Genomic DNA, 278,258 nt, shown 5'->3' with positions numbered 1-278,258 from the left:
ACGTGAACGTGGGAAATACAAGGGCTAGTCATACTGGAGAGAGATTGACAGTTAAAAAAACAAACAAACGGCCGGGCGCGGTGGCTCAAGCCTGTAATCCCAGCACTTTCGGAGGCCGAGACGGGGGGATCACGAGGTCAGGAGATCGAGACCATCCTGGCGAACATGGCGAAACCCCGTCTCTACTAAAAAAAAATACAAAAAACTAGCCGGGCGAGGTGGCGGGCGCCTGTAGTCCCAGCTACTCGGGAGGCTGAGGCAGGAGAATGGCGTGAACCTGGGAGGCAGAGCTTGCAGTGAGCTGAGATCCGGCCACTGCACTCTTGCCTGGGCGACAGAGCAAGACTCCGTCTCAATTAAAAAGCAAACAAACAAACAAACAAACAAAAGAAAAAATAATGAGCCCAGGATTCACATTTGGGGCACAAACATGTCAACTAACAGGGAAGTCTGAAATGTCCACGTGTTTCCTACTAACCACCACTGTCCCTGAACTTATCCACACTGCCCACTTCTGAATACTTACCTGGAGGCACTAGGGGTAACTTGGAGATTTTATAGAACCTGTAGCTCTCATGGCTGGACAGTCTGAGGATTCCCCAGGGGATGTGATTTCAGAACAAGACCCTGAGACAGGGCTTCCTATCTACCTGGGGACCACCCCACTCCCCTGTCCTCCTCCCCAGTAATTTATGCATCAGAGTTTTCACTCTACTTTGTCCACTGAATAAAAGCTCACAAAGTGGAGGATCCATTACGTTGGTAAGCATCCTCTTTTTTCTTGTTGGTGGTGTTGTTTGTTTGTTTGTTTGTTTGTTTGTTTGAGACGGAGTCTAGCTCTGTCGCCCAGGCTGGAGTGCAGTGGCAGGATCTCCGCTCACTGCACTGTCCGGAATTAGTTCCTTCCGGTGGGTTCTTGCTCTCGCTGAATTCAAGAATAAAACCTCGGACCCTCATGGTGAGTGTTACAGTTCTTAAATATGGTGAGCCCAGAGTTTGTTCCTTCACATGTTCAGATGTGTCAGGAGTTTCTTCCTTCCGGTGGATTCGTGGTATCGCTGGCTTCAGCAGTGAAGCTGCAGACCTTCTCGGTGAGTTTAACAGCTCTTAAAGGTGGCGTCCAGAGTTGTTCCTTCCTCCCGGTGGGTTCCTGATCTCACTGGCTTCAGGAGTGAAGCCGTAGACCTTTGCAGTGAGTGTTACAGCTCATGAAGGTAGTGCAGACACAGAGAGTGAGCAGCAGCAAGATTTATTGCAAAGAGCGAAACAGCAAAGCCTCCACAGCCTGGAAGGGGACCCAAGCGGGTTGCCGCTGCTGGCTCCGGTGGTCTGCTTTTATTCCCTTACTTGGCCCCACTCACATCCTACTGATTGGTCCATTTTACAGAGAGCGGATTGGTGCATTTACAATCCATTAGCTAGATACAAAAGTTCTCCAACTCCCCACCCCATTAGCTAGACACACAGTGCTGACTGGAGCATTTACAAACCTTTAGCTAGCAACAGAGTGCTGATTGGTGCATTCACAATCCTTTAGCTAGACACAAAAGTTCTCCAAGTCCCCACCCGACTCAGAAGCCCAGCCGGCTTCACCTCTCACAACCTCTGTCTGCTGGGTTCAAGCGATTCTCCTGCCTCAGCCTCTCGAGTAGCTGGCATTACAGGCACCCACCACCATGCCCAGCTAACTTTTCTACTTTTAGTAGAGATGGGGTTTAGCTATGTTGGCCAGGCAGGTTTTGACCTCCTGACCTCTGGTGATTCACCTGCCTCAGCCTCCCAAAATACTGGCATTATAAGCGTGAGCCACGGCACCCAGCTAAGCATCCTATTTCTAAGTCACTCACCCACGAGTATGAATTCTTTGCCCAGATTGCTTTGCTCCATTGTAGCTGATTTCAGCCCAGTTGTAAGCCTGGAGCACCTGGAGAAATCACACCCAGGTGGGATCCCAAAGGTGGAGAGGGTGGGAAGGGAGCAAAAGAAAGAGAAGAGGTGCAGAAAGAGAGGGACACAGATTCCAAAGAAATACCTGGCCGGTCGGTCTCAAGTTTGCCTCCTCCAGGAAGGGAAGGCAGCATTCTCCCGGTGCTCTCTCCCTCCTCCCCCATGTACTGCGCACATCTCCTTCCCAGACTCAGCCCAGTAGCCACCAAAAGCAAGCTAGAAGTCCCATAGGCTACTCACATGCCCAACAACCCCACACAATGACACTAAACTGGGGAATTGTGTCCTGAGTCCCAAATGACCGACCCCCCAGTGTGCTGTGACTAAGCAGTGACCACAAGCAGTACCACCTATCACTGAGTCGGGGAGCTGCTCTCTAAGAACCCCAGCGGCGTGCCCCACTGGGACAAATCAGGCCACCTGGGGCTCCTTCCCATCTGTCTGTCCAATGCTGTGCTAAACACACTTGTAACCAACTTTGTGGAAATGCTCAGCTTGTAAAATGTTAATGTGGGCCCTTGTCAATGCTAAAGAAATAAGCCTGTGACTGGGCGACAGAACAAAACTCCATCAGAAGAAAGAAAAAGAAAGAGAGAGAGAGAGACAGAGAGGGAGGGAGGGAGGGAGGAAGAAAGGAAGAAAGAAAAGAAGGGAGGGAGGGAGGGACAGAGGAGGGAAGGAAGGAAGGAAGGAAGGGGAAGGGGAAGGGGAAGCAAAAGAAAAGAAAAACTAAGCCTTCAGGCAATTGCTTCTCTCTCCCTCTGCGGGTCAACCCCCATGGCAACCTCCCACCCCCGCCCCTGTCCTCAATGGCGCAAGGTTACAATGGAAAGTGCCTCCACTGGAACAGTCTCAGAACGTGACTCGGGGCAGCGACAATCTTATCAGGAGCTTTTCTGTTTGGGATCAGGGGAACGGGTGACTTTCCAAGAGGCCGATAAGGCAGGACCCAAGTTGCATATAAGGGGCAGCTCATGCTGCTGCTCTGCACCTTCCTCCCGTCTTGCTTCTCCCTGGAGTTGGGACCTGGGAAGAACCATGAAGTGGCTGCTGCTGCTGGGTCTGGTGGCACTCTCTGAGTGCATCATCTACAAGTGAGTCCCAGTGGCATGGGTGTGAAGACGCCTGCCTCTCACATCGCCCTTCTTTACTCCTGTGTCTTCCTTCTTCCCTTTTTTCTCTCTCTGTCTTTGGCTGTCTCCATCCCCCTTTTCTGCTTCTCTCTCCAACCTTTGGGAGGCAGCTCTGCAGACCTGGTTAAAACTCGGGCCCAGCCAGAGTCTGGTTCCCAGCTCCAGCCCTAGTCAACTTAACTTCTTTGCATTATTGCACAGACGTGGGAGCATCTCCCTTCCTTCCATCTTCCTCTCTTAGACCAGCTGGTTAAGAGTCCAACCTGGGTTTGGTTCCAGCTCCACCACTAGGCAGCTGAACTTCTTTGCATTATTGCACAGAAGTGGGAGCGTCTCCCTTCCTTCTTCCTCTCTTAGACCAGCTTCCCTTCCCTTCTGGGGCTGCCACAGCACCCGGTGAGCAGAATCCTTGCCTAATTCCTCTTCCTCCTCCAAACTACAGGGTCCCCCTCGTCAGAAAGAAGTCCTTGAGGCGCAACCTGTCCGAGCATGGCCTGCTGAAGGACTTCCTGAAGAAGCACAACCGCAACCCAGCCAGCAAGTACTTCCCCCAGGCGGAGGCGCCCACCCTGATAGACGAACAGCCCCTGGAGAACTACCTGGATGTGAGTGTGTGGGCAAGCGGCGGGGCCGGCTCTGAGGACTTGGCCCGCAGGAAAGAGAGTTTCCCTGGGGTCTTGGAGGATGGGCCGGGGCTCTGAGGCTCCAGGCAGTGACCCAGGGTCTGACCCTAGGTGTCAGTGGCCCCGGGCAGGCAGGAAAGTTCACAGAGCTGTTGCTTCTTGTTCATTCATTCATTCCTTCACTCGTTCATGCAATGTTCATTTCTTCTGAGCGCCTCGTTATATGTCAGGGCCTCTGTGGGGCTCAGGAGGAAATAGCAGTGAGCAAAGTCATAGCCAAGGAGAGAAAGACAGTAATCAAGGAGTCTTGCAAACCAATGAAAATAACAGGCAGCAGGAGGACCACAGAGTGAAGGTGTCACACTACGAGACTCTGCCACTTGGGCAGGGAGCCTCCCGGGAGCCATGCAGGAAGACCGGGAATATCCAATAGAAGACAGAACTCCGCACAGCCTGATCACTTGTGCCGAACCCTGTGCAGGCGGGAGCACAGGGCATTTGAAGGAGAGCCCAGAGGGAGGGAAGAAGGGTGCTGCAGACTGCGGCCCGAGGAGCCGAGGGGTGGACGGAGAGAGGCTCCATCCTAACTGCCACTGATTTATCTCAAACAGGGGGTGACAAAACCAGATCCGAGTTTCAGAAAGATCACTCTGACTTTATTATTTGAGACCCGACAGCAAACACCCTGCCTTCCCACAGATATCGTATGTCCCCTCTGTGCCTGGCACAGGGCAGAGGGCACAGAGCAGTGATGACTGTGGTTCAGAGATTGGCCTCCGCCATCCAGCAGACCTAGTGCAAATGTGGGTTCTAGCGCCTCTAAGTCACAGGACCTTGGCCAAGACATTTAAATCCTCTGAGTCCATTTCTTGGTCTGGAAAACAGAAACACTAATATCTACCAACAGAGGTTGTTGCCAGGAATTCACTCAATCATGTTTTCTGGAGTGCTTAGCATGGGGTCTGGCAGGCCCTTGGTAAGAGGCTTAGTTAGTGCATTTATTTAGTTAACAAATATTTGGCAAATATTGGCACCTCTCTATGTGCCAGAGGCTATGCAAGTGGCCAAAACAATAGTGAATAATCAAAGTTCCTGGAGCTTATATTCTACAGGGGATGACAGATAAGCAAGCGTGGAAGATAATTTTAGGTACTGATGAGGGCCAAGACAAATTAATTAATTGGACTATGGGGAAAAAGAAGATCGAAAGGGAGCAAATTTAGATAAAGTGGTCACAGAAGGACTGTTGGTAGAGGGGACATTTGACTACAGACCCGAATGATTGATTTTTGAAAAAAAGATCAGCCAAACAAAGATCTAGAATAAACATTTTCCTAGCACAAGGAATAGCCAATGCAAAGGCCCTGGGGCAGGAGTGACTAGTCATCACCAAAGAACAGCAAGCAGACCAGTGTGGCGAGAACAGAGCCGGCAAGGGGAGAAAGTGCTGCCACTCAGAATAAAAATACTGGTTGGTTGGCTGAGGTGGGTGGATCACTTGAGGTCAGGAGTTCAAGATCAGCCTGGAAACATGGTGAAACCCCGTCACTACTACAAAAACAAAAAATAGCCGGGTGTGATGACACACACCTGTCATCCCAGCTACTTGGGAGGCTGAGGCAGGAGAATCACTGGAACCCAGGAGGCGGAGGCTACAGTGAGCCGAGATCGTGCCACTGCACTCCAGCCTGGACAACAGAGCGAGACTTGCCTCAAAAAAAAAAAAAGAAGAAAAATACTTCTTTTTTTCTTTCATACTTTCTTGCAACCTGCTCACACATCTAGATGTAGAAATAAGAAAACCAGCCAGGTTTCCATCTTTAGGTGGCTTGCTTAGCTTCTGATAAACAATTTAAGGCACAAGCACTTAAGCTGTCACTTGCCCGGTGCTAGAAGATTCCACCCCCATCCTCTGAGAACATGTGCTGTAAGGATGGGAAGACTGTGACAGACAAGACAATGGCTGAAGAGGGAGCAGCAGATTGTTAGGTGCTTGTGGTGCTTAGGAGAGAGCAGAGGGTAAATTGGGGGAGCAATCAGGGAAGACTTCAAGGAGGAAGGGACGCCAGGGTTGGGCTTAGAAGGATGAAGTCAGTGGCTGGGAAGAGAAAGACAAGAACTGTGAGGAGGGAAGGAAAAGGTAGAGTGGGCAACCGAGGAGGTGACCCAGAGAGAGCCCCTAGGGAGGCCCGGACAGAGAGACCCCGGTCCATGAACTGCCCTGTCCCGGCTTCGGCAGGTGGAGTACTTCGGCACTATCGGCATCGGAACCCCTGCCCAGGATTTCACCGTGATCTTTGACACCGGATCCTCTAACCTGTGGGTGCCCTCAGTCTACTGCTCCAGTCTCGCGTGCAGTAAGTTCCCAGCCCGCCCCACCCCACTCTCGCTCCCCAGCACCAGCTGACCCTGTGGAACCCTGGACACCCGTGGGCTTCTGACAGCTCCCACCTCAAGCCTGCTGGAGCCACTCGACAGGCATTTACTGAGCACCTACTACGTGCCAAGCACTGGGCGCAGGTGCTCCACGGGGTAAAGGGATGAGTGATATGATCCCTGCGGTCAAAGATTTTCCAGTCTGTGGGGAAGAGAGAAGCTCCCCAAAATACCCACAGCCTGGGAGAGGAAATGTAGGGGCCCAAAGCAAGACAGGGCCAACGGGCTGTAGAATAGCCCGCTAGGAAAGAGTCCAGTGTGAGGAAATGGCTCCAAAGCCTGGCCCGGACAGGCTAGAGGTGAGTGCTGAGCTCCTTTAAAAAAAAAAAAAGAAAAATCATTGGTTGCTAATGAAAGAGAGCTTGTCTTTGGAAGTCATGAACAATGTGTGTTGCGGGTTCCTTCCTCTTCTAATGTTTTCACCTGAGTTTTAATTAAGATGGGGTGCCTGTGTCATCATCCACATAATGGGAGCACTGGCCGCGGGCTGGGGGGTGAAAGCGCTCGTCACTGGGTAGCCACCAGCCTGCTCAGCTCAATGTTGGCCTTGGGGAGTCCCCGGTAGGCCCTTGGGGTTGCCTGGGTACCTGCCATCAGTGAAGGGTCCCAGGAGTTCAATGAGACAGGACAGAACATGGGGTCTCTTGGGGTCCAAGGGTCTAGGGGAAAAGGTCACTGCTCACTCCAGAGCCCTTCCTGGGGCCAGGGCACCCCATCCCAGGAAGACATCCCAGCCTGTGACCTTCACCCAGCTCTCAGAGGCTGACAATCACCGCTTGCCGTTGCAGCCAACCACAACCTCTTCAACCCTCAGGATTCCTCCACCTACCAGTCCACCAGCGGGACACTCTCCATCACCTACGGCACCGGCAGCATGACAGGCATCCTCGGATACGACACTGTCCAGGTGGGCGCCTGCAGGCTGCCGCTGCATCCCGCCATCAGGCACCCCCAGAATCAGCTTATTCCAGCACGATGAGTGTCGGTGATCACAAAAGTAACCTGATTGGGGGTACGGGCTGGGGGAGAAGCAGCAGAGATGTCACAGACGTTGCTAGCTCGGGTGGCAGTGAGTAAAAGGGTGGGCTGCCGGGAGCCATAAGCCAGCCTCAGCTCCACCCAAGCAGAATGGTATGGAGGGTGGGGAGAGTCAGTAAAGGTTCAATTCTCTACTAGCACCTCCTCCTCTTCCTCCTTCTCCCAACCTGCAGCCCCCCACGTCCTCAAATCTCCACAAGCCCTCTCTGCTACTTTTGGGGCATGGCAGGGGTCAAAGGCCCTGATTCGCCCGGGGTCTGCTTTGCATTTCTTCATCCGTAACACAAACATACAGTGAATCTGTTCTCCAGCAAAATCTCACACTGAGTCATAGACCGTGGCCATCTGCAGATCAGCTGCCATGGTTACCTCCAGCAGAGGAACGAGCATTCCAGGAGACAGTCCCTCTCCCCTCCTTCTGGGCTGATGCCCTAGAAGCCAAGTCCTGCATGGGATGAACCAGGGCAGCTGTGGGCCTGAGGCTGGCACCCAGAGCTCAGTGGACATGACCTGATGGTGAACATCATCTCGGTTCCCCCACCCAGGTTGGAGGCATCTCGGACACCAATCAGATCTTCGGCTTGAGCGAGACCGAACCCGGCTCCTTCCTGTATTATGCTCCCTTCGACGGGATCCTGGGGCTGGCCTACCCCAGCATTTCCTCGTCCGGGGCCACACCCGTCTTTGACAACATCTGGGACCAGGGCCTGGTTTCTCAGGACCTCTTCTCTGTCTACCTGAGCGCGTAAGTTGGGTGGAGAGGGGCCTCCTCCCACCTCCCCCTCCAGAGGTCACAGTGTTCTGGCCCAGCAGCAGCTGTTCAAGGCTGGCTGCGATGGAGAGGGTCTTGGGAAGCAAGGGATTTGGAAAGTCAATTTTTGAGGCTAGAGAAATGTGTCTTTGGAGAGTGATAGTGCCAAGTCTCTCTCTGACGGGCCATGTGCACTCCATCTCATTTACCAGCATCTTTATCCCCTTGATGTGCACAACTCAAATGTCCTCAGCCATTTGCCCCTCAGTGCCAGTTCCCTCATCCTTGGCCCTAAAGATGCCACTGAAATGAATACACTTGGCCAGACACGGTGGTTCATGCTTGTAATCCCAACACTTTGGGAGTCTGAGACATGAGGATCACCTGAAGTCAGGAGTCCGAGACCAGCCTGGTCAACATGGCAAAACCCTGTCTCTACTAAAAAATACAAAAATTAGCCAGGCGTGGTGGCAGGCACCAGTACACCCAGCTACTCGGGAGGCTGAGGCAGGGAGAATCGCTTGAGCCTGGGAGGCGGAGGTTGCAGTGAGCCAAGATCGTGCCACTACATTCCAGTCTGGGCAACAGAGCGAGACTCCATCTCAGAAAATAAATAAATAAATAAACAAAGTGAATACACTTAAAACAGAACAAAATTCCATAACACAAAAATGAAAAGATTTGATCAAGATATATCATGGATGATGACATTTTTAAATCATGAAAGCAAGTTTCTTTTGTGATTTAATAAAACCTAGGTTCCATTTGTGACCGTGGGCTAATTCTAGGAATGAACAAAGAAATACATGAATAAACAAACAAATGAACAAAGAATAATCAAATGTCAATTGGGCTGAGTAGAGTGTTACGCAAGAATATCTGAGGGCATCATCCACTTTCTTAAGACACTCAACGTTCCTCTAACACTCACAACGTCCTCGTCTTTTGAAAGGATTTGCCGTCATTCACTTGTTTCCTCGGTTCGTAACTACACATCTAGGTCCTCGCTATATAGCATTACACTGTGAGACGTTCACAGCAAAGGTGGGTGGGTTCAGTGACGGGGTCCTGTTTTATACATGGCCAGTTCTCCGATGACTGATTTCTTATTGCCATCTACATTTGTTCTGCATCTACCCTGAAACTGCAAAGATTTAGAAAATGAATATTGAAATAACAAGGACTCCTGCAATTTACAACAGGAAGGCTCTTTGTCATGTGTTCCTCTTGGCCAGTTGATGTTCAAGGTGGCTCTGAAACATAATCTGCCTTTATGAGCACTTAAATATTTCAAGTGGGGAGATCTGAGTCTCTCAATCTGGGCATTATTAACATTTCAGACCAGCATAAGTCCTTGCCAGGGACCGTCCCATGCATTGTAGGACATTTGGCAGCATCCCCAGCCTCTAAACATTAGATGCCAGTAGCATCCACTACCCCCACCCAATCAATCCAAAATGTCTCCAGACATTCCCCTGGGGGCAAAACTGCTCCCAGCTAAGAACAAGAGATCTCCACCATCAAGTCCTTAAGAGCCGACACTGTCACCCATTCACATCCCTGGGGTCGCCATGGCAACTAGAGTGAGTACCACAGTGGAAACCACACATCAACCTAAAAGACCCGTGTTCTTCCAAACGTAGTTCCACCACTCCCCCGCTGTGTGACCTTGGGCAGGTGACCTCACCTCCCTCAGGCTCAGTGTCCTCATGGTAAGTGGAAAAAACAGTGACAGTGTCCACTGCGTGGGCCCTGGCCTAAGAGGACAAGAAACCACATTTGTCACACCCCAGGACAGCCTGCCAAGTGCCCAATCAAGGGTAGCTCCGAGGAGCCAACAGCAGATGTTCACACAAATGAACGAACAGAGAAATTCATGTCTTCTTCCCTCACTTTCCACAGCGATGACCAGAGTGGCAGCGTGGTGATATTTGGTGGCATTGACTCTTCTTACTACACTGGAAGTCTGAACTGGGTTCCTGTTTCTGTCGAGGGTTACTGGCAGATCTCCGTGGACAGGTGGGACTGCCACAGACAGGCAGCATCCAGGACTGGGCCCCACATCCCATTTCCTTATGGATTCATAGCTAACCAGCTTTCCAGAATCCCCCCAGGGAGAGCTGACACAGGGGAACACACTCCAGGGGGAAGGCAGAAGTTGGCCCAGCCAGAGAAACCCTAGAAAGACACGTCCCGGGCAGAGGAGGGAAGAGCTGTCTGGGAAGCCGAGACTCTGCAATCGTCAGATAGCCAATGTCCTAATAGTCACGGAGGCAGAACAATCCACCAGCATCCCTGGGGAAAGCTGGGCAACCACCTGTCCACACATCTCAATTTAACGGGCCTGGGAACCAGCAATGCTCCTCCCACTCGAAGAAATGTGTCACTTTCAGTCTAGAAGTAGGGCAAAATGGCTAAGAAATTGTGTGAAGTCATTTCTCAAGAGTGAACAATTCTCCAGGACAAGGACTTTTGGTACTAAAACCGGGACCATCCCAGGCAAAGCAGGACACATTGATCACCTCATGTCTGCCCAGCCATGCTAGCATTTCACCAGTTCCTCCAACTCCTGCCCCAGTCCTCTGGTCTCTGTCCCTCCCCGCATACCGTCCCCTGTTGATGTCCTCCTTCTCTCTTCACCTGCCTGGAATCCCTGAGTGTCTGCTCCCCTGGCTGCTTCCCTCCACTGCCTCTCACCCTGGACGCTGTTTTGTTCCCTGCCGCACGCCTGGCTTATCATCCTGCCCTTCTGCCACCATAACTTATCTTGCCAGCCAGGCCGGGAGCTCCCTGCAGCCTGGAACTGTGAGGCTGTCTGGTTTAGCTTTGCGTTTCCCATGCCTGGCAGAGAGTAGGCACTTGCAAAATATTTGCTGGGTAAATGAATGCAGGATGAATGAATGTGTAAACGAGAGGAACAGAAATTTCACACACTGGCCAATGGATGGGTGGGGAAGAAATGTCTGGGGTCACCTCCTGGTTCCTCCTTGGAGAGATGTACCCCTGAGGGCTCAGGAACCTTCACTTGCTTCTTGCCCTCAGCATCACCATGAACGGAGAGGCCATCGCCTGCGCTGAGGGCTGCCAGGCCATTGTTGACACCGGCACCTCTCTGCTGACCGGCCCAACCAGCCCCATTGCCAACATCCAGAGCGACATCGGAGCCAGCGAGAACTCAGACGGCGAGGTGAGTCCAGCCCCGACGGCTCTGTTCTACACTCAAATAGTGGGTGTGCCAGGCACACGGGACCAAAACCCTTGTAACTTTTCTCACCTCACTCTTTCCAGATGGTGGTCAGCTGCTCAGCCATCAGCAGCCTGCCCGACATCGTCTTCACCATCAATGGAATCCAGTATCCTGTGCCACCCAGTGCCTACATCCTGCAGGTGAGGGGGCTCTGGACCATCCACTAGAGGGGCTCACACAGAATGTGGCCACAGAGTCCCCTCTGCAGAGGGAAAGTGCGCTTCCACGAGCTGAAGCCGAGAGGCAGAGGCAGACGAACATCTGCCCCAGACAGCTCCGGAGAGAAGGAACAGACTGAAAACAAACGCAGGAATAAGAACTCGGATACAGCCCCCTAAGGGAACAAGTGAAGCAAAGGTTAATGGAGGGAAAAGAGGATTCTATTTGGATCCCTGGGTCCAAGTCCTGGGTCTGAATTACCAGCCCATTGATTCTCAGCAAGCCACAGCTCATCTCAGCCTCAGTTTTCTCCTCCAAAATGTAGACATGGCAGCTTTCCCCACCCTCAGAGTGCGGTTAGGTTAACCAAGTGAGACTGATCACATCCAAGTGAGACTGAGCTACCAAGGGTTGGGTAAAGGGAAATCCTCATTTCCACAGGCTGGGGCTTCCGACACTCCTACCATCTCTACCAAGTAGGAAATCTTTAGCTATACGAGCCACAGGAAAACTCTCCCTTCTATTATTATAACGTCAGGTGGAAAACTGATTTTGCCAGTGGACTGATGTTACTCAACAAGAAGCACTGATGCCTGGGCTCCCCCAGTGATTCTGATTACATTAGGAGAGGGCAAGGCCTGAGCAATGGGATGGAGCTGCGGGAGTTCAAAGCTCCCCAGGTGACGTGCAGACAAGGTCACAGCCCAGTGACTTAGTGAGGCAAGAGGCTAACAGCTTCTCCGGTTTGCCCCTGGTCGGGATCAGAATAATCATGAGAAAAGGCTGTGTGGGCTGAGTTTTCACACTCCTTCCTACCAGCTGAATTCTCCCCAAGGCCTTAGCTCTGATGCTGATGTCAGGGTTCCTGTGCCTGCCAGAAACACCAGATAATGTCCAGTAATGCGTAGAAACCAACCGTGCTGTGGACAGCTTCTACAGGCCGACTCCAGGCCAAGAACAGCCGAGTCCCTGGACACTGAGCCAGGAAGCTCCTCCTTGCACGTGCCTTGCAGCTGGACCAGGGCGCCCTGGATGTTTATCACCCAGTGCCTGTCACTGCTGAATCGGCGTCTCAACTCCACTTTTATTCTCCTTTTCTCCAGAGCCAGGGCAGCTGCACCAGCGGCTTCCAGGGCATGGACCTCCCCACCGAATCTGGAGAGCTTTGGATCCTGGGTGATGTCTTCATCCGCCAGTACTTCACTGTCTTCGACAGGGCAAACAACCAGGTCGGCCTGGCTCCCGTGGCTTAAGCCCAGGTCTTTCCAGCCACCTCCCAGGAAGATCTGACCTCCGTCCTGTGCCCACTTTAGATGTATCTAATTCTCCTGACTGTCCTTCCAGGGGAGTGTGGAGGTCTTGGCCCTGTTCCCTGTCTTACCAATAATGTAGAATAAAAACGTAACCTACTGAAACAGGTTTTGTGGAGCTGCTTCTCTTTGCTGGTCTTTTTCCTTCACATCACTGGGGTTAGAACGCCAGGGCAGGGACCAAAATGACCACATCCACTTGGATGGCAGCCAACAAGGTGACCCCAGCAGCGGACACTTCATGGTGGAGCCAGGAAGACAGAGGCCTGCAGGGGGCTGTGCTGGAAGCATCATAAAAACACCTGGGGGCCAAAAATGCTGGGCTCATTCTCTTCTCATAGAAGGGACAGTGAGAGCTGAGATCGTGCCATTGTACTCCAACCTGGGCAACACAGAGAGACTCCATCTCAAAAAAAAAAAAAGAAAACGAAAGAAAAGAGAGAGAAAAAAAGAAAAAATAGCACTGAAGCTCTTAGTTGAGGGAGTCAACTTCTTACTTCTCCCAAAACCAGTAAGAGATTATGACAAGGCTGGGAGCAGTGGCTCATACCTGTAATCCCAGCACTTTGGGAGGCTGAGACAGACAGGTCACAAGTTTGAGACCAGCCTGGCCAACATGGGGAAATCCCGTCTCTACTCAAAATGCAAAAATTAGCTGGGCGTGGTGGTGCGTCATTGTAATCCCAGCTACTCGGGAGGCTGAGGCAGGAGAATCGCTTGAACCGGGAAGGTGGAGGTTGCAGTGAGCTGAGATCGCACCATTGCACTCTAGCCTGGGCAACAGAGCAGGACTCCATCTCAAAAAAAAAAAAAAAGAGAGAGAGAGAGATCGTGAGGAAAGGAAAGCAATCAGGAGAGACAGGAGAGGTGGACACTAATGGCGATGTCCCTAAGTAGACAGGATAGGGCAGTGTTGTCTGCAAGACATGGACAGAAGTGGAAGAAGCTGATACCCCACAGTCTTCCAGGACACCCCTGTGATTCGCTGGTGACCAAGACTCACTGTCAATCTCCCGCAAGGTCCCAGGCACAAGACCCTGAACACATCTGTTTCCCCGTCTGTAACAAACAGAATGGTGTTCCACTTCCCTGAGCAGAGGCTGTGAGACAGAGAATTAAGCACGCTCAGTAGCATATATGCCCTAGAAAGGCAAAGAGGAAATGGAGCAGTTTCTCAGACTGAGCTTGGTAGCAAAGTGTACAATGGAAAACATAGTTTCAAAATAAGTACAGAACACACTACGTTCCAGGCCCTTCCCCAGGGCTCACCAGCTACAGTTCCCAATCAAAGGCTCTGATAAGTCCTGCTGCAAAGTGATCTGTTTCATTTTAACTCAGCTCAGCTTGATCTCAGACTCTCTCTTGCTAGGAAGTCTATTACAGCCCTGGGCCTCTCAGCATGCACACTGGGAAAATTTCCATAGCTCCTGCTTCTGGTAACAGCCAACCCAGGCTGTCTGCTGAAGGCAGGGCCAGAGGCTGGAGCTGGGCTGTAGGAGGGCCAGGGATGATCTCCAACGCCCTGTCTCCCCGGGGTCACTCTCACCCTCCCAAGCCCACTTTCCATAGCTGAGTCAACTTTATGAAACATACATTTCGTCTCATCCCTTCCTTACTTAAAACTCTTAATGCCTTCTTGCCATTGCCTTTGGAACAAAACAACAAATCTTTGGCATAGTTCCAGGTCCTGTGTGCTCCTTTCCCTCAAAACCTTCCCTGCCTCATTCTGATCCCACTGCCCTGAGCTCCCTCCACCCTGGCTCCCACGGCCACGATAACCCAAGTGCTTTCCCACCTCCAGACTTTGCACATGCTGTTTCCTTTGCCTGGGTTGCCTTTCCCTCTTTCTTGCCTTGCTAACACCTAGCATCTGCAGACGTGGCTTAAATGTCACTTCCCAACCAGGTGCGGTGGCTCACACATATAATCCCAGCACTCTAGGAGGCCGAGGTGGGCAGATGAACTGAGGTCAGGAATTGGAGACCAGCCTGGTCAACATGGTGAAATCCCGTCTCTACTAAAAATACAAAAAATTAGCTTGGCGTGGTGGTGGGCACCTGTAATCCCAGCTACTCGGGAGGCTGAGGCAGGAGAATCGCTTGAACCCAGGAGGCAGACGTTGCAGTGAGCTGAGATCATGCCATTGTATTCCAGCCTGGGCAAAAAGAGTGAAACCCACCTCAAAAAAAAAAGTCACTTCCCTGTAAAAGTGATCAGCCCTCCCTGACCACTCTCCCATAGAGCCTGGGCCCACCTTATCCCTCATGGTACTTGGCACGACTTGTAATGACACATTTAAGTGTTTCAGATTCACAAGGGCAGGGATGGTTATCGTATTTAGGGTTGAAGCCTGAGCAGAAAGAACAGGGCTTGGCACATAGTAGGTGGTCCCTAAATTGTTGCTGAATGAGTGATTAGCGACGATGTTTTAAAAGGAAACAACTCAGATCGGATGAGAGTATGAGATGTGGATAGGGTTTGAGGAAGGCCACGTGAATGACAACAGGGGGGTCAGCTCCCACCCCCACCAACATTCCATCCTCCTCACATTTTGTCATGGGATAAGCAGGTGGATTTCTCAAGTTTCTGGGAAGGAATTTCACCCTGTCCTGGCTCCTTTGCTGGATTTGTTTTTCTGACATTTCCCACGTAGCTACTTTGAAGCTAGGCAGTGTGCTAGGCTCCAGGGATACGGGTAGGCCTTCCTGGATGCTATCTGTTCTCCTGCGCCTGGCCCCATCCTTCCTTCCTCCCCCATCTCAACCCCAGCAGCTGCAGCTCAGCCTCTCTCTCCCAGCACCTCTTTCATTCCCACCCTGGGATTCCCGAACCCAGCCAGCATCTAAAGAGCTTCCTCATTAGACAGATCATTTGACCGGAAAGCCCTGTGCCAACATATCCGAAGGGATCCTCTCTATGTTGCTGCACAAGAGACGATGAATTCACAAGCCTTTGCTGCAGTCTCAGGTCTCTGCTTCATGCATCTTCCTCTAAGGCCTTGGGGGTCTAAGCACAGCTCCTTCTGTTCTTTTCATTCACACTCGTCCAGGAGTGTTATTTTAATCTCACAGGTCTCCTGCCCCATCCATCCTCACCTGTCCCAAATGATCACTCCACACATTGCTGGTGGAAGTATAAATTGGCACCACCCTAAGGAGCATGATGTGGCTGTTTCTGTCAAAACTTGAAGGGGTGGCCTGCCCCTCCACACCTGTGGGTGTTTCTCATTAGGTGGAACGAGAGACTTCAGAAAAGAAATGAGACACAGAGACAAAGTACAGAGAAAGAAAAAGTGGGCCCAGGGAACCGGCGCTCAGCTTACAGAGGACCCACGCCAGCACCAGTCTCTGAGTTCCCTTAATATTTACTGATAATTATCTTTACCATCTTAAAGATAAGGGAGTGGCTGGACAATAGGATCATGGTAGGGAGGAAATCAGCAGTAAGACATATGAACAAAAATCTCTGTGACATGAATAAGTTTAAAGGAAAATGCTGTGCCTTGAGATGCATATGCAAACATCTCCATAAACCTTTGAGCAGCATTGTTTCAGCCTATCACATGGGGAGAAACCTTGGACAATACCTAGCTTTCCTAGGCAGAGGTCCCTGCGACCTTTGGCCTTGTACGTGTCCCTGGGTAGTTGAAATTAAGGGAATGGTGATGACTTTTAACCAGCAAGCTGCCTTCTGGCACTTGTTTAACAAAGACACATCCTGCACAGCACAAAATCCATTAAACCCTGAGTCACCACAGCACATGTCTCTTGCAAAGACAAGGTTGGGGGTAGGGTCACAGATTAACAGCATCTCAAATACAGAACAAAATGGAGTGTCTTATATCTACTTCTTTTTATATAGACACAGTAACAGGCTGATCTCTTTCTTTTCCCCACAAAAACTAAAAATGCATATGCTGGCCGGACTCAGTGGCTCATGCCTGTAATCCCAGCACTTTGGGAGGCTGAGGCAGGTGAATCACCTGAGATGAGGAGTTTGAGACCAACCAGGTCAACATGGTGAAACCTCATCTGTACTAAAAATACAAAATTAGTCAGGCATGGTGACACATGTCTGTAATTCCCAGCTACTTGGGAGGCTGAGACAGGAGAATCTCCTGAACCTGGGAGGCAGAGGTTGCAGTGAGCCGAGATGGCGCCATTGCACTTCAGCCTGGGCAACGGAGCGAGATTCTGTCTCCAAGAAAAGCAAAAGAATGATCAATGTTCAAGACGATAAATATGCTAATTACTCTGATCTGATCACTAAACATTATATGTACGGAAACACCCCTATGTACCCATAAATATGGACAATTATTACATTTGAATTAAAAAGAAAGGAGCCAGGCACAGTAGCTCATGGTGTAACCCCAGCACTTGGGAAGGCCAAGGTGGGAGGACGGCTTGAGCCCAAGAGTTCAAAACCAGCCTGAGCAACACAGCAAGACTTCATTTCCATTGTTTTTAATAAATAAATAAGAGGAAAAGAACGAAGATGTATATTATAAGAGAATATTCATAGAGCACTGTTCCTAAGAACCCCACACTGGAAGCTACCCAAATGCCTAGGAACTGAAAAAGAGATAAGTAAAGGGTATATTGATGCAGTGGAATAATACATAGCAATGAACAGGACTGAGTAACAACTCCACACGACACCAGTCGCGGATGCCTCAACTAAACATGATTTTGAGCAAAGAAGCTCAATGCAAATAAAGTGCTTGTTATGTGGTACTGCTTATCAAAAGTACAAAAACAGGTGAAATGTATCTTTGCTGTTTGGATATTAGAGTAGTGATACGCTTGGTTTGGCACTGGGGTAGTGACTGGGAAGAGCCTGGGGTGCGGTCCGGGGGTACCTGACATGCTCTTTTGCTGGGTCTGGGTTGTGGTTACATGCGTGTGCTTGGTTTGTGAAAATTCATCAAGCTATTTCTTACGATATGCACCTTTCTGTGTGCATACAATATTTCAAGAAAGGTTTAAAAATGATAACGTAGATTTCTAAAAAATTACTTGCAAAGTACAGGACCACAGTATTTCTTTTAAAAGCAGGTTCAGGGTACAGATAAAGTAGCACAGCAGATGTGAGCTGAGCTCATCAAAACGGGTTGGTTGCAAAGCAACATGTGCCATATCTTGTGGTGCTATATTTGCAAGTAAACCAATATATTAATTTACTATGCTAACGGTCGTTAGCGCTGGGTAGCGGGGTTATAAGTCATTACACAATTTTTCTTTACCTATGAATAATCTAAAATGATCATGTATTACTTCTATAGTTGAGCCAAAAATGTTATCATAAATTTAACTTTAAAAACCTGCTTGCATCTTTGGAGAAACAGCCCAGCTCTGGGACTGGGGAGTAGAAAACACATTGTTCTCTTTGTTGTTGGAAGATCGTGTCCCTGGGGTGAGACCTTGATTGAAAGCTGCTAGGGGACCAGCCGCCACAATGCTTATCAGACCAGCTCGATAACACTTATCCTGCTTAAGTGCTCCGTCTCAGGCTTGCCATAATTGGGTTCCTTAGATCTCATTGCATTGCTTGATTTGATTCGTTCATGGAACATTTCTGAACACCTGGGCCCTTGGCAGGGGCTACCCTGCATCAGAGACACTGCAACCAGTGCCCCTGAAAGCCAGGCACTACCATACTGAGGACCAGGCAGGGCTAATGGCAAAATAAACGTTGTTATCTAATCTTTCTGCCGGGCCAGTCTGGTACAATGAGATGATGTGGCTTCCTTGCTGGCAGCCACAGATCAGCCCTGGCTGACAATCAGATCTCATGGGAGCATGTGATGGCAGAATCAGGATTCCCTTTTCCATCCCAAGGGTTCCTCTGGTAACAGGGGCTGAGTGGAATGGCTTCTCCAAGTGCTCCTGGGATGGAGGCTGCAGCCATCATGGAATGTACATGTCACACACTAACCCATGAACAGAAACCGGGTGGATGTACATGGTCACACAGTCTGGTCAGGGACCAGAGTCCCCTGAGACCCAGGTTCAGCTCCCACCTGTGTCATTACTTGGTTATGTGAACCTGCACTGATCACTTAACCCCTCTGAGCTATGTCAGTTGGGAAAAACTGGGGGTAATCGTATAATAATTCTTTTTAAAAATAATTCAAAGCATTCAGAAAAGCACAAAGAGCCACAGAAATATAAGCACTGCTGTGTTGAGGGAGGTTTGCAAATGACCTGACCAACAATGTCACCTTTCCCCTTTTCAGATCACTCACATTGCCTGAGCAGAAAACCACCTAGCAGAGCACTGAAAAGGTCTCAAAACACAGAAGAGCAAGAGGCAGCCAGGTGGATCTTTCTGGAGATTTCAACGAGGTTTCCAGTCCTGTTTTCTATTGCTGAAGACACTGATGACAACTTAACACACATTTCATGACTTACAACAACTCACATTGACTATCTCACAGTTTCTGTGGCTCAGGAATCCAGGCTCCATTCAACTGAGGCCTCTGTCAGTCAGGGATGTCAGCCTGGTCTGTGGTCTCATCTGAGGCTTGACTGGAGAAGGATCTGCTTCCATGCTCACACGGTTGCTGGCAGGATTCAGTTACTTACAGATTGTCACACTGAAGGCCTCAGTTCCTTGCTGGCTGTTGGCTGGAGGCCACCCTTGGTTCCTTCCCCTTGGGCCTCTTTATAGGGCAGCTTTCTTTCTCAGAGCCAGCAAGGGGAAGAGTCTATACAGAGAGTGTGCTAGCAAGACACAAGCTACGAGCCTGTATAATGTAATCGCAGAAGCAACATCCCATCTACTTTGCTGTATCCTGTTGGTTAGAAGCAAGTCCTGCCTACACAAAAGGGGAGGGGATTACACAGGGGTGTGAACACCAGCAGCATGAATAATTGAGGCCATCCTAGAGTCTCTCTGCCATACCCCTGAATTGGTGGCAGCAAGCATGCCAGCATCCCTCAGGGTGCTAAAATCTCCAATGTGGAGAAACATTTTCATCCTCACCAATCTGAGAGCTTCCCCTCAATGCGATCCAAATATCCATCCAGGTGGAAAGAAAGAGCCCCTTCCACACCAGCTTTCCCTTTAACTGATCACAAACCCGCCAAATGCATGGCGTATTCCTACCACGCTCAGGGATGTACCCCCAGCAGCTAGAGCATCCCTGCACGATACACAGTGAGTGCACAATCAGGCATTCGAATGAATGTGTTAAGGTGCTTGCAGGTTTCTGCCTGGGGAATCTTTCTTCTACTTCCCAAATATACTTCTCCTCTGCTCAAAATTCCCATGTGGGCCCAAGACAAGCTGTGCCCCCAAAACCAGCACCCATCCTTGGGCTCCAAACTCCCTCCCCTTCCTTCTGGTGGCAGCCTTGAGTGAAGGGATTTCATCTAGTGCCCCCAAAACTTAGGCAGGCATCTTCAGGACCATCAAGTTCTTCATATGAGTGCTAGGATCAACCCATACTTAAGGTGATGGATACTCCAAATACCCTGACTTGATCATTACTCTTTCTATGCATGTAACAGAATATCACAGATACCCAAAAAATATGTAAAATATTATGTTTCCATAAAGAGAGAGAGGGCCAGGTGCACTGTGGTTCACTGTAATCCCAGCCCTTTGAGAGGCTGAGGCAGGTGGATCACTTGAGCCCAGGAGTTCAAAACCAGCCTGGGCCACATAGTGAAGCCCTGTCTCTATAGAAAATACAAAACTTAGCTGGGTGTGGTGGCTCATGCCCTTAGTACCAGCTACTTGGAGCCTGAGGCCAGAGGACTGATTGAGCGTGGGAGGTTGAGACTGCACTAAGCCATGATCACGCCACTACACTATACCCTGAGTGACAGAATAAGACCCTGTCTCAAAAAAAAAAAAAAAAGAAAGAAAGAAAGAAAGAAAAAGTAAAAGAAAAAGAGAGAGAGAGGCTTGAGAGGGAGGAAAGAGAGAGGAAGAGAAGCAGGCACCAGAAGATGTGAACGTGGGAAATACAAGGGCTAGTCATACTGGAGTGAGATTGACAGTTAAAAACAAACAAACAAACAAACAAAAGAAAAATAATGGGCCCAGGATTCACATTTGGGGCACAAACATGTCAACTAACAGGGAAGTCTGAAATGTCCACATGTTTCCTACTAACCACCACTGTCCCTGAACTTATCCACACTGCCCACTTCTGAATACTTACCTGGAGACACTAGGGGCAACTTGGAGCTTTTATAGAACCTGTGGCTCTTATGGCTGGACAGTCTGAGGATTCCCCAGGGGATGTGATTTCAGAACAAGACCCTGAGACAGGGCTTCCTATCTACCTGGGGACCACCCCACTCCCCTGTCCTCCTCCCCAGTAATTTATGCATCAGAGTTCTCACTCTACTTTGTCCACTGAATAAAAGCTCACAAAGTGGAGGATACACTGCGGTGGTAAGCATCCTCTTTTTTGTTGTTGGTGTTGCTGTTTGTTTGTTTGTTTGTTTGAGACGGAGTCTAGCTCTGTCGCCCAGGCTGCAGTGCAGTGGCAGGATCTCCGCTCACTGCACTGTGTCTGGAATTGGTTCCTTCCGGTGGGTTCTTGCCCTCGCTGAATTCAAGAATAAAACCGCGGACCCTCATGGTGAGTGTTACAGTTCTTAAATATGGTGAGTCCGGAGTTTGTTCCTTCACATGTTCAGATGTGTCCGGAGTTTCTTCCTTCCGGTGGGTTCGTGGTATCACTGGCTTCAGCAGTGAAGCTGCAGACCTTCTCGGTGAGTGTAACAGCTCTTAAAGGTGGCGTCCAGAGTTGTTCCTTCCTCCCGGTGGGTTCCTGATCTCACTGGCTTCAGGAGTGAAGCCGTAGACCTTCGCAGTGAGTGTTACAGCTCATGAAGGTAGTGCAGACACAGAGAGTGAGCAGCAGCAAGATTTATTGCAAAGAGCGAAACAGCAAAGCCTCCACAGCCTGGAAGGGGACCCGAGCGGGTTGCCGCTGCTGGCTCCGGTGGTCTGCTTTTATTCCCTTACTTGGCCCCACTCACATCCTGCTGATTGGTCCATTTTACAGAGAGCGGATTGGTGCATTTACAATCCATTAGCTAGATACAAAAGTTCTCCAACTCCCCACCCCATTAGCTAGACACACAGTGCTGACTGGAGCATTTACAAACCTTTAGCTAGCAACAGAGTGCTGATTGGTGCATTCACAATCCTTTAGCTAGACACAAAAGTTCTCCAAGTCCCCACCCGACTCAGAAGCCCAGCCGGCTTCACCTCTCACAACCTCTGTCTGCTGGGTTCAAGCGATTCTCCTGCCTCAGCCTGTGGAGTAGCTGGCATTACAGGCACCCACTACCATGTCCAGCTAACTTTTCTACTTTCAGTAGAGACAGGGTTTCTCTATGTTGGCCAGGCAGGTTTTGAACTCCTGACTTCAGGTGATTCACTTGCCGCAGCCTCCCAAAATACTGGGATTACAAGCGTGAGCCGCGGCACCCAGCTAAGCATCCTCTTTCTAAGTCACTCACCCACGAGTATGAATTCTTTGCCCAGATTGCTGTGCTCCATTGTAGCTGACTTCAGCCCAGTTATAAGCCTGGAGCACCTGGAGAAATCACACCCAGGTGGGATCTCAAAGGTGGAGAGGGTGGGAAGGGAGCAAAAGAAAGAGAAGAGGTGCAGAAAGGGAGGGACACAGATTCCAAAGAAATACCTGGCCGGTCGGTCTCAAGTTTGCCTCCTCCAGGAAGGGAAGGCAGCATTCTGCCGGTGCTCTCTCCCTCCTCCCCCATGTACTGCGCACATCTCCTTCCCAGACTCAGCCCAGTAGCCACCAAAAGCAAGCCAGAAGTGCCATAGCCTAGACAGATGTCCAACAACCTCACACAATGAACTTATGTGGGGAATTGTGTCCTTAGTCCCAAATGACCGAACCCCCAGTGTGCTGTGGATAAGCAGTGACCACAACCAGTACCACCTATCACTGAGTCGGGGAGCTGCTCTCTAAGAACCCCAGCTGCATGCCCCACTGGGGCACATCAGGCCACCTGGGGCTCCTTCCCATCTGTCCAATGCTGTGTCAAACGCACTTGTAACCAACTCTGTGGAAATGCTCAGCTTGTAAAGTGTTAATGTGGGCCTTTGTCAATGCTTAAGAAATAAGTCTGTGACTAAGCGACAGAGCAAAACTCAGTCAGAAAGAAAGAGCAAAAGAATGTCAGAAAGAAAAAAGGAAGAAAGAAAGGAAAGGAAAGGAAGGAAGGAAGGAAGGAAGGGAAAGGAGGGAAGGATGGAAGGAAGGAAAGAGAAAGGAAGGAAGGAAGGAAGGAAGGAAGAAAGAAAGAAAGAAAGAAAGAAAGAAAGAAAGAAAGAGAGAGAGAAAGAAAGAAAGAAAGAAAGAAAGAAAGAGAAAGAAAGAAAGAAAGAAAAGAAAGAGAAACAGAGAAAGAAAAAGAAAGAAAGAGGTAGGGAGGAAGGGAGGCAGGAAGGAAGAAAGGAAGGAAGGAAGGAGGGAAGGAAAGAGAAGGAAAAGAAAAGAAAAACTAACCCTCCAGGCCATTGCTCCTCTCTTTCCCTGCGGGTCCACCCCCATGGCAACCCCCCCCACCCCCACAATGGTGCAAGGTTACAGTGGAAAGTGCCTCCGCTGGGACAGTCTCAGAACTTGGCTCGGGTCAGCGACAATCTTATCAGGAGCTTTTCTGTTTGGGATCAGGGGAACGGGTGACTTTCCGAGAATGATAAGACAGGACCCAAGTTGTATATAAGGGGCAGCTCATGCTGCTGCTCTGCACCTTCCTCCCGTCTTGCTTCTCCCTGGAGTTGGGACCTGGGAAGAACCATGAAGTGGCTGCTGCTGCTGGGTCTGGTGGCGCTCTCTGAGTGCATCATCTACAAGTGAGTCCCAGTGGCATGGGTGTGAAGACGCCTGCCTCCCACATCGCCCTTCTTTACTCCTCTGTCTTCCTTCTTCCCTTTTTTCTCTCTCTCTCTTCGGCTGTCTCCATCCCCCTTCTCTGCCTCTCTCTCCAACCTTTGGGAGGCAGCTCTGCAGACGTGGTTAAAACTCAGGCCTAGCCTGAGTCTGGTTCCCAGCTCCATCCCTAGTCTACTTAACTTCTTTGCATTATTGCGCAGACATGGGAGCGTCTCCCTTCCTTCTTCCTCTCTTAGACCAGCTTCCCTTCCCTTCTGGGGCTGCCACAGCACCCGGTGAGCAGAATCCTCGCCTAATTCCTCTTCCTCCTCCAATCCACAGGGTCCCCCTCGTCAGAAAGAAGTCCTTGAGGCGCAACCTGTCCGAGCATGGCCTGCTGAAGGACTTCCTGAAGAAGCACAACCTCAACCCAGCCAGCAAGTACTTCCCCCAGGCGGAGGTGCCCACCCTGATAGACGAACAGCCCCTGGAGAACTACCTGGATGTGAGTGTGTGGGCAAGCGGCGGGGCCGGCTCTGAGGACTTGGCCGGCAGGAAAGAGGGTTTCCCTGGGGTCTTGGAGGACGGGCCGGGGCTCTGAGGCTCCAGGCAGTGACCCAGGGTCTCCCCCTTGATATCAGTGGCCCCGGGCAGGCAGGAAAGCTCACACTCAGAGCTGTTGCTTTTTGTTCATTCATTCATTCCTTCGCTCGTTCATGCAATGTTTATTCCTTCTGAGCTCCTCGTTACATGTCAGGGCCTGTGCTGGGCTCAGGGGAAAACAGCGGTGAGCAAAGTCATAGCCGAGGAGACAAAGACAGTAATCAAGGAGTCTTGCAAACCAATGAAAAGAACAGGCAGCAGGAGGACCACAGAGTGAAGGTGTCACACTGCGAGACTCTGCCACTTGGGCAGGGAGCCTCCCGGGAGCCATGCAGGAAGAGCGGGAATTTCCAAGAGAAGACAGAACTCCGCACAGCCTGATCACTTGTGCCGAACCCTGTGCAGGCGGGAGCACAGGGCATTTGAAGGAGAGCCCAGAGGGAGGGAAGAAGGGTGCTGCAGACTGTGGCCCGAGGAGCCGAGGGGTGGACGGAGAGAGGCTCCGTCCTAACTGCCACTGATTTATCTCAAACAGGGGGTGACAAAACCAGATCTGAGTTTCAGAAAGATCACTCTGACTTTATTATTTGAGACCCGACAGCAAACACCCTGCCTTCCCACAGATATCGTATGTCCCCTCTGTGCCTGGCACAGGGCAGAGGGCACAGAGCAGTGATGACTGTGGTTCAGAGATTGGCCTCTGCCATCCAGCAGACCTGGTGCAAATGTGGGTTCTAGCGCCTCTAAGCCACAGGACCTTGGCCAAGACATTTAAATCCTCTGAGCCTGTTTCTTGGTCTGGAAAACAGAAACACTAATATCTACCAACAGAGGTTGTTGCCAGGAATTCACGCAATCATGTTTTCTGGAGTGCTTAGCATGGGGTCTGGCAGGCCCTTGGTAAGAGGCTTAGTTAGCGCATTTATTTAGTTAACAAATATTTAACAAATATTGGCACCTCTCTATGTGCCAGAGGCTATGCAAGTTGCCAAAATGATGGTGAATAAGCAAAGTTCCTGGAGCTTATATTCTAAAGGGGATGACAGATAAGCAAGCGTGGAGGATAATTTCAGGTACTGATGAGGGCCAAGACAAATTAATTTATTGGAGTATGAGGAAAAAGAAGATCGAGAGAGGGCAAATTTAGATAAAGTGGTCATGGAAGGCCTGTTGGCAGAGGGGACATTTGACTAGATACCTGAATCATTGATTTTTGAAAAAAGGATCAACCAAAGAAAGATCTAGAATAAACATTTTCCTAGCACAAGGTATAGCCAGTGCAAAAGCCCTAGGGCAGGAGGGACTGCTCATCGTCAAGGAGCAGCAAGCAGACCAGTGTGGCGAGAACAGAGCCAGCAAGGGGGGAAAATGCTGCCACTCAGAAGAAAAATACTGGTTGGTTGGCTGAGGTGGGTGGATCACTTGAGGTCAGGAGTTCCAGACCAGCCTGGAAACATGGTGAAACCCCGTCACTACTACAAATACAAAAATTAGCCAGGAGTGATGGCACACACCTGTCATCCCAGCTACTTGGGAGGCTGAGGCAGGAGAATCACTGGAACCCAGGAGGCAGAGGCTGCAGTGAGCCAATATCACGCCACTGCACTCCAGCCTGGACAACAGAGCGAGACTTGCCTCAAAAAAAAAAGAAGAAAACTACTGGCAATGCCCTTTCTTGCAACCTGCTCACACATCTAGATGTAGAAATAAGAAAACTGGCCAAGTTTCCATCTTTAGGTGGCTTGCTTAGCTTCTGATAAACAATTTAAGGCACAAGCACTTAAGCTGTCACTTGCCCGGTGCTAGAAGATTCCACCCCCATCCTCTGAGAACATGTGCTGTAAGGATGGGAAGACTGTGACAGACAAGACAATGGCTGAAGAGGGAACAGCAGACTGTTAGATGCTTGTGGTGCTTAGGAGAGAGCAGAGGGTAAATTGGGGGAGCAATCAGGGAATACTTCAAGGAGGAAGGCACACCAGGACTGGGCTTTCAGGGATGAAGGCGGTGGCTGGGAAGGAATGACAAGAACTGTGAGGAGGGAAGGAAAAGGTAGAGAGGGCAACCGAGGAGGTGACCCAGAGAGAGCCCCTAGGGAGGCCCCGACAGAGACCCCGGTCCATGAACTGCGCTGTCCCGGCCTCGGCAGGTGGAGTACTTCGGCACTATCGGCATCGGAACCCCTGCCCAGAATTTCACCGTCGTCTTTGACACTGGCTCCTCCAACCTGTGGGTGCCCTCAGTCTACTGCTACAGTCTCGCGTGCAGTAAGTTCCCAGCCTGCCCCACCCCACTCTCGCTCCCCAGCACCAGCTGACCCTGGGGAACCCTGGACACCCGTGGGCTTCAGACACCTCCCCCCTCAAACCTGCTGGAGCCACTCAACAGGCATTTACTGAGCACCTACTACGTGCCAAGCACTGGGCGCAGGTGCTCCACGGGGTAAAGGGATGAGTGATATGACCCCTGCGGTCAAAGACTTTCCAGGCTGAAGGGAGAGAGAAGCTCCCCAAAATAACCACAGCCTGGGAGAGGAAGTGTAGGGGCCCAAAGCAAGACAGGGCCAAAGGGCTGGAGGAGAGCCCGCCAGGAAAGAGTCCAGTGTGTGTGAGAAAATGGCTCCCAAGCCTGGCTAGGACATGCTGGAGATGAGTGCTGAGCTCGTTTTTTTAAGAACAAAAAAATTTTAAAAATGATTGGTTTGCTAACGAAAGAGAGCTTGTCTTTGGAGGTCATGAGCAATGTGTGTTGCGGGTTCCTTCCTCTTCTAATGTATTCACCTGAGTTTTAATTAACATGAGGTGCCTCTGGCTTCTTCCACATCGTAACAGGAGCACTGGCCGGGGGCTGGAGCGTGAAAGCGCTCATCACTGGGCAGCCACCAGCCTGCTCAGCTCAATGTTGGCCTTGGGGGGTCCCCAGCAGGCCCTTCGGGTTGGCTGGGGACCTGCCATCAGTGAAGGGTCCCAGTAGTTCAATGAGACAGGACAGAACTTGGCGTCTCTTGGGGTCCAAGGGTCTGGGGGAAAGGTCACTGCTCACCTCCAGAGCCCTTCCTGGGGCCAGGGCACCCCATCCCAGGAAGACATCCCAGCCTGTGACCTTCACCCAGCTCTCAGAGGCTGACAATCACCGCTTTCCCTTGCAGTGGACCACAACCTCTTCAACCCTCAGGATTCCTCCACATACCGGGCCACCAGCAAGACAGTCTCCATCACCTACGGCACCGGCAGCATGACAGGCATCCTCGGATATGACACTGTCAAGGTGGGCGCCTGCAGGCTGCCGCTGAACCCTGCCATCAGGCAGCCCCAGAATCAGCTTATTCCAGCACGATGAGTCTCGGTGATCACAAAAGTAACCTGATTGGGGGTACGGGCTGGGGGAGAAGCAGCAGAGATGTCACAGACGTTGCTAGCTCGGGTGGCAGTGAGTAAAAGGGTGGGCTGCCGGGAGCCATAAGCCAGCCTCAGCTCCACCCAAGCAGAATGGTATGGAGGGTGGGGAGAGTCCGTAAAGGCTCAATTCTCTACTAGCACCTCCTCCACTTCCTCCTTCTCCCGACCTGCAGCAGCCCCCCCACGTCAGGAAATCTCCACAAGCCCTCTCTGCTACTTTTGGGGCATGGCAGAGGTCAAAGGCCCTGATTCGCCCGGGGTCTGCTTTGCATTTCTTCATCCGTAACACAAACACACAGTGAATCTGTTCTCCAGCAAAATCTCACACTGAGTCATAGACCGTGGCCATCTGCAGATCAGCTGCCATGGTTACCTCCAGCAGAGGAACGAGCATTCCAGGAGACAGTCCCTCTCCCCTCCTTCCGGGCTGATACCCTGGCAGCCAAGTCCTGCATGGGATGAACCAGGGCAGCTGTAGGCCTGAGGCTGGCACCCAGAGCTCAGTGAACGTGACCTGAGGGTGAACATCATCTCGGTTCCCCCACCCAGGTTGGAGGCATCTCAGACACCAATCAGATCTTCGGCTTGAGCGAGACCGAACCCGGCTTCTTCCTGTATTTTGCTCCCTTCGACGGCATCTTGGGGCTGGCCTACCCCAGCATTTCCTCCTCCAGGGCCACACCTGTCTTTGACAACATCTGGAACCAGCGCCTGGTTTCTCAGGACCTCTTCTCTGTCTACCTGAGCGCGTAAGTTGGGTGGAGAGGGGCCTCCTCCCACCTCCCCCTCCAGAGGTCACAGTGTTCTGGCCCAGCAGCAGCTGTCCAAGGCTGGCTGCGATGGAGAGGGTCTTGGGAAGCAAGGGATTTGGAAAGTCAATGTCTGAGGGTGGAGAAATGTGTCTTTGTTTTTTTTTTGTTTTTTTTTTTTTTTTTTGAGACGGAGTCTCGCTCTGTCGCCCAGGCTGGAGTGCAGTGGCCGGACCTCAGCTCACTGCAAGCTCCGCCTCCCGGGTTCACGCCATTCTCCTGCCTCAGCCTCCCGAGTAGCTGGGACTACAGGCGCCCGCCACCTCGCCCGGCTAGTTTTTTGTACTTTTTAGTAGAGACGGGGTTTCACCGTGTTAGCCAGGATGGTCTCGATCTCCCGACCTCGTGATCCGCCCGTCTCGGCCTCCCAAAGTGCTGGGATTACAGGCTTGAGCCACCGCGCCCGGCCACGAGAAATGTGTCTTTGGAGAGTGATAGGGCCAAGTCTCTCTCTGTCGGGCCATGTGCACTCCATCTCATTTACCAGCGTCTTTGTCCCTTGATGTGCACAACTCAAATGTCATCAGCCATTTGCCCCCCAGTGCCAGTTCCGTCGTACTTGGCCCCCAAAGATGCCATTGAAAGTGAATACACTTGGGCAGGCGCAGTGGCTCATGCCTGTAATCCCAGCACTTTGGGAGTCTGAGACGGGAGGATCACCTCAAGTCAGGAGTTCAAGACCAGCCTGGCCAAAGTGGCAAAACCCCGTCTCTACTAAAAAATACATTCCCCTGGGGGTGAAACTCCTCCCAGCTAAGAACAAGAGATGTCTACCATCAAGTCCTTAAGAGCCGACACTGTCACCCATTCACATCCCTGGGGTCGCCATGGCTACTAGAGTGAGTACCACGGTGGAAACCACACACTCAACCTAAAAGACCCGTGTTCTTCCAAACGTAGTTCCACCACTCCCCCGCTGTGTGACCTTGGGCAGGTGGCCTCACCTCCCTCAGGCTCAGTGTCCTCATGGTAAGTGGAAATAACAGTGACAGTGTCCACTGCGTGGGCCCTGGCCTATGAGGACAAGAAACCACATTTGTCACACCCCAGGACAGCCTGCCAAGTGCCCAATCAAGGGTAGCTCTGAGGAGCCAACAGCAGATGTTCACACAAATGAACGAACAGAGAAATTCATGTCTTCTTCCCTCACTTTCCACAGCGATGACCAGAGTGGCAGCGTGGTGATATTTGGTGGCATTGACTCTTCTTACTACACTGGAAGTCTGAACTGGGTTCCTGTTTCTGTCGAGGGTTACTGGCAGATCTCCGTGGACAGGTGAGACTGCCACAGACAGGCAGCATCCAGGCCTGGGCCCCACATCCCATTTCCTTATGGATTCATAGTTAACCAGCTTTCCAGAATCCCCCCAGGGAGAGCTGACACAGGGGAACACACTCCAGGGGGAAGGCGGAAGTTGACCCAGCCAGAGAAACCCTAGAAAGACACGTCCCGGGCGGAGGAGGGAAGAGCTGTCTGGGAAGCCGAGACTCTGCAAGGGTCAGATAGCCACTGTCCTAATAGTCACGGAGGCAGAACAATCCACCAGCATCCCTGGGGAAAGCTGGGCAACCACCTGTCCACACATCTCAATTTAACGGGCCTGGGAACCAGCAATGCCCCTCCCACTCGAGGAGACGTGTCACTTTCAGTGTAGAAGTAGGGCAAAATGGCTAAGAAATTGTGTGAAGTCATTTCTCAAGAGTGAACAATTTCCCAGGACAAGGACTTTTGGTACTAAAACTGGGACCATCCCAGGCAAACCAGGACACATTGATCACCTCATGTCTGCCCAGCCATGCTAGCATTTCACCAGTTCCTCCAACTCCTGCCCCAGTCCTCTGGTCTCTGTCCCTCCCCGCATACCGTCCCCTGTTGATGTCCTCCTTCTCTCTTCACCTGCCTGGCATCCCTGAGTGTCTGCTCCCCTGGCTGCTTCCCTCCACCACCTCTCACCCTGGACCCTGTTTTGTTCCCTGCCGCACGCCTGGCTTATCATCCTGCCCTTCTGCCACCATAACTTATCTTGCCAGCCAGGCCGGGAGCTCCCTGCAGCCTGGAACTGTGAGGCTGTCTGGTTTAGCTTTGCGTTTCCCATGCCTGGCAGAGAGTAGGCACTTGCAAAATATTTGTTGGGTAAATGAATGCAGGATGAATGAATGTGTAAACGAGAGGAACAGAAATTTCACGCACTGGCCAATGGATGGGTGGGGAAGAAATGTCTGGGGTCACCTCCTGGTTCCCCCTTGGAGAGATGTACCCCTGAGGGCTCAGGAACCTTCACTTGCTTCTTGCCCTCAGCATCACCATGAACGGAAAGACCATCGCTTGCGCTAAGGGCTGTCAAGCCATTGTTGACACCGGCACCTCTCTGCTGACCGGCCCAACCAGCCCCATTGCCAACATCCAAAGCGACATCGGAGCCAGTGAGAACTCAGACGGCGAGGTGAGTCCAGCCCCGACGGCTCTGTTCTACACTCAAATAGTGGGTGTGCCAGGCACACGGGACCAAAACCCTTGTAACTTTTCTCACCTCACTCTTTCCAGATGGTGGTCAGCTGCTCAGCCATCAGCAGCCTGCCCGACATCGTCTTCACCATCAACGGAGTCCAGTACCCTTTGCCACCCAGTGCCTACATCCTGCAGGTGAGGGGGCTCTGGACCATCCACTAGAGGGGCTCACACAGAATGTGGCCACAGAGTCCCCTCTGCAGAGGGAAAGTGCGCTTCCACGAGCTGAAGCCGAGAGGCAGAGGCAGACGAACATCTGCCCCAGACAGCTCCGGAGAGAAGGAACAGATTGAAAACAAACGCAGGAATAAGAACTCGGATACAGCCCCCTAAGGGAACAAGTGAAGCAAAGGTTAATGGAGGGAAAAGAGGATTCTATTTGGATCCCTGGGTCCAAGTCCTGGGTCTGAATTACCAGCCCATTGATTCTGAGCAAGCCACAGCTCATCTCAGCCTCAGTTTTCTCATCCAAAATGTAGACATGGCAGCTTTCCCCACCCTCAGAGTGTGGTTAGGTTAACCAAGTGAGACTCATCACATCAGAACTACCAAGGGTTGGACAAATGGAAATCCTCATTTCCACAGGCTGGGGCTTCCGACACTCCTACCGTCTCTACCAGGTAGCAAATCTTTAGCTGTACGAGCCACAGGAAAACTCTCCCTTCTATTATTATAACGTCAGGTGGAAAACTGATTTTGCCAGTGGACTGATGTTACTCAACAAGAAGCACTGATGCCTGGGCTCCCCCAGTGATTCTGATTACATTAGGAGAGGGCAAGGCCTGAGCAATGGGATGGGCTACGGGGGTTCAAAGCTCCCCAGGTGACGTGCAGACAAGGTCATAGCCCAGTGACTTAGTGAGGCAAGAGGCTAACAGCTCCTCCGGTTTGCCCCTGGTCGGGATCAGAATAATCATGAGAAAAGGCTGTGTGGGCTGAGTTTTCACACTCCTTCCTACCAGCTGAATTCTCCCCAAGGCCTTAGCTCTGATGCTGATGTCAGGGTTCCTGTGCCTGCCAGAAACGCCAGATAATGTCCAGTAATGCGTAGAAACCAATCGTGCTGTGGACAGCTTCTACAGGCCGACTCCAGGCCAAGAACAGCCGAGTCCCTGGACACTGAGCCAGGAAGCTCCTCCTTGCACGTGCCTTGCAGCTGGACCAGGGCGCCCTGGATGTTTATCACCCAGTGCCTGTCACTGCTGAATCGGCGTCTCAACTCCACTTTTATTCTCCTTTTCTCCAGAGCCAGGGCAGCTGCACCAGCGGCTTCCAGGGCATGGACGTCCCCACCGAATCTGGAGAGCTTTGGATCCTGGGTGATGTCTTCATCCGCCAGTACTTCACTGTCTTCGACAGGGCAAACAACCAGGTCGGCCTGGCTCCCGTGGCTTAAGCCCAGGTCTTTCCAGCCACCTCCCAGGAAGATCTGACCTCCGTCCTCTGCCCACTTTAGATGTATCTAATTCTCCTGACTGTCCTTCCCAGGGGAGTGTGGAGGTCTTGGCCCTGTTCCCTGTCTTACCAATAATGTAGAATAAAAACGTAACCTACTGAAACAGGTTTTGTGGAGCTGCTTCTCTTTGCTGGTCTTTTTCCTTCACATCACTGGGGTTAGAACGCCAGGGCAGGGACCAAAATGACCACATCCACTTGGATGGCACCCAACAGAGTGACCCCAGCAGCGGACACTTCGTGGTAGAGCCAGGAAGACAGAGGCCTGCAGGGGGCTGTGCTGGAAGCATCATAAAAACACCTGGGGGCCAAAAATGCTGGGCTCATTCTCTTCTCATAGAAGGGACAGTGAGAGCTGAGATCGTGCCATTGTACTCCAGCCTGGGCAACACAGAGAGACTCCGCCTCAAAAAAAAAAAAAAAGAAAGAAAGAAAGAAAAGTAAAAATAGGGGACTGAAGCTCTTAGTTATGGGAGTCAACTTCCTACTTCTCCCAAGCCAATAAGAGATTATGACAAGGCTGGGCGCAATGGGTCAGGTCTGTAATCCCAGCACTTTGGGAGGCTGAGATGGACAGGTCACCTGTGGTCAGGAGTTTGAGACTAGCCTGGCCAACATGGTGAAACCCCGTCTCTACTCAAAATGCAAAAATTAGCTGGGCGTGGTGGTGCATGCTTGTAATCCCAGCTACTCGGGAGGCTGAGGCAGGAGAATCGCTTGAACCGGGAAGGTGGAGGTTGCAGTGAGCTGAGATCGCACCATTGCACTCTAGCCTGGGCAACAGAGTGAGACTGCAGCTCAAAAAAAAAGAGACAAAGATCATGAGGAAAAGAAAGCAATCAGGAGAGACAGGAGAGGTGGACACTAATGGCGATGTCCCTAAGTAGATAGGACAGGGCAGTGTTGTCTACAAGACATGGACAGGAGAAGTGGAAGAAGCTGATACCCCACAGTCTTCCAGGACGCCCCTGTGATTCGCTGGTGACCAAGACTCACTGTCAATCTCCCGCAAGGTCCCAGGCACAAGACCCTGAACACATCTGTTCCCCCGTCTGTAACAAACAGAATGGTGTTCCACTTCCCTGAGCAGAGGCTGTGAGACAGAGAATTAAGCACGCTCAGTAGCTTATATTCCCTAGAAAGGCAAAGAGGAAATGGAGCAGTTTCTCAGACTGAGCTTGGTAGCAAAATGTTCGATGGAAAATATAGTTTCAAAGTAAGTATAGAACATGCTACATTCTAGGCCCTTCCCCAGGGCTCACCAGCTACAGTTCCCAATCAAAGGCTCTGACAAGTCCTGCTGCAAAGTGATCTGTTTCATTTTAATTCAGCTGAGCTTGATCTCAGACTTTCCTGGATCCTATCTGTTCTCCTGGGTCTGGCCCCATCCTTCCTTCCTTCCCCATGTCAACCCCAGCAGCTGCTACTCAGCCTTTCTCTCCCAGCACCTCTTCCATTCCCAACCTGGGATTCCCGAACCCAGCCAGCATCTAAAGAGCTTCCTCATCAGACAGATCATTTGACCAGAAAGCCCCGTGCCAATGTATCCGATTTGATCCTATGTTGCTGCACAAGAGAAGATGAATTCACAAGCCTTTGCTGCAGTCTCAGGTCTCTGCTTCATGCATCTTCCTCTAAGGGCCTTGGGGGTCTAAGCACAGCTCCTTCCGTCCTTTTCATTCACACTCGTCCAGGAGTGTTATTTTAATCTCACAGGTCTCCTGCCCCATCCATCCTCACCTGTCCCAAATGATCACTCCGACACATTGCTGGTGGGAGTGTAAATTGGCACCACCCTAAGGAGCATGATGTGGCTGTTTCTATCAAAATTAAAGAAGCATATACTGGCCGGGCGCAGTGGTTCATGCCTGTAATCCCAGCCCTTTGGGAGGCCAAGGCAGGCAAATCACCTGAGGTGAGGAGTTTGAGACCAGCCAGGCCAACATGGTGAAACCCCTTCTCTACTAAAACTACAAAATTAGGCCGGGCACGGTGGCTCATGCCTGTAATCCCAGCACTTTGGGAGGCCAAGGTTGGCGGATCACGAGGTCAGGAGATCGAGACCATCCTGGCTAATATGGTGAAACCGGGCCTCTACGAAAAATACAAAAAATGAGCTGGTTGTGGTGGTGGGAGCTTGTAGTCCCATTAGTAGGGAGGCTGCAGCAGGAGAATGGCATGAACTCAGGAGGTGGAGCTGGCAGTGAGCCAAGATCGTGCCACTGCACTCCAGCCTGGGTAACAGAGCGAGACTCCATCTCAAAACAACAAGAAAAATACAAAATTAGCCAGGTATGGTGACACATGTCTGTAATCCCAGCTACTTGGGAAGCTGAGGCAGGAGAATTGCTTGAACCTGGGAGGCGGAGGTTGCAGTGAGCCGAGGAGATGACCACACCGCCCTCCAGCCTCAGCAACAAGAGTGAAACTCCATTTAAAAAAAAAAAACCATATGCCTTTTGGCTCAGTAACTTCACTTCTGGAAATTCACCTTAAAGATACACTTGTACATGTGCAAAATGATATAAGGACATGATTCTTTGCAGCATCATGTGGAAAAGCAAGATTTGAAATGACCGAAAAGTCCATCCACAGGGGTTGCTTCAACAGCTTATGCTGCATCCACACAATGTACAGCTGGAAAAGGAAAAAGCAAATGTGCTCACTAGGTGCTAAGATGGAAAGTTTTTTGTTGGTTTGTTTAAGACAGAGTCTTGCTCTGTCTCCCAGGCTGGAGTGCAGTGGCGCGATCTCAGCTCACTGCAACCTCCACCTCCCAGGTTCAAGCAATTTTCCCGCCTCAGCCTCTCGAATAGCTGGGATCACGGGCGCCTGCCACCACACCCAGCTGATTTGTGTATTTTTAGTAGAGACGGAGTTTCACCATGTTGGCCAGCCTGGTATGGAACTCCTGACCTCATGATCCACCCACCTCAGCCTCCCAAAATGCTGAGATTACAGATGCGAGCCACTGCGCCCAGCCTCAGAAAGATCTTAAAAAGAAGGTAAGTTAAAAAAACAAAGTGAATTATATGATTTTGAGCCTCTGAAAGTTTGTCCTACTTAGAAACCTACTGTGACTTGCCTTCAGGCCATGCATCTAATAACCTTCAAAATCGGGTCTCTTGAAACAGATTTGATCATTCTGCCCTTTGGGAAGCTCCCAGGTGCAAGGGAAACTGAGGCCATAGAATAGGCTTCCAACACACCCCCATTCTGTTCTGTTTCTCAGAACCCTGAAAGTGGAATCCTAGCTCAGGAAAAATGCAGGGTGTCTCCATCCAAGAACAAACACCCCCTTGCTTGTTGGAGCCCAGGCTCCTGAGAATTCGAAGCAGCTCATCCCATTAAAGGCACTGCACACCCCGCTGGGGGCTTCAGGTGGACTCCTGCCTCCTGGTGCACTGTGGTTTATCGTGGGCAGAACATGTTCTTACCTGGCCCAGTGAGAGCCCTGGCCCAGCCCTCCACCGATGGCTCCTGCACCTCTGCCCCAAGAGTTTTCTGGTGCCTGGGGACGAGCAGAAAGGCAGGCTCAGTACTATGGCAAGGCCAGCTGGGTGTGCTAGAGAGCCAAGAGCCCAGGACGAGGCTCCACCAGTGAGGGACGAAAGCTGAGGGACAACTACTGGTGCATCTTCACATCCTTGGGGGACAATCCTGAGGCAAGGCATGGGCTCCACATTCTCTCAGAGGGTCCCTAGAAGGACAAAGTGCCAATTGCCTATAGCTGTAACCGGCTCATCAATGCCCCTTGGTCTTTTTCTCTTGGCTCTCATCCGAATACCATCTCCGGGTCTGCTTTAGGGGGAACCCAAACTCAAATAGTGTTCACAGGGACCCTCCTCAACTGTGGGCCATCAGCTGTCTCTCCAAACGCCAGCAGGAAAACCTCATCAGGTGACATGTGAAGCAAAGGAAAAATGCCTGGACTGGGAGTCAGAAAAATGGGGCTCTCCTCCCATTCAGCCGTCATAATCTGTGTAGCCTTAGAACACTCTCCTAACTTCTCTGAGCCTCTGCTTCTCAGCTGTGATACTGGATGGGGAACAGTCCAGTTAAGCCTGTTTTTATACTTGGAAAAACTTAGGAAAATTGTTTACAGCTGTCCCCTTGCCCCACCCCCCACTAACCTTTTTTTTTTTTTTTTTTTTTTTTTTGAGACAGGGTCTTGTTCCGTCACCCAGGTTGGAGTGCAGTAGTGTGATCTCAGCCCACTGCAACCTCTGCTTCCTGGGCTCAAGTGATTCTCCAGCCTCAGCCTCCTTAGCAGCTGGGACTGCAGGCATGCGCCACCACGCCTGGCTAATTTTTGTATTTTTGGTAGGGATAGGGTTTTGCCATGTTGCCCAGGCTTGTCTCAAACGCATGAGCTCACAGCGATCCACCTGCCTCAGCTTCCCAAAGTGCTGGGATTGCAGGCGAGAACCACCGCGCCCGACTCTTTTTTTTTTTGGAGATGGAGTCTCACTCTGTCATCCAGGCTCTGGAGTGGAGTGGTGCGATCTCGGCTCACTGCAACCTCTGCCTCCTGGGTTCAAGCGATTCTCCTGCCTCAGCCTCCCAAGTAGCTGGGACTATAGGCACGTACCACCATGCGCAACTAATTTTTGTATTTTTAGTAGAGATGGGGTTTCACCATATTGGTCATGCTGGTCTTGAACTCCTGACCTCGTGATCCACCTGCCTCAGCTTTCCAAAGTGCCAGGATTACAGGCATGAGCCACAGTGCCCGGACTCCTTTTCTTTTTTTTAACATTCAAAATGAACATTATTGACATGAGTCCTATTTGCAGAGGCAGGTAGGGGGGACTAGTATTAAACTTAAAATGCATGCTAACTTATTGCATAAAAGAATAGCAATGAGGAAATTGACACTAATTTTTAGCCACTATCATTTTGACAGATGGACTTGTTTGAAAAGTTGCAGCACGGGGGCAATGAGCACTCTAGGCTTTCATCCTGAAATCAGACCCCATGTGGCATCACTAAGCCCGGTGGGCTGTAGCAAGCTTAGGGGCCACAGGGCCACAAGTGTAAACCACTGAGACTTACGGAGGCATTATCACACGTCAATGTCACAACTCCATAAAGCAGACCTGTTATTATCCCCATTGTCCAAATAAGGGAGCAAAAGCCAGGCACGATGGCTCATGCTTGTAATCCCAGCACTTTGGGAGGCCAAGGCGGGCAGATCACCTGAGGTCAGTTTGAGACCAGCCTGGCCAACGTGGTGAAACCCTGTCTCTACTAAAAATACAAAAACTGGGCATGGTGGTGCACGCCTGTAATTCCAGCTATTCGGGAGGCTGAGGCAGGAGAATCGCTTGAACCTGGGAGGCGGAGGTTGCAGTGAGCCAAGATCACGTCACTGCACTCCAGCCTGGGTGACAGAGCACGACTCCATCTCAAAAAATAATAAGGGAGCAGAGACCTAATATCCCACAGCTAGTCCAGCAGAGCGAGGTTCACACTTGAGTTTCATAGGCCCCAAACCTCACTCATGACCATGACCCTTTGTATCTTACTGGACAAAACAGTCTCTTAAGTCCTTTGCCTCTCCAAACTCTTTGGTTTCCATGCTCCTATCTCCCACATTCATTATTCCTGCCACCATGCTCAGGTGAGAGGCCTGACTACACTGTCATCCCGACTGGATACCAGGTTGCCTTTGCAGCCAGGGAACACTTCAGCAGACGCTTCGCCCTGGGACACAGAGTGAGCAGCAGGATAGAGAAGGGCTCAGAAGAGGGCGGCCTCGGCAAAGTGACAGGCCATGCCCTGGGGGTGCTTTCACTCTGCAGCCTCCATGGGTTTCAGCGGCAGCAAGTGTGGGGCCGCATGCCTGTAATCCCAGTACTCAGGGAGGCTGAAGTGGGAAGATTACTTGAGCGTAGGAGTTCAAGACCAGTCTAGGCAACACAGCGAGACCCTGTTTCTACAAAAATTTTTTAAAAATTAGACAGGCGTGGTGGCGTGTGCCTCTAATCCCACCCACTCGGGAAGCTGGGGTGGGAGGGAGGCTTGAGCCCATGAAGTTGAGGCTGCAGTGAGCCCTGATCATGCCACTACACTCCAGCCTGGGTGACAGGGCAACATCCTGTCTCAAAAAAAAAAAAAAAATGGTAGCAAGTGGTGACTTGGTGACAGGGCCGCTTCTGCTTCCTAGCCCCACATCACTTCCCTTATCACAAATCCTCATTCCCCCATTCATGATGGCACTGTCCTCTTCCCATCTCTCATGCACACTGTGCTGCACTGCTCAGACCCCCTGCTAGGACTGAAGGATCAATCTCCGCAGAAAGCCCTGCCCCGTGGCCCCAGCTCAGGACAGCTCTGAAGGGCCAGCCTAGCCCCAGAGCTCCCAGAGGGGGCTGGCTGGGGCTTCGAGAAGGCCCAGCAGCCCTACTCTCCCTCCCCGCTCCTTCCCCTCTGCCCACAGGTGTTCGTGCTGAAAACACGTCTTAAGAAACTGCTGGCCCGGCCGGGTGTGGTGGCTCACGCCTGTCATCCCAGCACTTTGGGAGGCCAAGGCAGGCAGATCACCTGAGGTCAGGAGTTCAAGATCAGCCTAGCCAACATGGTGAAACCCCATGTCTACTAAAAATACAAAAACTTAGCCGGGTGTTGTGGTGGGTGCCTGTAATCCCAGCTACTCAGGAGGCTGAGGCAGGAGAACTGCTTGAACCCGGGAGGCAGAGGTTGCAGTGAGCCAAGGCCTCACCATTGCTCTCTAGCCTGGGCAACAAGAGCGAAACTCCGTGTCAAAAAAGAAACTGCTGGCCTGTCATTTAGTCTCAGAGATTCCTTCCCAGAAGCAAGTCCCCTCCATCATCTTTTCCCTTCTCACTGTGGAAGACCCCCAGTGTCTGCATGGTATTCCATGGTGTACATACTATGCAGCCATAAAAAAGAATGAGATCATGTCCTTTGCAGGAACATGAATGGAGCTGGAGGCCATTATCCTTAGCAAAGTTATGCAGGAAGAGAAAACCAAATACGGCATGTTCTCATTTATAAGTGGGAGTTAAATGATGAGAACACATGCACACATAAAGGCGAACAGCACACACTGGGGTCTACGGAAGGGTGGAGGGAGGGTAGAGGGAGAGACTTAGGAAAAATAACTAATGAGTACTAAGCTTAATCCCTGGGTGATGAAATAATATAATCTGTATGACAAATCCCTGTGACACAAGTTTAACTATATAATAAACCTGCACATGTACCCCTGAACTTAAAATAAAAGTAAAAAAAAGAAACAGAAACTAAAATCATGATCTTGGGGAAAAAAATAAAAAGAAGTCTCCCAATATAAAAGGCCGCCAAGGCCGGGCGCGGTGGCTCAAGCCTGTAATCCCAGCACTTTGGGAGGCCGAGACGGGCGGATCACGAGGTCAGGAGATCGAGACCATCCTGGCTAACACAGTGAAACCCCGTCTCTACTAAAAATACAAAAACTTAGCCGGGCAAGGTGGCAGGCGCCTGTAGTCCCAGCTACTCGGGAGGCTGAGGCAGGAGAATGGCGTGAACCCGGGAGGCGGAGCTTGCAGTGAGCTGAGATCCGGCCACTGCACTCCAGCCTGGGTGACAGAGCGAGACTCCGTCTCAAAAAAAAAAAAAGGCCGGGCACGGTGGCTCAAGCCTGTAATCCCAGCACTTTGGGAGGCCGAGACGGGCGGATCACTAGGTCAGGAGATCGAGACCATCCTGGCTAACACGGTGAAACCCCGTCTCTACTAAAAAATACAAAAAAAAAAAAAACTAGCCGGGCGAGGTGGCGGGCGCCTGTAGTCCCAGCTACTCAGGAGGCTGAGACAGGAGAATGGCCCGAACCCGGGAGGCGGAGCTTGCAGTGAGCTGAGATCCGGCCACTGCACTCCAGCCTGGGCGACAGAGCGAGACTCCGTCTCAAAAAAAAAAAAAAAAAAAAAAAAAGGCCGCCAAGTGCTTACAGGAGACCCTTTCCCAGCCCAGTCACAATTTAGTGCCAGCTTTTCTCCCCAGCAGTGGGGTAAAGGTGGGCGCTCACTAACCACCTGTGGGCTTGGGGCCACGTTTCCCACCTTCCCACAGGTAAGTGGTGAATGAGCAGTGCAGCCTGGGGAAACCGAGACAACCTTTAATCAGGAAACCTCAGGGGGACGCATGACACCTGGCGGTACAGGCCCAGTGAGTGGAATCCCAGCTGGACGTGACTCTTCCTCTAGGAGAACTTGGCAGCCCCCAACCCTTCTCAAAAGATGAGCTGGCCACGCGGTCCAGGGAGGATGCTGACAGTGGAAACCACTTCCTCCATTCTTACAGCACATTCCAAACACTTCCTGGGAACAAGGTTACATCCAGCCTTGGGGGTCTTCCATCCTCACCAGGGCCCCTGCAGGAGGGAGCCCAGGCATCCCCACTAGGTTCACCCTTGGAGCCACTGGCAGAGTGTCCTCTCTCCTGAGTCTCCCGGACACAGTGACCGGCTTACATGGTGGACTCTTCCCCCTGAGAGGCCCCCACTGGGGGCTGCTGGGGGCCATGGTGGGTGGTGGCTGCAAGGGCTGCAGAGAGTCTAGAGGTGGTGGAAGAAAGCGTGCGAGTCCCGAGGAGGGTGATGGGGGTCTTCGAGGGGCTGGGGTCCATCATGGAAAGTGCTGAAGCTTCTGTCAGGAGGGTGGCAGGCAGAGGAGGCCACCTGGATGCTATCTGGGCCCCAGAGGCTGAGAATGAGTGCTCTGGAGTCACAGGAGGTGGCTGAGGAGCCCCTGGGGAAGCTAGAGGTAGAGTGGGGGCTCCTGGAGGGGTCGAAGGCCCTGGTGAGAGTCGAGGGGAGGCCCCAGGCTCCCCTGGGAAAGTGCCTGTGGGCCCCAAAGCGGGTGAGTGTAGACCAAGAGCTCCTGCTGGGCTTGTAGGTAAAGTCTGTGTTTTTGTCAAGTTCGTTCTTAAAAGGAGCTGAAGCAGATGGAGCGCCGGCCTCGAGAGTGATGCTATTGGGGTCCCAGTGCAGGAGCTACAGTTGACAGGGGCCTCAGTGTCTCCATGCAGGCTCCTAGCAGCTTTGCTGAACGCCACATTTCCGTAAGCGGAGAGCCCCTGCTTTTCTTCCAGGGGAGAAAGGGAATCTAGAGAGAGGAGGGCGAAACGAGATGCACAATGGTTCTCTCCAGTGGCCAAGGTGGCTCTGGGACAAGGTACGCCAGGGACACCCAAGCTCTGTCCTCAGAGGGGCCTCAGCACACCTGGTGAGGACCGGCCAGCAACTGCCTCCAGGAAGGGAAGACTGAAGGAGCCATGAACGGAGGGAGGCAGGCAGTTAGCTGTGTGACCTCACACAAGGCATGCAACTCCCCCGGGCCTGTTTCCTCATCTGTAAAATGGGCACAGCAGTAAGGACCGAGTGTGAATGAAAGGGTGCATGGAGAGTCTCAGCCTAAACCTCAATGTGAACTATAGACACTGGATGTCAATGACATGTCAGTGTCAGTGTGGGATCACCGATTATAACAAACATGCCACACTGGTGTGGGGTGCTAATAGGGGGCGATGCTGTGGCGTGTGGAGTCCGAAACATATGGGAACTCTCTACGTTCCACTCAATTTTGCCATGAGCCTCAAACTGTTCTAAAAAATAGTTTCTTTGAAGAATTTTTAGAAAAGTCTCAGCCTAGGGCTTGGCACATCATAAAGGCTCAGCACACAAGGAGAAAATAAACACAGATGTGCCTCGACTTACAATAGGGTCACATCCCAATAAACCTGTAAATCAAAAATGCATTTCTGACCAAGCACAGTGGCTCACGCCTGTAATCCCAACACTTTGAGAAGCCGAGGCGGGCGGATCACCTGAGGTCAGGAGTTCGAGACCAGCCTGGTCAATATGGTGAAACCCCATCTCTACTAAAAATACAAAAATTAGCCGGACGTGGTGGTGTGTTCCTGTAGTCCCAGCTACTCGGGAGGCTGAGGCACGAGAATCACTTGAACCCGGGTGGCAGAGGCTGCAGTGAGCTGAGATCATGCCACTGTACTCCAGCCTGGGAGACAGAGCAGGACTCCGTTTCACCAAAAAAACCAAAAAGGCTTTTTTTTTTTTTTTTCCTTCTTTGAGACAGGTTCTCACTCTGTTGTCCAGGCTGGAGTGCAGTGGTGTGAACATGGCTCACTGCACCCTAGACCTCCTGGGCTCAAGTGATCCTCCCACGTTGGCTCTCCTAGTCGCTGGGACCATAGTCACATGCTACCACACCTGGCTAGTATTTATTTATTTTATATTTTATTTTATTTTACTTTACTTTACTTTTTACTTTACTTTACTTTTACTTTATTTTAGTAGAGACAGGATCCTACTTTGTTGCCCAGGCTGGTCTCAAACTCCTGAGCTCAAGTGATCCTCCTGCCTCAGTCTCCCAAAGTGCTGGGATTATCAGCGTGATCCACAGTGCCCAGCAAAAATGCATTTAATACAGCTCACTTCCTGAACCCTGGCCAACCTTATGCGTGTTCAGAACACTTACATTGGCCTACAGTTGGGCAAAATCATCTAAGTCAAATCCTATTTTTTTAATAAAGTGCTGAATATCCATGTGTCACATATTGATAACCCAGGAAAAGATCAAAATTCAAAATACAGCAAAATTTTGATGGTTTTGTACCTTGTAAAGTCAAAAAATCATTAAGATAAACCACCAGAAAGTTAGGAATCATTTGTGAAAAAAGGAAGAAGCTCAGCAAAAAGAAAATGAAGAGTGAAGAAGCAAAAAAAGAAAGAGTATCAGGCCAGGCACAGTGGCTCATGCCCATAATCCCAGCATTCTGGGAGGCCGGGTGGATGGATCACTTGAGGTCATGAGCTTGAGACCATCCTGGCCAACATGGTGAAACCCCATCTCTACTAAAAATACAAAAATTAGCAAGGCATGGTGGTGCCTGTAGTTCAGCTACTCGGGAGGCTGAGGCAGGAGAGTTGCTGGAACCTGCGAGATGCAGGTTGCAGTGAGCCAAGATGATGCCACTCCACTCCAGCCTGGACAACAGAGCGAGACTCCATCTCAAAAAAAAAAAAAAAAAAGAAGAAGAAGAAAGAGTATCAGGCCGGGCGCGGTGGCTCAAGCCTGTAATCCCAGTACTTTGGGAGGCCGAGGCGGGTGGATCACGAAGTCAGGAGATCGAGACCATCCTGGCTAACATGGTGAAACCCCGTCTCTACTAAAAATACAAAAAACTAGCCGGGCGTGGTGGTGGGCGCCTGTAGTCCCAGCTACTCGGAGGCTGAGGCAGGAGAATGGCGTAAACCCGGGAGGCGGAGCTTGCAGTGAGCCGAGATCGCGCCACTGCACTCCAGCCTGGGTGACACAGCGAGACTCCGTCTCAAAAAAAAAAAAAAAAAAAAAAAGAAAGAGTATCAAAGGTATGATCAAGGAAAAATCAGATGTTGTCAAGCACATAAAAAACTGGAATGATTATATTTTAAAAATCAACTATTCGTATTAATAGATGGTTGCATAACTCTAAAAATACGCTTTAAATGATTGAATCATATACTTTAAATGTGTGAACGTATGATATATGAACTATATCCTAAGAAAGCTGTTATACTTTTAAAAAATCATCAAAAGAGGCTGGGCTCGGTGGCTCATGCCTATAATCTCAACAGTTTGGGAGGCCAAGGCGGGACGATCGCTTGAGTCCAGGAGTTGGGACCAGCCTGGGCAACACAGCAAGACAGTGTCTCTAAAAAAATAAAATAATTAGCCAAGCGTTTATCACTTCATGGGCTTGGAAATAAAACAAAAAATTAGCCAGGCATGGTGACACGCACCTGTAGTCCCAGCTACTTGTGAGACTGAAGTAGGAGGATTGCTGGAGCCCAGGGGGTCGAGGCTACAGTGAGCTGTGATCGCACCACTGCAGTCCAGCCTGGGCAACAGAGTGAGACCCTGTCTCAAAAAAAAAAAAAAAAAAAAAATCATCAAAAGAAAACATATTCTACTTCAATAAAAAGTTGTTTTCCCTTAAAGGGAGTTCTTGTTAATAAGAAGTATGTGGTAAACATAACGTGTTTCAGGAGAAGGAGCTGGGCTCTGGAGGTTACCTCTTTGTTTTGTTTTTGTTTGAGACAGAGCTGGGCTCTGTTGCCCAGGCTGGAGGGCAGGGGGCAGTCTCAGCTCACTGCAACGTCCATCTCCCAGGTTCAAGTAATTCTCCTGCCTCAGCCTCCCAAATAGCTGAGATTACAGGCGTGCACCAACACGCCCGGCTAATTTTTCTACTTTTAGTAGAGACAGGGTTTCACCACGTTGGACAGGCTGGTCTCGAACTCCTGGCCTCAGGCGATCCGCCCACATCAGCCTCCCAAAGTGCTGGAATTACAGGCATAAGCCACCATGCCAGGCCTGAAGGTCACCTCTTTGGGCCTCAGTTTCCCCATGTGGAGGTAGGAGGGCAGGATGGGAAAGAGCAAAGGATAGGAAATAAGAGAGACCTAGGCTTAAGTCTTACATACCAACTAGAAACTTAACTTCTTTGAGCCTCCATTTCCCCACCTGCAAAATGGGGAACATAGCAGCCACGCTGGAACATTCCATGAACATTTAAATGAGGTAATACATTTAAGTAAGGTATAAAATGCTGAGTAATGTGCCTGGCACGTTAGCTAGCAATCAGTCTCTAGACATTCAGGGGACTAATATCCACTAGCATGCAGAGAAGTTTGTGGTGGTTATAATGAAGTACAATCTATGATGTCCCCAACATGATGGATTTAAAGGCTCAGTGGATATTCCCGGTGCCACCCGCCCTAAAAGCTCATCATCCACAGATCTGAAGAGCTGCCCCCGAAAAGAGAGCATACTCTTCGAAAGGTCAAAGGAGTTAAACAAATATTTTATAAAAAAGGAAATTCAGGCCACCATCAGTGAAAAAAAATCCCTGTCTTCCTAGAATTTTAAAAAACATAAAATAGATCCAGCAATCCCACTGCTGAGTATTTACCCAGAAGATTTAAAGTCAGTTTGGGGAAGACAGCTGCACTCCTGTGTTCACTGTGGCACTATTCACAGTAGCCAAGCTATGGAACCAACCTAAGTGTCCGTCAATAGTACTTCATTGTGTGCATATACCACATTATTTTGCATATACCACATTTCTTTATCCAGAATGGAATATTATTTAGCCTTTTAAAACAAGGAAATGACAGGCTCACGCCTGTAATCCCAGCACTTTGGGAGGCTGAAGGGGGCGGATCACTTAAGGTCAGAAGTGCGAGACCAGCCTGATGAACATGGTGAAACCTTGTTCTAAAATACAAAAATTAGCCGGGTGTGGTGGTGTGCACCTGTAATCCCAGCTATTCAGGAGGCTGAGGCACGAGAATCACTTGAACCTGGGAGGCGGAAGTTGAAGTGAGCTGAGATAGCGCCACTGCACTCCAGCCTGGGTGACAAAGTGAGAATCCTCAAAAAAAAGAAAAAGGAAATTCTGTCATTTGCAACAACATGGATGAAATTGGAGGACATTTTGCTAAGCGAAATAAGCCAGACACACAAAGACAACCATTGCAAAATCTCAGTTTTATGTGGAATCCAAAATGATTGAACCCAAAGAAGCAGAGAGTAGAATCGTGGTTACGGAGGCTGGTGGCGGCGAGGGGAATGGGGAGATGATTGTCAAAGGGTACAAAATCTCAGTGGGACAGGAGGAATATGTGTTGTGTTGTGTTTTGGGTTGTTTAGAGACAGTGTCTCTCTGTGGCCCGGGCTGGAGTACAGTGGCATCAGTTGCTGGGAATCAATCCACTGTCCTATCTAAAAGCATCGACTCCAGGCTGAAATCCTGGCTTTACCACCAATCAGCTATGTGAACTCAAGCACAGCACTTCACCTCCCTGGGTCTGTTCCTCACCTGGCACAGGATGACAGGAGTATTGCAGGGGTATAGACACATGAGGTGTCGCGGCACACAGTGGGTGCTCAATGCATGTTAGAGATTACTCTTCTGTAAAACGGACTTAGTTCCCATGTTGTAATTTAAAATAAAGAAGAAAGCAGAGGAAGAGATTAAGAAAGGAGATAAAGAAGAAAAAGGGAGTACAAATAAACAAACACCATCGTGTGTGGCATCATGAGCATGGGACGAGGGTCAGCAGGTCACAGCACAGCTGTACAACCGTGCGCGAGCTGTGTTCCCTCTCTGAGCCTAGCTTTCTCTCATCCGGCCCTTTATAAGTTCTACGTACTGGGGAAGAAGAGCAAGATGGAAGAAAATGGTGGAGACACTCCAGGACCCAGAGGCCCACTTACCTGGGCAGGAAGAGCAACAGTCCCCAGGGAGCAGGGCAGGGTCGGCACAGGCCCGCTGGCAGGGAACCTTCTCGCAGCTCACCTCTCCCAGCTGGGGAAGCAGAAGGACCCCCATGAGGAAGCCCAGAGCATCTTGCCTGCCCTGGGCAGTGCCCTCAAGGGCCTCTTGCACCAGCAGCAGGACCCATGGAAAGATCCCGGGACAGAGGCTGCAGTGCCTGAGCCCTCGCCTGGAGTACAGGTAAAGCCAGCCATGGCAGGAACCCCTTAGGGAAACCACTTCTCCCTCTGGACTTCCACAGAGGGAGAGATGGTCAAAACCACAGATATTCTGGCAGTTAATTAAAGGTGGAGGATGGCAGGAGGATGGACTCATGCCAGCTAAGGGGCTCCATGTTTTGCAAAGGGACAAAAGGCAAGAAGCCGCCCTCTTCTGGGGCCGCTCTTGGGTTCCCAGGCCCAGCTCACCTGGCACGTGCACCTGGTGCAGGGTTCATCATCCAAGGTGAACACCTGGCCATTCGCCACCTTCCTTCCCTCATAGTTGCAGTCTGTGGAGGCGGAGGAGACAGGAGCCCATGAGAGCCAAGGCCTGGCCGGGAGCCTTGCACGTGGGGTAGCTGGTCCCACTCACCTCGGCACACGGGACAGCACTCCCCGTCAGGGTGGAAAGGGTAGGTACAGGTGATGGGGCAGTCCACGGGGGAACAGGCCACTGAGCCCAGCTGCAAGACACAGAAAACACACAAGGCCCTCGGTTCAGGGCAGCTGATGAGACACTCAGGAAAATGCCGCTCCTATAGCCACTGAGTGCTCATCAGAACGATCAACACTGTGGGAGGAGACTATGGTGGGACAGTGGAGCAGTGGGCACATTTTCTCTGTTGGGGTCCATCTTCCCACTAGAATTCAAGCCCCTCAAAGGTAAGAACATGGCCCTGTCCACGGAGTGCATCTGTTAACAGATGCCTGTTGCATGAACTGCCCAGAAAAGATGAGCACCAAAACCCAAGAGAGGAAGATCCAGGGGCCAAAGTTCCCCAAAGCCCGAGGCTGAGAACAACTGGGGCCTACGTGCAGTGGGTCACTCAGGGTAAGTAGCCCAGGGCTGTTTACATGCACAGGGCTGTTTACCCTGAGTTTCTCAATCTTTCTGCAGATCGTGTCCCTTGTCACGCATGCACTCTGCTGAGGCTCACAGATCACCAAAGGAGTATTGCATCTGTACCCACGCCAGCAAAGCAGCGTCATCCCACATTCAGACCGTCAGCATAATAAGCATTAAGAATTTTTTGCCCGGAGCGGTGGCTCACTCCTGTAATTCCAACATTTTGGGAGGCCGAGGCGGGCAGATCACTTGAGGTCAGGAGTTCGAGACCAGCCTGGCCAACATGGCAAAACTCCGACTCTACTAAAAGTACAAAAATTAGCCGGGCGTGGTGGCACGCACCTGTAATCCCAGCTACTTAGGAGGCTGAGACAGGAGAATTGCTTGAACGTGGGAGGCAGAGGTTGCAGTGAGCCAAGATTGTGCCACTGCACTCCAGCCTGGCGACAGAGTGAGACTGTCTCAAAAAAAATAAATAAAAGTATTTTTTTTTCATCCGGGCATAGTGGCTCACGCCTATAATCCAGCACTTTGGGAAGGTGAGGTAGGAGGATCACTTGAGGCCAGGAATTCAAGACCAGCCTAGGCAACACAGCAAGATTTTTTTTTATTTAAAAAAATATTTTTTATATAAAAATATTTTTTATATAAAAATTTTATAAAATAAACTTTTAAAAAAGAAAAAACTTTTTGCCTGGGTGCAATGGCTCATGCCTGTAATCCCAAAACCTTGGGAGGCCGAAGTGGGAGGACTGCCTGAGCCCAGAAGTTCCATACCAGCCTGAGCAATACAACATGACCCCATCTCTATGAAAAGAACGTTTTAATTAGCCAGGTGTGGCGGTAATCCTGGCTGGGTGTGATCCCACCTACTTGGGACGATCGCTTGAGTCTAGGAGTTCAAGGTTGCAGTGAGCCATGATCATACTACTGCACTTCAACCTGGGTGACAAAGCAACACCCTGTCTCAAAAAAAAAAAAAAAAAAAAAATTGTTTTCATTCTCCAAAAATTAAATGATACTACGTGACATGCTTTTTCAGACTGAGGGGCAGTATGACTCAGGAGAATACATGTGCATCTCGGAATCACAATGCTAGGGTTCCATTCTCAGTACTTTGATTAACTAGTTATGGGATCTTAAGCAAAGACTCTCTCTGTGCCTTGGTTTTCTCATCCAGAAGAATGAGATGATAAATTCTGGAATGGATTAGCTGAGTGCATGCCTATGAGGGGCCTGGCACACAGCAAGAGCTTGACCATGTGGGTCTATTGAAAAGGTTCCAGTACCAGGTTCTAGGTTTGTGCGCTTCACCTCCACCCTCATCAAGAATCCCTGAGACCATCTCTAGTGGGTAACCCCGAAGCAGAGGACTTTGCCAGCCAGGTTTAAGAACATTTATCTGGGCTGGGCATGGTAGCTCATGCCCGTAATCCCAACACTTTGGGAGGCTGAGGTGGGCAGATCACCTGAGTTCAAGAGTTCAGAAACAGCCTGGCCAACATGGCGAAACCCCGTCTCTACCAAAAATACAAAAATTAGCCGTGCGTGATGGTGCATGCCTGTAGTCCCAGCTACTCGGGAGGCTGACACAGGAGACTCGCTTGAACTCGGGAGGCGGAGGTTGCAGTGAGCTGAGATTGCACCACTGCACTCCAACCTGGGAGCCTGGGTGATAAAGCAAGACTCCATCTCAAAAACAAACAAAAAAAATTTATCTGGCCCTGTCTAAAGGGTCACCCTGGGCAGGACTGGAGGGAGCTGACTTCCACCATGAACCAGAAGCATCCCTTGTCGTGGAGGTCTCTGGATTTTGCCTCTGGGATTCAGGAGCCGATGTCAGTTGTGGGGGAGTTTCCAGAGGCGGGGGTCAGATCTGGGTGGTCCATACCAGGCAGATGCAGCTCAGACATGGGTCCAGCACAGACGGGAAGGTCTCGTTGTTATAGAAGATTCTGCCTGTGTAGGTGCAGCCTGCCAGAGAGAGCACGTGCTGAGCACCAGCTGGGAGTGGCCAGGGACCAGGCTCCCCGCCAGGGCCAAGGTCAGAGGCTTATCTGGATAGCAAACGGGAGGCCATGTGCCTCCCCAGGCAGTCACCCTGGGAGTTAGGGAAGGGACGAAATGCCTGTCTGGATTGTCTCAATCGTGTATTGACTTTTTTCCCACCGGATTCAGCAAAAGGATCAAGTGTCTTGTTGGCCTCAGTATTCTCACCCTGGAGAGTGGGGAGATTCTTCCTCTACCTCCTCACCAGGGGGGATCAGGCGGAAGGACTGGAAATACGAGGTGTGTGTGAGGCCCCCCAACTCCTCTCTGCCTTCCAAACTCAGTCAAACCACCAACCCCGCCTGTCCAGAACATTCCCCAACACCACTCCCCTCTCTGATTCCTGACAGCCCCAGAAGCCTGATCTGAGTGATGATACTATAACATACTGGTAAGTGTAAAAGCAGGTGATGTGATAGTAGGGGAAGCTTTAAAAAAAAAAATAATAATATATATATATATATATATGTAAAATGTACATCTACTAAATGTGTGTGCGAATCACAAAAAGAGACTAGAAGGACATAAACACAAATTTAACAGTCATAATAGGTCCTTGTTAATATTTTTTATTTTTGCTCTCTGTGCTTTTTTCCTAAATTTTCTATAATGGAGTCGGGTGCGTTGGCTCATGCCTGTAATCCCAGCACTTTAGGAGGCCAAGGCAGGCAGATCACCTGAGGTCAGGAGTTCGAGACCAGCCTGGCCAACATGGTGAAACCCCGTCTCTACTAAAAATACAAAAACTAGCTGGGCGTGGTGGTGGGTACCTGTGATCCCAGCTACTCAGAAGGCTGAAGCAGGAGAATCGCTTGAACCCGGGAGGCGGAGGGTGCAGTGAGCTGAGATTGCACCACTGCACTCCAGCCTGGGAGACAGAGCGAGGCTATCTCAAAACAAGTAAAATAAAATAAAATAAATTTCCTATAATAAAACATTACTTCTGAAATCATGGAAAAGGTAAAAATGACTATTAAAAGGCAAAAATGACTATTAAAACTGCTCTCCTCTTGCTGTTTTCCCATTGTCTCACAGGTACAGCTCCTGTACCGCCCACCTGCACTGTAAGTCCTGCATGTCTTCAGATCTGCCTCCAGCACTCAGAGGCGGCCTGACTTGGGCAAACTGTTTTACCTCAGTTTCTTTATCTGTGCAATGGGGTTGTCCCTTGGGGTTGTTAGGACAAGAGATGAAGGTTGTATAGGGCTTAGCGCAAAGGAGCCCGGTGCAGGGTGAACCTGGAGGTGGGACCCCCTGAGATGCCCTGCCCTGGGGGCTGGGGGCGGAGGCAGGGGATTACCTGCTGAACAGTCTGGGCAGCACTGTCCAGGGATCCGGATCGGGTGAGGGCAGGAGTCCACACAGTCTGTTCTCTTGCAGCTCACCGAGCCATCTGCCTGGAGGAAGGAGGAACTTCACCAAGACCCCACCGGTGACACCAGCCCCTGCCTCCCCGCCCTGCAAAAGAAACGGCAATGTAGCAACCTGGCCAAGGCTTGCCCTGAAAGGCACCATGATGCAGCTGAAAGGTGGCAGGTCCCCCTAAAGAGGACCGGTTACTTGGGAAAGGCCATGTGAGCCTTCCAGGAAGTCTACGCATCTTTAAGGAGAAGGAAAGTCAGGGCTGGGATTCTGGTCTCCTCGGCTTCCTGTAGCAGCCAAAGGCTGCACCGTTACCCCCATCCAAATCCTTTCTCACCTTTTCCCTGGAAACCTGGCTCACCGGGAACCTACAGAGTACCATAAAACATTATTTTTAGAAAAAACAATGCCACCAGAAACGTCTATTTCAGAGAGCCAAAGTGCCATACAAGGTTTCTTTTTTTTTTTTTTAAGACAGAGTCTTACTCAATATTGCCCAGGCTGGAGTGCAATGGCGCAATCTTGGCTCACTGCAGCCTCCACCTCCCTGGTTTAAACGATTTTCCTGCCTCAGTCTCCTGAGTAGCTGGGATTACAGGCACGCACTACCATGCCAGGCTAATTTTTTTATATTTAGTAGGGACGGGGTTTCACCATGTTGGTCAGGCTGGTCTTGAACTCGTGACCTCAGATCATCCCCCCATGTCGGCCTCCCAAAGTGCTGGGATTATACGCGTGAGCCACCGCACCCGGACTCTTTTTCTTTAAAAAAAAAAAAATCTGACAGTTTGAACCTTTTGTATCACTCTCTCGGTGACTGATTATGGGTGCCCGAAATCAGTCATAAAGGAGAAGATAGCACAGGATGGACTTTCCTCCCGACTCTAATTTCAATGAGACGTGTTCAGCTTACAGCTTTTTAACCAACGGCTCATCGAAGGCACTAGAAGGCTGGGCTTCTCCCACATGAAAGTGCACACAAATCACCTAGAGGTTAAAATGCAGTTTCTGAGGGCAGAGGTGTGGGCGGGGCCTCGAAAGCCTGCACGTCTAACCAGGGCTCCCAACGCAGGTGCAAGAGACCTCCTTTTGAGAAATAAACCTCTAAAAGACTCGAAGCTCTTCAAGTAGAAAGGAAAGCCAGCATGTATTAGATTGGTGCAAAACTGCGGTTTTTGCCATTATACGTAATGGTAAAAAAAAACCCACAATGACTAGTGCTTCAATAATGAGCTAAAAGAGTTGTATTTCTGGCTGGATAGCTATGTTTGCATTGCTGTCCATCTGACTCAAACTCATGCACCTCCTTACCCATTTCTGAAATGGTGAGGTCACACAATTTGCAGTCATGAAGAAAACACTGCAATTTCACAGAAACAGCCTGAACAACTAGGTCTCAGGCTGCCCCACTCCCTCAGTTATCCATGCCTGGGGAAAACCTTCTATGAAGATTCCTAATTCTTACTCCTCATGCCAGCAGCTCCCTGCACATGCACAGTGTGTTACACACACTTTTTTTTTTTTTTTTTTTGAAACAGGGTCTTTCTCTTTCACCCAGGCTGGAATGCAGTAATGTGATCACAGTTCACTGCAGCCTCGACCTCCTGAGTCAGCCTCAGGAGCTGAGGAAGCGATCCTCCCACCTTAGCCTCCCAAGTAGCAGGGACTACAGGGGCATGCCACTACACGCAGCTAGTTTTTGTATTTTTTTTGTAGAGACAGGGTCTCTCCATGTTGTCCAGGCTGGTCTCAAATTCCTGGGCTCAAGCAATCTTCCCACCTCAGCCTCCCTAAGTGTTGGGATTACAGGCGTGAGCCACCACTCTTGGACATACACACTTTTTTTTTTTTTGAGATGGAGTCTTGCTTTGTTGCCCAAGCTGGGGTGCAGTGGCACGATCTCAGCTCACTGCAACCTCCTCCTCCTGGGTTCAAATGATTCTCCTGCCTCAGTCACCCAAGCACCTGGGACTACAGGAACCCGCCACCATGCTTGGCTAATTTTTTGTATTTTTAGTAGAGACGGGGTTTCACCATGTTAGCCAGGATGGCCTCGATCTCCTAAACTTGTGATCCACCCACCTCAGCCTCCCAAAGTGCTGGGATTACAGGCGTGAGCCACTGCGCCCAGCCAACCATACGCACTTCTTAAGGCCAACTGCCAAGCACCACGGTCCTCACACATCTACCGAGGGCAGGATAAACTGCGTCCAACCCTTTCTGTGAAAGTGGAACTTGACAGTGCTGGAGGGAGACTGCAGCCAGCCTGAGGCCAGCCTCTGGAGGGGCCAGGACGCTTGTCTCCTCTGGGTGAGGCGGGGCAGCCGGGTAAAGCAGCTGAAGGCGAGCAGGTTGTCATTCACCTGGCAGATGCATAACTCACAGGGGTCACCAGGCGACCAGATCTGTCCAATTGGAAACTCAACCCCATTGTCATCGAGAGAGCAGCCTGGATGAGGACAATGGCAAAGAAAAGACAGTGGGCACAAGACCTAGACTACAACAGCAGCAAGGACAGACGCCTTATGCGCACACACACACACAAACACTGATATCACTCACACACATCGACACACAAACTTACACTCATACAAATGCACACTTACATATACACACAGATACAACTCACACACACATACTCATACAAATGCACACTTAAATACACACACACAGATACCATTCATGCACAAACACAGAGACACACACATACTGATACAAATGTACATTTGCATACACACACAGATACAACACAGACACACATACACGCATACAAATGTACTTACGTACACAGACACAAGCTCACAGATACCATTCATGCACAGACACACACACTCATACAAATGCATATTTATATATACACACACACAGATACAGTTCACGGAGACACACATACACTCATACTAATGCACACTTACACATGCACGCAGATACCATTCATGCACAAACATAGAGACACACACATACACAAATGCACATTTACATACACACACAGATACAACTCACACAAACATACACTCATAGAAATACACTTACATACATATACTTACACACACAGATACTACTCACACAGAGAGACACAAACTTGCACACAGACACACTCATAGAATCAAACACTTACATGCACATACACATATACAGACACAACAAACACAAACATGCATGCTCACACAGGCACACACAAAAACACAAAACCAGACACAAACATAAATACCACAGAGACACACTCATACTACACAAAGCAGACACATGCTCATACATAAAGACACATGTACACAGACTCCCACACACAGATACCACTAACACACTGACACACACACACAGAAAACTACTCACAAGCACAGAAACACACACACAGGCACACACTAAGACATACTACACAACACACAGATACACACTTGTACACGGGCAAAGACACATGTACACAAATTTACACACATTCATACAAATGCACACATACATATACATGCTCACAGACACACACATTACTCACACAGACACACAAACTTACACTCAGACACACTCATACACTTACATGCACACACACACATGCAGACACGAGAGACACATATGCAGACACAAGAGACACAAACATGCATGCTCACACAGGCACACACAAAAACACAGACACATACACACACACACCCCCACAGAGATACACATAGACATACTACACAAAACACAGACACACACTCATATACATAAATACAAAGACACACATACACAGACTCCCACACGTAGGTACTACTAACACACCAACACACAACCACTCACAAACTCAGACACACACAAACTTATACAGGCACACACTCAGACACACTACACAAAACAGACTCACATTCATACACACGCACACAAACACACACACCAGCAGTCTCAACAGGTGGAGCTCAGCCTCTCTCCCCAGCATCCACGCCCTGCCTGTGTCGGGGCAGCCCTGGGCCAGCTCACCTGTCGCGGGTGTGGGCTCCTGGCAGGTGAAGCAGCACTGCCCAGGGCCCAGCCGCCACTCTTCTCGGGGGCAGGCCAGCTCAGGGCAGGGCATGAAGGAGCACTCCACCTCCCCATTCTGGAAGAGAGCCCAGGCACAGAATGATGAGGGCAGCGCCCCGCCTGGAGACCATGGAGAGCTAGAGGAGGCTGGCAGGCTGCCATCACCCTCCCACTACTCAAGTGAAACTGACAAAGAAATCTCCAGGGAGCACAACAGTGGGGTGGGGAGAACCCGCAGTCCTTCAATGGGGGCTGGGTGTGAGCCCAGGAGGGCATGCTGGGAATAGGCGTGGTGTCCACCATCTCTCAGCCTCCTGCTGCCATCCAGGCTCCCCACTGTCTTCCACTCTGGCCCCTCCAATCGTCTCTTGGTCCGCAGCCAGAGAACTTTCTCCAGCACAATCTGATCGTATCCTTCCACGCATAAAACCATTCCGCAGCTTGACTGAGTGCAAAGCCCTCAATGCAGCTGGTGGAGCCCTTCAGGACTGAGTCAGGGCAGAGGCTGTCAGTGCCCACCCAGGTCCTGTCTCTGAAGTGCTGCCAGTGGCTGGCGGCAGCTGCATCCTCCAGAGATGCCTGGATGGTCACTGCCCCCACTCCCTGGGGAACACAGAGAGTCTCTATAACTGACTGGCCCGGGGGTGCAAGAGCCTTGCTCCCCAGCGCGGTCCACTGTCCAGAGCTTCCCAGGGATCAGTGTGAAACCACACCTTCACCCTGCTTCCCTCGCTGGTTTCTCCTGAGAGCACTCCTTTGGTAAGTTGCCTGCACAGGCCCTGCTTCTAGGGAACACAACCCAAGATGCAACCCCGTCCTGCAGCCTTGCTGCCTGCCTGCCTCTCTCAGTGCTCTAGCCAGAATGGCCGTCTCCAGTCCTCCACCCTCTGCTGGGTACAGCAACCTCAGCTCCCTGCCTGATGAGTCCCCGCCACCCTCTAGATCTCTACTTAACATCCCGCCTTCCAAAAAGGCATCAGGAGTCCTGGGCCCCTGGCCATCAACCCACCTAGGCTGTGGGCTTCTGGACCAAGGGGACTGGGACTTCCTTGTGCTCAGCTGTGTCCCCAGCACACAGTAGGTGCTCTGTAAATAGCAGTGCTGAAAGATGAAGTTCAAAGAGACTGTGGGAAGGCCTGGGGGATCCCTGTAGTGCCTTTGTTTCCTCAGTTTCCCTGTTGCTGTATGGCAGCTCATGTTCTCCTAGTCAAGTCAACCTGAGTAAAGCGCTGTGCCTCGCTCCCCTCCCCATCAATTCCACAGGCTTCAGGACGCTCCACCACCATACCTGGCAGACACAGGTGGTACACTCGTCACCACCCCCACTGAACACGGCCCCGTCCGCATACCACCGGCCGTGGAAATAGCATCTCACTGCAGAGGAGAAAGGAAGCAGCTCAAGGTCTTTGGGCAGAGGCAGCTAAAGAAAAGGGGGAACAAATGGGTGGGGAGCCCCAGGGCATTTAACACCCACCCACGACACTCCACAGCATGCTCCAAGCATGCTCCATGCCCAGGAACCCAAAGCACTTCTGCCCCTCCAAACCCCAGACACAAAACAAGGGCTGGGTATGGCAGTTCACGCCTGTAATCCCAACATTCTGGGAGGCCGAGGTGGGAGGATCTCTTGCACCCAGGAGTTCGAGGCCAGTCTGGTCAACATAGCGAGACCCCATCTCTACAAAAACTTTTAAAAATTAGCTGAGTGCAGCAGTGTGTGCCTGTAGTCCTTGCTAATCAGGAGGCTGAGGCAGGAGGATGGCTTGAAACCAGGGGTTGAGGTTATAGTGATTGCATCACTCTACTGCAGCCTGGGCGACAGAGCAAGACTCCATCTCAACAACAACAAAAAATCTGACAAAGAATGAATCACATGTAAGACGAGGTCCTTAACTAAAAAAGGCAGGGGAAGCCCTAAATAACTAAAGAGTAACAGAAAAAAAGAAAGAAAAAGAGACTGTCCCAGACACCTAAGACAAAGGTGCCACGTTAGACAAATGTTGCTACCACCCCCCCGGAGGCTATGAGAATCTGGGGAGAGCCTTTGATTTGAAGATCCACTCCAGTGAAAAAACAGCCTTAGAAACTGCCCAGGGTCACCTGCTGTTAGAATGCCCTGGGCTCAAATCCTAGCTACACAACTCACCAGGGAATGACTTTGGACAAGACACTTAAAGCTCTCTAAGCCTCAGTTTTCTCATCTGTACAATGGGACTGATAAGGGTTCCTATCTCATCCAGACTACATTGACTATGCAAAAATAAGTCAATTAAAAATAATATAACATTTAAATATTTAGAAAAAAATACTTAAAAAGAACACCAGCTTTGAAATCAGGTAGACCTGAATTCAAGTTCTGCTCCATTACTTAATGGTTGTGTGCTTTTAGGCAGTGACTTGAACTTTCCGAGTCTCAGTTTTCCCATCTATAAAATGGGGCAATAAATAGTACTGCCTTAGAGTGGTGACATAGGGTTTCATGAGATGGAGTTCCGGCAAGTGCCCCACACAGCAAGGGGCACAGGGTCAGCAGGGAACATCCATGACAGTGATGAAGCCATCCCAGGAAATAAAACCTTGTTTTTAACAAAGGACCAACTCATTAGTGGCTAAGGAGAGACCCCTCCCTGCCCTGGGACAGAGCAATGACAAAGGTGGACTGAAACCCAGTCCTGCCTGAGCTGAAGGTGCCTCCTAAGGCAGGGGAAAGCTGGGCTGTGAGTACAGTCTAGCATCAAACTGTTGTACACATAAAAAGTACACAATAAAAACAGCCACTTTGAAATGCTTCACTTGATCTGAGTTTGTAAAGCAGAAACCAATCTCCTCCCTGACTCCTCCACTCACCCCACGCCGTCGCATACTCAAAAGACAACCTCCCCTGCACACACGAAGAAGCAAAATGTAAAACCAGGCTCCGGGGCTCACGCCTGTCATCCCAGCACTTTGGGAGGCCAAGGCAGGTTGATCACCTGAGGTCAGGAGATCGAGACCAGCCTGGCAAACATCATGAAACCCTGTCTCTACTAAAAATACAAAAATTAGACCGGCGTGGTGGCGGGCACCTGTAATCCCAGCTACTCACTACTCCGGAGGCTCAGGCAGGAGAATCACTTGAACCTGGGAGGCGGAGGTTGCAGCAAGCTGAGATTATGCCACTGCACTCCAGCCTGGAGAGCAAGTCTCCCCCTCAAAAAAAAAAAAAAAAAAAAAAAAAGCAAAATGCAAAAACGGGCTTGGGAGCTCATGTCTGTCATCCCAGCACTTTGAGAGGCTGAAGCAGGAGGACCACCTGAGGCTCAAGACCAGCCTGGGCAACATAGCGAGGTCTACAAAAAATCTAAAAAAAAAAAAGAAAAAGAAAAATGCTCCAAGAGTGTCACTTACCTGGAACACAAGTACAGCAATCTGACTGTGGGGAGGTCTGACAGGGGCCGGGGGGACACTCGGGAGAGATGCAGGACACGTTTCCAGCCTGAGGAGGAGGCAAGAGATGGCACTGGGGGTGCAGGGGTAGAACAGGGCTCATTCCCCATCTCACAGCAGGCCCTTCGAACAGGAAAGCTGCCTAAAGGAGGCCACCAGAAACCTTTAAATGCTGCCGTGTCACAGGGACACATTCCCGGTGTTTATGATGCTGATATGGTTTGGCTGTGTCCTCACCCAAATCTCATCGTGAATTGTAGCTCCCATAATTCTCACACTGAATTGAATTGAATCATGGGGGCGGTTTCCCCCATACTGTTCTCCTGGAAGTGAGTAAATCTCACGAGATCTGATGGTTTGATAAAGGGTTTCCCCTTTCGCTTGGCTCCCGTTCTCTCTTGCCTTCTGCGATGTAAGACGTACCTTTCACCTTCCACCATGATTGTGAGGCCTCCCCAGCCACATGGAGCTGTGAGTTCATTAAACCTCCTTTTCTTTATAAATTACCCAGTCTCAGGTATGTCTTTATCGACAGTGTGGAAATGGACTAATACATATGGTGTGGTTAGAACACCTCCAGGCCGTAACACACCATTCCAGGAAAAAGGCCAGGGCAGCCCAGCGGGCAGAGCGTGCTCCCTTCCTTATGCAAATATGCCTGGGAGCTCTGGAAGGTACCGGGGAGCAGAGAACAGAGCTGACTCCTGCAGGGAAGGAGACCCCCACACACCTTCCCGTGCATCCGAGTTTTGAATCAGGTGGCTCATATTGGCTAGTCAAAGAATTAAATTTCAAAGTAAGTGTTTTAAATTTGACATTGAGACCAAAGAGCCCCCAGTTTTGGAGTCAGCCACACCTGAGTTCCAATATCTGCTCCTCCCCTATCAACACTTTGGGCCAAGTACATCACATCTCTGAGCCCCGTTCTCCCCATCTAAGAAATAGGCTGGAATTGGCGTGTCTCTCGGGGTTTCCAAGGATTACGTGAAATGAGATCATGCATGAAAGCACTTGGGGCTGTATGCCGTGGCTCACGCCTGTAATCCCAGTACTTTGGGAGGCCAAGACGAGAGAACTGCTTGAGCCCAGGAGTTTCAGACCAGCCTGGCAACATAGGGAGACCCTGTCTCTACAAAAAATAAAATAAAATAAATTAGCTGGGGTGGTGGCACATGCCTGTGGTCCCAGTTACTCGGGAGGTTGAGGTGGGAAGATTGCTTTAGCATGGGAAGTCAAGGCTACAGTGAGCCATGATTGCACCCCTGCACCCCAGCCTGGACAACAAAATGAGATCCCATAAGTAAGAAAAGAGGAGAGGAGAGGAGAGAGGAGGGATGGGGGGAGGGGGAGGGGAAGGAGGAGGGGGAGGGGGGAGAAAGGAGAGGGGAAGGGGAGGAGATTAGGAGAGAAGAGAGGGGAGGTGAGGAGAAAAGAGGGGAGGGGAGAAGAAGAGAGGGGAGGGGAGGGGAGGAGAAGAGAGGGGAGGGGAGGGGAGGAGAGGAGAAGAGAGGGGAGGGGAGGGGAGGAGAGGAGAGGAAAGAGGAGGAGAGGAGCAAGAGGAGATGAGCACAAGAGGAGAGGGGAGGGCAGGGGAGGGGAGGGGAGGGAAGGGGGGAAAGAGAGAAGAGAAAGAGAAGAAAGAAACATGAAAGAAAGGAAAGAAAGGAGGGAGGGAGGGAACTTGGCTGCTGTGCTTTCATGTAGCACATAGGAAGAGTTGGATAAAGGGTGCTGGTGGTTGTCTGCATGCCCGATTTCACACTGCAGCTTCCACCTTTGATGCCAGAACAACAGACATTTAAAGATGGTCATGACCAGGTGCAGTGGCTCATCATTGTAATCCCAGCATTTTGGGAGGCCAAGGTGGGAGGATCACTTGAGCCCAGGAATTTGAGACCAGCCTGGGCAACACAGTGAGACCCTGTCTCTACAAAAAAAAAAAAAAAAAAAAAAAAAAAATTAGCCGGGTGTAATGGCATGCGCCTGTGGTCTCAGCTACCTGGGAGACTGAGATGGGAGGATCGCTTGAGCCCGGGAATTGGAGGCTACAACGTGCTATGACTGTACCACTATAATCCAGCCTGGGCAATAGAGCAAGACCCTGTCTCTAAAATAAAAAATAAAGATGGTCAGAAGGTGGCAGTGAGGGCTGGTGGACAGAGCCCTGACTTTGGGCTCAGAGAGACCTCAAATCCCAACTCTGCCACCTCCCAGCCTCTGTCTTTTCATCTGCAGAATAGGGGCAGTAAAGCTGAGTCTGAAAAGCTGCTGGGAGCCTCAGTGAGGAAAGAGATGAGAAGCACCAACCCTGGGCCTGGCACTCAGTAGATGCTCCTAATCAAATACACGGGACAGCATCTGGCAGGGCAGGCACACAGTAGGTGCTTAATAACTATTCTTGCAGGAGTGAATTTGTCCAAAGCCAAATACTTTTAACAAGCTGGGTTTGGTAATGAGCCTTCTTTCTCCCAAATGTGGAGACCTTTATTGTGCTGGCAAATATTTTGCCTGGAGAGAAAAACAGCCTCCCTGGTGGGAAGTTTCCGAGGGAGTTTCGTCCCCTCCCCTTCCTAAACAGACGACCCTGTGTGCCTGCTGGCTGTCTGCTGCGGAGTAGAAGCCTCCCTGACTCCACCAACCTTCCCGCTTTATACTTCCCTCCCCCTTTTAAATTCTACAGCTTCTAACCAAATTCCACAACCTGAGAATGTTCCCTTCCACTCAACAAGCTCACCTTTAACATCCGGTGTTTTCCCCTTCCTCTAAAACCCCCAAAGGTTAAGAAAACACCCATGAGGCTTTGAGGATCTTGTGACGCTTACCAGACAGACACAGACGGTGCAGTTCTCGTTGGGAGGTGAAAACACGTCCCCTTCAGCTCGGACGACACCACTGTGAAAACAGTCTTTGAAGGACAAATAGGAGGTAAAAGCATCAGACCTCTTCAAAGAGGAAGCTTGAGGTCTCGCTGCTTCTCCATGCTTAATGTACCTGGAACATTCTCTCACTGCCCTAGGTGTCCCAGGAGTGGCAGATTCAGGGTACTCTGACTGTGTGGTCCTGCAAGGATCAGTTGTGGTGGCCCCAGGAGGGTCCATCCCTGTCTCACAAACTCACAACTGTCTGGAGGGCACAGCATTTTCTTCCCAGAGGGCAGGAAAGGCAGCCTGGGTTCAAAATCTGAGGCCAGGCGCAGTGGCTCACACCTGTAATCCCAGCACTTTGGGAGGCCGAGGCTGGCAGATCACAACGTCAGGAGTTTGAGACCAGCCTGGCCAACATGGTGAAACTCCGTCTCTACTGAAAATACAAAAATTAGCCAGGCCTGGTGGTGTGTGCCTGTAATCCCACTACTGGGGAGGTTGAAGCAGGAGAATCGCTTGAACCCGGGAGGCAGACGTTGCAGTGAGCCGAGATCGCGCCACTGCACTCCAGCCTGGGCAACAGAGTGAGACTCCATGTTAAAAAAAAGAAAAAGAGGCCGGGCGCGGTGGCTCAAGCCTGTAATCCCAGCACTTTGGGAGGCCGAGACGGGCGGATCACGAGGTCAGGAGATCGAGACCATCCTGGCTAACACAGTGAAACCCCGCCTCTACTAAAAAATACAAAAAACTAGCCGGGCAAGGTGGTGGGCGCCTGTAGTCCCAGCTACTCGGGAGGCTGAGGCAGGAGAATGGCGTAAACCCGGGGGGCGGAGCTTGCAGTGAGCTGAGATCCGGCCACTGCACTCCAGCCTGGGCGACAGAGCGAGACTCCGTCTCAAAAAAAAAAAAAAAAGAAAAAGAAGAAGAAAACCCTGGCCCTCCAGCTCCATTAACCAGCTTGGCCCTGGACATGTTCACCTCTCTGGTACCCAGCTGTCTTCACTGCAAAATGAAAACACCACCATGTACCCTGCAGGGAACTTGGAAGGATCCAACACCTGGGCAATAAAGTACCCAATACTTCGCACTCAGGACTCAGCATGTATCGGGGACATAACCCACAACAGTAACTAAGAAAATCAAGCCAGGCACGGCGGCTCATGCCTGTTTTTTTTTTGAGCCAAGGTCTCGCTCTGTCGCCCAGGCTAGAGTGCAGTGGCACAATCATGGCTCACTGCAGCCTCAACCTCCTGGGCTCAGGTGATCCTCCCACCTCAGTCTCCCAGGCAGGTAGGACTACAGGTACACGCCACCATACCTGGCTAATTTTTTGTATTTTTTGTAGACACAGGGCTAGTCTCAAACTCCTGGGCTCAAGTGATCCGCCCACCTCCGCCTCCCAAAGTGCTGGGATTACAGGCTTCAGCCAGCATGCCTAGCCAAGAATCTGCATTTTAATAAGAGTCCCCTTGATCCAAGTGCAGAGCAAGTTTCGAGAAGCTCTGTGAAGGATCTGTGAAGAATTTGGGTCCCTATCCTTCCAGCAATGAGAAGCAAATGAAAAACCATCAGCAGATGGCGGGGGCAGTCAAAAAGGGGACAGAATTTAGAAACAATGACTCCTCCCCCTGTAGGAGGGGAACTGGGGCAGGAGAAGGGGACTGCACAGTGGATTTAAAGAGGCTCAATGAATGACTGAATAAATGAATGAGCAAATGAAGCTGAAAACAATGCCCAGAAGATGAAAAGTCCCCCTTGAGGGATATTACAGCATAAACGGGTGGTTCTCAAAGTGTGGTCACTAGACCAGGCACATCAGTATCACCTGGGAACCTGTTCAAATGCACATGTTCTGGCCCTATCCCAGACCTACTGAATCAGAAGCTCTAGGGGCAGTGCCAAGGAAAGTGTGGCTTGGTAAGCCCTCCAGGAGATTCTAATGTACACTAATGTTAAAGAACAGCCTTTTGGCGGCAGGAGGGTGCAGAGAAAGGAAGAGGCAGGGCTATGTCCTTCCCTGGCACCAGCTCTCACCTGTGCATGATGGGCAGCACCCCCCATCTTTGGAGGGAATTGGGTGGGAACAAGCAGCTTCACACCTCACCTTTTCACAGGTCACCTTCCCATCCTAGAAGCACAACCAGGAGTTACAGCCATCACAAGGCCCCAGACTCCAGACCAAAGAAGTTCCAGGGACCCCTAGTACCCACCTTGCACCAGCACTGGGAACATCCAGGCTCTGTCCAGCGACTCCCTGATTCAAGCATGGCTCCCAGGTGCCAGCAGGGAGAGGGCCCTGCTGCCAGCCAGGGGGCCTGAGGGCCCCTGGGTGAGGAAGGGGTCCCCATCACTTCCCCATGAAGGAGGGAGGGGGGTCTGAGGTTCCCCAGCAGTGAGGCAGTAGGCACTGGGGTGGCCATCAGGGTGGACAGCAGCCACACAGGGGCAGAAGGGGAGGATGTGGGTAGTGGTGGGGTGGGAGATGGCAGGCGGGCGGTCCTGACTCCGGCTGGGGGCCCTGGAGCCCCAGAAGGAGGGCTATGTCCCGGGGACAGGGCAGGCCGGCCGGCCTCAGGAAGCAACAGGAGCATCTTGGACGGGTGTTGCCGCGGTTGCAGGATGGCAGATGGGGCCAGCACAGCTTTCGGGAAAGCTGAAACAGAAGCACGGAGGTCTGTTGGGGTGGGTAGCAGAGACAGGAGGCAAGGTTTAGGGAGACCTGGGCTCAGCTCCACCACAAGCCCCTGTTTCCCCCCGTGGTCCGCGCAACATTCTACTATGTTTATGGGCACACTGTCGCCCTGCGACAGAGCGAACCACGGAAATGGTTGTCGCTGCAGCCCATGTTATTCTGACTCCTTGTTGGGTTTTATCCTTTTATCATTTAGGAAAAAACAGAAGGGCTGGGGAAACAGTGAAAAGAAGAGGGAAGAATGGATAAAGAAGTGGGAAAAAAAAAAAGCGAGGAAGAAAGGAGAGTGTTGGAAGTAACAAACAAGATGAACTGAAAACAAGGGCAGACGGAAATAAGGGGGCCTGGCGCCAGGTGGGCGGGGCCGGGGCAGGGCAGGGCCAGGCGCTGAGAGGGCGTGGCTGGGTGCCCGGAGGGCGTGAATGGGGAGGGGACACGCTCTGAGGGGGCGTGGCCAGTCGCCGACTGTAGGGAGGGGACGGGGAACCTCACCTTCACAGGACACGCGGTCAGCTCGGAGCCTGAAGCCAGGTCGGCATGTGCATAGGAAGCTGCCCACGGTGTTGTGGCAGGAATGGTGACAGACTCGCCTCTCCAATGGCCTCCGACACTCGTTTACATCTGCGGGAGAGCCTCGCTGCGGACAGCTGCTTTGTTTGGGGTACCGAGCCCTTCTTCCGCCCATCCCTTAGCTCAGAAGACTTGGGGAGTTTCCCTGCCACGTTCTTACAAGGTCCATCCCTGCCCCAAGGTGCGGGATGTGACTCAGGCAGTTCGGAGCGGGGCTGAAATCTAGTGCTAGTCTCGTTGATAGGTTCACATATCCAGCAGGCATTTAATGCGAGTATCAGACTCAGCCCCAGCACTATGCAGTGGTAATTAATTGCTGCCTGGTGGGGATAAATCCCGCTGAGAAGCTCATCTCCAAACCTTCCACCCTCCCGTTTTTCTTTCCGAAAAAAGTCTCAAAACTCACTGAGCTGCTCAAGGTAGGCTTCGGGACAAATACCTAACTCCGCTAGAACAAGGTCTTTTTTCAGGCCCATGGGACCCCACCTTCAGCCCATGAGCCAAGCTCAAACCAAACATGCCAATCCCTTTCTGGAAATTTCTGCTAATGGGCTGAGAAAACAGGGTCTCCTTCTAAACCAGAGGAACCAAGACATAACGTGCTTTATTTACCAAGGGGAGCAAAGGCAGCCAAGAAAATGGGTGAGCAGAGAGGAATCCTTGGGGTGTATCTGGGAGAGGAGCGGAAGAGAAACATAACAGGATGAAAGTGGCAAATGGCCAGGAAAAGTCCAAGACAGGGTCTTCATGCAGAGCCACGCCAACCCCAGGGACAGGCAGGCTCTGAGCAAAGGCTCAAGCCCCTTCAGGCTCCAGAGGACCAGAAGGTCTGATTGTTAACCTTCCCAGGTCCCTGGGCTCCCTGTCCATCTTCCTGATTGGCAGCCTAAGTGTGCAGACCACAGCGTCCTCCCCGCCTTACCTACACAGGAGTGCCGGTTGCCATGAAGGTGGAAGCCAGTTCGACAGGAACACTTGTAGCTGCCAATGCTGTTTTTACATCTCTGCTGACAGGGAGTCCCTAGGCATTCATCAGTGTCTGGCAGGAAAAGGGACAAGACTGGGGTTCATTTCCCCAAGAGAACTTTGGAAACATGTGGTCCCCTCTTCCTCTCTCATCTCCATCTCCTATCCCACACAGGGCTGTGGGGAACCACCTTAGCTGCCACTCTTCTGCACTGCCCACATCCAGTCCTAAATACTCTCTGGACCAGCCCACGTCTCTCATCCTCACTGCTACCCCTTAGCCCAGCCACATTCATCTCTAGTCTGGAGAATAGCCACAGCCTCCAGTGTGTCTCTCTGTCTCTACCTAGGTTCCTTCAAGTCATCCTCTGCACAGCCTCCAGGATGTCTGACCAAAGGGCACTTCTAATCAGGGCCCTCCCTGCTCAAAACCCCTCCGCTGCTCCCACGGGTCACAGACCTCATCTTAGGGTAAGACACCAATGCCGCCCCACAGCTCACGACGCCTTTGAACATAGTCCTGGTTGCCTTGCCCACCTCCTTCCTTGCCCCGACCTTCACTCTGGCTTAAATTCTTTTATTGTTTGTTTGTTTGTTGTTGTTGTTGTTGTTGTTGTTGTTGTTTGAGACAGAGTGTCACTCTTTTTGCCCAGGCTGGAGTACAATGGCACAATCTCAGCTCACTGCAGTCTCCATCTCCTGGGTTCAAGCAGTTCTCCTGCCTCAGCCTCGCAAGTAGTTGGGATTACAGGCACGCGCCACCACGCCTGGGTAATTTTGTATTTTTAGTAGAGATGGGGTTTCACCATGTTGGTCAGGCTGGTCTCAAACTCCTGACCTCAGGTGATCCACCTGCCTTGGCCTCCCAAATCCCACGCCTGGGATTACAGGCGTGAGCCACTGCACCTGGCCACTGGCTTAAATTCTTGCCATCTTCCAAATGCACCATGCTCTTCTGGTGCTCCCCTTTTGCCCATGTTCTCTGTATGCCTGGAATGCCTTTCTCTCTTGTCTGGCTGGAAAACTCCTAGTCATACTTCAAAACTCAGCTTCAGTGGAACCTCCTCTGTAAAAGTTCCCTAGTGCTGTTTGAAATTGTGAAAAACTGGAAATAATCTCCATGTTCATCAATAAGAGAAGAGTTAGTAAACTATGAAATATTTGCACTGCAGAGTCAGCAGTTAAAAGGAACAAGGCAAGTCTATTTACCCTGATGTGGAAAGATCTTCAAGACCAACATTGGGCGGGGGTGGGGGGAACAGGCAAAGAAATGACTAGGTTCAAATCCCAACTCTGGCTGGGCGCAGTGGCTCATGCCTGGAATCCCAGCCCTTTGGGGGCCAAAGGGGGAAGGACGGCTTAAGGCCAGGAATTTGAGACTAGCCTGGGCAACACAGCAAGACCCCATCTCTACAAAAAGAAAAAAGAAAAAAAACCTTAGCGCTAATGTGATCTTAAGCAAGTAACAATTTCCTTAAGCCTCAGCGTTCCTATCAATAAAATGGAGATAAATAATATCAACTTCACTGGGTAATTTTGAGGGCGAAAGGAGAAAATGCATGTAAAGTGCTTAGTCCAGGACCCAGGACCCAAGAGTTTAGCAACTATCGTATCTCTGTAAGTGCTGGTGTATGTACGTACACATCATGGGAAAGGGCAGTCAGGGCACACAGCAGACCAATGTCTGCGTGCTATGGACTAAACTCTGTCCCCTCAAAAATCGTGTTGAAGCCCTAACCGCCAATGTAATGGCATTTGGAAGATACAAAGATAAGTAGATAAGAAGATAATTAGGGTTACATGAGGTCATTAGGGTGTGCCCTATTGATGGGATTAGTGTCCTTGTAGGAAAAAACATGAGAGGCCTAGCTGGGTGGCTCACACCTGTAATTCCAGCACTTTGGGAGGCTGAGGCAGGCAGATCATTTGAGGTCAGGAGTTCGAGACCAGCCTGGCCAACATGGTGAAACCCCGTCTCTACTAAAAATACAAAAATTAGCCAGGCATGGTGGCACACACCTGTAACCCTAGCTATTTGGGAGGATTGGAGAATCGCTTGAACCCAGGAGGTGGAGGTTGCAGTGAACCGAGATTGTATCACTGCACTCCTGGGCGACAGAGGGAATGTCCTCTGTCCTCCTCCATGTCAAAAAAAAAAAAAAGAAGAAGAAAAAGAAGAAGAGATACCAGAGAGCTCTCTCTCCAAGTGAGGACACAGCAAGAAGACTACCTTCTGAAAGCCAGGAAGAGCCCTCACCAGAAACTGAATTAGCCGGTGCCTTAATCTTGGACTTTGCAGCCTCCAGAACTATGAGAATCAATGTCTGTGGTATAAGCCCCCAGCCTATGGAATTTTTTTTTTTTTTTTTTTTTTTGAGACAGTCTCGCTCTGTCACCCAGGCTGGAGTGCAGTGGCGGGATCTCAGCTCACTGCAAGCTCTGCCTCCGAGGTTCACGCCATTCTCCTGCCTCAGCCTCCCGAGTACCTGGGACTACAGGTGCCCGCCACCAAGCCCGGCTAATTTTTTTTGTATTTCAGTAGAAACGGGGTTTCACCGTGTTAGCCAGGATGGTCTCGATCTCCTGACCTCGTGATCCGCCCGTCTCGGCCTCCCAAAGTGCTGGGATTATAGGCATGAGCCACCGCGCCCGGCCCAGCCTATGGAATTTTATGATGGCCGCCCGAGCAGACTAAGACGTGCAGGCTATTCTCCAGGGAGGGCAGAGGGCAGCAGTGGGAAAGAGGGCCTGGGCTAGCACCATGGCTTTTTAAATTTTTCTTATAATTTATGAAAATGTCAAACACGGCTGGGCGCGGTGGCTCAAGCCTGTAATCCCAGCACTTTGGGAGGCCGAGACGGGTGGATCACGAGGTCAGGAGATCGAGACCATCCTGGCTGACACGGTGAAACCCCGTCTCTACTAAAAAAAATACAAAAACTTAGCCGGGCGAGGTGGCGGGCGCCTGTAGTCCCAGCTACTCGGGAGGCTGACGCAGGAGAATGGCGTAAACCCGGGAGGCGGAGCTTGCAGTGAGCTGAGATCCGGCCAGTGCACTCCAGCCTGGGCGACAGAGCGAGACTCCGTCTCAAAAAAAAAAAAAAAAAGAAAATGTCAAACACAAAGAAAATAATAATGTAAGATTCAGGGGGAGCTCACGATTATCCGCCTTGTGAGATTCTTTCCTTCCATAACGCGTAAATAAAAGGCATTTTAAAAGAATGAGTAATAATTGTAAGATCTCTTATCCTGCAAACTGAAGAAGGATTCCTTCTCTTCCCTGGGTTTCCCCAACACTTATCCCTCATCCTAACCTTGTTCTTCCGCTCCCCACCAGACTTGGGGGATCCTACTCCCCAGGGTAGTTCCAGAGCCTGGGCCAGCACTGGGGCAGGTGAAACTGATGAAGTCAGTGAATGACCCCATCCTGGTATGCCCCTCCCACGGCTCCTCTGGTCTCACAGCCTGAGTCTCTTCTGGCCCTCCCGCTTCTCGGTGGCCTCCTTCCCCAGGTTGGTCGGCCCACTCTGCCCTGGCTCTCCTTATGACCCCTCTTCCATCACCATCCCTTTATCCTGCAACAGCAGCAGCAGGTACTTTGTTTTCTGAGACGAAGTCTCACTCTGTCATCCAGGCTAGAGTGCAGTGGTGCGATTTCAGCTCACTGCAACCTCCACCTGCTGGGTTCAAGCAATTTTCCTGCCTCAGGCTTTCAAGTAGCTGGGATTACAGGTGCTCGCCACCACACTTGGCTAATTTTTGTATTTTTAGTAGAGATGAGGTTTCACCATGTGGCCAACAGGCTGGTCTCAAACTCCTGACCTCAGGTGATCCTCCCGCCTCGGCCTCCCAAAGTGCAAGGATTACAGATGTGAGCCATCCCGCCAGGCCAGCAGCAGTCGTTAACCAACTGTTAGATGTGCTGGGATTCAAACTCTGACTCCACCTCTTACTAATGACTTGGCCTTGGGCAAGCCTCAGTCTCCACATCAGTCAAACAGGAACCATATCAGCATCTCCCTCAGAAGCCCGTGGTGAAGGTTCAATCCAGTGGCGCACAGAGCACACTGTGCTGGGCATGGCAGGGCTGAGTGTTCAATGTGGCATCCCCATTACCCCTCCCAGAACAGCCGTTCCTTCTCTGCAGCTCACCTTGGCAGCTGTGGCGGTCGGCAGACAGCTGCATGCCCGGCCCACACTCACACACAAACCCACCTTCCGTGTTCACACAGTGGCCCTCGCAAGAGGAGCTTACACATTCATCAATGTCTGGAAAGAGAGAAAGCACGTGTTGACACAGTGGTCCTCGCAAGGGAACTTACACATTCGTCAGTGTCTGGGAAGAAAGCACCCTTGCAGGCCGGGCACTGTGGTTCATGCCTATAATCCCAGCACTTTGGGAGGCTGAGGCAGGCGGATCACCAGAGGTCAGGAGTTCAAGACCAGCCTGACCAACATGGAGAAACCCTGTCTCTACTAAAAATACAAAATCAGCCAGGCATGGTGGTGCATGCCTGTAATCCCAGCTACTTGGGAGGCTGAGGCAGGAGAATCGCTTGAACCCAGGAGGTGGAGATTGCGGTGAGCCAAGATTGCACCATTGCACTCCAGCCTGGGCGACAAGAGCGAAACTCCGTCTTAAGAAAAAAAAGAAAAAAAGAAAAGAAAGCACCCTTCCACAGCCCTATCTGAACATGACTGTGACTCAGGAACAAATCAACCCCACAAGGACCCTGAGCCCACACCAAGCCTGCCCTCGGCAGCGTGGAATCCCCACCTGCACCCCAGGAAGAAAGAGCAGATACCAGGAAGGTCACTGGCTATGAGGAAACCCCAGGAAGGAAGAGGCCAAGGGACTGGGGCCCCCTTCAGCCCATGGAGATCAGATGAGAGAAGACGGACCCAACTGTTTCCAATGGCCCTGCCTGCAGGGCAGCCCCAAGGGGCCCTCAAAAGGGCAGAGGGTAGTAGACAGGGAGGCCGATTAAATAATCAACAGAGTCATTCTCTTAAAGGTTCACTGAGCACCAACTGTGTGCTGCAGACCAGAGTGGGGCTGTTGAGGACGCAAGTGTAAGACACAGTGCTGACTCCAGATGTTCACAGTCTGATAACACAGGAGCCAAGACACACACCCAAGGGAGAACAGTGCCTGCTGGGGTGATATATGCCTCACCAGGGACAGACTGGCCCCAGCAGGCATGCCCTGGAAGAGCAACTGGCTGAGAGGACCAGGAGTATCGGGGGAGGGACTGCCCAGGTGAAGAAAGGGTCTGATGTGCTTCCAGGCAGCAGCTCCTTTCAAACTGTCCTGAGGCCCAGACTGGTTGAAGCTTGGGTTCCTTTCGAGGCAGCAGGAGACAGGACTGAAGATGTGAACTAAGAGGAGACTAAGGCCAGGCGCAGTGGCTCACGCCTGTAATCCCAGCACTTTGGGAGGCCGAGGTGGGCGAATCACGAGGTCAGGAGATCGAGACTACTCTGGTCAACATGGTGAAACCCCGTCTCTACCAAAAATACAAAAATTAGCTGGGCGTGGTGGCACGTGCCTGTAATCCCAGCTACTTGGGAGGCTGAGGCACCAGAATCGCTAAACCAGGGAGTCAGAGTTGCAGTGAGTTGAGATTGCACCACTGCACTCCAGCCTAGCTACAGAGCGAGACTCTGTCTCAAAAAAAAAAAAAAGATAAGACTAAGTTGTGGTAGGCTGGGCGCAGTGGCTCACGCCTGTAATCCCAGCACTTTGGGAGGCCGAGGCGGGCAGATCACTAGGTCAGGAGATCGAGACCATCCTGGCTAACCCGGTGAAACCCCGTCTCTACTAAAAACTACAAAAAACTAGCCGGGCGAGGTGGCGGCGCCTGTAGTCCCAGCTACTCGGGAGGCTGAGGCAGGAGAATGGCGTGAACCCGGGAGGCGGAGCTTGCAGTGAGCTGAGATCCGGCCACTGCGCTCCAGCCTGGGCTACAGAGCGAGACTCCGTCTCAAAAAAAAAAAAAAAAAAAAAAAAGACTAAGTTGTGGTGACTAAACCCAAGTAGTACTTTAGGAAGGCGAGCCTAGTGAGATGTTCTGATCTGAGGGATGACAGGAGCTGGGAGACAGATCTCCCCAAATCATGCTGCATGCGATCCCTTCCCTGCCAAAGATCTGCGGCGGCTTCTGAGGACCTAAGGGCTCAGCTCAGTGTACTCAGTCTGCACTCACTGTGTAGTGAGTCTCCCCACTGTGGCCCCCAAGCCCATGGGACACCCCCGCTCTCCTTATCCCCTAGTTAGCCTTCTACCCAGCATCTACCCACTGTTCCCAACAGCTGGACGGTCAAGACCATGCTCAACACTGCTAAGAAACCGACCCTGACTAACCCCATTCCACTGGGATGTCTAGTGGCTACAGTCAGTACCACCCTGTCCTGCAAGTGCTCTGACTTTGTTCTCTGGCTTCTCCTTGATTCCGTTTGCCTCAGAAATAAGAAGTACGTGCAGAAAGTGCCCCAAGGTGAAAGGTATTCGGGAGCAGATAATTGCTTCCATTGTTTTTCCTATCTGGAGGAGATGCTGCAACAAGCAAGGAACTCCAAGACACCTTTAGTGAGACCCTCGGACCCAACAGCATCCTTCTGGGAAATAATCAGAGAAGCCGACAAGAAGCCTCTTTATGGCAGCATTATTTATAGTGGTGAAACACTGCAAACCTCTTAAATAAGGGACAACAGACAAATACTTATTTCAGTTACAGCAACCACATATGTAACTGCTAAAAACAATTTTTTTTTTTTTTTTTTGAGACAGAGTCTTGCTCTGTCACCCAGGCCAGAGTGCAGTGGCACGATCTTGGCTCACTGCAACCTCCACCTTCTGGGTTCATGCAGTTCTCCTGCCTCAGCCTCCTGAGTAGCTGGGATTACAGGCATGCACCACCACACCGGCTAGTTTTTGTGTTTTTAGTAGAGACAGGGTTTCACCATGTTGGCCAGGCTGGTCTTGAACTCCTGAACTCAAGTAATCCACCCGCCTCAGCCTCCCAAAGTGCTGGGATTACAGGCGTGAGCCACCAAGCCCAGGGGAAAAAAAAAAAATTACGTTGCAAGAAATTGTTAGTGATACCTACAACATAAAATAAGATAGGAGAAATAATAAAAACTACAGGTAAGATACAACCCCAATTTTATAAAGCATACATCTATGCATGCTTAACATACATATACACACACAAACACAGACACACCCAGGGAAAAGGGCAGGAAAAAAAACTAGATTTTAGTAACAAATATCTCCGGGTGGGGACTTCCAGAGAATGCTTATTTTCATTTTTCTCCTCTTACTTTCCAAATGTTCTACAATGAACTATCTCCTGATTTTCTATTCAGGGGGAGAAACATTATTTTTACCAAGTTAAAACTCCAAAAAGGCTTTTGTCGCTCTGGAAAGATTGGCAAGAAACTGGTCACAGTGGCTGTTTCTGGGGAAGGTAACAGATTTTGTCCGTAGAAACGTTTTAAAAATCATAAACAAATAATACATTCACAAAATAACTATTGAGTTTAGCTTCCCTCATCTTTCAAATGTTATTTTCCCAAGAAGCCTCCCCTGGCCAACCCCACCGACTCTGGGTTCCATGCCCCTCTGTGGACCCTGGCACCTTGCCCTTCCCAGTTAAGGTCCCCACGACAACTGGGCTGTTCTTGTGCTGTTACTTGTCTTCCTTCCTCATATTCAGAAACTCCCTAACAGGGGCCGGGTGCGGTGGCTCACGCCTGTAATCCCAGCACTTTGGGAGGCCGAGGTGGGCAGATAACAAGGTCAGGAGTTCGAGACCACCCTGGCCAATATGGCAAAACCCCATCTCTACTAAAAACACAAAAATTAGCTGGGTATGGTTGCACTCACCTGTAATCCCAGCTACTCGGGAGGCTGAGGCAGGAGAATCGTTTGAACCCAGGAGGTGGAAGCTGCAGTGAGCTGAGACCATGCTACTTCACTCCAGCCTGGGCAAAAGAGCGAAACTCCGTCTCAAAAAAAAAAAAGCAAAAAAAAAACTCCCTAACAGGGACAGACTGTGGCTCCCATAACCGCAGTCCCTGGCTCAGTTCCTGCCCCTAAGATATATATATATTTGTAAAATAACAGAAGTGACACATTTCTCTTGTTTTTATGTCTCTCTGCCCACTCTGATACATCAGAGCCTATCTTGGCTCAGCCTGGCTCTTGCAATACACTGGAGACCATCCTGGCAGGATGGGGAGGAGATATAATTCCCGCTGTCCCCCTCCCCCACCACTCCCAGAGGTCTCACCTGTACACCTGATGCCAACAGCTGTCTCCGTCATCGAGAAGCCCACGGGGCACACTCGGGCCACCTCCTGACAGCCGCCATGGTTGCAGGTAAGGTCACAGCCGTACTCCCCACATGGTCCGTGGGTTTCTAGAGCAGGCATCGCATGGGTGAGCGTGCACCCTGTGGCAGTCCCAGCCACCCCCACCTCACCAGGATCCTCCTGAATTCTGTTGGGAGTAGCTCTGAAGGCAAACAGGCCTGGGTTTAAATCCAGCTCTGCCATTTACCAGCTGTGTGACCCGGGGCAAGACAATAACTTCTGTGTCTCAGTTTCTTCATCTATAAAATGGGCACAAAATGTCTACCTAATAGAGTTGTCTGAAGCTGAGATGCCAGGACCCATCTCAAGTGCTCACTGCCCAGCACATAATCTCAGTGCTCATTCATCTGTTCCCATCAGCCACTGCCCATCCCCAGTTACCTGGGCAGGTGGCCCCTTGCTCTCCATCCTGGCAGGAGCAGACGTTGGGAGCGATGCAGATGCCGCTCCCACAGCCGAAGGAGCAGAGGGCTGAGAGGAGAAGTGCAGGTGAGAGACAAGGGACTGGGGACCCCCGTCTGCCCCTCGGACCAGGGACTGAGGGCTGGCAACACACACTGCTGGAGGAGAAGGCTTGGAGCACAGGGACAAGCACTTACGCAGGGTGCAGTGTCCACCACCCATAGAGGGCGCCCAGCCAGGGCAGCAACCACTCCCGAACCCAGAGAGGCAGACGTGGGGGCCCAGCATGCGTCTGCAAGAGAAGAGAAAGCACGTTCCTCATCCTATACTAAAGGAGACATTGGTCAACAGGAAAGTCTCCCAGCCAGTCTGTAAGTCAATCAACGAACAGTTCTCAAGAACTGTCCGGAGGGGCAATGGGAAGTGCCAAAGAAAAATGACCCAGACAGTCTCTCCGGGAGGCAAGACAGACAAGTGTGAGACAATAGATACTGGCCTCCTACAGACATCTGCCACATGAACACACAGCAGAGTGGCCAGGAGAGGGGCCTCAGAGCTGAAGAAAGGCTGTGCAATGGATGAGGAGCCCCAGGGGTGGCTGCCTCAGGACCTTTGCACTTACAGTTCCTGCTCTAAGAAAGGTTCTTACGGCCGGGTGCAGTGGCTCATGCCCGTAATCCCAGCACTTTGGGAAGCCGAAGCAGGATGACCATTTTGAGCCCAGGAGTTTGAGACCAGTCTGGGCAACATGGCGAAACCTCGTCTCCACAAAAACTAGCTGGGCATGGTGACGCACACCTGTAGGGTCAGCTACTTGGGAGACTGAGGTGGAAGAATGGCTTGAGCCTGTGAGGCAGAGGTTGCAGCAAGCCAAGTTGGTGCCACTGCCCTCCAGCCTAGGTGACAGAACCAGACCATCTCGAAAAAGAAAGAAAGAAAGAAAGATTCTTCCTCAGACACACACTGGGCTCCCTCTCTCCCTTCACCCAGATCTCTGCCCAAGGCACCTTCTCAGAGAGGCCTTCCTTGTCGACCCTTACTTTGCTTTATTCTCCACAACATTTACTTCCTGGGACAATAGATTAGTTTTTAATTTATGAATTCATTGTCTCCCCTACAATTCCCTGATGACAAGGGTTTCTTATCTATTTACCCCAGCACCCAGAGCAGTGCCTGGCATATAGTGGGTGTTCAATAAATGGCTGTTGAGGGAAAGGTTGAGAAGGGCAATGGCATAGGTGACATCTCTGGAGTGGGTGTGGGGTCATCAGTGAGCCGCCCAAAACTGGAGGCAGTGGGGGTCTGTTCAACCAGGAATGAGGTCCAGAAAGGGTGGGAAGCCAGATGCATCCAACTGGTGCTGGGTGCTGAGTGAGGCGTGACCATACAGCCATAAACAAGCTACTGCCCCCGCCTTCAAGGAACGTAGGGCAGACCAGGAGCCAGATGATAACAGCATAGAGTGACAAATGCCATAATGGAACGGGCTGTGGAGCCCTGAGGAGGGTCGGTGGGTTTCCTGGAAGGGCAGCATCTAGGTTGAGGTCAGAGAGAAAACTTTGGGAGGCCAAGGCAGGTGGATAACTTGAGGTCAGAAGTTTGAGAGCAGCCTGGTCAACCCAGCAAAACCCTGTCTCCACTAAAAAAAAAAAAAAAAAATACAGGCCGGGCACGGTGGCTCACGCTTGTAATCCCAGCACTTTGGGAGGCTGAGGCGGACGGATCACCTGAGGACAGGAGTTCGAGACCAGCCTGACCAACATGGGGAAACCTCATCTGTACTAAAAATACAAAATTAGCCGGGCATGGTGGCGCATGCCTGTAATCCCAGCTACTTGGGAGGCTGAGGCAGAAGAATCGCTTGAACCCAGGAGGCGGAGCTTGTGGTGAGCCGAGATCAAGCCATTGCACGCCAGCCTGGGTGACAGAGTAAGATTCTGTCTCAAAAAAAACACGTGGGGCAGCCAGCAAAAGAAGAGGAAGGGAGAGGGTGTTCCAGCAGGAGAAACAGCACAACTGCAGGGCCTCGAGGGGGACAGAGAGGACAACTGCAACCAGCTCCAGTCATGGACTGGACAGAGGGTGATGAAATCCAGCCTGGTTTGAGCTTCCAACCCCACCGCAACAGAAAAGGGACAAGAAACCCCTTCCCAACGGTATTCCACCAGTGTTGAGAGCTGAGGGAAGACGATGCTGTGAGGCAGGCACTCTGTAAAGCACCCACTCTGCGCTGCGCACCGCACCAGGCACTGAGGACATGGGACAAGGCAAACTTATCGCGTTCTTGGGGAGAAGAATCTGTGCCAAAATGTGACAAGTATTCCGGAAAAGGAAGCTCAGGGCGCCATGGCAGCACAGAAAAGTCTGAGGAAAGCTGTCCCTGGGGCCTTTTTCCCTCTCTGAGGTCATCACAGAGGAAAGGGGGGCCCTCCTGCTGGCGGGAGCTGGCAGTGAAGCCTCACCCACCCCCTTGCTGGAGTGAATATGGCAGCAGTCTGACAAGGAGGGGACCAGGAGAATGAGCGGAGCCTTGGGACTCTCAGAAACTGACAGGCAGTGCCACCAAGGCGGCAGATAAAAGGGTGCCCAGGGAGGCTGATGGAGTCGAACTCTCAGGTGAGCCGGGACCGAGCACCCGCCAGATTGCCCCAAGGAGCCTCCTAGGGCTGGTGACAGAGGGACAGGTGGTGGGAGCCTGTGGAACGCTGCGGCGCCGGGGCCGGATCTGAGCAGGAACTGGCGGTGGCTGTGGAACACACGTGCGAGTTGCAAGCTTGGCCGGGCCGCCCCCGCTGTGCGCCCCCCGGAGGACGTGGCCGCGGGCCAGGCCGCCCGCTGACACCGTGTTCCCTAGCTCCGAGCATCACGCACACACGCTCACCGCCCCGCCGCCGCAGTCCGGGGGAAAGCACGCGTGGAGGGCGGCATTCCTCGCGAAAGACGGCGGAGGGGCATGCACCCCCACCCCCCACCCCGCCACGCGCGCACGCACGCACGGACAGAAAACGAAAGGTGACCCAGAGACCCCTGCGGTTCCAAGGTCCACGACGTTCTTAGGGCCAAGACCTAGGGAAAGCCCCGCGCAGTGGGGGAGGCCAGGCGCTGCCCAGACAGAGCCATGGGCACGCTGCGGGGTGAGCCAGACAGTCCGGATACCAGATGGCACGTCCTGGGCTCCCCTCTCCGGAGGTCCGCGCTCCAGGGCACATTAGGAGTCACCCAGCGCCTGGACCTCCGTCCCCCTAGGTCCCAGTCAGGACAGCCCCAGCCAGGGGCGCACGAGGAGCACCCGCCTAGAGGCACAAGTTGCTGTCTCTTTGTCCCGTCCCCGAGCTATGCCCGCGCTGATAGCACCCCAGAGGAATCCCCGACCCGTGGCTGCCTGCGGCTGCTAGGCGCCGCTCCGCGCCTCTCGGCTGCACGCGGGTAGCGCTCTCCCGGGCGAGGGGGCGGGGAGGAGCTCGGGGCGCTTACCTCTCGGCAGCGAAGTGCCCGGGCGGCTTCCTCCCGGTGTAGCCTCGGGCTGGAGCCCCCGGCAGCAGAAGCGCGACACAGGCGGCCCGAAGAAGCAGTCCGGCCCACATGACCGGCGGCGGCGGGTCCCCCGGGCTGGGCTCAGCTCCTGCGCCGCGCGCGGGGGAGGGGGCTGCCGGCTCTCGCCCCTCCTCCTGGCGCCGCGGGGAGCGAACCAGCAATTCCCGAACTGGCAAGCGGAGCTGAGCAGGGGGGCTGGGGACGCCGAGAGGAGGGGCCGAGGGCCGCGAGGGGACGCGGCGGACGGCTTTGGGGAGGGTCTCCGGCACCTCGAAGCGAAACACACAAAGGCAACGCCGTCCGCCTGCTGATGCCTCTCCGAGAGGCGCCGAGCCCGGGGCCGGGGCAAAGATCAGGGACCCCTGGGGGCGGGGTTTCGCCCTTGGCCCACACCCCCTGCCCGGGTTTGGGAGTCGGCTTCCTGCGAAGCGCTGACTGAGGGCGTCAGACCGAGGCCCCAGGAGGAAACAGACTTCAGGAATAAGGCTAGCGCCCGAGGCTGCGCGCCCCGGGCATGGCCCCTGTCGGTGGGACCTGAGACGCCTTGTTTTCATGAGGTGGGAACCGTGGAAATTCGAACCCAGGACGCCAGGTCGCTGCGCCGCTGGGCAGTTCTAGGCCTGCCCCCAGCCTGCCAGCAGGTCTGCACCCTAACACCGGAGTGCGTAGATCTGTAGGTCCAACCGCCCCCTGGCCGACGTGCGCTGATCTGTAGGTCCAACCGCTCCCTGGCCGGGGGCCCTAGCCACTCTTGAAGCCCCGGCCTCCTCTGGGCACCCAGGGGGCAGATGGCTGGCCTCCCGACTGCTGGTGGCAAGGCGATGAAGCAGCTGGCGCCGTTGGCAGTGGAGAGGCAGAAGCAGATCTGGAACGCTCCTCTTTGCCCCTTCTGCAGCTGCCCCAGGCTGTGGTCAGAGACTGGGGGTCCGCGTAGGGATTTAGGTAAGGAAGGGGTGCGGAAATGGGTGCGTGGAAATAAAAATCATCCCGCTGGGAGAAAGCTGAAAGGATAACTGATTTTACCTTCTGCTCCATGCAGTAATCTTTCCCTTAGCCACTCACAATTAGTCAAGATTTTGCTTAAATACTTCCAGGGGTAAGAAACTCACTACCTGTTAAGAAGCAGCCCATCCAGTTTTGAACCACATTTAAAGTGTCTTCACTTCCCAGCTGAACAATCCCAGGTCCTTTAGCCTTCCTGCTACCTCTGCCTTTACTGAGGTGCTTAACATTGGTGGCCACAAATGGACATGGCATACCAGCGGTGGCCTGGACTCATGCCTCCTTCCTGCAGACAACATATTTACTAATGCACCCTAATATTACTTTTGGCAACCCCATGATGTTAATTATGACACACTGAGTTTGCAGTAAAGAAAAACTGCAGGTGGCCCGGTGTGGTGGCTCAGGCCTGTAATCCCAGCACTTTGGGAGGCCAAGGCGGGTGTATTACCTGAGGTCAGGAGTTCCAGACCAGCCTAGCCATATGGTGACAGCCCATCTCTACTAAAAATACAGAAATTAGCTGGGCGCGGTGGCGGGTGCCTGTAATCCCAGCTACTCAGGAGGTTGAGGCAGGAGAATTGCTTGAACCCGGGAGGCAGAGGTTGCAGTGAGCCAAGATGGTACCATTGCACTCTAGCCTGGGTGACAGAGCAAGACTGTCTCAAAAAAAAAACAAAAACAAAAACAAAACGCAGGCATTTTTTGTTGTGCTTTTACGTTATTTAAACACAAGCTGCCAAGTGGTCTTCCTACCTGAACCTGTGTGGCTACATTTTTGCAGACATTCACCTTGAGGCTTTATCTCACCTTGTTTGTTTTGGCCCATTTTCTAATCTAGTCAACATATTCTCAACAAGTAGGAGCCAAAATATTCTGTAATATAAGATGAATGCCACGTCCATCATATCCATTCTGAGTTCCAAGGACTCTCAGAATCCTAAGGCATCTTTCTCTCTTTACCCAAACATCTGAAGGTTGCACTTTCCCCCTCCACTGCCCCTAAACCACCAATGTCAAATAGGTGCTCTTTCTTCCTGGCCCTAGGGGAGCTACCCAAATTTTCAACAGGCATACACAGAACAAGTGTCCACATGACTACCATATTTCATGCCATCTTCTTTCTCACACTCCAGCACACCTCAGCTACCTCTGTTCTTAGCTACATTATGGAGCCCCACCCACTCCACCTCACCCTGTAAAACTCACTCTCTGGCAGTTTGCTCCATATTGGCCAAAGAGCAGCTGCAATAGCTGAGATGCAACTTTGTGCTTGAAGAAAACCCACATCTACCCTAAGGAATTCAGGATACTTAATACATAGTAAATTCCTGTTAGTGAATCTCCAAATAACGTCCAAACTGCCCTTGGCATTTCTTTCATTTCCCCATAAAGTTGTGGTGACCTTATGGCATTCACCTTGCTCCTATCAACATTTGCCCCTTTAGTTTGGTTTTTGTTTTTCTTGTCTTTTTGTTTGACCCTGAGGTTTCTCAGTTTGGACACAGAGTCTCTTACTATTGTTCAAGACTAGTTCAGGCATATCCCTTGATTGCAGTTCCTGTGTTCCTTCCCCACTTCTGTGGCTTGTGGTTTCTCGGTAACAAAAGGGACCCTCCACCGAGGGTGGAGGATCCAAGTTGTTGTTGGCTGCAGAATGACGGCCTCTGGCTTGTGATCCCTCCAAATGGTCATGTGATGAGTCAGTGTTTCTATTATTCTCCCAAAGGTCCCTTCGTGCAGAGGCCTGGAGTGATGCTAGCTCATCAGCGCCTACATGGAATGGAGCTGTTCCAGCTGGCTAGAGCCATGCTCCAAAGACAACCTTTCACCCTAGAGAGCTGATTAATGGTTTTTAAGAGGGGATGTGGGAGTATGGCAGCAGAACATCAGTTTCCGAAGTTGGAATTCAATCCCGAGTGAATATACCCAAGAGTGTATGAAACAAAAAAACAGCAAAACATAGCAAGGACTCCACAAGCCTCCAAATTCAAGACAAGTCATTGACAACCTTCTTCAATAGCAGGTCTCAGCAGCTGCAGGTCAGACCAGAATGATCATCCCAACACATTCCAGTCTTTCTGATCATGACACCTTATAGTCAGCACTCCCACCTAGGATTAAATTTTTACAATGTGGAGACTGTTGCTTGCCTGCCTCATTAAAGCTGGCCTCTGGGGCGGGGAGGCCCTTTCAAATTCAAACCATGACTTTTAGAATTCAAATCACAATGTTAGGTTTCCAGTTCAAACTGTGGTTTTTGAGATGCTGATTATTTTTTGTTAAGACCTTATCCCCCACCCCCAGAACTCTCAGAAGACTAAGGGGAAAAAAGGGTAGTAAAACACAAGGAATTCCTTCAGGGAAGGAAACTTCCTCCAGAAGACCCTCAAACCAGGGATGCTTCTTTGCTCTTTTCCTTTTAAGCTAGAATCTCTCAAAACCACAATTTGAACTTGTAACCACAATTTTCCTGACACTGTATCAAAGGCTGGTCTTAAAGGAGCCACCAATATGCCTAGGATCAACCCTACTCCACTGTGGGGACAGAGCAGCCTTTCTTCCCACTGGATCACTGGGAGAAACGTGGGCCCAGACACTGGCCCACCGAGCTGAAAAGAAGACAGGCTTTGTTTGCCAGACAGAAGAGTGAACCCATATGTGCCCTACTCCTGCTGTATTTTCAAACCAAAAGCACCAAATGGTCACTTGATTAGATCAGAGGAAACAAAATGAGGGTTCAAAGGGCATGTGGCAACAAGCAGCTGGAAGGCACATGAGAAGCTACTAGGTGGCCTGCAGGCTAGATGACTAGACACTGCACACACAGCTGGCTGTAAAACCAGGAAAGGCAGCCCAGGCCCAGCAGGTTACTGGCAGAGGCAAGTAAGAATCAAATGGTGTCAAGGACAACCAAAAAGACCAGTGAATTTCTAAACCCATCATCCTTGGGATCCCATCAAACAATCACGTGATCAAGAAGAGGTATAGATGTCTTCACTTTCACTACCTGAAAAGAGTTGTTCTAACAGCAAGGGCAAGTGAATGCAACAGCTGCCATAAACAGTAGAATACTGCCTACGTTCGCAGTAAATTAGGAATAGTATACCTGAGGTCCTGGATAGCTGGGCAGGGTGAATAAAAGCAAAAACAAACGTACCTTTCTTCTTAGATTCTACTTTATTTGGTAAAACTCAGAAACTAACAATTCACATCCTCCCACCTCCTTCTTTCCGAAGAAGGCAGTTTGCAGAGACAAAAGGGCTGTGGTGTGGGGATCATCCACCATCTCCAGGTTTTACACACAGGCTGCCCATGGCCTGGCAGGCCTCTAGGCCTGATGCTCTCAGAGGCAATAGAAGAAAAGTAAAAGGAAGGTCTCACTTCACAGACAATGAAACCCTCCCAACCCTCTTCCCCACTACCCACAACTCCCTACACTGCCAATCTAAATAAAAAGAGGACAATGCATGGGTGTGAGATATACACACACACACATACACACACACACACACACACACACACACACACACAGCTTCCTTTCAGCCAAAGAACTGCAAAATCCCTCCCTGGAAGGAGGACAACTGGCAACACCAATCAAGGCTTGGTGGTCCAAGGTGATGGCTGGAATCGTGTGAGACTGGTAAAAATCCAGGGAGAAAATGTTTCACCTTCAGCTCATTCCCAGGTCTCTATGAAGCCCGCCCCACTTCCACGTAGGGGAACTACGGCTCTGGGGGCAGCTGGCTTAGGGAAAGGCCTCCCATGGCCAAGAAGACAATAGTGGAGAGGAGGGGGAGGGCAGCAGGGCAAAGCCTTTGGGGAGGGTCAGAAAGGGGGCCCCCTGCCCTTGGCTAATGGATCCGAGTTAGCTCCTCCACAACCTTGATGAGGTCGTCTGCAGTGGCCTCTCGCTTCATACCGCTGCCATCGTCATACTGCAATGAGAAGACGGGCGGGGCTGTGAGGACCAAGAGGGCGCTCACCCACAGCTGGGGAAGGGAATGCCCCCAGTGAAGGAGGCACAAGACTCCACCATCGTCATGGCAGAGAAAGGACTCACCAGAAACCCACACCTCCCCCTGAGTGGTACAGGTCAGCAAGGACACCACCTGGTCTATTTCTCCCTCTTCGAGATTCTCCCTCTTCTGCTGTCCCTCAGACACCATCTCCAGTGAGCAATATCCTGAACTCCAGAATAGTGGCCATTTCTCCTCCCTACAGGATCCTGACCCTGCCTCCTACCTTTGGGTCTTGCCAGAGATCCCAGATGTGTCTTCATTGCTCAAGGATGGGGTTAACATGGGTAGAGTTACTAGCACAGCATCTGGTACCTAGTAGATACCCACAAGCCACAACTACAAACATCTCTTTTCCCTCAGACTCCACCTTCTATCTGGTAAGGATTACACAGAGGGCCCCTCGCACCTTGGAATTGAGGGGGAGAGGTGCCCAGAGACAGTCTCCTGGCATGCCCCAACCTGCACCGGACTTGTCCGGCCCAGGGCTAAACAACACACAGCTCACCTGTAGGTTTGCCACCACCTCCTGCATCTTGGGGCGGCTGATATCCAGGAAACTCTCAATCAAGTCACCATCGATGAAACCTGTGGCTGGTTCTGTCTTCCGCTCGGTGTGAAAGGATCTCCAGGTGGACGGGTGAGTTAAGGAACATGTGCTTATCAGGAAACACCTTCCTCAGTCATCCCCACCTTTGAATAAGACCACAATCTAAAAGCAATCATCAGGATTCAAAAGGAAATGACACTTTCCTTTCGCCTTGGTTTTTTTTGGACATTTTTGGAATTGAAAAAAATGTAAAAATATGACCTAATCTAATTGGTTCTCAATTGGGGTGATCTTCAAAAGTTTTTAAAAGTACAGATCAGAGTCTATTAATGTGAAGACCATACGTGTATGCAAGTTCTTTAAACGTGCTCTAGGCAAAGCTGATGCACAAAAACCACTTGTATAAGTCTAGCCTCAGAGCTTCATAGAGGAGTCAGTGTGGTGGCAGCTCACGCCTGTGAACCCAACATTTTGGGAGGTTGAGGCAGGAGGATCGTTTGAGTCCAAAAGTTCAAGACCAAACCTGGGCAACACCATGAACTCCTGTCTCTACAAAAAACAAAAATTTTTTAAAATTAGCCAGGTGAGGCATGTGCTTATAGTCCCAGCTATTCGGGAGGCTGAGGTGGGAGAATCATATGAGCCCAGGGTGTCAAGGTTGCAGTGAGCCATGATCGTGTCACGGCACTCCAGCCTGGGCAACAGAGCAAGAACCCATCTCAAAAAAAAAAAAAAAAAAAAAAAGAAGAAAAGCAGCAGCTCCCTTGATGAATAAACTGAGATTCAGTGAGACAGGGCTGCCAAAAGTCTTGATAGTTAGCAAAAAACAATAAATCAGCCCATTAGCCCTCCTTGACTAGAGCCGGGCCAGAGTCACAGGCAGGAGCTCCTCCGACCTCCAGCGGGGGCAGGGAGGGCCCTTTATATCTCCTATACTAAACCAACTTCCAATAGCACTTGGATTCTGGGGGTCCCAGGGTGGTAAATTCTTGCGCTTCAGCGTTTTCCGCTTCTTCACCTTTCCCTTTCTTCTGGTAGTCTCTCTAGTCTCAGACACTGTTGCCCTCAACCAAATCCCTGAAAGGATGTGCTCCTGTGTTGTGATCTAAACTTACATTTCACCTGCTACACCAAGGGCCAGAGGCGGACACATTTCAGGAATATAAACGTGCATTTCCAAGATGGACCAGCGGAAGCTGAGTGATAAGTGCTTTGGGAGTCACTATACTGTTCTATTGTGTATGTTTGAAATTTTCCACATGAAAAAGTCAAAAACAAAACAAAACAAAAAACCTGTTCTGTACAGGAACCTAATCAAGACATGTAGCAGCTTCCGGGTAATGTGACTCCATGTGCCACATATGCCGGGACATGCTTCCCAGCAAGGGGATGGCTCTGGGAAGGATATAAGGAGTGCTCGATCTTCCCCACACTTTTGATGACTTTATTGAGACGATTCTGCATGTCCAGCAGGAGGTTGTACCAGCTCTCTGACAGTGAGGTCACCAGCCCTGAAGAAGTGAAGGAGGCAGTGAGCTGCAGGGAGGTCAACCTCACAGCACGCATCCTCTACGTAAAGGGCAGCCCAGGCGAGCAGCTCGGGGAGGGCTAATGTGCTGCAGCCTCCTCTAGTAAACACCTAGGTCTTATCCAGTTGCTCTCCCCAGTCCCTCAGAATGGTGGTATCAGGAAGGAGGCCTGTGTGGGGGTATGCCCCACGGGGGTAACCTTACCTATCATGCCGTTGACCGTGCCAAAGAGCACCGAGCCTTGTGTGGGGGTGGAAGTCTCACCCAGATTTTGCATTACCAGAGAGCCGTGGCAAAAGACATTGACAAACTCGCCCAGGTGGAAAAGACCAACCTCCTGGAGGTGCTGCCGCTCCTCGTCCGTGGTGGCAGCGCTGAAAGGTGGTGAGAAAGTAAGTTTCTGAACCTCCTGTTTCCACCACAGGCCCTGAGACAGGACCACGTGCAGTGGTCACGGTGCTGAACTTCCCTGGGAAGCTGACATACTCCACAGTAGGGGAGCCAATCTAAAGAGGTGGATTTCTGTCACCTTTTACTCTCTCACGAAGAAAGTGCTATCTCTGTAAAGAGGAGCACCTGAACCTGACACAGAACCCAATGCTTGTATCCACCAGAGACCCGGGAGCTCCCAACCTCCCCACCACTCCCAGAGCTGGCCACTACTCACCTGTCCTTTTGACACACAAACAAGTTAAAGGCATTTTCGGCCCCCAGAAAATTGTCATCATCCAAGATTTCCACAGCACTCATCCAGTTGGGATTAAAGTCTCGAGCAATCTTAAAACAGACAAGGTGAAACAAGAAAACACAATCAGAAGTTTGCATGGAATCCAGTTCTGGGACTTGTGTTTCCTTTATTCAGGAGCAAGGCCCCACCCTGCAGAAGATGTAGCCCAGTGTTCAACAAGTGTCACCCTAGAGGGATTCTCCCCCGACCTCTCTGCCAACGCAGCCCATTTGATTGCCAACTGCCCAGAGATGGAGCCTACTCAGAGTTCGAGTTGGGAGTCTCTAAAAATACTTAATCAAGGTAGAATGTCTGCTCCACAGAAAACATTTCTGCCCCTAATACTCGGCTGGATTATCCTTCCCCACCAGAGACACTTGCAGGGGCCATGGCTCAAGAAAGAAGTCTGCTCCCATCCCCCCACCAGCATCACCTCTTCAAAGTTTCCTTCCATGGGCTTGTAGGCAAGCAGCAGCACTGAGCGCATAAGGTCGCCCACCAGGATGAAGTCGCCCTTGGTCTTCAGGTAGAGGGCCATGATGTTGTTGTAGTGGTTGCACTCAGTGCGCAGCTCCTTCTCTGTTGTCCACTCATAGAGCCGCACCTGGGAAGGGCATTGTCTCTCTCAGTCAAAGGGGCCAGAGCACTCTCAGAACGACTGCCCCCCGACTCCTCGACCCTCCATCTACAGCACCACTTCTCAAAGTGCAATGCGGGACGGGAACCAGTTTTATGAGGCACTGGGGTAAACATTTATTATTTCGCTATTGTACATTTATGGAATACGAAAACACGATGAACACACCAAACTAGGAATACAAGACTTTCCAAGTTTTCCTTTACACAAAACAATAAGTCCATGTAAAGGAAACAGTAATGTGGGTAGCCGGGCTTGGTTGCGTACACCTGTAATCCCAGCAACTCAGGAGGCTGAGACATAAGAATTGCATGAACCCAGGATGCAGTGAACTGAGATCATGCCACTGCATCCAAACCTAGGTGACACAGCGAGACTCTGTCTCAAAAAAAAAGAAAGAAAGAAAGAAAGAAAAGTCCAACAGAAAACATTGTCAAATAACTAAAGGAACCCAAAGAACTTGATTCTATGGCCACCCTCTACCATCCCACAAGAGGGAAAAAGAAACTGTGTGGCCGGACATGGTGCCTCACGCCTGTAATCCCAGCACTTTGGGAGGCCGAGATGGGCAGATCACACGGTCAGGAGATGGAGACCATCCTGGCTAACGTAGTGAAACACCGTCTCTACTAAAAATACAAAAAAAAAAAAATTAGCCGGACATGGTGGCGGGCGCCTGTAGTCCCAGCTACTCGGGAGGCTGAGGCAGAAGAATGGCATGAACCTGGGAGGCGGAGCTTGTAGCGAGCCAAGATCGCACCACTGCACTCCAGCCTAAGGGACAGAGTGAGACTCCGTCTCGAAAAAAAAAAAACATGCTTTTTTCTGTCTCCACCGTAGAGCTTCTTCAATTACAACCACATCTCCAAAAGAATGAAGATGCTTTATCATCAGTAGACAAATGGAGAGATACTTGGCATGGCCCAGTGCTGAAGAAGACAGACTCAACCCATCTGAACTGACAAGCCTTCCCTGGCACATCCTTCAGGATCCAGATAATCCCCATGGCCTCTGCACATCTAGAAACTCCTGAGTAGAACATATTAATTAAACCACAATTTCTCAAGATTTGTCCAAAGAACCCTAGCAACACAGGAATATATTCCAAGAGTCATTTGTAATAATTACAATGGTTGGCCAGGCACGGTGGCTCACACCTGTAATCCCAGCACTTTGGGAGGCCGAGGCAGGCTGATCATGAGGTCAGGAGGTCGAGACCATCCTCGCCAACATGGTGAAACCCCATCTCTACTAAAAATACAAAAATTAGCTAGGCATTGTGATGCATGCCTGTAATCCCAGCTACTCGGGAGGCTGAGGCAGGAGAATTGCTTGAACTAGGGAGGTGGAGGTTGCAGTGAGCCAAGATTACACCACTGCACTCCAGCCTGGCAACAGAGCAAGACTCCATCTCATAAATACATACATACATACATATATACATACATACATACTATGGTTACCACACCTCTATCACAGGGTACAAGGTACCTCCAGAGTGCCCCCTCTTCAGGTAAGCCCACCCTGCTGGGCCTACACACCTCCAACAGGGAGAGTGAAGGTGGGGGGCCTTAGAGTTCCACATGTTCCTGCAAACACCTGCCACCACTCTCTCTCCACACTCTCAACCTCCCCATCGCCTTGGAGAGAGTCAAGACCAAGGCCAGACACCGCCAGAAGCCCAAGACTCCCATTCTCTTCCCAAAAGGTTGTAGATTTCCACTGTTCAACATGGTAGTCACTAGCCACACATGGCTATGAAACACTTGAAATGTGCCTAGTCCATGCTGAGATGTGTTCTGACTGTAAAATACATACCAGATTTTTGAATTATTAGTATGAAAAACTGTAAAATATCTTAAGTGTTTTTTATACGGATTACATGTGGAAATGCTAATATTTTAGATAGTGGGTTAAATAAAATACCTTATTCATTTCACCTGATTCTTTGTGCATTTGTTAATGTGGCTACTAGAAAATTTAGAATGACATACATTACTCATATAGTATTTCTACTGGCCAGCCACAGAATAGATATGTCCTCACCTGACCTCAATGCCACCCTCCACCCTCCTAATCCCTGTGCCCACTCACTGCACCCTCTGGAACAGTCATTAATCATGGACAGCCTCTTCTCTGGGCAAACCCTTCACCTTCTCATTCTAACCGATATCCATGGCTTTTTCCTAAGGGCCTTGTGGCACTCTTGTCTGTTTTCTCTTCCACTGTCCCTCGTAACACTGGAACAGGAGGTAGCACAGTCTCCCATGCTCCTCGTCTGCTCTTTCAGACTTGTCACTCCCTCCCTTGAAACACCAGTTTTGAGGCTCATACCACCAGACCACACAACCACCATCACCCACTAAAGCAGTCACCTGAATTCCCACCCCACCCATCACTCTCTCCCACACAACCTCCTATAAGTGTTGATGACTATAATATTCACAGAGAAGGTCCTTCTAATACCCTCACATCTTAGCTTTTCTGACCCCTCCTTTCCCACTTAGTCCACTCTTATGACCACCTCTTAAAGCCTGGCATTACAAGTAACCGCACTCTTCCTGAATCTTGTGTCCTCCACTCTGCCTCTTCTCAGATGCCCATAGTCCACCACCATAATCACATAGTAACTGTCTTGCAGATTCCAATGCCCTGACCCCTCTCCCCTTTCTCATGCTCACCCAACAAAACTCGACTTGGATAAAATTTTCATCTTCCACCACAGGTAAGAAAAACCAACAGGATGACTGTTCTTTTAAATTCAAGACTAATAACTGAAAGGGGGTTCCTAAACCTCTCAGGAATCATGCATTTTCCTACTCCATTCACTCTTCTGGTCCTAAAACAATGAAGTCATCCTTTTTCCACTCTACTCAAATTGCCAATACTTCCTTCCCATCTTCTCTCTCAGCAATTTTACAGAGAACAGAGACACAGCCAAAAGGGCATTTTCATGAACTTCCATGTCTGTTCCCTTCTCTACCACTGGGTTTGAGATCCCACCTCCTTTTGCCTGGCCAAGAACAATGGCTCTCTTTCTAACATCAGTCCCATCAGCATAGAAAACATGCAGCAGTGTTTCCCAGCTTGAAAACTTAAAAACAGAAAATTATTATCCTGAAATTTCCCTGTCCACATCACTCTCTCCTTTACTGCAAAACTCCTTGAGGGGTTTTCTGTACCAGCCTCCTTTCCTCCTACTCTCCGTTGAGCCGACTGCAATCAGGTTTCTAGCGCCACCACTCAACCAAGAGTTCTGATCAAGTTTACCACTGACTTCCATGTTACTAATCTTTTTTTTTTTTTTTTTTTTTTTTGAGACAGAGTCTTGCTCTGTCGCCCAGGCTGGGGTGCAGTGGCCGGATCTCAGCTCACTGCAAGCTCCGCCTCCCGGGTTTAGACCATTCTCCTGCCTCAGCCTCCCGAGTAGCTGGGACTACAGGCGCCCGCCACCTCGCCCGGCTAGTTTTTTGTATTTTTTAGTAGAGACGGGGTTTCACCGTGTTAGCCAGGATGGTCTCGATCTCCTGACCTCGTGATCCACCCGTCTCGGCCTCCCAAAGTGCTGGGATTACAGGCTTGAGCCACCGCGCCCGGCCCCATGTTACTAATCTTTATGTTACCTGACCTGCCGGCAACACTTGCAGTTTACCAATTCCCTCCTGCTTCAAATACTTTTTCTCCATGGCTTCCAAAACACTATTCTCTTGGTTCTCCTACTTCACAAGTCACCCTTCGTTTGGCTGGATCTTCACCCTGTCTTTGAAATACTGGACAGCTCCAGGGCTATCTTCAGATCCTGTCTCTACGGGCTCTCAGCAGATGGTCTGGCGATGTCAACCAGACTTTTAGCTTTAACTGCCATGCTAGTATCTGCAGTGTACCTCTTCCCTGGATTCCATACCTCTCTCATTGTTACCTAGTGAACATCTCCACTTAGATAACCACTGAAACTGAGTATATCCAGAACCTCTGGTTTCCACTCCAAACCTGCTGCACTATCTTTCCATCAGTAAATGGCAAAGCCAAAACCCCTGACACTTTATTCCTCTGCCTCTCATACCTCATCTTCAATCTATCGAAGTCCTTCAATCCTACCCTCATAATATAAGCAGAATGTGACTACTCTTCTTCATCTCCTCCATCATCGCCTGGTCCCAGCAACCACCAACCACATCTGGATTACTAGAAGAGCCTCCCCTAACTGACCTATTCTACCACTGCTTCTACCCCTGCTCCCCTATAGCCTTTCCAGAGAAGCAACATTATCTTTTAAAACACAAGTTCAATCATGTTCAAACCCTTGCTCAAACCCTCCAGAGGTTGCCATCACGCTCTGAATAAAACACTGACAAGCCTACCAGGCTCTTCACGCTCTGGTCCCTGGCTGTCCACTGGACTCATCTCTCACCAGACCATCAGCTCAGTCCCCGCAGACACCAGGCCCGCCCACTCTCACCTGTGACCTACCACCCCTTGCTTCCTTGTCTTCCCCAAGCACAGGTAGGGTTCTTACCTCCCTTCATTTTGGAATCTGCTCAAATGCCACTGTGTATCCACGAGACCCTCCCGACCATGTGATATGAAACAGCAAACCCCACTTCCCATGTTCATCCCGGCATTCCTCCAGTCCTGTGCCCCTTTTATTTCTCACCATTTCATGTACTATGTACTTTATTTGCTCAAAAACTCCAAAAGGGCAGCTCACTGTCCATTTTGTTTGCTGCTATCTCCCTACTCCAAAACATCAAGTTGTCCATTTTCGATATACAAAATTTTTGTCAATTATACCTCAATAAAGATGGAAAAAAACTTTTTAGCAAGGGAGGTAGGGTCATGGCAGAAGCAGTGGAATATTTCAAAGGACTAGCTTTCAGGGATGCACTCAGGATATTCTGATTTGGCTCATTTTCTTTTGGCATGGAACACCCTACATGCAGGGACCATAGGTCTCACTCGTTTCTCAAGTCCCACAGCACTCAGGATCTGAAACACATGGGGGTTCATGTAACCTAGTTCAATGCCTGGTTCAACCTCAGTTTCCCAGATTCTCAACTCAGAGATCTATCCTCCACACCCACTACTTTGTTCTCCTTCAAATCTGACACACACGCGGCACCGGACAACCTGAGAGAGACACATTCTGCAGACAATGATGGGCAGCCTAAAGTAAGTACCAAGTGGTCCAGGCCTCACCGTGCTATTGATGCTGGCTAACAGCTTCCCGTTAAATTCCACCATAGAGTACACGGCCCCTTTCACTTCCTTTTCAGCCACAGTCTGTAGTTTTCCTGGGGGTGGAAAAAATATGTTTGAGTCTCTCTATAAGCCCATACTTTACCTTGTCAAAAGAATCCTCTGGTTGCCCCTCTGGTACTAATTCTTGCCCCCGCAAAGCCACTCATCTAAAAAAACAACACAGACTCAGTATCTACTGGAGTTAACCACCACCTGAAGTATGAGCCCCAAGATAAAGTGCAGAGAAATACACTTGGTGTCTAGGATCTGCCCCCCACCCTGAAACTCTAGATCTGTCTCTCAAGATGGAAACCAAATCCGATTTCACCTATCTGATCTGAGATTTCCAGGCTGATAGTCTTTAGAGCCCTCTTGGGTGGGAGTAATGAGAAAAGATATTAAAAGATAAACACAGTGCTGAAGCTGGAAAGAGCACCTAAATGCCTGAGCAACCAAGTGGAAAACAATTCTAGGATTCTTAATTTTTACACCTGTCGTCACTAGATTCCCTTACCCATCATTCACTTCTCCCACCCCTCCTTTTGTTCTTTTGGCCTTTCAAAGACTAACAAAGAAAGAAATGTAAGCTAAATTTTACTGTGTACTGTTCACATGCTCCAAAATTCAATCAAATAAAGAAGAGAACTGCTCTTTACAGCAATGAACCCAACTTCTTCTACTGCTTAACTGAGGCTCTCTGAAACCTCACAATGGCCTGCTGACTTTCTCAGCATTTCACATCCCTCAGAAACCGGAGAGTGCGCCCCCTTACCATCCGAATACTGAAAGACCACAATGCGACCCTGCTTGGGCTCTGCCTCTTCAGGATACACCATTGCTGTGCCCACAATGAAGTAAGTGTTGGGGTCTTTGCCCAGCTTGCAGGAGACCAGGCTGAGGGCATATTCATTCTGCAGAAACTGGTGAGCATGAAGCACTAAATAGAGAGTACAGAGATGACTATGTGACGATAGGTTACCCATATCTGCATGCACAAGTAACCATGTATTTCTGTGAGGCCTGCGGCTTAGGCAGTGACAAAGCGTGTGCCACCTGCTGTCCCTGTCTCATCAGATTATCCGTCCCCCACCAGCCTAAGCTAAGGAGAGGATGACCAGCCCTCCAAACTCACTGCCATCTCAAAGAGGTCCCACCCCTCCTTTCTGTTCCTCCTGGGATAATCTGCCACATCTGTCAGGCTTTGTAGGTAACAGAGCCCAGAACAGCTGGATTAGGGAGGGCATAGATAAAAATTATCGAAAGAGCTCATGTGCACCTTCAAAGGTGTGTTGGTCAATGATAAGTAGGTTGTGCACCTCCACCTCTTCTCCAAAGGAGGTCTCATGAGGAGCAGTGCTGCTGGAGAACAGCTTGCTGGAGCTGACACTGCTGGAAAGAGCCTGCAAACAGAGAGAATGCACATCATCCTTCTCAAACGCGGAAGAGGCGCTGAGACATCATTGTGAGGGGACCCGTCAGATTGGGACAGAGGCTGCAGCTAGCCAAGAACTCTGATGGCTGGCAGCTCAAGGAGTCTGAGGAGAATGTTTCAGAGGAAACATACAGTTGAAACATCAATCTGAAACACAGTAAAATTCTAAGGGTCATTAAAGACAAAACAGTGATCCTGCAAGTCAATCAAATACAGTTAAAAAGGAACTCAAGTGACCTAATAAAGGGACAGACTCCACTGCCCTCAATGGGAAGAGGAGCGGGGCACTTCAAATAAAAACAGAAGCCATGAAGACTTCAACTCTGGACTACAGAGGGAGGTCCTATCGCAGATGTATGGAAACAAGAAAGGCAGAGAATACATGGAAGAAAATGACCAGCTGGTATCTCCACTGAGCCTAGTTATGTGTAGCTCCAGACTGTCCTGTTATCTGCCTCATTCTGCAGGTAAGAAAACTGAAGTTTAGGCTTTCCCAAGGTCACACAGCTAGCAATAAACCTGGAAGCCAGGCCACGCACAGTGGCTCACGCTTGTAATTCCAGCACTTTGGGAGGCCGAGGTAGGTGGATCAAAAGGTCAAAAGTTCGAGACCAAGCTGGCCAACACAGTGAAACCCCATCTCTACTAAAAACACAAAAATTAGCTGGGCATGGTGGCACGTGCCTGTAATCCCGGCTACTCGGGAGGCTGGGGCAGGAGAATCACTTGAACCTGGGAGGTAGAGGTTGCAGTGAGCCAAGATTGCGCCACTGCACTCCAGCCTGGGCAACAGAGTGAGACTCCGTCTCAAAAAAATAAATAAAATAAAATAAAAAATAAAATAAAATAAAATAAATAAAATAAAAAAATAAAATAAAATAAATAAAATTTAAAAAATAAAATAAAATAAAATAAAATAAACCCAGTAGGCACTTTTGAAAAGCTGGTTTCTATCTTTAAAAAAGAAAAAAAAAAAAAAACCTGGAAGTCCGTTCTGTCGGACTCCAAACCCCATGCTCCTCCCCTATTCTACTACTCTGCCCTACAAAGGACCCAAAATGATGGTGACAGAAAAGGAATTATTCATGCTGCAAGGCCACCAAGTAGGAACTGTTTTTTATAAATACACTTTTATAGAAGTCAGCTATGCTCACCTGTTGCCTACGGCTGCTTTCAGGCTATGATGGCAAAGTTGAACAGTTAGTGGTAACTGAGACCACATTGCCTGCAAAGCTGAAAGCCTTTACTACCTGGCCTTTACAGAAAGCTTGCTGGCCCCTGCTCTAATGTCATCTTTCTTTGTCCATTGCCCTTACCTGGGTGCTAGCGCTGGGCCTCAAGGCTGTTGTGCCCCCACTCGTGTCTTGGACTTCAATGCGGCTGGAGAGGACCCCGAAACACTGGGACACTTCCTGGTAGCAGATCTTCCTGCAGAACAAGTATGGAACAACAGTGTCACTTACAAAGTCAGAAGCGCCCTACACCAACTCCCACACCCCACTCTCCCACCCCAGGCCTCACCTTGGAGACTCATAGAGGGGAACTGTGCGAATGTGCAGCTTCTGGATCTCATCGATGGTGCCAATGGTGAGGGTGCTATTGTTGGCCAGTGCCAGGCTGGAAAGAAGGGTCTGGGTTTAGACTGAGGAGACTCAAGGAAGGCAAAGATTCTATGAGGCAACTCCACAGAGGAAGAAAAACAAGGCAGGGGCCAGACGCGGTGGCTCACGCCTATAATCCCAGCACTTTGGGAGGCCAAGACGGGCGGATCACGAGGTCAGGAGATCGAGACCATCCTGGCTAACACGGTGAAACCCCGACTCTACTAAAAAATACAAAAATTAGCCGGGCGCGGTGGCGGGCGCCTGTAGTCCCAGCTACCCGGGAGGCTGAGGCAGGAGAATGGCGTGAACCTGGGAGGCAGAGCTTGCAGTGAGTGGAGATCGCGCCACTGCACTCCAGCCTGGGCGACAGAGCGAGACTCCGTCTCAAAAAAAAAAAAAAAAAAAGAAAAACAAGGCAGGATTATACCAGCTTTGACTCCACGCTAAACATCACCTGGAGAGACAGACAATTCTGATTCCTGGTCCCATCCACAAGATACTCTTATTTCATTGGTCTGGGTGAGCCTAGGCTGAGATTTTCAACAGCTTTCCATTTAATGATAATGTGCAGCCAGTTAAAAAAATCACCGCTCCAGGAAAGTGACTTTCAAACTACTGCCTGTGTCAGAGTCAGCTGGAGGGCTTGTCAAAACAGTCTGCTGGGTCCCCTCCCAGTTTCTGATTCTGTGAGTCAGGATGGGGCCTAAGCATCTGCATTTCTTTCTTTTCTTTCTTTCTTTTTTGAGAGAGAGTCTCAGCTCTGTTATCTAGGCTGGAGTGTAGCGGTGCAATCTAAGTAAGCTCACTGCAACCTCCACCTCCCTTTTTCTTTTTTTGAGACAGAGTTTTGTTCTTGTCACCAGGCTGGAGTGCAATGGTGAGATCTCAGCTCACTGCAAACTCTGCCTCCTGGGTTTAAGCGATTCTCCTTGAACCTCCTGAGTAGCTGGGATTACAAATGCCTGCCACCACACCCAGCTAACTTCTGTATTTTTAGTAGAGATTTTTAGTAGAGATGGGGTTTTGCCATGTTGGCCAGACTGGTCTCGAGCTCCTGACCTCCAGTGATCCACCCACCGCAGCCTCCCAGAGCTGGGATTACAGGCATGAGCCACTGTGCCCAGCAACCTCCCAGTTTCAAGGGAATCTCCTGCCTCAGCATCCCAAGTAGTTGCGATTACAGGCACGTACCACCATACCTAATTTTTATATTTTTAATAGAGACAAGGTTTCAACATGTTGGCCAGGCTAGTCTCAAACTCCTGACTTCAAATGATCCTCCTGCCCCGGCCTCCCAAAGTGCCGGGATTACAGGCGTGAGCCACCGTGCCCAGCCAGAGAATCTGCATTTCTAACAAGTTCCCAAGTAGTGCTGTAGCTGCTGGTTGGGGCCACCCTTTGAGAACTCCTGCTCTAGAGGGACACAAAATGATCTCTGAATTAGGGGTTATGAAACAATCATCTGAATCACCTGATAAGTTTTCTGAAAATACAGATTCCAGAGCTCAACCTCAGACCTACTGAATCAGACTCTGAGGAAGATTCCAAAAACTCTGCAGTTTCAAAAAACTTCCCAGGTGTTTCTAGTGGGTAGCCAGATTTTTTTTTTTTTTTTTTTTTTTTTTTGAGACGGAGTCTCGCTTTGTCGCTCAGGCTGGAGTGCAGTGGCCGGATCTCAGCTCACTGCAAGCTCCGCCTCCCGGGTTTACGCCATTCTCCTGCCTCAGCCTCCCGAGTAGCTGGGACTACAGGCGCCCGCCACCTCGCCCGGCTAGTTTTTTGTATTTTTAGTAGAGACGGGGTTTCACCATATTAGCCAGGATGGTCTCGATCTCCTGACCTCGTGATCCGCCCGTCTCGGCCTCCCAAAGTGCTGGGATTACAGGCTTGAGCCACCGCGCTCGGCCTGGTAGCCAGATTTGAGAACCTCTGCACTATACCTCCCATCTCAGTTACTTATGACTTTGACACCGGAAAAAGGCTTTGAGGTAAGGGTTTGAGGAAAACATCATGATCCCCTCAATCAATAGCTCTCATTACATAAGGAAAAAGAGATTCACCTGTCAGGATAGCCATCTGAATTGAGGGGACACATGTAGTTCACTTCCTTGAGGTTGACATTTGAGAAGACCAATTTGTGGTTGCTGCTATAGATGACAGTGGGGCGGTCAGAGCAAGCAAAGACGTTGGTAGTAGACAGAGAACGAAAAGTCCTCAATACGGTGGGCTGGGTGCCTAAAGTCACCTTCTTACGGTCACTCAACAGACCTACAGAGAGAATGACATCAGGAGAAAGGAAGAAAGAAAACAGGACAAATAGCTGGCATGTGAAAGTTCAAAAGCAGAACCCTGGGACTAAGAATTCTGTGTAATTCTAAGACTCCATTTCTGAACGAGTCCCTCACTCAAAATACTACTCTCACCTGTCTCAATGTTGAGCCCAAAGTAGAAAAGCGCTCCATCTCCCAAGGCACAAAGGAGGTAGTGGCTACTCTCAAAGGTGGTCATCAGGATGGAGCGAGGAATGATCTCTGTGAGAAATGGGGACATTATGTTCTTGTTCCACATTTTGACTCTGTCCCAATCCAGGTCCCTAAATGACACATACCTCCACCCAGCATCTCCTTGTGCAGTAGTTCAAAAGAAGGCAACTTCAAGATACGAGCCGAGATGTCCGTCCAGAGGCCAATGGCACAAAGAGGGGACAGTCCATTGCTATCTCCTAATGGGGTGATGTCCAAGCAAGCCACTTCATGTTCCATCTCTGTGTGGCTGAACAAAGAAGAATATGGCAGAGGAAGGAATCCAAGGATCAAAGAAGTCCTAGAGAAAAGAGGAGGAAAGCAAGCAGATAGGAAAAAAACCACACACCTGATCTGCCGGAGCTCCTGAGGATGGATCTGCAGATAGTAGAGGGCCCTGCCCACAGCTACCACCACCTGGCTGCTGTTGCAGGAAGCCACACTGATGTTCTTGGCCTGAGGCTCCTTCCATTCACTGACCAGAGCTTTGGGTTCTTGAGAGACCAACCTCACCGACGCTGAAGTGATCTAGATAAAGAGCAGATGAGCAAATGTCTCCAAGAATCTGCCAGGGTCCACACAGGAGTGGAAAGGTGGTAAATACAGCCCTAATAAAGCCCTACGAATAAGCTACACGAGGCTTCTATTTCTTATTCCCCAAAGTCCTGCTAATGATTATAATAGACATCATTTTTGGATGAACGCCTGAAGGAGGCCAGCTTAAAAGTAGCTTACAGCTTTCAAACCTACAGCCAGTGGGGAAAAGGACTATTTCATTCTAATTGAGGCTTACTTGGGTAATACAAACTGCATCCTGTGGGAAGATATGAATACAGTAAGACCCTGTGATCACCAGTTTTTTGGCTTATTTTTTTTTTTTTTGAGACAGAGTCTTGCTGTGTCGCCCAGGCTGGAGTGCAATGGCGCAATCTCAGCTCACCACAACCTCCGCCTCCCGGGTTCAAGCCGTTCTCCTGCCTCATGCCTTAGCCTCCCGAGTAGCTGGGATTACAGGCGCATGCCACCACACCTGGCTAACTTTTGTATTTTGGGTAGAGACGGGGTTTCACCATGTTGGCCAGGCTGATCCTGAACTCTTTACCTCATGATCCACCCACCTCGGCTTCACAAAGTGTTGGGATTACAAGCGTGAGCCACCATATCTGGCTGTAACCACCAGTCTCAGCAGTTTTTCTTATCCCCCAAATCAGACCTCTAAAATATCTAAGTTCTTTACTGTGTATGAGCCAGTTAAATTATTTAAAGTTCCTTAATAAAGGTTACAAAATTGTATAGAAATATATTGTATAAATTTATCACTGAAATAAAACAGGAAGTAGGTTGGTGACAGTTATCTATTCATTCATCTTACCTAGCATGATTGAGTTTATATTTAAGGATGAAAGCTCTTTAATAATAGATAGGTGAGCTGGTGCCAGTCTTCAGGCCAATAGTTAGATAACACTGACAAAGCAATGACTCAGTATCTGGGCACGTCCCACACTTGGTTTGCAAACTGACAGAATTTCCCTCCAGTTTTACCAATCTACCACTGCCAGGTGGCTAAAAGGAAAACCGGGTGGATAAAAAGAAGGAGACAGTTCATTAATCCTTAGGCACTCCAGTGCCCTACCCACCAATGGCAAGATGGACTCTGGCCACAGAGTCAAGAACAGCTCAGAAGGTTAGGAGAGAGTGCAAAAAGCTAAAGGATGTCAGGGTCACTCCAAACTTCAAACAATTGCTGAGGGGTGGAAGGGTGTCAGAAATGAGGTTCTCGTGGATAACAAATGCCAGAAGGCTATCTGTCCCCATATCGCAGATAGATTGAAAGTAAGGATCAGAATAGGATAAGCTTCAGTTATAATTAACATGTGGAAAGAGTCATATTGGATGGTAGCATCATGATAAATTTTTTCTTTTTTTGTGCTTTTTGGTATTTTCCAATTTTTTAAATAAGGATGTATCACTATTTTAACAAAGGGAAAAAATTTGAGTGTCTCGGAAAATAAAATTAGCGCTAAAACAGGATCCGAAACAATATTTTTATATTTATGTATACAACGATCCAAGTCTATAAAAGAAATTGTAAATACACATACATTTGCAGAAAAAAATAAAGCTAAAAGGAGCAACTCTAAGGTTAAGAGCTGTGATCTCTGAGTAGTGGGTTATCTATAATTTTTTTCCCCTAGAATTTTTACATTGTTTTTGGAGCCATAAAAATTGGTTGTTTTAAAATCCCGTGGTGCTCTGTACTGCACTCTAGGTCAATTCAAGTACATGGTAACACCTGCCCCTTTCTCAGTTATCACCTGGATAAGCTGCTGATGAGCCACGTTGCCACAGAAGAAAGTCTGCTGATCATCCACGAAACCCATCAGTTCGGTTTCTTCTACCTCCTCTCCATTTAACATGAGAACTCTGCAGCAGAATGGAGGGCCTGGGTCAGCCTGGGACCAGCTTCCCCACCTCACAACCTTCTCACCAGCACCAACAGCTGGGACTAGACCCATCCTTACCTTGTCTGGCCCACAAAAGAGAGCACCAAAGTGTCATCAGTCTCACGATTAGGGTCAGACCGCAGTGGCCATAATCCTGGAACAAGGACCAAGGATTCAGATGTATAGGACAGACCAACACTTAGCGTGCATATCTACAGACAGGGAAGGCCAGGGGCAGTGGCTCATGCCTGTAATCTCAACACCTGAGAAGGCTGAGGCAGGAGAACTGCTTGGGACCAGGAGTTCTAGACAAGCCTGGGCAAAATGGAGAGACAGACCTTGTCTCTGCCAAAAATACAAAAGAACTTGCTAGGTGTGGTGGCACAAAACTGTAGTTCCAGCTACATGGGAGGCTGAGGTCGGGGGATTGCTTAAGACTAGGAGACAGAGGCTGCAGCTATGATCATGTCATTGCACTCCAGCGTGGGTGACACAGCAAGATGCTGCCTCAAAAAAAAAAAAAGGTATATATATGGATAGGGCAGCCTGACACCACTGGAAGGGCTGGAACTTGGAGCCCTGAGCTGAAACCCCCTCTCGCTCCTTCTTGGTTTTAAGGCTCTAAAAAGTTAGTGGTCTTTTTTTTTTTGGCCTTTTTTTTGTGAGAGTCTCGCTCTGTCGTCCAGGCTGGAGTGCAGTGGCCCGATCTCAGCTCACTGCAAGCTCTGCCTCCCAGGTTCATGCCATTCTCCTGCCTCAGTCTCCCAAGTAGCTGGGACCACAGGTGCCCACCATCATGCCCAGCTAATTTTTTGTATTTTTAGTAGAGACAGGGTTTGGCTGTGTTAGCCAGGATGGTCTCAATCTCCTGACCTCGTGATTCGCCCTCCTCGGTCTCCCAAAGTGCTAGGATTACAGGCGTGAGCCACCGTGCCCGGCCAAAAGTTAGATTGTTTTAAAGCTGTTTTGAGCCTGTTTTAAATTTGGGACTGGATTATATACATTTCCATTACCCAAAGTCTAAATTTATTTATTTTATTTTTTTTTTTTTTGAGACAGAGTCTTGCTCTGTCACCCAGGCGGGGGTGCAGTGGCACGATCTCGGCTCACTACAACCTCTGCCTCTGGGTTCAAGCAATTCTCCTGCCTCAGCCTCCTGAGTAGCTGGGACTACAGGTGTGCATTACCACGCCCGGCTAATTTTTTCTATTTTTAGTAAAGACAGGGTTTCACCGTGTTAGCCAGGATGGTCTCGATCTCCTGACCTCATGATCAGCCAGCTCAGTCTCCCAAAGTACTAGGATTACAGGTATGAGCCACTGCACCCGGCCTAAATATATTTTTTAAAAGTACACAGAAAAGTCTCATTTCCATACCTCCCTCCAACCCATTCCCCAAACAAGTAATCAATAAAGGCATCTTGTTTAGCCTTCTGGTAAAGAGATGGGGTGTGGGGGGATCTTACTATGTTGCCCCAGTCTGGCCTCCATCTCCTGGGCTCAAGTGATCCTCCCACCTCAGCCTCCTGAATAGAGAGGACTACAGGCCCACCACTCAACACCAAGCTTAATTTTTTTTTTAATTTAAGGAAATAGAGTATTATAAGCAAATACAAATATAATATAGTTTATCAAGCACTATTCTGCACCTTGTTCTTTCGTTTAACAATATATGCTTAAAGCCCTTATCGGAACACAGTATTTAATTGTGTAAATCATTTATCTATACAATTATTATTAAATCATGCAGATTAACAAATTCCTTCTCATGACATTTACATAGTATTTTGCTATAACATACAATGCCACAAGAAATAAGCTTGTATTTTTATGTCACTTTACACATATGAAGGTCAGGTAGAGGCTCAGAACTGGGACTACTAAGTAAACTGCTAAATGCTGTTTTTGATATTGCCCAATTCCCGTCTATAGAGGATGCACAAGCACGTTTATTTTCTCATGCCTGACCAACATCACGTATGGCCAAACTTCTGGATTTTGGTCAACCAGTAGAGTTGTTTGGTGTTAATGTGCATTTCTCAGGACTGTTGCCTGTCCATTCATGTCCTTTGCTAGTTTGGGGACAGAAAATTTAGTGATCTTCCTATAAATTTCTTATAAATTAGGAAGACTGGGCCTTTTGTCTATAAGATGAACTACAGAGTATTTTTATCCAGTTTGTCATTTCTTCTGACTTAGCTAATAGTGTTCTGTTTTGCTTTTGCTATGAAGTGTTTTATCTTTATATAGTTGAATTTATCAATCTTTCTTTCTGGCTTCTGTACTTTGAGTCATAGTTATGGCTTCATTTTTTTACATTAAGTTTTTCATCCATTTAGATTCTAGCCAAGTGTACATTTGGCAGGCAGTAGGAACCCAAACTTGTCTTTTCCCAAATGACTATCAGTTATCCCAAAAACACCATCTATTAAGTCCCAACTTTAAGCTAGGCTCAGTGGCTCACGCCTGTCATTACAGCACTTTACAAGGCCAAGGCAGGAGGATCGCTTGAGCCCAGGAGTTTGAGATCAGCCTGGGCAACATAGGGAGACCCTGTCTCTACCAAAAAAATAAAATTAGCCAGGCATGGTGGCACATGGTTGCAGTACCAGCTACTGGGAGGCTGAGACAGGGAAGATCACTTGAGCCCAGGAGACTGAGGCTATAGTAAGCCATGATCATGCCACTGTACTCCAGCCTAGGTGACAGAGTGAGACCCTATCTCAAAAAATGAATAAAAATAAAAATAAAAATTTTAAAAGTCCCAACTTTACTCACTGAACTGAGAAGCCACCACTATCATACACTGAATTTCCACGTGTAATTGTCATTTCCGGACTTCTGAATCTGCCCATTAGACTCTGCCTATTCATCAGCAATACAACACTTCTAATTATAGAGGCTTAACAGTACGTTTCAGTACCTGGTAGGGTTAACCTGTCTCACTGGTTTTTTTTGTTTGTTTTTTGTTTTGAGACAGAGTCTCGCTCTGTTGCCCAGACTAGAGTGCAGTGGCGAGATCTCGGCTCACTGCAAGCTCCACCTCCCGGGTTCATGCCATTCTCCAGCCTCAGCCTCCCAAGTAGCTGGGACTACAGGTGCCCCCCAACACGCCTGGCTAATTTTTTGTATTTTTAGTAGAGATGGGGTTTCACCATGTTTGCCAGGATGGTCTCGATCTCCTGACCTCATGATCCGCCCACCTCGGCCTCCCAAAGTGCTGGGATTACAGGCGTGAGCCACCACGCCCAGCCTCACTGCTTTTTTTTTTTTTTGAGATGGAGTCTCACTCTGTCGCCAGGCTGGAGTGCAATGGTGCAATCTCGGCTCACTGCATCCTCCACCTCCCGAGTTCAAATGATTCCCCTGCCTCAGCCTCCCGGGTAGCTGGGACTACAGGCACGCGCCACCAACCCCAGCTAATTTTTTGTATTTTAGTAGAGACGGAGTTTCATCATGTTGGCCAGGATGGTCTCGATCTCCTGACCTCATAATCTGCCCGCCTCGGCCTCCCAAAGTACTGGGATTACAGGCGTGAGGCATCATGCCCTGCCTCTCACTGCTCTTTTTAAAGTTTTCCTGGTTATGCCTGCTTCTTCCTTTTTCCATTCGGACTTGTCTAAGTCAAGGAAAAAATGTATACATATTGAGGTACATTATATACAAAGAGAGAACAACTTTATATTGATTTGTAGACCTTGGTGTGTCTTTTTCATTTGATCAACTTGTTCTTTTCATCCTTTAGGAGTATTTTTAAGTTTTCCTTGTATAGGTTTTGCACAATTTTGTTAAATGTACTCCTTGGTACTTTATCATTTTCTTGTTATTGTAAATTGCCCCCTTTCCTCTACTATACTTTCTAATTGTGTTTACATGAAAGCTATTAATTTTAGTACATTACTTTTATATCCTGCTACCTCAGTGAATTTTTATTGTCTATAGTAGTTTTTCAGTTGATTATCTTGGGTTTATAGTTACATGATCTCTTCCTTTGCAATTTCATATACTTCTATTTCTTTTTTTTTTTTTTTTTTTGAGATGGAGTCTCATTATGTGGCCCAGGCTGTAGTGCAGTGGCACAGTCTCAGCTCACTGCTACCTCTGCCTCCCAGGTTCAAGTGCCTCTCCTGTCTCAGCCTCCCAAGTAGCTGGGATTACAGGCACCCACACCATGCCTGGCTAATTTTTTGTATTTTTAGTAGAGACAGGGTTTCACCATGTTGGCCAGGCTGGTCTCGAACTCCTGAAATCAAGTGATCCACCTGCCTCAGCCTCCCAAACTGCTGGCATTACAGGCATCAGGCAACATGCCTGGCCATACTTCTATTTCTTTATTCACCTTTTCCCATACTTTTTTTTTTTTTCATATTCTGAATTACTCCTTTTTTTAAATTGAGATGGGATCCTGCTACGTTGCCCAGGCTGGTCTCAAACTCCTGGACTCAAGCGATCCTCCTGCCTCAGCCTCCCAAGTGGCTGGGACTACAGACACACGCCACTGCACCTGCCTTCAGAATTACTCTTTTAAAGATGTGCCTCCTATATACAACTTTAAGGTGGTTTTGTTTCATGATTTGATCTAATTATGTTGTCCTCTAACAGGACATTTACATTTACTGACATGACAGCTATGATCCATATCAATTCTGCCATATTGTTTTAGGTTACGCTTATACATTGTAAATGTCTTTCACTGTGTAGCCTTTTTTTTTTTTTTTTTTTGAGACAGAGTCTTGCTCTGTCGCCCAGGCTGGGGTGCAGTGGCCGGATCTCAGCTCACTGCAAGCTCCGCCTCCCGGGTTTAGACCATTCTCCTGCCTCAGCCTCCCAAGTAGCTGGGACTACAGGCGCCCGCCACCTCGCCCGGCTAGTTTTTTGTATTTTTTAGTAGAGACGGGGTTTCACCGTGTTAGCCAGGATGGTCTCGATCTCCTGACCTCGTGATCCGCCCGTCTCGGCCTCCCAAAGTGCTGGGATTACAGGCTTGAGCCACCGCGCCCGGCCTTTTTTTTTTTTTTTTTTTGGTGAGACAAGATCTCACTGTCGCCCAAGCTAGAGTGCAGTGGCACAATCATGGCTCTCTACAGCCTCAAGGCTACAACCACCTAGGCTAGAACCAAGTAGCTGGAACCACAGGCATGCACCATCACCCCTGGCTAATTTTTAATTTTTTTATAGAGATGAGGTCTACATTACTTAGGCTGGTCTCAAACTCTTGGGCTTAAGCAATCCTTCCACCTTGGCCTCCCAAAGTGCTGTAATGACAGGCATGAGCCACGCCACCTTGCCTAGCCTCTGATCTTTTTTTAATTAAAATTCTCCTGGAATTTAGGAAGATTTATATTTTTTATCTAGAAGTTACATTTATACATATATCTTCATAAAATATCCTGTCTCTTTATGAATTCTACCAGTTCCCTCATAAAAACATTAAATTTAATTTATAATCTTTTAATCCCCTGTCCTCTATTCTACTACCAATTTTGATTAGTAGCATTTTTTTTTAAAGTTTACTTTTATACTTTCAGATATGTTTAAGCTTCTGATCTGTTGTTATGACCTTCACTCTTCATTTGATTTGCTTTCCTCTGGCTCTCACCAAAACACCTTCACAACATATAACAAGGCCAAAGTCCCTCATATAAGATCTGCATCCTGTGTTCACCAAAAAAGCTACCTTTGATGCCTGGTAAGTCAATGCTGGCATGCTCATGGATTCCAATTCCATTCCGGATGATCCGCAAGGAACCTTCCTTGAAAGCCCCAGAGCAAGTGACCAGCTGCAAGCAGAGAAAACATTTCTAAAGAACCCCCTCAAGATACTGGGCCAGTCATACTGATGCCCAGAAAGCAAACACGGTATACCTAAATCCAAGAACCTTTATTGTGGGGCTGGTTTGAGAATGCAGACTTGGCAGAGGTTGATTTCCAAAGTTTTTCAAATTTACGGAGCAGACAGGACATCCTAGTGCAGGAAGCAAAAAGCTTCTACCACTGCTCCTAGCAAGCTTGCTTAGATCCCTGGGACCTAGTTTACTGGAATGAGCAAAGGATCTGGAGTTATATACACCTGCCACTTACTAAGTTAGGTGACTTTGGAAAAAGTTACTTAATCTTTCTCAGCACTAATTTTCCTCACTTCTGAGATGGCCAAAAATCCCTATCTAGGGTACTTGTATAATTAGAGATAATATATATAAAGTGCCTGGCAGACCAAGATAGGCACTCAATAAACAGTAGTTATCCTTATATCATTCGGATTCATGAGGCGGCTCTTAAAAGTATTTTCACTGCACCCTCCCCATTCTAGATAAGTATAGCTAGGAGGACACAGTTTGAGTGGGCATATACCAACTATCCACTTTCAGAATGGCCCTTACCTGCCCCTGTCCCTGCCTCTCCAGGTCCACCACGCACATATCCACAATGGGTCCTAAGTTAGTAAATGTTTCCATGGCCACTACATAGGAGCCTTGTTCATTACTGTCAACGTTGAGCTAAGAAGAAAGAACAATGTTATGTTAGTCCTAGAACACCCTAACAGACCTACCCAAAAGGGATGGTTATTGTCCAAAAGAAACTCTCAATAACTAGTTTCTAGATCTGCCATTCTTGTGTTCCAAGGGATGATTCCAAAAGGGGATTGTTGATTAAGGAATATGGTTGTCTTACAGGTGATCCATTAATCAGCCAAGGATGGCTGACCTAGAGTCCATGGATGGATTTCAGAGAAGTGGTGAATGTTTGAAAATTAATGTAAAATGTTTGCATGCATTTTCCTGCAGAGAAGGTCCGAAGTTTTCATATTCTAGAAGTCCATTACATTAAACTATAACCTGTTTGAAGGTAGGAGCTGGGTCTTACTCGTCAATGTATCCACAGCACCTAGCACCTTGCCCGGCAAATTTGCTGAATGAACCACAAAGACAAAGAGCTGGTCAGAGGTAGGATGTTAAATTAACCAAGTAGAAAGCTGGACAGTAGGGATGTGGATAAAATGGAGAGATTCTGAGAGGCACCAAACATAGGAGAAATTTGATGAAGAAACAGTGAGGACAGCGAAAAAGAAACCAGAAACAAGTGTCTTCTCACCTTCACAAGCTGGGAGTCACCCAGGCGAGACCCGACAAACACAACACCATTATCAAGGTATGTCAAGCACTCAGCAATAGAGGTCTGGAAGAAAGTAAGCAACGTGAAAGAAATGAGAATGGACTCCACATGGGATCCAGATACTACCCACATCTCAGACATCTGCTGAGAAAAATCCCAACTGCAGCCATAATTCAGGACAGTTCTGTTTCAAATTCCCAGGTCACACTAAGCAAACATTTCTAAATCTCTGAAGTTTGTGATTCTTCATCTGTTGCATCCCTACAGTCAGAAAAATCTATCATTTGTCTTGCATATTCCTGCTCCAAAAGATACTTCCTTTTTTTTTTTTTTGAGACGGAGTCTCGCTCTGTCACCCAGGCTGGAGTGCAGTGGCGCGATCTCGGCTCACTGCAAGCTCCACCTCCCGGGTTCACGCCATTCTCCTGCCTCAGCCTCCCGAGTAGCTGGGACTACAGGCGCCCACAACCGCGCCCGGCTAATTTTTTTTTTTTTTGTATTTTTAGTAGAGACGGGGTTTCACCGTGGTCTCGATCTCCTGACCTTGTGATCCGCCCGCCTCGGCCTCCCAAAGTGCTGGGATTACAGGCGTGAGCCACCACGCCCGGCCTCCTTTTTTTTTTTTGAGACAGAATCTCACTCCATTAGCCAGGCTGGAGTGCAGTTGCGCTATCTTGCTCACTGCAAGCTCCGCCTTCCGGGTTCATGCCATTCTCCTGCCTCAGCCTCCCGAGTAGCTGGGACTACAAGTGCCCGCCACCATGCCTGGCTAATTTTTTAATTTTTGTATTTTTTTAGTAGAGACAGGGTTTCACCGTGTTAGCCAGGATGGTCTCGATCTCCTGACCTCGTGATCCGCCCACCTCGGCCTCCCAAAGTGCTGGGATTACAGGCGCGAGCTACCGCGCCCGGCTCTAAGTATTAATATTAAACTTTTTGGGAACCTCCTCCCAGAACTGAAATCAGCAATTTTTTTTTTTCGAGACAGGGTCTCGCTGTCACCCAGGCTGGAGTGCAGTGGTACAATCCTGGCTCACTGACTGCAACCTTGACCTCCCCAGGCTAAGGTAATCCTCCCACCTCAGCCTCCCAAGTAGATGGGAATACAGGCACACACCACCATACCCAGCTAATTTCTGTACTTTTTGTAGAGATGGCGTTTTGCCATATTGACCAGGCTAATCTCGAACTCCTGGGGCTCACACAATCAGCCTGACTCGGCCTCCCAAAGTGCTGGGATCACAGGTGTGAGCCACCAAAACCAGCTAGATTGATATTTAATTCCAGATTATATCCTTTTGTTTCCCTTTCTTTTCCTTTTCTCACGGGCAGCTTGGGTAGATTCTCACAGGATCCTGTGAGACAATACCTAACTCATTCAATAGTCAACTTCCACAGCAAGAACAACAGTTTGTTGTTAGGTGTTAAGTAACATAATTCCCAGAGTTGAGGTGTGGGACCACACACTTGGGATCTTTAGGAACCTAAGAGAATATTGTAGAGCAACAGGGAGAACAAGTTCTACCTCTCCAAGGAGTTCTACACGGAGATCCTTGAGCGTGACGGTACCATCCATCTGTTCCTCCTTCTCCAAAAGCAGCATGAAAAGCCGGCCTTCCATGTCTCCCAGCAGGTATCTTGAGCCATTAGGGTCCACTCGATTGTGGCACACAATCGTGCTTTGCTGCCAATGGGGAGGAAACAGTCATTAGATATTCAGCATCTTCCACACCAGAAAACAAACCCTACTGGACCACTCCCTTTACCAAACCCAGCCATTTTACCGGCAGACAAATCGCTCAGATAACATTACATGAAAATGAGGATAGATCCTATTCCCCATTAATACAAAATGGGGAGCTTTTTTATTTTGAAGATAATTTTCTGAGGAGCTCCATCAATATATCTTATATGTTTACTGATATGTCGTCATTCTGCAGGAAAATAGAAATACACAGAATAGGAAGCTGCTGCCAAAATTCACTGAACTATGCATGCTATTACAAATGTAGTTATTTATTCTTAATACCACTAATTACCCCCTACCACTGTGGCAATGCTACCACAGATTTTGTTCTTTTTTAGAGACAGGGTCTCGCTATGTCACCCAGGCTAAAGTACAGTGGCTATTCACAGGCATGATCACAGTGCACTGCAGCCTAACTCCTGGACTCAAGCCATCCGCTCAAGTGGCTAGGACTGCAGGCACTTGCCACTGTAGCCAGCTAGATTTTGTTCTTTTTTCTCAAAAAGTAAGTAAAATGAAACTTTTAAGGCTTAATTTTTACAACTTGATATTCTAAGTCCGTGAAATTTTTGACTTTTTTAGCCTTTATAATTTATCAATATATTACTTTATATGATTTGAGCCCTGAAAACATTACATGCAACAGAAATTGCCAATATTATGGCCAGGCACAGTGGCTCATGCCTGTAATCCCGGCACTCTGGGAGGCCGAGGCGGTGGATCACCTGCGGTCGGGAGTTTGAGACCAGCCTGACCAACATGGAGAAACCCCATCTCTACTAAAAATACAAAATTAGCCAGGCATGGTGGCACATGCCTGTAATCCCAGGTACTAGGGAGGCTGAGGCAGGAGAATCGCTCGAACCTGGGAGGCAGAGGTTGCGGTGAGCCGAGATCGTGCTATTGCACTCCAGCCTGGGCAACAAGAGCAAAACTCCATCTCAAAAAAAAAAGGAAGGAATTGCCAAAATTTTCCCTTCTTAAAGTTGCCCCATGTGGTAGTTCATGCCTGTAATTCTAGTTACTCGAGAGGCTGAGATAAGAGGATCACTTGAGCCCAAGAGTTCAAGGCTACAGTGAGCTACAATCATGTCACTGCATTCTAGCTCTCCAGCCTAAGCAACAGAGTAAGACCCTGTCTCTTTGACAAAAAAAAAAGTGCCCCAGTCAATGAAAAGGGGAAGCCTGTTTTGATTATCATTTATCTAAGCTAGCAACCAAGCTCTCTGTAAGCAAATCCAGGCTAATCTCTTTCCCTGTTCCCAAAGGCCAACGCAGTATCTTGTATAAACAGAAAATCGTGTAACAGGCATCTGTGAATCTCCTTTTGACACACGAGAGAAAGGGAGGAGCAAGGTGAGGACAAGGAAAGATGAAAGGAAAAAAAGGTAGAGGACTGCTGCTCACCTTGATGATAGGAGGGGCAATAGCCAGGTATTTGTCACCATTGTGATAAGTGATTGACTCCTGTCCAATGATGATGGCCCCCCCAAAGGGCTCTGGGACTGCAGGAAAGACAGCAAAATTAGAACGCTCAGCACTCTGGGTCTGCCAAGCCAGGACTGGCAAGAGCACAGGTCTAGTTAGCCCCAAGACAAACTTTAAGATCATCATTATTTTAAAAAGGACATCAAAACCCAGGGAACATGATAGCCTTTACGGAGATTCTTAGAATTTGTTGACTGGCCATTATCTAATCCCGGTAATATTTTTACTGCCACTCTTCTGGTATTTGACTATTCCTATGGGTGGGAAGTCTTCTCCATGTTCTTTCCCATGCATTCTCCCCCATTTTTCTTCTCAACTTCTAATCCTTTCCAAGTAAAAGCTTTTACTTTTTTTTTCCTGGTCTCTACTCTTGTTTCTTAGCTTAACTTCCCCCCATTATCAGGGCCACCATTTAGAAGAGCCAGTCTTCTCTTAAGAGTTTTTTTTTTTTTTTTTTTTTTTTTTTTGAGGCGGAGTCTCGCTCTGTCGCCCAGGCTGGAGTGCAGTGGTGCGATCTCCGCTCACTGCAAGCTCCGCCTCCCGGGTTCCCGCCATTCTCCTGCCTCAGCCTCCCGAGTAGCTGGGACTACAGGCGCCGCCACCACGCCCGGCTAATTTTTTTGTATTTTTAGTGGAGACGGGTTTCATTGTGTTAGCCAGGATGGTCTCGATCTCCTGACCTCGTGATCTGCCCGTCTCGGCCTCCCAAAGTGCTGGGATTACAGGCTTGAGCCACCGCGCCCGGCCTCTTAAGAGTTTTAAAACTTCCCTACTGAGTGAGACAAACATAATGTAAGGGCAGAGTTAGGACAAGGAGTGAAGAGGCCTGGATTCTAGCCCAGGCTAGATCATGGACAGACATGGGCAGGTCCCTCTGGCCCTGTTTCCTCATCTATGAGGTAAAGAAATCAGATAAGCGCTATTGCTCCCTTTTGGTTTTTTGTTTTTTGTTTTTTAAAGAGATGGGGTCTCATTATGCTGCCCAGGCTAAACTCAAACTCCTAAGCTCAAATGAGCCTCCCAACTCAGCCTCTTGAGTAGCTGGGACTATAGATCCTGGCTTCCTTTCAATTTTAAATGTTATGCCCAGCAATAAAATAATGAGACTCATTTCCATACGCCACTGTGCAAATCAATCTCAGTGTTTTACAGTCAATCCCTCCACCCAAGTAAAACAGAAGTTATACTTTTGGGGGGAGGAATGAAAAACAGAAAATCTCAAAGACAGAAAAAAACAAAGCAGACATAGAGAAAGCAGACATAAAGGTGTGGTAAACAATGCACACCTTCAATAATACTGAGCGCCAAAACGAAGGGCAGAGAAGGTGAGAGAGGGAACAAGAACAGGGAACTAGCCTAGACCCGGGTGGAGGCATATTTCCTAAACCCCCAACCAACCTGCAATCACCATGGAAGCTTCAGCTTCGACATTTTCCTGTTTCCAAGGGCCCTTATTGAATTCCTTCTCTCGGAGAGACACCTCATAGGTTTTTACATGCCGCCCCTGAGGGTCCTGGGTGGGGGAAAGGTGAAATGGTTAGCCCTTAGGAAGGGTAAGCCTTGGGCTAAAGAGAGGTGCTGAAAGGGACAAGCTACCACCACCCAGCATCTGACAGTCCCGTCACGTCAGCCCTCCCACCCTCATCCATCAGTACACTGACAATCACCAGGTGAGCCTGGGATTAATTCCTAGGTAGACTGCAGCATCTGAGATCTACCATTCCTAACAATTCAACCAACCAAGAAAGGTTTAAAGAATTAGAAAAATGAACTTGTCACACTGCACTAGGTACTATAAGAGATACTGTGTGCCAGGCACAGTGGCTCATGCCTGTAATCCCAGAACTTTGGAAGGCTGAGGTGGGTGGATCACCTGAGGTCAGGAATTCAAGACCAGCCTGGCCAACATGGCAAAACCCCGTCTCTACTAAAAATACAAAAATTAGCCCTGCGTGGTGGCGCACACCTACCATCCCAGCTACTCGGGTGGCTGAGGCGGGAGAATCGCTTGAACCCAGGAGGCAAAGGTTGCAATAAGCCAAGATGGCACCACTGCACTCCAGCCTAGGCAACAGAGCAAGACTCCATCTCAGAAAAAAAAAAAAAAAAAAAAGATACTGTGTGTGTGCCTGTGTGTGTTCCTTAGCCTCAAGAAATTTACAAAACGCATTGATAAGCTATACCTATGAGATTTTTTAAAACTGATACAATTCTCAAAAGCATTCTGATGGAGTAACAGTAGAGAACACAATTGATTGCTCTGTTAAGTGAAACCTTTCAGTCCTGCCATTGTCAACATCATCTTCCCCTCCTTTTTCTGAATTATGACTCATGTCAGTCCTGGGACTGCCAAGGTCACCTTTAAGATGCTAAAGAGCAGGGACGGGAAGAAAGCTACACTCAGCCAGTGGAAGACGGCTTCAACAAAGAAGTTATGGAAGGAATTCAGCAATGTGTTTCAGGGCAGGGATCACATCTTAGTCACTGTTATAGCTCCTGAAGCAGGAATACCTTTCACATAGCATTAAGCAACTAAATATTTGTCAAATTGAATTTTTGGCATAAAACAGGAGATAGTAATTTTTGGCTGATGAAAACATTTTCCCATCAATGAGTAGGGTTATGACACAGCTTCGCAAAAAGTTCAAGTGTGGATTTGGGCCTCTGAGACACACATGCAGAAATGAAGATCTGATCACAACTGGCAGCCCTGAAGCTGAGAACAACCAACCTTGAATAATCAACAACATCAAAGTTCTAATGACCTAATATTTACAAAACTAAACAGAGAGATATTCTAAGTTTTTATTTTAACTCATACTTGGTAAGATCAAACAAAATCTCTTGGTTTCAACCTTATTCAATTGGGCCTTATTCCAATAGCCTCAGAACTACAGTAACACTAAGAAATATACAAAAAGATATCAGCACTTCCAACACCTAACAAGGCCATCAAGCTGTCTACGTGCCCACACACTCTATGTGGGACTAGACTATCATCTCTTTCCGTCACTCATTCAGCCACACACAAATGAACTGATCTTAAGGCTGCATGGCCTTTTGTTAAAGGGCTGAGATTTTACCAAGATACTGGCATGTTAGCCTGGTGCTCTACCACCCCACCCCCACTTAACAGATCTGGACCAGAGAACAGCTGCCCAGGATCAGCTCTGCTAAAGTTTTAGGCACAGACTAAAATAGAAGAGCCAGCAAGTTGCCGGGTGCTCATGTCTGTAATCCCAGCACTTTGGGAGGCCGAGGCAGGAGGGTCATGAGGTCATGAGTTCGTGACCATTCTGGCCAACATGGTGAAACCCCGTCTCTACTAAAAACACAAAAATTAGCTGGGCATGGTGGCATGCACCTGTAATTCCAGCTACTCAGGAGGCTGAGGCAGGAGAATCGCTTGAACCCAGGAGGCAGAGGTTGCAGTGAGCCAAGATCAGGCCATCGCACTCCGGCCTGGGTGACAGAGTGAGACTCTGTCTCAAAAAAATAATAATAAAATAAAATAAAAACAAGCCAGCAAATCACAAGTGATTGCTGGACAAAATGTAAACCTCTTCTTAAAAAACACATATAAAGCATCACCAAGACAATTTCTCTTTACTTAATACAAAAGCAAGATCTAGATAACTTCTCGACAGCTAAGTTTTAATAATCCCCTAGCATTCCAGTAAGAGAATCAAAGTATAAACTAGGTCATCCTGTGAAATCTCCCAAGGCCCACAACCAGAGTGTAATCTCAGGATTAAAACCTGCTACAAGCCCCAGAGAGCTTGCTGCCTCCACAATAAGCACTACTGCACTCAAGAAGCAACAAAAGTCTGACCCATATTAATTGTGTTGTTCAAAACATTTCAGGACAAACACAGTAAACACTTCTCTCTAGCCTACCAAACCCAGATATTCCAGTTAGCAAAAACAACTCCTATCACATCAGCCTCACAGTTTCTCCCCCTCTCCTCCCGATCCAGTACCTGGTAGACAAAGCAAATAGTAGGTGCTTGGCAACCATATAGGAACTTGACATCAATGACATGCAGCTCCTCCAGGCGGATGTTGAAGGCCTTGAGTTCTTTATTATCACGATCTAGTGGAATAACCTTGAAAAGGCCATCATAGAGACGCAGGCCAATCATCCGGCACTCAGGGTCAATGATGCCAATAATGCCGGTCTCCGAGGGGCGGCCAATGCGGTCCTGAGAAACAAAATTGGGATTAGGGAAGAACCTCAACATCCACAGAGCAACAGAAGACACTGGGCACCACTTGCAAAGAAAAACTTTAGGAGAGGAAGTAAAACTAATGGATCTATTTGATAGGCCAAATAGTTGGAGACCCAATGTCAGTGCATGTCTTTTTCACGAAACACTGAATCTCAATGAATGAATTATTGCTCTGTCCCTTGGGCCTTGAGTGAACTAAAGGAGTCTTTTCTCCAAAAAGCTCAAACCCATAGTGTCTTCTCCTCGTTTCTCTGATCAAATAGCGAGCTGCCCCCAGCATTTTAATTTTTTTCCATGAATCATGACAGTCCTACTTAGAAAACTTTTGTCAGCCTAAAGCAGCCACCTCACCTGGACATTGCCATGGGCTCGTGTAATGATGTCAATGCTCTCGCCACTCTGCTTATACTCCAGGATGCAGGCATTGTACTTCGCTGTCAAGATAAACAGCAGGTCCTTGCTCTCCCCCTGGAAACCAATGTTATGCTATCAAAAGAGATTCTTTTTAAAACAGGAACAACCTGTCTAGTCTTTAAGCACACCAAATTCTTTAAGAATTTTCCAAATTCTTCTCTTCCTAAAGAGAAAATATATGGTGAGCTTGTAACCCACACTAGGTACACATACACCCTAAGGGCACGTACAAAAAGCCAGAACTGAAGCTGGTAAACATCTATTTCTCACTTTCATTATTCTCCATCTCTCTGTTCTATATACAAAGTCTTCATCTATTTCAATCTCAAGCTAATCTCAATTATCCCATTCAAATTCTGAAACACGAATGTAATGCCTCCTCCACTCCTCTCCAAGTATTTGAAGAAAGAGAAAAAAAAATGTGGGAATAACAACGGAAGCTAAAATGGATCAACAAAGTCTTACTTATTTAACACAGACTCCAAAAAATTACTGTTTTGTTCAAAGGGTTATAATTAAAATTCTGAACCCACTGCTTTCTTGCCAGATTCAGTTAGGACATCATAAAGGAATGTAGTGGTGATTTGGGTGAATACATTTGCACTAAAATAATAAAAATACTGATGGTAATTGTTTTTTTGTTGTTGTTGTTTGGTTCTTTTTTTTTTTTTTTGGAGACGGAGTCTCATTCTGTCACCCAGGCTGGAGTGCAATGGGCACCATCTCTGCTCACTGCAACCTCCGCCTCCTGGGTTCAAGCAATTCTCGTGCCTCAGCCTGCCAAGTAGCTGGGATTACAGGCGCATGCCATCACATCTGGCTAACTTTTGTATTTTTAGTAGAGACAGGGTTTCACCATGTTGGCCAGGCTGGTCTCGAACTCCTGACCTCAGGTGATCCACCCACCTTGGCCTCCCAAAGTGCTGGGGTTACAGGCGTGAGCCACCACATCCAGCCTGGTAATTGTTAACATAACTTTAAATGCTTGCTATATGATAGGCCCTGTGTTACCGAATCATTTCATCTTCAAAATAACCTAGGGGACTTGATCTGAAAGGTGCCTCAAGTGACACCTAAAGTCAGAATTAACAAGGAATGAAGCCAGGACTGCCCCACTCTGTAACCTATCCTCTGAAACAAACTGCTTTAATTTCTGTCTCCTAAAGAAGTCAACTTCATAAATGTTTCCCTAATAAATCTCTCCTTTTACTTCTAGAAAGCTTGGTCAAGAGTACATACTGAAATTTGCCATCCAAAGAGAGAAAAAAGAGAAGAGAGTTTCTCTCCTAAGGTATATTCCACCCATCCCAAGAATTCGCAAAACAATGTAACACAGCCCAGGCACGGTGGCGCATGCCTACAATCCCTCAGCTACTCTACTCCAGAGGCTGAAGCGGAGGGATTGCTTGAGCCCAAGAGTTCAAGACATCCTGGGCAACACTGTGAGACACCCGTTTCAAAGGAAATAAATAAACAAAAATAACATAAAACAACCTACAACCAACAGTTCTCCCTCCACTGCTTGTCCCAACTGCAACACTTACCTTGGGCCTGAAAAGCTCCATGACCGCAATCTTCCCGTACATGCCCACCTCTTTGACGGGCCGAAGCCCCTCGGCAGTGACCACATAAATCTCTAATCTCGTGTTTTTGGCAATCAACAGGTTTAAGTCTTCGGCTGAAGTAAAGTGTCCTGAAAGAACAGACCGTCTAACTTTTGAACTCAGGGGAAGGGCCTCCCATCCCTTCAAAATAATCCTATAACTTATGCCTAAATACCTCCAAAATTCTCATTTACTTCACATACTTCTCCAACTCCCTCCAGGTACTACTCCCCTTCTTATCATACCCGGCACCTCAAAGAGTCTCAGTTCATGCATTCAACAAAGCTACTTTCCTAATCAGACTAAGAAAACTGGACTGGACCTAAGAGCCGTGTGTCCTCCAACTGACAATGACTTCGTAATCCCTTCTCATGGCTCTCGTCCCTCAAATTTTACTGTTCCTATTACAGTTACAGTGGCAGGCTCTAATTGAGAATGCCGGAGAAAGTGTTCATTTCTTCCAGTGTTCATCTAAAGTCTCACAAAACTTTTATCTGACAGACCAAGTCAAATGAAAAGTCCCCGAGCTTTACACGAAAACACTGTTTTGTCCACACTCCCTGCCCTCCTGGTAGTCTACCAATACCCCCATCCACACTCAGCTACCTCCAACTCTGAAAAACAGCTTTGTTTTGGAATCGTGATTAGGGTGTATATAAACATGCAAGCTTGGGGTCGGCATATTCAGCTGAGAATGTGGGTTAAGAGGACTCTTCCCGGGTTCTGGACTTCGGTGTCCTTAACAGTCCAAGCGCATCGTCAATAAGGAAAACCCAGCACTGGGCCAGGCAAACCAAACCCTCTTCTCTAGCACGGCCCTCATGTAAACAACTGCCCCAGGCAAAGGGGTTAGCCTGAAGAGAGCTCCTCTCCCTCTGTAGGATAATGCGGGCATTCCTCACATCCCTCCACCTCCTGGGCCCCCCAGACATCCCCACAGGAAAATCCTGACCCCAAAGTCGCCATTACCACCTCCCCCTTTCCCGGCCACAGGAGGCCAATCTTCCGGGCCAAATAACACCGCACAACCAACTCACACTCCTCTGTCTCACTGGGCCCGCCCTGTCCTCGAGGCCGAGTGACCTCCCCAGGACGAAAGGGGACCCTCGAGAGCGGCTTCCAAGCCCCAAAAAGCGCGTACTGGGACGGCTCTTTCGAGGTCGCGGGGTTGGCGAGGTTCCTCGGCCGCCAGGGCCTTCCATTAGCCGAGCCGACTCCTGCCCGGCCGCCCCGGGGACCGCGGGCCTCCCTAGGCCGCGGCTCCCCCCAGCTCCCTCCCTCGCCGGGGTCTCCGGTCCCGGCAGCCTCACCGGTCACGCAGCCGTTCACGGCGGTGGGCTTCTGGGCCGTTACCACGTAGTTGTACGACATGTCGAGGCTTAGAGCGGCTCGTCGGGACGCGAGCGCGACACTAGAGAGACGGACACAAGCGAAGAGACAGGTGGCCCCCAACAGCGCGCAGCGAACTCCACTGCCGCTGCCTCCGCCCCAGAGACACGTTGCAGGCCAGAGCGGCCGGGGCGCGGGGCATCACGGGACGGCCTCACCTGGCCTCTTGGAGGACTCCCGAAGCCCGAGGCCGCCAACCGAAGGAGGCCCCGCCCCCGGAGGCGCCGCCTCGCCTCTTTCCGCCAGCGCCCGCAGGACCCGGATGAGAGCTCACCACTAGGGGTACCCGGGAAGTCGCGGAGACTTCGGAGGTGGCGGATGTGGCTGTGAGCTGGCGGGGGAGGTGCGCCAGTGTCCTCGGAGCTCGCCCGCGGACTCCCCACCCCGTTCCGCGCCCTTTGCCCTTCCCCGCATCCAGTCCTCTTTCTTCCGTTGCTCCAGGAGCCCTCGGGACTGTTCCTCCTTTTGGAACGGGAAGGACTGCGGAGGCCTAGAGAGGGAAGGGAGACGACCGCTATTCGTGCACATCCCAGACTAGAACCTTGCGTGCCTTCCTTTCACTCTCTCAGTTCCTCCAGATCTAGCTGGTGCCCTCGCCTGACGTTAGAACGACCACCGGCTCACCTCCTCCCTTTTGCGCGTTGATTCTTCAGACTTCGAAAGGCCCACTGGTCTGCTTGCCCAACGTGATTGGTGCCCCTATTACTCTACAAATTCGAACCTCAAACACAAAACCAACATTTCTCCGTAGGGAACCTTAATGAGCCAGGAGGGCAGTCAGCCCTGCAGCCTCCAGGGTGCCCCACATCAAACAGGCTCCCCGGGAACAAGAGGAGAACCACATGGCTTGGCACACTAGCAGAATGCCAGAGAGGAGCCAACCACCATTTTACAGATGGGGAAGCTGAGGCTTAGGGAGAAATTGGTTTACCTAAGACCCTCCGCCCAACCCCAAGTAGGCTGAGGCAGAGCTATGTTGATTCTTCCTATTGTGCACCCACACAGAGGCCAACACGCGGCTGAACCAGGCTGAACTGAGGAAAGCTAGAACGTCATCGTGGTTTACGTCTTGCCCTTGCCACAGCAGAGACTCTGCCTGACTTTGGAGGCACGGAATTATCAGTAGTAAACACACACTCCTGGTAGAAAAGCTAGACATGGATTTAGATCCTGGCTCCTACCTGTATGACCTTGGACAGGTCCCTAGAGCTCTCTGAGTCTGTTTGCCAGAAGTAAAATGGGTCACAAACCTGGCTAGCTCTCCCCATTCCCTGCCCTTTTGGTGCCAAGGACAGTGAGGGCAAGCGTGTGAAGAGCTTTGTTAACTTTTTCACTGCACGTGATGCCCGTGTAAAAGATAGTTATTCTGAGGATCACTGTTCTTTAGTGATGAAGTGGGTGCTGTTCCTGGGCATAAAGGCAGCCCTGTGCTTGACATGGATTGATCTGTCTTCTGGCAGCCAAGTGCAGGCGTGAACCTTGGTCAACCCCACACTCTTCTCCATCCGTAGCCCATGTACTAGAGTTTGGACTTGGACCGAAGTCTGGGGCAGCTCCCTAATTACTAGGGCGCTTAAGCGTGATTGTGCCAGTCGGCTGTGAGTGCCTTCTGCAGCTTGTACCATTACCCACTCCTGCAGGTGCTGCTGCTGCCTCCACTGTACTCAGACCCGGGTAGCACAAGATTGTCCATCCTCCAGCAGTTCAGTGCAACGGTGTGAACTCAGCCTGTTTCAGAGCCTCCCCACCATGGTGAGTCATACAGGGCCGGGGTAGGGGAATGGCAGCATGGTCTCAAAGCAGGATCCCAGCCTTGGGCATGCTAGAGCTTCTTACACCTTGACTGAGAGATGCTGCTGCCTCCTGAGGCTCACAGGTGAAGAGAGAGGGTCCTCTCTCCCAGGGCCTGATCCCTGCTTTTCTTCATTTCCTGGAGGCCACTAGTCCCAGCCAGGCCTGGGGCTGCAGCCTCTTGAGTCCCTTCAGAGCCGTTGTGCCCCCTATCTGGGTCTTGCATTCAAAGTGAAACAGTAATAGTTACCTGCTCTGTAATAGATACTGTACCAGTCACAGAAGGAACCATGAAGAATGATCATGTGACTGTTCCTAACCTTGGGGCTTATGTGGGCCGGTCTGGAGCTGGGATCTACAGTGTGGGAGGCTGGCCATGTCCCTGGGCTTTGCTCCAGGCCCACTGATTTGAATCAAAACAAGCCTTGAACATATCTGGATTCAAATTTCAGCCTGCCACTGACCAGCTGCATGACCTTTTGCAGAAGATTTGACCTCTCTGAGCCTCTTTTTCTTCATCTGCATTACAAGGCAAATTAAGGCCTATCTCTAGTGGTTGTGTGGTGTTGATCAAGCAGAGTCCTGGAGGCCTCACCTGACTTCCTTTCCTTTTCCATCCTCTCAGGCCACTGAAACCAGGGATAGCACTGGTCCCTAAACCCTCCTCTGGCTCTGGCAGAGGGATTGTTGAAAATCTCAGGCAAGACAGATTATCAAGATGGGGAGCAGGCCACTTTCTTGGAGGGTAGTGGTGCTGGAGGCTGGGCTTGGAGTGAGGCCAACTCACAACTTCATTGTATGTTCCAGTCCCTGATAGGCTCTGAGAGCCACAAGCCCATGCCCTTTCTAGGGCAACCTCCATCACCCTCCACCTCCGTCACCCTCCACCTCCCTCCAGCCCCTCGAGAAAGCAGCATGATATGGCCAAAAGGGAACCAGCTTTGGAGCCAGGCAGACCTGGACACCTGCTGGCTGTGTGACCTTGGGCAAAATCGTTTAACTGTGCCTCAGTTGCCTCACTGGGCTCATCTTTCCTCCATAGGGTTGTTGGGAAGTTTGTTTTTGGTTTTTGTTTTTTGTTTTTTGAGACGGAGTTTTGCTCTTGTTGCCCAGGCTGGAGTGCAATGGCGCAGTCTCGGCTCACTGCATCCTCTGCCTCCCAGGTTCAAGTGATCCTCCTGCCTCAGCCTCCTGAGTTGCTGGAATTACAGCCATGCACCACCACGCCCAGCTAACTTTGTATTTTTAGTAGAAATGGGGTTTCTCCATGTTGGTCAGGCTGGTCTTGAACTCCCAACCTCAGGTAATCCGCCCACCTCGGCCTTCCAAAGTGCTGGGATTACAGGCATGAGCTACCACACCCGGCTTGTTGGGAAGATTAAATGAGACATGCTCAAAAACACTTAGAACTGAGCCTGGCGCTTAGTCACTGCTCGGCAAATGGAACCAATCTTACTCTTCTTCTCGCTCCCTACAAACCTAGGCTACTCTGAAGCAGGTGGCTTAGCCCTGGCCCTGGCTGGGTGCAGGACAGGTTGGCAGGGAGGCAGCAGAGCCAAATTTTGTACAAAGGAGCTGGTGCTAGCCGGGTCAGGAAGAAGCCACAGCCAGAAGTTCACCTTGCCAGGCCCTGGCTCAGCTGCAGGTTCCCACTGGGCCACCAGGTGGCGGTGGGAGCCCAGCCCTCTGAGTCCAGGTTGCGCCCCAGTCTCTGTCTTCAGGACAAAACCAGGGGCTACAGCCCTTGTTCAGGCTTTTCACAGCCTGTTTGAAAAAGGGAGTCGCTTCCTGTGATTGAGTTTCCACTATATCACGGGCATATACTCTGTTCTAGTAAATCCCTATTTTACAGAGGAAGAATTATAGCTCCCAACAACGATGTTATCTTCCCCGAGTTCCGGCAGCTAATCAGAGGCAGAAGTGGGATTTGAACCCAAGTCCCTGTAACAGCAGAGCTCAAGCCATGCCCCATTCTGGCCCCCACGCTACTCACTTCTGTCTGCACCCCGTATCCACTCAGCCAAGCCTGGTGGTGCTGCTCTGCAACCCTCCACCAGCCTGCCCACAACCCCTCCTGAGGCTGCCTGTGGCCAGCCCTCTCCTCCTCACCCCTCCCTGCTGGTCAACCATGCTTCCTGGCACCACCACACTATTCACTCATCCAGGCCTTGGCTTATGCTCCCCCTCTGGCTGGAAGAGCCTCCCTTTTCCCTCCCCCCATACCTCCTGCCCCCTTTTGCCTACCCCGGTCCTGCTTATCCTTCACAGAGACCTCCAGGCCCCTCAGAAGGCTGCGGCCCCTCCTCCATGCTCCCATGGTGCACGTGCACTCCTCACATAGCGGTGCCCACCACACATGGTTGTGACCTCTGCTGTGTTTCCCCTGAGGGCAGGAATAGCGTTGTTATCTCTTTTTTTATTTCTGAGATGGAGTCTCACTCTCACCCAGGCTGGAGTGCAGTGGCACGATGACAGCTCACTGCAGCCATGACCTCCCAGGTTCAAGCGATCCTCCCACCTCAGCATTCCCAGTAGTGGGACTCTAGGCATGCACCACTATGCCTGGATCATTTTTCATATTTTTTGTAGAGATGGAGTCTCATGTTGCCTAGGCCAGTCTCAAAGTCTTGGGCTCAAGCGATCTGCCTGCCTCAGCCTCCCAAAGTGCTGGGATTACAGGCATGAGCCACCGCACGTGGGCTGTTATCTCTACACACTGTCTAGCACTGGGCCTGGCATGCCAAGAGGCTGGGGAAATGTTGGTCCCACATTGGAGCACCAGGGAGCAGCGGTGGCTGTGAAACCTGCTCAGCTCCTCCCCCAGCATTGGAGCCTCAGCCTGGGGCTTTTCTTCCTTTTGACAGAAGAAGGTGTTGGGCCCCATTTTATTAAAATATTTTACACTGCAGACAACAACTCCCCCATTTTCTTTGTATTGCAGCCATTTTTTCAGAATAAATTGAAGGTATGGTGCAAGACACTTCATAAATTAGGTACTGAATAGAAAGTCACACATTATTGAAAACTCACAGAAATACCCACCTGTCACCCAACTCAAGGAAGTCCTGCGCTCCTGGAGTTCGTAGGTGGATGCGGGAGAGGGGTCTACACAACAGCAGTGTGGCTGGGCAGGATGGGGGTGTCTGTGCTGACCACACTCTGACATCCTTCTCACTCCTCCCCTGCAGACCTCCAAGAAGCTGGTGAACTCGGTGGCTGGCTGTGCTGATGACGCCCTTGCTGGCCTGGTGGCCTGCAACCCCAACCTGCAGCTCCTGCAGGGCCACCGCGTGGCCCTCCGTTCTGACCTGGACAGCCTCAAGGGCCAGGTGGCACTGCTATCGGGTGGGGGCTCTGGCCATGAGCCTGCCCATGCTGGTGAGTACCCTGGGGTGGGGCAGGGGGTACTGGTGGAGTGGACAGGGCCTCCTGTGAGATCCTCAGTGCTGCCACGAGGTGCAGGACGGAGCCCAACCCAGACTCAGGAACTGGGGCCGCTTCCCACTCTCCCACTCCCTCCGGCTGGGATCAGGGGCCCATCACGGCCTCTCTGAATCTGTTTCTACATCTACAAAACTATGAAGTTGGGCCAAACAATCCCTCAAGTCCTTCTAGCTCTGAGAGTCGGTGAGTCCATGAATCTTCTGGACCCTCCAGGCCCAGCAGACCCACCCCCTCTTCCGTGAAGGCTTCCTGACTCTTCCAGCCTAGAGCAGCGCCCCTCTTCTGAATTCCCACCTGCCGTGTCCCACACCTGGAGCCAGGGACGCGAACTCTCCTTGAGGGCTGCTGGAGGGCAGGGACTAGGAAGCGCATCATTTGTCCCCTTCCTGTCTTCCTTCAGCAAAATCCATTCATTTGGCAAACACTCATGAGCCCATTGTGTACCTGGCACTGTACTGGGCACTAGGGATACAGCAATGAAGCAGACAGGCAAGGTCCCTGCCCTCGTGGAGCTTTTATTCTACTTAGGGGAGATAGACAATAGCCAGGTAAACACGAAAGGAAATGAGATCATTTCAGAGGGTGCTAAGTGACTTAGTACAGACAGTAAAACAGGGCAAAGGAACAGTGAGTCCCTGGGGAGGGAGTTGGTGACTGCTTCAGGCGGGGAGGTCGCAGAAGGCCTCTCTAAGGTGCCTCCTAAGAAGGAGTCAGCCATTTGAAGACCTGGGGGATCTTTGAGCACCAAGCACACAGTAGGGCTCACCAAACCATGTCCCCCGGAGCATGGGAAGCCCCAGTGACTATAGGCGCAAGTCCCACCTGCCATGCTCACTCTACCCCTTCCACCTCCAGGTTTCATAGGGAAGGGGATGCTGACCGGGGTCATCGCAGGAGCCGTATTCACCTCCCCAGCAGTGGGCAGCATCCTGGCAGCCATCAGGGCAGTGGCCCAGGCTGGCACAGGTAAGCCTGGCATGCAGGAGGGGCTGCGGCGGGGAGGGCACAGTAAGGGTGCTGAGCCCTGCCGGCTGCTCCTGCAGTGGGGACCCTCCTCATCGTGAAGAACTACACTGGGGATCGGCTCAACTTCGGCCTGGCCAGGGAGCAGGCCCGGGCTGAAGGCATCCCGGTGGAGATGGTGGTGATCGGGGATGACAGCGCCTTCACCGTCCTGAAGAAGGCAGGCCGGCGGGGGCTGTGTGGCACGGTGCTTATACACAAGGTAGGCTTCCACTGGGGACACAGAGACTGGCCAGCCCCTTCCAGCCTTCCCTTGCCTGGCAGCACCCTGTAACTGGACCTTTCCAGCCCTTCCCCAAGAAGCTACTTTTTTCTCCAGTGTTCCCTGATCTCAGAAGGCCCCGCCATCCCCTCAGCTACCTAAGCCCAGATACAGGCATTTTCCCAGACTCGTGCCCTTCTCTTCTCCACACCCAATCAGTTGCCCAGTTCTGGCGCTTCTACTCCCAAATGTATATAACACACATCCTCCTCAGACCCTGCCCTCCTGCTTTGCCTTGGTTCGGGGGTCATCTGCTCATGCCTAATGGCTGCAGCCACCTCCTCACTGGGCTCCCCTGCTGCTTCCTGCCTTCTGGTCTTGCTCATCCATTCTTCACACGACTGCCGGAGGTGTCTTTTTAAAATGTGTATCTGACTAGGTTCACCCACTGAAAGCCTTCTTGGGTCTTGGAATCAACACAAGCCCTCACCCCAGCTCCCTGACTCCCCACCTTCATCTCCCATCATCCCTGCCTTCCTCTTTTTAAATTTTCTTTTATTTATTTATTTTTTAATTTATTTTTCTTTTGAGACAGAGTCTTACTCTGTTGCCCAGGTTGGAATGCAGTGGCGCAATCTTGGCTCACTGCAGTCTCCGCCGCCCAGGTTTAAGCGATTCTCCTTCCTCAGCCTCCCCAGTAGCTGGGATTACAGGCGCCTGCCACCACGCCCGGCTAATTTTTGTAGTTTTAGTAGAGATGGGGTTTTACCATGTTGGCCAGGCTGGTCTCGAACTCCTGACCTCAAATGATCTGCCCTCCTCGGCCTCCCAAAGTGCTGGGATGACAAGCGTGAGCCACCGTACCCTGCCATCATTGCCTTACTCTTACGGTCCATTCACGCCAGCTCCTGTACCTGCCAGGCTGTGGGTCATCTCTGGCTTTGCTTATGCAGTGTCTGTGGCCTGGAAAATTCTTTCCTTGTCCTGCCTCCTTTTGGCCTGGCTAACTCCTACCATTCTGCAGAGGCCCAACTCTGATGTCTCCCCACCTGGAAGGCTCTCCCTGATCTCCATCTCCCCAGTACCCTGAGCTGGCTGGCAGCCCCTCCTAGTGTAATTGTAATTACCACCTCACATAAATTTTCCATCTGTGCGTGTCTGCTTCCCTAGCCTCTCTCCAGGCTGTGAGTTCTTGAAGGTGGGGACTGTGACTTAGGTGCCTTTTTTCCTTTTCAGCATATGCTAGATGCTTGGTAAAAATTGACTGGATGGATGGATGGATAGATGGGTAAAGTGACCCACAATAGCAAGGCTATGGGAGAGAGAACTCTGGAACTCTAGAGTTGGGAAACTGGCCACCCACTGGCTGTGTGACATTGGACAAGTCACCTCCCCTCTCTGGGTCCATTTCCCCATTTGTAAAGTCTCTTCTGACTCCAACAGACTAGAATTTTTGAAGATTTCTGGCAGGTACAATGTGAATGGCGGGAGTTTGCTCTTCTGCCCTAAATGTGATGGGCCAGGTTGAGTGTGGAAATCGTAAGAGGTTCCCCCTTCCCAACAAGAAACTCACCCCCTGCCTGTCTTCTACCCCACGTGGTACAGTGATACCCGCCCCGCTGGGGCTTTTAACTCTGTGTGGCTGCAGGTGGCAGGTGCTCTGGCTGAGGCAGGTGTGGGGCTGGAGGAGATCACAAAGCGGGTGAACGTGGTCGCCAAGGCCATGGGTGAGTGCCGGCCTGGGAGTTGGGCAGGAGAGTGGGGAAGGTTGGGACATCCCCAGGATGAGGAGCAGGTTCCTGTTGGCTGCCTAGCGGTGCTCCCCAGGTTATTTCCCAGGGGTCTAGGGAAGGTATCCCTGGGGGAGCTCCTGGGGACTGGTGGCCTTGGGTACCATGGCTGAGGTGGAGAGTCCGGCAGCTTTCTCAGAGAAGAGGGTGTCTGTGGGCAGGGCTTCTGAGATGCTGCTGCCGCCCTTCCTGATGCCCAGTGCTGAGAGTGGAACAGTCATCCCTTCATGCCTTGTTTCTCATAGGTACCCTGGGGGTGAGCTTATCCTCCTGCAGCGTCCCTGGTTCCAAACCCACCTTCGAGCTCTCGGCCGATGAGGTGGAGCTGGGCCTGGGTAAGCTTGTGGCCGCCCATCCCAGCCCTGCCTGCCCCTTAGCCCTGGACTTTGCCCACCTTGTATACCCTGAGAGCCATCAACCTGCTTCTCTCCCCAGGTGGTCTTAGCATTTTTACTTGGGCATTTGAGGCCCAGCCTGGCCCAACCTACCTGATTCCTACCGGCTTTGCCGTCTACACCCAGGGCTCTGGCCACGTGGAGCTCTGTACGCTGCCCACCTCCTTGCCTTTGCCGACCATTCCCAGGTCCTCCTGTCCCTGCCAGAATACACCCTTCTTTCAAGGGCTCTTCAGAGATCCCCTGGCTGCAAAGCTTTCTGCTTCCTCCCCTGTGCTTCCACCCTGACTACCTCCAGTTAAAGCTGTCTCCACCACCAAGCCACGAGCTCCCAGAGAACAGAGACCATGTTTTTCATTATTCTGTCCCTTTCCATCCCCGACTCCCGCCCACTTACTGTGTGAGTCCAGCACTTTGTGTGTCCTTGATAAAAACGATGAGCAAATCCCCAGGCCCTGAGTGGGTCAGCAGTGACCACGTCTATCCGCAGGGATCCACGGGGAAGCTGGTGTGCGCCGGATAAAGGTAAGTGGTCGCCCTGGCGCAGGCCACCCTAAGGCCAAGGCCTCCCAGATGTAGCTCATTCCTGGCTCCCTGTGACAGATGGCAACTGCTGATGAGATTGTGAAACTCATGCTCGACCACATGACAGACACCACCAATGCGTCCCATGTGCCTGTGCAGCCCGGTGGGTAGCCTCTCGCCCACGTCTCCCAACCCTTCCTACACCTCTGGGCAGGAGACGCCCAGAGGGTCTCACCTGGGGTGTCATGTCTACCCACAGGCTCTTCAGTTGTGATGATGGTCAACAACCTGGGTGGCCTGTCATTCCTGGAATTGGGCATCATAGCCGATGCTGCCGTTCGCTCCCTGGGTGAGCCATGCACTGGGAAGGGGAGCCTGCAGCCCTCTGGAAAGGGCTGAGGGAGGGCCTTGTGATGGCAGAGAACACGGACTGTGCGTCGGATAAGTCTGAGTTAAATCGTCTCTCTGCCACCTAATTGCTGGATACCTTGAGCCTCTGTTTATTTTCTTGTCTGCAAATTTGGGGTAATAATAATGGTACCTGCATTATACCGTTGTTGTGAGGATTCAGTGAGATTAAACATATGTAAGGCACTCCACACAGCACCCAGCACCTGGCACGAACTGAGTAAATGAGACCTGTAATTGCTCATCCGCCGTGAAGTAGGGGACACCTCCAGGGAACATGGTCATTTGTGGGGTTGAGGGATGCCTGCCAGGAGGAAATCAGGCCATCCCCGTCCTGACCTCAGTGCCCCAGCTTGCAAGGTCCTTGCTTTTCTGTTGTTTTGTTTCTTTCCCTGATGCCCATTTTTCCCTTCTGGACCGCCATGCTCTGGTATTGCAGAGGGCCGCGGGGTGAAGATTGCCCGTGCCCTGGTGGGCACCTTCATGTCAGCACTGGAGATGCCTGGCATTTCTCTCACCCTCCTGCTGGTGGATGAGCCTCTCCTGAAACTGATAGGTGAGACTTGGAACCTGGGGTCACCCAAGCCAGGGCTCCTTGTAGCTGGAAGGAGTCAGGGAGACTTGGAGACTCCATCAGGGCTGACCGTGACAATCAGGGCTCTGCAGCCTGTGAAGAAGGACCTTTCTGGGCTTCTCCAGCCTTCTCCAGCTGTCACTGGTACTAGGAGGAGTTGGTATTAGGATCCTCCTCAGATAGGCCTGACCCTTTTCCTAGGGACCCTCTCTCCATACCCCTGTACACAGTAGGCACTCAGTCCATGCTTGCTGAGGTGGACTCCCTTCCTCCAGGGCTGCTGAGGGAGCCAGTCCACCAGGGCCAGGATGGGGGGGGTCCAAGCCCTGCTGAATCCCTGTTGGACAGCCATGTCTAAGAGAGTTATCTTGCTGCTCTTAGATGCTGAAACCACTGCAGTAGCCTGGCCTAACGTGGCCGCAGTCTCCATTACTGGGCGGAAGCGGAACCGGGTAGCCCCTGCCGAGCCCCAGGAGGCCCTTGATTCCACTGCTGTAGGAGGTACCAACTCCTGCCTCTGGGGAAGGGACAGGCTTCCCAAAGGATGCAGGGGTATGCGGTGGGGTGGGTAGGGGCCCTGGCACCCACATCTCCCACCCCAGTCAAGTGTGGTTGTGAGAAGGGCCTGGTGGGCCTGTTCTTCACCATCCTCCCTTTCTAGGCTCAGCCTCGAAGCGGATGGCGCTGGTGCTGGAACGGGTGTGCAGCACCCTCCTGGGCCTGGAGGAACACCTGAATGCCCTGGACCGGGCTGCTGGTGATGGCGACTGTGGCACCACCCACAGCCGTGCGGCCAGAGGTTGGTGCCAGGGACTTTTCCAAGTTAGGTCATCCACAAAACCCTAGCCCCCCTTCCACCTGTTGCCTTGAAGACAGGGACTTTTCTTTTTTTTTAAGAAGGAGTCTTACTCTGTCACCGGGCTGGAGTGTCCAATGGCGTGATCTCGGCTCCCTGCAGCCTCCGTCCCGCCGGGTTCAAGCAACTCTCCTGCTTCAGTCTCCCGACTAGCTGAGATTACAGGCGTGCGCAGCCACGCCTGGCTAATTTTTGTGTTTTTAGTGGAGGCAGGGTTCGCTATGTTGGCCAGGCTGCTCTCTAACTCCTGACCTCAAGCCATCGCTCACCTTGGCCTCCCAAAGTGCTGGGATTACAGGCATAAGCCACTGTACCTGGCCGACAGTGACCTTCTTAACAGCACAAATGTATGAGGTTATTATCTTAGAATTAAATGAAATCCTTCACAGTGAATAACTTACAACTCAAGCAAAACATATTCTGTTGTCCTTATTTTTCTCAGTTTACCCAGACCAGTGAAAAGCTCTTAACTGTCCAGCATCATTCATTCGAGAAAAAGGTATTTGGTGTCTGCCATGGGGCAGGCACTGCTCTCAACTGTGGATACAGTAGTGAACAGAGCAGACAGAAATCACCGCCCTCATGGCTATGTTCTGGGTGGAAGACAGTCAACAAGATAAATCAGTAAAACAGAGGATGTTAGCACAAAGGGCTAAGGAGAAAAAACCAAGCCAGGAAGCGGAGTACACAGTGTCAGGTGGAGGGGCTTCGAGGCAGGCCTCACCTCCCCAGGCCCCTTTCGGTTCTACAGTCCAGCCCCTCTCTAGACTGCACACTGAATGTGGAAAGGGATCTTGGGAAGCCTTCATTTCACCTCCCTGTCAGCCTTTTCCAGCGTCATTGGTGCTGGCTGGAAGTCTGGCAGATGGAGGGAGGGTCTCTGAATTCCTCCCCGTCTCTCGGTGCCTGCAGCAATCCGGGAGTGGCTGAAGGAGGGCCCACCCCCTGCCAGCCCTGCCCAGCTGCTCTCCAAGTTGTCTGTCCTGCTCCTGGAGAAGATGGGAGGCTCATCTGGAGCGGTGGGTGCCTGGGGGCTGAAGGGCTGACAGGGAGGTAGGTGGGTGCCTGGGGGCTGAAGGGCTGACAGGGAGGTGGCTGGGCCGGCTGGGGTCCAGGCCAGCACCACATGCTCAGTGTTCTCATCCTCCCCAGCTCTATGGCCTGTTCCTGACTGCAGCTGCCCAGCCCCTCAAGGTCAAGACCAGCCTCCCAGCCTGGTCTGCTGCCATGGATGCCGGCCTGGAAGCCATGCAGAAGTGAGCCGGGGCCCTGTGCATCAGACCAGGGGTGGGCTGGGGGAGGTGGTTGGTGACATCTGCCCCCCGCCAGGCCCTAGCCCCACCCTCAGAGTGATTCCCTTGGTTCCCTATAGTGAGCCTCTTTCATTCTCTCCCTGCTAGGTATGGAAAGGCTGCCCCAGGGGACAGGACTATGGTGTGTACTCGGGCTGTGGCCCTAGACCTTTCTCCTTTTGAGCCTGTAAGCCCTAAAGAGCACCCTCAGTTGCAGGGCCTGTGCTCAGCCCCCTCTCCCTCACCTTGTCCAGCTGGATTCTCTGTGGGCAGCAGGGCAGGAGCTCCAAGCCTGGAAGAGCCCAGGAGCCGATCTGTTGCAAGTCCTGACCAAAGCAGTCAAGGTGAGTGAGGCTGGGCCCAGCCACCCAGGGAGACAGGCTTCTAGCCACCAGACTCCTGTCTCCATGTGACCCTGAGCAAGTTAATAACCTTCCTGGATCACAGTTTCCTTCTCTGTACAATGGAGATGAGCACCTATCTTAGAAGGTGGTTATGTGGCTAAGGAAATATGTAGAGCCCTGCACACCGCCTGGGATGTGACAGGGCCTCAGTGAATGGTGACCCTTTTCCCTGCTGGAAGTAGATGAGAGGTAACTTTCCATTTGGTGACAGAGCAGAGGGTGCTGGCAGAGCCAGGGCAAGAGCATGCAGGGCCAGGCTGCATGGCAGAGACGTTCTGCCCATGGCAGGAAGGAGGAGGCCTGATGGCCTGCCCTTGAACCTGCTCCCACACCCCATCCCCCAGAGTGCCGAAGCTGCAGCGGAGGCCACCAAGAATATGGAAGCTGGAGCCGGAAGAGCCAGTTATATCAGCTCAGCACGGCTGGAGCAGCCAGACCCCGGGGCAGTGGCAGCTGCTGCCATCCTCCGGGCCATCCTGGAGGTCTTGCAGAGCTAGGATGTGTGACTGCCTCCCTTGGCCTCAGCTCCTCTCACTGCTGTGCTGAGGTGGCCTTTGGCACTTCTTTCTGCCTTCCAACCGTCACTTTCCCCTGGCCTGGCTCCATTGGCCCACCCTCTAAGTTGAGCAGGAAATCCTCCACCAAGCTTCCAGAACTACAGACAGCACCCAGAGCGAGCTGGAGTGGGTCCCCGTGCCTCTCCAGCATGCCCTTTCCCTTTGTGAGAGGGTGGAGTCCCTGGGTCATGCCCTCCCCTGCCAGTTCTGGGCTTCAGAGATAAGGCATTTTCCTTGTGCAGCCTTTATCTGGCAATCCTGTTTTAAGACTCTCTGTGAAATGCCTTCTGCACCTTAATCCCAATGAGCATGGAAAAGAAAGTTAATAAACTGTAATACATGGAAGCAAGAAAGCCACTGCCTCCTCTGAGGGAGTTTTCCCATGCATGTAAACAAAGGGGCCCACAGCCCTGGCTGCAGGCATCATGACCCATCTTCTACCAGGCAGATCTTTATTACCTGAGCCCCTAAATCAGTGTCTCCTCAGCTGGGCTGCTTCCACCGAGACCCCCGACCTGTCCCCTTTCCAGTACACACACCTGATTCGTGTAAGAATGGTAGGCAGGCTTTTCTCAGCATCGAATTAACAATTCAGTGGCTCCTTGGGAGTCAAATGGGCATTTGGGACACCAGAAGGAAAATAAATCATCATAGTCTAAGGTTCAGTTGTAGATCAGAAAATGCAGCCAGGCCGGGCATGGTGGCTCACACCTGCAATACCAGCACTTTGGGATCCCTTACACTCAGGAGTTCAAGACCAGCCTGGGCAACATGGTGAAACCCTGGCTCTACCAAAAAATACAAAATCAGCCAGGCATGGTAGTGTGTGCCTGTAGTCCTAACTTCCTGGGAGGCTGAGTTGGGGGGATGGCTTGGGCCCAGGTGGTCGAGGCTGCAGTGAGCCGTGATCATGCCACTATACTCCAGCCTGGGCAACAGAGCGAGGGGAGGGGAGGGGAGAGGAGGGCTGTGGCCAAGCCAGCCCCTAGGTCTCTTTCTAGAGCAATCACTGATGGCACCAGGGTGAGAAGGGGCATTCTGTGCATGTGGAGACCAATAGCACGTGCCTGGGCACGCATGTAGGGTAGGGAGTGGTTAAAGGCACTGGCTGTTGACTTATACACATGATCTGAAATCTGGTTCTGCTTTAACCTGGTTACATGAGCTAAGGCCTATTTTTTAGCTCCTTGGGATCTGTAAAATCAGAATGGTACCCACCTCACGGGGACATGAAAGGATTCCAATGAACTGATGAAGATGAAGCCCAGCACAGTCCAAGTGCTCACTCACTGGGAGTTATCACAAGGGTTGGGCCCCCAGCCCCTCCCAGGTCATCCGCTCCACCACTAGCTGGTAGGAAACAGCCTCCTGTGCCCCCCAACCCCTGCCACCTACTTCGCCCAAATTGGCTGTAGGCTTCCCCAGTGCCTGGGCTTCTCTACCCAGGGTCCTGTCAGCTGCACCATATGTCCCTGACCACAAGGCGTCCTGCACAGGGGTGTGTGCCCAGCAGCTGCGAAGGAGGCTGGCCTCAGACGGTGGCCTGTGGATCCCAGCTCTGTCACTTCCTGGCTGGGTGACCTCAACCTAGTCACTTAACCTTTTTGAGTCTTGTTTTCTCAGATTATGAAATAGGAAAAATTTCCTTCCTCGTGAGATAAGCAAGTGCCATTAGCAATTAAGGACATCTGCACATAAATGAGCTGCATGTGAATCCACACATGCCATTCCATGAAGACAGAGGATCATGTGGATCTTTGGTGCCTTCCAGTTGGCCCCTCCCTAGGTCTGTGAGGGTCAGACCTGTCCTGAGGCTTTTACAAATTGGCCCAGAACTCATTTAACCACAGCATCATTTCATCAGAGGGCTGCTATTAGAGACTGAATGAATACGTCCCCCCCGCAAATTCCTGTGTTGAAAGGCTCACCCCTACTATGGTAGTGTTAGGACATGGGGCCTTTGGGAGGTGGTTGGGTTATGAGGGTGGAGCCCCAGAGAGCTCTCATGCCCTTTCCACCATGTGAGGTTATGGTGAGAAGACGGTCTCTGAGGAAGCTGGCCCTTGCCACACACCACATTTGCCAGTGCCTCAATCTTGGATGTCTATAGCCTACAGAACTGTGAGAAATAAACGCTTGTTGTTTAAGCCACCCAGGCTATTATATTTTTGTTATAGCAGCCTGAACAAAGACAGCTTTGATTCTTAACATATTTAATGAAACTCGGGCTTCATAAACCAGTGAAATGCCTACCCCTATGGCGACAGGGAGCTGGTCATGGGACCTAGGTGCCTGGAGGACATCCCAGTGGCTTTGAAGGCTCCAGCCAATCAAGATGTTCAATATTAGCCCTTCTGCCAACATCTGGCAATGTGAGGCTGGGGCGGACAGTTGGCCTGATGTTGCCAGGAGTAGGATGCTGATGCTGCTAGAGAGTAGGTGGGCTCCAAACCCCAGGCTTCTCACTTGCCTACTAAGCACAGCAGTCTGGAGCTTGGGACCTGGCAGTGCGTCTTTGGAGAAGGCAAAAAAGCCACAGCAGCAACACTTAGGAGAGGAGCAAGACCCTTCCCCCTCCCCACCGTATTTCCTCCTCTGAAGAACAATAGCTCAAGCTCTAGCATGGCACAGAACACTGGGTTGGGCTAGGCAAGCAGCCATGGTGGGGGCAGGTGAAGCAATGTGGGTCTCAGCAAGGAACCCCTCTGAAGGTGGCGGTGGCTCCCAGGGCTGCTGCACACAGGACACCACAACGTTGGCATCAGTTGCATGGTGAGCTGCAGTGATCAGAGGGGCTGGGGCCCTGCCAAGAGAGCAAGGCCAGATCGGCCCAGCAGGAGGCAGGAAGGCCCTGATCCAGCAAGGGGAAGTAAAGGAAGTCTACAGCCATCTGTTACTCGTCGCTACTGGGACATCTGGGGACAGGCTCTGTTCTTGGGAGAGCAGGTTACCAGGATTCATAGGGCTGCCTGCCGGTGACAGGCATGTAAGTCACAGGGAAAGGCCGGGATCCAGGCCTCGGCTGTAGCAGCAGCTGGAAGAGGTGGAGCCGCGCGGTCACAATACACGCAGACACAGAGCAGCAATACGAAACAACGGCTCAGAACAGTCAGCTCCTCAGCAGAAGCTGTGTGGGCCGCCACTCCCCGCTTCTGCAATCACCCCATGATGTCTCCACCCCCCATCACATCCAGACAGGGCTGGACGGCAGAGCAGATGAAGCCTGCTCTGTGGCGGGGCAGCCTAACTGAAACGCACGCCTTCATGGGGGAAGCGGACGGACACCTCACCTCCCTCATGGTTCACATCGTGGACTGCACTTGAGTCCCAGCTCTTCACCACATCCCTAGGAGTCTTAAGAGGAAATCAGTCTGATTTCTTCAGACAGGAGCAGCAAGAGTGGCCAGAGCAAGGAGGACCTCGTGTGAATGGAGGACCTGAGAGGCTGATGCCAAGGAGAACAGAAGCCAAAGCCACCAAGAAAAGCAGACAGGCAGCAAGCGGCTGGAGAAGGCAGGCCCAGTACCCAGGCGAGAAGTTTGGGCCCAGCATTCGAAGAAAGTTGCCTGCTGAAACCAGCTGGGAGCCCTGGGAAGAGCAGAGCTTCTGGGGGACACAGGCTGCACCACCAGGAGCTCCTGGGAGCCCCTTCCTGCTGCTTCACTCCCCATCATGCAGCAGGGGCTGGAAAGACAGGCAGATGCCGAGGAGTTAATGACATGATGCAGGAGTCACACCAGGCCCAAGCTATTCAGAGAGACCCCCAACCTGCAGGGTGGTCCCCACCCAAGCCACCACATCCCTCAGGGAAGCCCCAAAGTCCCTGAGCCTGGTACACACCCCATCAAGACCTGCTCTGAGCACTCAGCTGGTCACCACGTACCCATCCCACTAGACTAGCCCCCAGGCTGGTAAAGGAGAAATCACACACCCTTGTCATAGTCAAGCCCTTCCTTGGGGAAGAAGATAACGCCACACTTCACCCCACAGAACCACAGTAATTTGGGGGGAAATTCTGTCGCCCAATGGACAGACCCTGGGGAGTCCCAGCATTTCGCTGGGATGCGCTGGTTTGGAACCAGTGCTCCCCATCAGCCACCCTAACTCCACCCTCAAGTTACTTGGTTTCCCACTGTGCCACAGGGTTAGTCTTCTTGTCAAGGCCCCAGCCTTTTGTGGGAGATCCTTCTCTAAACCTGGCCCTGTCTCACCCTGGAATGTGGGACTGGAACCCATACCTGTCTGTCGGTCAAGATCCCTGGCTCTGGGCGCTTCCAAGATGAAGCCAGAAGGATGTAGAGCACCAGCAGCCCGAAGGCCACCACCAGCATCCCGGTGCTGTTGGCAAAGACCGCCTCACTGGGCAGGCTGTTGTATGGCCTGGTGGTGTTTCTCCTGAAGATGACAAAACAATGTGAGCCCTCGAGAGATTTTTCCACCTATTTTTGTCTAGTGGGAGACTCGATGTCACTAAGAGAGGGTGAGAAAACCTTCCCGGGGCCACATGTGATCTAGAATTTTAACACCCTTTCTAAGTCCCTGCAAATATTTGTATAATGAGCCAGGCACAGTGGCTCACTCTTGTAATCCCAGCACTTTGGGAGGCCAAGGCATGAGGATTGCTTTACCCCCGGAGTTCCAGACTAGCCTGTGCAACATTGCAACATAGTGAGATCCTGTCTCTACAAAAATAAAGCTTAGCTGGGTGAGGTGGTCCGTGCCTGTAGTCCTAGCTTACTTGGGAGGCTAAATTGGGAAGATCGCTTGAGTGCAGAAGTTTGATGCTGCAGTAAGCTATGGTGACACCATTGCTCTCCAACCTAGGCAACAGAGTGAGATGCTATCTCTTGGGGGGGCAGATAAAAGGAGAGAGAGGGTCTTCCTACGTTGCCCAGGCTGGACTCCTTCCACCTCAGCCTCACTAGTAGCTGGGACTACAGGTGCATGCCACTGCACCCAGCTGTAATAATCCTTTTACCCATGAGGAAACTGAAGCTCAAAGCAATGAAATTAACTTGCCCAAAGATGCATAATTAGTAAATGGCACAGCCAAGATCGAAACCACAGTCTGACCTTAAGTCCTAGTTGCTTTTCACTACACCCCACTGCCTCAGAAAAATGGACAGTAGTGGTCAGGCATGCAAGCTCTAGAGTCAGACTGCCTAACCCGAGCCTCAGCTCTGCCACTTACTGGCTGTGTGCCGTTGGGTAAGTTTACGTAACCCCTCTGTTCCCTCATTTGTTTTGTTTTGTTTTGTTTTGTTTTTTTCCTTTTTACCTGAACAGTCCTATTGCAGAATCTGTTCCAATTGAAAATGGCAATGATGGCATTACAGGCACGGTGGCTCACGCCTGTAATCCCAGCACTTTGGGAGGCTGAGGCGGGCGGATCACGAGGTCAGGAGTTTGAGACCAGCCTGCCCAGCATGGTGAAACCCCATCTCTACTAAAAATACAAAAAATTAGCCGGGCATGGTGGCGTGCTCTTGTAGACCCAGCTACTTGGGAGGCTGAGGCAGGAGAATTGCTTGAACCCGGCAGGTGGAGGTTGCAGTGAGCCAAGATTGTGCCACTGCGCTCCAGCCTGGGCGACAGAGCGAGACTCCATCTCAAAAATAAAGAAAATAGCAATGACAACAATACCAATGATGTAGGGTGGTTGACAGGATTAAATGTAAGGTGCTTAGGACAGTTTCTGACACAAAGCAGGTGCTAAATCAAACTGATGCTCAATAAATATCTGCTGACTTACCAATTTCAACCTAAAGAAAGATCAATTCTGTTACCTTCCAGATCAGGAATGGGCCCAACCCCAAAAGCTCTCCTCCCTTGGGTGAGTCCTGTGATCACAGGGTGTATCTTTTGAAGACCCTATTCCCTCCTCTTCACCTTAGAGTTGGGGACCCCACTGCACTCACAAACTGAAGAAAAGCTTCTCATTAATGCCGGAAATGACGGATGCGATGGACAGAGAGAGGATGGCGGCTCCAAAAAAGACGTGGATGGGTTTCAGGAGGCTGCGCAGCCACATGGACGCCCAGGGCAGGAGGAAGACAGCAAAGCCCAGGCACCACTGTGGACAAAAGGGAGGACGCACCCAACTGTGCTGTGTGTGACCAAAGCACAGCCCACCCCAGCAGCGCCTCCTCCCCATCTCTACTCCCTGGATCTTCTTTCACAACTCAGACCCTCCCACCAGGCATTGCCCACCACCATGCTAGCTTCCTCAATGTGGCCTATTACCCAAGCAACAAGAACAGTAAATGACATGCTTAGCTACCATCCCACTTCCAGCAAACCTAACCACCTTGTTTGTCTCTGCTTCCTTCCAGTCCTTGCTCATAAAACTCCTCACTTGCACAGGCCTGAGATCAGAATATGGGAAGCACTTCTAGAATTCTTTTGGTTCACAGAGGTGGGAGTGGGGAAAGTGGAAGCCAGATGGCTGATTAGAGTCCGCATGGTACGTGCCATGACAACGTTAGCAGAGAGGGCTCTGGGACAACAGACAGGCAATGGGAGGGATAAAAGGAACAGAGTAAGTTCAGGCCACTGACCTCCCACAGCCCTTGAAGAAACTGTCAATTCTACAGGATACAACCTCCAAGGCTCTCTCCAGGCAGTGAGCAGAAGGAATATTTGGTGCTCATGCAAGTGAACCCCCAACCAGAGCTCATGGCTCTAGGAACCTCGAGGAGGAGCGCAGAGAACCCACCTGGCAGGCGAAGAGGAAGACAGCGGTGATGCCCAGCCAGCTGTGCAGGGAGTAGAGGTTGGCAATCTTTCCATGGTTGTGAAACGTAAAGACAGCAACCAGCCCCACAACAGTGAGGATGAAAGCCATCAGGTGCAGCGCTGCATGGAGGAGTTTCCAGGGCAGTTTGGGCCCCACCCATGACTGGGGCAGGCGGTACACCAGTGACGCTGCAGGAGAGCAGTCCTAGGGCTCAGCATCCAGGAGAGGGCAGTCCCAGGGCTCAGCCTCTCCCCTCGTGCTCACCCAGACATCAGGGAATAACCCTGATAGGATCCTACACGGTTTCCCAGCAAGGGAACAGGAAATGCTAGGGCACTGGTATCAACTCCTTGGCATCTTTTATCCTCCCATAATTTGGGGGGTAACAGTCAGCCACGAAGGGAGGAGAGAAGGGCCAGTTAAAAAGGGAGGAGGGGTCGGGCAACGTGGCTCATGCCCGTAATTCCAGCACTTTTTGGGAAGCCAAGGTGGGAGGACTGCTTGAGACCAGGAGTTTGAGGTTACAGTGAGCTATGATCATGCCACTGCAATCTAGCCTGGGCCACAGAGAGAAAAAAATAAATAGATTCAAATTAAAAAGGGAGGAGGGCTGGGCACGGTGGCTCATGTCAGCACTTTGGGAGGCGAGAAGTTCAAGACCAGCCTGGGCAACATAGCAAGATCCTGTCTCCACAAAAAAAAATAAAAATAAATTACCCGGGCGTGGTGGCACATGCCTGTACTCTCAGCTACTTAGGGGCTGAGGTGGGAGGATCACTTGAGCCCAACAGTTCAACGCTGCAGCAAGCTATGATCATCCCACTGCACTCTAGCCTGAAAAAGAGGGAAACCCTGTCTCCCAAAAAAAAAAAAAAAAAAAGTGGAGGGGAGAAGCAGGTTTCTTAGACCTCTCATTCTATTTGTACAATAATAAATTCAGCTTGTTTGCGGTTTCCAGGCTAAAAAGCATCGTGACAGTCATTATTTCATCAAACTGAATTGTTACAACTGAGGCTGGCTGTCAAAAACACAGGTACTAAGGTCAGGCAACATAGGTCCAAATCCAGGCTCTGCCTCTTAGCTGTTTGGCCTCTCCTTTCTAACTCTCAATTTCCTCATCTGTAAAAGGGACATAACAGAGCCCACCTCACAAACTTGTAAGAACAAAATGGGATGATACATGTGAACTGCACATGATAGGCTGCTATGATCAATGGCATTGTATTGCCATTTTGCAAGTGGGGAAAATGAGGCTCATCGGGGCCCCAAAGCATAGATTTGAAAGCATGGGACAAAGATTACAAAGATGGATCCCAGGCTGGGCACGGTGGCTCACGCCTGTAATCCCAGCACTTTGGGAGGCAGAGGCAGGTGGATCACCTGAGGTCAGGAGTTCGAGACCAGCCTGACCAACATGGTGAAACCCCATCTCTACTAAAAAATACAAAAATTAGCTGGGTATGATGGCAGGCACCTGTAATCTCAGCTACTTGGGAGACTGAGGCAGGAGAATAGCCTGAACCCAGGAGGCAGAGGTTGCAGTGAGCCAAGATCATGCCACTGCACTCCAGCCTGGGTGACAAGAGCAAAACTCCATCTCAAAAAAAGAAAAAAAAGAAAAAGAAAAAAAGATCCCGGAAAAGCAAGCAAGTCCCTCATTCAGTGGCCTGACTAAACCATGAGAGGCTTCAATCTCCTGTTCTCTAGAGCTGGTTAAAAACTACAGCTCAGGCCGGGCGCGGTGGCTCAAGCCTGTAATCCCAGCACTTTGGGAGGCTGAGGTGGGCGGATCACAAGGTCAGGAGATCGAGACCACAGTGAAACCCCGTCTCTACTAAAAATACAAAAAATTAGCCGGGCGCGGTGGCGGGCGCCTGTAGTCCTAGCTACTCAGGAGGCTGAGGCAGGAGAATGGCGTGAACCCAGGAGGCGGAGCTTGCAGTGAGCCGAGATCGCGCCACTGCACTCCAGCCTGGGCAACAGCGTGAGACTCCGTCTCAAAAAAAAAAAAAAAAAAAAAAAAAAAAAAAAAAAAAACTACAGCTCAGGCCGGGCGCGGTGGCTCACGCCTGTAATTCCAGCACTTTGGGAGGCTGAGGTGGGCGGATCACGCGAGGTCAGGAGATCGAGAGCATCCTGGCAAACATGGTGAAACTCTGTCTCTACTAAAAATACCAAAAATTAGCCGGGCGTTGTGGCGGGCACCTGTAGTCCCAGCTACTCGGGAAGCTGAAGCAGGAGAATGGCGTGAACCCAGGAGGTGGAGCTTGCAGTGAGCCGAGATCATGCCACTGCACTCCAGCCTGGGCAACAGAGCGAGACTCCGTCTCAAAAAAAAAAAAAAAAAAAAAAACCAAAAAAACAACACTACAGCTCAAAGGCCAAATCCAGCTCGCTACCTATGTTTGCAAATAAAGCTTTATTGGAACACATGAGCCACACTAGTGTTTATCTGTTGTCTATGGCTGCTCTCACAATACAGTGGCAGAGCTGAGTACCTGCAACACAGATTCTATGTCTTGCAAAACTGAAATATTTATCTGACCCTCTACAGAAAGTTTGCCAACTCCTGCCCTAGAGTATCTGTGAAGCCACCCTTCTGAGATGCCCCCAGTCTTAACCCCTTCCTCCCCCAAATGACAGCTGGGCCCAGAGACAGCCCAACCCACCCTACCCACATAGCCCCAAACCCAACATTAACAAGGGCCAGCCTTGGAGAGGGAAAGTGCAGCTTTATCCAGTCTGGGCCCTACCCCGCCTCCCTTCCTGACCTCTTACTCACCACCTCCGTAGAATACCACCATGCCAGCAACCATAAGCACTGGGTGCCAGTTGAACATGTAGATACTGCCATTCCAGGCAAAGCCACCACGCCAGTACTGCATCCAGTAGATAGTGAAGAGGATGCACATGGAGCCCAGGGACCCCAGCAGCAGGCAGGACAGGTAGAACCATCCCGACGCCATTCTGATCATGCACTCCTGGAAGAAGAAGTCACAAGTCTCCACTGGCTCAGGTGCAGCCAGTTCTCTGGCTAAAGGACGTAACACTGATTTCGCTCTTGACCTGTGGGACGGAATCTTTTTGCTTCAGTTCCCTTGCATCAGCCTGCGCACCACCCCCCCACCCCCGAGGCCTCAATGTCTGGGTGGGCCTGATCACAATGACTGAGGCCCCACCCCAGCACCTGGCAGTGCCCAGACAGAGCAGCAAGCTCAAGGCTGTGGCTGGCCGTGGTGAAGGCCAGATGCCAAGCCCCAAGGCCCAGAGTCCTGGGATTGCTCTCCCCTCACAGGACCAGAAGGTAAAGAATTACCACCCCACACCCCCCAGGAAAAAAGGGACAGGAATCAAAATCCAGGCTAAATCACGCAAATGCCCAGGCCTTGGGTTCTAACATAAGAAGGCGAAACTTACAATCTGAAAAGAGCAAACACCCCACTATTACACTAGACAGGAAGAAGTCAGAGAAGTTCTTCCCCAGAGAGTGAGTGCTACGGGGCTAATCTTCACTGGAGAGGTAACCAGGCCTTCACTCCACTGCCCACACTCCACACCTTGAACCAGCTGATGCCCCTCAGCTGTCTCCAGCCCTGAGACTTCTGCTTTCTCTTCCTCTGGGGAAAGTCCAGAGAAGAAAAGAGGAAGCAACAACTCATGGTCCAGAAAGCAAGAGATTTATTTTGAGATTTCCGCAAGTCCTTGATAAACCCAGAAACCAACTCTGGTTTCAGGCATGGCAAATGCTTAAAGCCCTGAGCAGTTGCTCTTAAACCCTAGACAAGTGGGCAAAGCCGCAGGACTGGCCCTGCTTTCAGCTAATACGTAGGCAGCATGGGCCCAGGCATCAAGGTAGTCACCCTGTCCCATGGACTCACGCCAAGAAGGCAACAATGTGGCTTCCTGCATTGAGGCCCCTCACTCAGAACCAGCCAATAGAGAGAAGAAATAGCCAATAGCCCCCATGGAGGTAAAACACTTGACTGCTCACCTTTAGCCCTAATGATAGGCTCAGAGAACTGGCCTGGGCTCCAATACCTGCGAAATGGGCACCTTGAGCAAATCGCTTAACATTTGCAGGACTCACCTGCAAGAAAGACGTGGCAATAAGAATACTTGAACAATAAGAATAACGAACACCATGGCCGGGCGCGGTGGCTCACGCCTGTAATCCCAGCACTTTGGGAGGCCGAGACGGGTGGATCATGAGGTCAGGAGATCGAGACCATCCTGGCTAACACGGTGAAACCCCGTCTCTACTAAAAAAAATACAAAAAACTAGCCAGGCGAGGTGGCGGGCGCCTATAGTCCCAGCTACTCGGGAGGCTGAGGCAGGAGAATGGCGTGAACCCGGGAGGCGGAGCTTGCAGTGAGCTGAGATCCGGCCACCGCACTCCAGCCTGGGTGACAGAGCGAGACTCCGTCTCAAAAAAAAAAAAAAAAAAAAAACAAAACGAACACCAGCTACGAGCGCCAGAGCCTTACACACAAGATCCCATTTATTCCTCTTAACCCTGGGAGGCATATTACCCATGAGGAAACTAAGGCTGAGAGAGAGAAGTAATTAGTATGAGGACCCAGTGAGTGGGTGGGGAGTTCCAAATCCTGTATGTTTAGCTTCAAGGCCCACGCGCTTCCTTGACCACAGGTTGGCAGATCAAGTGAGAAAATGAATGTAGCACATTGTAGAAGTCAAGTATTAGAATTCTTGGCTAGGCGCAATGGCTTACGCCTGTAATCCTGCACTTTGGAAGGCTGAGGCAGGTGGATGACCTGAGGTCAGGAGTTCGAGACCGGACTGATCAACATGGTGAAACCCCATCTCTACTAAAAATACAAAATTAGTTGGGTGTGGTCGTGGGCACCTGTAATCCCAGCTACTCGGGAGGCTGAGGCAGGAGAACTGCTTGACCTAGGTAGGCAGAGGTTGCAATGAGCTGAGAGTGTGCCCATTGCACTCCAGCCTGAGCAACAAGAGCGAAACTTCATCTCAATAAATAAATAAATAAATAAATAGGCTGGGTGCAGTGGCTCACGCCTGTAATCCTAGCACTTTGGGAGGCCGAGGTGGGCAGATCATGAGGTCAAGAAATCAAGACCATCCTGGCCAACGTGGTGAACCCCGACACCCATCTCTACTAAAACTAAAAAATTAGCTGGGCATGGTGGCGCATGCCTATAGTCTCAGCTACTCGGGAGGCAAAGGCAGGAAAATTGCTTGAACCCAGGAGGCGGAGGTTGCAGTGAGCCGCGATCACGCCACTGCACTCCAGCGTGGCGACCGAGCAAGACTCTGTCTAAAAAAAAAAAATAGAATTCTTAGTAATTGCTGTCACGCACTTCATCCTAACTACTAACAAAAACATGCAACTCATGTTCCTTGTGCCTGCCCAGGCCTCTCAGTGGCCCTCAGTCATGCCATACCAGCTCTCCCCATGCTAGGGGTCCACCTACTTAGGTGAAAATGCTGCACTTTCACAAGGTGACCCAACTTGGCAGTAATCTCTGAGAAAAGAAGGTCCAGCCACGCACGGTGGCTCAAGCCTGTAAACCCAGCACTTCGGGAGGCTGACGTGGGCGGATCACCTGAGGTCAGGAGTTCAACACCAGCCTGGCCAACATGGTGAAACCATGTCTCTATTAAAAATGCAAAAATGTGCTGGGTGTGGTGGCACTCACCTATAAGTCCAGCTACTAGGGAGGCTGAGGCAGGAGAATTGCTTGAACCCTGGAGGTGGAGGTTGCAGTGAGTCGAGATCATGCCACTGCTCTCCAGCCTGGGGGACAGAGCGAGACTGTCTCAAAAAAAAGAAAAGAAGGTCCAAGGACGGGGGGGAAAAGCTTCCATGAAGCTGGCAGGAGCAAATCATGCCACCAGCTCCTAGAAGCTTTGTGACTCAACTACTTAACTCAGAGATTTACTACCCAGCCTTAGAACTGCCTCCTCAATTCCTCCAAGGGCAGAGGACGTTTCAGGTCACCAGATGTTCACCTAAAACCCTCTCCATCCCTCAATGAAATATAAGAGATCTTGATCAGCAGGCTCACTCATCTGACAGTATCGACTTCCACAACTGTTTTTTTTTTTTCTTTGTAAAAGTAAAAAATAAATGTAGTCCAAAAGGATCTGAAGCCATACCCTAGAAGAGGTCCTGGTTTACTGCTCTGTGACAGACTTAGAATAGACCCTGGGCACACTTTCCTGACAGAGAGCTGCAGAGTTATATTGCCCTGCTCACAATACACAGATAAGCCCTCCTACTTCCTGAAATAGAGCAAAACAGGAGAAAAGGAAGAATGCAGTGAAGGACCAGCAGTGATTCATGCCTGCAATCCCAGCACTTTGGGAGGCCAAGGCAGGTAGATTACCTGAAGTCAGGAGTTGGAGACCAGCCTGGCCAACATGATGAAACCCCGTCGCTACTAAAAATACAAAAATTAGCCAGGCACAGTGGCATGAGCCTGTAATCCAAGGTACTCAGGAAGCTGAGGCACGAGAATTGCTTGAACCCAGGAGGCAGAGGTTGTAGTGAGCCAAGATCACGCCACTGCACTGCAGCCTGTGCAACAGAGGTAGACTCTGTCTATAAATAAATACCCAGAAGTTCCAGACCAGCCTGAGCAAGTGAGCCCTCATCTCCACAAAAAAAAAAAAAAAAAATAGCTGGGTGTGGTGGCATGCGCCTGTAGTCTCAGCTACTCAGGAGGCTGAGGTGGGAGGATGGCTTGAGCCCAGGAGAAGGCTGAAGTGAGCTGAGATTACACCACTGCACTCTAGCCTGGACAACAGAGCTAGCCTGTCTCAAAAACAAAGGAAACCAGTGAAAATTGCAACGCAAATGCTTGAAAATATCCTCTCATTTGTTCTAAGAGGGCAGGCTGGGCTGTGATCCCAGGGTGTGCTCACCATGGTTCGGCCTCCTGTTGTGCCCTCACTTTGCAGAGCCCCATTCTAAGGCAGCAGTCAGCAAGCTCTTCTGTAAAGGTCCAGGTAGTAAATATTCTAGGCTTTGTAGAGCACATGGTCTCTGTCACAACTATGTCATCAACTCTGCCCATGCAAGAGCAGCCACATAAACATCTTAACAAATGAGCACCACGGCTGTGTTCCAGTAATATTTATTTATGGACTCTGAAGTCTGAGTTTCACATAATTTTCACGTCACAAAATATTATTAATTTCTTGTGAAAAAGGATTCTCCCGGCTGAGCTAAAACAGGTCAGGTCCAGGGGTAAGAAAAGGCAGTTCCCGGCCGGGCGCAGTGGCTCCACGCCTGTAATCCCAGCACTTTGGGAGGCTGAGGCGGGCAGATCACGAGGTCAGGAGATCGAGACCATCCTGGCTGACACGGTGAAACCCCGTCTCTACTAAAAATACAAAAAATTAGCCTGACATGGTGGCGGGTGCCAGTAGTTCCACATACTTGGGAGGCTGAGGCAGGAGAACGGTGTGAACCCGGGAGACGGAGCTTGCAGTGAGCCAAGATTGAGCCACTGCACTCCAGCCTGGGCAACAGAGCCAGACTCTGTCTCAAAAAAAAAAAAAAAAAAGAAAAAAAAAGAAATGTTAGTTCCCATCCAGCCCTTAGTCTTTGAAAAAGGATCTACTCAGGCTGGGTGCGGTGGCTCACGCCTGTAATCCCAGCACTTTGGGAGGCCCAGGCGGGCGGATCACATAAGGTCAGGAGTTCAAGACCAGCCTGGCCAACACGGGGAAACCCCGTCTCTATTAAAAATACAAAAATTAGCCGGGCGCGGTAGCGGGCGCCTGTAATTCCAGCTATTTAGGAGGCTGAGGCAGGGGAATCGCTTGAACCCGGGAGGCGGAGGTTGCAGTGAGCCGAGATCATGCCACCGCATTCCAGCCTGGGCGACAGAGTGAGATTCCGTCTCAGAAAAAAAGAAAGAAAAAGGCTCTACTCCAAACTCTTGCAGTGTTACTTTTATAATTTAGAACCACAAATAAATGAAGGGGTAGAGAATCAGTTTGCTGCTCTCCTTCCCCGATGGACTGGGGTACTTCAAGAATCTTGAGGACCAGACTTAGGATATAAGTCCTAAACCCTCATCTTACAAATCAAAAACACTGTGACACTGGGGCCTAAAACGAGAAAATGACTTTGCCAAGGTAAGTGGCAGGGCTGGTACAGGAATTCGGGTCCACTCCCTCTCAGCTCTGAGGATTCCTTATTCTCAAAAGTAGCTTCTGTTAAAGGCGGAACATCAGGAGTGAGGGGCTCAATATTCCAGCCAAGGAGGTAGGTGAACAAGTTACCCCTTAGCACTGGAATAATTACACACCCGGACTTCAGCCTGTGCCCAGGTCCGGCTCAGGTGACCAAAGAACCGTTCCAGGGGCCCGAGGGGTGATCCCTGACTCCTCTGCTGGGTGCTCGTGCCAGCTAACAATGGGTGAAAATTGGGGCGAGGAGCTCAAGCTGCTTTCTGCGCCCTCTGAAGAGCTTTTGTGCTTTTATAACCACCACGTTGGAAGGAAGAGCGCGGAGAAAGGTGCCTACTTTCTAAAAGAGAAAATTGAGGCCGAGCAAGGGGGTCGCGACAGTGCGAAGCGAGATAGCAGCGGAGCCAGCATTCGAACCCAGGTCCCTGAACTCCCAGCCGGGGATCTTTCTCACCCCTAACCACAGTGGGACGAAGTGGGGCCGGGATCTCCGGAACCCGCCTCTCGCTACCAGGCGCCGGAGCTGCAGCTCCCGAGGTTCTTAAGAGATGCAGAAGACACTACCCCGAATGCCTACAGCGGGCTGGCGCCGGCTCGCCTTCTTATAGGCTCGCAGCACTTCCGGTCGCGCGCGAGGCCTCCTGGGAAGTGAAGTCCAGAAGCCCGGGGTTGCCGGCTCCCAGCGCGCCAAGGTGCTAGCCCCCTAACTCCCGTTCCTCCTCGGCGTTTCTTCCCCAGGTCCGAAGTCAGGGTCCAGGACTGCTGTGATTCATCAGCTTCGCCTCTCATCCCCCATCTAGAGGGGACGGAAACGCTCAGGTGAACGCGAAGCCTCCCACCACTAGCCGGCCCTAAGCAAGGCCATGCGCAGTGTGGGCGGGAGCCCTAAGTCAGCTAGCGGCGAAGCTGGGAGGGCCCGGAGCAGGCCGCGCCCCGAACGGCGAAGGCTCCAACATGGCGGCCGGACTGGCGATTGAGCGGGAAGACTAGCAGGCAGCACGGCGCAGACGTGGCCCGCGTCCTCCCTTTACTTCCGGGATTTAAAGCCGGCTTCCGGAAGCCGGGACGGTGTCCCCATGACAACCGACGTTGGCGTTTGGAGGTGAGAGTGATTGACGAGAAGTGGGTTAAGAGACCAGAAGTCAGAATTTTTGGTGCTGTTGTTTTGGGCTTGGGTTTTATGCTTTGTTGTTGTTTGCCAAGGAAGCCTTGTTTTTAAATGGATTGGGAGGCGTGAAGAATACTGCCCTAGGTACAAAGGGAAGGCGGCAGGTAGCGGTGGACGAATTAAAGAGCTTCATGAGCTTGCGAATCCCCACTGCCCTAAACTGGAGGGGATCGTCGTACGTAGAGACAGCCATGGGCGTTTCTGCATAACGGATCCTCAAAACAGCCCTGGATGGTGGCCTGTGAGTAGTGATTAAGAGCACGGATTTGGCGTCGCAGTTACGAAGCCTGGTTCTGCTGACTTGAGACCTGGAGGAATGCCTTGAACTCTGACTCCTGTGTCCTTTCCTGTAGAATGGGAATAATTCCCACCTTGCAGAGTTGTAGGGAGGATTAAAGGAAATGATCTTGGTTGACAAGTTTATCGTGGTGTGGGTACCTAGGTAGTAGCTATCAGTATTATTTAATGCGGCCGGGCGCGGTGGCTCACGCCTGTAATCCCAGCACTTTGGGAGGCCGAGGCGGGCGGATCACCAGGTCAGGAGATCAAGACCATCCTGGCTAACATGTGAAACCCCGTCTTTACTAAAAATACAAAAAATTAGCCAGGCGTGGTGGCACGCGCCTGTAGTCCCAGGTACACGGGAGGCTGAGGCAGGAGAATCGCTTGAACCCGAGAGGTGGAGGTTGCAGTGAGCCGAGATCATGCCGCTGCACTCCAGCCTGGCAACAGAGCAAGACTCTCTCTCTCTCTCTCCCCCCCGCATATATATATATGTGTATATATATTCTCTCTTCATATATATATGTGTGGGTGTGTATATATATTCATTATATATATATATATATATATATATAAAATGAATGAGGAAAGCGCGTACATACGTCCAGTAAGGTGGGACTTCACCAGCTGAGGTGGAGGAGGTGCCTTAACCCTCTGGAGCCTCTGTGTAAAATGGGGATAATATACATTATAATGGCTACTTCTCAAGATGGTTGTAGGATTAAGTAAGGTTAGAAATATGAAAAGAGCTTATACATTGCAAAACATTTTACCGATGCTAATTTAATCGCTAATACTCAAAGCATTTTGAAATTTCTTTATAGATTTGGCACAGCAGCAGGGTCATAGGACACCCCCAGAGCAACCTGTGGGTCTTGGAATAGATGAAAAGAAACAACTGCCACTGTGTTGCTACCATAACCCTAAAGATAAAGCCTTCCGGGAGACCCCTATTTCCTCTCTGCTTTTTCTGCCTACCGCACTTCACACAGGCACTTCACACTTCTGTGCCGGCATTTTTCCTGCCTAGTTAAGTATCGGTCTATTAGTTCTGTAAGAGACAGCTTAAGTCTAGTAGTTAAGAGCATAGACTGTGGACCCAGGCAGCCTGCATCCGAATACCATCTCTGCTACTTACTAACGATGTGACCTTGGACAAATTATTTTACCTCTCTTGGCCTCAGTTTTCTCATCTGTAAAATGGAGAAGGTAATAATGTATTATATCATCTACCTTGTGAGGTTTAAATAATGTTAGTGCTTGTAGAACACCCCCTGGCACATTGTAAGCAATGTGTAAGGATTTGCTGCCATTTTTGTTACCACTGCTACTACATGACCAGGCAGTCATTCTTCTCAGTAATACTACTAGGTTCCTTTGGTTAGAGACAGCTCTGCATTTAGAAGGTTCCAGGCATGGAGAAAAGTTGGTGAAGGTCCTAGAATAAATGACTTCTTGGGGATTTTTGGTTGTTGGTTTTTTCACTAAAGTATCCCATGCGACTGGAGTGGTACCTGGCACACAGTAGGTCCTCAGTAAATGTTTATGGTATTAATACACTTCTAACCTTGCTTATTTTTTCGCCCCAACAGGTGCTTGCCTTAGAGCAAGGGAAACAGCTCTGATTCAAAGGAACTAGAAGCATCTCCCTTAGTGGTAGGGAGAGAGCCAGGAGCTGTTTTCTGGGAACTGTGGGATGTGCCCTTGGGGGCCCAAGAAAACAGAAGGAAGATGCTCCAGACCAGTAACTACAGCCTGGTGCTCTCGCTGCAGTTCCTGCTGCTGTCCTATGACCTCTTTGTCAATTCCTTCTCAGAACTGCTCCGAAAGGCTCCTGTCATCCAGCTTGTGCTCTTCATGTGCGTGCAGTAAGGCACTCTGGAAAGCTGAACCCAAGCAATTCAAAGGCCCTGACAGTGGTGATTTAGTGTCTAAAGTTATTAGTAGGCTGGGTACAGTGGCTCACACCCTTAATCCCAGGACTTTGGGAGACCAAGGCAGGAGGATCTTTTGAGGCTGGGAGTTTAAGGACCAGCCTGGGCAACATAGCAAGACCCTGTCCGTACCTAATAAAAATTTGCAAAATTAGCTAGGCGTGGTGCCACACACCTGTAATCCCAGTGATTCAGGATGCTGAGGTAGAAGGATTACTTAAGCCCAGGAGTTCAAGGCTACAGTGAGACATGATCATGCCACTGCACTCCAACCAGGTGACAAAGACCCTATCTCAAAAAAAAAAAGCAGGCACGGTGGCTCATACTTGTAATCCCAACACTTTGGGAGGCCAAGGTGGGCAGATCACCCGAGGTCAGGAATTCGAGATCAGCCTGACCAACATGGAGAAACCCCATCACTACTAAAAATACAAAAATTAGATGGGCGTGGTGTCACATGCCTGTAATTCTAGCTACTTGGGAGGCTGAGGCAGAAGAATTGCTTGAACCTGGGAGGCAGAGGTTGCAGTGAGCCATGATCATGCCACTGTACTCCAGCCTGGGCAACAGAACAAGACTTCATCTCCAAAAACAAAAAAAAATGTTAAGAGTGTCAGATAGCCTGGGCAACATAGTGAGGCCTTGTTTCTACTAAAAAATAGTTGTTGTTTTTTTTTTTTTTGAGACGGAGTCTAGCTCTGTCACCAGGCTGGAGTGCAGTGGCATGGCACAATCTCAGCTCACTGCAACCTCCGCCCCCTGGGTTCAAGCAATTCTGCCTCAGCCTCCCTAGTAGCAGGGATTATAGGCGTGCACTACCACACCCCGCTAATTTACCACACCCAGCTAATTTTTCTATTTTTAGTAGAGATGGGGTTTTGCCATGTTGGCCAGGCTGGTCTCAAACTCTTGACCTCAAGTGATCCACCCACCTCAGCCTTCCAAAGTGCTGGAATTACAGGCATGAGCTATTTTTTTTTTAATTAGCTGAGTATAGTGGCACACACCTGTGGTCCCAGCTACTCAGGAGGGTGAGGCGGGAGGATCACTTGAGCCCAGGAAGTCGCTGCAGTGAGCTGTGATCATACCACTGCACTCCAGTCTGGGCAACAGAATGAGACCCTGTCTCGAAAAAGAAGAGTCTCAGAGAATCTTCTATAGGACTATGTATAGAAGAAATTTTAAAAATAAAGAGAGTATCAGAGCAGGAAAGCCTTGACTATGGACTGCAATCTAACTGATGGGGCCAGTGGGTAATTTTAGGTAATTTTAGCTTCCTGTCATTCAGGTCCCAAAACCCATGTTATCTCTGTGAGGGTTTAAGATGTCAGATGCCTATCTCACAGGAAAGGACAGGCCTCGTGGTGTCCCTCAGGACATAGTACCTGCTCTTGGGTCCTCACACAGGCCTCCATTGGTTATACTTTTTTTATGTCTACAGCATCCAGGATATTGCAGTCCTCTTCAACATCATCATCATTTTCCTCATGTTCTTCAACACCTTCGTCTTCCAGGCTGGCCTGGTCAACCTCCTATTCCATAAGTTCAAAGGGACCATCATCCTGACAGCTGTGTACTTTGCCCTCAGCATCTCCCTTCATGTCTGGGTCATGGTAAGAGTGGAAGTCTGGATTCTTTTTTTAATTTTTATTTTAAATAGAGATGGGGTCTTACTATGTTACCAAGGCTGGTCTCGAACTCCTGAGCTCAAGCGATTCTCCTGCTTCTGCCTCCCAAAGTGCTGGAATTACAGGCGTGAGTCACTGTGCCCAGGCTGAACTCTGAATTCCTGAATCCCTAAAGGGCTAGGGATAACTTTTCTTTCCTTTTTTTTTTTTTTTGAGATGGAGTTGCACTCTGTCGCCACGCTGGAGTGCAGTGGCACAATCTCAGCTCACTGCAACCTCTGCTTCCCAGGTTCAAGCAATTCTCCTGCCTCAGCCTCCTGAGTACCTGGGATTATAGGCACACGCCACCATGCCCAGCTAATTTTTGTATTTTTAGTAGAGACAGGGTTTCACCATGTTGGCCAGGATGGTCTCAATCTCTTGACCTCGTGATCCTTCCGCCTCGGCCTCTGAAAGGGCTGGGATTACAGGCATGAGCCACCGCACCCGGCCACTGGGATATCTTTTCTCTGGGAACTCAGCTTCATTCTTTGACATCTCAGGCAATCCTTCATAGAGAACAGGTGAAATGAAAGTGGTTTGAGTTGGAACTCTGGGCATGTGAGAGTTTCATAAGGTGCTCTTGACCAACCTTAAGTGTTGAAAAACAGCCTTGTCCAAGAGTCACCGGACTCTTCCAGAACATGCAATTCACCTTTGCCCCAAACAGGCCTACCAGGGCTAAAACAGGTAGTTGAATGTGTTTCATCATTAGTTATTTGGGCAGGTGGATGTCGATACAGGTTATTCTTAGGCATCAGTGCCCCATGGCTAATGCTGTAGGCAGTGGCCATTTCTGGGAAGTAGCCAAGCAGGATTGCTGCTTGCCCTTGAGCGCTCCATGCCCTCTGCCGAGCTCCCATCACTTTAACTAGGAGAACCGGCCTCCAAGATGCCTCCCTTTGGTTCTAACATAGGCCTCAGATCAGATCCAGTGTCCATGGTTTCAGATTTCTTCTGCTTCACAAATTCTTCCAGCTCTTTGAATATCTTATATGTTTCTCATGCACTCGATTGAATTGAACTCTTTAAAACCTCAGGGTTCTGTAGTTGTCACTTCATTATTAAAGCCACTTTCACACCCGAACCCCCTGTTAGGTTGCGCTTGTGATTCCACAGAGAGAAGTAGAACTCCCAGGAAAGAAGCAAAGCAACACCAGAGTCTCTGGGTGCTTCCTGAAGAGGATTCTGTGCTCTGGTTCCTGGAGCCAAAATAGGTCCTAGCTTTGTACTATAAAAGCCGTTAATCTCATTAAACCCTGAGTGCACCAAAGTCTTTATCTGACAAGAGCTGAGCCAGCGTTTTTCAAGGCAAGACAGTGACCAGCTGAACTCCTGAGATAATGAGTATATCATTTCTCCTTGGCAAAGGTTATAGAATGAAAGAGGATAAATAACTTAGTTCATACTTCCTCCCTCAAAGTTAAAAGGATATTCCCTTTGCAGCAAAAAAGGGAGCTTGAGGCTCCTTCGAGAAACACTCGTTGGGGTTGCAGAAAGGAGGGAGAGGTTAGCGTGATTTTAAACCAACTGGCATCTGCAGCTAACCAAGTTGGAGACATTAGGGCCTCTTGTGGCCATTAACTTTTGTGTGTCTCACATCTCCTTCAGAACTTACGCTGGAAAAACTCCAACAGCTTCATATGGACAGATGGACTTCAAACGCTGTTTGTATTCCAGAGACTAGGTAAGGACCAGAGCAAGATCAGTCCTCTCTTGGGTCCCACATGTGTCTCTTTCAGTAAGGCCCTTGATTCCGGCTTCTCAGCCCTGTCCCAGCTGGTTTGGGATGGTTGCAACAGCCACACCAGGAACAGGAGGGATTACTGCCCCTGCCCTTGCTGGAAGACCATGGGAAATCAGGAGGCAGAGCTGCCCAGCCTCATTAGGTTCTGTTCTTAACCTGAAATGATACTCAGGAGCACCCCTGAGGCTTCTCTTCTGCTTCCTCCCTGCAGCGGCAGTGTTGTACTGCTACTTCTATAAACGGACAGCCATAAGACTAGGCGACCCTCACTTCTACCAGGACTCTTTGTGGCTGCGCAAGGAGTTCATGCAAGTTCGAAGGTGACCTCTTGTCACACTGATGGATACTTTTCCTTCCTGATAGAAGCTACGTTTGCTGCTCTGCAGGGAGAGTTGGCCCTATGCATGAGGAAACAGCTGGACTTTCCAAGGAAGGTTCAGACCAGCTGTGTTCAGCATTCAAGAAGGAAGATCTTACCTCTTGCAAATCAGAGTGTCCCCATCGGTCTCCAGTGCAGCATCCCTTCCTTGCCTCCTACCTCCGTTCCACCCCCTTTCCATCCTTTCCTCTCTGTACCATTCATTCTCCCTGACCCGCCTTTCTTGCTGAGAATTCTGTGGCTCTTACCCTTGTGAAGCTCTTCCTTTAGCCTGGGACAGAAGGACCTCCCAGCCCCAAAGGATCTCCCGATGACCAAAGGATGCGAAGAGTGATAGTTACATGCTACTGACCGATCACACCGCAGACATTTAGATTTTTATAACCAAGGCACTTTTAAAAAATGTTTTATAAATAGAGAATAAATTGAATTCTTGTTCCATAAATGGTGGAGTCTGTCTGTCTAGCTAGATCTCTTCATGGTTAAGAGGTATGCTAACGTCCAGCTTAGCATCTACTTGACCCAGAGGGAAGATTGAGCCACAGATGAAATACAGATCTTTTTTTTTTTTTTTTGAGACAGAGTCTCGCTCTGCCGCCCAGGCTGGAGTGCAGTGGCGTGATCTTGGCTCACTGCAAGCTCCGCCTCCCGGGTTCACACCATTCTCCTGCCTCAGCCTCCTGAGTAGCTGGGACTACAGGCGCCCGCCACCTCGCCCGGCTAGTTTTTTGTATTTTTTAGTAGAGATGGGGTTTCACCGTGTTAGCCAGGATGGTCTCGATCTCCTGACCTTGTGATCCGCCCGTCTCGGCCTCCCAAAGTGCTGGGATTACAGGCTTGAGCCACCGCGCCCGGCCGAAATACAGATCTTTATTGAGTTCCACTGTGAGTACAAAGTATTTTAGTGGAAATTCAAGATGGAATCTGATGCTGCATCCCCCACTCCTGGAGTTCCAGATTTCTGTGCTCTGTTCAGACTCTCCTTATCAGAAACCTTAACTGCCCTCAGAAGAATAAAAATATTCCTTAGCCAGTTTTGGCAAAAGCAATTTTTAAAATTCATGTGTCCATAGTATCAGTTTTCTATTGCCGGAATACTGTGTGACAGACCACCACCAAAGTTCAGGGGCATACAGCAATAAACAGCTGCCAGGCCCTCTGTCCTGGGTTCAGCTGATCAAGGCTGTGTGTGGGTGGTTTCAGCTGGGCTCACTCATGTGTCTGGTCAGCCGCAGGTCAACTAGGCATCTGTGATGGCCTTGGGATCCATTGGCAGTTGGCTAGCCTGCAATGACCTCAGCTGGAGTGACGAGTTACTCAGCTCTGGTTTGCAGGATTCACTTCCCACAGACTAGCCTGTGTCTGCTCACACGCCAGTGGCAGAGCAGGAAAGTCCCGTGTGCAACCCCATTTCAAGCCTGTGCTTGTCTTGTATCTCTTAGACTCCTATTGATCAAGGCAAGTCATGCGACTAAGCCCAGAATCAAAGTGGGAAATGGTTACCAACCACAAGTTCTTAGACTCTCATTGCTATAGAAGTTGACATGAGGCTAAAAGAATTTGCCAACAAGGCTTCATTGGAGCTTATGCCTGGGCATAAGGTACACAACACAAATGAAAGAGTTTCCTGACTGACTCCGAAAAAAGCCTGCAGGGTTTTTCTCTTAGGCAAAGTGTTGGAATTGACCTCGGGTAGGGTAGGCAGGCTGGGCTGAGCAAAGCACGTGACGGGTAGGGTGTGCAGGTCAGCATCTTGCTGTGAGGGTTATCTTGAATAATGGACCACCAGGTGGTCTGGCCAACGGCAACAAATCTGTATTCTTTCCTGAGGAGGGACACTCCACACACAATGTTGGTTTGATATTTTGGACCTCCTAAGGCCAGTTCCCGGAATTCTAAGTAAAAGGCCTGGGTAAACATTGTGAGAGCACAGAAGATGAATACAAAATGGCAATTTACTTTGTATGACTAACGTGTTGGCAATAGTGGATACATCAGCAAGGTAGAGGTGTCAGTGGGGATGCATGACAGGATGCTGTAGTGGGGGTGAGCTGAAGCCATGCCCTGTCTCTACTCTGTCTCAAAAGCACTACAAAGTTTCGGCCGGGCACGGTGGCTCACGCCTGTAATCCCAGCACTGTGGGAGGCCGAGGCGGCCGGATCACAAGGTCAGGAGATGGAGACCATCCTGGCCAACATGGTGAAACCCTGTCTCTACTAAAAATACAAAAAATTAGCTGGGCGTGGTGGCGGACACCTGTAGACCCAGCTACTGGGAAGGCTGAGGCAGGAGAATGGCGTGAATTCTTCTGTTGCAGTGAGACGAGATCATGCCACTGTACTCCAACCTGGATGACAGAGCGAGACTGCATCTCAAAAAAAAGAGAAAAGAAAACTGGAAAGAGAAAAACTGTTTCAAGGACTATAGCACACCTGTTGTTAGAGTCTAGTCTTGCCTAATATTTTTCAATTTTATTATTTTCTACAGTTTGGACTGAATTCTAATTTTTCTTGGCTACAAGTCTTCAAAATAATGTTTTCAATTTTTTTCTTCTTTTTTCCATTTTTTTCTAATTTAGAGTCACGGAAAACTAAGCTGTGCTTTCGTCAAGCCCTGCAAACTGAATCTAGACAACTTCAGAAGAAAGTAACAGCAACTATTTACAGACGTAAGCCACTTACATACCTGCCTACCGATGTATGGACTTCAGAGTCATGTGGCTTATAGCGATTTTCCAGGATTGTGCTTTTGTTTGTTGTTGTTGTTCTCCCTTCCTCCCCCATTTTCTCTTCGTAGGACATGACACTTCACAACTTTCTAAAAATGAGTTTTCCTAATAACTCAGGACCTACTTGTCTAGAAATAAACCTTCCTAGCCATGAGAGATCAGATGAAACCTGAGACGATAGACTCATTTTTTTCTAAAATGCTTTCTCTAAAAGATTTTTAAAAAGAAAAAGGAGGAAATGTGAAAGGAAAGTATCTTGGGCCCCCAAATCACTCAGCTAAAGGCAAAAGTCAAGCTGGGGCTTAGGGCAAGCCTGCTTCCCATTCTAATCAAAGTCACTGCTCTGCTCACTGAGACAAATGCATATCTGATTGCCTCCTTTAGAGAGACTCATGAGAAACTCAAAAGAATGCATCCATTTGTCTCTTGTCTACCTATGACCTGTAAGCCCCTCCCTGCTTTGAGTTGTCCCGCCATATTGTTTCACTGAGCCAGACTAAGGCATACGTGACTATTCCTCTACCCTCCTCTCACATGTAAATTATGCATTTAGTGAAAGGTTAATCAGAAACTCAAAAGAATGTAATTGGTTGTCTCTCATCTACCTATGACCTGGAAGTCCACTCCCCTGCTTAGAGTAGTCCCACCTTTCTGGACCAAACCAGTGTACATCTTACACATACTGATTGATGTCTCACGTCTCCCTAAAATGTATAAAACCAAACTGTGCTCTGACCACCTTGAGCACATGTTGTCAGGACCTCCTGAGGCTGTGTTGTTACAGGCACGTGTTCTCAACCTGGCAAAATAAACTTTCTAAATTAACTAAGAACTGTCTCAAATTTTCTGGGTTTACACTAACTTGGCGATCCAAGATTTATTTTCCTTTCACACTTGTCAATTGTGCCTGAATTCCAAAGGGAGGAGAGTATAATGAAGCATGTCCAAACACCTCTTCCAATTACGACCTGAACTAGTTTTTCAGGTTTAGTTTGGAATCCCCTTGGCCGAGAGGAGGGTTCATTCAGTCTATTAGGGGACTTAGAATATTACTTTTGGTCTACACCAGGGAGGACATGGAAGCTCCCTGGCTCTTTTCTATGCATTGTCCTATGCGTCTCTTCCATCTGGCTATTCTAGAGTTCTTTCCTTTTGTTTTGCCCTATGCGTCTCTTCCATCTGGCTATTCTAGAGTTCTTTCCTTTTGTAATAAACCAGCAATCTAGTAAGTAAACTGTCTTCCTGAGTTCTATGAGCCATCCTAACAAATTACTGAACCCAAGGAGAGGGCTGTGGGAATCTCTGATTCATAGCCAGTGGGTCAGAAGTACCACAGAGCCAGACTTGCGATCAGCATTTGAAGTGGGGGCATTCTTTTTTTTTTTTTTTTTTTTTTTTGGGACGGAGTCTCGCTCTGTCGCCCAGGCTGGAGTGCAGTGGGGCGATCTCGGCTCACTGCAAGCTCCGCCTCCCGGGTTCACGCCATTCTCCTGCCTCAGCCTCCCAAGTAGCTGGGACTACAGGCGCCCACCACCTCGCCCGGCTAGTTTTTTTGTATTTTTTAGTAGAGACGGGGTTTCACCGTGTTAGCCAGGATGGTCTCGATCTCCTGACCTCATGATCCGCCCGTCTCGGCCTCCCAAAGTGCTGGGATTACAGGCTTGAGCCACCGCGCCCGGCCGAAGTGGGGGCATTCTTGTGGGACTGAGCCTTACTTAACCTGTGGGCTCTGATGCTAACTCCATGTAGTGTCAGAATGGAATCGAATTCTAGGACACCCAGCTAATGTTGAATAATTTGTCAGTGTGGGAAAACACCCACACATACCATCATACCTGGCTAATTTTAATTTTTTTTTTTGTAGCGATGGGGCCTTCCTACTGTTGCCCAGGCTGGTATCAAACTCCTGACCTAAAGCAATCCTCCTGCCTGGGCTTCCCAAAGTACTGGGATTACAAGTGTGAGCCACTGCACCTGGTGGAAAAAAGCACTTTGAAAGGCCTTAGAGACTTCCATTCTTCTAACTGACCAACACTCCAGTGACGAACTAGAAAAGCCAGATTGAAAAAAAAAATCATATATATATATATATATATATGATTTTCAGTTTGAGGCTCTTTTTTTTGAGATGGAGTTTCACTCTTATTGCCCAGGTTGGAGTACAGTGGCGTGAGAGATATATATGTATATATATGTATATATAATATTTAATATATATATATATAGTATTGTTAGTAGAGACGGGGTTTCGCCATGTTGGCAAGGCTGGTCTTGAACTCCTGACCTCAGGTGATCTGCCTGCCTCGGTTTCTCAAGGTGTTGGGATTACAGGCATGAGCCACTGCGCCCAGCCTAAATAATAATGTTTAAAAATCATATTTTTAATATTCTCAGAGAGCTGGTGAAGAAAGAAGGACCAGCAGGCCTAAAATTCTAGAGTAGGGAGAATCATAGAGAAGCCAGCTGACAATTGCCACAGATTCCTCCCCGGGGCATTTACTAATTCTATGATTGAGCAAGAGGCTAAGAATCCAAGCATTGCCCAGACAAGGTTGCAGAAAAGCCAGCTGAGCTGAGTCATCTCCTAACCCTGAAGGAAGAAAATCAGGACGTCAAAGAGCCTTTAAAACATAACAGAATTTTTCCTTAAGATATTTGCCAAATTCTGAAGCTGTGTAGAACTAGAGGTTATAAAAATCAAAGCCTCCGGCCAGGTGCGGTGCTTCATGCCTGTATTCCCAGCACTTTGGTGAGGCTGAGGTGGGTGGATCATCTGAGGCCAGGAGTTCGAGACCAGCCTGGCCAAAACGGTGAGCCCCCTGTCTCTACTAAAATTGCAAAAATTAGCCGGGCCTGGTGGCGTGTGTCTGTAATCCCAGCTACTTGGGAGGCCAAGGCAGGAGAATCACTTGAACCCAGGAGGCGGAGGTGCAGTGACCATGCCACTGCACTCCAGCCTGGGTGACAGAGCACGACTCTGTCTCAAAATAAATAATAATAATAATAATAATAAAATAAGCCCCAAACCTCTGAGAAGCAGAGTAGAATTTCTGACTGATACTGATGAAGATTAGAATTTAGGACCCACCTGGGCAAAGGGATTGGCAAACACACAGGGCTTTCATATGAATGCTCAGGAGGGCTTCTTACTGGAACAGGATGAAACAGGTGGACTGAAATTTGTCAGAATTGTAGTGCAGGCCAGGTGTGGTGGCTCACACCTGTAATCCCGGCACTTTGGAAGGCCAAGGTGGGCGGATCACGAGGTCAGGAGATCGAGACTAGCCTGGCTAACATGGTGAAACCCTGTCTCTACTAAAAGTACAAAAAATTAGCTAGGCACGGTGGCACGTGCCTGTAGTCCCAGCTACTCAGGAGGCTGAGGCAAGAGAATCGCTTGAACCTGGGAGGCAGAGGTTGCAGTTAGCCGAGATCACGCCACTGCACTCCAGCCTGGGTGACCGAGTGAGACTCCATCTCAAAAAAAAAAAAAAAAAAAAAAAAAATTGTAGTGCAGCCTCAAACCATAAAGTCCCTGAGGGGGTTAAAGTGATCAGCACCCATTCTATCTGCCTAGCAAGGAAAGGGTGGAAGAAAAAAACATCTGTAAGTTTTTATAGACAATTTCTGGGTCTAATAAAAATTACTAGCTTGCTAAGAGGTAGGGCCATATCAATAAAACAAGAGAAAAACTAGGACATAGAAATAGGTGATCTCAGTGTTAAAAAAGGCAGACAAGGAGTCAACAATAGAGGAAAACAAAAATTAGCCAGGCATGGTGGCGCATGCCTGTAATCCCAGCTACTTGAGAGGCTGAGGCAGGAGAATCTGTTGAACCCAGGAGGTGGAGGTTGCAGTGAGCTGAGATGGTGCCGCTGTACTCCTGTCTGGGCAACAAGAGCGAAGAGTGAAACTCCATCTCAAAAAAAAAAAAAAAAAAGGAAAATATGGAAGAAATAAACAAAATATCATTAACTTAAAATAATCAAAAGGGTCAGAATGTATTTTAAAGAGTGTATTCAAGAGCAAAGATTCTGGCCAGATGCAGTGGCTCATGCCTGTAATCCCAGTACTCTGGGAGACTGAGGAGGGTGGATTACTTGAAACTGGGAGTTCAAGACCAGCCTGGGCAACATAGGAAAACTCCCATCTCTACATACAAATTTTAAAAATTAGCTGGGTGTGGTGGTATGCATTTGTAGTCCCAACTACTCGGGAGGCTGAGGTGGGAGGATTGCTTGTATCCAGGAGGTTGAGGCTGCAGCAAGCTGTGATTGCACTACTGTACCCCAGCGTAGGCAGCAGAGCAAGACCTTGTCTCGAAAGAAAAAAAAAAATTAAACCAAGCTAATTAAGAGAGGGAGTAGTTATAAAATTGTTCGTCAGGAATTATCATTGATTTACAGAAGGAACATTGGTTCGTGATTGGCTATACCTTGTTGAACTGTCAGGTTTATGGTATTTTATGGCTCCTTGGCGTCAGTCTAGAGTCCACATAGCAAGTGGCTTCAAGAGGTGATTATTTAACTCAAGGGGGAAATGAGACGTGACTGTGGCTATGTTTTTAAATGCATTTCTGAGCCTGACAATTTAAAGAGACCCATGTTCCTCAGACAAAAGATTTTTCTCCTTCTCAATTTTTTTTTTTTTTTTTTGAGATGGCGTCTCATTCTGTCACGCGGGCTGGAGTGCAGTGGCGCGATCTCAGCTCACTGCAACCTCCACCTCCTGGGTTCAAGAGATTCTCCTGCCTCAGCCTCCCGAGTAGCTGGGATTACAGGCGCCCACGACCACGCCCGGCAATTTTTTTTTGTATTTTTAGTAGAGACGGAGTTTCACCATGTTGGCCAGGCTGTTCTCGAACTCCTGACCTCGTGATCCGCCCACCTCGGCCTCCCAAAGTGCCGGGATTACAGGCATGAGCCACTGCGCCCGGCCTCTTTCTCAATATTTAAACAGGGTCCTGCATGTGAGCAACTGAAACCACTAGAGAGGAAGATGGGAATCTTAGAAAGGAAAGAGCCACTGAGGGAAATCCCCACATTCCATCTGCCCACACCTCCACCCAAGCTCTGAACCCCACACAGGCAACTCAGACTCCACGCAGCTCAGTTAAAGACAGAAGATCTAAACTGGCCAGGTGTGGTGTCTTGCACCTATAATCCCAGCTACTCAGGAGGCTGAACCCAGGAGTTCAAGACCAGTGTAGGCCACATAGCAAGGAATCATCCCCCATCTCTAAAAATAAAATAATAAAATAAAAAAGATCTAAACTGAGGATTGGAGCTGCCAACTCAATAAGGGTGACTGCAGTATATATGTAACTGAGCTAACCACCTGATAAAATTAAAGAATCATCACTCTTTGGAGAAAAGTAACAGAAACGAGTCTCCAACATTTACAACTGCCACCAACAATGAGATGGTCCAGATATCGGAATTAACAAACAAGAATATGAAAACATCAGTGAAAATAGTATCTCAAGGCTGGGCACAGTGGCTCACGCTTATAATCCCAGCACTTTGGGAGGCCGAGGCAGGCGGATCACCTGAGGTCAGGACTTAAAGACCAGCCTGACCAATATGGTGAAACCCCATCTCTATTAAAAATACAAAAATTAGCCAAGCCTGGTGACGTGTGCCTATAGTCCCAGCTACTTGGGAGCCTGAGCAGGGAGAATCGCTTGAAGCCGAGAGGCAGAGGTTGTGGTAAGCTGAGATGGCACCACTGCACTTCCAGCCTGAACTCTGTCTCAAAAACAAACAAACAAACAAAAACAAACAAAAGATAGGCTGGGCACGGTGGCTAATGCCTGTAATCCTAGCACTTTAGGAGGCCGAAGTGGGTCAACTGAGGTCAGGAGTTGGAGACCAGCCTGGCCAACACGGAGAAACCCTATCTCTACTAAAAATACAAAAATTAGCCAGGCATGGATGGCGCCATTGCATTCCAGCCTGGGTGACAGAGTGAGACTCTATCTCAAAAAAAAAAAAAAAAAAATTACTAGGGCTGGGTGTATTGACTCACACCTGTCACCCCAACACCTTTTTTTTTTTTTTTTTTGAGATGGAGTCTTGCTCTGTTGCCCAGGCTGGAGTGCAGTGGCACAGTCTCAGCTCACTGCAGCCTCTGCCTCCTGGGTTCAAGCGATTTTCCTGCCTCAGCCTCCCGAAGTAGCTGGGATTACAGGCATGTGCCACCACACCTGTCTAATTTTTGTATTTCTAGTAGAGACGGGGTTTCACCATGTTGGCCAGAATGATCTCGAACTCCTGACCTCAACTGATCTGGCTGCCTCGGCCTCCCAAAATGCTGGGATTACAGGAGTGAGTCACTATGCCCAGCCGAACCCAGCACTTAGGGAGGCTGAAGCAGGAGGATCACTTGAGACCAGGAGTTTGAGACCAGGCTGGACAATATAGCAAGATCTTGTCTCTATTAAAAAGAAAAAATTAGCTAGGCATGGTGACATGTGCCTATAGTCCTAGCTACTTGGGAGGCTGAGGCAAGAGGATTGCTTGAGCCCAGGAGGTCGAGGCTGCAGTGAGCTATGACTGCAGCACTTCACTCCAGCCTGGGCAACAGAGCAAGACCCTGTCTCAAAAAATTTTTTAAAAAATAGAAAAAGTAAAAAAGTATTAAACTATAATGAGAGGAATTATAAGGAAGTAAAGAGGAAAGTACCCAAGGAAGGACAAACTCAGTAGAGTCCCCACCCCCAAGGCTGGGGTTCAGACTTCACTGTAAGCCGCCCACTGGGTGGGTGGTGAAGTTCACTGATTAGCCCAGGCCAGAGCTGGTTCACAGTTGCCAGGCAAGAAACAACCCTCCAGGCCAAAAGCAAGCTAAGGCTGGTGGGCAGGTGCTCAGAGCACATGCGGACACCACCTGCCCAGAGCATACAGCACCCGCATTGGGAGGCCCCTAGGAAACAATCTTCCAGGTCACAGGTGAGCCCCGGCTGTCAGACAGATGCATCAAAAGAGCTGGAGTGCTCCATGTGCTTGGAGTGCACGGTGTCCACACAGGGTATGGAGGATGGGAATCAACCCTCTGGGATGCACAAGAACTCAGATTGATGAGCAGACGCGCAGAGGAAGTTGGGGGCACAGCCTTGGGCGTACGTTGTCCATGCCTGCAGGGCTTTGGGGAAAACCATCCGTGGCATAGGTAAGCCAAGACTAGGGGGCAGGTGCACAGAGTTAGGGAGCTGCCCCGGGCGGAGGGCCTGGAGTAAGCGGCAACCATCACAGGGAGTCCACAGCAAGTGGGTCACAGGGCCTAGACCAGATCGGCAAAGTTGCCAAGGGAGTGCCAGCTTTGGGCGTGCAGCTGGAGCAGAGCACCAGCAGATCTCCCAAGGCGTGCCCTGCTGATGGACAACGGAGCAAAGCCCCTAGTTGGAGTGCACTGGAACCAGAAGACAAGCCCTTTCCTTCCTGCAATGTCCTTCTAGCGTCCTCTGCTGACAAGGCCTAAAATTGTACTCACTGTAGGGAGAAATGCTTCGAGTCCAGTTATTATCGCTTAACAGACACTGAAAGGTAAATAATGAAGCTGAGAGGTAAAAAACAGGTAACTGGCAGAGACCATTCTTCCGGCTACCCACTACCATATGCACTCTTTACACAAACTTTGAACTCCCTTAGTAGCTACATTCCTACTAACAAGATATCTCCTCTATAAAAGTGAAGTTCTCAGCCTTCCCGCTGAGAAAATTATCCGGGTGTGGTGGCACACACCTGCAATCTCAGCTACTCGGGAGGCTGAGACAGGAGAATTGCTTTGAACCTGGGAGGTGGAGGCTGCTGTGAGCTGAGATCGCACCACTGCACTCCAGCCTGGGCAAGAGTGAGACTCTGTCTCAAAAAACAAAAACAAAACAAAAAACATAAAGTAAGAAGAAAGAAATTATAAAGAGTAAAATCTGTAAAATTGAAAACAAATATACAATGAAGAAAAAGAAAGTCAAAAGCTGTTTTTTAAAAAATTAATAAGGCCAGCATGGTGGCTCACACCTGTAATCCCAGCACTTTGGGAGGCTGAGGAGAGTGGATCATGAGGTCAGGAGTTCGAGACCAGCCTGGCCAACATGGTGAAACCCCATCTCTACTAAAAATACAAAAATTAGCCAGGTGCAGTGGCGGGCGCCTGTAATCCTAGCTACTTGGGAGGCTGAGGCAGGAGAATGGCATGAACTCAGGAGGCAGAGCCTGCAGTGAGCCAAGATTGCGCCACTGCACTCCAGCCTGGGCGACAGAGTGAGACTCCATCTCATAATAATAATAATAATAAACCAGGCATGGTGGCTCATGCCTGTAATCCTAGCACTTTGGGAGGTCGAGGCAGGTGGACTGCCTGAGCTCATGAGTTCGAGACCAGCCTGGGCAACATGACAAAACCCCGTCTCTACTGAAAAAAGCCAGATGTGGTGGTGCATGCCTGTAGTCCCAGCTACTTGGGAGGCTGAGGCACGAGAATTACTTGAGCCCAGGAGGCAGAGGTTGCAATGAGCCAAGATCATGCCACTGCACTGCAGCCTGGGCGATACAGTGAGATCCTGTCTCATGAAAAAATAATAAAAAAAATAAATAAAACATTAATAAAATTGATAAACACCTATCAAAACTACTGAAGAAAAAATATGAAAGAAAAGGGACATCACTGCAGTTCTTACATCCATTAAGTAATATTTAAGGACTGCCTGGTGACTTTTCTAATTTTTAAAAATTAATTAGTTATTATTATTTTTTAGACAGAGTCTCGCTCTGTTGCCCAGGCTGGAGTAGTGCAGTGGCATGATCTTGGCTCACTGCAACATCTGCCTCCCGGGTTCAAGCGATTCTCCTGCCTCAGCCTCCTGAGTATCTGGGACTACAGGCAGGCGCCACCACGCCCAGCTAATTTTTTTGTATTTTTAGCAGAAACAGGGTTTCACCATGTTGGTCGAACTCCTGACCTCAAGTGATCCGCCCGCCTTGGCCTCCCAAAGTGCTGGGATTACAGGTGTGAGCCACTGTGCCCAGCCCGACTAGTGACTTATAATACAGAAAAAAGAAAAAAAAGAATTGAGGAATGTTATGAAAACCTTCACGCCAATACATCTGGAAATGTATACAAAATGATTTACTCAAACTTTACTCAAGGTTTACCCAAACACAAATTCACGCAAACCTTGCTGGAGAAGTAGAAAATCTGACTGCTCTTATATACAGTACAGGGATTTCATTATTTTAAACTTTCCCCCCACCAAAAATGTTAGGTTTAGATGGCTTCATCAGTGTATTCTTTCAAATATTTTAAGAAGAAATATTACCTAGCTTCTACTATCTCTTCCAGAGAATAGAAAAAGAAGAAACACCTCTTGCTTTGTTTGATGAAGGCACCTTAACCTGGATACCCACCCTTGAGCAGGTCCTTGACAAAGAAAGTTAAATTACAGACCAATCTCTCTCATGAACATATGTAAAACCTGAACAAAATTAGCGAGTGAAATCCAGTGACATATAAAAAGGATAACACATCTTTGTCGGGGGTCTCCAAGATCATGCCCAGGTTGGATGATTTGCTATGAGGACTTACGGGACCCAGCATACAGGTGTACTCAGGCCTCTGATCTATTACAGTGAAATACAAAGCAAGGTCAACAAAGGGAAAAGGTACATGGGGCGCAATCGAGGAGAAACCAGCAGCACGCTTCCAAGAGGCCTCTCCCGGGGGAATCACACAAGACATTCATCATTCCTGCAGCAACAAATTCTGATAACATACGTGCAATGTTGTCTGCCAGGAAAGCTCACTTGAGACTCAGTGTCCAAGCTGTTTTGTTTTGTTTTGTTTTGTTTTGTTTTTGAGACAGTTATGGTTCACTGCAGCCTCTTTCCTCTACCTCTTGGGCTCAAGCAATCTTCCTGCCTCAGCCTCCGAAGTAACTGGGACTACAGGTGTGCACCACCATGCCTGGCTAAATTTTTTTTTTGTTTGGGTAGAGACAGGGTCTCACTATATTGTCTAGGCTGGTCTTGAACTCCTGAGCTCAGCTGATCCTCCTGCCTCAGCTTCCCAAAGTGCTGGGATTACAGGCATGAGCCACTGGACCCAGCCCCCAAGGTTTTTATTGGGAGCTGATCATGAAGGCACCCTCTGCCTAACACTTCTCAAAACTCCAGATTCTGAGAAGGAGAACAGGTATTTAGCATAAGCCACATTGTTTGTGCAGTTTAGGCACTGTGAGCCACTTTAAATTGGTGGGAACACTCCCAAAAGCCAAATTCCCTTACACCAGGCAAGGCTCAACCTTGCAGTTAGGCCTCTCCAAAGACAGCAGCCTCAGGTCTGCTATGTTAAGTTTTTTTCTGTACAGTATCATAAGCAAATGGGTTTTTTAAATTTTTTCCAAGAAGACATGGTTGGTCATACCTCTGAAAATCAATGTAATTCATATCAGCAGAATAAAGGAGAAAAATCATATAGTCCTCTCAATAGATTAAGAGAACACACTTAATAAAATGTATCATAAGCCTTTTAGCAAACTAGGATAATAAGGGACTTTCTTAATCCGATAGTGTCTACAAAAAATACCTATAGCCACCATATTAACGGTGTGATACTGAATGTTTCCCCTGAGGTTAGGAACAAGACAAGACTATCCATCATCACCATTTCTAGTCAACATTACACTGGCAGTCCTGGCCAGTGCAATAAGGCAAGAAAAAGAAATTGAAGGTACAGAGATTGAGAAGGAAGAAGTAAAAATGTGTTTATTTACTGATGATGTGATCATGTACATAACAAGCCTCCTAGAAATAATCAATTTAGCAAGGGCACTGGCTGTTGGGACAGTCTTATATGGGTCCTAAGCATCCCTGCATGTTCTTACTATGTCAAACTGAAAAGTCTGTCTCCTGATACTGAGCCCACAAGCAATCGCAATTAAGTAGACCAAAGTGACCATAGTGTGATGACAGTGTAATTTCTCCCACCCCGGTGGAAGGGGCCTGGCTTTATTTGCTGCTTACTAAAACAGGTACTGAGCCTTTGGCTCTGGACTCTGCCAAGCTGTGGCATAACTCCTTGAGTGCAGCACCATCTGGGGTCAGTGTGTCACTCATAGGACTTGGGAGCAGGGGGCCCAGGTTGCCTTGCTGATGTTCCTGCTGTTTGCCATCAGTAATTTGGCCTCACTGTCAGCTTTTGGCATCTGTGACGTTGTGGCATACTCTGACATAGGTGAGCAAAATTTTTCTTAAAGGGTCAGATGGTATTTAAGGCTGTGGGCCATGTAGTCTCTGTTGCAACTACTTAACATTGCCATAACAGCATGAAAGCTGCAATATATAATAACATGTAAGTAAGTGACCATGATGATGTTCTCCAAAGAACTTTCATTTACAAAAACAAGCAGCTGGCCCACTTTCTTTCTTTTTCTTTTGAGATGGAGTTTCACTCTTGTTGCCCAGGCTGGAGTGCAATGGCTCGGTCTCAGCTCACTACAACTTCCGCCTCCCAAGTTCAAACGATTCTTATGCCTCAGCCCCCCATGTAGCTGGGATTAGAGGAATGCGCCACCATGCCCGGCTAATTTTGTATTTTTAGTAGATGGGGTTTCACCATGTTGGTCAGGCTGATCTTGAATTCCTGACCTCAGGTGATCCACCTGCCTCGGCCTCCCAAAGTGCTGGGATTACAGGTGTGAGCCACCGCAGCCGGTGCAGCTGGCCCACTTTCTTTCCATGAGGCTCAGAGCAGGAACTTGTGTAATGTCTCTTGTCTTGTAGGCAGCGAAGATGGGGAAGCAGGATTTGGATCCCTTTCCACCTTAACCTCTGTGCTCTGTGCTTTCCTACTGACCCTAAAAAATGTATTTAAGGGCTTCCTTGCCCTCCAGCTTGCAGTTAAGTTGTACCAGTGGGAGACACAAGCAGAGATCAGAGACGGGAGAAGGGAAATGGAGGTCCCTGCTATTTCTCCACTAGCCTCCTAGAGTGTGGGGTTTCCTAGTGGGAGGCCTTCTATGCACATATTACTCTCTCCAGCTTCAGGGAATTGTTTCAGGCCCTTCCCTTTTAAGCCTAGAAGTAACAATTACTGCCCCATCCCATCCCAATTAGCGAGGGGTACAGCACTTGGCTTAAAGCTTAGTCACTCTTGGCCGGAGGCAGTCGCTCCAGCCTGTAATCCCGCACTTTGGGAGGCCGAGGGGGGGCGGGTCACCTGAGGTTAGGAGTTTGAGACCAGCCTGGCCAAGATGGTGAAACCCCGTCCCTACTAAAAATACAAAAAAATATTAGCTGGGTGTGGTGGGGGGCACCTGTAATCTCAGCTATTTGGGAGGCTGAGACTGGAGAATCACTTGAACCCAGGAGGTGGAGCTTGCAGTGACCAGAGATAGCGCCATTGCACTCCAGCCTGGGTGACAAGAGCAAAACTCCGTCTCAAAAATAAAATTAAATAAATAAAATAAAGCCTAGTCACCTTCCTCAGGTTACCTGGTTGGAGCGTGCCATCTGTTTCCGGCTTTACCCTGATTGACAACGGGCTAACAGCCAAGTCAAGTCAACCTGAGTCCTCTCAAAACCCTTCTTTTTGCACTTCCCCGCCTGCAGCAACACGTTTTTGTTTGTTTTTTTGTTTGTTTTGAGACAGAGTCTCACTGTCGCCCAGGCTGGAGTGTGGTGGCGCAATCTCGGCTCACTGCAACCTCCGCCTCCTGGGTTCGAGCGATTCTCCTACCTCAGCCTCCCAAGTAGCTGGAACTACTGGCGCGCGCCGCTACGTCTGGCTAATTTTTGTATTTTTAGTAGAGACGGGGTTTCGCCATGTTGGCCAGGCTGGTTTCGAACTCCTGACCTCAGGTGATCCATCGCATCGGCCTCCCAAAGTGCTGGGATTACAGGCGTGAGCCACTAAGCCCGGCCAGCAACACGCTCTTACCGCTGCAAACCCGAATCAGGCAGGCTTTGAAGCCCAGCTCACATTTTGAAGCCCGTCTCTTGGAAACTGACTTAGATTTCCACCTGGGAGCACTTTGTCCTCTCAGCTCCCACTGCACCACTTTAGGGATCGCGTGGTGACTCGTTTCAGTTTATTTACGTGTGCTCCTGGAAAGGACGCTCTATTTCCCTAGTGTCTCTACCTGGTAGGTAAATAGGCCGCAGAAAAGACCAATGCTAACTCCCATCCCGCATTTGCAGAGATCCGTCGCTCACACCGTTTCTCGTCTTCCGTCGAAAAATGGGAATCGTGGGAGTAGGACCTATTTGCCAGTCTCCTGGTAACATTGTCACAACTGGCCACTTCCGCCCAACGCCCGGTAGCCCAAGGGCCTCCAGGGTCCTACCCCACAACCCCGAGCTCCTGCAGACGACGGCGTCGTGGGCGGTCACTGTTTTCCCTTAGGTCTGGAGAGGGGACATCCGAGCGAGGGCCACTTGCGGCCTGGCCCGAGCTCGTCCCGCTCCGGGTGACCACAGAGTGCCGCGGGCGGGCAGAGGGGCCGGAAACCCCGGCCGCTCAGTCCCTGTTTCCGGCAGCGGCGCGCTGCTCCGGGAGCAGCTGTGGCAGCGTACGCAGTTTCCACGGGGACTGAAGATGGCGCCGCGAGGTGAGATTCCGGAGGTGTGTGAGTCGCTGGTCCCTTTCCCTTTGATCCCTCCCTCGCACCTCTGTCCCAGAGCTTGACCTAAACCCTCCATTCTGTAGCGTTAGGGACATCGCGCCTCCCTGGTCCAAAGCGGGCTTCCGCGGACCCGCCCACCCTGGGTCCCTGAAGGTTTCAAGGTGCGTGGGTCAAATAGCCGCAGATCCTTGGCTGGGCCACTTCTAGGATGGCTCAGGTACGAATCTGTTGGTCTCCACGCCCCAACTTCCCCTCCCAAATAGTGACAGGGTGAGATCTTTGAGATGTCTGTCAGCTGCGAGTTACCTCTTAACTTTTACTCCTGAAGCCGAAGAGTCGAGTTTCGCGGTGATTCCTGGGAAACGAGTGAAGCCTCCTCCACATCCACCCCGTACCCTCATTATCAGCAACCAGAAGTGCCCCTGGGTGGCCGGTCCCATTAGTTGCGGCGTCTGGTTTCCCCAGTTAGACACCAACCCATAGGAGCAGAGAGGGAGCTGCCTTCCTGCCCATCCCACTTTTCTGTGCTGCTGTTTCAGGTAAACGGTTGTCCTCCACCCCGCTGGAAATCCTGTTCTTTCTGAACGCGTGGTATAATGCTACCTATTTCTTGCTGGAACTTTTCATATTTCTGTATAAAGGTAAGGAAGGCATGGGGCTTGACGACAGCACCCCTTCCCCACTTCAGCTCAGAGCCAACTCCGACCAAGAACCTTCTTATTTTCCGCTCTTTTCTGCCCCCTGCGGTTCTTTGTCGCTGCAAGGCAGGCCTCCTCATCAGATGGCTTCTTTGAGTATGAGTATGGCATCCCCTCAGCAAGAATTTCTTGAGTTTGGGAAATGTGGGCTTCTCCATTCTGACTCTGCCCACATCACTGGTCTTTGCTGAGCTCCACTGTAAGCCCATTGATGACCCTTAGAAACTATTCAGTGGCCCGTGTACCCATGTGCATCCACTCATTCTGGAGAGAGGAGTCCCCAGAGTCTTTTGGAGTTAGGAGTAAAATGGCATAATAATGAGCCTGGGTTGCACTGTGAGTTTATGTATCCTGCAGCTGTAATAATGCCCACATTTCACTAGCTCATGGAAAGCTGAGACTGATGTCCTTGAGACTGATGTCTCAAGTGTGTGGCAGTTCTTGTGGATGCTGTTTTATGCTATTTGCAAACACTGGCTTTTGTATTCGCAGGTGTTCTGCTACCATATCCAACAGCTAACCTAGTACTGGATGTGGTGATGCTCCTCCTTTATCTTGGAATTGAAGTAATTCGCCTGTTTTTTGGTGAGTGTTGTCCAGAGAATATTTCCACTCTTTATGAGACAAGCTGGTATCTCTAACTTGATTAACAAGAAAAGTACATCACCTAGGTTGACTATCAGAGACTGGATCTGTATATCCCATTACTCCCTCTCTGAAGTTTCAAGTTGCTGCTTCATACATTGGGGTCAGGATTTACCTGTTTGTTGCTCTGTAAGGCTAGAGATGGGCAATAGAATGTGATATTAGATGATTCCTTCCCAGCTGCCTAACAGCAAAAGGAGTGCCTGGTTCTTCTCACTAGTATTCTTGGGGGAGCAGGTTCAGTTGTAGCTCCATGTCAGGGCAGGCAGCATATCCTGCACAGATCAGTACTAAGATCCCTAACAATACTCTGAATAAGGATCTCTGTAGGATTTTTTTTTTTTTTTTGAGATGGAGTCTCTCTCTATCGCCAGGCTGGAGTGCAGTGGCACGATCTCGGATCACTGCAGCCTCTGCCTCCCGGGATCAAGCGATTCTTCTGCCTCAGCCTGCCGAGTAGGTGGGACTACAGGCGTTCACCACTGCTCCCAGCTAATTTTTGTATTTTTAGTAGAGACGGGGTTTCACCATATTGGCCAGGATGGTCTCCATCCCTTGACCTTGTCATCCGCCTGCCTTAGCCTCCCAAAGTGGTGGGATTACCACTGCACCTGGCCGGATTTTTGTTTTTTTTTTGGAGACAGAGTCTCACTGTGTCTGCCAGGCTGGAGTGCAGTGGCACGATCTCGGCTCACTGCAACCTCCGCCTCCCGGGTTCAAGCGATTCTCCTGTCTCAGACTCTTGAGTAGCTGGGACTGCAGGCGCCCACCACCATGCCTGGCAAGTTTTTGTATTTTTAGTAGAGATGGAGTTTCACCATGTTGGCTATGATAGTCTCGATCTCCTGACCTCATGATCTACCTGTCTTGGCCTCCCAAAGTGCTGGGATTATAGGTGTGAGCCATCACACCTGACCGGATTTTGTTTTTTAAACATTTACTTATTTGAGACAGGATCTCATTCTGTCACCTAGGCTGGAGTACAGTGGTACGATCATAACGCACAGCAGCCTTGAAGCCCTGGGCTCAAGCAGTCCTCCAACTTCAGCCTCCTGAGTAGCTGGGACCACAGGCATGCAACATCATGCCTGGCTCATTTTGTGTTTTTTGTAGAGACAGTGTCTTGCCTCATTGCCCAGGCTGGTCTGAAACTCCTGGCCTCAAGCAATCCTCCCGCCTTGGCCTCCCCAAGGTGCTGGGATTACAGGCGTGAGCCAACATGCTTGCCCTGTAGGACAAGTTTTATAATCCCAGAAATACAGAGCAAAACCCTTATTTGTTAGAATATGTCATCCCTGAAATAAATGGTTTTTTTTTTTTTTTTTTGAGACGGAGTCTTGCTCTGTCGCCCAGGCTGGAGTGCAGTGGCCGGATCTCAGCTCACTGCAAGCTCTGCCTCCCGGGTTTACGCCATTCTCCTTCCTCAGCCTCCCGAGTAGCTGGGACTACAGGCGCCCGCCACCTCGCCCGGCTAGTTTTTTTGTATTTTTTAGTAGAGACGGGGTTTCACCGTGTTCGCCAGGATGGTCTCGATCTCCTGACCTCGTGATCCGCCCGTCTCGGCCTCCCAAAGTGCTGGGATTACAGGCTTGAGCCACCGCGCCCGGCCAGAAATAAATGTTAAAGCACAAACTTAGGAACAAAATTACTTGCAACACATAAGAAAGGATAAAAGAAGGCTCACATAAATCACTAAGGAAAAGACAAAATAAATTTAAATATTGGCTGGGCGCAGTGGCTCACGCCTGTAATCCCAGCAGTTTGGGAGGCCAAGGCGGGTGAGGAGTTTGAGACCAGCTTGGCCAACATGGTGAAACCCCATCTCTACTAAAAATACAAAAATTAGCCGGTTGTGGTGGTGCACGCCTATAATCCCAGCTACTCGGGAGGCTGAGGCAGGAGAATCACTTGAACTCCCAGGAGGCGGAGGTTGCAGTGAGCCAAGATGACCCACTGCACTCCAGCCTGGGCGACAAAGTGAGAATCAAAAAAAAAAAATTTGGTAAGAGACATTAATAGGCATTTCATGTAAAAATAATTACAGAGAACCAGTAAAACTTGACAAGATGCTCAAACTCGCTAATAAAAATCAAATTGAAACAAAGTAATGTTTTTTACCCATCAGACTGGCAGAGATAAAGATTTATAACACCCAGTATTAGGGTGTAGGGAACAGATTGTTATATACTTTTGTGGTAATTTAATTTAGTACAACTCTTTTCAGTAATAGTTATTACCATGTAATATTTTACTCTTAACCCCAACAATTTCACTTCTAAAACTAGATTAAAAAAAAAATTCCACAGATATGCAAAGATAACTATATGAGAATGTTTATTGCCAAAAATTTGGTAACATCAAAACACTATAAACAAACGAAACCTGTCCATATGGGCTTGTTAAATAAGTTATGGCACTGATTCAACGGACTTAGATATAACCATTAAAAAAGAACAGTTGCTAGGCACGGTGGCTCACACCTGTAATCCCGGCACTTTGGGAGGCCGAGGCAGGCAGATTACGAGGTCAGATCAAGACCATCCTGGCCAACATGGTGAAACCCCGTCTCTACTAAAAATACAAAAATTAGCTGAGTGTGGTGGCGTGTGCCTGTAATCCCAGCTACTAGGGAGGTTGAGGCAGGAGAATCACTTGAGCCCAGGAGGCGGAAGTTGTAGTGAGCCGAGATCGCGTCACTACACTTCAGCCTGGCAAGAGAGCTAGACTCCGTCTCAAAAAATAAAAAAATTTTAAAAATTTAAAAATAAAAAAGAACAGTTAAGGCCAGATGCAGTGGCTCACGCCTGTAATCAGAACTTTGGGAGGCTGAGACAGGAAGGTTGCTTAAGGCCAGGAGTTTGAGACCAGCCTAGTCAACATAGTGAGACAAAAAATAAAATAAAGATTGGCCAGGCTCACGCCTGTAATCTCAGCACTGTGGGAGGCCGAGGCAGGTGGATTGCCTGAGGTCAGGAATTCGTGACCAGCCTGGCCAACATGGTGAAATCGTGCCTCTACTAAAAAATATGAAAATTAGCTAGGCATGGTGGCGGGCACCTAATCCCAGCTACTTGGGAGGCTGAGGCAGGATAATCGCTTGAACCCGGGAGGTGGAGGTTGAAGTGAGCCAAGATCGCTCCATTGCACTCCAGCCTGGGTGACAAGAAACTCTGTCTCAAAAAAAAAAAAATTAGCTGGGCATAGTGACGTGTACCTATAGTGGGAAGATCCCTTGAGCCCAGGTGTTTGAGGCTGCAGTGAGCTATGATGATGCAACTGCACTCCAGCCTGGGTGACAGAATGAAACACTATCTAAAAAAAAAAAAAAAATTAGGGTAGCTATGTGTGTGGAAAAATGTCTGTGGGGAAAAATAAGTTGTGAAACAGGATGTAGAGTATGCTTCTATTTTTATAATAATAAATAGTAATATGTGAATATATACATATAAAAAATCTGAAACAATACACATCATTCTCTAATAATCTTCAGGGTGCAGGGACATGGAGGCCTTTCACTTTCTATATACTCAAAAATTATTTTCTGTGTTGAAATTTTTTTTTTTTTTTTTTTTTGAGACAGAGTCTTACTTTGTTCCCCGGGCTGGAGTGCAGTGGCATGATAGCTGCTCACTGCAAGCCCCGCCTCCTGGGTTCACGCCATTCTCCTGCCTCAGCCTCTGGAGTACCTGGGAACAGGTGCCCACCACCACGCCTGGCTAATTTTTTTATTTTTTTATTTTTATTTTTATTTTTTTTTGAGACGGAGTCTCGCTGTGTCACCCAGGCTGGAGTGCAGTGGCCGGATCTCAGCTCACTGCAAGCTCCACCTCCCGGGTTTACACCATTCTCCTGCCTCAGCCTCCCGAGTAGCTGGGACTACAGGCGCCTGCCACCTCGCCCGGCTAGTTTTTTGTATTTTTTAATAGAGATGGGGTTTCACCATGTTAGCCAGGACGGTCTCGATCTCCTGACCTCGTGATCCGCCCGTCTCGGCCTCCCAAAGTGCTGGGATTACAGGCTTGAGCTATATTTTTTTATATTTTTAGTAGAGACGGGGTTTCACTGTGTTAGCCAGGATGGTCTCGATCTCCTGACCTTGTGATCCGCCCGCCTCGGACTCCCAGAGTGCTGGGATTATAGGCGTGAGCCACCGTGCCCGGCCATTAAAAATTTTTAAATGATTATATATTATTTTTATAATCAAAAAAAATTTTTTTCCCAAATAAAGATCCCATTGTCTCTTGAGTGGGGACCAGACTGGAAGCAGGACCTCTGGATTAAGTGACTTTAATCTTGTAACTCTGCCAAGCCTCAAACTTTCAGTACAGTGGGACCCCATTTATAAATCTGTGCACCCCACTCAGGATCATTTTTTGTGCCTTGCCATTCCATCACATCTCCCACATCTTTCCCCTGGGCCAGGAAAAGCAGACCATTTGGAGATGACTCCATGGGTTCTGTCTGACACAGGTACAAAGGGAAACCTTTGCCAACGAAAGATGCCACTCAGTATTAGCGTGGCCTTGACCTTCCCATCTGCCATGATGGCCTCCTATTACCTGCTGCTGCAGACCTATGTACTCCGCCTGGAAGCCATCATGAACGGCATCTTGCTCTTCTTCTGTGGCTCAGAGCTTTTACTTGAGGTGCTCACCTTGGCTGCTTTCTCCAGGTACTGCTTCGCTGAGGGACCATTTCTCATCACCAGAGGGTTGGGTTCCCATCCCAGGGAGGGATTCAGTATTCTTCTGAAGCCTAAGGGATCTAGAAGACTTTTCTCTAGTGGGGGAAAGGGGTGGCTAGTGGATTGCCTTTCCTGTTTAGGGTAGGTAGATTGATTCCCACTCAGGGAGGATACTCTCCCTATTCTTTGGGGCCAGGAGACTTGGAATATAGAACAGTTGAGGCCAGCTACTCTCATTCACTGGTCTTTTAACATTTTCTTTCTTTCTGCCATCAGTATGGACAGAATTTGAAGTACAGAATTTCAGCCAGCAGCCCATCAGGCTGACACCACACATATTGCTTCTGGTACTTTAGCCACACCAGTGAGAATTGGTGGGGCAAGTTATCCTGAGAAAGGCTGTGTGGCTTTTCTTCAGCACATACATTTGGGCAAGCAACTCAGCATAAGGCCAGTGGGTGCCATCTTCTAAACCAGGACCATCAACCCGAGAGACTGTTCTACACTCCAGCATAGGGACGGGCAAGGTTATTCCCATCCTGCCCCTTCTCAGAACCAGTCCCCTGCTGACCTCAAGTTCTCCTCTTTGATCACCGTGGCCAGAGCATCTCGTGTGGACCATCTAGGCTCCTTGGGCTTCAAGCAGGACCTGAGCCACATGCTCCCTGTACGAGTTGTGCCATACCTGTCCCACATGAGCACAGAGAGCCTCATGTTGGTGGGTTTCCAGAGTGATGCGAAAGCCTCTCACCCCAGTCCTCGGAGACTGAGTTTCCAGAACGTTTTTAGTAGCTCATAGTGTTATTTTTCTACTGTCATCATGTAACTAACTTTATTTTTAATAAATATGTATTTTCTGTTGTGGGGGTTGCAGCCTTTCCTTATGGCACCTGTCCCTAGAATTCATCTACTCCAAGAGAGGGTCGTGACTATCCCAGCGGTTTGTTCTCAGGAGCTTTGCTTAGTGATACAGTGTGCACACAAAGGCAGTGATGACCACTGATTTTCTTCCCCAAGCTGCAGCCTAAATTAAACCCTGAATGCACTGCCATCCTCTGTATCTTCTTCAAGTCTCTCATCATGCAAAAGACTGCTTATTTGCTTCACTCTGCCCCAAAGTCAGCATCTGGTCTCACTCTTCTTACAGGGAATTGTTAGCTCTTTTCCAGTGGGCCATGTGTAACTGGAAGAAGCGTATTCCAAACTAACTTTTTTTTTTTTTTAAAGTTTGGAGACAGTGTCTCAGTCTGTCATCCAGGCTGCAGTGCAGTGGCATGATCTTGGCTCACTGCAACCTCTGCCTCCCTAGCTCACGCGATCCTCCCACATCAGCCTCTCAAGTAGGTGGGACTACAGGCACACACCATCATGCCTGGCTTTTTTTTTTTTGAGACGGGGTCTCACTCTGTCACCTAGACTGGATAGACTGCAGTGCAGTGGCACGATCTCAGCGTACCGCAACCTCTGCCTCCTGGGTTCAAGCGATTCTCCTGCCTCAGCCTCCCAAGTAGCTGGGAATACAGGTGTGCACCACCATGCCGGGCTAATTTTTTTTTGTATTTTTGGTAGAGACGGGGTTTCACCATGCTGGCCAGCCTGGTCTCAAACTCCTGACCTCGTGATCTGCCTGCTGGCCTCCCAAAGTGCTGGGGTTACAGGCGTGAGCCACCGTGCCCAGCCAACTAATTTTTGTATTCGTTGTAGAGATAGGGTCTCACTCTGTTGCTCAGATTGGTCTCTAACTCCTGAGCTCAAGCAGTCCTCCTGCCTCTACCTCCTAATGTGCTAGGAGTACTGGTGTGAGCCACTGCAACCAGCTGATTTTTTTTTTGGTCACTTATTTTAGTATTTTGAGGCCTGGCACAGTGGCTTACACTTGTGATCCCAACACGTTGGGAGGCTGAAGCAGGAGGATCACATGAGTCCAGGAATTTGTGACCAGCCTAGGTAATATGATGAGAACCTTGTCTCTACAAAAAAATTTAAAAATTCGGCCAGGCGTGGTGGCTCAAGCCTGTAATCCCAGCACTTTGGGAGGGTGAGGCAGGCAGATCACGAGGTCAGGAGATTGAGACCATCCTGGCTAACATGGTGAAACCCCATCTCTACTAAAAATACAAAAAAAAAAAAATTAGCCAGGCGTGGTGGTGGGCGCCTGTAGTCCCAGCTACTTGGGAGGCTGAGGCAGGAGAATGGCGTGAACCCAGGAGGCGGAGGTTGCAGTGAGCCGAGATTGCGCCACTCTACTCCAGCCTGGATGACAGAGGGCAAGACTCTGTCTCAAAAAAAAAAAAAAAAAAAAAAAAAATTTAAAAATGAGCCAGGTGTAGTGAGGCACACCTGTAGTCCCAGCTACTCAGGAGCCTGTGGCAGGAGGATAGCTTGAGCCCAGGAGGTCAAGACTGCAGGGAGCTATGTTTGTACTCCAACTTGTGCAGGAGTGAGACCCTGTCTCAAAAACAAAATTTGGAATTAACATAAAAGGAACACTTTTTTTTTTTTAAGCTGGAGAACTGTCACTCTAGATCAATGCATACTTCCTTTCTCCAAGTAAGCATCTTTAATATTATTCCTGTTTTTCTTGGTAGTGGCTGTGTGTTTTTTCTTTTTTTTTTTTTTTGAGACAAAGTTTCGCTCTTGTCGCCCAGGCTGGAGTGCAATGGTGCGATCTCGGCTCACTGCAACCTCCACCTCCCAGGTTCAAGCGATTCTTCTGCCTGAGCCTTCCAAGTAGCTGGGATTACAGGTGCCCGCTACCACGCCCGGCTAATTTCACCATGTTGACTAGGCTGGTCTCGAACTCCTGACCTCAGGTGATCCACCCGCCTCGGCCTCCCAAAGTCCTGGGATTACGGGCGTGAGCCACTGCACCCAGCAGTGGCCATGTTTTTTAATTCCAAGAAGCCACGAGGAGCCGTGACAGAATCCACTTCAGAAAACCTTGAGGCTCTTCTGTCTGCTTTCAGATGAATCCTAGATTATCTGCTCTTACTCAAAGTAAAATGTAACTTTAAGCATTCTATGCTGGTTTTTAACTCTTACTATGATCAGGCTCATTCTCATCCTGAGGGGCTCTGCTGTCCAAAGCACTGATGCTTTTTTTTTGTTTCCTACCCCTTATGTGCCCTTGCCTCCCAGCTGCCCTTGGGGACTATCCAAAAACCAGAGTAGATGGATCTAATCAACCATGAAACAGTAACAAAACCTTCAATAGGAACTGCCCTGATAATCACAAATCCCACTAATACCAATTTTCTGCTACTTTATCCCTGTTTTGAAGAAATCACTGGTATCAAACTGGAAGAGAGCCCATTCTGTATGGCCTATTTAATTTAGAGGTTCACTGGTTAAGCTCACCCCCACAGCAATATAGATAAATGATTGAAAGGCTCAATTGGAAGTTTAAGGGCACCTTATAAAATCCATTAGAATTTAAAGACCTATCTTAGAGATGAACCAAGTCTAACCCCAGACTTTGCAGGCTTAGAGGTGAGAAGTGACGTAACCAGCACCACACATCTGGTTATTAACAGGTAGAACTAGAACTCTTGCCTTAGGAGTCTGTCCGGATCAAGGAAATTCCATATCCTCATATATGAGGATGAGGATGATGGTTGAAAATGAGGCTGTGATTAGGAATAGGAAGTCCTCTTGTTTACTGGATGGTTATGTGGAGGTTTAGGACATTGTGCTTCCTGTGGGTTGCTTGATAAATGTTCATTTTTCTGATGCTTGATGGAACCACCTGTGTAGATGCAGTTAGTCACGTGATTAAGACATACAACAGAAACCGAGGCAGTGGAGGACAGGAATCAGTGTAGCTAGTCTTTGAGATTTATCGTGGCCAGAGGCTGTGCTCACTAGAGTCAAGGGAAGCGCTTTACAATCCACACAGAACTGGAGGTGCCAACATTCTGGGACAGTGGCGAGAACTGAGCAAAGCAACAGGCCCTGGGCATAAACTGGCAGAGGCCTGCTCAGCTACTCACACTCATGGCTAGAACCAGCAAGTGACTGCAGTGGTCTGGCCCAGTTTAGGAAGCATTTAGGACACAGATTCAGATTCTGGCTCCATACCATGGCAGCAGCTTGTGGAGACTACTAATCATCCAGTGCCTGGCAAAGTGTTACTTCATTCATATAATGATCCTATGAGGCAGAAGGAAATTAATCAGATGTTAAGTCATGTGTCCAAGGGCATTCAGCTTAGAAATGGAATTGGGATTTGAACCTAGAGTAACCATAAAGTCCTTCCTTTTCTATACCACCATGGTACCTCCTAGATGCAGCTCAATTTTGCCTCTAAGCTACCAGTCCTCACAATTTAGTTTGTAAGTCATCTGGGGCATAAAAACCAGACACCTAGACCTTAACTAGAGATTGCTACAGCACAGGAACAGGTGTCTTAGCAAGCATGACGTACAACTAAGATGTGGGTTACCATGGAACCCAATTTGAAAGTAATAGTTTACATTCTGAGGTATTCCAACTACTTTTTTTTCCTCCTTTAAGTTTCACATCTTGATAGCCCCTCTATGGAATGTCTCTTCTCCTAAAGCTTGTTTTTACACTCATCTTGCCATTCCTGGTACCAATACACATTATCATCTGGTCTGTGGCTCACTTTTTTATCACTGAACCCTCCTTCACCTGGCTTTTTAAAGCCAAAAGCTTTTCTGGAGCCCAAGATCACCCACACTATATACTTCCTCATATTTAGATAGTTTATAAAACATTCACATTTGTTATGTTTCTTAAAACATTCACGTGCAGAAGGCAGAACAGCTATTATTTTCATTTTGTAGGTGAAAAAGACCAGGGTTACACTGCTTGTCCATATTTACAGGTGGTGAACTAGGCACTACCAGTCAGGTCTTCTAACTCCTATCAAAAGATTCTTCCCTTCTTGAACTTGACATTGGAATTTGACTGTACAAGGTAGAACATTTGCTCTGAAAATAAGTCTTAGGAATCTTGAAGGGTAAAGGATAATAACTTGGAAGTTTAACCAGCTTAAACGTTTAGATGGCCAAGGAAAAAAGCTAAACCTTAAGGGATGCCTCCAAAGGTTTGCATTAGAGGTCTCTTAGGAGGCTTTCCACAGTCAACTAAAGCCATGTATCACTGCCTGACATGCAATCCTGGCTAAGAACTTGGCATTTCACGGTATTCGTGTGTCTACATCAGCCCATGCCCATACCCCAGACACCTCAACAAATCTATTCAATGCAGAATCCATAAAACAGCTCACACCCCATTTATTATTTAAAAATATTTTGTTACAAAAGGAAAAAAATACAATGCAGTATAAAAGATTGACAGCGTCATCAAGTTTATTACACAATTTTCAACCTATCAGAAAGACAAACAAATCACCGACAACAGGGGGACGGGACCTTGGCCTTTTTGAGGGATGGGTGTTTTTTTTTCCTTTTGCTATCAGGAAATAAAACTAAAAATTGTGTCATTGAGAGTAAAAACAAAACAAAAATGGGGAGAAAAAAATTCTCCGGGCAAACGGCATTTCTGGTATTCTATATATATTTTTCCTTAAACTGTCACCTTGTTTTTCTCTACATTTTAAAAGACACCCGGAGTTGCTCTCAATAAGCACATCACTTAACACTTGGCCAGTTGTGGGTGGGGTGCCATGTTCTGAAGTGGAGGTGGGGATGGGATTGGGGGACAGGGGAAAAAAAGCTCCAACCTGTAGCCTCTGTCCCAAGGGAATGTGCCTCTCCAACCCTGCGGGGGACTTCCTCAGTGACTGAGGGCTATATGAGAAACGTGCTGGGAACAGAGGAAGGGTTTAGTCCAATTCAGTCTCTCTCCTCTGACCCAGAAGGGTCTCTAGTGACCCTATGTCTCACATGCCAAGTCTCATCTCACATGCCACATCTCATGTTAGATGTCAGATGCCCTGTAGATGCATGCAGAAGTAGCATCGCCCCATGGGTACCGCAGGACCTCGCTGCTGCCTCCTCCTTCAGCAGCAACCACATTACAATTTGGATGTTATGGAAAAGCAATTCCATTTGCCTGTAGAGAAAATGGCCCCCAGAATGCTGGTCCTTAGAACTCTTGAGCTGAGTTCATTCAAGTCGGGCTTTGTTTCTTCTGGCTCCTCATCTGAGGCAGGAAGTATCTCCAGGCAGAGTGAGAGGAGCTATTAAGTCAACAGTCAAAAGGTGAAAAGACACCAAATTTGTGACTTTACCTGCCTACTAGTGCCAGGTTATCCCACAATAAGTAAAAGTATGTACCTGGGCGATGCAAGCCCATGCTTACATCAAACCTGAAAGAAGAAAAGCCTATGAAAGTAGGCCATATCCTGCCCAACTTGCTTCTTTCCCCATTCCTCCTGGTTACTTCACAAGGGTTCTTCATTGCTGAGGTCCCAATGTCCCCATCTCCCAATGGGCAGTACCTTCCTCTAAAACAAGGAAGTAGCCTTCTGGGGGAAGGGCTCCATGTGTTAAATGGAAAAGCCCCAGGGAAAGGGAACAACTAAGAGCTGGTTATTGCAAGAGGTACCCAAGCACTAAGCAGCAGAGGGTGGTAATTGGCTCTGCCAGGCTTCCCAGCAGAAAGCAACCTCATAGGCCTTCTCTGCTTAGGAGGGGCAAGTCCACTGAGAAGGCTGGGCAGCGCAGAGTTGAAAGAGTTCAGCCCTCTGGGAGGTCAAGGAAATAAACCGTCAATATGTGAGAGGGAAAGCAGGAACAGAAGTAGCTTTGCATAAGGTAATTTCTGTTCTCATGGTCCCTCCTCAAAGGGCTGGGAAGGTAAAGGAGTTAAACAAAGAAGTGGTATGTTAGCAAGGGGGTTTGGACCCTCTTGGCCCCATTAAATCTAGTGCTGAGGGCAGGACCCTGGGCATATTTTGGCACACCCAGTCACTCTCCTAGATCCTGCATGGAGGATCTATTTTCTTTGGGAAGGAAGTCTTCCCATCAACCTCACCATTGAACTGCTCCCGGAGAATCAGAAACTCATACGTTTTCTTGGACAAAGCACCATTCTCTATGGAGACCAGGGGCCTGGACATGTTCTTTTCTTCCTGTCTGCCACCCCTCCCAATCACACGAAGTCTTTAGGTTCTTTCCCCTGGCAAACAGGAGCTGTGGGATTGGGAGGGCTGCCAAGCAGTCTTCAATCCTGTGGGGCAGAGGGTATTCCCTGGGTGTCTGGAGGGAGTTAGGGGTTTGGAGGAAAGGGAAGGGGGTGGGGCGGCCTCCGTCCTTTAGTCCTGATCAAGGTGAGGAGATGCAAGTCCATTAAAAAAACATTTGCTTCCAACCAGACTCCTGCAATGAGAACATCAGAAGAGAAGAAAGAAAACACAAGTTAGAGGTTACTTTCTGAATGACAGGGGCTTATATAAAACACACATTTTCTAACACTACAACATAAGAAGTAGGGAATGCAGACAGAGAATGCAAGCCTGGGAAAACAAAGCAGCATTGTCTGACACTAGAAGTGGTGAGGAATGGTTGGAGGAGAAGCTACAGTGTGTAGAGAGAAAAAAAGCAGTGACATCCACTATAAAGATTAGGTGAAAAAACAGAATGAAATGAGGTCTCTGAAAGTTTGACTGAAAAGGAGACTTTGGCTGCCAAAGTATGGAAACTCTGACACATTTCAAGAAAAGTTACTAAAAGGGAATAAGGTGAGTTTAAATATGGGTTCAGAAATCTATTCTGTGCAAGTCATAGCTTACCTTAAGGGGAAGGGGGAAAAATCTGGAAATGGGAGGTTTAGTGGTAAGGAAACAAGTATGTACACAACCAAATCCATTAATCCCCAAACACCCAAGAGGTTCTAGCAGGCAGGATGCACATACACAGGAAACTCTTAAATCCTTTTTTTTTTTCTTTTTAAAGGAGTCCTGGCTAAAAGTGCTTTTATGAGTACGTGTATGCACAAACACAGCCCCAGAGATTTTCCAAGATGTACTAAAACTCAAGAGATTTTTAAGTCTTTCCTCGCATGACAGCCATGCGTGAGGAACCAGGAAACATACTAACACTAAGCAGGAGTCACGTGGCCAGGCCAGAACAGAAAGCAGAGCATGGAAGAAACCTAAATGCAGTTAAGAACTTTTACCCGGCCGGGTGCGGTGGCTCATGCCTGTAATCCCAGCACTTTGGGAGGCCGAGAAGGGCAGATTACAGGGTCAGGAGATTGAGGCCATCCTGACTAACATGGTGAAACCCGTCTCTACTAAAAATACAAAAAATTAGCCGGGCGTGGTGGTGGGTGCCTGTAGTCCCAGCTAGTGGGGAGGCTGAGGCAGGAGAATGGCATGTACCCAGGAGGCAGAACTTGCAGTGAGCCAGATCACGCCACTGCACTCCAGCCTGGGTGACAGAGTGAGACTCCGTCTCATAAAAAAAAAAAAAAAAAACTTTTACCCAAAAGTAAGGGTCTATTAAGCCACCTGTCACATGGCCACCAAACAAAGTTCCTAGTACACTCAGCCCCTGTTCCAATGCTGCAATATCCATCTGTGGGTGGTGGTATGGTCAGTCTGAGCATATAAAACATTATTAATAGTCAAAGGGAAAATGAGGAATTAGAATTTCTCCTAATGCCCAAACCAGCAACACAGCCTACACACAAATGTTTACCTTTTACATAACTACTTCTGTAAAGTGGCCTTATAAAACCTAGAGGAGACATCTACGTCCTCCCTGATCCTTCTACACACCGAAATGACACTATTTTCAGCTTGGGTCCTCAGAATCTATATGACCTAAGCCTTCCTGGCCTGTCTAAACACCTATGCAGGCTGGTATTTGTCCCATTTTCTCTAAGGGAAAACTGAAGCCCTCAGTGCACTCAATTTCATACCATTAGGGCTTCTTAATCTTTGAATTAGATCCAAATTGAAGAGAAAGCTCAGTTTTCAATGGATAATGAGTATAGGAAAGAGGTGAGAATGACTGTATTTCAAGTAGCATAATATCCTAAAATACTGAGATAACTGACATAGTTGAGAACTACAAAAAGTCGAAGACACAGGTTGCAGAGAATAACTTGTACACCAAGAGAAGCAAGCCACAGCACTCAATTCTTAAATCTCCATGGCTACATTTTGGTGCCAATATTGGAATGCAGGCAGAAATCAGAGATTCCCTCACTGGGCCAATTAGCCTTCAGGCCCCAGAACTGGGTCCTATGCTGAGAAAAGATGGACAAAGAAGGCTACTGTTCTATTGCTGCCTCTGAACAAAATGTACCTTTCACTCTCACGGAACACCTGTCATCATAGAATATAAATACGATTCATTTCTAACTAAAAGGTTGCTATAAATGAGGACCATGTACCATCTTCCCAACATGAAACTTCCTAAGCCATTACTTGGTCACTACAGATGGAAATAAGAGTCCTTAGGGTGAGAATGTAAGAAATTGACATTCTTGGGGTGCCTGATTCAGTGCTTTTAGACTGTATTATTCAGATGAAATAACCACCATATCAAAGGGGTGACCAGGAAAAGTGGGGAAGTAGAAAACGTGCCTCAGAGTTAATTTTTCCCATCTTGTCATGGGCCTACACAAGTCAAATGACTGTTTTCTAGGCAATATTGTTACGGCATTTTCTGTCTTTTTTTTTTTTTTTTTTGAGACGGAGTCTCGCTCTGTCGCCCAGGCTGGAGTGCAGTGGCCGGATCTCAGCTCACTGCAAGCTCCGCCTCCCGGGTTCACGCCATTCTCCTGCCTCAGCCTCCCGAGTAGCTGGGACTACAGGCGCCCGCCACCTCGCCCGGCTAGTTTTTTGTATTTTTTAGTAGAGACGGGGTTTCACCGTGTTAGCCAGGATAGTCTCGATCTCCTGACCTCGTGATCCACCCGTCTCGGCCTCCCAAAGTGCTGGGATTACAGGCTTGAGCCACCGCACCCGGCCTGTTACGGCATTTTCAAAGTTACCAAAAGAGAGTTATCCTCATAATGGGAGAAATAGTCTCGTCTTATTTTATTTTTATTACTATTATTTTTTGAGACGAGGTCTTGCTCTATTGCCCAGGCTGGAGTGCAGTGGCACAAACATGGCTCACTGCAGCCTCCATCTCCCCGGCTCAAGCGATCCTCCCGCCTCAGTGCCCCCAAGTAGCTGGGACTCCTCCCGCCTCAGCCCCCCCAAGTAGCTGGGACTACAGGAGCACACCACCATGCCCAGCTAGTTTTGTATTTCTGGTAGATACGAGTGTTTTGCCATATTCCCCAGGCCAGTCCCTGAGCTCAAGTGATCTGCCCCTCTCGGCCTCCCAAATAGTTGAAGTTACAGGAGTAAGCCACTGTGCCTGGCCCCATTTTATAAGTGGAAGAAATAATGCAAAGTGACAGCTAAAGACTCAGGTTGAGATGTTTAATTCTCAAACTACTGCTGGATCAGTGGATCTCGCTGGTAATTTCCCTGTCCTAGGCTGTCAGGAGCAAAGCCATCAGGAATGGTGACATGCAGTCATGTTCTAACTACTAAACTGAATGCAGCCCCAAAGACGACAGTTCATGCTCTGCACAGGTCAGCCATCACCTCCCTGGTCACTCTCATCCCAGTCAGCTCCAAAAGACATACACTGTAGCCTACATGTGCTTTTCAATCCACAAGTAACACCAGCAACTGTGCAGACTCAAAACAAGAAAACGGAGTGAGGACTGGACCAAGACCTACTCTAATGCCTGCCCTCATGCCCACCTGAGACTGAGTTAGGCCAAAGTTGTTTGTGGTCTCCATCTACATTAGTGTCTGCTTTTCCAGAGGATACGTGGGCATCTCCCCAAACTCAACCTGTTGCAAAATCTAGAAAGAAGTACCTAGAACCCACAGCCTAACTGTTGATTCTACATGGGTTATCCTAGATTTCAATGATGTTAAGCACTCTAGGATTTTGTGGAATAAATGAGTGGCTAACAACAGAGAACAGAGACAAAAATATTAGTAATTTTTCATCTTCCCACTTATTTGCCTCTTTTGGGAGAAGATAAAAACAATTCCTGGCTATAAATGTTTTTAAGCTAATGGCCAAAGGACAAGATAGAGGGCAGTAGCCAAACCTAAAAGGAGTATTTTGGTTTTTAGTATTTTCCAACTATTTACATTCCAGCTATTGCTCAAACTACAGGGGCTCACAGGTGGTGAGAGTTTCTTTCTCCTTCTTTATCCAGACATCACCATCCCAAAAACACCAAACAGAACTACTATTCTTTCCCCTCACCTTCCTTTTCAATTACCATTACTTTAGATCAAGCAGGCAAAAGATCAAGGACATCTTTTTCTTTTTTTTTTTTTTGAGACAAAGTCTCACTCTTTCGCCCAGGCTGGAGTAGAGTGGTGCGATCTCAGCTCACTGCAACCTCCACCTCCCGGGTTCACGCCATTCTCCTGCCTCAGCCTCCCGAGTAGCTGGGACTACACGCGCCCGCCACAACGCCCGGCTAATTTTTCGTATTTTTAGTAGAGACGGGGTTTCACCGTGTTAGCCAGGATGGTCTCGATCTCCTGACCTTGTGATCCGCCCACCTTGGCCTCCCAAAGTGCTGGGATTACAGGCGTGAGACACTGCGCCCAGCCAAGGACATCTTCTTAATGTACTTGATATGAGACAGAAAAATGAGAAGTCCTAGAGACAATCTGCAACCACAAAATTGAGAAAGGACCCTGAAGTTACCTGGGTCACGCAGTAGCCTCCAGGAACTACAGATAGACCCCTAGCCAGTCTGGCCTATTTTAAAGATTTCCATAGAAGCAGAGTCAACACCTGCTCCTATATGCTTATATATTAGAAACGATCTTTCCAGAAGCTTTCCTTCAATTGGGATTGCTAAGCTGGTAGAATGCAACCTAAAGATGCAGCATCCCTTCTGACTCCCTACCAATATGGAGCCTGTCTAAGAATGAAAGCAACAGAGAAAAGCAGAGCTGAGAGATGCAGATGAAGTCTGGATGACACAGCCAGAGCTCCTGGATCCAACTAATCTTAACTGAACTTCTCCATTACTTAACAGTTTTTCTCTCCAAGCTTCCTGCTTTCATTTTGCTTCAAAAGAAAATTATAACCAGTCACAGTGGCTTCATGCCCATAATTCCACAGCACATTGGGAGGCTGAGACAGGAGGATCACTTGAGGCCAGGAGTTCAAGACCAGCCTGGGCAACAAAGCGAGACTCTACAAAAAACTTAAAAATTAGCCCTCAGGAGGCTGAGGCAGGAAGATCACCTGAGCCCAGGAGGTTGATGTTACAGAGCCATGATAGTGCCTCACGGAAGTGCACTCCAGCCTGGGTGACAGAGGAAGACCCTGTGTCTATTTAAAAAAAACAAAACAAAACAGCCAGGCGCGGTGGCTCACGCCTTTAATCCCAGCACTTTGGGAGGCCAAGTCGGGTGGATCACGAAGTCAGGAGTTCAAGACCAGCCTGGCCAAGATGGTGAAACCCCGTCTCTACTAAAAATACAAAAATTAGCCAGGCATGGTGGTGGGCGCTTGTAATCCCAGCTACTCGGGAGGCCAAGGCAAAGAACTGCTTGAAACCAGGAGGCAGAGGTTGCAGTGAGCCGAGATCACGCCACTGCACTCCAACATGGGCAAAAGAGGGAGACTCTGTCTCAAAAACAAAACAAAACAAAACAAAAAACACAACAAAATAAACAACCTTGTCACTAAGTCTTTTCCAAAAGCAAAAAACCCTTTTGTTGAGGTTAATTATCCACCACAAAGCCCCTAAACCTATTAAAAGATAATTTTTCAGATCAGCTTTCTCCTCTCGGACTAAAGCATATTAATTTTCAAAATCTTTTAAATAAACTAATTTTTCTTTCTTTTTCTTTTTCTTTTTTTGAGATGGAGTCTGGCTCTGTCACCCAGGCTGGAGTGCAGTGGCCGGATCTCAGCTCACTGCAAGCTCTGCCTCCCGGGTTCACGCCATTCTCCTGCCTCAGCCTCCCGAGCAGCTGGGACTACAGGCGCCTGCCACCTCGCCCAGCTAGTTTTTTGTATTTTTTTTTTTTTTTAGTAGAGACGGGGTTTCACCGTGTTATCCAGGATGGTCTCGATCTCCTGACCTCGTGATCCGCCCGTCTCAGCCTCCCAAAGTGCTGGGATTACAGGCTTGAGCCACCGCGCCCGGCCTCTTTTTTTTTTTTGTTTTTAATAAGAGATGAGGTATCAGCCGGGTGTGGTGGCTCACACCTGTAATCCCAGCACTTTGGGAGGTCAAGGTGGGCTGATCACGAAGTCAGGAGTTCAAGGCCAACCTGGCCAATATGGTGAAGTCCTGCCTCTACTAAAAATAGAAAAATCATTGGGCGTGGTGAGGCGTACCTGTAGCCCCAGCTGCTGAGGAGGCTGAGGCAGAATGGCTTGAACCCGGGGAGCGGAGCTTGCAGTGAGCCAAGATCATTCCACTGCACTCCAACCTGGGCAGCAAAGTGAGGCTCCGTCTCAAAAAAAAAAAATAGGGTCTCACTATGTTGCTCAGGCTGGTCTCAAACTCCTGCTTAAGTGATCCTCTAGCCTCTGCCTCCCAAATTACTGAAGTGCTGGGATTACAGGCATGAGGCACCCGCCTACCCCTCCTCCCCACCTTTTTTGAAACAAGGTCTCACTGTTTGCTCAGTCTGGAGTGCAGTGGTGCAATCACAGATCACTGCAGCCTCGACCTCCTGGGCTTGAGCAACCCTTCCACCTCCACCTCCTAAGTAGCTGGGACGACGAGATGTGTACCACCACACTTGGCTAATTTTTGTATTTTTTGTAGAGTCAGGGTCTCCCTATGTTGCCCAGGCTGGTCTCGAACTCCTGGGCTCAAACAATCCTCCTGTCTTGGCCTCCCAAAGTGCTGCGATCATAGGTGTGAGCCACTGTACCGAGCCTAATTCTTAAAATCATTAATGTTGCACCTTGAAAACTAAGTAGGCAATGGCGTTACTATTCTTAGTCAATTTTCCTAATTTTTTAAATTGAAAGTTCATAATAATAACGATGGCTATTAATTATTGAGAACTATGTGACAGGTACCATGAGTGCTAAATGGTCTACATGGACTCTCACACTAAAACTTAGCAAGTCATTGGGACAGTTGCTTTTATTATCTTCATTTACAAATGAAGAAACTGTGGAACAGAAAGTAATATGGCCAATTATTAGTGGAGGAACTGGGATTCAAATTGCTGCCTGAATGCAGACACCATGCTCTCACTCAGATACCAAGCTTTTCAGTTAAGAAACAAGCAGAAATCTCAGAAAGAGGTGAATCTCAGAGTCAGATTCCCCACAAATGTGCAGAAAATCTGCCCTGCAATTCCAGTTATGTAAATCAGAAGTTCCCCCTACCCTTGCTGCATTTACTTTTGCTTTAAAGAGAGAGAACTCTTCACTATAAATCTTTTTTTAACAAAAGATCCCCCAGCAGCCAGGAACGGGGCTTCTCCCACCTTTCTCAGTGGTGCCGGTCCCGTTCTCTATCCCGGTGTCTCTCGTGCTCCCGGTTCCTTTCTTGGAAATAATCATCATGCCGATCTTCATTATGAAGCAGATCCCGGTGCCTCCTGCTGCTCTCCCGGGACCGGCTAGGTGATCTTTCCCGGGACCGATGTCTTTTCCTAATTAGAAAGATCCTTCAGCCTCACTCAGAGGGCCTACCACATTCTTTCTGAAAGAATGTGGTGTTTTGGTGTCTTCCGATATTTGCCTAAACTACTCCTCTATTACTCTATCATAGGCCCACTGTCTGAGAATTTTAGCTCTTTGAGGACTAGTCTTTTTTGGGAAGATGATTAACGGGTAAATTTATCTGTTGAGAACATAATTTATCAGGTGCAGTGCTAATAGTTTTGTATGGATTATCTGACCTAATCTTTACAGCAGGTCTATAAGATAAATACCATCATTGTCCATTTTAAAAAATGAGAAAAATGAGGCTTGGAAAGTTAACTAACTTCCATATGCAAGAAGGTCATACAGATAGTTAGCAGCAGAACTGGGATTCCAATCCAAGCTTGTAGCATTCCAAAGCCCATGTTCTTAACAATACCTTTCTGTATTTTTTTCCTACATGAGCCCATGCCTCACCTACCAGATTTCAGATGTTACAATACTTATTAATGAAAGTATCTGATTAGTTTCTTCCCCATAAAGACATGAAGGCTTAGGTCCAGACTTTCAGCCAGGTCTTTCCCAGATTCCCTGGGCTCCATTTGTCCATACTCCCTATCCCTGGAAGAGTGCTGCTTGGGGCTGGTAGGTGAGGACACAATCACCAACTCACCTGGAAGAGCTCCCACTGGCACCCACACTGTAGGACTTGGCTTCGATGCCATGAAGACAGTCCTTAAGAGAGGAGATGAGGACACGGCAACGCTCATCATTGGCAACCCGGGACTGTTTGATAACCGCAATGGCTGTGAGCAGCGTCTCAATAGCGTCACTATAATCCCCTGAAAAAGGATGAATGAGAAAGGCCAAGGGTGAGGAGAGATGGTAAACTAACTAGACCAAAAGGAGAACTCAGGAGGACACAAACCAAGAGTAGCTAGCTGTCCTAAACAACCACGGTAAAAGAGACGAGGCAGATGTTGCAAATGTAAAACTGGATGACACCTATATTCCAGCGGTTTAGAATCTGACAGATGTTTTCAGATGAACAAACTGACACGTTGCTGTCCAGGGGCTATTTGACATCTATTAAAATAAACAATGTGCATATTTTTTGAGCCAGCAATTCTACTAAAAATTTTCTACTTCTGTTCACAAGTGTGTATGTTTAACAGTGTTTTAGTGTTGTTTATTATCTTCAATAGGATCTGGCTATATAAAGGAACATTGGTTCTATAGAGTATTACATAGTTGTTAAAAAGCAGGAGGTAAACCTGTATGTAAACAAAGTAATCCATGTAAAGCCATTAGCACAGTGCCAGGCACATAGTAAGGATCAGTAAATTTTATATGTTGATATAACAGGTGTCCAGAATATACTAATTGAAACAAGCAAATTTCAAAACCATATCCCATTTTTGTAAAACAATAAAAATTATATATAAATTGTCATATGCACAAAAAAAATTCTGGAGGAATATATACTAAACTATAAAAGGTGGTCTTATTGGTGGTCCTTGTATAGAGGACTATTTTGTTTTTGAGACAGGTCTTGTTTTATCATCCAGGCTGAAGTGCAGTGGTATGATCATAGCTCACTGCATCCTTGAACTCCTGGGCTCAAGCCATCCTCCTGCCACCTCACCTGGCTTATTTTTCAAAGTTTTTTGGTAGAGATGGAGTCTCACTATGGTGACCACGCTGGTCTCAAATTCCTGGCCTCAAGTGATCCTCCTGCCTGGGCCTCCTAAAATGCTGGGATTACAGGTATGAGCCACTGTACCTCATGAGACTTTCTAAACAATGTGTATTTCTACAAATTATTTTTAACCTACAATCAGATGTATATGTGTATATATATGTTATTTACATAAAATACATATGTGTAGTATATGTATACATTAAAAAAATTATGGCTGGATGCAGTGACTCACGCTTGTAATCCCAGCACTTTGGGAGGCCGAGGTGGGCAGATCACTTGAGGCCAGAGGTCAAGACCAGCCTGGCCAACATGGTGAAACCCGGTCTCTACTAAAAATACAAAAACTAGCCAGGTGGTGTGGCATGCACCTGTAATGCCAGTTATTTGGGGGGCTGAGGCAGGAGAACTGCTTAAATCTGGGAGGGAGAGGTTGCAGCGAGTCGGGATCATACCACTACACTACTCCGGCCTAGGCAATAGGGCCAGACTTCGTCTCAAAAAAAAAAAAAAAATAATGCTGTCATAAAAAACTAGACCTTTCATTTCCCAACTCTGAGCAATGCCTGGCTCAGGGATAGTGGTCATGGGGCGGGTACCTGCACTTTGCTTTTCCAAGCTAAGTCAAGAGCATTAAGGACAGAAGTTAATACAAAGAAAATATGAATCTAGGCAGGGGTCCAGTGAAAATGAAGCCTGGCAGCTTCCTCTGTGCAAGGCAACAAGAATAGAAACTATGGAGAAACTGTCCAGTGGAGGCGCAAGAATATGAAGACATCAGCTCCATCCTGGCAGGGAATTTTTGCCTGTTTTTGTAGGCACCTTCAATAAGTATTTGTGGTTTGAATGACTGGAATGAGAACAACAAAAAGGGAAGGAGGTCAAGATTCAGTTATTGATCATCTTAGTGTGAAAGGGTTGATGAGGAAGAAGGAACAATGAGTACTTTCTTTATACTGCTCTGTGTATTTAACCCATATAATCCATGGGTATATATTACTTTCGAATTTAAAAAGAGGAATTTTTTTTTTTTTTTTCTGAGACACAGTTTCACTCTGTTGCCCAGGCTGAAGTGCAGTGGCACAATCTTGGCTCACCACAACCTCCACGTCCTGGGCTCAAGCACTTAAGCACTTCTCAATTCTCATGCCTCAGCCTCCCAAGTAGCTGGGACTACAGCGTGTGCCACCATGACTGGCTCATTTTTGTATTATTAGTAGAGAAGGGGTTTTGCCATGTTGGCCATGTTGGTCTCAAACTCCTGACCTCAAGTGATTCACCCGCCTTGGTCTCCCAAAGTGCTGGGATTACAGGCATGAGCCACTGCACCTGGCCTAAAAAGATTAATTTAGATGTCAATGTAGATTTTTCTGGTGGGAAAAAATGAAGGGAACATACATACTTTCTGTCTTTAACCTACTCTGTGGATTCAAGTTTGGCAAGATGGGGGCCGGGCGCGGTGGCTCAAGCCTGTAATCCCAGCACTTTGGGAGGCCGAAACGGGTGGATCACGAGGTCAGGAGATCGAGACCATCCTGGATAACACGGTGAAACCCCGTCTCTACTAAAAAATACAAAAAACTAGCCGGGCGAGGTGGCAGGCGCCTGTAGTCCCAGCTACTCGGGAGGCTGAGGCAGAAGAACGGCGTGAACCCGGGAGGCGGAGCTTGCAGTGAGTTGAGATCGTGCCACTGCACTCCAGCCTGGGCCACAGAGCGAGACTCTGTCTCAAAAAAAAAAAAAAAAAAAAGTTTGGCAGGATGATGCAAAGATGAAAACTGAGGGAAAGCAGATGGTAATATTTAGGGCTAAGTTATTTCTCAGGAGATCTGATAATCACAGACATTTACATTCATGTAGGGAACGCGCAGGAAGGAAGTGAATACGGCTAATGTCATGATGTGAAAACTGGACCAGTACTCTGAAACTTCCTGTAGCCTCTTCTTTTAGAAACCAAAGATCTTATGCTCAGGGCTTTCGGAATCGTGGCTGCTGGTTCTACCCACTTACTACTGAGAGCAGGGCAAAAGTTTGCTGTAAGGGCATAACATGCTTTAAGATGACTATCTATAGACTTGCCTCTTTTTAGAACAGGCTACCTACCAGCTCTGCTTAGACTCCCAAATGTAATGAGATTTCATAGCAAACCATTATCTAGATGTGGTGGCTCACACCTGTAATCCCAGCACTTTGGGAGGCTGAGGCAGGCGGATCACTTGAGGTCAGGAGTTCAAGACCATCCTGGCCAATATGGTGAAACCCTGTCTCTACAAAAAAAAAAAAAAAAAAAAAATTAGCTGGGCGTGGTGGTAAGTGCCTGTAATCCCAGCTACTCAGGAGGCTGAGGCAGGAGAATCGCTTGAACCCAGGAGGTTGTAGTGAGCCAAGATTGCGCCACTGAATTCCAGCCTGGGCGACTCCCTCTCAAAACAAACAAACAAAAAAACACATTATCCAGTCAAGACATCATTCCTAAAAAAAACCTAGGGTCTATATCTGGTATTCGGTAGACACTAAACCTAAAGATCAACCACTGAGATGGAGATTTCCACGAGGCAGGAATTTCATTCTACAGCAAATACCATATTGAGATTGTATTAATTCTTTATATTCCAGGCATTAAGTTGGTTTTCATGTGGGCAGGCCTAGATACAGGCTAAGTAATACAGTCGGACTTCCCCAAGGCCAAGAAATCAGGTTACGTATTGCTCTTCAAAGTGTGCCGCTCTTGATACCTACAGTACTCCAACTTTATCTTGTTGAACTTTTGCCCAGCTACTCAGGAGGCTGAGGCAGGAGAATCGCTTGAACCCAGGAGGTTGTAGTGAGCCAAGAAATGACAAAATCAGGAAAAAAAGTAAAGGTTAAGGAGAAGGCAGTGAAGGTAGGCATGAGTTACCTGCACTGGCTCCAGATACCGCTTTGGAAATGGCACTGCTGGAAATTGCTCTGTTTCGCTTCATGATATCTTCAAATTCGGCTTCACTTACTGTAGAGGGTGGAGGGCCCGAATCTCGGCTGTACAAAGAAAATACCATCCTTGATTGCTCACATCCCTTATTATTTTTACTGTACTCTACAATACTTTTGTAATTTTGGCATAACACACAACAATGCTAGACATCTGTAGTATTCACAACACCTGCTCCAGCATTTAATTTAAGTACCTTTAAAAGGGGTATAAAGGACATGGTTTGGGTCAAGTGGTTAAGATGCAATCAAAACATCAAATGAAAACACTAACAAATTGTAAACTACTTCCCAGGAGTCAATGCTGTGACAACAGAATATCCATAAGGGAAAGAACAAGGATTCAGTGCTCACTTTCTCAGGGAGAATACAATGCTTAACACACTTGTTAACCCTGGCTCAAATCTGAAAGGAACAAGATAGTCCTTACCTGCCATGGTGGTTATAGGGGGCAGAGGCCTTCATGTAAGTATCTGGTGGAGGCCCCACTGTAGCGTTTGGTGGGGGGAAGAAGGCTGGATTGAGGTGAAGGGCAGGTGGGATGGCCCCAGGGGGAGGTACAGCAAGATGAGGAGGTAATCGAGGAGGTGGGGGCATGAGATGCTGGTAGTGGATACCAGGAGGAGGAGGAGGGACCCCAAAGCTTGAGGAGAGAGGTGGTGGGGGTGGAATTGGTGGTGGGGGCAGACCCATCAGGGGAAGGGCCGAAGGAGGACGATTGAAGTAGGGCAGCACACTGGGGGGCTTATCCACACGAGCAGATGAGGGTACAAGGTTCTCAGAGGGTGTGGCCCGTCCATCAGCAGAGTCACTAGAATCTCGGGAATGGGCCCGTGGAGGTATTCCTATGAAGCAAAACAGAACTAACGTTACTGCCCAGGCTTTACACAAACCCACAGGACCAGTTCATCCTTCAGGAGTTACCAGACACCCCACAGAGGAAGGTGACTAAAGTGGCTAAGAAGGTAAAATCATCTGCCTTTTCTTTGGCTTCAGAGAAGGTCAGAAGCAACTCAGTAAAGACAAAGACATTAAATCCAAAAAACAGTATCGTCCTAAATCCTGTCAAAGAATGTTTTTCATCCAGAACTCCAGAAGTGCTTCAGAACAGATTTAATTTATCCTTACATATATGTTCTATTTTTAAATGTAGAAGGATCCTGATAGCCCACGAGAAAATGACAGTATTCACTGATGTTCAGGTGAATTGCAGTTGACTTGAAACCCCACATCTCCTGAAGAGTTCAGGATCTCTCTCCTTAAACTAATACTAGTTAACCTCTTCCTGTTGCACATTTAAAATGTTCTCTTTGCCACAGGGTGTTGGCTAGGGAATTTATGGGAAGAGAGGGAGTGGCAGGAACTGGATGACACTTCTATTTACATACTAAAACCAGTAATCAGGGTGAGAAAGAGACACGCATAAAGACTAGACAATTAGAGGTTAAGTGAAAGAAAAATTGGGAGATAGGCCAATAAAAGATCTGCCCACAGCACGAGCACATGACACACAGCTGACAGTAAGGATGCTTAGCAAAAGCTTGCTACAAACCATGTCTCAAATCTGGGGAACTCCTGCTACATTTCAATGGCCAAAATCCTCTACTCCTCAGGGCAGCCTAACAGGAACACCATCACCACATGCCAGTATGGCGCTGTGCACAACAGGAGCTCAGAACATGTTTTAAACAGCTGGAAGCATGGATTCTGACACTGTCAAGTCACTTGATTAAACTTGTTCCTTCTCTCCAGTTTAACAGTTTAAGCCTGTTTAATGTGGAATCCAATAGAACAAGATCACATTACACCAGGGAAGTCTTAGAAATAGAAAGATGCCATTGGCAGCAAGTGTGGAGGGAAAGAGTGCTCCTTAAACTAGAACACGATAGTTAATCCCAGCTCCTGAGTAAAGCCTAAGCTGGAATCAATTATGCTGACAACCACCTAGACTTCTCTACTGCAGAAACAGTGTCAGTGCTGTCTTGTTCTTCATGTCTCAAACACATGGCAACTGGCTCTTTCCTAGAGTTCTCTCAAACTGAAGAACAAAAAGGTATTAGGCAAGTGTCATCTGACAGCTAACCACTTCCCCAGCTACTACTGTTGTCACATCTGCAAGGATTCTGTTTTTTATCTATGGCTACAAGTCCCAAAAGAGGCAACCATTTTTATGCAGAGGAAGTCCACCAGCTTTACTTAGTGATTAACAGAGCCCAGGTTTATCAGCACGACAGAGAAAAACTGCACTCAGTTACTACAATCTTTTCAGCAAAGAAAGGTAACATGAAAAGCAGCTGAGTAGAAGTAGGAATGTTATTCCCAATACAACTGTAAAATTACATACCTAAGGAAGGTCAGCGGCGAATTACAGAAAGACTCCAAAACAGAGGGAACTTGAAAATACTTGTCAAGGAAGAAAAGTGTGTCCTTTCTAACATGGAGCAGTAAGAGTTCACACCAAATCTATCTAGGCTGTCAATCTAGTTAAAAGAACAGCTGTTCCTATGCAAGAACAAAGTGGTCCTATTTCTACTTGGAGGATAAACCCAATCAATACAAGGCACTATTTTGAGAGCTGGACCTAAGCAGTGACAGAACATTGGTGATGAAACTCTGCTGTTCCTCCCACTGTAGCAAAAGAAAATAAGGTGGCTGACTGTCTCAGGGAGGGCCTTGCAGGGTGGCTGCACTTTATCAGGTCAGGAAAATCCAAGGTCTAGTCCTCAGGTTTCTCAGATTCAGAAACTTGCTTCAACCGGGGTGACTAGGCCATAGGAGACTGATTCATGCTAACCAAACTCACAAGAGACTGACTCATAAACCAGAACACCAATTTATTAATTTACAATGAAAAATGTAACTGCCAAGCAAACCGGAGTACTTAGTACTCTTCCCAGTAGGAGACCCTAATTGGGAAACCAAATTAGCATAAGAAAGTGGCTTAGTGAGTACAGTCAGAATAAAGAGAGTAAGATGAATGTAAGGGAAACTGTCCTCAAACTAGGGTAGTCTGGTGTAGCTTGCTTTTTTTTTTTTTGAGACTCACTCTGTCACCCAGGCTGGAGGGTGATGGTGCAATCTCAGGTCATTGCAACCTCCACCTCTGGGGTTCAAGAGATTCACCTGCCTCAGCCTCTCAAGTAGCTGAGATTACAGGCATGTGCCACCATAACCGGCTAAGTTTTGTATTTTTAGTAGAGACAGGGTTTTGCCATGTTGCCAAGGCTGGTCTCCAACTCCTGACCTCAGGTGATCTGCCCGCCTTGGCCTTCTGAAGTGCTGGGATTACAGTGTGAGCCACCACGCCCAGCCCCTAACTCTCCCACCCACCCCCGAGACGGAGTCTTGCTCTGTCGCCCAGGCTGGAGTGCAGTGGCCTGATTTCAGCTCACTGCAACCTCCGTCTCCCGTGTTTCAGCAATTCTCTTGCCTCAGTCTCCCGTGTAGCTGGGATTACAGGCATGTGTCACCACACCCAGCTAATTTTTGTATTCCTAGTAGAGATGGGGGTTTCACCATGTTGGTGAGGCTGGTCTCAAATTCTTGACCTCATGATCCACCCACCTTGGCCTCTCAAAGTGCTGGGATTATAGGCGTGAGCCACTGCGTCCGGCCTCTAACTTTACTAATGGGATATACCTGCCAAACAGACTAAAACATTTGGTAATCAAAAGAGCACCCTCTCCCCTGGACAATGCTGGAGAAATATTGTTCAATTCTTATTCTCCACCACTCCTCTTGGTTGATTCCTTTCAATATCTTTCCAATTAACGTTTATGAAAAGATTATAGGCACCTTTTAGTTACATTTTAGGGTGGCTGCTTCTTGATAATTTATAGAGAGGCATGTCTTAAAAATTAAGCCCATTCACCATATGCCAATTTTTAGACAGAAACACAGAATTTAGAGCTGATGGAACTTTAAATATCATGTCACTAGTCCAGATGGGGAAACAGGCCCTAAGCAGTAAAGTGACTTGGCCAAGGTCACACAATGAATTATTGGCAGAACCAAACTACAACCTGAACCTGCTTGACTCCCAGCACAATGCTCTTTCTTCTATACAGACCTATTTTGGGGACTACTTGTCGACCATGACACCACTTACAACCACCATCACCCTCCCCCAAACTCATCCACACTGTAGGCTGAGCCTACACCACAGAAAACAAACCCACAAACATCCCCCCCTTCATACAGATGGTCTCCACGTACCCCCTCTTGGGACTCGGACACACTCACGTTTCCGAGCCTGTGCCTCAAACTGTGACAGGTTCTGCCGGGTGGCCGGCCTCACGTCCACTTTTTCTCCATTAAGAACTTTTCCTGGTAGGAGTTCCAACAATTTGTGGACAGAGTTTTCAGAGGCTACCACCACCTCAGCATACCTTAGGAAGGAAAAATTAAAAATGAATGAAATCTGTAGACAACCAAGAGAAGAAAAAAGAAATTCTCTTCTATTTTTAGTAAAACTTGATAAAGCAGAGGACATCTTGCTAAACTAAACACACACACAGCACTACTAACAACAAAGAGCCTAAATCTTTGTTTTTTTGGAATTAAAAATCAGTATTCTTCGCCCCTTAAGAGATAAATGTTCTACCACACTGCAGCTAGGTCCCTTTCTAAGGCAGTTTGCCAAAACCAAGGCATTAAGCTGGGCCAGGGGTGGGAGGGATTAAAATTCAGGGCCAAAATATAGTGCTGATCTGTTATCCCAATGGTTACAAATTAAAAGGGGCTTCTCAAATCCAGACCTCACCCTTTGGACTGGCCATTTGCTCGATTCTCTGCAAATTTCAACTCCACCACATCATAGACTCCTATAGAGCGAATAACCTGGATCAGCTGCTGGTCTGTGGTCCACTGGGGCCGGCAAGATGGAAAAGGAAGAGATGTCAAGAGCTATACCCCCGCCTGCCAATGTCCCAGACCCTGCCCCCCAAACCCAGGATTCTAGTCACAACTAAATCCCCCCAGAGGAAACTCAAAAGCCTGGCAATATTTCAGTTAGTGCAGACTTTTCTTACTGTCCTCACCCATACAGAATTCCAAACCCACTCACCCCCATTCCCCATCTTTAGAGACTGAGAAGATTAAAACTTATTGTAACTTTGACTGCCATTTGGACTGGCTGGTCATCAGTTCAAACACTGACAGCTAGCAATTTTTAAATTATAGATCTGACAGGCTAGAGTTGACCATTGCCAGAACTTCCCCACAGTAAATATATTTTCTAACTTGGAAAAACCACCCCCACCACCAGCCCCAAAACATGACAAAATAACTTGCAGAACAACAGTCACCACCTACCCCAAGTATACTAGAGTTATCAAGGTCTTTAATCCCCATCACCCACCATTATCACAGGACCATCTAATGACCACCAAGAGTTCAAGGTGTTCACTCTGAAATCTCGTCCCACAGATGACCCTGCTAGACATAAAGCCCCAGGGTCAGGGGCAGTAACAAGATGGCAGAAAAAGCAACTACCCACTTAATCATTGCTTTCTTCGGCACCAGTACGTCCTCAGGATAGTTCTCTTTCAGAGATCAATCCAACCTGATCCCAGGAAAAAGAAATCCAACCCCATCAGAGCACAAAACAGTGCAACAGTGGTTTCTGAAAATGCCATCACCTCCCAGTGCTCTCCCTCCAGCCCACCCATAAGCATTTTTGGTTACCCACACTCACCCAGGAGAAGCTGCCCACATAGACGGCAGCTCGTCTATTACGCAGGCCACTGTAGGTATACAGAATTGCAGGGGTCTTGTTGTTGGGCTTGGGAGATGGCTCCTGGCGAACAGGAGGAGGTGGCTCAGTGCTGCTGCTTCTGTCATCTGAGGGCTGTGAGGTGGCTGTCAGCACATCATCATACAGGTCAATCTGATCTGTATTGTTGAACTCTGGGTCCTAAGAGATGAGGGGTTGGCAAAGGTAGGTTTGCAAACTTCATTTTGTTCATTCTGTTTCACTCTAGTTTATTACAATCCAGTTAAATACTTGATAAAACATGTACAAAACTTCCTTGTCCTACCCTAGGAAACAAGGTAAGAAAAACTTCCTGTTGAAACTGTATCACTTAATTCAGATTATGTACATTTTTTTTTCTCTCAAGATTCTGGTAACAGTCTGTAAAGTTTATGGCTTTAGCCACTGGCAAGAATCAAAAGGCACTGGGTGATTAAGCAAGCAAAGAAAGAATGCATAATGAGATGCATGGGCTGCTATGATCAATAAGGTCAACTTCTAAAGACCACATCTAAGATAAGCTAATGAAAACTTATTTTCAACATCTTATGCTATTTCCAAAATCAAATGTTATATAAAATTCACTTGTCTATTTAATAATAAATTTATTTAGAAACTGAATGCAGAGGAAAAGCATGAAAGTGGGTACAAAAATGCAAAAAAGATTGGGAGTTACTGATTTAAATCCCTTGATTGGTACAAATGATTTAGGAAAGCTCTAAACTCATTGTATACAATCCCATCTTTCCATTAGAGAAAATAAAAAATAAATAAAAGGGAAGGGAATAACAACAGTGGTTTTCCCCTACTAAGTTCTATTTCTTAAATGACATACAGACCCAATGCATTACCATGACATGTATCTAGGAGATGTACTTTTTTTTTCTGAGACAGGGTCTCACTTTGTCACCCAGGCTGGAGGGCAGTGGTGCAATTAAAACTCACTGCAACTTCAACCTCCTGGGCTCAAGTGATCCTCCCACCTCAGCCTCCAAGTAACTGGGGACTACAGACATGCACAACCATGCCCAGCTAATTTTCAAATTTTTTGTAGAGACAGGGTTTCACCATGTTGCCCAGGCTAGTCTGGAACTGCTGGACTCAAGTGTCCACTGGCCTCGGCCTCCCAAAGTGCTGGGATTACAGGGGTGACTACCATGCCCAGCCGATATTCAATGATATACAAAAAACAGTTAAAGTTCTCTAAAATATAAGGGCCAGAAAATACGACAAGAACCTATACCATAAACTGTATCACAGTGAGCATTTATAATATGAATATGTATTACAGAAGATGTGCAAATTATACATTCTGCCTATGTGATATATTACTATATACCAAAACCCCTAAACTACAACTACTACTACTACTACTACAATATGGGACCTTAATGTTTAGGATTTTACAGGCCGGGTGCAGTGGCTGACGCCTGTATCCCAGCACTTTAGGACACACAGACAGGCAAACTGCTCGAGCCCAAAAGTTTCAGACCAGCCTGGGCAACGTGGTGAAACCTTATCTCTACAATAAATACAAAAATTAGCTGGGCATGGTGGCACAAACCTATAATCCTAGCTACTTGAGAGGCAGGAGGATCACTTGAGCCTGGGAGGTTGACGTTGAAGTGAGCCATGAGTGGACCACTGCAGTCCAGCCTGGGCAACAGAGTTAGACCCTGTTATTTTAAAAAAAAAAAAAAAAAAAAAAAGTGTTCAGGATTTTACAACGTAATTATCTCAGAGAAATTGTATCTTTCTTTCTTTTTTTTTTTTTTGGAGACAGAGTCTTGCTGCAACCTCCAACTCTTGGGTTCAAGCGATTCTCCTGCCTAAGCCTCCTGAGTAGCTGGGATTAGAGGTGCGTGCCACCATGCCTAGCTAATTTTTGTATTTTTAGTAGAGATGGGGTTTCACCACGTTGGTCAGGCTGGTCTCGAACTCCTGACCTCGTGATCTGCCCACCTTGGCCTCCCAAAGTGCTAGGATTACAGGCGTGAGCCACCGTGCCTAGCCTCAGAGAAATCTTTTTAAGGATTAGACAAATATTTTATTTTTATTGCAAGAATTAGACAAAACATTCAAACAATGCTAAAGACAATGCTGCCAAAATGACAGAGACAGCAAGTAGTTCAGTGTTTTAAGGGTGCTACAGCAGTTTCACATTGCTATTCTTTTAAAGAGGGAATAAAGGAGGCACCTAAGTTGGGCCACTTGTCCAGTACCCTGAAGAAATACTTTCTTCAAGGCAACTAAAGACAGGTAACTCCCATAAATTTCTCCCTCCAATATCACGGCAAGAACTGCTAATTCTGAAGTGATCTGAAGAAGACTCACTAAAAAATTTACTCTTAGACCAATCCTTGTATTATAAGAACCTCTGGAAACAATCTTTTAGTTTTTTAGTTTATGTGAAGTACAGTGGAAGAAAACGCACACTAAGAGAATAATCTTGGGTTGTTCTGATAGAGAAGGGGGAAGGATTCTACTTCCTGAAGCATATACATAATTTCAAATATTATAAACACTCTAAGAAACCCACCAGGAGCAGCTACTCGGGAGGCTGAGGCAGGAGAATGGCATAAACCCGGGAGGCGGAGGTTGCAGTGAGCTGAGATCCGGCCACTGCACTCCAGCCTGGGCGACAGAGCAAGACTCTGTCTCAAAAAAAAAAAAAAAGGAAACCCACCAGGAGAGCTTAACCCTTCTAAAAACGTTAGAAAAAGAATAGCAAAGAGAGAGTAAACTTTTAGGGGGCAACTTAACAAGAAAAGGAATCAGCGAGGCAAATAAGCACAGGAAGCTTGTTCCATGTAGTCAAACCCATAAGAAAGGATTGTACACAAAAAGGATCAGCATATAAAGAATGAGGAGAGAAGCTAACACTGCAGAGGACAGGGTGGATAATAAAGTAAGAAGATGAGGTCAGCTAGGGCTAATAAGTGGGAAAACATTTTGTGTGTAAGTAATCACCATAAAATATTTCATAGCTCTTATGTCTCAAACCATCCTAACTCTAGACGAAATCACTCTTCATGTACCAGGTATGGTGAGTTGCTTCTGTGGTTCAAGGTAGAGAAAGGATTTATACACATCATTTGATCCTATCCAACGCTCAAATCCTTAGAAAGCACTACTTCACACCAAGATTCTTCTTTTTTTCTGAGATAGAGTGTCAGTTTGTCACCCAGGTTGAAGTGCAGTGGCGAGATCTCAGCTCACTGCAACCTCCGCCTCCTGGCTTCAAGCAATTCTCCTGCCTCAGCCTCCTGAGCAGCTGGAATTACAGGTGTGCACCACCACATCCAGCTAATTTTTGTATTTTTAGTAGAGACGGGGTTTCTTTCAGGCTGGTCTCAAACACCAGGCCTCAGGTGATCCTCCCACCTCAGTCTCTCAAAGTGCTGGGATTACAGGAGTAAGCCACCGCACCCAGCCTTCTTTTTTTTAAATCAAGGATTTTCAAATGAAACTTAAAGGGAATAAGGAGACACATTATCTCAGATAATCAAATGGAACCAAATTGAGATTCCCTTCCATGCAGTATCTGTAATTCAGATATATGTGTCTAAAATTTCTAATGTAAAAATCATCACTGAAAATTGAGTAGTGGACTAACATGCAGATTTGGACAGCTCAGAGACCAAATGCATCACCAGGAAACCCTTCATACTGTAAGCTTAGGCAACCAATATACTGTTTTAAGATCCCTTAAAAAATAGGATAGACTAGATCCTGGAGGATCTTGGTATGGCTACCACTTTTAGAAACAAAAGGATTGAATGAATACAAAATTATCACAAGATTTAAATGGTCTCTGTGGGCCATAGAGTCTCAGTTCAAAGAAGTTGGTGGGAACTGCACAGGGCAAGACTGTTGAGGGTTCTACTGAAGAAACAAGGTATCAAATTGTTTGGATTTTAATCCCCCAGCATCATAATTCATTTTACTTGTTCAGCTAGTAAAACAGAAACACAGTTAAGGGCCAGAGATTTTTCTCAGGCGATTTATGCAGTGATAGATTAAACTAAAATCAAATTCTATAAATTAAGTGAAAAGTACATTTTACATGCACTGATGATGTTCAAAGTTTCATTCCAGGGAGATTAAACATGAAACATATATTTAATATTGAACGACTATCTCAAATAATTTTGTGTTCAACAGCACAGAAAGAACTGTGACTGTCTCATGAAACTTCCTGCTTCTCTATAAACAAAAGAGGTGTGTGATTTTCAATTTAAGTAAGATCTTCTCCACTTGTCTGCTCAACGTTCCTACCCTCCATCCTCTTCTTCCTGATATCCCACTGAGGGAAGTAACTAGCCTAGGATTTATTTTTCTCAGAGCAACCAACTTGATACCATTGTTTCTTTTAATTGTAACCAAGGCTTAATCAAAAATTTTGGCTTTATAATGACCATTTCCACAGTTCTCACTTTACACCCTCCTTTTCCTTCATTGTACATTGCCATTGTCCACCACCCCTACCCACCAGGAGTGGAATCTGTTTTGAGTACAGGGACCCTTTTTTTTCCTTTCACTTCACTAGTCCTGGCACAGCGCTTAGCAAACACAAGTAGCTCAATAAATAAATACTTATTGATGGACGTAAGGAAGAGAACTGGGCACACTGTGCAAAGCCTGTCTCAGTATGAGAAGCCAAAACTCCCAGCAGAGCAACTGATCTCAGTCACCTTTCCAGAGTTCTCCCTGGTCCAAGAGAGCCAGTGTGAATCCCAGGACTCCCTATGTTACAGGAATAAAGTAGCTCTGGCAAAAAAGGCTTTTGCAGCAAATGCTCTGAGAAATCTGGGAATAAGCACCATAGGGTTCCATCTAGGAAAAATATTAATTTTCCTTGGGGAGCAAAGTGCACATGAAAGGCTTCCTGTGCATAGGCCAGCCTGGGGCGAAATCGGTAACATTCTTAAAACATTCTAAAACACAATTTGTACTGGGTGCCTTCAGACTAAGCCAGCTTCTAACAATTGTAGCCAAAGTTTTTTTTTTTTTTTTTAAATAATTTCTGTAGGTTCCAGATGACACTAACGCTAACTTTGTCAAAAATAACTAATTTGCATGTGTGTGGGGGGGAAACACTCATCCCATCACCTTCCACAAAACATAAGATATTCAAAATTCACACTTTCTTCAGCTTGCCCCGTGTCAAATATTGCCTGTTGGATATATACATCTATTAAAGTCCACATACTATCTTTAGCCTGTCTTAGACCTGTAAAAAAGTCCTTTTTAACAGAGGAGACCAGAGAACAAACTGTCGAGGTCAATAACTTCTACTCTAACAAAGCAGTTCCACTGGACAATGGATTCTGCCTATTTCTCAAAATGAAATGAATGGCACCATTATCAATCCACAGATAAGAAATTAGAAGGGGAAAAACTTTTCATTAATAACAGAGAAGGCGGCTGGGTGTGATGGCTCACACCTGTAATCCCAGCACTTTGGGAGGCCGAGGTGGGCGGATCGTAAGGTCAAGAGATTGAGACCATCCTGGCCAACATGGTGAAGCTCTCTACTAAAAATACAAAAATTAGCTGGGCGAGGCAGCGTGCACCTGTAGTTCCAGCTACTCAGGAGGCTGAGACAGGAGAATCACTTGAACCCGGGAAACGGAGGTTGCAGTGAGCCAAGATGGTGCCACTGCACTCCAGCCTGGCGACAAAGAAAGATTCTGTCTCAAAAAGAAAAAAAAAGAGAAGAACTAAGGAGCGCTCTTGTTATCTTAGTGGGGGAAAAATATAATCTGCAAAAAGTCTGAACTGGGCAGAGTGGCTCACACCTGTAATCCCAACAGTTTGGGAGGCTGAAGTGGGAGAATCACTTAAGCTCAGGAGTTGAGAGACGAGCCTAGGCAACACAGCAAGACTGTTTCTTTTTTTTTTAAGGTAGTAAAAGTCTGATTCAAGTGAATATGGAAAACAATGATTTTGTAACTAAATTAACATCTGGAACTTTTTTATCCATAACTATTCGATTTATTTAAAATTAAAATTTTTTTTGCTGTGCACAGTGGCTCACGCCTGTAATCCCAGCACTTTGGGAGGCCAAGGCGGGCAGATCACCAGGTCAGGCATTCAAGACCAACCTGGCCAACATGGTGAAACCCCATCTCGATCAAAAATACAAAAATTAGCCAGGCGTGGTGGCCCACGCCTGTAGTCCCAGCTACTCAGGAGGCTGAGGCAGGAGAATCGCTTGAACCTGGGAGGCAGAGGTTGCAGTAAGCCGAGATCGCGCCATTGCACTCCAGCCTGGGTGACAGAAAGACTCCGTCTCAAGAAAAAAGAAAAAAAAAAAAGAGGAAAATTCATGTATTTAAGACAACCAGCAGCTATATTTAAAGGACCATAGTTAGCCAGAGCAGAGACAAGAAACCTGTCATTAAAATGTATAATTGGTGAAGCTGTATAATGGGTACAATATATTATTCTACTTTTGTGTATGGTTTATAATTTCCACGTTACAAATCCATAATGCATCAAAAAATAGACTTTAATGTAAACTTATGCCAAGTGAAAAATAAATGGCATGTATCCGCCTCTTCTGTTGCCTTCTATCAAAGTCAGGGTCCAACCAGGGAACATTCCTTTTCTAGCCCATTCATTACTCGCTCTTACCAGGTCCTTATGTGTACCCACTGGAAGATGCAAATGGGAAGAGCCAGCTTAACTTATGTAGAATGGTGCTGAAAATAACCCAGGCAACGTATTAGTAAGTTTTCAGTAGAAACTTTGGAACATTCTTGAGAACTGACCTCAAGACGGAAAAACTGAACTGCATGGAAGATTATTCCTTTGAGAGAATTTTTCTTGTGTTTTTAAGAGTCAGGAGGATCTTGCTCTGTTGCCCAGGATAGCGTGCAGCAGCCCAATCATGGCTCACTGCAGCCTTGCACTCCTGGGCTCAGGGAGTACCTCTTGCCTCACTCTCCAGAGCAGATGGGACTACAGGCACAAGCCACCACATCTGGTTGTGTTTTTTTTTTTTTTTTACATTTTTGTAGAGACTGCATCTTGTTATGTTGCCTTGGCTGGTATTGAACTCCTGGCCTTAAGCAATCTTCCCATCTCAACCTCTGGAGCAGCTGAGATTACAGTCAAGAGTCACCGTGCCCAGCTCTAGATAAATTTCTGTATAATGTTCCCTGGTACAATAAAAACAAATCCAACTGAGGGTCTGTGCATGAGTCTATATCTGTCATCTAAATGGTGTGTCTAACGTCTTTACCCTTTTATTCCCTCTAGAAAGACTAAAGTTAATCAATACAATTTATTATACCAAAATGCCTGTGGACTTCTCATGACTGGAGTCAAACTACTTATTTTTTTTTTGAGACGGAGTCTCGCTCTGTCACCCAGGCTGGAGTGCAGTGGCCGGATCTCAGCTCACTGCAAGCTCCTCCTCTCGGGTTCACGCCATTCTCCTGCCTCAGCCTCCCGAGTAGCTGGGACTACAGGCACCCGCCACTTCGCCCGGCTAGTTTTTTGTATTTTTTAGTAGAGACGGGGTTTCACCGTATTAGCCAGGATGGTCTCGATCTCCTGACCTCATGATCCGCCCATCTCGGCCTCCCAAAGTGCTGGGATTACAGGCTTGAGCCACCGCGCCCGGGCCAAACTACTTATAAAAGCAAGTAAAACTTAATTGGAATGGAGTTGAAACTAAATGTTAAAGTTATCTTTTCTACTTTGTCTTTGCACTGTTTCGGTGGAGGGGACTATACTTCTCCAGCTGCAGGCTGAGAATGTAAAGGAACAGGTATCAACACTGTCCTCATGAATACTGTAGCAAATGTACTTTTGATTTTTAAGTGTGGTTAGTCTGATATCCAACTTTGGCTTCCTGGGGAGTAAATTCTACAGGTTGATTCACCATTCTATTACACTTGTTTTTTATTTGCTCTTAAATCAAAGCCTTTAAAATTAAGCCTGGAGCTTCAAATTAACACAAAGAGGAACGGAGTGTAGTCTTTAAAGTTTCTGCAGGGGAAAAATTTTAGACCGGATAGACGCGTGTTCAAGCCTAGAACTGGTACAGCTTGAAACCACTGCCAGTTTGCTGAAAATGATTCCTCAGATGATCAAGGAAAATCCCAAAGCTCCTGATGACCCCTCACCTGGTTGAACTCCTCATCAGCATATATATCAATCAAGTCCACTCCTTCTGACATGGCTCCGGAAGGAAGATCGCGAGCCCGGAGGATGGACAAAGTAAGGAAGATGCCACTGCGGGATTCGGAAAAATGCAAGAATTAGAAGGCATGAGGGTCCTGGCCTGGGAGGAGGGCAATGGTTGCTAACCTCCCATCTCCAGAGACGCAGCATCCTAGCGGCCCGAGCTCGGCCCCACCCGCTCCGCCCCGCCCCCGGCCTCGCGCCGCCCCCCGCTCTCCCAGGCCGCCGGGGGTCGCTGCCCATCACCCTCGGGCCCGACCCGGGTAGCGCCGCGTCGGCGCCGCAGCTGCCTATGGCGCGACGGAAAAGTCCCACCTTCGGCTCCTAGGGGCCCTAGGACCGCGTTGCGAAGAAAGACCGCGGCGAAGCCCGCATCCCCTGTCCGTCGCACCTGCCTAGGCCCCAAAGCAGCTCCGGCCAGGGCCCCCGGGTGTCAAGCTACTCCAGCCGCCTCTGCTCCCCACCCAGGCCTACTCTTCGCCCCCAGCTAGGCCCGCCCCGCTCCCTCCCCACACACCCGGCCCGGCGCTCTCTCTGCCCCCTCCCTCAAAGGCCCGCGCCTCCCTCCGCCCGCAGACTCCGGCCGTCCCATCTCAACCGACCCCCTCCCCGCCTCAGCGCCGGCCCGGACCCCTCTTCCGGCCCAACCTGCCCCCGGCCGCGCGCCCCCGTTACCGGGAATATGGCGGCGGCAGCGGCGAGTCCGGACTAGGCCCGAAGCGCGCGAACCGCTCTCCGCCCCAGGTCCCGCCCCCCCCGCCGCCGGCGTCACACGCACCGCCACTTCCGGCATACGCAAGGACGCACCTTCCGCTTCAGGTCCTCCGTGGCTGCCGTAGTCGGCTGGCCGTGAGGCTAGGAGTTCCCGGAAGTGCCCGGGCAGCCGGTTTCCGGTGCAGGTGGGGAAAATGGCGGTGTCCACAGTGTTCTCGATTTCATCGCGGGTGAGGAGAGAGAACGTTCTAGCGTCCGGGGCGGGCGGCAGCGCGGATTACACTTTGTCTTCTTCTGTGGTCTCTATCTTGGGGAGCGTTCGTCTGCCCGATAGCCTAGGGCAAGGGCAGGCCCAGGGAGAGGCCGATTCTGCAGCTCAGGAAATAAAGGTCGCTTCCATTCTTTGGTGAGCCTACTGTGTGCCGGTCTGGAAATAACTGCTTAAACGATAAGTCATCGTCCAAGACTCAATTCACCTCTCACCTACGTCGCAGGTGGGGTTAGCCCAACTTCCTCTGGACGCCCCTTCTCCGCGTTCTTTAGTCGTTAATGCCTTTCGTGGTTTCACATAGTATCTTGAGCTCTTTGTTTTGTTTATAACGGACATATAATAATTGAACGTGTTTATGGGAGTACAGTGTAATGTTTTAATACGTGTGTACATTGTATAATCAAATCAGCGTAGTTAGCATGTCCATCACCGCAAATCTCTATCATTTCTTTGTGGTGATAACTTTTCAAGATCTTTTTCTAGCCATCTTGACATACACAGTACAGTGTTACTAGCTGTAGTCACTCTAATATGTAATAGAGCACTGGAACTTATTCTTTTTTCCTATCCTGCTCTTACAAAGTAACGAACTTTGTCTCTATCTTCCCCTCCTACCCCCATCCTTGTCTTTGTTCTTTTTTTTTTTTTTTTTTTTTTTTTTCCTATAGACCCAGGGACTTGATCTTTATTCTGTTTTGATGTAGGTGTTTACACTATAAACTTCCTTCTTAGTACTGCTTTTGTGGCATCTCACAATTTTGTATATGTTGGGTTGTAGTTTGTCTCAGGATGTTTCCTTTTTGTTTGTTTTTTGTTGTTTTCCTTCTTTTTTCTTTTTTTTTTTTTTTTTTGGAGAGACAGGGTCTCACTATGTTGCTCAGGCTGGTCTCAAACTCCTAGCCTCAAGTGATCCTCCCGCCTCAGCTTTCCAAAAAGTTCTGGGATTACTGGCGTGAGCCACCATTCCCGGCGTGTCTCAAGGTATTTTCTAATTTTCCTTTTGATGTCTTCTTTGACTCATTGATTATTCAAGAGTGTGTTGTTTAATTTCCACATATTTGTGAATTTTTCAGCTTTTCTTTTGCCATTGATTTCCAGGTTTTAATAAAATGTCTCTTGTACAGCATATAGTTGAATCTTTTTTTAGAAATTAATTCAGCCATTTCATGTCTTTTGATTGGGGAGTTTATTTTATTTTATTATTATTAAATTTTTGAGACAGAGTCTCGCTCTGTTGCACAGGTTGGAGTGCAGTGGCGTGATCTCAGCTCACTGCAAGCTCTGCCTCCCGGGTTCATGCCATTCTCCTGCCTCAGCCTCCCGAGTAGCTGGGACTACAGGCGCCCGCCACCATGCCCAGCTAATTTTTTGTATTTTTAGTAGAGACTGGGTTTCACCGTGTTAGCCGGGATGGTTTCGATCTCCGGACCTCGTGATCCGCCCACCTTGGCCTCACAAAGTGCTGGGATTATAGGCGTGAGCCTCCGTGCCCAGCCTGGAGTTTAATCCATTTATACTTAAAGTAAATAGTGGCCGAGGTGAGTGGATCATGTGAGTCCTGAAGTTCGAGACCAGCCTGGGCAACATGGCAAAACCCCTTCTCTACTAAAAAAATTTACAGGTGTGGTAGTGCACACCTGTAGTCCCAGCTACTTGAGAGGCTGAGGTGGGAGTGAGTCTGAGAAGTCAAGGCTGCATTGAGCTGTGATTTTGCAACTGCACTCCAGCCCGGGCATTAGGAGTGAGACCTTGTCTCAAAAAATAAATAAAATAAAATAGGGAAGTACAATTATCCCTTTGTATCCATGGGATGAATGTTGTAGGACCCTCTGTGGATATCAAAATCTGCAGATGCTCAGTCTCATATAAAATGGCATAGTAGTTGCATATAATCTACACATATCCTTTCTTTTTTTTTCTTTCCTTTTTTTTTTAATTATACTTTATGTTTTAGGGTACATGTGCACAACGTGCAGGTTTGTTACATGTGTATACATGTGCCATGTTGGTGTGCTGCACCTATTAACTCGTCATTTACATTAGGTATGTCTCCCCCACCCCACACATCCTTTCATATGCTTTAAATTATTTCTAGATTACTTATAATACCGAAAACAATGTCAAGACTATGTAAATACTTGTTATACTATATCTCAGTTGTTTTTAAATTGTTGTATTATTTGTTATTTCTTTTGAATATTTTTGATCCACGGTTGAGTGTGCAGTTGGTTGAGTGTGCAGTTGGTTGAATTTGCAGGTGTGGAACCCACAGATATGGAGGGCCAACCATGCTTGCTGTTGCCATTTTGTGAACTGTTCTCTGTCTTACAACTTTTTTGCTCCTCTTTTCCACTCTTGTCATCCTTTATATTTCATTGACTTTTTTTTCTTTTTGTAGTCACATAGTTTGAGAAATGAATTTCTCATTTCCTTGTATGTCTTACGCAGGTATTTCTTTGTGGTTACCACGTGGCTTATGTAAAACATAACAATCTGTTTTGATTGATAACTTAATTTCCATTGCATACAAAAACTCTGCTCTTTTATGACCCCTTTTATGTTATTGGTGTCACAAATTACATCTTTTTATATTGTCTCCATTAACAAATTTTTATAGTTATTTTTATACTTTTGTCTTTAATTTCTATACCAAAATTAAAAGTGATTTACATACCATAGTTACAGTATTATAGTATTCTGTACTTGTCTATATATATATACACGCAGATATATATATATATATATTTTTTTTTTTGAGATGGAGTCTTGCTCTGTTGCCAGGCTGGAGTGCAGTGGCACGATGTTGGCTAACTGCAACCTCCACCTCCTGGGTTCAAGCGATTCTCCTGCCTCAGCCTCCTGGGTAGCTGGGAGTGTAGGTGCGTGCCGCCAGGCCCAGCTAATTTTTGTGTTTTTAGTAGAGATGGGATTTCACCATGTTGGCCAGGATGGTCTCTATCTCTTGAATTCGTGATCCTCCTGCCTCGGCCTCCCAAAGTGCTGGGAGTGTAGGTGTGAGCCACCACATCCAGCCCTGTATTTGTCTATACATTTACCATTAACAGTGAGCTTTATGTTTTCTTTCTTTCTTTTTTTTTTTTGAGACAAAGTCTCGCCTTGTCACCCAGGCTGGAGTGCAGTGGCGTGATCTCAGCCCACTGCAACCTCTGTCTCCCGGGTTCAAGCAGTTCTCCTGCCTCAGCCTCCTGAGTAGCTGGGATTACAGTCGTGTGCCACCACACGCAGCTAATTTTCATATTTTTAGTAGAGACAGAGTTTCGCCATGTTGGCCAAGCTGGTCTCTAACGCCTGACCTCATGATCCGCCTGCCTTGACCTGCCAAAGTGCTGGGATTATAGACCGTGATTTTCTTTTGTTGTCTAGTGTCTTTCCTTTTCTACTTGGAGGACTTCTTTTAGCATTTCTTGTAAGGCAGGTCTAGTGGTGATGAACTCCCTAGCTTTTATCTGGTGAAGTCTTTATTTCTCCAACGTTTTTAAAGGACAGCTTTGCCAGATATAAGTATATTGGGTTGGCAATTCTTTTCTTTCAGCATCTTGAATTATATTATCCCACTCCTAGCCAGCAAGGTTTCTGTTGAGAAATCTGATAGTCTTTTGGAGGCCTTCTCATATGTGGTAAGTTGCTTTTTCTCTTGCTGCTTCCAAAATTTGTCTTTGACTTTTGACAGTTTTTTTTTGGAAAGATAACTGTCTTTAACTGACAGGATATAAAACATGAGCCAGAGAAGCATACAATTATTTTTCATAAATTTTTTGTAATGTCTTATAAACCTTTATTCTTAGAGTTTTGGGGATTTTGTTGTTGTTATTGTTGCTCTATCTAGGCTGCATTTTGTTGTTGTTGTTGTTGTTGTTGTTGTTGTTGTTTGAAATGGAGTCTCGTTCTGTTGCCCAAACTGGAGTACAGTGGCCCGATCTCAGCTCATTGCAACCTATGCCTCCCGGGTTCAAGTGATTCTTCTGCCTCAGCCTCCTGAGTAGCTGGGACTACAGGACACCATGCCTGGCTAATGTTTGTGTTTTAGTAGAGATTGGGTTTCACTGTGTTGGCCAGGCTGGTCTTGAACTCCTGACCTCAAGTGATCTGCCCGCCTCAGTCTCACAAAGTGGTGGGATTACAGGCATGAGCCACTGCGCCCAGCTATTTTTTATAGAGAGCTATTCCTGCCTGCAAAGACAAATATATTCCAATAGAAATTTCCGGTGATTATTTAACGCAACTCGTAACAGTGTCACACAATTCCCTGGAACTATGTGACAACCATTATTGTTTCTTGTATGGAATGCTGCCTTGATAGTAACAGGAAAAAAAGGGTGAAATTTGGCTAAAATAATAAGACATCCCAATTATTAGAATAATTACCTTGTACTGATGATGATAGTCCTCCCCATCCGCATTTATTTCTGTAGAATTTACTCAACCATGTTATTTTAGTACAGAAAGTAGGAATCCCTGCCTTCAGTCTGCATCAGAATCTCTTAGAGGGCTGTTAAAAATTCATTCACCAAGGCCCAGTCCTAGAGATTCTGATCCAGAATGTTTATGGTGGGGCTTGGGAATCTGAATTTTCATTGCATGCTGTGTTAGTTTACTGGGGCTGCTATAACCTGTGTGGTTTGAAAAACAGAAATTAATTTTCTCATAGAAATTTCTAGCCTGGAGGCTAGAAGTCAAGAGCAAGGTGTTGGCAGGTTTGGTTTCTTTTGAGGCCTCACTCTTTGGCTTGCAGATGGCCACCTTTTCACTGTGTCCTCACATTTCTGTGTGCGTGCACATCCCTGGTGTCTCTTTTCTGACTTTAAAGAGATAGGGTCTTGCTTTGTTGCTCAGGTTGTAATTTAACTCTTGGGTTCAAGCAGTCCTCCCACCTCGGCCTCCCAGGTAGCTGGGACTACAGGCACAGGCCACTGCACCCAGCTTTTTCTGACTTTTGACAGTTTGATTAAAATATGTCTCAGTGTGGACTTCTTTGGGTTCGTGCTAATTGAGATCTGTTGGACTTGAATCTGGATGTCCACTTCTTTCCCCAACTTTGGGGGTTTTCAGCCATTATGTCTTTTTTTTGAGATGGAGTCTCACTCTGTCACTGAGGCTGGAGTGCGAAGGCACAGTCTCAGCTCACTGCAACCTGTGTCTCCTGGGTTCAAGCAATCCTCCTGCCTCAGACTCCCCAGTAACTGGGGTTACAGGCATGCGCCACCATGCTTGGCTACTTTTTGTATTTTTAGTAGAGACGGGGTTTCGCCATGTTGGCCAGGCTGGTCTAGAACTCCTGATCTCAGGCGATGCATTCACCTCAGCCTCCCAAAGTGCTGGGATTACAAGCATTAGCCACTGAGCCCAGCCAATTATGTCTTCTAATAAGCTTTCCGCCCCTGTCTTTCTCCTATAGGACTCTCATAATGTGTATATTGATCTCCTTGATGGAGTCCCTAAGGCTTTCTTCACTCTTTCTCATTCTTTTTTTTTTTTTTTTTTTAGGAAAAACCCTTATTTCAAATGACTGGTCCTTGAGTTTGCTGACTCCGCTGCTTGATCAGGTCTACTATTGATCTTCTCTAGTAAATTTTTGTGTTTATTTTATTTTATTTTATTTTATTTTTTTGAGATACAGTCTCGCTGTGTCGCCCAGGCTGGAGTGCAGTGGCGCGATCTCGGCTCACTGCAAGCTCTGCCTCCCAGGTTCACGCCATTCTCCTGCCTCAGCCTCCCTATCAGCTGGGACTACAGGTGCCCGCCACCACGCCCAGCTAATTTTTTGTATTTTTTATTAGAGATGGGGTTTCACCACATTAGCCGGGATGGTCTCCACCTCCTGACCTCGTGATCCATCCGCCTCGGCCTTTCAAAGTGCTGAGATTACAGGCGTCAGCCACCGCGCCCGGCCTAATTTTCAAATTTTTATATAGTTTTATTTTTTAGAGACGGGGTCTCACTGTGTTGCCCAGGCTGGTTCTCGAACCCCTGAGCTCAAGTGATCCTCCAGCCTCAGCCTCCCAAAGTGCTACAATTATAGACGTAAGCCACCATGCCTGGCCTCCTCTAGTGAATTTTTCAATTCAGTTACTGTATTCTTCAGCTCCAAAATTTTCATTTGGTTATTTTTTAATGTTTTCTGTCTTTTTATTGGTATTCTCATTTTGTTCAAGCATCACTTTCCAAAGCTCATTGAACATCTTTATTATGACTAGTTTGAATTCTTTATCAGGTGATTCATATACTTCTGTTTCTTTAAGGTTCGTTTCTGGAGATTTATTTCATTCCTTTAATTGGACCATGTTTCCCTCTTTATTCATGTACTTGGCAACTTGTACTGGTGATTTCTACATTTGAAAAATCATCTGTCTCTCCTGGTCTTTGTACTGGTGATTGGCCTTCACCAGTCAGCATGGATAGAGATTCTGAGGACCTCTCAATCCTTTCCTGAGGATGTGTCTTTTCTGGACTTGTGGATGTAAATTCCCAATGAGAGGGACTTGCCGGTTTCCTTTTGCAGGAGCTCGTAATTTCTTGCTCCCTCTAGTGTCTGCCTGTGATACTGCAGTTTCTCTGGAGCTGCTGCAAGTCTCCCAGCTGTCTTCTTCGGTGGCCTCCAGACTTTTAGAGTATGCCATGTCCCATCAGTGCCCCAAGCTGGGCAAGACAGAAACCAGTCCCTCTGGTAGCTTCTCCAAAAGACAGAATGTTACAAGGGTGTGGTGGCTCGCGCCTGTAATCCCAGCACTTTGGGAGGCCAAGGTGGGTGGATCACCTGAGGTCAGGAGTTCGAGACCATCCTGACCAACATGGAGAAACCCTGTCTCTACTAAAAATACAAAATTAGCCGGGCGTGGTGGGGCATGCCTGAAATCCCAGCTACTCGGGAGGCTGAGGCAGGAGAATCGCTTGATCCTGGGAGGCGGAGGTTGCGGTGAGCTGAGATCACGCCGTTGCACTCCAGCCTGGGCAACAAGAGCGAAACTCAATCTCAAAAAAAAAAAAAAAAAGTCAGAATGTTAGATGCACACTCCACTCCCCCTAACCCTGGGAGAGGCCAATGGGCTGTATTGGCCTTTCTCTGCGGTTTCAGGGAAGCTCTGGATCAGCAGCAAGCCACGAGGCATTTAGAGTGTGCTAGATCCTTTCAAGTGCTTAGAGACAGAAACCAGTTCCCCAGGGAGCCCCTGAAAAGCTAGAATGTTGGATGCACACTGCACCTCTTTCCCTCCCTAGGGAGAAGCTGGGAGGTGGGAGTTTTCTCCTGCTTGTTCTGCACTGAGCCAAGGATGAGTGATGAGGGAGTGAGTGCTTGCCAGTCTAAACTGTCACCTTTGTTCTCCATGGTTCTTTGTTCTCCCTCAACCTGCTGCCCTTTTCTGTCAGTACTTAGATTCAAACAAAACAGAAACCTGATCCTCCCAAAGGTCCGAACATTATACATACTTTTCAGTCTTCTCTTTCCATCTTAGGTAGAAGCTAGGAGCTGGGGGTTATCTCATGATCATGCTTGGGCAGGGAGGGGAGAGACTGGCATATGAGTGCTACAAATTGTTCTGCTGGCTTTGATGCAACTGGTTTTGTGCTCACCTGGGGAGCAGGAGCCTCTCACTGGTTTCTGGATTTCTCATAGGGAATTGGTTTGTTTGTTGCTGTTGGCTCAGTGTCTCCATCAGGGGAGGAAGATCTGGGGTTTCCTACTCCACCATCTTCACCTCTTGCTGAGGTCACCACCTTGACATCATATCTTGATAGTTTGTCCACTTCTCTGGATTGGGAGCCTTTGGGGGATTAGGGGTCATGCTGTCTCTGTGTGCTCAGGATTTGACACAGGTGAGTGAGTAGAGTATAAACCATACGGTAAGAATGTTAAGGGAGTGCAAAGGAAGGAAAAATTGTTTCTGCCGGCATACTTTCTGGCAAGGAACTGGCTAAGGACACATTTGCAGTTAGGACTGCGTTTTAATTCTAATTGCAGTTACTATTTGGATGATTTGGGGTGAGTTTTTGAACCTTCCTGAGCCTCTCTTTCCTTGGCTGTAAAGTGGGGACAATATCAGCATAATTTCTTTTCTTTTTTCGGGGGGCTAGGGTCTGTTGCCCAGGCTGGCATGCGGTGGTACGATCACAGCTCACTGCAGCTTTGACCTTCCCAGGCTCAGATGGTCTTCCCACTTCAGCCTCCTGAGTAGCTGGGACTACAGGCATCATGGTGGGACTACCCCACTTTGACTAATTTTTGTATTTTTTGTAGAGACAGGGTCTCACTATGTTGCCCAGGCTGGTCTCGAACTCCTGAACTCAAGTAATCATGCTCGCGTCAACATCCCAAAGTGCTGGGATTATAGGTATGCGCCGCTATGCCTGGCCAGCAGCATAATTTCCTCATGACTAAATGTGATTGAATGCATTCAGCACCTAGTAAGCATTGAGTAAATGATAGTGATGATAGTTGTCATTACTGTAAAGATGTTTGTGGTTTGTTCTTTTCAGATGCTTGCTCTGTCAAGGCACAGCCTGTTGTCTCCTTTGCTCAGCGTGACATCATTCAGACGCTTCTACAGAGGTGACAGCCCAACAGATTCCCAAAAGGACATGATTGAAATCCCTTTGCCTCCATGGCAGGAGAGAACTGATGAATCCATAGAAACCAAAAGAGCCCGCCTGCTCTATGAGAGCAGAAAGAGGGGAATGTTGGAAAACTGCATTCTTCTTAGGTATGGGACTGGGAGCCTTTTTTTTTTTTTTTTTTTTTTTTTTTTAAATCAGGCAGCCTCCTGAGCCAGAGTAGGTTCAGAGAGACTCCCGGGAGTAGGATTCTTGGTGTCACTTCTCTTTTATTAGACATAGCCTTCTCAACCTCTTTTTCTTTTTCTCTTTCTTGTTTTTAGCCTTTTTGCTAAAGAACACCTGCAGCACATGACAGAGAAGCAGCTGAATCTCTATGACCGCCTGATTAATGAGCCTAGTAATGACTGGGATATTTACTACTGGGCCACAGGTACTGGGCACGATAAGCAGCATAATGTGAAAATAGGCTGATTTGAGTCTAGAATTGTATCCTAGATAATTTTTTTCTTTCTTTCTTTCTTTCTTTTTTTTTCTCTTTTTTTTTTTTTTGAGACTGAGTTTCTCTCTTGTTGCCCAGGCTGGAGTGCAATGGCATAACCTCGGCTCACCGCAACCTCTACCTTCCAGGTTCAAGCGATTCTCCTGCCTCGGCCTCCTGAGTACCTGCGATTACAGGCATGTGCCACCACGCCTGGGTAATTTTGTATTTTTAGTAGAGACGGGATTTCTCTGTATTGGTCAGGCTGGTCTCGAACTCCTGACCTCAGGTGATCCACCTGCCTCGGCCTCCCAAAGTGCTGGGATTACAGGCATGAGCCACCGTGCCTGGCCTATAATTTTTTTCTTTTATTCATGAAGTAGACACTCAACCCAAACACTGTTCAAATTTTTGTTAAGTGTATAAAATTTGTTTTAACAGTTAAGGTTCTTTATTTGCAAGACAGAGTAGAAACTTGTCTGTCTCACTTAAGCAAAAAGGAGTTTAGTGGAAGGGTATGTGACGCTCACAGTGTCAAAGGTTGAAGAAGAACCATGCTGGGAATGGAATGGAATCAGACAACTAAGTCTGCATAGCCAGAGCTCCTCAATAGTTTCATTCTGGCTGGGCGCGGTGGCTCATGCCTCTAATCTGAGCACTTTGGGAGGCTGAGGCGGATGGATCACTTGAGGTTAGGAGCTTGAGACCAGCCTGGCCAACACAGGGAAACCTCATCTCTACAAAAAATACAAAAATAAGCCGAGGAAGGTGGCGGGCACCTGCAATCTCAGCTATTTGGGAGGCTGAGGCAAGAGAATCGTTTGAGCCTGGGAGACAGAGATTGCAGTGAGCTGAGATTGCACCACTGCACTCCATCCTGGGCAACAGAGTGAGACTATGTCTCAAAAAAAAAGTTTCATTCAGACACTGCCTTTATGAGGAATGAATTCTAACTGTGTATAGTTAGGATTAACTTTAGCTGTGAGTAAAAAAAAATCCAAAACAATAATGGCTTAAACCAGGTAGAACGGTCTTTCTCATGACGGAAGTCCAGAGGAAGGCACACTCCAGAGCTAACAGAGGGGCGTCAAAAAGTCATGGGTCCAGGTCACCCCAACTTGCTGCTCTTTCATCCTAGCATGTATTGTCTACTTCTTGATGCAGGACAGCTGCTGGAGCTGTCCTGTTCACATTTCAGCCCGGAAAAAGTGTGTGGAAGTGCATACCCCTCCTTGGTAGATCCCGCTCAGGAAATTATCCAGCATACTCCCACTTATTTGCCATTGGCCACAGCTTAGTTACTTGGCTACATCTGACCATAAGGAAAAATAATATAGTCTATTCCATCTGCCCCGCTATGTTGGAGATTCTGTTATCGATGAAAATTGGATATTAGGGGATGTGTCATTCATTTCTGCCACACTCTGCGACTGCTGTTTTTGTGTCTCAATATTTGTATCAGAAATGATACAAAACTCCTGCCTCCCAGGAGTTTGAGAACAGCCTGGCCAGCATGACAATACCCCGTCTCTACTAAAAATGCAGAAGTTAGCTGTGTGTGGTGGTGCACCCAACTCCTCTGGACGCTGAAGCAAGAGAATCGCTTGAATCCAGGAGGTAGAGGTTGCAGTGAGCCGAGATCATGCCACTGCACTCCTGCCTGGGTGACAGAGCGAGACTCTCTCAAAAAAATAAATAAGGCTGGGTGCAGTGACTCACGCCTGTAATCACAGCACTTTGGGAGGTCAAGGCGAGTGGATCACCTGAGGTCAGGAGATCCTGACCATCCTGGCTAACACGGTGAAGCCCCGTCTCTACTAAAACTACGAAATATTAGCTGGGTGTGGTGGCGGGTGCCTGTAGTCCCAGCTACTCAGGAGGCTGAGGCAGGAGAATCGCTTGAACCTGGGAGGCAGAGGCTGCAGTGAGCCAAGGTCAGGCCACTGCACTCCAGCCTGGGCAACAGAATGAGACTCTGTCTCAAAAATAAGTAAATAAATAAAACTTTTAATATGTTTTTTCTGTAATAGGTAAATATAGATAGTAAGCTTTTTCTGTAATAGGTAAATATAGATAGTACATATAGAGAGTGAATATTTTAGGCTTTGCAGGCCATACAGCCTTTCATAACTATTCAAACCTCGACCTTTGTAGCATGAAAGCAGCCACAGACAACGGATAAACAAAAGAATATGATTGTGTTTCAATAAAGCCTTATTGTGGACACTGAAATTTGAATTTCATACTGTTTTCACCAGTTATGAAATATACTTTTGATTTTTTTCCCCCAACCATTGAAAAATCATTCTTGGCTGGATGTAGTGGCTCACACCTGTAATTCCAGCGCTTTGGGAGGCTGAGGCAAAGGATCTCTTGAGGCCAGGAGTTTGGGACCAGCCTGGGCAACATAGACCCCGTCTCCAAAAATAAAAATAAATTAGCTGGGCTTGGTGGTGCGCGCTGTATTCCTAGCTACTTGGGAGGATCACTTGAGCCCAGGAGTTCAGAGACTGCAATGACCTATGATCACGCCACTGCATTTCAGCCTGGGCAAGAGTGAGATCCAATCTCTAAAACTCATTCTTAGCTCACAGGGCATAGTTTGCCAACTTCTGTGCTAAGCAAAAGAGGTCAGACTCAGCCGGGCGCGGTGGCTCACGCCTGTAATCTCAGCACTTTGGTAGGCTGAGGTGGGCGGATCATGAAGTCAGGAGATCGAGACCATCCTGGCCAACATGGTGAAACCTTGTCTCTACTAAAAATACTGGGTGTGGTGGTGGGTGCCTGTAATCCCAGCTACTTGGGAGGCTGGGACAGGAGAATCTCTCAAACCGGGGAGTCGGAGGTTGCAGTGAGCTGAGATCATGCCACTGTACTCCAGCCTGGGCGACAGAGCGAGACTCCATCTCAAAAAAAAAAAAAAAAAAAGAGGTCAGACTCAAAGAGTACATACTCAGTACATAATCGGGCTCAAAGAATGTGATTCTGTTTACATGATAATCTGAAAAAGGCAAAATTTACAGGGACAAATCAGTGATTGCCAGGGTGTTGGACCTGAAGGGAGGGATTGGTGTTCCACATCTTTACCCACACTTTGTATTATCAGGATTTTGTTTTTGTTTTTAGCCGTTCCAAGAAGTATATATTGGTATATCACTATAGCTTTAATTGGCATGTCTGGAATGACTAATAATATTGAGGATCTTTTCATGGGCTTATCAGCCCTTTATGTATATTTGGTGACGTGTCTCTTCAAATTTGCCCCCCACCCCCGCCTCCTCCCTTTTTTTTTTTTCTTTCTAAGACAGGATCTCACTCTGTCACCCAGACTGGAGTACAGTGGTGCAGTCATGGCTCAGTGCAGGCTCCACCTCCTGGGCTCAAGCGATCCTCCTACCTCAGCCTCCATAATAGCTGGAACTATGGGCCTGCACCACCATGCCCAGCTAATTTTTGTTGTTGTTACTGTATTTTTTGTGGAGATGAGGGTTTGCCATGTTGCCCAGACTGGTCTCAAACTCCTGAGCTCAAGTGATCCACCTGCCTTGGCCTCCCAAAGTGCTGGGATTACAGGTGTGAGCCACCATGCCTGGCCAGATTTTCCATTTTGGAAGATACTTTCACTGGATACAGAATTCGAGGGTCACAATGTTTTTTCTTCTGTTAAATAGATATACTTCTACCTCCAGCTCTTAGTGTACAAGATCAGGTAGTCAAGAGTTCCACTGGGTTTGGGCTTTGGTTTTGCTCTGGTTACCTTCGGTGTGTCGCCAGCTTCACATTCCCTCTTGTGTTACCATGTGCTGTTTTCTCATTTCCATAGTTTGTGACGAGGTCTGCTGTATCTTTGTTCCTTTGTGTGTATCTTCTTTTTCTGAATCTTTTCAATAGTTTGTCTTTGGTTTCTAGCTATTTCAATATTATATATGTAGGTATTTATTTGATATTTATCATGCTTTTGGGTTCTCTGGGCATTTTGGATCTGCGTTTTCATCTTTTATTATTGTTGAAAAATTCTCAGCTATTATCCCTTCAGATATTTCTTCTGCTTTGTTTTCTCCCTCTTTTCCTTCTAGGATTCTAGTTATACTTAGTTAAATGGTTTAATATTGTCCAACAGCTTTTGTGGGGGTTGTTTGTTTTGGTTTTTTGGTTTTTTGAGACAGTCTTGCTGTGTCACCCAGGCTGGAGTGCAGTGGCGTGATCTTGGCTCACTGCAACCTCTTCCTCCTGGGTCCAAGTGATTCTCATGCCTCAGCCTCCTGAGCAACTGGGACCACAGGCACGTGCCACCATGCCTAGCTAATTTTTTTGTATTTTTAGTAGAGACAGGTTTCACCGTGTTGGCCAGGCTGGTCTTGTACTCCTGGCCTCAAGTGATCCATCCACCTCAGCCCCTTAAAGTGTTGGGGTTACAGGCGTGAGCCTCTGTGCTCAGTCTGTCCAACAGCTTTTGGGTTCTCTGTTTTGTGTTTTTTCACTCTTTTTTCTCTTTGTATATCAGTTTGGGTAATTTGTATTAGATAATATCTCTTGACTTATCTTCCACTAATTCTTTCCTTGATGATGCCAAATCTCATGATGAGCCTGTTGAAATCATTCTGCATATCTGCTACTGTATTTATTTTTAGCATTTCCGTTTGACTTTTGGAGTTTCTAACTCTGCTAGAATTTCTCATCTGTTCATATATTTTGTCTGCTTTTTCCACGGGCGCCTTTAATATTAGTCATAGTCATTTTTAATTCCCTGTCTGATAGTTCTAACGTCTGGGTCATCCCTCAATCTGCTTCTGTTGATTTCTTTGTCCCTTGACAGCGTGTTGTTTTTCCTTCTTTCGTGTATGTGTCTCTAGTAATTTTGTGTTGATTATTAGACATTGGGGTAAGACAGTAAAGACTGAGGTATGTATTTATGCTTACAATCGGGGTGCTTCTGCTTTACTGTTAGTATGGGGATCAAGTCAGTGAGTTGGGAGGTAAGCTCAACTTGGGTTTTGTTTTTGCTTTGGTTACCTTCATTGCATTACCAGTGTCTAGTGTTAGTTAACATGTGCTTAGGGTGGAAGCTGGCTCTGTCGCCCAGCCATCTCAGCTCCCTGCAACCTCCACCTCCCGGGTTGAAGCGATTCTCCTGCCTCAGCCTCCTGAGTAGCTGGGATTACAGGTGCGTGCCACCACGCCTGGCTAATTTTTTGTAGAGATGGGGTTTCACCGTGTTAGCCAGGATGGTCTCGATCTCCTGACCTCATGATCCGCCCTCCTGGGCCTCCCAAAGTGCTGGGGTTATAGGCGTGAGCCACCGCACATGGCCTCCAAAGGGTTTCTTCTTTTTTTTTTTTTTTTCTTTTTTTTGAGACGGAGTCTCGCTCCGTCACTCAGGCTGGAGTGCAGTGGCACGATCTCGGCTCACTGCAAACTCTACCTCCCAGGTTCACGCCATTCTCCTGCCTCAGTCTCCCGACTAGCTGGGTCTACAGGTGCCTACCACCACCCCTGGCTAATTTTTTGTATTTTTAGTAGAGACAGGGTTTCACCGTGTTGGCCAGGATGGTCCCGATCTCCTGACCTTGTGATCCGCCCGCCTCTGCCTCCCAAAGTGCTGGGAGTACAGGCTTGAGCCACCGCGCCTGGCCAAGGGTTTCTTAAGAGAAACCCTATTCTACCTTCAGCTCTCAGCCTTCCTTGCATTTCTGTGTCTCAGAGGGAATCTCTGTCCGTGTTCTTGTCATCCCCCAGTGCAGCAGCCTTCCTGTTGCTTTCCACCTGATGCTTGGTTCAGGAGAGGAGAGGTTGGGATGGCACTCTCTGTTGTCCTGGTCTAGCCTTAGTCCCAAGTAGCCCATGTGGTCCTGGGTCTTGGAGCTGGGATTTCTCAGTGATAGTGCCTCTCCCATAGGGGTAGAGGAAAAGAGTCCAGGCTGGGCTTTATGCTTTTTTTTTTTTTTTTCCTGAGACGGGGTCTCATTCTGTTACCAAAGCTAAAGTACAGTGGTGCAATCTTAGCTCACTGCAGCTTCGAGCTCGGCTCACATAATCCTCCTGCTTCAGCTTCCCAAGTAGGTAGGACTAGAGGTGCATGCCACCACACCCAGCTATTTTTGTTTGTTTGTTTTTGTAGAAATGGGGTCTCACTGTGTTGCTCAAGCTGGTCTCAAACTCCTGGCCTCAAGCAGTTCTGCTTTGGGTTCCCAAAGCACTGGGATGTGCATTTTTTTGGCCGCATTGGCTTTTCCCCTCCTCCTGGTCTTTATCAATGAGGGAGGTTCTTTCTAGCCTCCTGCTTTCTACCCAGTCTTTGTCAAGAGCACACCTTTGTGAGAAGAACCTGTGAGTGGGTGCATATTCCATTTGTCTGGGGTTTTATTTTTATTTTTATTTATTTATTTTTTTGAGATGGAGTTTCACTCTTGTAGCCCAGGCTAGAGTGCAGTGGCACAATCTTGGCTCACTGCAACCTCTGCCTCCTGGGTTCAAGCAATTCTCCTGCCTTAGCCTCCCGAGTAGCTGGGATTACAGGCGCCCGCCACCACACCTGGCTAATTTTTGTATTTTCAGTAGAGACGGGTTTCACCATGTTGGCCAGGCTGGTCTCGAACTCCTGACATCAGGTGATCCACCCGCCTCAGCCTCCCAAAGTGCTGGGATTACAGGTGTGAGCCACTGTGCCCAACCTGTATCTGTGGTTTTATACACTCATGCTAGCCCACACTTGGCTTTTTTTTTGAGATGGAGTCTCGCTGTGTCTCCCAGACTGGAGTGCAGTGGCACGATCTCAGCTCACTGCAAGCTCCACCTCCTAGGTTCATGCCATTCTCCTGCCTCAGCCTCCCGAGTAGCTGGGACTACAGGCGCCCGCCACTACGCCCAGCTAATTTTTTGTATTTTTAGTAGAGACGGAGTTTCACCGTGTTAGCCAGGATGGTCTCGATCTCCTGACCTCGTGATCCACCCGCCTTGGCCTCCCAAAGTGCTGGGATTACAGGCGTGAGCCACCACGCTCAGCCTCCACACTTGGCTTTTAACAATTCATTGCAAATTTTAGTGGCACAGGCCTGCAGTCCCGGCTGCCCTGGAAGGCAGCAGGATTGCTGGAGTCCAGGAGTTCTGGGCTGCAGTGCACTATACAGGTCAGGTGTCTGCTGTAATAAGCTTGGCATCAATATGTTGACGTCTCAGAAGCAGGTGACCACCCGATTCCCTAAGGAGGGGTGAACCAGCCCACGCTAGGAGTGAAACAGATCAGAATTCCTGTGCTGATCAATAGTGGAACTGCACCTCTGACTAGCTACTGCAGTCTACCCTGGACAACATAAGGCTGGCCCTGTCTGTATTAATTTAAAAAAAAAATTTTTTTTTTTTTTTTTTTTTTTGGAGACAGAGTCTTGCTCTGTCGCCCAGGCTGGAGTGCAGTGGCCGGATCTCAGCTCACTGCAAGCTCTGCCTCCCGGGTTTACGCCATTCTCCTGCCTCAGCCTCCCAAGTAGCTGGGACTACAGGCGCCCGCCACCTCGCCCGGCTAGTTTTTTTTTTTTTGTATTTTTTAGTAGAGACGGGGTTTCACCGTGTTAGCCAGGATGGTCTCGATCTGACCTCGTGATCCGCCCATCTCGGCCTCCCAAAGTGCTGGGATTACAGGCTTGAGCCACTGCGCCCGGCCAAAAAAAAAAATTTTTTTTAGCTGAATTTCTTTTACCCATTTGTATGTTGTCCAGTGTCTCTTATTCCTGTGCCTGCCACAGGTGAGCAAGTACACGGCTCTTGTTTCTCCTTTGAAGGGCCTCTTTTTTCTTAGGTTTCATCTGTTGGGTTACCCTGTGACCTCAGCTCTCTGATATCTTTGAGAAGAGTCATGATATTTGTAGTTTATGTGGCTTTTTTTGTTGTTACAGTGAGTGTGATATTCTTTCCAACTTTCTGCATTCTTGGAGGAAGCCAAAACCTCTTTGATCTTATTTTGATTGTCACATGAAAACAGAGCCCTCACTAGATGCCAGGCCCTGTGCCGAGTAAGGGAGAATCTGACTTGGTTTTGAGGAATTCTCTCTCCTGGCATCATACCTAGAGTTGGTGGAAGGGTAATTCTGGAGCACATTTCCTCGGCTTTGGCAGTGGGAGGCTTTGCTTGTAATTGGCATCTTAAATAAGTGTCCCGAGGGTGTAGAGAAAGGTCAGAGGGAGCAGTGCACTGCCAGACCTGCTGCCGTAGACCGAGGCTGACCTTCTCATTCTTCTGACTCAGTATCTTTCTTGCCCGTTCACTGAAATCTGGTTCTTTAGGCCCATGACAGTTCTGTGTGCCTCTAATATCCTTCCAATAAATTCCTTTTTGCTTATGTTTACTAGAGTTGTTAGTTTCTGTCTCTTAAAACTGAGGACCTCTAACTGATTGACAAAGGAGAAAGAGGTTTTGTTTCAAGAAATGTATACATTGCAAGGGAAAACACAATGTCTGGGGAACAATGGAATTGACAAATGCAAAGCAAAGTAGTACAGCTAAGATTGTGCGGGCCAGGGGTCAGCAAACTTGTTCATAAAGGATCAGATAGTAAATATTTTACTTGTAGTCATATGGTCTCTGTTGCAAGTACCCGATTCTGCTGTCGTAACACAAAAGCAGCATGGATAATATGTAAACCATTGGGAGCAGCTGTTCCAATAAAACGACTTGCAAATATAGGCTCCCACAGTTTGCCACCCCCTGGTATAGGCTAACATCGTGTATATTTAGAAGAAGGATGGAGACAGTCTATATATCCATCTGTGGTTCTTGGCCAATGTTTCAAGTTTTAAGATTCTCATACCTGAGCATTGACTGATTATGGCATAATTTTTTCTGCCCACTCTTCTCTTGCAGAAGCTAAACCAGCCCCAGAAATATTTGAAAATGAAGTCATGGCCCTGCTGAGAGACTTTGCTAAAAACAAAAACAAAGAGCAGAGACTGCGTGCCCCAGATCTCGAATACCTCTTTGAAAAGCCACGTTGAGCTGTGCTGGCATAGGGGTTCAGTCTGCGGATGGTAACTACTTATGATGGACGTTAGCCTTGGCTTCCAGCTTCTCTTTAGATGCCCAGCTGCCCCACCCCAGACCATTGGTCCCGCCTCAAGTGATGGACACAACCCTTTCCCAGGACATACATGTAAATGCAATGTGACTCATTCTCATACTTTTTTGTTCAACTGTGAGCCTCAAAAGTGATTTGTCAGCAATGCTGGCATGCAGGCCTTGCCTGGCTGCTATCTCTAGAGGAAGTCTGCCACGAGAGGGCGCTGCAGGCGAAGCAATTGTGCTTGTTCATTGCCTCAGCCCAAGTGTACTCAAAGAAAAGAGGCAGCCAGCTGTGCGTTCGGAATGGAAAGCGGCCCGCCCTCCCTGCAGCTCCCTGCCCTCAGTGGCCCAGGGCTTTGTTGAAGTGGAACTCCCCACTTCCAACCTGGTATGGCTCCTTCTGCGAAGGGAAGCTGATCCCAGCCTCCTGAGCCAAATCCTTCAAAGGCACAGCAGGCAGAATGAGGGCCACAGGCAAGAATGGCGTAGGCACGCTGCTTAAGAGTCAACATCTTCATCATTGGGCTTTCTTTAAAACATACACTTTGTAAGTTGAAAGAGAATTATTAAAGAATACTGAGAAAAGGAAATTTACAATTTCCCAGCCCTCACAATTAATTTTAATTTTGTCTATTTTCATATAACCCATAGTCATATGTTTATGGAGTTTTACAAATTCACAATTACAGGTTCTATTTTCATGTAGCACTATAGAAAACTTTCCCCCTCATTCCTACAGTCTTCACAGTTATTTTAGTTGACTAAATAATAATACATAAGAAATAATATATTAGAATGAATTAGTTAGAAGTGTTTTTAAAAGCTCTGTGTGACTTCTGTGTTGCTAGTGGTGCCCTCCCTGGAGGGGTTTTGCCCTCAGAGCTGTAATCTAGGCAGTAGAATCAGTCACCCAAACTGGACCAGGTGCATCTAAAGGTGTTGACCAGAAGAAGTTCGGCCAGATTTGATGAGCAGGTGGTGGGTGATTATAGGAGCCGCACAAGGGAAAGACACACGTACATGTTTACAGCATTGTTGAGCTCCAGGGTTCCTACAGAGCCACCTCATGGTTCCTGCCTGCCCTTCAGTATCCCTGGCTCAGGAGGAAAGGGAAGAGATGTAGCCTTTACATAATCACAGTAAAGCCTCAGCACTCCTCCAGACTGGTGGTGGTATCTGTATTTTATACATAAGAAAGTGGGCTCAGAGAGAGGAAGTAATTTGTCCAAGGTCAGGTAGCTATTGAGTCGAAAAAGCAGAATTTAGTATAGCTCCGTCTGCCTCCAAAGCTCCTGAACTGTCTACTAGAACACCCTGTTTTACTGCTGGAAATTTAATAGACGTCTCTGTTTGGAGAAGCTGTGGCAAGTTAAACGTGACAATTCTGAGACATGACCTCTGTGTTACACGGTGGGTAGGAATCTGCCAGGTGCTTCGTCAAGTGAGTAGATCTGAACTTGGCCACTCAGGAAGCAGCGCAGTGCACTGGTTACACATTCAAATCCTGGCTCTGCTGCTTACCTGCTGGATACATTAATTGACCTGAGCCTCAGTTGCCTCTTCTATAAAATGGGGATGATAATGCTTCCTGTCTCAGCTAGTTGATGAGATGAAATGAAACACACAAAGCTCTTACAGGGTAACTTGCACAGTACGTACTCTGTAGATGTGAATGTCAGCATTTAGTCATAGCCTCAGTCTGAGACTTAAAACCTGTCCCTAACACAAATTGCCTGGCATATCAGTGAGGTCACCATAGCTACATCCAGGGTGTCTCATCTGCAGGTTGGAAAGCTGAGCCTATTAATAGAAGCACAGAGTGTCTTACCTCCCAGTGAAGACTAGAGAGAAAACAGACCCTGGTGACGAGACCTTTGATGGAAAAATCTAGCACTCTCCCCTAAGCAAGGAATGGAAGTGAGACTCGCAGAAGCAGGGCAGGCGAGGGAGGAGACATCTCCCTGGGAGCTTGCTGAAGACTCTGGCTATTCTCTCGGGCTGCATTTGAGGTACCCTGGGGAGAATGTTAAGCAGGCCCAGAGTTTATATATAGACATAGATCTGGACTGTACGAAGTGCACATGAATCGGGCGGTTACTTACCCATTTATCCTTTGCATGTTATGCAACAAACCCCAGTAGCCAAGGATGTAGTTGGAACTTTTCTTCCCCTCGGGTTTGATCCCTTCTTAGCCTGATTTTGTCTTATTTAACACAATGTTCAATTGCTGCCACTTTCACCTGGGAATGGCATGCTTCTAGAGGAATTGTTTTCCTCCCAGGCTGCTGGATTGTGTCATCTTTGAAAGTGAAGGATCTTGCTAAGTTCAGCTGCTCAGTTGTCAGGCCCAGGGGTGCTATGTGAACAGTTTTTCCCTTCATTAGGCATTAAGTGAAACTAGGCTGGCCACAGTGCATTTTTTAAGAAATTAATAAACATATAGCAAGGGCCAGCAGCCCTCGAAGGACCCCTGATGAACAGAAGCTAGACTCACTCCTTTTACTTTGACATATCCCTGCTTACTGACCTCATTCAGAGCCTGCGTGGGGCAGATGAGCGTCTGGCCCTGTCCTGACCGACTCAAGTGGTCTTGTGAGTCCTCCTGCACAGGCTCCCCGCGTGACACCTTAAATTGGGTCAGGAAAGGCTGTTCTCTTCCCATCGTTTCCTTTTAATCATCCTAAGTCTTAAAAATCCATGAGCCAAACACCTTGTGCTGGAGCTGTCTCTGCCTTAGATAGAGTATGTCTTTTGGGGGTCATTGTAGAAGCACCTCTTACCGGTACCTCTTACTGACTTTGAGCATTATCTGGAGGTCATCTGGTATGTCTCTTCTGCTCCAGCCAGGGTGGCACCAGCACAGACCTGGTTCATGTTTTTAAACATCACCGGGAAAAGATTCCGCTGGGATAGTTGAGGGCTCACATTTATCCTTCAGTCCATCTGTAGCTATTTGTGGCTAGACAAAGAGAGGAAGGTTTGATGATAAGCTAAACAGCCTTAAATGGCAAGCAGGTGGCCGGGCGCGGTGGCTCAAGCCTGTAATCCCAGCACTTTGGGAGGCCGAGACGGGCAGATCACGAGTTCAGGAGATCGAGACCATCCTGGCTAACACGGTGAAACCCCGTCTCTACTAAAATACAAAAAAAATTAGCCGGGCGAGGTGGCGGGCGCCTGTACTCCCAGCTACTCGGGAGGCTGAGGCAGGAGAATGGCGTGAACCCGGGAGGCGGGGCTTGCAGTGAGCTGAGATCCGGCCACTGCACTCCAGCCTGGGCAACAGAGCTAGACTCCGTCTCAAAAAAAAAAAAAAATGGCAAGCAGGTCTGTGAGATTTTTGACCTGACAGCCCCACTTAATAGTATGTTCTGTAGTATCTGAGGACAGTGGACTCACCATCCCACAGCTATCAAGTTGATGACACTGATGAGTACCCACTTAAGCTACTTCCTGACACCACAGTTTCCCAGTGAGCCCTCTGGAAATGAGGAGTGGTGTTCGAATTTTCCTGTCAGGGAAGATGGCATTGGTAGGATAGGTGGCTTCAGGCCAGCAGTACTTTGTGTGACTTAAGAAACAAATGTTGTTAGCAGTTTGTTAGAGGGGTGGTAGAAAGTTTAAGCTATCCAGGACAACATCAATCTTTAAAGGAAATGGGTAGATTTATCATCACCTATAGCTGCAAAAGAAGAGTTAAAGCCTTTCGTTGGATCCCGGATCTCAGACCCCAGATACTCTTTTTTTTTTTTTTTTTCGAGACAGGGTCTCATTGTCTCACTGTCGCCCAGGCTGGAGTGCACTGGCAGGATCTCCCCTCACTGCAAGCTCCACCTCCTGGGTTCAAGCGATTCCATGCCTCAGCCACCCGAATAGCTGGGATTACAGGTGCAGGCCACCATGCCTGGCCAATTTTTGTGTTTTTAGTAGAGACAGAGTTTCGCCATGTTGGCCAGAGTGGTCTCGAACTACAGGCCTCGTGATCTGCCTGCCTCGGCCTCCCAAAGTGCCAAATATTCCTTTCAAAGAGGAGAATGTTTCTTTAAGAAGGGGATTGTATAATCTGTCATGAGATTAGAGTATAAAAGGAAAAAAGTGGGGGAGGGTGGATATATCACTTTCTGTAACAACACATCACAGCATGGAACTTTCAGCAAGTGAGGACGTTAAGATGTACATTCTGTTTCCCAGTGGATTTCAGGTGATTTGGCTAATGTTTAACAAAATGTTCTCCTCTGGTGATGCCCTGGAACATGTGTTCAGGGGAAATAGAGTAGTTAAGAGGAGCTGTTTAGGAATCAGGCCTAACCTAGAATCCTGGAGCTCCCATTGATCAGCTGGGTGGCCTCAGACACGTCATTTAACCTCTCCAAGCTTCTGTTTCTCATCTGTGAAAAGGAAAGAAAAGGAACCCGACCTCACAGTGTGGGTATAAGGACCAAGTAAAGTCCTGCCCCTGGAGAGCTTCGTACAGCCCCTGTGCCCCAAGTAACACTTGGTAGTAGTAACTGCTAATGGTTAGGCTTGTGTACCCAACACTGCTGAGTGCTTTACATCATTTCATCCCATAATACCATGAGATAGGTGCAATGATGATTCCCCTCTTAGAGATAAGGAAAGTGAGGCTCGGTGAGATGAAGTTGCTAGCTCAAAGTCACAGATAGGAAGCGGTGGGGCTAGGGTTTGAAGCCAGGCAGTGGGCCCCAGGGCCCTTGCACTTAGGTGCCATGTGCTACCATGCCTCAAAACATGAAAACCATCATCATCTCTCTTCTAACGACTTTTCATCCTGAATCTTGTCTTGGTCCATGGAAGACTGCTGGCGTGGACAACTTTGCACAGATTGGGCTACCCTCTCTTGTCTCCCTATCGGACCTGGGGACCATGACTCATAATGTCACAGCCTCAGCTGCTCCAGACTTAACCACCTAAGCCTTATAAGGAGGACACATGCAGCCTAGCTCTCCAGGTGAGAGTTTGGAGTTCAGAGACTTCCTGTGGATTTGGAGGGGAGCCAGAGGGAAGGGCTCAAGTTCTGCCCTGTTTCAAGGGTTTTCTCCTTACCCTGAGCAGTAGAAATGAGCTCTGATGCTTTCTGGCCTTCCCATCACTGGCTGTCCTTTCTATCCAAGTGGGAGGCTGCCTCTGAGAGTTGGATGTGCCTGTTAGGAAGCCCACATAGAACTCATTCCACGTCCCAAGATGAGTTGCACAACCTCTATCGCACCCACTGGCTCCAGTGCCTTTGCTGACGAACTGGTGCTGGTTCCTCCCAAGGCCCAAGGTTCTGGGGCCAGGCCCTCTGTGAGCAGGACCCTCACTCACCTGTCTCTCGGGGCTCCCATCTCAGCAGAGTCATGCAGCGGTGAGAAGGTTTTTATAGATGGTGTGTGAGATACTGTGTTTCCAGCAGAAGCAGAAACAGGTAGTTGTCTTGGTCCAAATTGGAAAAGTGATGCTTAGAAATCTAACTGGAGGCTGGGCACAGTGGCTCATGCCTGTAATCCCAGCATTTTGGGAGGCCAAGGAGGGTGGATCATCTGAGATCAGGAGTTCAAGACCAGCCTGGCCAACATGGTGAAACCCCGTCTCTACTAAAAATACAAAAAAATTTAGCCGGGCCTGGTGGCATGTGCCTGTAATCCCAGCTACTCAGGAGGCGGAGGCAGGAGAATCACTAGAACCCGGGAGGTGGAGATTGCAGTGAGCTGAGATGGCGCCATTGCACTGCAGCCTGGACAACAAGTGAAACTGCATCTCAAAAAGAAAAAAAAGAAGAAAAAAAGCTAATTGGAAAGACACTGTCATGGTCTTCACTAAATGCTGAGGGTGGAGAAGAATGCATCTTGTCTGTCCTTGAGGAACTCATTGTTCTTTGTGCTTTATTTCATTGATTGCCTAGCAGAAGTTGTCTGCACTAGCACAGTGTGCTCCACCCAGTGCCAGACACGAAGACGCGGAGATCAGTGAGATAGAGCTCGTGCCCCAGAGGTCCTCTGAAGAAGAGATAAGTGAATGGAAGGCACGCAAGGATCTCTCTATGGGTCTTAGGTACTGACCCTGTGAGAGCAGACAGCAGGACATTTAGCCTTGTATGCCAGGTCTATCCTCACAGCATAGATGAGGACACCAGGCCACTGAGCTCTGAGACACCTACTTTTAATACAGAAATAATTTCTTTTGTTCTGAATTCACCCTCAGCAATCAGTTATGATCGTCTGGTAGATTTAATTTTCATAGAGACAGGGTCTCACTCTGCCACCCAGGCTGGAGTGCAGTGATGTGATCAACTCCTGGGCTCAAGGGATTATCCTGTCTCAGCCTCCCGAGAAGCTAGGACTGCAGGCGCATGCCACCACACCCAGCTAATTTTTTAAAAAAAGTTTATTTTGGGCCTGGTGCAGTGGCTCACACCTCTAATCCCAGCACTTTGGGAGGCCGAGGCGGGCGGATCCTGAGGTCAGTAGTTTGAGACCAGCCTGGACAACATGGTGAAACCCCGTCTTTACTGAAGATACAAAAAATTAGCCGGGTGTGGTGGCACGTGCCTATAATCCCAGCTACTCAGGAGGCTGAGACAGGAGAATCGCTTGAACCCAGGAGGTGGAGGTTGCAGTGAGCCGAGATCACGCCATTGCACTCCAGCCTGGGCGGGAGACTCCGTCTCAAAAATATATATATATTTTGTAGAGACAGGGTCTTGCTGTGTTGCCCAGGCTGGTCTTGAACTGCTGGTTTCAAGTGATCCTCTCACCTCAGCCTCTCAAAGCACTGGGATTATAGGCATGAGTCACTAAGCCAGGTCTGTCTGGTAGATTCTTACCCTGTGTCCTTGCTGTTTGCCATGTAGCTTTTAGGGCTTTCCGCCCTGACGCTGGGGTCAACTCATTGCTTTGATCAATGAGATATCAATAATTGGGAAGCAAGCACAGCCTCAGAAAGCACTTCCCCTTTAGCTCTTGTACCCCTGCCACCACCTGACAACCTGCCCATGGTAGACTTCTGGAGGATGAGATGTGTGGCCCAGTCACTCCAGTTGCCTCAGCCAAAGTCAGCTGACAGTTAAGTGAGCCCAGTGAAGACCAGAAGAATTACCCAGCTAAACCCAGTCCAAATTGTGAACCCGCAGACTTTTAAGCTAAGGAATGCTTATTATTTTAAGTTACCAAGTTTTGGGGTCATTTGTTATGCAGCATTATTGTAGCAATTGGTAACAGATACAGATGGCAACAGAGCTTTCCATGTAGATTTGTTTATAGGGAGAAAAATCACTGACTGGCCAGCATGAGTGAACATCCTGTCCCTTGGATGGGTCGATCTCTCATTTGATTTTTTCTTTATTTTTTATTTTCATTTTTATTTTTGAGATGGAGTCTGTTCTATTTATTGCCCAGGCTGGAGTGCAATAGTGCGATCTTGGCTCACTGCAACCTCCGCCTTATAGATTCAAGCGATTCTCTGGCCTCAGCCTCCTGAGTAGCTGGGATTACAGGCATGTGCCACCATGCGCAGCTAATTTTTGTATTTTTAATAGAGACGGGGTGTCACCATGTTGGCCAGGCTGGTCTCAAACTCCTGACCTCATGATCCACCCGCCTCGGCCTCCTAAAGTGCTGGGATTACAGGCATGAGCCACCATGCCAGGCCCTTGAATTTTTAAAAAGGCAGCTGCCTAGTATAGATCAGACTCTAGTGAACTTAGTATAGCAATCGCATATGAACACACGTGATTCCTATTGATCTATTTGAACAGCAGCAATAACATTTACTGAGCACTTACTCCAGAGCAGATATTAGGCTAACACCATACGTGGCTTGTTCTGCTGAATTCCATAGCAGTCTGATGAAGTTGCTTATATTGTCTTCATTTTGCCAATGAGGAAACAGGCCCAGAGAGACTGAGTTACACACCTGTGGTGACAATGGCTTAGCACTTGGGCAGAAGCAAACAAACTGATGTAGGACCCTTGGAAAGTTGGATATCTGTGTTATGCATTAGCAACATGTTTGGTAAAACTACTGCCTGCTGTAACTTGGGAGGGTATCCCATGTGCTTTCCAGGCTGACAGCCAAAGGCAACGTGGTTGGAAAGCAGAAAACTTGTCATCTCTCTTGGCTACTGTAGGCTATATTTGTTGATATTTGTTGAGGATTTATAAGGAAGGGATGAGCTCAGGTGAGGATTGCCTGGTGGTTGAGCAGTAATGAAAGGAAATAAAGTCCAGAAACCCAGGGTCTTTCAGGGTTGGAAAATCTGCTACACCTCAGATAGGAAGAGATGAGATATGAGACTCATCTGGGCAAGGAAAGCCGGGTGAAACTTTTCTCTTGGATGCAGTTACTCAGGGCAAGGGGCAGGTTAAAGGTGGGCCTCCTATTTATTGTTCCACATAGCCCCAAGCTGGCCGTTGAGTAGAAAGGCCAGGCAGAAAGGATGAACAGGCAAAACATACAGACCTAAGAGCTGGATCTAGGAAAAGACGTGGCGCATGTGAGCTTGGCCACTGGCCCACAAAACTGACCAGAGCAAGTAGGTTAGACACTCACTATGTAAAGAATTGTATCGCCAAGGAACCGGGAGCCAGCCCTTTGGACAGTTCCAGCTATAAAACAACTCTTGGGCCTCCAATCATCCATGAGCAGGAGGGACGGTGCTCAGCCCCCAGGGAGGACAGGCTCTGCCACTCCCATTTCAGCTGTAGCCAGAGACGGTGATGGAAAAGGAGGAATGTCCCAGAGAGAAGAGCCAGGGCCCGTGTGGAGAGTGGATAAGGAGAGTGTCTCCCGGGGAGCAGCACTGGCGTTTAATGAACGGGTCTCCCCTGAGTCCTGTCCCTGCTCCACCACTGTGTGGCACGGGGTGAGGGGGGCAACTTGCCTGTCTTTTTGGTCATGGCTCACTGGACTGAGAAGAGCCACACTGGATGAGAAGTGACTACTGCACATCACCAGAGACCCTGGGCTTTGAGCCAGATATAAGGACTAGATAGGACTTTGGGTCCCTCGGGAAGAGGGTGAGTGTGTTCCCTGAGTGAAAAGAAAAACTTGATGGTTTGGCAAACAGAAGGGTGGATTGTGGCAGAGATGATGGTGTCCACCCACCACACCATTTGTTCTTCCTGAGCATATAGAAAGACCATTTCCTGTAGCATCCTGGAAATGCCCTGAGCATGTGGGAAATTAGAAGCAGACTCTCCGGGCCAGGTGCAGTGGCTAATACTTGTAATCCCAGCAGTTTGGGAGGCTGAGGCGGACAGATCACTTGAGGTCAGGAGTTCTAGACCAGCCCGGCCAATATGGTGAAACCCTGTCTCTACCAAAAATATAAAAAATTAGCCAGGTGTGGTGGCAGGTGCCTGTAATCCCAGCTACTCGGGAGGCTGAGGCAAGAGAATTGCTTGAACCCAGGAGGCAGAGGTTGCAGTGAGCTGAGATGGTGCCACTGCACTCCAGCCTGGGCAACAAAGTGAGACTCTGTTTCAAAAAAAAAACAAAAAAAACAAGGAGCCGCCCTGATAACAAGGCTGGTGCTATGCGATTGGGTCCGGCCAATTGAATGTAAGTGAAAGCAATGAAAACCACTTCCAGGCCTGGTCCTGGGAAACATCTTGAGTTGCAGCCCGCTGTTACCCTGCTGCAGACATTCCGGAGACCACACGTCCAGACAATGTGGCACACGAAGGAGGAGGGCCACCTAAACTCTTGCAAACTACTTGTGAATGAGAAGTAAGCCTTCATTGTGTTAAGTCAAGGGGGATTTCGTGCTTTATTCATTTCCTCATCATCGTCTATTCGATCCTGACTAGCACCTCTTAGTGTAGCAGGCTCATAGGATATCGCTGGCACATCTTAGTATATCAGACCTCATCTTGGCCAGGCCCTCAGTTTCTGTGGTCCAGCCTCTAAGATAGTCTTTCAACCTCACGGTTTCAGAATTCTTCCTGACACAGGACCTTTGTACATGCTGTATGTCTTTGGCCAGTCTGCTCTTCCATGCTCCGCAATGACTGGGTCAAACCTCCCACCCATTCCTCAAACCTGTGACTTTTCCTTCTCTCCGTTCTCCCATGACCTCACTGACTTCCATCAGAGGACATTGAAGCCCTCAGGAACTCCCTTACCTTCCCACATCTGCACACCCATTCTCCTGTGACACAGGGACTTTGGGTTCTACCCTTACCTTGTTCCGCACCATCACTAGCAGCCTGCCTCTTGTATGCTCATCTGTCCCACTTGGCTCAGTGCTACTCCCAAGCCCCGGCTTCTTTGTCAAATCCAGTGACTCTCCTTTTTCTTTTCTTTCTTTTTTTTTTTTTTTTGAGACAGAGTCTCACTCTGTCACCCAGGTTGGAGTGCAGTGGTGCAATCTCGGCTCACTGCAACCTCCGCCTCCCGGGTTCAAGTGATTCTCCTGCCCTAGCCTCCTGAATAGCTGAGACTACAGGCGTGTGCCGCCACACCCAACTAATTTTTTTATTTTTAGTAGAGACAGGGTTTCACCATGTTGGCCAGGCTGGTCTCAAACTCCTGACCTCAAGTAATCCGCCCGCCTTGGCCTTCCAAAGTGCTGGAATTACAGGCGTGAGCCACCGCGCTTGGCTGACTCTTCTTTTCCTTTCCTCCCCTTCGTAATCCAGCTTCTCCAAGGGGTTGACTATACTCGTCTCCACTTTCTTAAAATCTCACTCATTCTTTATCTTAATCTATCCATGTTTCCACTTCATTATGCTATGAAAGCATCTCTAACTAAAGTCACCTGTGACTTCCGTGTTGCTAATCCAATAGGCTTTATTAAAATTTTGTCTTTGCCTCTGACCAATTATGGACACCTCCACTTCCCTTGATTTTCATTATTCTGTTTCCTTCTGCCTCTCTAGCCATGCTTCTGCCTCTGTGAGGCACACCGTCGTCTTCCCAGTCATTCTATTTGGAGTTCTTCACAGTGCTCTCCTAGGAGCCTCCTCTCTCCTCTGGATACTCTCTCTAGTGATCTCACCCATACCAGGGTAACCATCACCGCCTATATGTGGACAGTTCTCACATCTTCCTCTGAGCTCCAGCTTGCATATCTAACTGCCAACTTGACTCCTCCTTTGAAAGAGGCTGAAAAACCCTTCAAACTCAGCCAGGCCACCCTCCCTCCCTGTTCTATTCACCAAAAACTCCCTCGTCGTGAGAGCCTCGGTGAATGGCATAATCAATCATCCAGTTGCTCAAGCTAGGAATTGTCCTATGCTGCTGCTCCTCCCTCCATGGCTATCAATATGGTGACTTAGGCCTGTTGACTTAGCTCCAAAATAGTTCTTGAATCCATCACTTCTTCCCATCTCTAGCACCATCACTGTAGTCAAAGGTACTCTCATCTCTCTGATGGACAACAGGTACGGCCATCTGATCTGCCTTCATCATCTGGCATTCCCTTGAATCTGTTCTCTGCCTGCAGCTCCCAAATGAGTGTGCAGTTAACCCTTGAACAACACAGGGGTTGGGGCACCAACCCCGCATAGTCGAAAATCTGCGTATACCTTGATTCTCCAAAAACTTTACTAATAGCCTGCTGTTGACCAAAAGCCTTACTGAGAACAGTTGATTAACATATATTTTATGTTACATGTATTATATACTGTATTCTTAGAAGAGAGTTAGCTAGAGAAAAGAAATGCTATTAAGAAAATCAGGCCAGGCACAGCATCTCACACCTGTAATTAGCTTTGGGAGGCTAAGGTAGGAGTTGGAGACCAGTCTGGACTGCATGAGACCCCAGCTCTACAAAAAAAATTTTTGAAGTTAGGCAAGTGTGGTGGCACACCTTGTAGTCCCAGCTACTGGGGGTCTGGGGCAGGAGGTCGAGGCTACAGTGAGCTGTGATCACACCAGTGCTCTCCAGCCTAGACAACAGAGTCAGACTCTGTCTCTTAAAAACATCATAAAGAAGAAGAAATATATTTACTGTTCATTAAGTGGAAGTGGATCATCATAAAAGTCTTCATCTGTGTTGTCTTCACAGTGAGTGGGCTGAGGAGGTGGAGGAAGAGGATGGGTGGGTTTTATTGTCTCGGGGTGACAGAGGTGGAAGAAAATCTGTGTATAAGCCAGCCACAGTAGTTCACATCTGTAATCCCAGCACTTTGGGAGGCCAAGATGGGAGCTCAGGGCTGACAGAGGTGAAAGAGAATCGGTGTATAAGGCCAGACGCAGTGACTCACACCTGTAGTCCGAGCACTTTGGGAGGCTGAGTTGGGAGGATTGCTTGAGTCGAGGAGTTCAAGATCAGCTTGGATAACCTGGAGAGACCCTGTCTCTACAAAAAATATTTTTTAAAAAATTAGCTAGGCATGGCCGGGTGTGAAGACTCACAGCTATAATCCCAGCACTTTGGGAGGCCAAGGTGCGCAGATCACCTGAGGTCAGGAGTTCGAGGCCATCCTGGCTAACATGGTGAAGCCCTGTTTCTACTAAAAATACAAAAAATTAGCCAGGCATGGTGGTGTGCACCTGTAGTCTCAGCTACTCGGGAGGCTGAGGCAGGAGAATCGCTTGAACCTGGGAGGCGGAGGTTGCAGTGAGCTGAGATCGCGCCACTGCACTCCAGCCTGGGCAATAAATAGAGCAGACTCTGTCTCAAAAAAAAAAAAAAAAAAGGCCAGGTGCAGTGGCTCACGCCTGTAATCCCAGCAGTTTGGGAGGCCAAGGTGGGCGAATCACGAGGTCAGGAGATCGAGGCCATCCTGGCTAACACGGTGAAACCCCATCTCTACTAAAAAAAAAAAAAAAATACAAAAAATTAGCTGGGTGTGGTGGCGGGCGCCTGTAGTCCCAGCTACTCGGGAGGCTGAGGCAGGAGAATAGCGTGAACCCAGGAGGTGGAGCTTGCAGCGAGCCAAGATCGCACCACTGCACTCCAGCCTAGGCGACAGAGCAAGACTCCGTCTCAAAAAAAAAAAAGAGCTAGGCATGGTGGCTCGCACCTGTGGTCCCAGCTACGTGGGAGGCTGAGGTGGGTAGATTGCTTGAGTCCCATGGGTTGAGCCTGCAGTGAGCAATAATCACACCACTGCATGCCAACCTGTGCAACAGAATGAAACCCTGTCTCTAAAAAAATGAAAGAAAAGAAAAATCGGTATATAAGTGGACCCATGCAGTTCAAACTTACTGTTGAAGGGTCACTTGACTTTCAATACCTTGGTCTGAACATGTCTTCCACTTCCTTAAAACCCTTCTGTGGCTGCTGATTGCTCTTAAAAAAATGAAAATTCTTAACACAACCTACAGTGGCGCACTGCAGCCTTGACTTCCCAGACTCAAGCAATCCTCCCACCTCAGCCTCCCAAGTAGGCTAATTTATTTATTTTTTTATTTGTAGAGATGGGGGTCTCACTATGTTGCCCAGGCTGGTCTTGAACTCCTGGGCTCAACTGATCCTCCTGCCTTGGCCTCCCAAAATGCTAGGCTTATAGACATGAGCTACCGCACCTGGCCTAACGTCTACATTTTATTTATTTATTTATTTATTTATTTATTTTTGAGATGGAGTCTGGCTCTGTCACCCAGGCTGGAGTGCAGTAGCATGATCTCGGCTCACTGCAACCTCTGCCTCCCAGGCTCAAGTGATTCTCGTGCCTCAGCCTCCCAAGTAGCTAGGACTACAGGCGCCCACCACCATGCCCAGCTAATTTTTTGTATTTTTGTAAAGACAGGGTTTCACCATGTTGCCCAGGGTGGTCTCAAACTCCTAAGCTCAGGCGATCCACCTGCCTCAGCCCTGCAAAGTGCTGGGATTACAGATGTGAGCCACCATACCCGGTCTCCATTTTAAATCCATATGGTGATTCTCCCGGGAATGCCTGTCTCTCCACCAGAATTTTAAGCCCCATGAAGACAAGGAAGGACTAGATCTATTTTTTGTTGACTTTATATCCTGGCGCCTAGCACAGCCCTTGGCATATAGAGGGTGTTCCTAATTGTTTAAGAAACGAGTATGGTTCATGCCTGTAATCCCAGCACCTTGGGAGGCCAAGGCAGGCAGATTGCTTGAGGCCAGGGGTTCAAGACCAGCCTGGTCAAACCCCATGAAACCCCGTCTCTACTAAAAATACAAAAAGTTAGCCGGGCATGGTGGTGCACACCTATAGTCCCAGCTACTCTGGAGGCTGAGGCAGGAGAATGGCTTGAACCCGGGAGGCAGAGGTTGCAGTGAGCCAAGATTGCACCACTTCATTCCAGCCTGGGCGGGCAACAGAACAAGGCTCCATCTCAAAAAAAAAAAGTAAAAAAAAAAAAAATCAGTTGATGGATCCCTCTGATTTCAGAACTCAGAGTAAACCTTCCTAACAGTGAGAGCTATGCAGGTGCAGGAGCCAGAGGCGTCTTGGGCCTCCCGCTGTGATGACAGATTTTTTTCCCCTCCCAGGTTCAGTGTGCCTGAAGCATTAGTCCCGCTTTCCAGGTGGCTGGATGCCCTGTGGCTGGGGAGAAGAGTTTTAATGAATTAGGTCTGTCTCTCTTGTGCAAAGTGGAGAGTTCTTGGTTCTCTGCCCAGGCCTCTGGAAGACCTGGGATGTTAAAAGAAGCAAACTCCCAAACCCAGGTGTGCTCCAGGAAATAGAAGCTGCATCACATAGTCCTGGAACCTGGGGCTCCAAGATCCGTCCACCCCCGCCGAGGGTGGGCATTACATTTCTCACGAGGAGGATGTGCTGGAGAAGCAGAAATAGTTGGCCATCTAAGTGACTGTGTGGGTGCTCTGTACTAGCTCTTTCTGCTTCCTTACTCCCCATTCAATCTGGTGGGCCATCTTTGACTCTCTCCCACTGCCTAGCCCCAGTGCACACACATATACTCCCTGCTCCAGTTGTATTCTTCAAACTGTTTTCCCAGAAGAGAATGTCCTCTGCCTTTCTCCCCTCAGTGCGAGGGAGGTGCCGCTTACTGAGGCCTCCAAACTACGCTCTCCCCGGGTTCTCTCATTCATACTCGCAGACCTCCCTTCGGAGATTGTATCATCCCATTTCCTACATGAGGCTTGTCCAAGGTCACACCGCTGGGAGGCAGCAGGGCTGAAATTTAAACCCAGGTTGCCCTAGAGATGGTGGTGTTCCCAACTCCCTACTCATCCTCCCAGACTTACTCCGTTCACTCATTGCCTTCATGAGCACTGCGGATCTGTGACCATTTATACCGATATTCACTTAGTCTCTTTTCTTAAATAGAGCCCCTTTTTTATTTAAATGAATTACTTTTAAAAGGAAATTTTACATGACAACTATAAGTGAAAAAATCTCATCAATAGCGTCTCGTGCCACAATTAAAACTCTAAAAACAAATACATTCAATGTTGTCAGAGTTTTTTTTAACATTTTACTATAAAAAATTTCAAACATACAGCTGAAGTTGAAAGAGTTTTACAGTGAGCACTGGTATAGCCTCCACCTAGATTCTACCCTTAACTTTTTTTTTTTTTTTTTGAGACAGGGTCTCACTCTGTTGCCCAGGATGGTGATCACAGCTCATTGCAGCCTCAACCTCCTGGGCTCAAGTGATCCTCCCATCTCAGCCTCCCAAGTAGCTGGGACTACAGACATATACCACCACACCTGGGGTTTTACCATGTTGCCCGGGCTGGTCTCGAACTCCTGGGCTCAACCTATCCGCCTATTTCTGCCTCTCAAAGTGCTGGGATTATAGGCATGAGCTACTGCACCGGCCTACCCTTAATTTTTTACTCTGCTGGGCTCTTCACATATCAGTTTATCTTTCCATCCCTCTCTCCACCCATTAATCCATCTCCTTTTTGGTACATTTCAAAGCAAATTACAGACATCAGAGCCCTCTCGCTAAAAGCTTCACAATGTATGTTATTAACTAGAATTCAATATTTAAAGTTATTCTTTTGCTGTAAAATTTACATACAATGAAATTCACACATCTTAAGTGTATGTTTGCTGAATTTTGACAAAGGCCTACACCAGACTCTTACTGAAATGGAAAAATTGCCATCACCCCAGAAAGTTCCCTCCTACTCCATCCCCGTGCCCCACCACACGTCCCAGCTCCAGACAACTTTATCTCTGGTTTTGTCTATCCTATTAGCTGGGTGTGGTGGTGCACGCCTGTAGTCCCAGCTACTTGGGAGGCTGAGGCAGGAGAATTGTTTGAACTTGGGAGGCAGAGGTTGCAGTGAGATCATGCCGAGATCATGCCACTGCACTCCAGCCTGGCAACAGAGTCAGACTACATCTCAAAAAAAAAAAAAAAAAAGAAAAGAAAAGAAAAAAAGAAAAGAGGTTTAATTGACTCACAGTTTTGCAAGCTGTACAGGAAGCATGGCTTGGAAGACCTCAGGAAAATTACCATCATGGCAGAAGGTGAAGGGGAAGCAGGCACGTCTTACATGGCCAGAGAAGGAGGAAGACGGTGAATGAAGAGGTGCTACATACTTTTAAACAACCAGATCTCAAGAGAACGCACTATCACAAGAACAGCAAGGGGGAAATCCACCCCCATGATCCAATCACTTCCTCCAACACTGGGGATTACAATTCAACAGGAGATTTGGGTGGGGACACAAATTCAAACCATATCACCAGGTTTTGCCATGTTGCCCAGGCTGGTCTCAAACTCCTAGAGCTCAAGCAATCTGCCTGCCTCTGTCTCCCAAAGTGCTGGGATCACAGGCGTGAGCCACTGCATCCAGCTGTGGTCATTCTTTATATATCTTACATACCAGTCCTTTGCCACATGTGTTTGGAAATATTTCTACCCAGTTCGTAATTTGTCTTTCTCCTCTCCTTCTCCCCTTCCCTTCTCTACTCTTCCCTCCCCTCCCCTCCCCTCTTCTTCCCTCCCCTCCCTTCCCTCCCCTCTTCCCTTCCCTCCCCTCTTCCCTTCCCTCCCCTCTTCCCTCTCCTCTTCCCTCCCCTCTTCCCTTCTCTCATCTCTTCCCTCTCCTATTGCCTTCCCTCCCCCTTCTCTTCCCTTCCCTTTTCCCTTCTCTTCCCTCTTCCTTTCCCTTCCCTTTTCCCTTCCCTTCCCTCTTCCCTTCCCCCCTGCCCTGCCCTGCCCTTCTTCCCTGCCCTGCCCTTCTTATAGGGTCTCACTATGTCACCCAGCCTGGAGTGCAGTGGCATGGTCATAGCTCACTGAGCCTCCAACTCCTGGGCTCAAGTGATCCTCCCACCTCCACCTCCCATGTAGTTGGGACCACAGGCACACACTACCACACCTTGCTAATTAAAAAACATTTTTTCTTTGTGGAGACAAGATCTCACTATGTAGCCCAGGCTGACCTTAAACTCCTGGGCTCAAGGGATCCTTCCTCCCTGGGCTCCCAAAGTGCTGGGATTATAGGCCTGAGCCTCTGCCTCAGCCCCATCATTTATTTATTTATTTTATTTTTATTTTTTTTGAGACGGTTTCACTCTGTCACCCAGGCTAGAGTGCAGTGGCCCAATCTCAGCTCACTGCAACCTCTGCCTCCCGCATTCAAGCGATTCTCCTGCCTCAGCCTTCCGAGTAGCTGGGACTACAGGTGCACATCACCACGCCCAGTTAATTTTTTTTTTTTTTTTGTATTATTAGTAGAGATGGGGTTTCACCATGTTGACCAGGCTGGTCTCCAACTCCTGACCTCTAGTGATCTGCCTGCCTTGGCCTCCCAAAGTGCTGGGATTACAGGCGTGAGCCACCATGCCCAGCCCCCATCATTTTTATTTTATTTTCCCCCCATCATTTATTTTTAAAAACTTATTTTCCTATTGGATTGTTTGGCATCTCATCAAAAAACATATCTGTGGCCGGGCGTGGTAGCTCACGCCTGTAATCTCTGCACTTTGGGAGGCCGAGGTGGGCAGATCATGAGGTCAGGAGGTCGAGACCGTCCTGGCCAACATGGTGAAACCCCATCTCTACTAAAAAAAAAAAAATACAAAAATTAGCTGGGCGTGGTGGCGCATGCCTGTAAATCCCAGCTACTCGGGAGGCTGAGGCAGGAGAATCACTTGAACCAGGGAGTCGGAAGTTGCAGTGAGCTGAGATCACGCCACTGAACTTCAGCCTGGGTGACAGAGCAAGACTCCACCTCAAAAAAACAAACAAACAAACAAAAACATATCTGTGACTATAAAAACAAATGTAAAACAACTACAACGAGTTATTTATTTTTTTTGAAATGTTTAGGCTGCGCACAGTGGCTCACCCCTATAATCTCAGCAATTTGGGAGGCCAAGACAGGTGGATCATTTGAGCCCAGGAGTTCATGATCAATCTGGGCAACATGGCAAAACCATGTCTCTACAAAAAATTTTTAAAATGTATTAACTGGGCGTGGTGGCACGTGCCTATAGTCCCAGCTACTCCGGAGGCTGAGGTGGGAGGATCGCTTGAGCCCAGGAGATCCAGACTGCAGAGAGCTGTGATTGCGCCACTGCACTCCAGCCTGAGTGCCAGAGCAAGACCCTGTCTCACATACATTTTTTTTAAATAAAATATTTGGCAGGGTGCGATGGCTCACCCCTGTAATCCCAGCACTTTGGGAGGCCAAGGCGGGTGGATCACTTGAGGTCCAGCATTCAAAGACCAGCCTGGCCAACATGGCAAAACCCCATCTCTACTAAAAAATACAAAAATTAGCTGGGTGTGGTGGCATGCACCTGTAATCCAAGCTACTCGCGAGGCTGAAGCAGGGAGAACTGCTTGAACCCAGGAGGCGGAAGTTGCAGTGAGCCGAGATCACACCACTGCACTCCAGCATGGGCGACACAGGAAGACTCTGTCTCGGGGAAAAAAAAAATAAATTAAGTGAAAATAAAGCGCGAGTAAAAGTAGTCTGAGTTACAAAAATTCATGTTTAAAAATCAGCTCCTCACTGAGAAAAATGGAACTGATTGTGACTAGGCTATAATAAAGGATGCTCAGTTTGATGTCATTTATATCGAAAATGAAGATGAAATTCTTCATCAAAAGACAAAGTTCTTTTTGAACTTTGATATTAACCAGGATTGAGAATGCCAAAGCTATATGCATGTGGGTGGAGAGAGCAAAAGATTTTAACTGCCTTCTCTCAGTGCTTACCAGTTTGTCACATAAAAAATGGTTGTCAAGGACGGGCGCGGTGGCTCACGCCTGTAATCCCAGCACTTTGGGAGGCCGAGGAGGGCGGATCACGAGGTCAGGAGATCGAGACCATCCTGGCTAACATGGTGAAACCCCGTCTCTACTAAAAACACAAAAAACTAGTCGGGCGTGGTGGCGGGCGCTTGTAGTCCCAGCTACTCCGGAGGCTGAGGCAGGAGAATGGCGTGAACCCGGGAGGTGGAGCTTGCAGTGAGCCGAGATCGCGCCACTGCACTCCAGCCTGAGTGACTGAGCCAGATTCCATCTCAAAAAAAAAAAAAAAAAAAAAAAAATGGTTGTCAAGGCCGGGCGTGGTGGCTCATGCCTATAATCCCAGCACTTTGGGAGGCCAAGGCGGGCAGATCACTTGAGGTCAGGAGTTTGAGATCAGCCTGGCCAACATGGTGAAACTTTATCTGTACTAAAAATACAAAAATTAGCCGTGCGTGATGGTGGGCACTTGTTAACCCAGCTACTCGGGAGGCTGAGACAGGAGAATCACTGGAACCCGGGAGGCGGAGGTTGCAGTGAGCCGAGATCGCACTACTGCACTCCAGCCTGGGCAACAGAGTGAGTGAGACTCCGTCAAAAAAAAAAAAAAGAGGTCATCAATATGCAGAGGTAATGCTTTGTTGCAGTGACATGTGCTTAAGTTCAGGTCTCAAAAATCCACACCGGACATCCCTGCCACATCTATTGTCCATTGACAGTGCCTTGGGAGGTTCAGGGAACTGGGGTCACATGATCTGTGTCCCAGTCAGTGTCAGGAAGATACCCAAGACAAAGCCTCCTTTAGCCAATCAGTATCTTCCTTGGTCTTATCCTGAGACTAATAATATGCGCTTATTGTGTGTGAAGCACGTTTCTAATTTATCTCCTTTCTTTCTCATAAGGAAGAACAAAGGCACTCTTGTCAGCCCTACTTGAACTGAGAAACTGAGGTGCAGAAAAGTCATGAGACTTGCCCAACGTGGCTCAGCTGGTTAGTGGGGGAGGTGGGGCTTGGAGCCAAGCAGCCTAGTTGCATGGCCAACCTGCTTAACCCCTCTGCTGTATGGCCTTTTCCTGAGAAAAGGGGTTCGGTATGCTGGTTACTTGAATTTAAAGCTATAACTTTAAATTTTTAAAGTTTAAAAAAAATTTTTTTTCAGAGAAAGAGTCCAACTCTGTCACCCAGGCTGGAGTCATGTGGTGTGATCACGGCTCACTGCAGCCTCAACCTTCTGGGCTCAAACAGTCCTCTCACCTCAGCCTCCTGAGCAGCTGGGACCACCAGGTCCAGCTAATTATTTTATTTTTTGTAGAGATGGGGTCTCCCTTTGTTGACTAGGCTGGTCTCCATCTCGTGGGCCCAAGTGATCCTCCTGCCTCAGCCTCCCAAGTAGCTGGCACCATCACACCTGGCTAATTTTGCAAAGATGGGGTCTCACTATGTGGCCTGATATAGTTTGGCTATGTCCCCACCCAAATCTCATCTTCAATTGTAGCTCTCGTAACATAATTCCCACATGTCATGGGAGGGACCCAGTGGGAGGTAATTAAATCATGGGGGCGGGTCTTTCCTGTGCTTTTCTCATAGTAGCGAATAAGTCTAAGGATATCTGATTGTTTTATGAAGGGGAATTCCCCAAGCTCTCTTGCCTGCCACCATGTAAGACGTGACTTTGCTCCTCATTCGCCTTCAGCCATGATTGTGAGGCCTCCCCAGCCATGTGGAACTCTGAGTCAGTTAAACCTCTTTCCTTTATAAATTACCCAGCCTTGGGTACATCTTTATTAGCAGCATGAGAACAGACTAATACATTGCCCAAGCTAGTCTTGAACTCCTGGGCTCAAGTGATCCTCCCTCCTCGGCCTCCCAAAGTGCTGAAAATTACAGATGTGAGACACCACATCCAGCCCAGAAATTTTCTCGTGATTCTGGAGGCTGGAAAGCCCAGGATCAGGATGTCAGCAGGGCTTGCTTCCTAGTGAAGGCCCTCCTCCTGGCTCGCAGCCTTCTGGCCGTGTCCTCACATGGCAGGAAGAGAGCTCCAGCATCTCCTCCGCTGAGGACATCAGTTCTATTGGGTCAGGGCTCTGCCCTATGACCTCATTTAACTTTAATTGCCTCCTTAAAGGCCCTGTCTCCAACGATCACATCGGGGGAGGGCTAGGGCTTCAACATATGTATTTGTAGTGGGACACAGTTCAGTCCCTAACGAAATGAGAGCTCTGGAGGGTCGCACGGTGGCAGTTAAATGCTTGTCCTGGATGTGACACTTTTTCTTCACTATTGCTCACAACCGTTTGGCCAGAACTGGTCACATAGCCCCACGGGGAGCCCAGAAGTACAGTCCCATCCCATGCCCCAGTGGTGGGGAGTCAGAAGTAAGGTCGAGCAGCATTGATTTCCACCATCATAATAAACTTTTGAATCTTTACTAAGTGCAGGGCCTGTCCTATATGCTTTCTTGAATCAGGTGCCAGGGAGCAGTGGGAGAAGGTTTTATACGAGAAAACGGCACATTCTGAAGTGGAGCTCACCAGGTGAGAATGAGACCATCCTAGCATTGAGCCCTGGCTCCTTGGCTGACATGCTGTGTGACCTTACACAAGCATCTTCACATCTCTGAGCCTTTGTGTACACATCTATAAAATATGGACAATGTGGCCGGGCACAGTGGCTCATGCATGTAATCCCAGCACTTTGGGAGGCCGAGGTGGGCGGATCACTTGAGGTCAGGAGTTCAAGACCAGCCTGATCAACATGGTGAAACCCTATCTCTACTGAAAATATAAAAATTAGCCAGAAATCGCTTGAACTCGGGAGGTGGAGGTTGCAGTGAGCTGAGATCATGCCACTGCACTCCAGCCTGGGCAACAGAGTGAGACTCCATCTCAAGAAAAATAAAATATGGACAATGCTTTTGGCACACTGTATGGATAAAGCACCTAGCACTGTGACCTGGCCATTGGAGAGGCAGCATTGCATTGCGGCTAAGCTTGCAGGCTTTGGAGTCAGCCAGACCTGCATTTGAATCTTACTCATCTGATTTTTGTTTTGTGCCTTTATATGTGTGTGTGTGTGTATGTGTGTGTGTGTGAGGGGGAGAGAGAGAGAGAGAGAGGGAGACTGTGCTAAGCAAGCACAGTACATGGAAATAACTGGAATTGGAACTCAGGCACATTGGCCTCCAGTAAGCATGCTTGTACTGTTACCCTACACACCCCTTGGGTTAGCACAGAGAGATTATGTATTTATTTAAGGCCAGGCGTGGTGGCATTAAAAAAAATTTTTTTTGATGGGGTCTCACTCTGTCACCCAGATTGGTGTGTAATGCTGCAGTCTCAGCTCACTACAACCTCCACCTCCCATGCTCAAGCAATCCTCCCACTTCAGCCTCCCAAGTAGCTGGGACCATAGGCGCACACCACCACACCTGGCTGCTTTTTTGTTGTTGTTGTTGTTTTGTTTGTTAGAGATGGGCTTTCATCATGTTGCCCAGGCTGGTCTTGATTTCCCAAGTTCAGGCAATCCACCTGCCTCAGCCTCCCAAAGTGCTGGGATTATAGGCCTGAGCCACTGCACCCAGCCACAAGATTCTCTTAAAACCCCATACTTACCATCCTCTCTAGATGTTTCCTCTCCCTCCTATGCATGATATAGTTAGCCACTATCTTTCTAATAGAAAGGTGTACTAGTCACGTTAGGCTAGACTCTGATGATAAATAAACCCCCAAATCTCAGCGACTTAACAACGCAAGGCTTATTTCGCATTTGTGCCAAGTCCAATGCGAATCGGGCAGCTGCTCAGGACAGCTCCTTTCTGTGGCGGCCCAGGGATCCAGGCTCTGCCATCTCAACATGTGGTCCCCACGGTTGCTACTAAAGGGAATGAGAAAGTGCGGGTAACTCACATTTGCTTGCAACTCGGAAGCAACACGTGACACTTCTCAGAGCCCTTGGGCCACAGCCAGTCACATGTTCCTGTGGAACTGCAAGGAGCCTGGCAGGTGTGGTTCTCCTTGGTACCCAGGAAGGAAAAGAGAAGCAGATCTGGCTGAGCCTTTAGTGTCTACCACAGTCTGTTCTGCTGGTTTCCTTGTACCACATTGGATTCGCTCTTCTTCCTACACACAACAAACAAAATGAAATGCCTTTCCAAGAGAGAAAACCCAGAGTGATGTGCAGCTCCTGCCTCCAGCCAGGGTCTCATGGGCTGCCCTGGGGTCTCCTTATGAGGTCTAGAGGTGGCCCTTTTTGGTCCAGAGATGTAGGAATTTTAAAAAGTTACCTGTTGGGGGCCGGGCACAGTGGCTCACACCTGTAATCCCAGCACTTTGGGAGGCCAAGGCGGTGGATCACCTAAGGTCAGGAGTTCAAGGCCAGCCTGGCCAACACAATGAAGCCATGTCTCTAGTAAATATACAAACAAAATTGGCCAGGTGTAGTGGTGCATGCCTGTAATCCCAGCTACTCAGGAGGCTGAGGCAGGAGAATCACTTGAACCCAGGAAGCAGATGTTGCAGTGAGCCAAGATTGTGCCACTGCACTCCAGCCTGGGTGACAGAGTGAGACTCCGTCTCAAAAAACAAAAATAAATTTAAAAAGTTACCTGTTGGGCACAGTGGCTCACACTTGTAATCCCAGCACTTTGGGAGTCCAAGGCAGGTGGATCACTTGAGGACACGAGTTTGAGACCAGCCTGGCCAACATGGAGAAACCCCATCTCTACTAAAAAATATAAAATCTAGCCAGGTGTGGTGGTGCACACCTGTAATCCCAGCTACTCGCGAGGCTGAGGCACAGGAATCGCTTGCGCCTGGGAGGTGGAGGTTGCAGTGAGCCGAGATTGTGCCACTGTACTCCAGTCTGGGTGACAGAATGAGACTCTAGATTAAAAAAAAAAAAAAAAAAAAAAAAGGCAAGTTACCTGCTTCCCCCTCCCCACGCCATACGCAAAGGCAGAGTAGGGGCAGGGGCAGGATAACCACAGTAAGGATACCCCGGGAAGTGGGAGCTGGGGTCTGCTGGGCAGACCTTGTGGAGGGGTAGGGAAGTTTCTGGAAGGAACTACCTTCATTGCTGCTCTCAGGGCCACTTGGCTCCCTCATTTGAGGCTCTTTTTCCCCTACCTTACCTTCCTTAATCATATCTGAAGCAGGGATTGTGTGTTCCGCCCTCCTTGAGGGTCGTGTGGATTTCTTGACCCACTTCCTGCCCATGGAAGTTTTAAGTTTCAAACAGTCACAGTCTTTTTAAAGACCAGGCTCATGGCCAGGGGCGGCGGCTCATGCCTGTAGTTCCAACGACTTGGGAGGCTGAGGCAGGAGCATCTCTTGAGTCCAGGAGGCTGAGGCCACAGTGAGCTATGATTGCGCCACTGCACTCCAGCCTGGGTGACAGAGCAAGACCCTTTCTCTAAAAAAAAAAAAAAAAAAAAAAAAAAAAAAGCTCATGGTTTTTTGGGCATTACTGTTTTCTAAAAATTTCAGTAGGCTTCTCATCTGTCTGCTTCCAGTGAGTTTCATATGCCTGAATGTAACAGTTAATTTATGTCTCAATTTGTCTGGGTGACTGGGTACCCGGGTATGTGATCGAGGATATGTATTCTGGGTGTTTCTGTGAGGATGTTTTTGGATGAAATTGACATTTAAATTGGTAGACTGAGTAAAGCAGTCTGTCCCCCTAACGGGGGTGGGCTTCATGTAATCAGCTCAAGGTTTGAATACAACAGAAAGACACTTTCCCGAGTGAAAGGGAATTCTTTCTGCCTGGCTGCCTTCAAACTGAGACACGGGCTTTTATCCTGCCTTCAGACTGGCCTGGGAACATTGGCTCTTCCTGAGTCTCAAGCCTGCTGGCCTTGAGACAAGAACCACATCAGCTCTCTCAGTTCTCAGGCCTTTGGACTTACACTGGAACTAAGCCATTAGCTCTCTTGGGTCGTCAGCTTGCCAACCAACTCATCCTGAAGATCTTGGGACTCACCAGCCTTCATAATCACGTGGGCCAATTCCTTTTTTTTTTTTTGAGATGGGGTCTTGCCCTGTTGCCCAGGCTGGAGTGCAATGGCACAATTATGGCTCACTGCAGCCTCAACCTCCAGGGACCGAGTGATCCTCCCCCCTCAGCCTCCCAAGTAGCTGGGACTACAGGCACGCGCTACCATGCCCAGCTAATTAAAAAAAAAATTTTTTTTTCTTGTAGAGACGGAGTCTCACTGTGTTGCTCAGGCTGGTCTTGAAATCCAGAGCTCAAGCAACCCTCCACTTCAGCCTCCCAAAGTGCTGGGATTACGGGCATCACTGGCCCAGCCAGAGCCAATTCCATATAATAAATATGTCTCTCTGTGTCTCTCGGGTGTGTGTGTGTGTGTGCACATTCTGTTTTGCTGGAGAATGCTGACTAATACAGAATCACATCCTAATTTATTTCCTAAGAAGTTCTCAAATCTTCATTTCTTTGCTTACGCTGCAGTAACAAACAAAACCCCGAAGCTCAGAGGCTTAAAGCAGCAAGGTTTATCTCTCTATCACATCCTGGTGTGCTGCAGAAAAAGCAGCTCCAGGGCAGCTGACTCCATGCAGTGACTCAGAGATCCAGCCTGCTTCCATCTTTTGGTTCTTCCATCCCAAGTGTGATTTCTACCCACAGAGAATGGAAAACTAACACCCACCCCTAACTACTCAGACTGGGAGTGGCACTGCTCAATTCCACCCACGGAACCAGCCATGTGGCCCTTATCTAACTGCAAGGAAGGCAGGAAAATGCAATGATAATCACAAACATTTCTTGAGTGCTTTCTCTATGCCAGGCTGTGTGCTAAGCATGTAAATATTGTCTTTTCTGTATTCCAAGCCCTAAGTCTCTTAAAGTTCTACTGTGACCTCATCATACAGCCAAGGAAACAGGCTCAGAGAAGTTAAGGAAGTTGTCCAAGGGCACATACCTCATAAAGGCGGGGCTGCAGAATTGAACCAGATCTCTGTGCATTGGAAACCCATCCCTTGACCCCGTCCTGGTTTCTTGCTCATCTCTGCCAAGAACATCTTCATTCCACCTGAGGATTGGGAATGGCTTCTTATTTTCTGCTCCATCTCATTTCGTCTTCCCCGGGAGTCATGAATTTTTAAACCTTGCGTGAGATCAACAAGTTCACCCAGAGGAGACAGTAAAAGAACAGAACAGGCAGGAACAGAACAGCCATCAGATACACAGGATAGAGTCTTCCAGGAAATGCCCACCAAGGGGAGAAATGAACCACAAGTGAGGCCAGGACTGTGGGAGGCTGGGAGGGAAAGCAATCCAGTCATCAGGGGAATCATTTCCTTTTACGAAAGAGAGAGAGATGGGACTTAGCCATTAGACTTGGGCTATTTCAGTTCCTGGTAATGACACAGCTCAGTGAATAGAACCCCCAAAGCACTTTCGGAAGGGGGACCCCAGTCCTGGGCAGCTCTCCTGCCTTAAGCACTGCAAGTCACAGAGCAGAGAAACTGGAGATGGGCAAAATTGATGACAGTGAGGCCTGCCAGCGGGCCACTCCCTGAACCCAACCTGCGCAACCATGGTCATTACGTCACCCGTCACTCCTTGGTGCTCACGCAGCTGAGCCCACAAAGCAGGGCAGCCCCCACCCCCAGCACTAGATGGAAAGGTGGTCACATGAATCCAGGGCTCCTTGCTCTACCTCATCACAGGGAAGACAGGGCCTCACAGGCTTGGTGTCCTCCCGGTCAGCTCTTCTCTGTCATTATCCCCTTTATGGTGCATCCCAGCTTCAAACTACTCCCCTGAAAAGGTCAGTTGGAGCAGCTGAGCTTGAGGCATCTCACCTGTGTGAGCTTTGCTGGTGAGATCAGAAGAATCTGGGCTGGGAAACGGTACTCTGGTGGGCAGAATGAGGCGTTCAGTGAGCTCTTGTGTCCTTTGTGGGCACCTCGGAGTCTGGCTTGGGAGAAACTCCCTGTGCAGGTCCAGCCAGCCTAGAGGCCGGGCTGAGTGTGGGTTGGCATGAGGCCGACTCCCCTCCATGCCCCGCTGTAATAAGGCAGAGGGGAAGGACCTTGGAAGGGGTAGGCTGGGGTCCTGCTGTTTCACAGATGGCAGGTGAGGGGACCAGGGGGAGGGGACGTGGAGCCAGCCATCACTTGAGCATATGAAGATAGAGCTCCAAGTCCTCCAGGCCAAACAAACAACACTTCTCAAACTAAAGCAAGCCAAACCTCCTATTCTGGCTCCACCCCCTCTTCACAGGCAACAGGATCAGATGGAGGCAGTTAATTAAGAAAGGTCACATAGCACTATTTGTGCCAGAGCCAGACCTCAAACTCAAGCTTAGAAGAGGCTCAGAAAGGGGCAGGGATGTAACCTCAACTCACCTGAAGCCAAGAAACATTACTCTAGGCTTGTCCCAGCCTCCAGCATGGGAATTTTGAAAGTAGGAGTATAATTACCCTCTCCCTGCCACCCCCAGCCTCCTGGGCTGGGAGGGCTTAGTGCCTTTAGCTGTATCCCAGGGATCTGTTTCTCATTCCTCAATCATCTTAGCTGATTCGAACAATTTCAAACCTTTCTTCTCTGAATTTTTCACCCAGCAGTGCCCAGCACAAACTAAGGAACATGAGAGGGATGAACTCTTTAAAAGGATTTTTAGACTTAGCATGGTGGCTCACACCTGTAATCCCAGCACTTTGTGAGGCCGAGGCAGGAGGATCCCTTGAAGCCAGGGGTTTGAGACCAGCCTGGGCAACAAAGCAAGATCCTGTCTCTATAAAAACTTTTTTTTTTAATCTTTGCTTTTTAATTTTTTTTTCTTTATAGAGGTAATCAGGTTTAAAAAGAGATTTAAAAAGTCATTGGAAGTCAGATTTTGAAAATAGAGAACCCGTAGCTTGACCTTTGAGGCAATATCAAAGTGGTCACCAGCATGACCTTTGAAGCCAGGATGTCTGGGTTCAAATAATGGCTTTTCCCCTTACTAGCCGTGTGACTTGTGACAAGTTACGCAGCCTCTCTGTGTCTGGGTTTCTTCATCTATAAAATGGAGGAGCTGATACCACCCACCAGGTAGGAATGCAGTGAAGTTTAATTGTGCTAATCATGGGAAGTGCTTAGAAACAGTCCCTGATACCTAATAAACCAGTGAAAGCTTGCTATTATTGTCATCCTGTCAAGCTGCTTGCATGCCTCCTGGGATGGGGAACTCACTCCCCCCAGGGCAGCCTGTTCCCCTGTTGGATTATTTAGTGTGTTAGGAGGCTTTTCTATCCATTAAGCTGAAGTATGCCAACCTGTCTCTTCCCTACAAGAGCCCTGGCTTCCCTCTGAGGGCAGCCATAAAGACCCACGTCAACCGAAGCAAAATGACACGTACTTGGTGGTGTGTGGCTTATTCACTTGAGTTAATCCTCCTTTGGGGAACTGCAGCCCACACGGCCCAGCACAGAGTGCAGATGGCTGTCTCTGCTCAGGACTCGGCATTCCGCGGTGGTGTGCTCTGGCCTCGGAAGCCTGTGAGGGCCTACCCCACTGATCCCAGCCAAGGAGCTCTATGGGCTGAGACCCAGCATGCCCTCTCACTGGGTCCTCTCTGCTAACCTAGTGTATCTGTAGCCTCTGCCTTCCTATGGTAGGGAAACAGGGGAATCTTTTTTTTTTTTTTTTTTTTTTTCTGAAATGGAGACTTGCTCTGTCGCCCAGGCTGGAGTGCAGTGGCGCGATCTCGGCTCACTGCAACCTCTAACTCCCACGTTCAAGGAGTTCTCCCTGCCTTAGCCTCCGGAGTAGCTGGGATTACAGGCACCTGCCACCATGCCTTGCTAATTTTTGTATATTTAGTAGAGACAGGGTTTCACCATGTTGGCCAGGATGGTCTCGAACTCCTGATCTCAGGTGATCTGCCTGCTTTGGCCTGCCCAAGTGCTGGAATTACAGGTGTGAGCCACCGTGCCCGGCCGGAAACGGGAATCTTACTGCCTAGGACTGGCAGAGCCAGAAAGTAGGAGGCAGTTGCCCATCTGGCCAGGGCAGTCCATCCCTTTGGAAAATCATCCCTTTGGAAAAACCCAGTGCTACGGTCCCGGCGCTTTCTGGAGAATTTGCTGGTGTGTTCCAGAGGACAGGGCATAGATTCCAGGTTCAAAGCCAGCTCCACCGCTCCCTGTCTGCAAGGCCTCAGGCAGCTTCCTCACATGTAAAATGGGCACGATTACAGTAGTTCCCACATAGGGCTGGGGGTGAAAAGCGACGAGGTGATTCATAGCTCAGCTCTGGCACAACGAAGTGCTGAATAAATGGGGACGGGTATGGAAGGGAGCAGGATGAGGTGGGCCTAGATTTTCCAATATGGAAGGACTTTTAGTCTGTCCCTTCATTTTGTAGATGGAAGGACTGAGGTCCACAGGTGACAGGTCCAAAAGTAACACTGCTCTTGGGCCACCTGGCACCTGCAACCAGGGGAGGGGCCCCTGGGCTCCTGCTCCCTGCGGGCTCCAGCGCTTGCCCTCCCGGGACACTCCTTGCCCAGACCCAACCCTTCTGTTCTGGAGGGATGGGTGAGTGAGGCTTGGGGTGGGGCTGTGACCGGTCGACGGAGCTGCTCTGTGTCCAACCCCTAGGACCCCGCCCCCACACCCCAGTCTTAGGGATGCATCTGCGTCATCTCCTGCAGTTCCGAGTTACGGCCGCTGGGTGTCGCCACACAGCAAAAAACCCACCGGCCGCCGGGAGGACAGGACATAACGGAGGCTCTGATGGGACAGCGCCGCCAGACCTTGATCCACGACCCCAGAACTCCTGCCCAGGTCCTTGGTCGGCTACAGCCTAGAGAAGAGAAGAGAAGCCCTAAGGGACGATTTCAAACCTTTCTACCACCCCTCCTGGCCCCCTCCACCTGTTAAAAGGAAAACCTGGCTCCAGCCTACCTGGGGGCTGCTTCTCCCAGCTGAGCTCCTCCTCCCCACGCAGTGCTCCAGCCATGCTGCACCCGTCAGGGCTCCCAGCCTGCTGGACGCCTGTCCGCCTTTGTGTTGTCGGGCCCTCCACATAGAGGGCCCTTCCTTATCTCTGCCTGGTGCAGGCCTGTTACCTCTTGGACATAGGGTATTTCAAATCCACCAGCGACCCTGCTAGGTAGACACGGTTACCCCTGCCTACAGGTACAGAAACAGGCTCGAAAAGAGGAAGCCCCGAGTTACACACAGCAAAAGCAGGTTTTGAACTCGGGCTCCCACAGTGAGCTTTCTTTTGCTACATCTGAGATCCTTCCTAAACTGTGGGCTCTCTGAGGCCAGGGCCATGTGGATTTCCTGTTTATAACCCTTGGGCCCAACCCTTTGCCTAGAAGGCAGTGAGTACTCAGAAAGGCACCTCTCTCCAGGGCCTTTCCCTAACTCTTAGATGGCACCTACCGTGTGCCAGGTACTGGGCTAAATGCTTCGTGCGTGCCACAACCCTGCAGGTAGTTAGCATTATTATACTCATTCTCCAGAAGGGGAAACGGAGGCACAAGGACCGTGCACTGTCTTGCAGTTATCTAGTGGCAGAGACAGGACCCACACCGTCTGGCTTCAGAGTCCAAGCTCTTGCTCGTAGCCACTTCTCCAGGCACACTTAGAGGAGGGCCTCTCTCTCCCTTCACCCTGTGAGCACCTCACCTGTGGTGGTCTCACCCTTTGTGCTTCATGTGTGGAGCTCACATGAGCCTCTGTAGTAGACTGGGAGCAGCTTGCCGAAGGGCAGGGCTGTGTGCACTCACTCCTGTGTCCTTGCCCCCTGTGATCCCTGAACAGAATTGTTAGTCTGGAGGGTAGGTGCCAAACGTGCTTCAGCTTGCCTTCCCATGGGGGGTGGGTGAGGACATGAGCGAACCTCCACCCTGGCAGACCAGGTCGCTACAGGATGAATGCGGCAAGGGCATCTCCTGGGTGAGGAAAGGAGATGCCTCCTTTCCCTTTATTCAGCCTTCATTCATCCCTCACTCTCCCCTGAGAGCAGGGGTGCTCTGGAGCCAGCTCCACCGGCTTCCAGGAGAGCTGAAGGCGAAAATTCCAGGAAATCAGCGAGCTGGTTTTTAACTCTGCCATTGTTAAAAATTAAATTACTGGCTGAGCGCTGTGGCTCATGCCTGTAATCCCAGTACTTTGGGAGGCTGAGGCAGGCAGATCACTTGAGCTCAGGAGGTCGAGACGAACCTGGCCAACATAGTGAAACCACATCTCTACTAAAAATACAAAAATTAGCTGGGCGTGGTGGCGGGCGCCTGTAATCCCAGCTTCTCAGGAGGCTGAGGCAGGAGAATTGCTTGAACTGGGAGATGGAGGTTGCAGTGAGCTGAGATCGTGCCACTGCACTCCAGCCTGGGAGACAGAGCAAGACTCTATCTCAAATAAATAAATAACTTAAACCTGCAATTTAATGAATTATATTAAAAACCAAAACTACATACCTAAAATTCATCACCCCTTAATTATGTGAGTACATTTTTCTATTATTTGTGCTGTCGAGGTTACTTATGCCCATTATGTCTGCATGATGGAACTACTCCTGTACAGTGCTGAACGGCCTCCCCACGTCCCAGTTCAAAGACAATTGTAGTGGTGGTTTGAAAGCAGCCCTGATGGGACTATTGACATCACAGAAATTGGCAAATGCTACAAAGTAGGGCTATCCCACCCCACCCAGAGATCCAACTGTTACACCATTTACAAGCCCGAAAGCCAATTTGAGGCAAACAGGCTGTCACGGAAGAAGGTTGTCACTGTGGAGTTTGCGCACTCAGATTTGAGTCCAGGCTCCATCTCCACCCACTGTGGGGCCTGGGCTGCTTGCCCTTGAGCCTCACCTTTCCTATCTGCAAAATAAGGCTGAAAGTACAGCAGTTTTTACAAATTGAGCATTTGCCGAGTGTGGTGGCTTGTTCCTGTAATCCTGGCAACTCAGGAGGCTGAGGCAGGAGGATCACTTGAGGCCAGGAGTTCAAGACCATCCTGAGCAACATAGCAAGATGCTGTCTCTACAACAAATAATAAATAAATAAGCAAGTCAGGCATGGGGGAACACACACCTGTAGTTCCGGCTACTTGAGCGTCTGAGGCAAGAGGATTGCTTGAGCTTAGGAGTTGGAGGCTGGACTGAGCTATGATGGTGCCTCTGCACTCCAACCCAGGTGACAGCATAAGATCCTGTCTCTCTTAAAAAAAAAAAATGAGCATTTACTACCTGCCAGGTACTGAATCCATGCTCTTGCTAAATCTGCCAGCAGCCCTGTGAGGTGGGTGCAGTCACATCTCTTGTGAAGACGGGGATATGGGGGCGTGAAGAGGATAAGTACCTCATCAAAGGTGACAGATCGGATTTGAACCGCACTCTTAACTGCTGCAGTTTATTGGCCCTACAATAATAGTGCCCAGTTCAGAGGGTGGTTTGGGGGAGTACACAACGTAATGTGTGTTAAAGGGCTTAGCACAGATGTGGCTCCAGCGGAACGTAGTAAACATTGATTTACCGCGAGGCAGAAGAGCGGGATCCAGATCCACCCACGTTTGAATCTCAACTTGGCTATTTTCTGATTGCGAGATCTCTGGAGTCAAGTCACTTTGCTTTTCTAAGCCTCATGTTCCCCCAGTGAAAATGGGGATAATCATAGCTACTGAAGAGCTGCTCAGAGGACAGAGATAGAGGATGTAAAGTATCTGCCGAGAAGTGGGTACTTTATGGGAATGAGTGTTCGGGATTATCTTTTATTTTATGTCATGCAGACAGCAACTCTTCCCAGCCCTGTGGAGGAGGCCAGAGGTGGGGGCTGGAGCCCTGGAGGCAGGGCCTTGCTGGGGCAGCTCCTGACCCTCCCCTCCTGGCCAGGTCAGTCCCTCAGTGGGCCCTGGCCCTAGAAGGGCTCAGAGGCCTGGGGACGCTGTTGCTAGGCACCAGTTGCTAGGCTACACATTGTTTCTCCTGCTTGGCCACCTCCAGGAGGGCTGGCTTCTCTGCAGAGCTCTGCCTCCTGCAGCCTCTCCCTGACCTCAGAGCCTCTGCAGAGGAAAGGTGAGGGTGGGGCCGCTGTGGTTGGGCCTTGGGGAGAGCGGAGCCAACTCCCAGGGGAGGCAGGCAAGGCCAGAGGCAGGCAAGGCCATGGGAGCTGAGGGAGAGAGAGGAGCCGGGAGCTGGGAGTGAGCGTCCCAGCCTGACTTCTTGGGTGGGAGCCAAGAATTCCCCAGATAGCGGGTTGTCGGCTCATTCATTCCGAGAGGTGGATATGTAAGGTTCAGGTCGGGGGCCGAGGAGTCAAATATCTAGGTCTGAATCCCGGCAGTACCACCTATTATGAGCAAATCCTTGATCTCTTTAAACCTCACTGTCCCCGCGGTAAATGGAGACAGGAAGAGTTAATAAGAAGGTGTGGGAAAGTGAGAGGAGACACGAGGACTCTTGGGATAAGTGTGGATGATCAGTTTCGCCCTCAGTTTAGGGACGTGGGAGCTGGGGCAGAGAGACAGAGGCCTGGGAGAAGGGGCCAGCTGTGTGGGGGCGCAGATCTTTGCCCCATGGGCTTCTAAGCTGGGCTTGGGACCCACGAGGCTCCCCGTGCTTCCTTTTTAGGCCCCCCGGGGCCCTGCCCCACAGCATCATGATGGGGAAACTTCCCCTGGGGGTCGTCTCCCCTTATGTGAAGATGAGTTCGGGGGGCTACACGGACCCCCTGAAATTCTACGCCACCAGCTACTGCACAGCCTACGGTGAGGGCACCTTTGCGCAGCAGCTTCCCCCAGGACAATGGCGGGAAGGGAGGGGCTCTCTCTGAGGGAGGAGCAGCCCCTCTGGCTGTCACACTGCAGAGCAACCTGTCACGCTGAATCCGTCTGTCCCCTGAGCCCGGCCCGGCTGCTCCCTTCTCCAGTTCTGTCCCTGCAACCCTGTCACTGTGATTCTGCCACACCGACCTTGTCCCCAGCCCACCCACTCCATTTCCTGCCATCAGTCCTGAAAGGGCAGGCCTGCAAAGCTCCTGCCCGTGGCTCTGAGCCCTCTCCTGTCACTGGGACCCCTGTGCCCCTCGGAGGACGCTGGCCCTGCCTGGGAAGCCCTGCCTGTTTTTGACCTTGGGGTCTGTCTCCTCGTTGCCCCTCTGGCAGGTCGAGAGGATTTCAAGCCCCGTGTGGGCAGTCACACAGGCACCGGCTACAAATCAAATTTCCGGCCCGTGGTCTCATGCCAAGCCAGTCTGGAGGCCTTAGACAACCCGGCCAGGGGGTACGGTCTGTACGGCTCCTTCCCAGCCCCTGCCCTGCTCATCAGACCAACTCCAGGCTCCGTGAATGGGGACCCTGAGCTTTGCCTGGCCTAGGCTGGGGGTCCTGGGTGACACAGGGCACGGCCGACCCCTGAGTCATCTGTGGGAGGGTGCAGGGAGGAAGGTAGCTCCTGAGCAGAGGACAGAGGCAGGCGGCCTGGGGTTCTAGCTCCTCCTCACCCTCAGGGAACAAGCCCAGGACCATTTCCAGTCTGTGGCCAGCCAGAGCTACCGCCCCCTGGAGGTGCCTGACGGCAAGCATCCCCTGCCCTGGAGCATGCACCAGACCAGCTCAGGCTACGGGCGGGAGAAGGCCAGTGCAGGTCTCCCCACCAAGGAGGTCAGTGCTGGTCCAGGGCTAGGAGAGGGAAGCCTTAGGGTAGGGTGGGGCTAGGGCTGCACTGCCAACAGTTGGTCAAGGTGGGGGTGACAGGGCATGGAGCAGCCACATTGTAGGGATGGGGGCCACTCATCTTTCTCCCCTTTGTCCTCATCCTTGTCCCCACCATTCCCACCACCTCCATTCCCTGCCCCAGCCCCACCATTACCTCCGCCTCCATTTCCATCCCCATCGCTGTCCCATTCCCATGAGCCTCACACTTCCTTCCACACCTGCAAGCCCCATCGCCGTCCCTACCACCACCACTGTCCCCTACCATCGACATCCTCACCCCATCTTTTTCCTTTCTTTTTTGTGAGATGGAGTCTCACTCTGTTGCCCAGGCTGGAGTACAGTGGCACGATCTCGGCTCATTGCAACCTCTGCCTCCTGGGTTCAAGTGATTCTCCTGCCTCAGCCTCCCCAGTAGCTGGGATTACAGGCATGTGCCACCACACCCAGCTCATTTTTTGTATTTTTAGTAGAGACAGGGTTTCACCGTGTTAGCCAGGATAGTCTCGATCTCCTGATCTTGTGATCCGCCCGCCTCAGCCTCCCAAAGTGCTGGGATTACAGGCATGGCCCCATCTTTTTCATTTCTGTCCTCATTATTACCACCCTTCTTATCATCAGCACCACCACCAGAATGGACACTCATTCATTCATCCCGCCAGTATGTTCTGAATATCCTCCTTCGTATTTGAAGATGATAAGAGCTGGTAGAGTGCGGGGTGGGATGGGTGGTAGGAAATATAACGGGGAGAAGCAGGGAGGAAGAGAAGTGAAGGAATTGCAGGCCAGGCATGATGGCTCTGAAGTGGGCAGATCACTTGAGGTCAGGAGTTCGAGACCAGTCTGGCCAACATGGAGAAACCCCATCTCTACTAAAAATACAAAAATTAGCTGGGAGTGGTGGCATGCACCTGTAATCCCAGCTACTTGGGAGGCTGAGGCAGGAGAATCGCTTGAACTCGGGAGGCAGAGGTTGCAGTGAGGCTGAGATTGCCTGGGCAATGGAATGAGACTTGGTCTCAAAAAAAAAAAAAAAAGGCCAGGCACAGTGGCTCGCACCTATAATCCCAGCACTTTGAGAGGCCAAGTCGGGTGGATCACTTGAGGCCAACTGCTGGTGGGCCAGCCTGGCCAACATGGTGAAACCCCAACTCTGCCAAAAAAAATACAACAAAATCAGCTGGATGTGGTGGCTTGCATCTGTAGTCCCGGCTACTTGGGAGGCTGAGGCACAAAAATTGACTGAACCCGGGAGGTGGAGGTTGCAGGAAGCTGAGATCACGCCACTGCACTCCAGCTTGGGCAACAGAGCAAGACTCTGTCTCAAAAAAAAAAAAAAAAAAAAAGTAATAAATAAGAAGTGAAGGAGTTGCACCTGCAAATCAGGAGGGTTGGGAAACAGCTTGCTATGGAGACACTGGACAAAGACTTGAGGGAGGCCAGCTCCTCCAGATGCAGCTGTCTGAGGGAGGAGTGGCCCAGGCAGTGTCAGAAGCGAGTGCAAAGGCCCCGAGGGGGGCACAGAAAGGAGACGAGCAGCTAGAGCAAGGTGAGGCACTCAGGTCCTTGTGGGCCACCAGGAGGACGTGGAATTCCCTGTGAGCATGATAGGAAGGCTGCAGAGCTCTAAGCAGAGGAGGGAAGCACAGGTTTCATTGTGAAGGGACCCCCTCTGGCTGCTCTGCAGATACTGTACTCTGTAAAGGTCAAGGGCAGAAGCAGAGTCAGGCAGTGACTGCCGCCCCCTCACCTGTAATTGGCCCTTCTTCCTTCCAGGTCCGGAAGGTCCATTTTGACACCCAGGAGCATGGGCCCCAGGCCATCACCGGGCTGGAGCCCAGGGAAGTGCCCCTGCTCCACCAGCAGCAGGGCCAGGGCCCGCTGGAGCGGGAGAACTTCCGATATGTGAGTGGCAGCCGGGCTAAGGTCTTCGGGGTGGGGCAGAGGGGCCACATCCGCCTCCTCCTCCCACCTCAAGAAAAGTGTTGCACCAACTTATCCAAGAAGCCAGCTTAGTGTGAGCTCAGGGCACCAAGAAAGACGGGAAAACAAAGGATTTGATATTGGCTATTTCCAAAATAGCATCAATGTGACTTCTCGCCTTTTAACGCTCATCCTCTTCCCCCAGCCTTCCTCCTCTCGCTCACAGCCCCTCCTGATCTCGGTCCCTCTGGGCCCCCCGCTCATTACCAGGAGTCTGGTGTGGGGTGTGACGTGGTATTCATAGTCACAGGGGCACTGTGCTCTTACGCTGAAATTCCTGGCCCTGCGATGCCCCACCCCAGAGAGACTTGTGTCCAGGGTGCTGTAGTGGCCCACACAGGCCTCCTCAGAGCACAGATAACCGAGGCGCCACTCCACTGCCGCCGCATGCCTTTGGGGCCCTGGTGGGCCGGTGCCGCCATTCTTCCAACCTCTGTGTTCCAGGGCCCACGCTTCATGACTTCGGAGTACAATTCCAAGTATCTCAGGGAGCCTCTAGACCAGCCAGGTAGGCCCTTCCAATCCACCTCCCTACTTCCTGCCCCAGGGGCCCTGGAGCTGGCTTAGGACTAAGAAGGCACCAGTGGAAGAAAGAAGGATGCACAGGTGGCTGCGGGGAAGCGCCTCTCCCAGGCTGACCTCGGTGCCTTGGGCCTCTCAGGAGGGCGGCTTGGCTGGTGCATGCCCTTCCTGCTGCTCCCTCTCCTGTCCTCTGGCCTGGACTCTGGAATCCTCGCCCTGCCACCCACGATCCTCATGGCACAGGTCTCCAGGATCTTGGGATCCACTCGCTCCGCACCTGCTGGGACACTGAGCCTCTGGAGGACACGCGGGGGGCCAGGTGGCCTGGCAGCACATGAGACATTTCCTTTGCAGATTTCTTGCAGAAGAACTCGATCGGCGCCAAGGAGGGGAGCAGCTTCACCAAACAGTCCCGCCAGAGCCCCATTGTCTTCCAACCACCCTCACAGGCCCTCCCTGGGGACCCTGTAAGTCGGCTGGGCTCCTGCTAGAACTTTAGGGGGCTTGACGCCCTCCAGTCTCAGGGTTCCTAGCTTTCCTAAAGAATGTGAGCTGCAGAGCCCTTTGTTCAAGCACAAGATGAAAGAGCTTCTCCCCTTTGTCCTCATCCTTGTCCCCACTGCTTTGGTCCAGTTCCCCCGTTTTATAGATGAGAAGACTGAGGTCCAAAGAGATGAAGAGGTGTAGCCAAGGTCATTCAGAGTTCAGACAAGAGCCCTGGCCTGCTGGTCCCATTCAGGGTCATGCCTTCCCCTGTCTTCTCCCCAAACACTTCCCTTTTCTCAGTGATGCCCATTTGAGCTGAGTTCTCCTCTGTGTTCAGCACAGCAGGGGCCTGGAGGCAGAGCGGGTGGGAGCCGCCGGGGCCTGGAGGCAGAGCGGGTGGGAGCCGCCGGGGCCCAGCCTGCCACTGGGGAGCTGACATCCTCTGTGGGCCTCTTTCCAGGCCCTCCTCCCAGGCCAGAGTGTCACCAAGTCTGACTTCCTCCCCAAGACTCACCTGCACGTAAGCTGAGCTAGGGGGAGGCTGGGGACCGCCTGGCAGGGAGCAGTTAGAACATGGCTCTGGGCCGGGTGCGGTGGCTCAAGCCTGTAATCCCAGCACTTTGGGAGGCCGAGATAGGTGGATCACGAGGTCAGGAGATCGAGACCATCCTGGCTAACACGGTGAAACCCCATCTCTACTAAAAAATACAAAAACTAGCCGGGCGAGGTGGCGGGCGCCTGTAGTCCCAGCTACTCAGGAGGCTGAGACAGGAGAATGGCCCGAACCCGGGAGGCGGAGCTTGCAGTGAGCCGAGATCCGGCCACTGCACTCCAGCCTGGGCGACAGAGCGAGACTCCGTCTCAAAAAAAAAAAAAAAAAAAAAAAGAACATGGCTCTGGAAGGTGGTGGGGGAAGCAGCCACATCCTGGTGCCAGTGGCTGCTTTGCTCCCTCCAGGGAGATGAGTTCCTACCTGTGTTGGCCAGAGGCTCCAAGTGGGAAACAGCCTTCAGCCGAGGGAATGAAAGGATTCTGAACCCCAAAGTGAGTGGCCTTGGCTCCTCGCTCAGAGGAGGGAGGAGACAGGGAGGTTTCTGGGACGAGGTGGCATTTGGGTCAGGCATTGAGGAATGGGAAGAATTAGAATATTTGGGGATGTGGAGGTAGGGCCCCAGGTAGAGGGCGAGGAGAGACTGGGCCTTCCTGGGGGCTGGAAGACGAGGGGTGTGGTCTGAAATAGACTTGACTGGAAGGGGAAGGGAGGGTCGCTGGGGCTGGGGACAGGTCGCAGCTGTGTGTGCCTCTGCCTGCCCCCTCTCCATCCCTGCTGCCTCAGCCTGGCCACCTCAGCCTCCCTTCTGGTGGCTCTGTCCCCTGCAGGTGCCCCCTCCCTGCCCAGAACCCAGCAGCGTGAGCCACCAGCAGTTCCAGCCACTTCATCGGATGCAACAGACAAATGTTGCCCTGCTTGGCCGGGAGACTGTGGGGAAAAAGGTGAGACCTGCTACACCCAACCTCCACCCCCAAATCCCCACCCCTTCTGACCTGACAATTCTCCTGTCTACCCCCTTATGCAGGAGCCCACAGGGTTCAGCCTTAACAACCCTATGTATGTCCGGAGCCCCTGTGATCCTGACAGGGATCAGCGATACCTGACCACCTACAACCAAGGGTGAGGTCCGCTTCCTGGTCCAAAGCTGAAACCATTTGAGAAAGAGACGGAGACTCTTTAAGTAATGAGGATAAGTAATGAGCTCACAGCCTCGTGGAGAAGATCAACGCTGAGTGAATGTGGGTTCCCCAGAAGCAGACCCTAAGCCAAGGATTGGAGTGCAAGCACATTATTAGGCAGTTATTAGGCGTGTGGGAGTGGAGAAGTGGGATGAGGGAGGGAAGGCAGTAATAATGAGCATGTTACTAAGCCAGGTATTCCACCGGGAAAACTCTAGAAAACAGTGTAAAGCACACAACTCAGAACTACCCCAGTCAAAGGTGAGAAAGCTGGGGTATTTATACCCCCACATCCATCAGTCATTGGTTAAAGGTTATCCTCAGGCAACATTAAATCCCAGGTGCCTCCTTGCTCAGGCAAAGCAGGTTCTAGCATCCCAAGGGTAGCTTTCCCACAGATATGCAGTACAGGGCATTGGTGGCCAGGCTGGTGGACATGGAAAGAACAGGGGAGATTGAGGGAGTCTGGAGCAGCAGCATCTGCTAAGACACTCCATCCAGCCAATGGTTGGTGGGCTCGAAGCTCCCTCAGAAGGTAAATTCTGTGCTTTGCATTCCCTGGATGAAGAGTGACTGTCCTGGGCATCAGGGAGGGCTTCCAGGAGGAGGTGGCCCCAGAGCCATGGGGAAGGCTTCTGGGGCCAGGACTGGGTGGGGAGAGCATTATAGGAATGGTATAAAGGAAGTGTAATTCTTCTTCTTCTTTTTTTTTTTTTTTGATGGCGTTTCACTCTGTCGCCCAGGCTGGAGTGCAATGGCATGATCTCAGCTCACCGCAACTTTCGCCTTGTGGCTTCGAGTGATTCTCCTGTCTCACCCTCCTGAGTAGCTGGGATTACAGGCATGTGCCACCATGCCCCAGCTAATTTTTGTATTTTGAGTAGAGATGGGATTTTGCTGTGTTGGCCAGGCTAGTCTTGAACTCCTGACCTCAAGTGATCTGCCTGCCTCGGCCTCCCCAAAGTGCTGAGATAACAGGCGTGAGCCACCGTGCCCTGCCAGGAAGTATAATTCTTTTTTTTTTTTTTTTTTTTTTTTTTTGAGACAGAGTCTCGCTCTGTTGCCCAGGCTGGAGTGCCGTGGCACGATCTCCGCTCACTGCAAGCTCCGCCTCTGGAGTTCACACCATTCTCCTGCCTCAGCCTCCCGAGTAGCTGGGACTACAGGCGCCTGCCACCAAGCCCGGCTAATTTTTTGTATTTTTAGTAGAGACAGGGTTTCACTGTGTTAGCCGGGATGGTCTCGATCTCCTGACCTCGTGATCTGCCCGGCTCCAGGAAGTATAATTTTTCAGACAAACTCCTCTAAGCCAGGAAGCGCAAGCTTTCCTCACAGTATCAGTCATCTGTGTCCACCCTGCTTCCTCTCCAACTCCTGGTCCTCCAAGGTGTCCCTGCAACCTCCCTGTCTCCTCAGGCTCCCCCTGCCCCACCCCCTGCTCCAGGATACCTCCCAGAATCCATTCATGGAACAGACTTTAACTGAGCCCTGACTGGGTGCCAGGGCCTGCTGCAGGCCCTGGGAATGTGTGTGCAGCTCCTGCCCTACGGAGTTCAGACCTCAGCACGGGAGGGGGCATGCATGTGGCTGCGGTCAGTTAGTGAGAGCTGTTAGGTGATGGGCAGGGAGAGAGGGATCGGGAGGGCTGCAGTGGGCACGGGTCAGATTTGAAATCGGTGGCCTTGAGCAGGTGACGTTTGAATTGAGACTGAAAAGAGGGGAGGGCGGTGACCTGGAGGAGCAACAGAGAGTCTGAGCTGGAAGGGCCGCTGGTTGTCCTCTGGCCTAACCCCTGAGGCTCAGAGGGGAGGAGCAGTGCTTGCGCCTCGCACAGCTGACTCGCCGCACAGTGGCTGCTCCAGTTCCCACGGAGGTGCGGGGAGGGCCAGAGGCTCAGTCTGGGTGTGAGGGCAACGATGTTCCGACCCCTTCTTAGGCAAACATCTCCTCCTGTGGCTCTGGCAGAGACCAGCTCCAGCCCTCTCTGCTGGGTCCTTCCAGCCTGTCGTGTCCTGTCGTGTCCTGAGCTCCTTCTGGCCGTCAGGCACACTTGCTGGTGCTTTCTGGTGCGCGCAGAGCCCCAGGGTTGCCATCACCGATTTCTGCACTGATCTGTCTGCATCCCCTCTTCATAAGTTCAAGGGTGGGACCCCCATCTTACTTGTGTTTGCACCTTCCGGACCTGGCTGTGCTCAGTTAAATGGAAGGAGATGGAAATGAAATGGAAGGAAAGTTAAGTGCCTAGAGAAGTGGATGAGACGGGGTCTCCACCCCAAGGTGCTGGCAGGCCAGGGACAAGGGCGTCACTGAAACTGTCCTTTTACACTCCAAAGAGTGTTTCAGCGTCAGGCAGAGGGCAGGGCAGGCTTTTCAAGTAAGGCTTCACCCAGTGGACGTGGGCTTAGGGAGAGTCAGACGAGGAGGACAGCATGAGCAAAGGCGGGGAGGCTGGGTGATCTGAGGGCCGATGGAGAGGGGCAGGAGGGGCTGCAGAGGTGGGCAAAGGCCAGATTCCAGCCAAGGACCCCTCCTCTCCTCCAGGTACTTCGAGAACATCCCCAAAGGTCTAGACCGGGAAGGCTGGACTCGAGGTGGCATCCAGCCCCAGATACCGGGAGGCTACGCCCTCAGCCAGCCAGTCAGCTGCATGGAGGCCGCCCCCAACCCCACGGAGAGCCTGCGGCACCTGCATCCCCACGTGGGAAGGTGGCACTCCCCCCAGCTCTGTTCCTTCTCCCTACCCCTCATCCAGGCCCTGCGCCAGGTCTTTCCCTTCCTCTCCTCTCTTGCTCTGTTAGTCTGGTTCATTCCTATGAGAGGCCCATCTCTTCTGGCTGGCTCTGGCGTCCCTTCTCCTGCCAGCACTGACTCCTCCCCTCCTCTCCGTCCAGTGACCCCTCCCTCAGATGTCTCCTCCTCCTTCTCCTGCCCCAGTACCCCAGGCCAGGAGGGCTGGAGGGAGAGGATCTGAGCGAGGGGCTCTGGGGTGGTTTGGATCCAGAGGGGGATGGGGGGACGGATCCAGAGATGAATGGACTGTGGTTCCGCCTCACTCAGCTCCTTTCTGCTCAATTCAATTCCTCAGAAATTACATTTATACCAACAAATGCCCAGAGTTGGCAGGCAAAGAATGTTTGTGGCTTGGCTGCCCTGGCTGAGCCCTGGCTGTGCTCTCTCAGGGAGGGTCAGGCAGAAGAGAAGAAGACAAGGTCCCTCCCTGCCTGCCAACGCCCCCAACACTCTCCTCTTGCCTCCCTGCAGAACCCTGACCTCAGCCGACCCCTTCTACCGGGACGCACCTCACAGCAGCCGCTTCATGGCACACAGCTGAGCCCTGAGCCCTTGGTAAGGGGCTGGGGACTCCCACACTCAGCTGCTCCCGGTCTGTGGGCAGCCATTGTGGGCCAGCCCTGCCTCCCCAGCCCTGGGTTAAGCCAGTCCTGCCTGGGGACCCCCGCTTCCGAGTGGGGGGTGCGAGATCAGGGGGCCTCTCAGAACCTCTTCTGTGCCAGGCAAGCACACAGAAACACCCCAGAGCCCCTTGCTCAGGCTTCGCCTCTGCTTCTCCTCCACAGGTTTGTCAACCCTGGGGCACAGGAGCCAGGCTATTGTCTGTACCCCCACTCGATCCCCCAGGGTGACACCCCCGCCCGGCTACTTTCCTAATGAAATAAACAGCATTGAAGCAGAGAAGTGTGACATCACTATCAGGGTGGCTGGAAAAAGGAGGGGTCAGCTGGGGCAGTGGGTGCAGGGGTGGAGGAGCTGGGCCAGATTTGGAGTCGGAAGGGCTCAGCTGGAACCTCTGAAGAACCATGACACGATGGATGGGCACTTCATTCTCCCGACTCAGTTTCTTGTCCTTTAAAGGGTCCTTTATGGCCCGTGCTGTTTGGGAAAGTACTTGGTCAAGTGTGGGTGGAACAACCCCAGGGGAGGGGCCGGTGGGCCAGAGAAGGGGAGGGAAGCAGACTCAGGGCAAGGAGAAAGAGGAGAGTCTCGGACGCATGGCCACCTGGACACCGACACGGCACGGGGGAGCTGATCACAAAGGCTGGTGCCACTCTCCCTCCCAGCCAAGGTGACCAGAGCAGGGCGGCCTGTTTGTGAGAAAGAGAACAAGCTGGCCCTTACATGTCCCAGGTGAGCGCAGGCCCTGATGAGCCAACATCCTGCACGAGAAGAGAAGGGTATCTCTTCCTCCAGATGTTGCAGCCTGACATAGGCCCTCAGCCTGCAAGACTGAGGGCCAGCATCTGGGCCAGCTCTCAGCACCTTTTGTCACCTCAGCCAGGTGCATTTGTGCAGTGCACAACACTACAACTGTATGCCGTGGCCCTGCTAGCACCAGCTCCTTATAAATGAGGAGTGTGGACCAGAGAGGGTGCGTGAGCTGCTCAGGGTCACACAGCGCAGAAAGGCAGCGGCAGCGCTGGGTTGGGGGTGTCCCCTGTGCCTTGCATCCCCGTCTGGGCATGCAGAGGGGGTGTCTTCCGACCCCTTGCCTCCACTTGTGCTCCTTAGTGGAGGTCTGTGGAGCAGTGCTGCTGGCCCCAGAGCCTGGCCGTACCCAGCATAGTCTTGAACGGCAGGCCTGGGGACTGTCCACAGCCTGGCTGGGGCTCCATGTGGGCTGTGGGTGGCTCCAGCTGGTCCCAGCGTGGGAGGAGGGAAGCAGAAGACACAGAGTCTCAGAGCCAGACTCAGGACCCAGTGACAGCCCAGACTGTGGGTGGTGACCTGCCAGTCCATGCCCCAGCAATAGGAGTGAGTCACCAAAGGGACTGGGCTGGGCCCCAGCCATGGCCATAGTAAGGTGGAGAGTGAGCGAGTGCGGGATCAGCCAGCCTCTCCCTGCCCAAAGACACACACACACACGCACTCAACACAAAAGCACACGCAAATACAAACACGCAAGTGCACACAGACCCCTGAAGGCATGCACACACACATCTAGGCACATAAATGCCAACGGAAGTACACATAAACTAACACAACCACACACATGGAAACACAAACGAACGTGCACAAACACCAGATCTTCACATAAACACCCAGGACTCTTAGACACGCAGACACACACACAGCCAGCCTGATGTGGTTTGAGTATTTGTCCCCACCCAAATCGTATGTTGCATTGGAATCCTCAGTGCTGGAGGTGGGGCCTGGTGGGAGGTGACGGGGTCACGGGAGTGGATCCCTCATGGCTTGGTGCTGTCCTCACTATAGTGAATTCTCATGAGACTTGGTTGTTAAAAAGTGTGTGGCACCCCCCACCTCTGGCTCCTGCTCCTGTGTGTGAAGTGCCTGATCCTGGCTGGGCGCAGTGGCTCACGCTTGTAATTCCAGCACTTTGGGAGGCTGAGGCAGGTGGGTCACTCGAGGTCAGGAATTTGAGATCAGTCTGGCCAAAGATACAAATACGAAAAATACAAAATATTAGCTGGGCGTGGTGGTGCATGCCTGTAATCCCAGCTACTCAGGAGGCTGAGGCACAAGAATGGCTTGAACCTGGGAGGCAGAGGTTGCAGTGAGCTGAGATCACACCCCTGCACTCCAGCTTGAGCAATAGAGTAAGACTCCATCTAAAAAAAAAAACAAAAGAAATACCTGTTCCCCTTTCACCTTCCACCATGAGTGGAAGCTTCCTGAGGCCTTCCCAGAAGCAGATACTGGTGCTGTACTTCCTCTACAGCCTGCAGAGCCGTGAGCCCATTAAACCTTTTTTCTTAGAAATTACCAAGTGTCAGGGTTGTTGTTTGGTTTTGAGACAGGCTCTCCCTCTGTCACTCAGGCTGGAGTGCGGTGGTGCAACCACGGCTCTCTGCAGCCTCAGCTTCCCGGGCTCAAGTGACCCTCTCATCTCAGCCTCCTGAGTATCTGATACTACAGGCTCACACCATCACACCCAACTAACTTTTTGTATTTGTTGTAGAGATGGGGGTCTTGCTATGTTGCCAAGGCTGGTCTCAGACTCCTCGGCTCAAGCGATCCTCCCACCTTGGCTTCCTAAGGTGCTGAGATTAAAGACGTGAGCCACCGTGCTGGACACACAGACACAAAAACAGATGGATGTACAGAGACTTACAGAACAGACACACAGACAGACAGACAGACACACACACACACACACACACACACACACGGCACCTCATCTCTATTTCGTGTCTTCATTTCTTTTCCTCCGAGTGTCCTTTTACAGCTCATGTTTCCTGCCCGTCCTTCCTCTATCTGGCTCAATGGGGGGTGCAGGAGTTATGGTGCCAGGGACATTGGCGCCTGTTTACACCCTCTCTCCATCGTCTCCACCTCCGTTGTCCTGCACCGGGCAGCAGTTTGGCCAGGGCAGGGGGACAGTTCATGAGGCACTGCATCGGAGAAGGCAGGTTGGTCAGAATTGGGGGAGGCTCGAAGGCCATGCTAAGGAGCCCTTCTCAGTTATGAGCCTCAACAAGGGCATGGACCGTATATGCCTTGTTCACACTGAAAGTCCAAAGCCCAGAACAGTGCCTGGCACATATGGAGGTGCTCAGTAAATACCAGATGAATGAATGAATGAATGGATATGGCAGATGTGGGCTTCTGGGTATCACCCACCTTAACACCAGGATGTCAGTCGCCCAGCCTCCCTGAGTCCATGCAGTTGGCTCCCGTGTTGCTGCCCCCTACCTGCCCAGCTGCCATGGCTTTGCCCCCAGGATGCACCTTTCCTCTCTGAGTGTGGCCTTTGGTCTCCCGTCGCACACAGCCCAGCCTCTGACCAACCTCATCAAGCTCTCCTGCAGTGGCCTAAGGGCCTCTACATTCCAGCCTTGGCCCCTGGTAGGCACCAAGACCAGGGTAGAGTCAGTGCTGGGAAATTCTCTGTGTCCCAAGGACAGGAGGAGGGGACACTTTCTATCTGGTGGCTCCTCAGGATGCCAGTCCCTGTTGAAGGGACATCTTGCTGTGTGGCTTCCCTCTCCTGCTCTGTGATGTCAGGGGACAGCGGGAGAGTTCCGGCCTCTCAGCATGAGCGTTTACAAGACATGTAAGGCAGTTAGTCTCTAGGGGATGGCCCAGAGGAGCAGGCCAGGGGCGCTGACCACGCGGCTTCATTTTCAGTGGCCTCATCCCCTTGCTTCCAGAGAGCATCAGCCCAGAGCTCCTTCCCAGGCCCAGGCAGTCAGCAGACTGTACCTGTCACAGGCCTGAGCCCTGGAATCCGACTGCCTGGGTTCAAATTCCAGCTCTCCACAACCCAAGGCAGCTCCCTGCCATCGGTCAGTCACCTAAGCCTTCTGTGACCTCCAGTTGTCACTTAACCATTCTGAGCTTCAGCTAATAGCAGCAGCTGCCTTCTGGATAAAATCCAACATGCACAGAGTGCACACAAATAGAAGCTGCCCTGATGCTGGAGCAGAGGAAACAGAGGCCAAGACAGAGGTGGAGACTTGGTCAAGGCCACACTGCAGGCCGGACGTGGTGGCTCATGACTGTAATCTCAGCACTTTAGGAGGCCGATGCAGGTGGATCACGAGGTCAGGAGTTCAAGACCAGCCTGGTCAACATGGTGAAACCCTGTTTCTACTAAAAATACAAAAATTAGCCAGGTGTGGTGGCGGGCGCCTGTAGTCCCAGCTACTCAGGAGGCTGAGGCAGAGAATTGCTTGAACCCAGAAGGCAGAGGTTGCAGTGAGCGGAGATCGTGCCACTGCACTCCAGCCTGGGCGACAGAGTGAAACTTCGCCCACCACCCCCCCATCCCCCAAAAAAAGCCACAATGCAGATTGTCACAGAATCTGGCCTCTGTCTCCTGCGTGGCCCTGGGTGGGCCCCCTCAAGACCCTTGCCTGAGGCCAAGAGAGGTGGCTCATGCCTATAATCCCAGCACTTTGGGAGGCTGAGGCTGGCGGATCACTTGAGCTCAGGAGTTTGAGACTAGCCTGGGAAACAAAGTGAGACCATCTTTACAAAAAATTAAAGAATTAGCTGGGCTTGGTGACACGTGCTTGTAGTCCCAGCTACTCGGGAGGCTGAAGTGGAAAGAGAACTTGAGACCAGCAAGTTGAAGCTGTAGTGAGCTGTGTTCATACCACTGCACTCTAGCCTGGGTGACCTAGTAAGACCCTGTCTCAACAAAACCAAACCAAACAAGCCTTTCCCTGAGAGCAGGCCTCCTCTCTATCAAGGGTGGGTGATCACCTGCACAGCCTGACCTGGAAGACCTTGGCTGACCTTCCAGGGGGTTGCCCCCACTTAACCGCCTCGTCCCTAAGGCCCACTTCTGCCAGGCCCTCCTGGCAGCTGCCTGCTTCTCCCTTCACCTGGTAACCAGACTTCGGGTGTTCACAGAGTCAGTCCTTCCAGCGGGTGACAACGCTGCTGCTGCCGGAAGCTTCCTGCACACTCCCCAGTGGCTATTTTTAAAAACCTGCTGAGGTGTACGGGATGATGATTAACCTTCATTAAGCCCCCACAGCCTTTGGGTGCTGGGAATATTCGTGGGCCTTCACCTTTCCAGCAAGAACACAGAGGGGCCTCCCGCAGGGGGAAGTTTGGGGACACAGGTGGGTGCGGCGCTGACGGCTTTGGTGTGGGGGTGTGTTGCCCAGAGGGCTGATGGGACAGCAGGTGGGGCGGGTGCTGGGTACTGTGAGATCAGGCACGGCTTGTGACGCGTGTGAGGCCGCTGTTTGTCCGTCATGGCCTGGTGGCGGCTGATGTTGACAGGTGCCATCTGGCCTGGGTCACGTGCTGGCAGGCAGCAACACCGGCTCGTGGGCTTGACAGCTGTCCAGCTGGGAACACAGGGCTCCTGGGGGTGGGGGCGGTTAGAGGCATCTGTCTTTGGGAACTGGAGGCCTGGGGGTGGTGGGAGGCCCTGCGTGGGGAGGTTGAGGACGGGGCGTATGGTACACCCAGACAGATGGAGTGCGTGAGGTTCTGAATCGGTTCCCTAGGCTCCTCTCTGACCATCTGGAGGGCCACCCATTCCCGAGGAACTGTTCACTGAACAAGCAAGTATGCAAGGGCAGAGGATGAATCAGACCCAGCCGGCCCCACTGAGGGCCCCTGTTGAAGAGTCAGAGGGGTCTGGCAGGGCCTATGGGACATCCCACCACCCCTCGCTTCCTCCCCACGCTGCTGCAGACGGGCTCTGCCCAGGACCATTGTGATGGGCAGGTCAACCTGACCAGAGGTGAGGCAACCTGCCCAAAGCCATGCGGCGCTGGCCCGGTGAGCCCGCTTGCACTCCCTTCGGAATCCAAGCCTCTCCCCAGCCCATCACTTCCCCGGGGTCTCGGATGGGCAGGAATGGGGCCTGGGAACTTCCTGGGAGAGCCAGGCAGTGATAGGTAGGGGCTTTGACTTCTTTTGCTAAAGAGGTGAGTGCACTTGTGTGAGAGTGTGAGTGCGTGCTAGAGTGTGTGAATATGAGTGTGTGAGAGCATGTGTGTGAGAGCATTAGTGTAAGTGCATGAGTGTGAGTTTGGGACTGTATCGCCTGAGTGTGAGTATATGAGTGTGTGTGAATGTGAGTGTGAGAGTTGTATGTATAAGAGTGTATATGTAAGTGTGGTGTGTAAGTGTATATGTGTATGTGTATGTGTGGGTGTGTGTTGGAGTATATGTGAAAGTGTGAAGACTGTATTTGTGTCTGTGTGTGGGGGTCTGTTAGTGAGTTGGTATATGAGTGTGTGTATGCATGGGTCTATGTGTGTAAGTGTATATGTGTGGGTATGTTAGTGTGTGGGATATGAGTGTATGAGTGTGTGTGTATTTTGTGCATCTGTGTGAGTATACGGGTGTTAGAGTGTGAGTATATGTGTGTATGAGTGTGAGAGTGTATGTGAGTGTATAAGTGTGAGTGTGTGTGGGAGTGTGAGTGTATGTGTGTATATATGAGTGTGTGTGGGTGTGAATGTGTTACAGTGTGCGTATGCGTGTGTGTATGTATGAGTGTGTGGGTATGAGTGTGTTACAGTGTGCATATGAGTGTGTATGAATGTGTGTATGTATGAGTGTGTGTGTATATATGTGAGTGTGTGTATGTGGGAGTGTATGAGTGTGTGTGTGTGTGTGAAGATGATTGTGTGTATTTGCATATGTGTGTGTCTGCATGTGTGGGTGTTAGTGTGGGTATATATGAGTGTGTGTGAATGTGTGTGTGTGTATGTGAGTGTAAGTGTAGATGTGTGGGTGTGTGTTAGAGTATGTGGGTATGAGTGTATGAGTGCATGAGAGTGTATGAGTGTGTGAGAGTGTATACGTGTGTATGTGTGTGTCTGTGGGCATGGGTATGTGTGTGTTAGAGTGAGTATGAGAGTGTGTATGAGTGTGAATATAAGTGTATGTGTGAGAGTGTGTGTGTATATGTGTGAGTGTATGTGTGTACGTATGTGGGTGTGTGAGTGTATGAGTGTATGTGTGTGAGAGAATGCGTTTGTGTGAGTATATGTGAGTGCATGAGTGTGAGGGTGTGAGAGTGGGCGAGCATGTGAGTGTGTGTGTGTCTTTTTTTTTTTGTTTGCTCTGTCGTCCCGGCTGGAGTGCAGTGGTGTGATCTTGGCTCACTGCAAGCTCCGCCTCCCGGGTTCACGCCATTCTCCCGCCTCAGCCTCCCAAGTAGCTGGGACTACAGGCACCCACCACCACACCTGGCTAATTTTTTGCATTTTTAGTAGGGACAGGGTTTCACCGTGTTAGCCAGGATGGTCTCGATCTCCTGACCTCATGATCTGCCCGCCTCGGGCTCCCAAAGTGCTGGGATTACAGGCGTGAGCCACCACGCCCGGCCAAGTGTGTGTGTGTGTGTCTTTAGAGTCCCCAGTTAAAGGGCCAGGGCAGGAAGGTATGTGTGTTGCTCACCGGGCCTAAGCTTGGGTGAGAAGCTGAAGGCGCTGTGCTCAGAAAAGGCTATATGAGCCCCTGGGCCAAGCAGCCTCGTATGGGGCCTGATGACAAGGTGTGGTCCCTATGGCCAGACGGCCTTGGCGCAGAGCCATGCTCTCCTGGTGGGCTCTCGCACTGGGGGCGGGTGGCTGGCGTTGAAGAACACGGGCAAAGCTTCTCCGGAGCACAGAACAGCATTTGACAGTGTGGGGTGCCTGGGAGGACAGTGGAAGCGGGGGTAGGGGGAGGG

General features: G+C 49.2%; 11 protein-coding genes and 5 long non-coding RNA genes across 137 annotated transcripts in view; 11 read left to right on the top strand and 5 right to left on the bottom strand.

Annotated features, from left to right (window-relative positions):
- The first annotated feature begins 2,941 nt into the window (after nucleotides 1-2,941).
- PGA4 (pepsinogen 4, group I (pepsinogen A)) lies at nucleotides 2,942-12,711 on the top strand. Its single transcript, NM_001104594.1, is given in 9 exon segments — nucleotides 2,942-3,041; nucleotides 3,523-3,685; nucleotides 5,943-6,060; nucleotides 6,928-7,046; nucleotides 7,723-7,922; nucleotides 9,831-9,947; nucleotides 10,971-11,115; nucleotides 11,217-11,315; nucleotides 12,438-12,711. Coding segments are annotated over 9 exon segments (1,167 nt in total). The 5' UTR covers nucleotides 2,942-2,985; the 3' UTR covers nucleotides 12,588-12,711.
- Nucleotides 12,712-23,343: 10,632 nt separating this feature from the next.
- LOC694646 (pepsin A-4) lies at nucleotides 23,344-32,398 on the top strand. Its single transcript, XM_015114007.3, has 9 exons — nucleotides 23,344-23,501; nucleotides 23,863-24,025; nucleotides 26,273-26,390; nucleotides 27,272-27,390; nucleotides 28,071-28,270; nucleotides 29,490-29,606; nucleotides 30,630-30,774; nucleotides 30,876-30,974; nucleotides 32,086-32,398. Exons 1-9 carry the CDS (start codon nucleotides 23,446-23,448, stop codon nucleotides 32,233-32,235), a joined length of 1,167 nt encoding a protein of 388 aa, XP_014969493.3. The 5' UTR covers nucleotides 23,344-23,445; the 3' UTR covers nucleotides 32,236-32,398.
- A 4,029-nt stretch (nucleotides 32,399-36,427) lies between these two features.
- On the top strand, nucleotides 36,428-39,286 carry LOC144334194 (uncharacterized). The gene is made up of 2 exons (XR_013403750.1): nucleotides 36,428-36,487; nucleotides 37,677-39,286. It is a non-coding gene; the product is annotated as an uncharacterized LOC144334194 (long non-coding RNA).
- Nucleotides 39,287-40,400: 1,114 nt separating this feature from the next.
- VWCE (von Willebrand factor C and EGF domains) lies at nucleotides 40,401-78,472 on the bottom strand. Of its 24 annotated transcripts, none has more exons than XR_013403723.1 (21): nucleotides 77,859-78,472; nucleotides 74,582-74,676; nucleotides 74,364-74,453; nucleotides 73,901-74,029; nucleotides 69,759-69,875; nucleotides 65,563-65,679; nucleotides 64,563-64,691; nucleotides 63,589-64,031; nucleotides 63,413-63,506; nucleotides 61,337-61,419; nucleotides 58,476-58,656; nucleotides 56,377-56,462; nucleotides 55,047-55,164; nucleotides 53,462-53,547; nucleotides 51,037-51,133; nucleotides 49,579-49,661; nucleotides 48,561-48,649; nucleotides 47,214-47,304; nucleotides 47,048-47,130; nucleotides 46,580-46,670; nucleotides 40,401-41,404 (listed from the first exon to the last, which is right to left on the bottom strand). XR_013403723.1 is itself a non-coding variant. In XM_077962651.1 (21 exons), the coding sequence occupies exons 3-21, from the start codon at nucleotides 74,388-74,390 to the stop codon at nucleotides 40,767-40,769; spliced, it is 2,745 nt and encodes a 914-aa protein (XP_077818777.1). In that variant the 5' UTR covers nucleotides 74,391-74,453; nucleotides 74,582-74,676; nucleotides 77,859-77,975; the 3' UTR covers nucleotides 40,401-40,766. The 24 variants fall into 24 exon arrangements, 21 of the variants coding, with proteins under 21 accessions (XP_077818777.1, XP_077818761.1, XP_077818762.1 ...); XR_013403725.1 differs by having other exon boundaries at nucleotides 58,476-58,563; XM_077962651.1 differs by lacking the exon at nucleotides 48,561-48,649 and adding an exon at nucleotides 74,170-74,221 and having other exon boundaries at nucleotides 77,859-77,975.
- Nucleotides 64,510-75,315, top strand: LOC144334192 (uncharacterized). The gene is made up of 3 exons (XR_013403748.1): nucleotides 64,510-64,731; nucleotides 65,957-66,077; nucleotides 73,788-75,315. It is a non-coding gene; the product is annotated as an uncharacterized LOC144334192 (long non-coding RNA).
- On the top strand, nucleotides 78,317-82,079 carry LOC106993223 (uncharacterized). The gene is made up of 2 exons (XR_001439396.3): nucleotides 78,317-78,860; nucleotides 80,650-82,079. It is a non-coding gene; the product is annotated as an uncharacterized LOC106993223 (long non-coding RNA).
- A 2-nt stretch (nucleotides 82,080-82,081) lies between these two features.
- Nucleotides 82,082-117,724, bottom strand: DDB1 (damage specific DNA binding protein 1). Of its 4 annotated transcripts, none has more exons than XR_013403727.1 (27): nucleotides 117,527-117,724; nucleotides 116,157-116,305; nucleotides 114,550-114,666; nucleotides 113,950-114,171; nucleotides 111,368-111,482; nucleotides 109,889-109,986; nucleotides 108,260-108,418; nucleotides 106,714-106,797; nucleotides 106,002-106,118; nucleotides 105,299-105,401; nucleotides 99,701-99,776; nucleotides 99,494-99,602; nucleotides 97,528-97,706; nucleotides 97,265-97,428; nucleotides 97,080-97,187; nucleotides 96,717-96,924; nucleotides 94,574-94,669; nucleotides 94,369-94,480; nucleotides 92,897-93,020; nucleotides 92,393-92,557; nucleotides 91,579-91,673; nucleotides 86,179-86,349; nucleotides 85,686-85,795; nucleotides 85,223-85,392; nucleotides 84,849-85,000; nucleotides 83,448-83,598; nucleotides 82,082-82,858 (listed from the first exon to the last, which is right to left on the bottom strand). XR_013403727.1 is itself a non-coding variant. In XM_077962652.1 (27 exons), exons 4-27 carry the CDS (start codon nucleotides 114,109-114,111, stop codon nucleotides 82,775-82,777), a joined length of 3,036 nt encoding a protein of 1,011 aa, XP_077818778.1. In that variant the 5' UTR covers nucleotides 114,112-114,171; nucleotides 114,550-114,723; nucleotides 116,111-116,305; nucleotides 117,527-117,724; the 3' UTR covers nucleotides 82,082-82,774. The 4 variants fall into 4 exon arrangements, 2 of the variants coding, with proteins under 2 accessions (XP_077818778.1, XP_014969494.1); XR_013403728.1 differs by having other exon boundaries at nucleotides 84,873-85,000; XM_077962652.1 differs by having other exon boundaries at nucleotides 83,448-83,571; nucleotides 84,898-85,000; nucleotides 114,550-114,723; nucleotides 116,111-116,305.
- A 114-nt stretch (nucleotides 117,725-117,838) lies between these two features.
- Nucleotides 117,839-137,243, top strand: TKFC (triokinase and FMN cyclase). 21 transcript variants are annotated; one of them, XM_077962667.1, is made up of 20 exons: nucleotides 117,839-117,931; nucleotides 118,047-118,276; nucleotides 118,611-118,713; nucleotides 119,246-119,357; nucleotides 122,585-122,774; nucleotides 123,696-123,806; nucleotides 123,884-124,065; nucleotides 125,714-125,792; nucleotides 126,101-126,190; nucleotides 126,741-126,775; nucleotides 126,854-126,938; nucleotides 127,035-127,124; nucleotides 127,623-127,739; nucleotides 128,139-128,258; nucleotides 128,419-128,556; nucleotides 129,526-129,632; nucleotides 129,766-129,869; nucleotides 130,014-130,047; nucleotides 130,160-130,249; nucleotides 132,050-133,017. In XM_077962667.1, the coding sequence occupies exons 4-20, from the start codon at nucleotides 119,355-119,357 to the stop codon at nucleotides 132,116-132,118; spliced, it is 1,644 nt and encodes a 547-aa protein (XP_077818793.1). In that variant the 5' UTR covers nucleotides 117,839-117,931; nucleotides 118,047-118,276; nucleotides 118,611-118,713; nucleotides 119,246-119,354; the 3' UTR covers nucleotides 132,119-133,017. The 21 variants fall into 21 exon arrangements, 19 of the variants coding, with proteins under 19 accessions (XP_077818793.1, XP_077818781.1, XP_077818789.1 ...); XM_077962655.1 differs by lacking the exon at nucleotides 132,050-133,017 and adding an exon at nucleotides 130,654-131,219; XM_077962663.1 differs by lacking the exon at nucleotides 132,050-133,017 and adding an exon at nucleotides 130,654-131,219 and having other exon boundaries at nucleotides 118,611-118,730.
- On the bottom strand, nucleotides 133,063-146,361 carry CYB561A3 (cytochrome b561 family member A3). Of its 37 annotated transcripts, none has more exons than XM_077962703.1 (8): nucleotides 146,239-146,361; nucleotides 143,972-144,162; nucleotides 141,594-141,689; nucleotides 140,385-140,583; nucleotides 137,582-137,790; nucleotides 136,785-136,939; nucleotides 135,105-135,261; nucleotides 133,063-134,550 (listed from the first exon to the last, which is right to left on the bottom strand). In XM_077962703.1, the coding sequence occupies exons 4-8, from the start codon at nucleotides 140,575-140,577 to the stop codon at nucleotides 134,527-134,529; spliced, it is 738 nt and encodes a 245-aa protein (XP_077818829.1). In that variant the 5' UTR covers nucleotides 140,578-140,583; nucleotides 141,594-141,689; nucleotides 143,972-144,162; nucleotides 146,239-146,361; the 3' UTR covers nucleotides 133,063-134,526. The 37 variants fall into 37 exon arrangements, with proteins under 37 accessions (XP_077818829.1, XP_077818814.1, XP_077818828.1 ...); XM_077962688.1 differs by having other exon boundaries at nucleotides 133,063-133,900; XM_077962702.1 differs by having other exon boundaries at nucleotides 141,594-141,640.
- A 351-nt stretch (nucleotides 146,362-146,712) lies between these two features.
- TMEM138 (transmembrane protein 138) lies at nucleotides 146,713-156,924 on the top strand. Of its 10 annotated transcripts, none has more exons than XM_077962715.1 (6): nucleotides 146,713-146,886; nucleotides 148,827-149,093; nucleotides 150,610-150,781; nucleotides 152,447-152,522; nucleotides 152,794-152,902; nucleotides 155,541-156,924. In XM_077962715.1, exons 2-6 carry the CDS (start codon nucleotides 148,966-148,968, stop codon nucleotides 155,554-155,556), a joined length of 501 nt encoding a protein of 166 aa, XP_077818841.1. In that variant the 5' UTR covers nucleotides 146,713-146,886; nucleotides 148,827-148,965; the 3' UTR covers nucleotides 155,557-156,924. The 10 variants fall into 10 exon arrangements, with proteins under 10 accessions (XP_077818841.1, XP_014969515.2, XP_077818842.1 ...); XM_028833372.2 differs by having other exon boundaries at nucleotides 146,863-147,193; XM_015114029.3 differs by lacking the exon at nucleotides 152,794-152,902.
- A 12,336-nt stretch (nucleotides 156,925-169,260) lies between these two features.
- Nucleotides 169,261-176,196, top strand: TMEM216 (transmembrane protein 216). 5 transcript variants are annotated; one of them, XM_077962720.1, is made up of 5 exons: nucleotides 169,261-169,293; nucleotides 169,848-169,949; nucleotides 170,499-170,591; nucleotides 175,122-175,323; nucleotides 175,621-176,196. In XM_077962720.1, the coding sequence occupies exons 1-5, from the start codon at nucleotides 169,281-169,283 to the stop codon at nucleotides 175,625-175,627; spliced, it is 417 nt and encodes a 138-aa protein (XP_077818846.1). In that variant the 5' UTR covers nucleotides 169,261-169,280; the 3' UTR covers nucleotides 175,628-176,196. The 5 variants fall into 5 exon arrangements, with proteins under 5 accessions (XP_077818846.1, XP_014969516.1, XP_077818845.1 ...); XM_015114030.3 differs by having other exon boundaries at nucleotides 175,612-176,196; XM_077962719.1 differs by having other exon boundaries at nucleotides 175,074-175,323; nucleotides 175,612-176,196.
- Nucleotides 176,197-180,650: 4,454 nt separating this feature from the next.
- On the bottom strand, nucleotides 180,651-209,289 carry CPSF7 (cleavage and polyadenylation specific factor 7). Of its 20 annotated transcripts, none has more exons than XM_077962675.1 (11): nucleotides 208,868-209,289; nucleotides 208,495-208,603; nucleotides 200,300-200,518; nucleotides 199,367-199,470; nucleotides 198,820-198,992; nucleotides 195,294-195,449; nucleotides 195,035-195,092; nucleotides 194,534-194,652; nucleotides 190,609-190,777; nucleotides 189,776-189,943; nucleotides 180,651-182,642 (listed from the first exon to the last, which is right to left on the bottom strand). In XM_077962675.1, exons 2-10 carry the CDS (start codon nucleotides 208,546-208,548, stop codon nucleotides 189,781-189,783), a joined length of 1,215 nt encoding a protein of 404 aa, XP_077818801.1. In that variant the 5' UTR covers nucleotides 208,549-208,603; nucleotides 208,868-209,289; the 3' UTR covers nucleotides 180,651-182,642; nucleotides 189,776-189,780. The 20 variants fall into 20 exon arrangements, 17 of the variants coding, with proteins under 17 accessions (XP_077818801.1, XP_077818800.1, XP_077818802.1 ...); XM_077962674.1 differs by having other exon boundaries at nucleotides 209,228-209,289; XM_077962676.1 differs by having other exon boundaries at nucleotides 198,847-198,992; nucleotides 209,228-209,289.
- Nucleotides 202,110-206,419, bottom strand: LOC144334193 (uncharacterized). Its single transcript, XR_013403749.1, has 2 exons — nucleotides 206,020-206,419; nucleotides 202,110-203,574 (listed from the first exon to the last, which is right to left on the bottom strand). It is a non-coding gene; the product is annotated as an uncharacterized LOC144334193 (long non-coding RNA).
- A 75-nt stretch (nucleotides 209,290-209,364) lies between the features above and the next one.
- SDHAF2 (succinate dehydrogenase complex assembly factor 2) lies at nucleotides 209,365-228,247 on the top strand. 7 transcript variants are annotated; one of them, XM_077960363.1, is made up of 5 exons: nucleotides 209,434-209,496; nucleotides 217,798-217,885; nucleotides 218,031-218,254; nucleotides 218,429-218,538; nucleotides 227,441-228,225. In XM_077960363.1, the coding sequence occupies exons 3-5, from the start codon at nucleotides 218,031-218,033 to the stop codon at nucleotides 227,569-227,571; spliced, it is 465 nt and encodes a 154-aa protein (XP_077816489.1). In that variant the 5' UTR covers nucleotides 209,434-209,496; nucleotides 217,798-217,885; the 3' UTR covers nucleotides 227,572-228,225.
- A 32,430-nt stretch (nucleotides 228,248-260,677) lies between these two features.
- Nucleotides 260,678-270,823, top strand: SAXO4 (stabilizer of axonemal microtubules 4). Of its 2 annotated transcripts, XM_015114042.3 has the most exons (14): nucleotides 260,678-260,774; nucleotides 261,330-261,466; nucleotides 261,863-261,980; nucleotides 262,207-262,360; nucleotides 264,188-264,316; nucleotides 264,839-264,902; nucleotides 265,271-265,383; nucleotides 265,863-265,922; nucleotides 266,360-266,446; nucleotides 266,783-266,896; nucleotides 266,980-267,074; nucleotides 269,675-269,839; nucleotides 270,395-270,478; nucleotides 270,709-270,823. In XM_015114042.3, the coding sequence occupies exons 2-13, from the start codon at nucleotides 261,358-261,360 to the stop codon at nucleotides 270,462-270,464; spliced, it is 1,278 nt and encodes a 425-aa protein (XP_014969528.2). In that variant the 5' UTR covers nucleotides 260,678-260,774; nucleotides 261,330-261,357; the 3' UTR covers nucleotides 270,465-270,478; nucleotides 270,709-270,823. The 2 variants fall into 2 exon arrangements, with proteins under 2 accessions (XP_014969528.2, XP_077818807.1); XM_077962681.1 differs by lacking the exon at nucleotides 265,863-265,922.
- A 4,625-nt stretch (nucleotides 270,824-275,448) lies between these two features.
- LOC144334191 (uncharacterized) overlaps nucleotides 275,449-278,258 on the top strand; it is a 15,663-nt gene continuing 12,853 nt past the window's right edge. The window contains exon 1 of the long non-coding RNA XR_013403718.1: nucleotides 275,449-275,682. This is a non-coding gene — a long non-coding RNA (uncharacterized LOC144334191). The remainder of the gene's footprint in view (nucleotides 275,683-278,258) is intronic.

The sequence above is a fragment of the Macaca mulatta genome, chromosome 14, assembly GCF_049350105.2.
Source record: "Macaca mulatta isolate MMU2019108-1 chromosome 14, T2T-MMU8v2.0, whole genome shotgun sequence".
Classification (NCBI taxonomy): domain Eukaryota; kingdom Metazoa; phylum Chordata; class Mammalia; order Primates; family Cercopithecidae; genus Macaca; species Macaca mulatta.
This window is presented reverse-complemented; position numbering and strand designations above follow the sequence as displayed.

What these genes read in the sequence shown, in the direction of transcription:
- SAXO4 (XM_015114042.3), top strand. Translation starts at nt 261,358, where the DNA reads ATGATGGGGAAACTTCCCCTGGGGGTCGTCTCCCCTTATGTGAAGATG. An exon ending in CAGGTCTCCCCACCAAGGAG is followed by an intron (nt 262,361 to 264,187) that starts GTCAGTGCTGGT and finishes TCTTCCTTCCAG; the next exon opens with GTCCGGAAGGTCCATTTTGA. An exon ending in GGAGCCTCTAGACCAGCCAG is followed by an intron (nt 264,903 to 265,270) that starts GTAGGCCCTTCC and finishes TTTCCTTTGCAG; the next exon opens with ATTTCTTGCAGAAGAACTCG.
- SDHAF2 (XM_028832505.2), top strand. Translation starts at nt 209,461, where the DNA reads ATGGCGGTGTCCACAGTGTTCTCGATTTCATCGCGGGTGAGGAGAGAG. An exon ending in GAAAACTGCATTCTTCTTAG is followed by an intron (nt 218,255 to 218,428) that starts GTATGGGACTGG and finishes TCTTGTTTTTAG; the next exon opens with CCTTTTTGCTAAAGAACACC. An exon ending in TATTTACTACTGGGCCACAG is followed by an intron (nt 218,539 to 227,440) that starts GTACTGGGCACG and finishes CTTCTCTTGCAG; the next exon opens with AAGCTAAACCAGCCCCAGAA.
- TKFC (XM_077962653.1), top strand. An exon ending in TTCAGAGCCTCCCCACCATG is followed by an intron (nt 119,358 to 122,584) that starts GTGAGTCATACA and finishes CCTCCCCTGCAG; the next exon opens with ACCTCCAAGAAGCTGGTGAA. An exon ending in GCACGGTGCTTATACACAAG is followed by an intron (nt 124,066 to 125,713) that starts GTAGGCTTCCAC and finishes GTGTGGCTGCAG; the next exon opens with GTGGCAGGTGCTCTGGCTGA.
- DDB1 (XM_015114008.3), bottom strand. Translation starts at nt 117,587, where the DNA reads ATGTCGTACAACTACGTGGTAACGGCCCAGAAGCCCACCGCCGTGAAC. An exon ending in TTGCCCCTCCTATCATCAAG is followed by an intron (nt 108,419 to 109,888) that starts GTGAGCAGCAGT and finishes CCCCATTGGCAG; the next exon opens with CAAAGCACGATTGTGTGCCA. An exon ending in AGGTGGTGGCAAACCTACAG is followed by an intron (nt 82,859 to 83,447) that starts GTGAGCTGTGTG and finishes TTCTCATTGCAG; the next exon opens with TATGACGATGGCAGCGGTAT.
- VWCE (XM_077962635.1), bottom strand. Translation starts at nt 78,472, where the DNA reads ATGAAAACAAGGCGTCTCAGGTCCCACCGACAGGGGCCATGCCCGGGG. An exon ending in GGGCACTTCGCTGCCGAGAG is followed by an intron (nt 74,677 to 77,858) that starts GTAAGCGCCCCG and finishes CTTCTCTTGCAG; the next exon opens with ACGCATGCTGGGCCCCCACG. An exon ending in TGTTGGCATCAGGTGTACAG is followed by an intron (nt 69,876 to 73,900) that starts GTGAGACCTCTG and finishes CTCTCTTTCCAG; the next exon opens with ACATTGATGAATGTGTAAGC.
- TMEM138 (XM_015114027.3), top strand. Translation starts at nt 148,966, where the DNA reads ATGCTCCAGACCAGTAACTACAGCCTGGTGCTCTCGCTGCAGTTCCTG. An exon ending in ATCCAGCTTGTGCTCTTCAT is followed by an intron (nt 149,094 to 150,609) that starts GTGCGTGCAGTA and finishes TTATGTCTACAG; the next exon opens with CATCCAGGATATTGCAGTCC. An exon ending in GTTTGTATTCCAGAGACTAG is followed by an intron (nt 152,523 to 152,945) that starts GTAAGGACCAGA and finishes CCTTCCTGATAG; the next exon opens with AAGCTACGTTTGCTGCTCTG.
- TMEM216 (XM_077962719.1), top strand. An exon ending in TTTCATATTTCTGTATAAAG is followed by an intron (nt 169,950 to 170,498) that starts GTAAGGAAGGCA and finishes TTGTATTCGCAG; the next exon opens with GTGTTCTGCTACCATATCCA. An exon ending in AGTAATTCGCCTGTTTTTTG is followed by an intron (nt 170,592 to 175,073) that starts GTGAGTGTTGTC and finishes CCCCTGGGCCAG; the next exon opens with GAAAAGCAGACCATTTGGAG.
- LOC694646 (XM_015114007.3), top strand. Translation starts at nt 23,446, where the DNA reads ATGAAGTGGCTGCTGCTGCTGGGTCTGGTGGCGCTCTCTGAGTGCATC. An exon ending in CCCTGGAGAACTACCTGGAT is followed by an intron (nt 24,026 to 26,272) that starts GTGAGTGTGTGG and finishes CGGCCTCGGCAG; the next exon opens with GTGGAGTACTTCGGCACTAT. An exon ending in GTGAGAACTCAGACGGCGAG is followed by an intron (nt 30,775 to 30,875) that starts GTGAGTCCAGCC and finishes CACTCTTTCCAG; the next exon opens with ATGGTGGTCAGCTGCTCAGC.
- CPSF7 (XM_015114034.3), bottom strand. Translation starts at nt 208,548, where the DNA reads ATGTCAGAAGGAGTGGACTTGATTGATATATATGCTGATGAGGAGTTC. An exon ending in GCAAATGGCCAGTCCAAAGG is followed by an intron (nt 198,993 to 199,366) that starts GTGAGGTCTGGA and finishes TTCCTTCCTAAG; the next exon opens with GTATGCTGAGGTGGTGGTAG. An exon ending in TGTCCGAGTCCCAAGAGGGG is followed by an intron (nt 195,450 to 198,819) that starts GTACGTGGAGAC and finishes TTTGCTTCATAG; the next exon opens with GAATACCTCCACGGGCCCAT.
- CYB561A3 (XM_077962682.1), bottom strand. Translation starts at nt 144,553, where the DNA reads ATGGGGCTCTGCAAAGTGAGGGCACAACAGGAGGCCGAACCATG. An exon ending in GAGAAGCTTTTCTTCAGTTT is followed by an intron (nt 135,262 to 136,784) that starts GTGAGTGCAGTG and finishes TGTCATCTTCAG; the next exon opens with GAGAAACACCACCAGGCCAT. An exon ending in GGATCTTGACCGACAGACAG is followed by an intron (nt 133,901 to 135,104) that starts GTATGGGTTCCA and finishes CACCTCTTCCAG; the next exon opens with CTGCTGCTACAGCCGAGGCC.